The sequence below is a fragment of the Dermacentor variabilis genome, chromosome 3, assembly GCF_050947875.1.
Source record: "Dermacentor variabilis isolate Ectoservices chromosome 3, ASM5094787v1, whole genome shotgun sequence".
Classification (NCBI taxonomy): domain Eukaryota; kingdom Metazoa; phylum Arthropoda; class Arachnida; order Ixodida; family Ixodidae; genus Dermacentor; species Dermacentor variabilis.
The window spans coordinates 64,786,542-65,074,899 of NC_134570.1; the positions used below are offsets into that span (position 1 = coordinate 64,786,542).

The 288,358-nt window shown below is 46.9% G+C and overlaps 3 protein-coding genes and 1 long non-coding RNA gene across 13 annotated transcripts in view; all 4 read right to left on the reverse strand.

The window, feature by feature from the left end:
• Positions 1-14,851: 14,851 nt before the first annotated feature.
• Positions 14,852-217,378, reverse strand: LOC142575768 (death-associated protein kinase 1-like). Of its 7 annotated transcripts, XM_075685389.1 has the most exons (20): positions 217,312-217,376; positions 193,642-193,724; positions 55,459-55,572; positions 52,586-52,684; positions 50,481-50,678; positions 48,251-48,349; positions 46,760-46,858; positions 45,298-45,396; positions 43,039-43,137; positions 41,157-41,255; positions 40,203-40,280; positions 39,116-39,305; positions 35,695-35,939; positions 33,966-34,173; positions 32,274-32,557; positions 29,944-30,132; positions 27,643-27,825; positions 26,191-26,397; positions 24,442-24,614; positions 14,852-18,123 (listed from the first exon to the last, which is right to left on the reverse strand). In XM_075685389.1, the coding sequence occupies exons 1-20, from the start codon at positions 217,316-217,318 to the stop codon at positions 17,415-17,417; spliced, it is 3,462 nt and encodes a 1,153-aa protein (XP_075541504.1). In that variant the 5' UTR covers positions 217,319-217,376; the 3' UTR covers positions 14,852-17,414. The 7 variants fall into 7 exon arrangements, with proteins under 7 accessions (XP_075541504.1, XP_075541506.1, XP_075541505.1 ...); XM_075685391.1 differs by lacking the exon at positions 48,251-48,349 and having other exon boundaries at positions 217,312-217,378; XM_075685390.1 differs by lacking the exon at positions 217,312-217,376 and having other exon boundaries at positions 193,642-193,812.
• Positions 194,037-202,102, reverse strand: LOC142575766 (uncharacterized). 2 transcript variants are annotated; one of them, XR_012826712.1, is made up of 3 exons: positions 200,495-202,102; positions 198,525-198,686; positions 194,037-194,886 (listed from the first exon to the last, which is right to left on the reverse strand). It is a non-coding gene; the product is annotated as an uncharacterized LOC142575766 (long non-coding RNA). The 2 variants fall into 2 exon arrangements; XR_012826711.1 differs by having other exon boundaries at positions 194,037-194,889.
• Positions 217,379-222,828: 5,450 nt separating the features above from the next.
• On the reverse strand, positions 222,829-256,420 carry ND-B16.6 (NADH dehydrogenase (ubiquinone) B16.6 subunit). Its single transcript, XM_075685397.1, has 4 exons — positions 256,277-256,420; positions 247,978-248,056; positions 242,633-242,704; positions 222,829-223,480 (listed from the first exon to the last, which is right to left on the reverse strand). The coding sequence occupies exons 1-4, from the start codon at positions 256,368-256,370 to the stop codon at positions 223,270-223,272; spliced, it is 456 nt and encodes a 151-aa protein (XP_075541512.1). The 5' UTR covers positions 256,371-256,420; the 3' UTR covers positions 222,829-223,269.
• Positions 256,421-270,096: 13,676 nt separating this feature from the next.
• Positions 270,097-288,358, reverse strand: part of SK (small conductance calcium-activated potassium channel) — a 526,806-nt gene continuing 508,544 nt past the window's right edge. For all 3 annotated transcript variants that reach the window (XM_075685399.1, XM_075685398.1, XM_075685400.1), the window contains 4 exons: positions 283,295-283,405; positions 281,322-281,449; positions 279,986-280,055; positions 270,097-279,160 (listed from right to left, as the gene is read on the reverse strand). In XM_075685399.1, coding sequence (XP_075541514.1) covers positions 278,672-279,160; positions 279,986-280,055; positions 281,322-281,449; positions 283,295-283,405 — 798 coding nt within the window. In that variant the 3' untranslated portion in view covers positions 270,097-278,671. The remainder of the gene's footprint in view (positions 279,161-279,985; positions 280,056-281,321; positions 281,450-283,294; positions 283,406-288,358) is intronic.

Here is a 288,358-nt window from a genome sequence, read left to right on the forward strand (position 1 = left end):
TCTAACTACCCCGGTCATGTACTAATTGTGGCCATGTTGTCCCTGCAAACTTCTTAATCTCATCCGCCCACCTAACTTTCTGCCGCCCTCTGCTACGCTTCCCTTCCCTTGGAATCCATTCCGTAACTCTTAATGACCATCGGTTATCTTCCCTCCTCATTACATGTCCTGCCCAGGCCCATTTCTTTTTTTTTTATTTCAACTAAGATATCATTAACCCGCGTTTGTTCCCTCACCCAATCTGCTCTTTTCTTATCCCTTAACGTTACACCTATCATTCTTCTTTCCATAGCTCGTTGCGTCGTTCTCAATCTAAGTAGAACCCTTTTCGTAAGCCTCCAGGTTTCTGCCCCGTACGTGAGTACTGGTAAGACACAGCTGTTATAAACTCTTCTCTTGAGGGATAACGGCAACCTGCTGTTCATGATCTGAAAATGCCTGCCAAACGCACCCCAGCCCATTCTTATTCTTCTGATTATTTCAGTCTCATGATCCGGATCCGCAGTCACTACCTGTCCTAAATAGATGTATTCCCTTACCACTTCCAGTGCCTCACTACCTATCGTAAACTGCTGTTAAATTATTACATTTGGCTGGCACCTGCTCTTACGAACAGTCCTGCGTAAAAAAAAAAGCATTTTTTTAGATACTAGTCTAACTTATGGAGTTTTTAAATATTTTCGCTTACCGTCGTATCCAAATTCTGAGAACACAGGAAAAATTTTCAGCCTCCGTGGTTTATTCGGTAATCTGAGTTAGTTTTTTTTTTTTTATCGTAGTTCAAAAAGGATCACCAGTGTCGCTCAATATCGACGCAGCGGTTGTCTGATGCGTGCGTTTTACATGCATTTAAATAGGCGGGGAGCTAACTAAATGCAATAATACGAGATTTCATGTGCTGAACGGCAATGCCATTTAGCTTAAAGTTCAATAGTTCTTTTCTTTTCCGGAAAGAGCAATAGTTCCCGCATTTATGTGCCAAATTCTAGACGAGAGTTTCAAATTTCGATCTACTGTTGTTCATACACTAATGAAAAAACGGTCACTTAGTGTTACAAGTACAGTGAACGTATTACTTTCTTCAAGCGGAACTTTAAAATAAACTTCATTTGTATTATCATGATTTAAACTAAAAAGAATGCTGTTCACACTTCTCGTGACCTACAAGAAAAGAACTTCAGGATTTAAATGTTTTTCGACAATTAGATAATATCGTTAGCAACGCAATCTACTATAAGCAGCGAAAATTTCACTATAATCTGGCAAGTAGTTTTCTGGAAAATGTGTATCAAAGGTATCAAATATGCAAGAATGACATCTTGAGAAAAACTCATGCGTTTCTCCGTTTTCAACAACGGTTGAAACGGCTCCACCAGAATGCAAGCGATTTTTTTTCAATTGAATTTCATCGGTCCCCAAGCCCTTCATTTAAAATTTCTTTCGCCTCTTCGTCAGCCCTTTTCCCTCTGAAGATGAGCGTGACTCTGCTTTGTCAGCCCTTTCTTTATCACGGTAGATGAACAGAGACCTCGCAGAATACACGGGATCTGACGGAAGCGCACTCAGATCGGCACTTTAAAATGCGTTTTCTTCACTGCGCACTTAGAATGCGCTTTATTTTTTTGCACGTTGGGACAAAACGATGTAGAAAAATACCCAGGTAAGATCGGCCAAAAATTCCAAACGAAACAGTCACGTGGAGGCATGACTACTTAATCCCGCTCACTACGAAATATTTGTAGTGTCAAATAACAAACGCATCAGAAACTGAATGCATTTTGCGTATCAGGTCGCGTTATTCAATAAAAGAAAAGATGGCTGTGGCTTAGCTAAGGTTAAGCCCAGGATGCGAAGCATACTAGCCTTTATTTTAGTTGTTGAACCACTGTTTAGCCTGGTGAACTGCTGTTGCTTGGCTATATTTGGATCGGCTAGACGAAGAAACAACTCATGCAGGCGAGCGCACGAGCTGAGACCCGGCTATGTAGCTACGCGGCCGCAAGCGAGCGCACGAGTTGAGCCTCCGCTTTTGCAGCTGTTATGACGTCATATGGTAGCTACGCTGCCGCGCGCGGCGCAGCAAGGAAGAGCGTGGTTGTGCGGCTAGTATGCTTCGCATAAAAAAATACGTTGACCAAAACAACTAAAATGACATATAAACACAAGCGCGCGTATTTGTAAACACCGGTGTGCCCAATTCTGGCGCCCTTTCTAAATAGTTTTGATCGGCCGTCCTAATTCGTCGTTTCCCCGTCTTGTTCCTCAGGTTGTGCATGATCTTTTGGGGCTATAACCTAAAACCCGACTTATTTTCTTTATTTCTTATTATCGGTTTACCCTACCTTCTTTTAGCCTATTTCGGTTTATCCCTCCTTAACTCAACAAAGCTTCACCATGGACTGGCCTGTCTAACAGCAAAGCAAGCTTTACAGAGCAAATCATACCGACGAAAGCGTCTTTGTTTCGCGTGAAATATCGCTTCCTGTGTCCGCAAAACATACGCTCTGCAATGCAGTTTGGCCTACTGACATGCAAGCTAACATATGAAGTCCCGACGTTTCCCAGTAAGCTCGCTTTCTTCCTTAAAAAAAAAAAAACATGGCACAATTCATGTACTGACGTGATCATGACCCAGAACTACATTAAGAATACGTAGAAAAGGACAAAAAATATAAAAAGCAATAAAGAAACGATAAGGTTTCAAGCTGATATGAATAGACAAACGTATGCTGTTTAAAGTCTGAAGGAGATATTTATTGTGCAGCCTCAAATAAACATATCGTTGCTATATACAGGGTATACCAGCTAACATGATCTTGGAATGTAGCGCGAAGTGAACACGGACACAGAAAGGAGCAGACAGGACGAGCGCTAATTCTAACTCTCAACCTCAGCCCTGTAAGTCAGACAACCTAACTGGTGTGTCGCGTTTTTTCGTCAAGCATGAGCTTAGTTTGGTTACTGCGGACAAAGAAAGTTTCTTTGCTGTTGTTCCTGAAGAATTGTACACACAAAGAGCTAAAACAGCTATTGACAAAAATTTTGTTCAAAAAATTACCTATCTAAAGAAAGTGAAGAAAACTGCAATTGATTTGCTTGAGAGATTTGGTCTGGAGCGCCTCGCGTCGGGAGTTAAACATTCCAAGGGTCTGCACCTCGACATATTTTTAGTGCTAAGACACATACGCCGGAAGTTCCTTTTCGAGCCATTATTTCTGAAAAAGGAACGTGGCTGTACACTATCTCAACATTTTTGCATAATGTGTTGTCTTCAGTTCGTCTTAATGACCCTTTCCTGACAAGACATTCGGAAGAAATTGCGGCCTTCCTAACAGAAAATAATCCAGGTAAATGCTCGGCGATCAGTGTTGATGTAAAATATCTTTTTTTTTAAATGCTTCCGCAAACGGAACTAATGTGTAGTGTTAAAGAAGCAGTGACGCTCAACAATGATGAGTTCCGGTTTACTCAGGACTGTGGGATGCCCGTGGAATGTTTTTTAGAACTTTTGTTGTTCTACATAGAGAATACCGTTGTAAAATGGGGTAGTTCTATGTATGTACAAAAATCGGGAGTTTGCATTGGTTCAAAAGTTGCGCCAGTTTTTGGTGATATTTATCTCATTCGCGTCAATAGAAAACTACAAAACAATCTTAAGGAATTGGCGGTGCATGCGTTTAGATACGTAGATGACTACCTGGTGTTTTGTTCTCGCGATAACTACACCAAGAAAGCTACGGATATTTTAAAGGTTTTTAGGGAATGTGGTGGGGGTCTAGGTTTCGGATAAGCTTGAGCTTATCCAGAGCAACAAATTACAGTTTTTAGATCTGTGCTTAACGTTCCAGAATGAGCAAGTCTGTTGGCATTATTCGCCTAGGGCTAAGAAGCTTGAAGTTTCTTCTTGTCATTCTAAACTTGTTAAACAGGGCATAGCTCATTCAACTCTTAGGTCTGCCATTACTAAGTCATGTCCACACAATATGCAACAAAGTTTTTCACAACAGATAGAAAGGCTTGGAAAGGCTAATTATCCTGTGAATTTATTATCACTAACCTGCGAAAAGCTTTTAAAATTGGCAATAAGCCCCGGTAAGAAACAAGAAAAACAGAAAAAAGAAAAAAAGTTTGCTGTGGTACCCTATGTACATTATCCTATGGTTTACGGAACGTGGCCAATAGATATGACGTCAATACAGTTTTCTCGGCCCCCGCAAGTTGTCTAACATGTGCCCTATGATAAATAGGAAACTTGAACAAGGTGGCAAAAAAAGAAAAGATTATTGCGGCGTTAGACATGTGTCCCCTTTAGTGCCTTGTAACACCGGTATAGTTTATCAGATTCCACTCAAGTGCAGGAAAACTTACATTGGACAGAGCGGCAGGTGCATTAATATTAGACTAAAAGAACACAGACATTCACTAAACAACCCTAATGCATCACATTTAGCGTCACTTTGTTTCAATTGTGGTTATGAACCTTTCTTTGAAGACACAAAAATTCTTTCCAGACACAAATTCCAAACCACACGGGAAATAATCGAGGCATTCCACATCAAAAGATTAGGAGACACTTGCGTTAGCCATGCACCTTTGTCTCTTTTAGATTGCGAATTTCAGTACCTTCACAATATGTGTACTAATCTGAAGTAATCTTTTTTTGTGTGTGTTTTCTTCTTTGACTTCCATACCTCCTGATATGTTTAACTGATCTTTTTCTTACCTTGTCACGTTCGTATGCTGCGGTTTTTGCAATCACCTATATATATATTTTCTTCGTTTTAATAAAAATTTCGTTGAGAGTTAGCGCTCGTCCTGTCTGCTCCTTTCTGTGTCCGTGTTCACTTCGCGCTAAATTCCAAGAGCATGTTACCGTACCAACTCGTCCAACTTTCTATCCTTTTGTATCCCAGCTAACTTGGACTAAGATTTAAAAAAAAAAAACCTATGCGTTCTTCAGAACCGAAATCGCGTGGATGTTGCTAGCGTTTATCTAAACTTACAGTACCATCTTTTTGCTCGTCTTTTTTTTAGTAATTAGCCGAGATAAATTAATTAACCTTTTAAATATAGCTTGAAATGTTCAGGCGTGAATAGGAAAGTTGTGGAACTCCACATATATTGCCCAACCCAGGCACTTCCAACGAGATAGACTTAGCATGACCGTTCTTATTCAAAAAAAAAAAAAAAGCCCGCGGAGTTTAAAAAATACCACGTGACAGCGCGCTCTGTGCGCCCGAATGCGCTACGATTACAGTGCTCTCAACCGTGCTTGTAAAAAACATCCCTCACTTCGCGCCTTTCGTGTTGCCCACGACAGAGCTTCGCGTTGTGCTTGGTTCTGTTGCGTTTCGCCTGCGACACGTGGTTTTGCCGGCGCGACTGCGGCGGGGCGGCAGACATTTTGGCCCGATCGTCGTCGCCGCAACACTCATCGCCAGGTGTTTCCAGGCGCGACTGCGGCGATGCGACCGCCTAGGGATCATCCTCGCATTCCAGTCATTGTGCCCGAAACAGGCGATGCCAAAGCAGGGATCTCATTCCAGTTATTGGGCCCGAAACAGGCGATGCCAAAGCAGGGATCTCGTTCCAGTCATTGTGCCCGAAACAGGCGATGCCAAAGCAGGGATCTCATTCCAGTTATTGGGCCCGAAACAGGCGATGCCAAAGCAGGGATCTCGTTCCAGTCATTGTGCCCGAAACAGGCGATGCCAAAGCAGGGACCATCCTCTCATTACAGTCATTGTGTCCGACCGGCAGCGCCACGACAGGGTGCTACGAGATCGTGCTCGACATGGTGCTACGGCATCGCTACGACAGTGTGCGTCACCATTAGCCCATTGTACATTCACGTGCTCGTCTTTTGAGGGGTTCCTTCTTGCCCTCAACTGCGAGAGTATAAAAACAGCTGCCCCCGGACGCCAAAGGGAGGGCTCCGATTTCTTCTGTTGAGTGAAGTGCTCTCCCGTCTCTCTACTACGGTCAAAACTGACCGCCAACTCTTTGCGATGTTAAAATAAACAAGTTGTTTCGTTGTTACCAGTCGACTCATGCTTTGCCGGGACCTTCGGATGCTTCCAGTTGTACCCCAGGCCGCCAGGCCAACGCTACCCTTGGGGCTTGCGACCCAGGTACAACCACGGGCGTCAGCGCCGAGTTCCCAACAGATCGTATCAGCAGTCAGATCCCAACATCTGGTTGGCAGCGGTGAGATCGCCTCCGACTTCAAACAACTGTCTGCCAGCGGTGAGATCGCGACAACGGAGGCCAGCAGCGAAGAGATGCAGTTGACGGTATGCTGAGCAGCTCAACGACGATCCGGGAGCAGTGCAACGAGCCCTGTGTGATGACTGGTTGCCTGCAGCGGAACGACTGCGCGGAACTCTTGGCTGCGAGGTTTGGTGAGTGCGGGACTTTCTTCTTCTGAGCTTTGCCAGGCTTTTTGTTAGTGTCAGAAACAGAGCTGGTAATTGTGGTTGTCGTTGCTGCCGGGTTAGTTTGCGGCAAGACAATAGTAAGCAGTAGAGAAAGCAGCATTCAGAGCAGCCATGGATTTGAAGTCGTTGCGCAAACCGAAATTGTTGGAGCTTGCAAGAGAGTTGGGTCTGGATGTCTCAGACAAACTAAGAAAACCTGAACTGCTAAAGGCTATTCTTGAGTTAGAGGCTGAGGATGACGAGCTGTCGGAATGCCTTGAGACTATTGAGGAGAGGTCAAAAAGACAGGAGCGCGAACTTAAAGAGCAAAAAGAGAAACAGGAGCGCGAACTTAAAGAACAGAAAGAAAAAGAAGAGCGTGAACTTAAAGAACAGAAAGAAAAAGAAGAGCGTGAACGTAAAGAACAGAAAGAGCGAGAGCAACAAGAGAAAAAAGAAGAGCGCGAACACGCTTTGGAAATGAAGCGTCTTGAGGTAGAGATGGAACGCGCTCGTAATGGAAGTCAGGCACACGGTGCAGGAGAACGAGTATTGTTCAAAATGACTGACCTGATGCGGCCGTTTAAGCTTGGAGAGGACATTGGTTTGTTCCTGGTTAACTTTGAGCGAACGTGCGAGAAGCAGGGGTTCTCTCGGGAAACGTGGCCACAGCGCTTGCTCACTTTGTTACCCGGCGAGGCGGCCGACGTAGTCGCTCGCTTGGATAGAGAGGAAGCAGAGGATTTCGACAAAGTAAAATCGAGTCTGCTAAAAAAGTACCGGCTGTCTGCGGAGGCGTTCCGTCGGAAGTTTCGGGAAAATGAGAAAGGCAGAAGTGAGTCATATACAGAATTTGCGTATAGGCTTATGTCGAACATGCAGGAGTGGCTCAAAGAAGAGAAAGCGTTTGGTGACCACGATAAAGTTCTGCAGTGCTTCGGGCTAGAACAGTTTTATAGTCGGTTACCGGAGAACGTGCGATACTGGGTCTTGGATAGGCCAGACGTTTGTACGGTGGCTAAAGCCGCTGAGCTAGCCGAGGAGTTTGTGACGCGTCGAGCTCGCGGAGCTAAGGACGGTCAAAAGGGTGAATTTGGCTCCAAGTTTGAGAGGCCGAAGTTCACGCCCATGAGATTAAAGGGGGACACGCGTAGTGCGGATGCGAGCGAAAGCAGTCCGACCAAACGTAAAGAGACGGCGGCAGCCAAACGCAGAAAGCGGTTCGAGATGAGGCGAGCGGGCGTTTGTTATACGTGCCAGAAGCCGGGTCACTTTTCGGCGCAGTGTCCGGAAACAACACCAAAAGTTGTGTTTTTTTCAATAGGCAGCACTGACGAGAACATGAAGCTTCTCGAGCCTTACATGCGAGACCTCCTCGTGAACGGGAAAGAGTGCCGAGTGCTTCGCGATTCCGCAGCTACGATGGATGTAGTTCACCCGTCTTATGTAGAACCCCATATGTTCACGGGCGAGTGCGCACGGATCAAGCAAGCCGTGGAAGCTCATAGCGTGTGTCTGCCAGTAGCAAAGGTGCTTATTGAAGGACCTTTCGGAGCGCTTGAGACAGAGGCGGCAGTGTCATATATGCTGCCACCCCAGTACCCGTACCTATTTTCAAACAGGTCCGATCACCTCCTGCGCGAGAAGGGGCTTTTGTTTGGTGAAGCTAGTGTTCAGGCCTTAACCAGATCGAAGGTTCGGGAGCTCGCTGCAAAGGCGGTAGTTGCGGGGCCGACGTTATCAAACAACGAAAAAGGGTCAGAGGCGCAGCAAGCTGATATTCAGAGCACGCCCGAACAGAATAAAATTGAGTCTGTAGCGTTGAAGGCGCCAGATACTGGAGAGGAAAATCCCGATTCGGGAAAGTTAGAAGAGCTATCTACTGATTTGCTCATCGCGCCTACGTCAGACGGACTTGATAGGTTGCTAAAAGTCAGCCGGACGGCTTTGATAGCCGAGCAAAAAAAGGATGGCAGCCTGGAAAACGTGCGCTGCAATGTCAAAGAAGGGATCGCCAGGAAAACTGCGCGTTTTGTGGAAAGAGGTGGAGTCCTGTACCGGAAGTATCTAGACCGCAGAGGAGTGGAGTTCGATCAGCTGGTCGTGCCTCAATGCTATCGTCAGGATCTGTTGCGCTTGTCACACGGAGGTTCGTGGTCCGGACACCTAGGAGTTAAGAAAACTAAGGACCGTCTCTTGCAAGAGTACTATTGGCCAGGGTGTTTTCGGGACGCAGACCATTTCGTGAGGACATGTGACACTTGTCAGCGGGTGGGCAAACCAGGGGACAAATCGAGGGCGCCGTTGAAATTGGTACCTATCATTACGGAGCCTTTTAGACGGCTCGTTATTGATACAGTGGGACCTCTGCCGGTAACAGCCACGGGGTACAGACACATTTTGACTGTGATCTGCCCAGCGACAAAGTTCCCTGAAGCAGTGCCGCTTAAAGAACTCAGCTCAGTTGAGATAGTCAATGCACTACTGTCCATATTTGCGCGAGTTGGTTTTCCTGCGGAAATCCAATCAGATCAGGGCACAGTGTTTACTAGCGCTTTGACGACAACTTTTCTCGAAAGGTGTGGGGTAAAGCTGTTACACAGCTCAGTGTACCACCCACAGTCGAATTCCGTTGAGAAGCTCCACTCCGTCATGAAGCGCGTGTTGAGAGCGTTGTGTTTTGAACATCGAACTGACTGGGAGCTGTGTCTGCCTGGGGTGATGTTTGCTTTACGGACCGCACCGCATGCAGCTACGGGGTTTTCGCCAGCTGAACTGGTGTACGGTCGCTCGCTTCGATCTCCGCTTCGCATGCTTCGAGAATCATGGGAAGGTAGGGGCGACGACCCAGTCGTGGTGGAGTACGTACTTAAGCTCCTCGAACGCTTAAGAAGGGCACAGGAGTTGTCAGGTGAAGCAATGACAAAGGCCCAGCAGAGGGCCAAGGTTTATTATGATCGGACAGCCAGGGCCCGTCGTTTTGAGGTTGGCGATGAGGTCATGATATTGCGCACATCGCTAAACAACAAACTAGACGTGCAGTGGGAGGGCCCAGCACGAATTGTTCAGAAACTGTCGGACGTTAACTACGTGGTAAGTCTGCCAGGAAAGCGGAAAGCACAGCAAGTTTACCACTGTAATCTGCTCAAACCTTATAGACAACGGGAAGCAGTGGTGTGCATGATGATAAACGTTCCTGAAGAGCTTCCAGTCGAGCTTCCGGGACTAGGCTCAGTGACGAACAGGGAAGACACCGGTCAAGTCATTAGTGACCTTATCAGTAAAGCACCGCTGTCGCCCGAGCAGAAAACCGAACTACACCAGCTATTACAAGAGTTTCAAGGTCTGTTCTCTGAGAGGCCTGGTAGGACTTCTGTACTTACTCATGATATAGAACTTACCTCCACAGAGCCAGTACGATCCAAGGCGTATCGGGTGTCACCCCGCCAGAGCGATATTATGGAGGCTGAGGTAAAGAAAATGCTACAGCTCGGTGTTATTGAGGCAGGTGAGAGTGATTATACCTCCCCTTTGATTTTAGTTGAGGTACCGGGCAAGGAACCTCGTCCTTGCGTCGACTACCGCAGGCTTAATTCCATCACTAAGGATCAAATTTATCCGATCCCTAACATCGAGGAGCGCCTTGAGAAAGTTAGTAGCGCTCAGTTTATTTCCACCCTAGATCTTGTCAGGGGTTATTGGCAGGTTCCACTTACAGAAGAGGCTAGTAGGTATGCGGCGTTCATTTCACCAATGGGAACATTCCGTCCTAAAGTGTTGAGTTTTGGTTTGAAGAACGCGCCATACTGTTTTTCAAGCCTCATGGATAAAGTGTTGCGGGGACAGCAAGAATTCGCTTTACCGTATCTAGACGACGTAGCGATATTCTCCGCATCCTGGTCTGAGCATATGACACACTTGCGGGCAGTGCTAACCCGCCTGCGCGAAGCGGGCTTGACAGTCAAGGCTCCTAAGTGCCAGATAGCACAGGCCGAGGTTGTCTACCTCGGTCACGTGATTGGTCAGGGTCGTCGCCGCCCCTCTGAAATAAAAGTGGCCGCTGTGCGAGACTTTCCGCAACCGCGCACCAAGACCGATATTCGGTCGTTCTTGGGTGTCGCCGGCTACTATCAGAGGTACATCCCTAGGTACTCTGATATCGCGGCTCCCCTGACGGATGCTCTAAGAAAGACAGAGCCTCAAACAGTCGTCTGGGACGAGACCAAGGAAAGAGCTTTTAGCGCCCTAAAGAGTGCCCTAACAAGCCAGCCTGTGCTACGATCGCCAGACTATACAAAAGAGTTCATTGTTCAGTGCGATGCTAGTGAGCGAGGCATGGGCGTTGTACTGTGCCAACGGGAAAATGGAGAAGTAGAACACCCCGTCCTGTATGCTAGTCGTAAGCTGACCAGTCGTGAGCAGGCGTATAGCGCCACCGAGAAAGAGTGTGCATGTCTCGTGTGGGCCGTTCAGAAATTGTCATGCTATCTAGCCGGCTCGAGGTTTATCATTGAGACGGATCACTGCCCTCTCCAATGGCTGCAGACCATCTCTCCCAAAAATGGCCGCCTCCTGCGCTGGAGCCTCGCTTTACAACAATATTCCTTTGAGGTGCGTTACAAAAAGGGGAGTCTCAACGGTAACGCCGATGGCTTAAGTCGAAGCCCCTAACGTAGGAATCAGCCTCAAAATTGTTTGTTACTGATGTTTTTCTTCCTGAGGCAGGATTTTTTTTTTTAACATATTGCTTTTGTTTAGTGTTTCAAAGTGATGATATGCTTTCTAGTGCAATTTTTCAATTTGTGGACGCGTTCTGAGTGATGCTAGACTACTGTAAGGAACTAGGCAGTGGTATAAAAAGGGGAAAAAGCCTGGCAGGGCTTAGTGAGGGTTGTGCCGTGCTTGCTGACTGAGCGGTTGAGTTTCAGCGTAGTTCTAACGCTTGCCGGGAACGAGAACAAAAATGTGAACTCTCCCGAAGTCACTTTGCAGTGTCCCGTGCGAACCTGAACGAGAGAACGAGGCCTTCTCTGTGCGCTGCGCTCAAGAAACGTCAAGGGACGCCCGACTTCGGTTATGAGCATCATCGAGCGACATCCCTCCGGACAGCGGATGCAGTCCCCTGTCCATCGGGATCTCCTTCCCCCGGCGGGGCGGTCTGTTGCGTTTCGCCTGCGACACGTGGTTTTGCCGGCGCGACTGCGGCGGGGCGGCAGACATTTTGGCCCGATCGTCGTCGCCGCAACACTCATCGCCAGGTGTTTCCAGGCGCGACTGCGGCGATGCGACCGCCTAGGGATCATCCTCGCATTCCAGTCATTGTGCCCGAAACAGGCGATGCCAAAGCAGGGATCTCATTCCAGTTATTGGGCCCGAAACAGGCGATGCCAAAGCAGGGATCTCGTTCCAGTCATTGTGCCCGAAACAGGCGATGCCAAAGCAGGGATCTCATTCCAGTTATTGGGCCCGAAACAGGCGATGCCAAAGCAGGGATCTCGTTCCAGTCATTGTGCCCGAAACAGGCGATGCCAAAGCAGGGACCATCCTCTCATTACAGTCATTGTGTCCGACCGGCAGCGCCACGACAGGGTGCTACGAGATCGTGCTCGACATGGTGCTACGGCATCGCTACGACAGTGTGCGTCACCATTAGCCCATTGTACATTCACGTGCTCGTCTTTTGAGGGGTTCCTTCTTGCCCTCAACTGCGAGAGTATAAAAACAGCTGCCCCCGGACGCCAAAGGGAGGGCTCCGATTTCTTCTGTTGAGTGAAGTGCTCTCCCGTCTCTCTACTACGGTCAAAACTGACCGCCAACTCTTTGCGATGTTAAAATAAACAAGTTGTTTCGTTGTTACCAGTCGACTCATGCTTTGCCGGGACCTTCGGATGCTTCCAGTTGTACCCCAGGCCGCCAGGCCAACGCTACCCTTGGGGCTTGCGACCCAGGTACAACCACGGGCGTCAGCGCCGAGTTCCCAACAGATCGTATCAGCAGTCAGATCCCAACAGTTCCGAGATAGACGCCAGTGGGTTCCGGCGGCAGTTGAAATACAGCGCGGCTCCCGTTTGTGAGTCGATAATTGCACTCTCACGCTAGCAGAATGCATGCGGTGGAAAAATGACAAGCTCATGAGTTCGAATTTGGAAGTAAGACCCCAACGAGCAACCACGCATTATAACAAGCTTGATAACGTCGTGTGAATTACGCTGGTTGTCCCAAAAGGAAGAATTGTAAACTCACACAGAATGTTGCTTTTTAGCTTCCTGTCCATTTCTTGTCGGCAGTGAATTTGTAATTTCATATTACTTACGTGCCTTTCCCACGTCGTACAAAAGTTTCACACAGATGGCTGTTTTCATGGGCAACAGTTGTAGAGATTTATTCGCTGTGATGTCTGTCGAAAGAATGTGTTCAAACAAGTCGCCTTCTGCCATAGTGCAGCACGTCCGATGTAGCTTTTGTGATGACGCAAGACGGTATCTCGCTGCAGGCCTCAGCAATCTCTGCCTTTAGCGCTTCTGCTGTAGTTGTAGGTTTGCGGTACACTCGGTCTTTCACATGTCCCCACAAGCAGTAGTCAAGAGGTGTCAAGTCCGGTGACCTTGCAGGCCATGCCATTGGTCCATGCCGCCCGACCCACTGGCGTTTGAAGGCTTCGTCAAGCCAAGCTCGGGCAAGGCTGCTGCTGTGAACTGGTGCACCGTCGTGCTGATACCAAGTTCGCTTTAAAAACGTAAGAGGAAGATCACAGCGAAAATCTTCGACTGGGCCTTCCAAGATGTCGTTCACGTACCGCTGAGCAGTGAGCATGTGGTCAAGAAATATGGCACCAATTATACTTCCGTCAAAGATACCGCACCACACACCGAATGACCATTGGTACTGGTGTCTGGTCTGCGCCAACGAATGCGGGTTCGTATCGCTCCAGTAACGCGCATTATGGATGTTGACTTGAGAATTTCTGGCGAAGGTTGCCTAATCTGTCCACGTCACTTTGTCAACAAAACCCGGTATATCATCACTGTTCACGAGGACCCAATTTGAGAAATCAAGCCGCCATTGAAAATCTTTTTCTTGCAGCTTTTGATGCAGTTGGAGGTGATACGTATGCATTTCAGCTTTCCTAAGAACTCTTGACAATGAAGACTTCACCACTCACATCACGCACGCTGAAATGAGGATTTGCAGTCATGAAAGCCAAAATGTCTCCTTCAGCCTCTTCACTGATGGTCCCCTTTCTGTGCCGCGTCTTCTTGAAGCTACCTGTTTCTTTCAGCGTCAAGTAGCTCCTCATAATTGTGTTCGCGCTAGGTCTTCGCCCACATTGCCAATTTCGGTATACCTTGGCAGCTTTCCTCTTGTCGCATCGTTCAGCTCACAAGGCTAAGACCATGTTCGCCTTCTGCTCGCTTGAGTACGGCATGCTTTAGGCACTGCAAACAAATTCTTCGAAACGGTTGCGCGGCACGACAGTAATAGACAATCGAGCTCACATGCATCTTGCCGCTGCCATAACTTGGAAGAAAAGCGGCGTTGTAACAAATGATGCTCTCTCTCGCATAGGTTCCAGATGTATGATGCATGTTTTGTGCGTATTTTTTCTATTCCGCATCGACTTGAACGCTGGAAAAAAAAAAATGCTCTTCTCGTCATATCGGAATAAACGGCTGATGACGGCGCCTTCTTCGGCGACAGGCGTGAGCGGCTGCTGACGAAGCGCCTTTTCCGAGCACCGTCGCCAGCCGCTGCCGGTAATGTCATAGCCGAGCAAAGATTGAAGCCCTTTCTCGTAAGTGAAGGGAAGGCGCGGGCTGGCGATGTTTTTACAAATAACTCATGAGAGCGCTGTAATCGCGGCGCATTCGGGCGCACAGAGCGCGCTGTCCCGTGGTATTCTTTAAACTCCGCGGGCTTTCGTTTCGTTTTTTTTTTTTCCGAATAAAAACGGCCACGCTAAGTCTATTTCGTTGGAAGTACCTGGGTTGGGCAATATTTGTGAAGCTCCACAACTTTCCTATTGACGCCTGAACGTTTCAAGCTATATTTAATAATGTTAATTTATCTCGGCCAATTACTAAAAAAAAGACGAGCAAAAAATTGGTACTTGGTTAATTGGTAAGTTTAGATAAACGCTAAAAACATCCAAACGACTTCTGTTCTGAAGAACGCATAGGGTGTTTCAAAATCTTGGTCCGTGTGCATGTGTGTGTGTGTGTGTGTGTGTGTGTGTGTGTGTGTGTGTGTGTGTGTGTGTGTGTGTGTGTGTGTGTGTGTGTGTGTGTGTGTGTGTGTGTGTGTGTGTGTGTGTGTGTGTGTGTGTGTGTGTGTGTGTGTGTGTGTGTGCGTGCGTGCGTGCGTGCGTGCGTGCGTGCGTGCGTGCGTGCGTGCGCGCGCGCGCGCGTTCGCATTTTACCAACACCACACCTCACGAGTGAGTCCTTGAATGGCAAGTTTATTGTCACTATTAGAAAAAGCAGCAACAAAAATCAACGATGCATGAGTGGCGTCAAGCTAAACACACAGCAGTTCTACTCAAAAGTGATTGCACTGTTCCTTTTGGCAGAATAACAACCGACCCCCTCACGCCTGGATCAATCCTTACTTCATTAGCCACTTCAATCTGGATATAACGTTCATGGTGATCACTTGCTTTACACAACCAAAAACAGCGACCATTGCATGGCCAAAGCGACTGAACCATCGTTTCCCATCGAAAGCAGCACGTCATCCTTCACTACAAGCAAGCACATACTGCGGATGCGCGTAAAAAAAGTTACTATCAAAGACGTTAAAAATTCTAGATATATGAATGCATAAATGGTTGGGAACACCACTTGCTTCCAGTACGTCTTCATAATAAAAAAGAGGTTTACCTACTTGGCACTTGTCAGACACTGTACTGTAGTAGTAAGTGATAAATGCTAGACAGCATGCAAGCATTACGCTGTGTCATAGAGAATCTAGGTAGCCCGCAGCAAGAACACCCACACGCATTCCTATAAAGCCGACTCAGAATTGCAACGCACGGGCTTACTTAACTCAAAGTGTTAGATCAGCAGCTACCAAATCAATGTTAATTCCTTGCTTTGATAACAACTGTGGTCACAACTATTAGTCTTTAATGTTAAGACATGGTACTGGCCGTGCTATAACTGATCAGGTTATTTCCATGATGACCCCACCATGCTTTCACAATCATTATCACTAGTTTCTGTCTAAATTCTTCAAGAACTGAAATATGTAACAGCAAGAATAACACACAAATAACAAGCAAATATTGCTGACATGAGGATCAGTAGCACAAACACATCACAGTGCATTGCATGGGAAAGAGAAATGAACTGTCCTGACAGAAACTTACTTTCCTAACTCTCACAACACCCGTGTTTCCACCAAAGTGAAGGTCTCTAGAACACAGACAATGCTTAAATAATTCACATACCAACAAACTATATACTTCCATGCTGTGCACACCAACAAATTCAGCCATACATTCATGTGCGCGGCAGAACACACATTTGCACGATTTCGTTCGAACTGCTCTAGTAAAGGGGTGTGGGGGGAAGGAGAGTGGTGCAGAAATTTTTTAGTGTATAACATGCACACTGGTTAGGTCCGACCAAGGAACTAACAAAACTAATAGGTTATGTGCTACCCATGCTATAACATGGTAATCAGCCCACAATATCAGGCTGCACTTAGAATGAACTGTATATTTTCAGCAATACAAATTAAGTAGCGGTAATGTCTGAATTTGAGCAATCTGTTTTGATGCCCACCATGTGTGTTTCAGTCAACATTGGAAAGCAATGCCTTCTTGTGCTGACATATTCATATTAGCATGTTACAGTAAGCAAAAATCTTTCAACAGCACATCCTAACAACATAAACTGCCTGTGTGCAAGACCTTAGTAGACTTCAGCCAACACTAAAATCTACCCGGATGTGTGTTACATGCCAGGCGAGGAGAATCCTATTTGGCCTGAGCTTTAGCTACATAAGCAAGACACTTTGTTTTAGTTGGCTTGTGTTAGCCTCTCTAGCTGGCTCATTACTACTAAGGCCATTAGATTAGCTTTTTGCCTAACATAACAGCTTTATGTACATATGTGCACACATTATAACATCGGAGTAGCCACAACAACCTGTACTGTGTGTCAAACTGACAAAGGTAGCACTAAGAATGCATACACGTAATGATTTCAAAAGCATCAATTTCGGACTACAAAAAGCAAGTAATGCAAGAAGCCAAGACATTTCTAGTATTAACATTGCCCTGACTTAAACTATATATCATTTATTCAGTTTATAGAAGCAGTACTAAAAGCTAAACTGACAGGTCTACAAGATTATGTAACAATACAGAAAAAAAAGGTCTGAAGTACAGTCACAGGTTATCACAATCATAACTAGATATTATAATGTGCAATCAGTTACTTTCACAGATGTTGAGCAAGTATAGAAAGAAGTTATCTGAAGCAACGTCTAAAAGCTTTCGAGAATTACCTAGCCACCTTATTACAGCAGTCATACAAGTGCACTGTATAGTGCGTCGGTCACGTAAACAGCGGTAGTCTATTTTGGGTGTTTTGTTCTTTACGCTGCAATGTCCCTGGTAAAGGTATGACATCCTACTTCATACATTTACGCAGAATCACTCTTCACGAGTGTTTGCTTTTGATTTGTTCTTTCTGGAAATGTCACTGCAACATTTTGTACAGCTGCAGCATATGTAAAACAAAATGTAGTCATAACAAAGGCAGCTTTGCCACACAGATAAACTTGCATTTAGAAAACATGTCGCACCTTGGGTACGAAGGAAAAAAAATTAAGCACCAGCGAGAAACGTTCAAAAATGGACGTCGCGGAAACTGCCGCCGCCATATCTTCTCCAAGCGCACATGTACAGAGAAACACTTCACGTGTGTTTCACGAAAAAAAAAATGCAAAAAAGAAAAGAAGACACGCACAAAGCACTGAAAACAGAACAAGGCACTAGCGAGAAATGTTCGAGCTCGACGCCGCGGAGACCGCCGCCGCCACCCTCGCATCGTCGTGCCTGCCCGCCGGCGGCGACGCGGGCGACGTCGGTGCCGATGCGACCGCCACTTTGACGAGCGGCGACGTCCCCAGCACAATGTCCGCCGCGTCTCCCCGGCCCAGTTCGTCAAGCGCGCGCGCGAGGTGCCCGATCGTGCTGTCCATCACCAGCGTCCACTCGCCGAGCACTCTGGCGATGGGGCTCTTGCCCGAGGTCGCGAGCACGCCGGACTCCTTGGACTCCGGATCCAGCTCGGGCAGGCGCTCGGTCATGCCCAGCTGCACGGCCAGGAGGCACCAGTCCCGGCCCAGCTTCTCCGGCGGGTCGAGCGCGGCGCCCAGCCTCTGGCGCGTGAGTAGGGACAGCTGTGACGCGTGCGTGTCCGGCCCGCAGACGAGCGACGCGACCGAGGCCACGTCGCGGCAGCAGAGCAGGTCGCACGCCGATTCGGGCATGCCGGTCTGCGGATGCAGCACCTGGGCGTGCAGGCCGCCGTCGTTGAGCATGGCGCGCATGACGAGGCGCGCCGGGTAGCGCGCCGGGATCGGCGCGTGGTGCCGCAGGTCGGCGGCGCTCAGCAGGTGCCGCTCGAACTGCGCGCCCGGGCACACTTCGCCCAGCACGTCGTCGACGACCATCAGGAGGTCCTCCAGGAAGTAGAAGCTGCTCGGCAGTGAAACACGCGTGTGAAGGTGGTTTTTATCCTGCCTGTATTCCTATGCTTTCGCGAACAATGTTCATAAAAACTGCGCTGAATCGATGTAGAATGTATGTCACGAAAATCACGAAAATGGTTCTAATTCTGCGCTGACACACCAGCTCTGTGAACGTTGGTTACCGTGGTGATACTGCGGACTCCACTATAGCTGGATAGTTATGCCTTTGGTATAGGAAACTTCAGTGCTTAGAACAGTGTCCAAAGAGTCCACTCAAGGTACTTAAAACATGCCTGTCTTTTTGTTTTTCTGGGTAGTCAAAAGCTCCTTCAAATAATGGCGACCCTATTGATAACGACATCTACAAGTGAGAGGTGTTTTTCAACAATGAGGCACTTGAAAACCTACCTCCGTAGCATGACATGTGCATTACAATTAAATGGAACTAGCATTGTTAAACATGCACAGAGGAGTTTCCATTTCTGCGGTTGACGTCTTGGATGAACTACCAATGAAGCCACGGCGACTGAAGTTCAAGTTGCAATGCAAGCAGCTTGTGCTCATTTTTTCTGATGTTTTAAAGGGACACTAAAGGTTACTATTAAGTCAACGTGGACTGTTGAAATACCATCCCAGAAACCTCGAAACGCTTGTTTCGTGCCAAGGAGAGACTTATTTTAAGAGAAAATGCGTTCTGAAGCGTCCGCGTACCTCTAGCGCAGTTCAAATCGCCCGCCCTCCGATCGAGGAGAACTGACATCATGGTCTCATAGTGACGTTGCGCCATCGGTGACTAGAACGGCGTCCGCAGACGGCGCTACGGCTTTTCTGCGCAAAACGCGAACGCGCGGCCAGAAACAGAGCCAAGACAGAGCCGACAGCAGAGCGAAAGCGGGAGTATAGTGGCTAGCGGAAGGAGAAACGAATTACGTCCCACGTTACGTCCCACGGCACACGGAGAGTCCGTTTTCGTTAAACTATAGGCTGCAGCGAGCTCGCAGCGTGGTCGGCGTGGTCTATGAGAAGCGACGAGCCTTTTCGCACTCGCAACAGGGCATAAAAATGTGCGAATCGACGCAAAACTCGGCCTAGAAACGTGCTTCGCCACAGCCAGGGCTCAATACGACCCAAGCTGGCACGACCCAGATGTCGTTTCCCGCACCGCCACCAGGCGCCGCTACTATACCTCACACTCCAGCGCAAGACGCCCATAAGCTGGTACTTCATTCTATGACGCTAACTTCGACGCTCGTCGCAATGGACCCTGATACCGACAGATTGGCTCGGGATGGTGGGCTCAACTTCAGCGATTTGAGCACCGACGAGCGCGACCTGCTTCTGAGGGCTCGCACTGCCGGCGTCGTTGCGTACTACGACGGCGGCCTCGACACCGGCTCTCCGGAGCGGGAAAGCAACGAGGGCTTCCCACGACATCACATGGACGTGGCATTCTCGCTGCTTGTTCCAAATGAAAGTTTCGCGAGCAGAACCCTCACAGCACGACGCGATAACGAAACTACTGAAACTCCAAAGCGTGCGCGGCGCAGAGTCGAGCGAAAACGAAACCTTTCGAACACCCATATTACTGAAGGGTAACGTCAAAATGTTATTTTTTCCTAGAATCGAATAGACGTAGACAAGTAGAATTTTTTCCGGCTTATAATCGAATGAAATGATATTTTTAATACGAGTAGTTGAGTATTAGTAACACAAATTATGAGGAGACCTTTCGTCATCGGGCTAGTACCGGAATGTAGCTGGGGGTCTCAAATCGTGTCATGCATTTACCTCAATTTCTCGGTTACTAAAGCTCTGTTCGCGATTATATTGACGCCTTAGACGTTCTAGAACATTGCTCTACCACTTTAACTTGAGTTTCTGGTAACCTTTAGTGTCCCTTTAAGTAATCTTTAAATACGACCGCTTTTTAATCTGGCCTGAAGAAGTCAGCGAAGCTTTTGTGGCTACCTTTCAGTCGATTAACTTCACTGGTCAGTTCCTGGTGGATGGAGGCAGGAGGTCGGTTGACCTCTAGGGGAAAGTTCACAATCCCCAAATCCGCCCCTATCGGCTGCGCCACCCGGCATTATAGCGAAAAGCGTTGAAGTCAGTTCACTCTTATGGCACAGTGTGATCACATAGTTTAGGTTCAACCAGAGAAATTGGATCTAAATATCCTGCCCTTGTGTAAGGGCTGCAGCTCGTCAAAATTGTGAGAAAAAAAAAAGTGCAGCTTTTACATGAGTGTATATGGTACATCAGACCAGTACCACTGTACAGAAGAGATGGAAAAGAAAGAAGTGCCCAGGGCTCACCGGTGCTCTGGGCCTCTCGCTGTTATGCAGTTCCTTACGTTTTAGCCATTTTCGTGACGGTCATTTCATCAAGGATGAGCAACATGCTCCCACGACCACCTGAACAAAGTCAGTTGTCTGCTACATCGCTCATTTTGGAGGACGTGCCTTTGGAAGCTCGAACCAGCTCGATTCCTGGGAAAGCTCAATTCCGGAAGTCATGGACTCTGACAGCAAGTACACAGTAGCCATAAGCAACCATGTGAAGAAGATGCGCCTTATGTCTGCTGAGAAGACTTCATCCAATCAAAGTAAGCAGGAATCTTTCATAATTTTTTATGTGCCGCTCTTGGCGTCACACAGCATGAACTCCCTCGGCAGGCAATCTCTAACCGTATATTCTGAAAGTGCGGCCCTTAGGAAAATCAATGAGATCAGGATTGACGCTCACAAGAACATCCTGACGATAGATGAAAAAATTCAATAACACTGGACAACTTAAAGACTATTCCGCAGTTAAGCGCAATCCCTGTCCGGTCCTTTATTAAAGGGACACTAAAGGTTACTATGAAGCCAAGTTAAAGTGATAAAGCATATATATTGATTGAAGATTGAATTGAAGATTATATTGATGCCTAAGGCATCAATATAATCCGTGGTGATTATATTGATGCCTAAGGCATCAATATAATCACAAACAGAGCTTTAGTAACCGAGAAATTGAGGAAAATGCATCACACGATTTGAGACCCCCCAGCGACATTCCAGTACTAGCCTGACGACGAAGGCACTCCTCATCATAATTTATGTCACTAGTGCTCAACTACTCGTATTAAAAATATCATTTCATTAGATTATAAGACGGAAGAAAATGCTACTTGTCTAATTCTATTCAATTCTAAGAAAAAACATTTTGACGTTACCCTCGAGTAATATGTGTGGTCAAAAGGTTTCGTTTTCGCTCTACTCTGCGGGCTCGACTCTGCGCCACGCGAGCTTCGGAGTTTCAGTTGTTTCGTTATCACACTGTGCTGTGCTGATTCTGCTGGCTTGCGAAACTTGCATTTGGAACAAGCAGCGATAATGCCACGTCCATGTGATGTCGTGGGATGCGCAAACGGTCTGTGGAACTTGGCCAAGGGCAGTTGCAGCGGCGAATCCAACGTTACTTATCACTGTATGCCAATGAGCGAACCTCTCCGTTCGAAGTGGTTAAGTGCCGTACCTCTGCCACAGTGCGTTGGCAAAGAGCCGAAAAGTCGTATAGTGTGCTCGCTGTACTTTCATCCAGAGGATTGCGAGTGCAACGCCGACTTACTGAAGTCATGTGGAGTGCCTTTCAAAGCAATGCTTTCCTGTAGCGCTGTTCCGTCGGTCTTGCCTGCATTCTCTGAAGTGCAAGAACTGCAGGTCGAAGATGGGGCGGTGAGTGCAACATTTGGTTTTCACGAAGGAAAAGCTACAAATGTGCGAATACCATGACATAGAGTTGCCATCGTAGTAGTACGCAACGATGCCGGCAGCACGAGCACTCAGCAGCAGGTCACGTTCAATGCTGAAGTCGAGCTGAATCGCTGAAGTCGAGCGCAGCATCGCGAGCCATTGTGTCGTCGTCATCAGGGTCGTCCATTGCAACGAGCGTCGAAGTTGGCGTCATAAAATAAAGAACCAGCTTATCGTCGCGCGCTTTCCCTTCCGCTAGCCACCATAGTTCCGCTTTCGCATTGCTGTCGGCTCTGTCTTGGCTCTGTTTCTGGCTGCGCGCTTGCGTTTTGTGCAAAAAAGCCGTAGCGCCATCTGCAGGTGCTGTTTTACTCACCGACGGCGCAACGTCACTATGAGACCATGATGTCACCACTCCTCAATCGGAGGGTGGGCAACTTGAGCTGTGCTGGAGATACGTGGACGCTTCAGAACGCATTTTCTCTTAAAATAAGTCTCTTCTTCACATGAAACGAGCGTTTCGAGGTTTCTGGGATGGTATTTCAACAGTCCATGTTGACGCAATATTACCCTTTAATTACAGGAAGAAGACAACGCCTGGGGTGATTTCCGACGTGGAGCTTGAAAACAAGTATGCCGATCACAAGAGTCTTTTGAGGATATTGGTGCGCATTTTTGAGAATCGCCGCTTAGGGAACTCCCGATGCATCAAGTTAATATTTGCTTCTTAGACATTACCAAAGTCTGCCAAATGGGCTATGTGATACACCGTGAATGACCATTCGTTCCGAGGCCTCTTCAGTGCCACAAATGTCTAGAGATAGGACATGTGAGTGTTGTTTCTAGACGTGAAGTCACCTGGTCATGTTGTGGCGGAGAGCATAATACTATCGACTGTGATGGATCTTCATTTAAATGTCCCAACTGTATGTGCTCTCATGAAGCAACCTCGAAGGAATGCCTGAAGATGCACCAGGAAGCTCGTATTCTTCGAAAAATGGCAAGAGACCAATCTTCACATAAAGAGGCTACTAAATCTGTTCACCAACGTGGCCAACACTTGCACAAGAAGTGCCACAAAGCCATATCGGAAGAACTGCACAGTGCAGCACAGGCGGCCCAACTACTTCTGCATGTGTGTGCATTGAGGATGGTAACCATGCCTACTGCTAATTCAAGGTCGGTGAGAGCACACAGCGAATATTCATCTCCACCGGCTGATACAGGCATGGAATGGCCTTTTCTGCCCTCTAGACCCATGGCCATGACAGCAAGCCCTAGTGGTCATTTGCACCATGAAGCCAGGAATGATGGGGCCAATGAAACTGATGACATTACGGGCAAGCAAGGAGGTTGACATGATAAGGAAAGCGTTCAGAAAATGCTGAAGCACCTGGCAGAGTCTATGCATGTGATTCTCTATGGTCGCTAAAAGTGCCCTGCAGGTGCTCACCGTGCTGGAGCCACTTATCGCAGCTCTCTGCATGCTGTAAAGCTTTTGCTTGGCACCTGTCTAACACAGGGGAGGCACACACAGCAGCTTCATCTTGGTGCCTTTATATGAAGGTTCACTTGAACTAGTGACTACAGACAAGATATGGATTCCGGCAGTGGCTTCAAGGATAACATTTCTTAATGTTTATCATCAGAATGTTGAACTTGCTTTCACCATTGTGCATCCCTCTTCCTTTGTTATCATCATCCCTCATCACACCTTTATGTCCCCGTTTATCCTCCCCCTGTACAGAGTAGCAGGCTAGAGCGAGCTAGCTCAGGTCAACCTCTCTGCCTTCTTTCAAATAAATTCTCTCCCTCTCTATCTTTATAAAATTCAACTACTTGCACTGAATGTATATGAATGGTATCTAAATAAAAGTATACAGGCCTTCTTCACATAAGAATTGATGCAGTGGCTTATAAAACTTCATGTGGAGTTTCAGGGCTCAAGGTCAGTTAATAAAAAGACCATGCAGACTTCTGTATTACTTCCACTGTGACAAACATAGTTTGAATTGGCTTCTATGTTGTTTGTTTCTTTTTGGGAGAAAGGAGGAGATGCAGTTATGTAAAATACATAAGGAGCATCAAAAATGGCAACTCCACATAGCTCACACATTGTTGATGTGTACTGATCATGCAGTCAGGTTAATGTACGTAAAAATGGAGCAACAACCAGTGCACTGCAGCAATGTGGATGCTTAATTATCCAGTCAGACATATACAATGCACACACAAGAAACAAATGCTAATATTACAATCAACAAGCTTGGAATGAGCGTTCATAGTAAAAATATTTTCTATTAATTCATTTTTAATCTTATCACAATCAGCCAGAACTTAATATTGTGAAAATGCATTCACTATAGTGCATTATCTGTTAATAAGTGGTACATCTATCCACACATCAGGAATGTGCACATTGTACACGACCTACAATAGCATTTTTGACAGCACACAGCAACACGCACATTCCTTTTCTTCCTGTGGTATACTATACTGCTCTTTGAAGACAACCTCTCTTGGCTACTCTTGGTTAATGAAAAGCACTTAGTACTACATACATACAGCTGCATGATGGTGTTACTCACCAGCTTGAGGATGAACCACGTGGACCACGCACTTTCACTTCCAAAGCACTGTCATTGTCAACTAGTGTGAGCATTCCCTCCAGTGCCCCACTGCAAAACTTGCTGCCCCGCAGCCATTGGTATAGATCACTATCAGAATCTGCATGTTCCATAGATGCACGTCGCAGCTGAACCTGCACACAATTGGCCAACATTCCAATAAATGCCTCAATATAGTACACACAGACATCAACATACCTTGCATGTTTACACATACAACCTGCCTCCAAATTATGAGATTTAAGTTGTTATACAAACAAACCACAACAATTTTTCATCTTCAGTTATCACAGCATTCACAGCAGTTCTCTGATGAAGCATGGCATGGCTTCACAGCAATGCAAAGCTCTATTGTAGTAAAATTTTGCCTTTAGGTGTGGCTTCAAGGCAGTAATGCTTTTGTTGCCAAGAAGACACACTTACAGCTAAAGCTTTCATTATAGCTTTATAATAATTATAATGATAGTTACTATATTATAATATTATGTATAATATGTAATGTAATATAATATGATATTATAATATTATAATATATTATACTATTATAATAATATTATATAATTATATTAATAATTATAACATATAGCATTATAATATGTAGTTCCATCTTGTATCGTTTGTCTATCTCGAGAACAAACATGCGTGCTATTTGTGCTCATATTTATGTTCACTCAATATTGCATCGAACCATATCACTCTTCATGTGAGAGCCCATGCCACTTTTTCTAGGCAATGTAAAGAATTTTTACCTTGGCATTTGCTATGACTATGTAGTGACAAGCGGGATGTGCATTTTTCTGTGTAGCATGATAACTTCTAGGCACCTGTACCACAGTTTCACATTCAGCCTTGTTGCTAAGCCATCCTAAGACAAGCATTTGTCTTCTGTCCTTCATTTTATCCCTGTCTTTTCTGGAGCATAATACTTGTTAACTGTGCCGCCTTTGATTTGCGGCTTGCTACGCTTCATTCTTTTGCTGTTAGCATGCTTATGTTTGACCTATGTGTTCCCTTTAATTCATACATGCCTTTTTGCAGTTTGTCTTCCAGATGATGGTTTCTTTCGAATTAATTTGGTGGTGTGTGCAATATACACAGTTGGCGTATGCAATATACACAATGGAAGTTTTAAAAAAATAATTGTAACGGCATACATACATTCTGAACAGCATCCACAAATCTTAAACAGCTTACACGAACATCAGACTAGCAAAATTGAATTTCGCCATTCCATTCTGCCATGCCTTTGTTGGCACACAGAAAACACAGATTTTCTTTCTTTTTTTTTTTTACCAAGGCACACATTTATCCCTTCTGAGGTGAAACAACTCATTAGTATTACAGCAATAATAGCAGGTTAAATTAGAAATGAAGGCCTGCAGATTTATCTCTCATTGTTAGATATCTGCACTAAGCATCATACTGGCTAGCTTTTTCCAATATCTCGTAAGAAATGTGCAAGCTACATCAGACTGATTACTAATGAGATGCTTTCCTTACGAATGAAAAGCCTTATGCTTAAGATCATATTTCAATTCTTTCACATGGCAACAATGCGCGACTAAATTATACTCCTTTTGTATATGTAACAGCACAAACTACAGACACGTGATTCACAGCTCAAACACTCAATTGAATAAATAATTATCAGTTTTGAACTTCCCAAAAGCATATTAACCATAAGGACAATACAAGACGCCTGACAGTTACCTGTATCCGCGTAAAGATTATGGCCAGGATGTGTGGAAAGTCGTCAAATGGGAGGACGTGCACCCCACAATACACGCCTTGGGTGTAACGTGGATCTGAAGGATCCCACAGGCCTTCCAGTGTTTCAACCAAATTGTAACATGGAAATTCATACTCCACATCGCCATCATTGTCACACTTGGTGCACATCTTGAGGTTTTCCAACACCTGGGCGTGATAAACAAAAACAAGCCAATTTTCTAGTGAGCCCTCATAATTACAGGATAATTAAATCTTGATTCGATGTGCAGCCAGTCATCAGTCATGTTGAATTTTTTTCATAACAGGAATTGAATCAATGTTTGGAGCACATTCACTACTTAATTATTGGCTACAGGCAAAACCGTTGGAAGGAAAATTCATCCTTCATTATTGCTGATGAATTGCAGCACATTCAACTTTTCGTCAAACACGGCAGTGCCTGACGTAAATTGGTCTTATGCAGCAATACTCTGGACATGGAAACGAGATGGAGCCAAACTCTGTAAGCAGAGGATTCAATTTAACTGCAGCTTATTATTCACGGTTTCTTTCTTACCACGATTGAACAGAACAGGCAAAAGCAAGTTCTGCTGAAGCAATCAATAATGAATAAACACACACACACACACACAGACACTTTTTTCTTTTTGATGTATTTCTGCCTAATGCATCACGTCAGTCACTTTTTCATGACATGGCTCAAGAAATGTTGTAGTTGTGCATTTATTAGCCCCCTATAGGTGTCCCATTTAAGAATGAACCATACTGCATACCTATGCTTTATTCCTGAGCACTCCATACTAGTACCTCATTAAACTTGTGGCCTGTGGAGGACAGTTTCTGGTTATGAAAGAGCCTTGCAGACCTGCATCTGGCTTATTAGATTTTGCATATCATCCATTCTATGCATCATGTTGCACTTCATTCCTCATCTAAATCTCAACTTGTTCAATTACCTACACATGCCTAAGCGTAGCTAGCCAGAAAATAAATCCTTGCTGTCCAAGTTGCAAACAATGTTCACTACATTCTCACAAACTGGGGAATAGTAAAAAGCACTAGACGCCGAAGTTCACTTTAGACATTAGTTTACTTTCTGACTGGAACAAAATGTATTTTTAACAAAAGATAGTGATTCTCAACATCTAAATGTATAGTATTGAACAGGTCATAAGGTGACAAAGTTTTTTTCTCTTGTTCTCCCACTCAAAATCACCCATTGGATCCTATCAGTTTCAGTAAGAAAGAGTAACAAGAACCTGTCCACACCAACGGAACCTTAATATGAGCAATTCTACAGTAACCACAGATTTCATCTGATCAGGCTCGGTGCAATGTCTCGTACAATTCTTCACATGCTCTTCCAATTTTCAGACTGACCACACAGTGTACTCTCATTGTACAGTAATTACGAAAGAAAGAGCAACACACCTGCAGGAGGTCTATAGCATCTGTGTCCGGGAAGGCAAATTGGAAATCTTCCACAGTGTAGCAACCTGTCACACGTGCTTTCTCGAGGTGTTCCTGGGACAGCAGCTCTCCAATGACCGAACTGCAGAGCCATTTAGGATTGAGCACCACCATGTCCTCCGTTTCAGATTTTGTATACAGCACCTGCAATGAGAAGTGCACCACAGTGTAGAGAGAACATAGTTGATAGACGCGCTGCAGCACATTAATGGTATCTTCGACTGGTCACCTGTATGCCCCAAAGCAGAGTCGGGTAGATCGGTCGTTTCCCGAGCTCAAAGGTAGGGGACAAGCGCGCAAGCCGAACGTGCGACTCGCTCTCGGAGGAGAAAATTGCTGATGCGAAACCATCTGACTACTGCCAACGTCTGATGTTTCGCCTATCCAAAGCTCCCGGCGCTGCCGGAAAAACCGGCGGACGTGCCGGCTGGACGAACGTTCGTCGAGACGCCAGCATGCAGTGGCCTAGGTTGCCAAGGTTATGGTGGGCCGTCGCCAACAGCAGCGACGCAGCGCTGCGATGACGTTTCAATCTCGATGACTGCTCCGACGACAGGGCTCGGAGCACCTCGGAGCGCTCCAAGATAGAGGAGAGCAACCAAGAAGAACCAGCCGAACGCAGGACGCGCACCGTCTTTCAACCAGCCGAAGACAACGCCACTCGCGAGAGCGCTCCAGAGTGCTCAGAAAAGACCAGCCGAAGATAGCATTAGTAAACGGAAGAAGAAATTATGCTAAGTCACGTTACATCAGTACATTAGCCCTCTCAAACAGCAAAGGGCTCAGTTCTAACAAGAGCAGGGATTTCGTAAGTCAAAAGCATCGTCGGAACAGAAGGCAAGTTCTTTAAAGCTGCCTTATTTAAGTCGGAGGTTGTGGGAATGTCTGGCAGATGCTGGTAAGTAGTTAATAATAATTAAAAAAGAAATAAACTGCACTCGAAAAAGGACAAAGTGCAACCTATTAAATTTCGTAGCCTTTCATGTAAAACAGCACCTAAATTTTCTATATTTTTACTGAAATTTGTGATGACAGTTTGCAGGCAAGAAAAATTAAGAAAAAGAACTTTGACCTTCCATGCCTATTCATTGCAGCACACTTGAAAGATGCAAAGTTTTTTGCAATGCACACAAGGATGCACAGCAATAACTACACTCGATCTTACAAATCATTTGCAACACTGCTAAAGGTACGATGTGTACACAAGTAATATCCTTGCACAGAGGAATATAGTTCCGGACATGAATGTCTGATTAATGGTGGAATTAGAGGGTTTTACCTTTGCTTAATACATTATATGTTAACGCAATACATGACATGTTGGGACCTCTGTGCATGCACGTGATGTACCACGAATTACGGTGGTGGTGAGCAGGCAACGCAATATGGATGAACACATCTCGAGGAGTCTTCAGCCTTCCTATAGGTTAAGGAGTCCTGCAGCTTCCACAGTGCTGCAAATGACTTAGGAGATGGAGTATATGCAAGTGCTTTTTGTGAATTGCCCTTATGCACATGTCAAGATACCACTGCTTTTCACTTGGCAATTTCAGCTGGTATAAGGATTTTATGCAAAGCCACAATTAAAGCACCAGTGATTACTGGCATGGTGCTATCAGAAGCCTCAGCAGGAGTCTCTCATATCCATGGCAGTCAGACAGCTTGGTCCCGGCTACATACTCAGAATGATCAAGTGGTAAGCAGGGCTATATTAGAGGCAGCATCGCATGGCACAGGTAGTGAAGAGTGTCTTGTAACATGCGCACTAAAAGCTGCCACCAAGTCAAGAAAAATCTGTAAGTTGCAAATTCTGAAACAAGGCAAAGGCCCTGCTTCCAGGAATATGTAAATCGAGTTATTATGATTGTCCCTACTCACAAACATGCAAACCACACCGAAAAACGCAGACAAGGCAAGCACAAACTGGCGATCTTCTGAAATAGTTCAATGTCTCCAACTAATACAAGGACTTTCCTTTCTGTCTGTCCTTTATCCACATCTGTGCTTGATTAAGCTCAATGACTGGTTGACATACACCCTCCACAAGAATTCTGAACTGTAGAACTTGACGCTGGATGGATTGCCATTTGAAGTAGGCCAGTAGCCTGCGGTTCTCCAGCTTGTAGAATATTTGTTTCATAAAAAATATGTAGTAGCTTCAAACTAAGTCTGCTCACATAAGCCAAAAGCATCAACCTCTATTCTGGATTGACACTAATTGTGCCAAAGACAGCCGTTTTTTGCTTAAGAAGACAAACTCACCTCTCCCATCAGTTGGAGCTGGTGGATGAGCTCACGCATGTGTTCCTCCCCTGCCAGAGGATTCACTTGTATGTGCACCATATCCATAAACTGGCGCCAGGTGAGCACCGGAAACGAGGGTGATGATTTCCTCCAGTTGGGAAGATGCCCCACCATTGATTCCAGAAAGCCAGTGCTCTTAGGAAGGTTCTGCAGAAGAAAAAAAAAAGAAAACAATTTAAGTGCTCGGCAACACCTGAAGAAATTCCTAGCTAATACAGTCAACTCCCGTTAATTCAATGCTTGCAGCACCACAAGATTTGGTCGAATTATCCAAAAGGTCAGATTAAGAAATGGCAGCGGAATAAATGAATTTTAAATCTTTTTTTGTTGCTGGAAGAAGTGTGTAATGTCTTTTTGCTTCTGCTTCTTCATCTTGATACGTGAATCATTCTAGCATGCGGTGAAGAGTGCAGACATGTTTAGATGCTGCATCAGCATTGGACTGTTACATTGCTGACAGTGTCATCGTCAATGAATGGCCCGGAAATATCAACCCTGTCATCAGCACTGACAAAATTCTCAAAAGAGACGAAAGCAGTAATGCTATCTGCTGAATTCCTTGTGTTTTCAAGGCTTTAGTAGCAACTACGCACATGAGGGGGTGCTGTTGGGATTACTGGGAATTGAAAGAGCTGAAGCGGCATGCTTCCAAGTTCAAACTAAATGAGTTTTCCTTCTATAGCAATGTATGGTTTCTTGCCAGAACCTTTCAGAGCTGTTCCAATTAAGCAAGAAGGTAAATTACCCGAAGTCAAATTAATGGGAGTCGACTTATGCATTGAGTTACAGGAGACATCACAAAAACTTAGTGCTTCCAACCAAGGACAGTTTACAGACTAGTTTGTGCTGTACTAACGAGAAGAAAATAAAAAAAATGACCTCAGAAAAGAAGAAAGACATGCATAGCACAAGCAAGGTTTTCTTGTATGACAAACAAAAGTACATACACACAAGAGAAATAATAAAGGCTGATAAACACGCTCTTCTATGTGTATGAGCTCACTAGCAACAGACTTGTAAAAAATTGAAGCATGTACAGAACGGTCCACTGTTAAAGGGAAAACTTTTGTGCAGAGCATGTCCAGATTTTCCTCTCTCGCAAGAGTACAATCACCTAAATTTGCAGCAGATACCTTGTGGTTGGTAGCTTTGACTCCTTTCGGCACATCTGAGCAGTGCCTTGACATTGTGCAATGACAAGTGCAGTGACAAACAGAATGACAAGTGCAAAGACAAGTGACGCCCTAGCAACTTGCAGTGAGGGTGCCAGCTAAGCGAGAGCCGCACATCTGAGTGTTCCCTTTAACATTGGACTGCGCTGTACATGTTATTAACTATGTGCAATCAGTTACAATTTCTGTTAATTCTTCAACTGATTCCTTACTCTATCGGTAACGCTCACTGTAATTCAATTACTCTTTTCAGTAACCAATTATACATGCAGCCAGTCACATTATTAACGAGCATTTGTGCAATGTTAATAATGATTCAGAGGAAGAATAAATAAAAGTAATCATATAAGGTTTTATTAATTGCTCACTGCAGTAACTGGTTACTGTAATCAATTACATTTTTAATAAAGTACATCGTAACTGGTTACTTCTTTTCTGTAACATGTACAAGTCTGAACAGCACACACTAGCTGTTATAGCAATACCACACAGTTCCACCAATTCACTAATCTAAAGTGTAGTTTAAAAAAATATGACAAATATCCTGTGGGCTGAAACATGATTTGGAAAGGATGTTTTCCAAAAATATAAGTTATTATTCAGCAATACAAAGCACTGTCTTTGTATCACATGCAAAGGAGTAACTGATGTAGTAGTTCTGCGGAAAGCCGCAAGGTGGAGAGAAGTAATGAATAAAGGGAAAATCAGACATCCACCCGTTCGTAGCAATTGCTACAAAGGAAAAGCATACGGGTTCCTCGAAAGAAAAGCCTCATAGTTGAAAAATTCGTCCTGGTCCGGGACTCGAACCCGGGACCACCGCCTTTCCGGGGCAGCCGCGTTACCATCTGAGCTAACCAGGCGGCTAGCATTGGGTCCTTTGGTTTCCTTTGTAGCCATTGCTACGAACGGGTGGATGTCTGATTTGCCCTTTATTCAAAGGAGTAACTGTACGAATGAAATGCTTTGAAAATGTGATAAGCATATACATATTATGTCAAGCTACCTTCAACTTCTAAGTAAAAGTTCCCCATGTTGGTATGCACGAAAATGCCTATATATACGAAAGGGTCAGCAGCCATCATCGCTAGGTTAGTAAAAGCACAAGCAACTCACCTGCACAATTTTGGCTCTATTGTTGGAGAGGTACTGCTTGAGAGACTTCATACTCTGGGACCCAACAACATGGGCATCCACGACAAACACGGTTTCGTGCAGGTCAAAAACGTGCTGGAAGCGTTCCCGTGCAGCTGCCAGGATGATCTTGGCATCGGCTTCAGCATTGTTCTGTTGTTGCAGTGCATCACAGTTTTGGTTCCTGTTGATGTTGCTCGCGCATACGTCTGCATGGGTGGCCACCAGTGCTACTCTAAGGGGAGAGGCACTTTTCCCTCCCATTCCTGCAAGCAGCAAGATTGTGCAAAGTATTTATGCAATGCGCATGATGTCATGCAGTTCTTTAGTTTCACATTCTTGTGGCACAAAACACAAGTGCCACAGAAGAGAATTGACAGAACAAGCAATTCCTGTATCTGCAGCTATCACGCATGCTAGTTCAGCACGTGCTCCATTAAACTACACTAACCAATTACGTGCAACCACATAGGTAAGAGGCTCACTTTTCACACATTTCCCTCCTGTGCAACCATCTTATGATACGTGCCATGCACAAACATAAAAGTTCTGTGACTCAATAAAAGAACAATGTTAAATGTTGACTTTTCTTTCTTGCCACAGTGAAAGGAAAGGAAATCGAAAAAAAAGGTGATCAGTACGGAATGATTCACCCTTGAACTCCCAAGACCCAGCTGTATAGTTGTGCTAGAAGACTGTACCAATAGTAGTAAGCAAACCTATGCTCTACTCTTGTAGATAATGGCTAATTTTACACTCCTTGCTCAAAATGACTCACACCTACAACAGGCTCATGCAGTTAAACAGCTTGTTTTTCTTTCAGTAGCATACCATCTAGACAATTATATTGCTTTAACAGCAGCAAACTGCTGTGGTGCAATAATCACTGCCGTGGCCAAAGAAAGTTTGCTGTATTCATCTGTCTTTTCTGTTGTGTTGTCGTGTAGTCGTTTTAACACTGTCATCGTCAAGCTGACTGCTGTCCTCACCACCTTCTAATCCGCAACTTCACCCTCACCATACGTTGCAGAAAACAAAACTTTGACGACTACCACCACTGCAGACTGAACTCATGTCCCTGTGGTTATGTGCAGTGAGTAGCTGTGTGCCTTAAACACTAAGCTACGAGACAAATTTTACACTTAGCAATTCATCTAGGGTTTTGTGCACAATGCAGACTCTGAAGATGAAGGCCTCTAGGAATGTATTTGAATACCTGGTGCACAATGCAGTCATTCACAGCATATCTTTCAGCCAATAAGGTGTTGTCACCGCCCCATCATTTTCCTGCCTTTATTGTTCATGTCATGCCATCACCATTATGAAATTGCCGTCACTGTTGTCATTGTCATAATGCAGTGATCACTGTCATGCTGCCAACATCACTCTGGTTTCTGAAAGTAACAGCTAAACTCCACTAATTTAACGATGTTTGAAAGGTGTTGCAAGGCCCCCTTGATGTAAAACATTTGGTTGTAAAAAAGGAGGCCATGAGAGATGTGGCTCGACAAAATAAACAAAAGAATCAAAGAGACAGGAAGTCCCAAATACATTCTTAACCTAGTCATTCAACATTGACAAGCTTAGCCCATTCTCAAACTGGTTGAATGACAGGCTGCAGTATTGGACTGCCCTCTGGTGACATTTGTGTGAAAGTCAATGTGTGCTGCTTACCCAAGGGTTCTACAGGTGGCGCCCTTGCTTGCAGGTAAGCTAGCCAGAAGGAGACCTGCCTGATCTGGGTGTGCACAGGCTCAGCAAGGCTGAACACAACTAAATGAAGGCAGTGGGCATTGCCTACGAAGTGGTCGTAAAGCATCAGGTATGGCTCATGTCCCGAGAACTCCCATATGCTCAGGTCACCAACACCAGACATGGTCACCTGCACATTAGAAAAACGAAACGAAAGCTACCATCAATCCTTCATGACACTGCAGCTTCTGCATGTCAACAGAACTTACTGATAAAATTAAATTATCATAACATTAATAACAAATTGAACAAACAAATTTATTCAGTTTCTTCAAATATTCAGCTATGGATGTATATGCGGTTGCTACGATGACTGAAGCACGCTAGGCTGGACAAAGGGCCACATAGCAACTGCATATCATGCTCCATTTACTAATGGTGTTGCATATAGCCTAGTAGTACTTCTTTTCTTTTCCAAACAGAGAAACCAATCACCTTCAGTAGTACATGTCACGTTCATGGCGCAGGCTGAGCAAAGAGAAAGAATAATGCACAGAACAACTCGCCGAGTCAACGTCCGACTTTATTTCCTTTTAATTATATGAGATCAGTGCAATGCTCTGGGCGCAGTAGAACTAGCAGAACAGCAGAGTAGAGGTGGCGCCCTAGCACATTGAAAAACTAGTGCACGGTAATCAGCTTCATGGGTTACAGTACCACCTTCAAATATTGTCAGCGAAATTAACTTAAATCAGCAAGGAAAACAAACGACACTTGTACAGTGGCCAGAAAGCAGCCTGTCTTTGTTTATCTGCCTGGCAGCCACATGTAGGTAGCAGCAATTTTGATCTGCTGTGAACAGATAGCATTCAGAAAGCTTTTGCTGCAGGCAGCCATTGAAGAGCTGTAGTCTAGGTTCTTGGGAACAAAAATAGAGCTGATAGTGCGTTGTGAATGTAACTAATGGCCTTGTGGGTACTCAGCTCACAGAAGTTTTAGCCGAAGTACACAATATTCCAATGCCACTACACATAACCTTGAGACCAGTTTTTAGGCACGTCAAATGTACTTTAGGAGAGGGCCAGAAAGCCAATTAGACAGGTAATTCTAATGTGTTTGCAATAGAGACTGTTTTCATGTCTCTTTAAGAACCTCAGCACTTGTCATATTTACACAAATACAAAAGTCATAACAACCTAAATACAGGGTGATGCAACAGTAACAGAAAAAGTAAAAACTCAATAGTAATTTGAAATGTATAGGCAGAAACGGTCAGAAACACATGAAATTTTTTTGTACCAAAACATTTCTTGCCTGAATAGCTACATTGGTCATGGACATGTAGGTAGCGCTGCAGTGCTATGTGCCATGGTAAAATATGATGACACAACTAAAGTAACACACGTTGGTGCAAATGTAACTATCCTTGTAAAAAATGTATTGGCAAAAAAAAATTCCCATATATTTCTGTGCATTTCCCTCAACTACATAGTCCTACCGCCTATATTTTTCCAGTTATTGAGCTTCCGCTTCTGTCACCTTTCAATCACGTTGTATTATTATATAATATTACAAAGAAAAAGTTTATATCAATGCACGCATGCATGCAGCTACATAAGCATTCGTTAGGTTCATCTCTGGGAATGCATGCATGTCGACTTTTTACAAGCTTCCTGCCACCTATTCCGAAAAATCTTGGACCCCTACAAACCTGCTGCACATCAATGCCATGTGTGTAGTTGACATTTGTAGTCTCGAAAAACAATGGCTGCGAGCTGCTCATCATATCCGTGCAGCTGGAGATTAGCAGAGCGGGAGGTGTGATCGCCTTCTTGTAGTCATTCATTTCACTGGCATCGTTGAGGTCAGCAGTTCTAATGTTGTTCTCACTGTCTGTGTCGATGGTGTACTCATCCATTGCTGGCGTGCTGGATCGGCTGCTGTGGGGCCCTGACGCTGTGCAAGAAAGCAAAATGGTTAGCATGTACTGTGCACATAATTACCGTATTTTCGCGATTCTAAGCACCCCCCGATTCTAAGCACCCCCCTCTATTTTCGCGAAAAAATTGGGAAAAAAGTTTGCATGCGAATCTAAGCACCCCCCTATTTGTTAGGAAGTACGAGCCAAGGCTGCCAAGCGCGCTTGCTCACTCTCATCGAGCCGGAGCCGTCGAAGTCCCGAGGTGGCACGGTGTCCGCAGCACGAGTACGCCGTACAGCCGGACTGTACGGATGTATGGCGAAAGCTACAGAAAGCGTCCCCATCAACCATCGCCAAGTGGATTTCGGACGCTTGGAAGCGAGTCCATGTGGACGTTGTGGTCAAATCATTTAAGAACTGCTCGATCACAAACCACTTCGACGGAACGGAAGACGATCTGCTGTGGGATACCGAGAGCGGCAGTTCAAGCGGTGCGACAAACTCGAGTGGCAGTGATAGTAACTGAGCATCCGACACAAGCGGTGGGTTCACTGTGTGCACCGATTTTTCTTTTGAATGTTTGCAAAATAAAATGTTATTTCTCGCACCCGTCTCGTCGTGATGTCGCAGCGAAAAGAGGGAGGGGGGAATCATTCTAGATTTTTTTAATCTAAGCACCCCCCCTCACTTTGGGCATCGCGATTGTGAAAAAAAGGGGGCGCTTAGAATCGAGTAAATACGGTATAATGAGTTGCTGCTCATACCTTTAACAGCAAAATTCACCAGAAAACAGGTAAGCAGTGAAAGAGCGTAAGAGGTGAGAGAGTTCACAATCCGAACATCAAAATTACCAGCTGCAAAAGTGCTTGCCGAATGACTTACAAGCAGTGTGTGCTTAGCATACATTGTAGCAAACGCGTTTCTGCGAATCATGTATGCAGCTGTGTGATGTGATGCGCAAACACATACCGTAGGTGTAGGAACTGCTGTCAGGTGCTGATTGTCTTTAGCTCCTCTACCTTGAAAAGTGTCAAGAATAACTAGATAAATAAATTTCAGTTTCAAATGAAAAATGTTAATGTGGCCTACGGCCACTGCGAGGCATTAACTAACATGCCCACTAACCATTGGCACAGTAGTGTCATACAGAGATTTGTGGTGGTGGGCAATCTCTCAGTACATTTCGTGAAATTTATACTTTGCAAGGAAATGGGGCCTGCTGTGTCCTGAGAGTGGGCAGTGATCATATCAATATTATGACAGTCTTTGTCAAAATTTTCAAGGCCACTGTGCATTTAGCAGACTTGTCGCTGAGCTTTGTATTCCACCTCCAGTAAATGTTTATTGCTTGAAAACTCCAATGAGCGAGAGGGACGACTCTTCTTACTCTCTTGAAATTTAGAGTGCTAGAGCCCTGCAACAACACTTGGCAATGCATTTTATCATGACTGCAGATGGTGCCAGAGAACACGAGGGACAAGCAAGGAGACTGAGATAACAAAGTTTGTGCCAGCAATATCAGCATTCATACATTCGACTTCACTCCAACCGATTTAACTTGGTTTCATTCAAGTCTGCCTATTAGTGTCTGCATGTTTTTGTTCAAAAGAAGTATGTTGCTTTTATCTTATTATATTTTACAAATCATTGAAGAAAGTGAACAAGGAGCAATCAGCACTACTTTAGCATACTCAAAAACACACCAGCCATGTCTACGCCCAAAACCACTAGTTTCTTCCAAAAGACACAAAATGTGGCAATGTGCAGCAGTGGCGGACAAGACATTCACAAAGCTAAACAGTAAAATATACTTTGCTAACCATTAATCTAGTTATTGGGCATAAAGTATAAGAAAACAGTTATTAAAGCTGCAGAACTGGAAAGCAACTTGCAATCAGCTGCATTCATGTATAGATTCTGTTTATTCATTGGCATTTTGACAATTCTGTCTCATTATTTCACACAAATAAGTTATATTCCCACATTTATGAAACTTTCATACTACCTCTACAAATGCTACATGGGATTATTTTGCCACAAGTAATCTCTTGCGGATGAACCTCGAATGAAGAATTTTGGTACAAGCTGGCATTGATGTGCCCAGAACTTGCTAAACAAGGGCTATAAATAATGATCACAGTGACCGTCACAATGCACTCCCCTTACATAAACTTAATAACATGGATATAATTGGATTTAGTGTTATAAACAAGCAAGATGGGAACTGTTTCATTACATGTATATACTAACAAACATCCCTACACACTAGCCATTACGCATTATGTGCCGTCAACTGAAATCTATCTTTAGAGTATAAATCTGTCTCAGTTTACATGAATTATTTTAGGAAACATGCAATGGTTGTGGAACAGCTACATAAGCATTTGGTAGGTTCATTTTTTGGAGTGCAGTGCCATATGCAGTGCCTATTCAAATGCGCTGCAGTGCTTTGCGTGTGGCCCAACAACTGATGAAAACGCACTGTGACTTGGAACTAAGCACAGCACTGTGTAATATCCTGTTTTAAACTTCTCCATCACTGATTTTTAAGTTCTCATTGTTGGCCCAGTACCTTCAGTATGTTTGTATCTGTGTATGTAGTTTGTATTGAGTTCCACATACACGCACAGCAAAAGTACAAGGTTCGGCCTAGTCGGATTGCTGGCATGTTGAGGAGTATTTCATTTGCTGATACTGTTGTCTTCAATCATCCAACGTCTACGTTCAAAGACCTATTACAACCTCTTAGCTCTCTTGGTATATACATTACAGAACTTTTTCTCTTCATTACTTTCTCTTTTTCTTCTGTGACCTTTTTACATCTTGAGTGAAAAGAAATAGTCATCACAGCTCGAAATTATGATCTCTACTTTTCTATTTAATTTTCAAATTGAAGAATAGGCATAGAAAAACGTAGTTTACCCAAACTGGCTGTTTCAACAACTAGATAACTGTCATCATAACAATGTGGATTGACAGTTTTCACCATTATGTAAACTGCAAGGCTATGCCACAGTTAAGGCAAACAGGTCATTCATATTAGCATGATCTATTGTCAGGTGTTCACAATATATGTTACTCTAACCAGGAGCAACTATAGTTTCAATGGCACAACCCGGTGAAAGCTAAGTCTTGGAAAGTGGAGTCAAATTTGTTGACGCTACAGCAACACAACAGATTAGGCAAGCTTCAAAGCAACTGAAGCACTTACTTGATTTTGGCTTTGGTGATGTAGGAGACGTCTTGGAGCGCCGAAACCAGCTACTGAAGTATCCACACTTCAGCGACTCCAGCATTGTTGTTTTTCCCACGCCGCTGTGGCCGAGCACCTTGAGTTTTATTCGAGAGAGTGGCTGAGTCCCTGGTATCATTTGAGCAATGTACTCTTCCTTCAGTTGCTCCTAAAAGAAAATGAGAGCGGGAATGAATGTCACACAATACTACTAAAATAAATGCGCAGCAAATATACCTTTGCAGAGGTATGCCAGTCCAAGCAACTCACACATCAAAGACAGCGAAGCTGTATAAGAAAGTTTTCACACTTCCTGCAGGCCCTAGGAGACTGTTAAATTGAACGCAACACGTGCCAAAAGCACGATCTGACCATGAAGCAAAGTGGTATTAATTTTGACCACTCCGGACTCTTTAATGTGAACTTCGATATGATCCAAGTACGTGAGCATTGTTGCATTTCAGCCACACTGAAATGCTGCCACCGTGGGCAGTATCGAACCCGCAACCCTGATCTCAGCCGCATAATGCCAAAGCCCTTTACGGGCCCGTTTCATCACTGCACCAAATCTTCCCAGGACTTTGCAAGTTTTTCACTATATCCGAGCTTTGTACAAAGACTTCCCGTTTTTTTCTTTCAAATCATTCTTGAAAAAATGCATTCGTAAGAACAGATAGTATAACTGACCTTAGCCAAGAAGCCAAGAAGCAATATCCACAAAATGCTTGTCAGTTTTGACCCCTCCTAGCTGACCTCCAACGTGAAGCCATTAAAATGCAGCATGAGAAACAAAAATTACGGTTAACTGGCTAAAATAAACTGCACAAGGAAGTCATTGTGTGTCCAAGTGAGGTGTACACGAAGTAACCTTTATATTATTTGACAACTAATGATAATTACTTTACAAAGCTAATTCAGGGCTCTGACACAGGCTGCATTGCTGACTGATTGACATTTGACACCGATCACGTAGCTGCATGCTGAGCTTTCACTGTCGCCGCACAAAAAGTTTCGCATAACTCTTCCTAACAGCTTTGCTGTAAAAGTCACACTATTTATCACTTACATTCCTAAGTCGATTCAGCAGGTCACCTATAGAACTGTGGCCTTGAGCAAGGGCAGTGATTTCTGCTGGTATTCCATCCTGTGAACACAAGTTGAAACGCAGCACAGTGTTGTTACTGCCAACACTAAGAGTTTGAAATAACATCGCACATGCCCTTTTCCTGCAGTGTGCTATGTGCAGCTAAAGAATACAAAAACATTTCAATAGCCTTGGTTTTCTCAGAAGTGCAATATAACTCAACCATGTGTGTGTTCCGGCTAGTTGGTGGTGATCCATGGTTACCTTTCATACAGTAAGTGCAGGAATGCAATGGAAACAAAAGATACATTTATTATGGGATAGAGCAGTGTACTTCTATGATATACTTTGCCGTGTTTACCTAAGTTTAGCATATGGCTCAGCTGTAACATATATACAGTTGGGAACAAAAGTTCACAGGGCACAGGTTCCATGACAAATACTACTTTCTACACTGTAAAGGCATGACACTTCTAATTTAATGAATCAATCTGTAGGTCACAAATGCTGGCTTTGTGGGAATCAGCTTTTTCTCAAATTGCCGTGTCCTGTCAACTTTTGTGACCTACAGTATGCATTTAGGCGGTCAAGTATAGTTACACACACACAGTCTTAATTTTGTGTCGACTATACTAGTGCTTATGGTGCTCTTTTATGTTTACTTTCGGAAAAGTGTATATATTGGCATTAAATACCAGTAATACAAATTGCCACGTGACTATCACTGATGGAGTGCTGTAAGGGCACTGATTATTAACGTGACAGCAGTGATGTTTTAGCATTGAGTAAATTGCAACACAAGTTTGTGAATCTGTATTCTAAAATGAATCATGAAACAGCCACTCAGGACCTGCACAGAAGCAATAATTCAAGGCATTAGCAATGCATATGAGTCGAATGTGCAAGTCCATTTTCATCTTCACAAGGCGAACATACCCGGTTCTTTTGATCGACATTGCAGCCAGCAAGGCACAGACAGCGCACAATCTCTGTGTGGCCATTTTTTGCAGCCAAGTGTAGAGGATACAACCCAGCCTAGAAGAGGAATGTAGACTGAAATCAGTAAGTAACACTTCCACCAACACATTCCCACACCAACGTACTCTCCTTCTAAAACATTATAGGAGCTGTAATGCTATAAATATATTTGAATTCATGTGAATGATGATTTTATATCAATGTGCAACTTGTGCTTGGAAATATTATTTATTTTTTTGCACAATGTCAGAGGTGAAACGTGAGCCCAGCAACTTATATTCTGTAACCTTGAATTCTAGCTGTTGTTTTCCAATTTTGAATTTTTCAAAACAAATGCCAAAGCAAATCCTGCTCACCCTGCTTCGATTTCCTGTCCACCGTATTTTATAAATAAGTAAATAAAAATAAAATAATAAAATAAAACGACTAAGATGGGGCTTGTGGACGAAAATATTTGGTTGAAACCAAGTTTTTCTGATATTACACCTACAGGATTTCGTGAATGTTTCATAATGCTCATGTAAAAATAAATATGTTGCATGGTTTTTCAGACGTTATGGGAGCCTAAGTTAATGTCAAGCATTTGCCACACAATGCATGTGATGAAATATTTTAACATTTCCTTCTGTGTGTACTTCACTTCAGCTGTTTTAGGACTCAATACAAGGTCATTAGAAGCAGACTGAAGCGCATACTTTAAGCATCTCTTCTTATACAGCACAATCGTGGCATGACCTTATCAATGCCATTTCTAGTAAAATATGTAACAGCTTGTCAAACACAATTCACGACACATCAGCACAATGAGGATGAGAAATCACCCCGCACACACACATGGCGCTGAACTAGAACATCATCATTCTTTAAAACTTCTTTCTGAGCACTTAGTGAATTGATTGTCTGTTAGTAACTCTTGTGTTTTTCTAGTTTTTTGTTTTCTGTTTCTGTTGACTGCTGGCACGTTCATTCATTGATGCGCAATGCTATTTTTCTCGATCGTATCGCTCCCTTCCACTTCACCTCTGCCTTTCACCTTATATAAGGTGTTCGTCTTCCGTCAATAAAATTTAGGTGAGAGTACAGCGCTTGTGTCTCGTCCTTGTTCCCTTGTGGTTGCATGTGTTTGCGCTGTTATAATTTTCAAATCTAGAACATCATCTGCTTTGTAAGAGAGAAGATGACGGATGGAATGCTTGACACCACTCTTAAGCACCAACCTACAGTTGGTTTTACAGGCATGGCATGGAAGCATCTGATGGAGGGAAGGCCTAAAGCCAGCTGGAGTGTAGGAAGAACAAACGTTAGCATGCACAATGCACTGTTGGAGATGAGGAACTTCTGCTTAATTCAAGACTATTCCCTTGTTGAATCCTTCAGACACTTTGTTACTTTGCTTTTACTTTAACTCTCACGAAATATCTGATTATTCCTTTTTCAAGTACTCGACTAATTCTTTTTTCTACTGTTATACGATTCTTAGCCAACCCTTCACAGTAGGTATGATCCATATGTAGAGAAAAACCAGCCAACACACTAGATGCAACACCTACTGGGTGTTGCGTCTGGGCTGAACTGAGCCAATCCCAAAGAGGATCGATGTCACATGTTGTCTCAAAGCGCCAGCTGCGATGAGTGAAGAACCAGTAATGTTGTTATATTATTCAGCTGCGCATGCATCTGTGGCTTAATTGACATCGAGCTGCCACCCTGGTGAACCTATATCAGACATATAATTCTTTATCATTATTGAGGCTGCGATTGTGGCTGCCCGGCTGGATTTACAGAGCAACCCAGAGGTTGATCCTCATAATGCTCTTCATTAAAAGAAAAGCTATCGTACCTTGTTTGGCACGTCAACTTTACATCCAAAGGCACACAGTGTCTGGGCTACGGACAGCAGGCCATCACGAGCAGCCACATGGATTGCAGTCTCTCCGTGCTGCAAAAAGACGAGAGGTGGCAGCCATGTATATAGAGGTGGCAGCCAGCTGGGCACGCAAGTACCCAGCAAGTGAAAAGAAAGCAATGACAGCACTAAGATATATCCTGTAAGACACTGGGAAAAAGGCTGCATACTGCTATGTACGCCCTCTGCCAATATGAATTGGAACACTGAATTTGCATTCAAAGCCTATAATTTTACTTATGCACGCTTGTAACGAGGAAAAGTTCCATGAGTGGGATTCTTCAACAAGAGAACAACATAACAAATAGCAGTAAGTGAGCTTCTGACTCTCACATTTATGAGAATTTCTGTTTGAACATGGATGAAGTGTTTATTTTCATATTGACGGGGAGTGCACATGTGTTCCTTGCGCGTCTTTTCAAAGTGCACTGTCACCCGACGGAGCCGACAACAAATGGGCCCTTGCTCAAGCTGTCAGCTACATTGGTCACCACTGTAATTGCTCTGTTAAACATATCTTGTAAAAAGCCTTATTGAGTATAATTACTGCTTCATTCATGTAATATTTTGTCCCTATTGTCATCATTAAATGGTTTAACATCTGTAGTTCAAAACAGCATCAATTATAACACTACCAATAATAACAAGACTGATGAAAAGGAGTTTTGCAGTGACAGAGAGTGAGGCTTAATCTCCTTTGCTCTCAAAAGTAGGGTTGGAGTTTTTTGGTTCAGTTACAAGTAATCTTCATAAACTTTATTCCAGTCGTTTTTTCTTTGGAAATTTGGTCTTGCAGCTTGGCTCATCTGCCTTTATTTTTATTGCCAGAATGCAGACAAATGTATATAATTTATCTGATAACATATTTTTACATTTAGTTAATGTCTACCTCACTACAAAAATGTGGCATTCTCCTCTGCCTACATCTCTATGTGGCTGTTCTCTCAATTACATCAAAGAAAGGGGGCTGAACGATTGAGAATTACAAAAGTTGTAACTGTAATTAAGAAAAGCTGGAGCTCTCAGCCTCTTTCTTCAGCATGATGGACAATGCAACCACCTTAGGTCACATCTTAAAAAAAATTAATTAGAGAGTTTTACGTGCCGAAACCACGATCTTATTATGAGGCATGCCGTAGTGGGGGACTCCGGAAATTTGGACCATCTGGGGTTCTTTAATGTGCACCTTAATCTAAGCAATCGGGTGTTTTCGCTTTTCGCCCCCATCAAAATGCGGCCGCCGGGGCCAGGATTCGATCCCGTGACCTCGTGCTTAACAGCCCAACACCACTTCTTAAACATTTATGATTGCAATCTTAGCATGCTGTGACTGATCTGACATGGTACATGGAGTTGACAGTCAGTTTAAAGGAAAATTTGAAGCTTCTGCAAAAACTAAGTTTCTTGCTTCTTTCTTGCCATCACAAAACACCCTGCTTGCTTCTACGACACCTTTTTTTTTTTCTGCCAACAGCACATCAAGCAACAAGAACTAGAAATACAGTAAACCCTTACTACAATGAAATTATCAGAACAGGAAATTGACCTTATTGTCAGTGGTATTTTATCAAAATAGGAGGAGCTATAGAAGTCTCAAATATGGATGGGACATACACTCGAACAGCATGGGAGCTCGTTAATTGTACTTGTATATTGAAATAAAGCTGTACTCAAGAGTGGCAACATGACAGTGGTAAAAATCTGCTGATGTATCCTGGATATCACCACATGATGCAGTTCGTTCCATGCAGCTTCCACTAAATGGTGGCGTTACCTTCGAAGCTATCTTTGCCTGGGCAGCTTCAAGCTTCAAGCATTCCACTCCATCTAAACAAATGCAAATGGTCATCTGTATGCTGCACAGAGCATTCCGGTGTGGATTCCTCACTTTGCACTTCATACTAAGTGGGGCCCTGTATTATTGTACTACTGCACTTCAATTAATCCGATCCAAATGGATGCAGTCCTCTTGGAACCACAAAATACTTTGAATAAAAATTTCAAAAAAAAAATAGATTTCATTACAACAAGCGTATAGTGTACATTTAAAATACGATACTATAGGGACACTAGTGGAGGTCACGCAAGATTCAAAGCGAAATGAGCCAAAAGCCAAACATCTTGAAAATGTCATCACCTATAGTTCACCAATTGTTCAAGGGGTGTGAGAATGACCAAACTAGGCTTACTTACATTGTCAACAACATCAGTTTGGCAGCCATTGTGAAGGAGGAGCAGAGCTACAGAGACATGGTGCCTCCTCAAAGCCAAGTGAAGGGCTGTGCAACCATGCTGCAAAATGGAATAAAACGAAAGTGAGCACAGTGAGCAGACAGTTGTGTCAGCACGGCATTTGAGCTTGGAATGCTTACAGGCACAGTCAACGAGGTCTTAGACTGAGCCAGGTTAGTGTCTCATTCAAGTCTTCCTCACGAATAGTCAGCCTCCAAAAAAATGAAATTACGAATATCTGTACCATTGACTGGGATTCAGACTTGTGAGTCACGCACCAGATGACCCAAGACAAGCACTTGTTTATAGTGAGCTAGCATCTCAACAATGCCGCAGTGTCCAAACATCATGAATGCACAAAATATTTCATACAATTAAGGCAATTAAATAACGAAGAGTACAACAAAAATGTTGCACTAGAAAACTGTAAAGGAATTATAATATCATATTTAACAAATCCATGCATAGCATCCAGCCTCCTAAAGCTGCACAATATTCAAAAGGAATTTTAATTGCCTTAAGTCAAGATTGTGCAAAGGGCCAAAGTGTACATATATTGCCAGCACCGTATTCTTGTAGGACAACTAGATTTGGCTGAGAAGCACCTCGAAGGCGCTGTGCAACACTTATTCAAGACTGAGAACCCACTGGAATGAGTGCGATGCCTTTCTGTGTATATAAGAGCAGAAATTTTTTAAAAGTAGTAATAATAACACGGAATATATAAAGAGTATAATGATTACTTTTTCCATTCATCCTCAACGCAATGTTTCCTCACAGGTGCGGCAGTGCAGATAGCAACATGTGCTGCATATTGCTCCTTTCCTACTGCATGCTTATGGTACACTCATGGTACAATTATGGGGCAGTACACTTATGGTAATCCTTCAATATGTTGGCACGTGACTAAGGGGCTGCAGAGCTCCTGGTACCGGACAAAGGTATGGCTTCCCCATTTACTAGAACTTCGCAGTGCGTGCGCACATGCGTGCACAAGCTTCACTCGGGAGCAACTCACGTGTATCAAACATTGCCCAGTGGCTGGCATCTACGATGGCATAAACTGGACATAACAGGGGAGGCCTCGAAAAAAACAGTCCTGAGAGGTAGAGTGATCTTTTATGCAATATTGCGGGCTCCCTGCTGTGCGCAGTGGAGTAATATTAGCTTGCATGCCTATGGCAGCGTTGTTGAAGATAAGAAGTGATAGTAAAATAACACAGTGAGCTATGCGCACAGCTTTCAATGTGCAGTATACTACTACAGTAAGTATGCATCTGCACAACTCAAGCTCGCAGGGACACAATATACGCAGATGCATCGCCAGCTGCAAATGAAAAGGCTGCACCTGAGTACATGCATAGGGAAAAATAACAGACAATGCAAAACACCCACTTGCGGTCAGTAAGGTACATGTACAAACCTTATCTAAAAGGTCGGGGTCAGCGCCAGCTTCAAGGAGGCAACGAACACTTTCAAGATGACCTCTTGCTGATGCTGTGTGGATTGGAGTTTCGCCTTCCTGTTCCAAGATAATGCAAGTTTTCCTTCAACTAAGGTCCACATAACAATAAAAGCAAGTCACTGTAGAAAATGAGTGGCGTAATTTTTTTTTTCAGGCAGTAAACAACAGATCTTAAAAACCACCGATACATTGTTAATGATACACAGACACAACTGTAACGTATCACCTTAAGATGGCAACACCATTAAATTTCGACGTCCCACCTAATCAACTCGTCCTGCATTTGGCCATACTATATTACTTGAACGTTTACATTGCAGGTTTGACAATAAGTTAAGGTGAACTCTACGGCACACACAAAGATGAGAATGACGAAGGGTAAAATTGGTACCAGCACTGACAATAAGTAAAATGTTAACCTTACAGAGACACTAAAGAGAAATGTATTAATGTATGCTGGAGTGAAAAATTACAAATTCTTGTTTACCATAGCTGTCAGCTTTAATGTGAGTGGGAGCTTGGTAACCCAGAAAAGATGCAAAAGCAATGGCCAGGCAGCTTGAAACACCCCCGCGAAGCTCCTGTGCTGCAGCCTCCCATGATGCCATGGATTTTGACAGCAGTTGCGCAGGGCTAGTTAACCGTTTACAGTTGAACCTCGTTAAAATGATGTCGCATATAACGTGACAATACCTCCATAATATGCATCATTATAAGCGTGCCCCATGTGGATATCTGCAAAAAGTATATATACTATTTACTGTTACGTCGAGGTTTGACTGTATTCACGAACAAAGATTACGACTGCATTCTAAAGAAACCAGAAACTCAACCTAACAACTCCTGACAATTTTTTTCGACGCAAGAATGGCCAAAATATGTGGAAATACAGTTAAAAATTTGTGATGGAACAATGGTGTGTTGCTCTTGGTGTTTAAGTGTAGAAATTGGAGAATTTTCAACCATCATTACGTCTGCTAGTGCTCAATCACATTGCATCAAATGCAAGCAAACAAAGCCTTGAAAAAAATATATATCTGGCCAGTCTAAACATATTTGGTATTGCTCCTTGGTGTCCCTTTAAAAGTTTGCAATTTACATTCTAGACACGACAAAAGCATGCACTAACAATGGTTTTCGTACAGCACTCTAGAGCCAAATACAGCAGCAACATTTCAGTGTTGATAACACTACTCATACAAGGTACATTTCGAGAAATTTTTTTTGCAAAGGATCGATGAGAACATGACCCCGCCCCCTCCAAAATAAAGATCTGCCTGCTTCTTTTATAAAACATATTGCAAGCGCCTTTAAGGTCCGTGCATTCGCAGCATTTGTTCACTTCCCAGATAGGGCACACACCACAAAGCACAATGCCATGCACAAAACATAAAGCAGCAACAAAAATTGCTCAGATCAAAATTAAAGAAATCAACCATGATATCGAACCTTGTTCCGAAGGTGTGTGTGGGCCCCTGCTTCACACAGAACATGCATAATTGTTGGAAACCCATGCCATGCTGCAATATGCAATGCCGTGTCTCCATGCTGTGGCAAGACAAAATGTGTGAAAATAATCAACAATGTTCTGTGCAGCGGAAAACAGTGCAATGTGTCCTGCAAGGCGTAATGCACACAAGTGTAATCATTCAATTTTGAATTTATCAGCTCAGTCAACAAATCAAGAACAACTGCAATTTAGCATTTTACAAAAGCTGAACAGCCTGAAGTTAACTTAATTGTGTGGCGCCAGACACTGACAATACTAAATTGCATAAATCAGCCAATGAACACTGGGCAAAATTAATTTCTCCATACATTGCTGCAAAACAGGGCTGCATAGTTTTAGGAGAAAGCGACAATGGGGGAAGATAAAACATGAATGAAAAAATGCTTCAACTGGTTTATTTCATGAAGAAGCGTGCGGGAAGTAGGCGCACGGGCACAAAAAAAGATGCCTTTGCACAGAATACCATGCACACATCATGAAAAAAAAAAGGATAATGAAACAATGAAAGACAAATTCTTGTACACAAAACATGAAATTACAGACGCATAGACTAACACTTGCACACGACTTCCACTTGCGGAAGCAACTGCGCTCGAGTTGACCTGCTCCAGATTTTGCTGGCAACCCAGTGCAGAGACTTGCCTATTCGTAAGAGCTATCAGAGGGGAGTCTTATGCAGTGGCCATGCCTTCCTAATAACCTACTGTATGGATCTAGAATGTTTTGCCTTATCCTGTCGTTGCTGCACGCCACGCCTGTTGTGTTTGTTAAGTTTGGGGTACATTATCATGTTGAGCAACAAAGAGCGAGGTTTCCTGCAGCAGCTGCCACGTGCTTGAACGAATTATTGTGCTCCTCAAGCCTTTCGTTCAGGCACTTGCCTGTCTAGCCTATGTGTGCGGCTCTACAGGACAGCAGCATCTTATGAGGAACTCCTGCCTACCTCACATTCGTTATGCATATTTATTTATCGAACACCACAGTGTTCATGCAGGCTCGCAGACCACAAAAAGCACAGTAATGTAGTGCTTTCACAACCTTCTGGTCTGATGATAAGTCCCACTGATGATGTGGAATGATCTGTTCCGACGGAGTCAAACCCAAGTCAGACTTTGAGGAGGGTGGACGAGTTCAATTTCTTGCAAAAAAAAGAAAAGCTGCAGTGAGCTCTACTCAAAACAAGATCCTTTGCCAGAGCCCATCGAGACACACGCTGTGAGAAGGTTTTTATGGCAGGATACCTGTTGCCGGTGGTGTATCAGGGGGCTGATCAACAATGTCGAAACCAGCATTCACACCTTTAGAAAACAGTATGATAATGAGCATGTGAGCTCCTGTGCCTTACTCAATATCAGAGCTGAGGACGACATAGCTGCTGGTGACACTTCTGAACAAATAAGAAAATAAAAAGCCAGAAATTATGCCATGGTGTGGCCGCTTCAGTGAAGTTTAGTGCCAATCTTTGACCATTTAGAGCCTAGAATGTAACTTCAAGACACTTTTTGGGTGCCTCCTCTTGCAACTAAGCCACCATGATCAGCAATAAAAGTATCAAACCTGGCTAGCTTTTTACCTCACCTCATTAAAGCTTTCAATCGCTTTCAAGTTACAGATTTACTCAATTAAACATTTCATTTCAATCAGTCACTCTTTCATTTCATTCAGATCTCATTCACATCATTCACTGCGTACATAGCACTAACTTATTTATCAAAACTCTGGTTGTGATGATGCGTTCAATCATCACCTGACTAGCTCTGTCATATTTGGTGTACATTTGATTGATTGATTGATTGATTGATTGATTGATTGATTGATTGATTGATTGATTGATTGATTGACAATATTACTTTCCTGAAAGTTCAAGGGGAAGCAAGAACTAAAGGCACACATGCCTAATTAAAGTCCCCACTCCGCATACATTTCAGACAATGGTTTTCACATAATAGTAATTACAATTGTGTTTCACTCAAACAGAATATTGAAAGATGAAAATATAATAAAATAAACGACCACCTAACCTAACAGCTCTATGTATACAAAAAAATTTCAGCATGAACAATTAACATGCACTGGTAGCATAATTAAGGCATTTCATACAGAAAACATTATAGACACAGTTCAATAAAAATGAGGCATTGTTAAAACGAGGACGGGATTACCACTTACCTCATCAGCCACGTTAATATTGGCACCAAAGGAGCAAAGAAGTTTGACTGCTGGGTGGTGACCATAGCGGGCGGCGACATGCAGGGCAGTCTCACCGGACTTGTTCTGGCAGTCAACCGAGACTCCATTCTCCCAAAGGTACTGGATCACGTCCGTGTGACCTTGCCGAGCTGCCCAGTACATGGCACTGTCCCCATGCTGGCAAGAGTCAAAGGAAAGGTGTCAGATAAAACACTATGCTAGTAGCAATCTAAACAATGCAGAAGATCACAGGAAGGTGGAAGCTTTATGCGATTAACACTGGTCAAACAAGAGGCGTCGCTGGAGCCAACGTTTTTGCTGCCCTGACGAAGCCAAGTTCCCTTGCCGAAATGTTGGCTGCAGCAACATTTCTTGTTAAGACCACTGTTAATTACCATGTTAGTAACAGTGCTTTTAGGATTTGTCTATCAAGGTGGCAGTGATGCCAGGTGCTTGATGGGTCTAGCATTCAAAAGCATGCACGAGGGTAAAAGGGGGCACCACAAGGAATGACTCTGGATTAACTGTAATGACTGCAGAGTCATTCAAGTTGCTCTTCACGGACATAACATGTCCCTTTTTCTACAGCGAAGCTGTTTATGGCTAAATTCAGTTTAGTTTTCATATGTGCAAGATAAAAATATCATCATCAGCAATGGCTCGTGCCATTTCTCGCACGTTTGTCGTGGTGGTCTTCGTCCAAGTTGACTTTGTTGCCGCTCATCATCCCAGCGTTCCCATACGTCCCCTCGCAGTTGTGCCACTGCTCGTGCCTTCGTCATCATCGTCTTCTTCCACAGCTAGCTCCGATGGCGCTCATCATGCCAGCATTCACATACTGCCCCTTCCTCTGCAAAGGGGCTAACGGCACTGGCCCAACCGCCAGTCAGTGTGGTAATTCCGTTGTCAAATTCTTTGCCTCAACTTATCGCGAAATGAAAACACGAATGTATATAGCGAATGAGTATAACGAATTTATAACACAGATGAACATGAATGTATAACAATAAATGTGTGTGCACGTGCCCTTCAGCACGATTACCACCAACCAAGACAATAAATGCATTCGTACCCTTGTTCAAAATTCGCTGTCACCCCTTTGTCGTGTGCTACACAGCTTAGCTTGTCATCCACCTTCACAGAGTGGTTTGGCTCATGATTTTTTTCTTTTTTTTTCTACATACATTGTAGGCAATGGGGCTGCTCAAGCAGGTGAGGCATTGCCATAAATGTGTTAGTAACAAATTTTCGAAAGTATAGATGTGTATTGAACAATTCAGCTGCAAGTAAGTGCAAGAATTCTCCAAAAGTGAAGGGAACTCATACGTGCAAACTAATTTGCATTGTTTTATCGAACAAAAGATCACACAGAACAGACATTTTGCCACCTATGCAGGTGGCATTATGAGTGCACAAACGGGCTAAAAGAGCGAATAGACCCTACTTATCTACGAAACAGCTGTAAACATCTGGGACTTACTGCTGGACTAAAAAAAATATGTTTCAGTTTGATAATGCGACAACACTGGCACGGGAGAAACAATGGAGCCCAAGATAATTGGTTGAATCATGGTTTATCTGCCGTAATCGCTCGGTATGCAATTCTAACCGTGGGCCGGATGTTCATGGCTGCTTTGTAGATAAGTAGGGTGTATTCATTCTTTTAGTGTACTGATGATACCACCCATATAAGTGGCGGAACATTTATGTTTCGTTTGATCTTTTGTTGAGTAAAACCAGTGCAAAGACGTTTATGCGTGGAATGGTTTACTACAATCAGGAAATTAAGAGAGTGCAGAAAGGCACGAATAAAACGTAAGAAATGGAACTTGCACAGTGAGTGTTCTCTACCTTTTACTGTTTTTTTCTACATTAGTTTTGAGTCGTTAGTCAAACACGCACATTAAGCTCCTACACAGCCCAATAGCTCTCCAGTAGTGGTGCGACGATAAATGTGTTTATTTGGAAACACTCTAGCGATAACAGTGTGCAGACACGCATGCCTACCATACACTCTCTGATGAACCCCACAAGGAGCTGTGCAAGTCATTCTTGCGCATCACACCCGATCAGTAGCCACTTACACTGTCTGCAAGCTTCAGGTTGGCTCCCTTTGAATGCAGCAGCTTGAGTATCTGCAACTGCGCCAGGCCTGAAGCAATGTGGACGGCTGTTTCTCCATGCTACAAAACAAGAGGATTTTTGGCGTGTAGTCCCCACAAACAAGTGAGGAAGATAGCTAAAAGATGGGAGTTAAGCAACAAAACTATAACAGTTGAACTTCAATATAACATCAACAGAATAAAGTGCACCTAGAAGATTTCCAGCTGGTATCAGCATGTAACAAATATTTTTATAACTGAATAAATTGTAAATAAATAAATATGGAAATATAGAAATAAATATGGTTATGGCGAATATCATATGAAAAGTCAATTCTGAGTCATATGCAACTTCACTGTAATAAAGTTTCAGTGTATAACAAATTCTATGGACAGGGTTTGGGAATGTTCTTTTTCTTTCACAAACATTGCACATTCTCTTTGTTTGTTTTACCCAAAACAACCCCTGTTCTTTTTAATGGCTACTTTGTATGAAAATTCAGTGATGTGTTCTTATTCTTTTTTCTTTGCTTTGCTTCTACCTTTTCTTAAGGACTGGATTAGTGATGAAAAGAATTCCAGAGGCTGTTTACATGAAAACTCACCACTTTTTTTTGTCACTGTCTTAGCTGCCAGTTTCAACTTTCCCACTGTAGTATATATATATATATATATATATATATATATATATATATATTACAGTTATTTATTTATTCCTCAAATGTACCAGGAGAGGAGTTTTGCATGAGGATATATATATATATATATATATATATATATATATATATATATATAAACTATTTCCAAACCAACACTATTTACGTAGCCATAATTTCTAACTTCTTTTTCATATTGCAGGATTGCTATTATAACAATAAATTGTGTAGATAAATTCGTTTCAGACAGTGCTGTCATACTGAGGCATTCGCCATTCTCACACCTACCAACCACAGGTAACTAAGCGACTCTTACCTAACTGCAAATGTTGTGAAAACGGTTTTCAACCAGCAATGTGAAAATTACAACAAAGAGTATGTGCTTAATTGTCGTAACGACTTGAAAAACGACATACATTTCACAGCCAATATTGAAAGGCACTCTAATAGCCTTTATAGGAAGAAACCTCTAGCTTGATCTAATTTTTGTCCTGAAAGCAGGCAAGGATGGTATTAATGTACGGGATGAACAAAACTGTACTTGTATACTTTATGCATTGTTTTGCACTAATTATAAACTGAATCTGTTGTGGCACAATAAAACACTTGCATAATTCCCAAGCATAATTCACAGCATAAGGCTTTTACACTTTACAATATTTTGCCTTAAATATGAATTGGATTATCTTTCTCTGCTAAAATATAATATGGTGCAATGAAGAAATGAAGGAGTGTAACCTAAAGCTGAATATCATTACAGCTAATTATCAGCTGTCATCAGTATCTGGTGGAACATTAATTAAAGGACAAAAGCTAGGGTGGTAGATAACACTGTTGAAAAGCTAAATAAGTGTCTTTCACAGAAGAACAGAAGCACAGTACACTACAAAACAATAAAAATGAAACCTGGGTGCCAACGAGATTTAGAAAATCCTGCATGTGCTACCCGCAGGGTCAAAAGATCCAGCTTGAATAGGCTTGTTTATCGCTTAACAAATAAATGAATCATTGCACTAGATTAAACAATAAGAAAATTCAATTCGGATACAACCTTGGGTCTCAAGTCTGGGAAAATAATAATAAAGAGAAAGCTAACTCATGCCAGTTGCGGAAGTAGCGCGATATTCGAAACGTCACTTTCGAGAATCGCGGTTCTCGCCTGGTGCAGAAAGGTGCTTTTCATTAGCACGCATAGACAAAAAAAAAAAGATAAAGAAAGAGAGTCACATTTCCTATTTATGAAGGTGGCGCCGAAAGCGTGGCGCCGATGACGTCACTCAGATTTCTCATATCTGAACTTTAATTGCAGCAAAACCGTGGCGCGAAGTTCAGAAATGAGAAATCTGAGTGGCATCGCGGAAGCGTCAAATTTAAAAACGAGAAGTGTAAGACCTTTCGCACCTTTCCGGACTTTGTTGGCCGTGGCTAGCTGCTGCAGCTGTCTTACGGAATAGGCCATACAGATAAATATAAAAGAATTACGTGTCCGCGCGATGGAGATATCGAACCTCGGTCGCCTAGCAAAACCGTCCGATGCTCTAACCATTAGAACACAACTTTTTTTTTCCTTTTAATTAGGTCATAACTGCATGTGTACCTCTAGTGTCAACGCCAATAGCTCATTGGGACAAGTTGCGCGTGCGCCACGTCTCGCACCGCGTGCGCGCGAGAGCACGTGCACGCGCAGTTTTCACCAGACGCACGTGAAAGCTTTGTGGTGTACGAATGTTTATGCTACGTGGTCGCCTGTTGCGCCGCGTCGCGTTTTCACGCCGCCTGGGCTGACGGTTGCAAGACGCGTTCGTCGATGTATGTAGCCTGCTGTGCGTCTAGCTCACGTCGTGATGCGATCACCACCTTATGCCTGTTTACGAAAATCTTCGCATATACACCGATTTCCACACGGTACGTGGAATATGCATAATTTTGTTTGCCGCCAAAAAAAAAAAAAAGAAGGCCACTTTCTAGGGCGTAAAATGCAGACAGCACGGAAGGAGTAATTTTAGCTTAACGTTTATGTATATACAGCCTATACGTGCGTCATACGCGCGGACGCGTTTGACACCACACGGGTGCTCTAACTTGGCGCAACCGCCGCATGGAAACCGGGATATGTTCACACTGACCGCTCAGCCTTCTTTATGAAAACAGCGGCTATACAGACCGCTTTCCGTGCAGGTTCTTCCCAAGTAAACACACCTTATTGCTTTGATTGGGGTTGATGTGGGACATCGAGAAGAGCTCCTCCAGGCCTGCGTAGTTTCCTTCTTCGACGGCGCAGAAGAGGGCGGCAACCACGAAATTCTCGTCTTGCTGCGGACAGAAAGGAGACAGGGAGAGAAAAATATAGAATGCGTGAACGCAAAGTCAAAAGACACGCGTACATATACACGAAGGGCGCTGCTCAATATCGCGAACACACGCTGCAGACACGCCGCAGCTTTCTCGTAACCTCGATCGAAACAATCTATACGCGTTCGGCCTATATCCGAGTTGCGCTGACACACAGAAGACAAGGCCGCGAATTGGAAGAGGGCTACATGCCCGCTGTGTTTCCGACAGGAACAGTCGAAACCTTGGCAGATATATTACGGCGCCGGCAAGGACTATAGTTGCAAGAGGACGGAAGCCCTTTGCAGCTCTATCGTTAACGCCAAGAATAATAGCTAATGTTCTCTTCTTCCTTCCTTTACTTCTTTTTTTTTTTTTTTTGAGAGCGAGACAAACCGGACGTGTCTACAGTGCGGGTAGCATTAACAAAAAGAGTTATATAAAGGCCCAATGAACCGGGACGTCGGCGCCACCGTTAACCGCGGTACGCTTGTTCTTCCGCTTCGATTTCGCAGCGATTTGTTTTTTTTTTTCTTTAACTTCTTTATTGTCCATTGCTTTGACTTGCTGTTATGGTTGCCCCGTCTGTGATAACCTAACGCGTTGTTCGATCGAAGCTACGCGAAGACAACTTTCTCTGCAACCGGAATGGTCCTAAAATGGTGACACCTAATTCTGCTACGGTGACCTTTTTTTTTTTTTTTTGCTTACGATGTATGTCCAAGTATAGTCACAACAGTAATGGCGCCTTGTTTATATTGAGATGAACGCGTACGCCTTCTAAGTTCTATATATTGCCTTGGATTCGCTCAACCGTGCCGGCTTTCTTTTGCATGCGATTGTATATATGCGATTGTAATTACACGTTGCATATGGAATTACATGCGATTACACACTGCATAGCATGAAAATAAACATAATTGTATGCATCCCATTTACTTGTATGCCATTTAATTTACCGTTCCACTAAAGCTTCGCAACAAGCGCATTGGAGCTGCATAACTATTGCACCACTTAAAGGGACACTAAATGCAAATATTAAGTCAAGCTAAATTGGTAGATTGGTCCTCGAGAATCTCTACGGCGTCAATATTATCACGAACAGAGCCTTAATAATCCAGAAATTGAGGTAAATGCAGGACATGATTAGAGACTCTTCTGGGGAATTGGGGAATTAAGTACTTGCCCGATGACGAAAGCACTCCTCAGTTAAATTCTGTCGCTAGTACTCAAGCACTCGTTGCATTAGCCATCCTTGTATTGCATTATAAGACGAAATAAAATGCTACTTGTCCAGTTCTATTTGAGTTTTAGGGAACAGAAGTCATTGAAATCACCCTTGACAATGACGCGGGCAGTCGAAAGGTTTCGTTTTCGCTCGACTCTGCGGTGCCCACGCTTTCGCGTTTCAGCAGTTTTGTTATCGCGTAGTGCTGCGCTGGTTTTACTTGCTCGCGAAACTCGCACAAACTGCAAGTAGCAGAGAATTCATCTTCCATGTGATGTCGCGGGATGCCCGAACGGTCTACGCCATTTGACCAACAAGCAGCTGCAGCGGCGAATCCATCGCCCTGCCTCTAATCTGCCTTGGCTCGGTACTACCGTCTGTCGGACGTCGTTTTACTCACCGAGGCCGCAATGAGTGGTGGTGATGGCATATGGTGATAGCGTATGCAACGTCACCACTCCCTCAGTTGGATGGCGGGAGATTTGAATTCCGAAAAAGATATTCGGATCCTTCAGATGCAATTTTCTCGTAAACTAAGTATTTTCTTGGCACGAAACAGGTGTGGAGGGTTTTCTGGAATGAAATTTAAATAGTCCACGTCGACTTAGTATTTGCCTTTTGTGTCCCTTTTAGGGTTACAATATCGATGACAGAATCCAGAGCTTCGCGGAAACGTTGATGTTAGGTTAAAGGAAATACGCTTGCACTAAAATTATTGAACATCTTTTTTACCCCTTTAGGACTCGTGCGAGAATCGAAGAGAAATTTGGACAAGTTTCACGCGCACACCCGATACAACTAGGGCGGTTGCGTAAGGCTGCTGTGCAGCGCGTCCAAGAGCTGAATGGGCACAGGCGCAAAATTAGAGCTTCGATGTGTCTTGAAGTGATTGTGAGTCAGTGTTCGTATCGTCTCTTCTTGAAACAAACTTTTTCGAAACACACCAATCTCCAATAACGTGTAGTGGGGTTCAATACCGGCGTCATTTCTTCCCGGCTACCTACGCGACTTCATGTGGCGTCCAGGGTGCCAAGTGCTCCCAACGCGTGACAGACCTGAGCGGTGGGGCATAGTCTTATCTTCGCTGTGTCCCCATCGCCCCTTTCAAGAGTCCATGTGCTGCTGCAAAGTGTCGTTGCTAGCGTATTTCGGAGGGCCGTGCAAGCTGGTTTCCGTGGCTTTGGAGTTAAGCGCTTTATTACATTTGGTCGTTGCTCACGCGGCCGCTTTGCGCGACTTTTAGTTGCTGCGGGGGACTTTTGTCTGTGGCGCAACCGGTACAAGGCAGTTGCCGCGGGACATAGTCGCCGCGCTCTGTTTCCACTTCTGGAGAGGCTCTACTCTGAGCTACTGTCGTTTCTGTCAGAGGAGTTGCTTCTTTCTTGGGGAAGAGGGGGTTCCTTCAACAGGGGTCATGCCGATTCCTGTCAGTGGCTGATGGACGTGTATGGCTTAATTTTCGACCAGCCTGGTTCTTGTGGCCATGCCATCAAAAGTATTCACGGAATATACATGTGTGTAGGCGCCCGCGATTTCTGTGTGCTCTCGTATGCATGATCATCTTTGTATATATACACACCTCATAACATCGCTACAAAACTATGTAAAGTCGCATCGTCATTGTAAATAACCATTGTGCACACTGTATATACTGAACATCATTTTGTGTAATGTGACAATAAGTTTATATGAAAGTGTGCGTTTCCGTGGGTCTATGTGGTTATATGTTAGTGATTGTGGACTCGGACATTTCTTTCAAACCGTGCCATTTATACAATGATTCGTACTTTATATATGTCATCGTCCTGGTGGAATTGTGCCGTCATTGTGACTCAGTGTTCGTGTCCTCTTTTGTAGAAATAAAGCTTGTTGTTTTACAGTGTCTTGCAACAATCGTGACTCATTTCTGTGTTTGCCGCTAAAGCATGCAAGGCACAGAAGTAATTCCATCTGTCGCACATTCATTGTACACGTCTTCATATTTGTGTAGGTCAATGTAAGTCAAATTTGACTACTGTTTTCTGAATGTTGTGGAATTAGAGCACATCGGACTTGCATATTCCAGGACGTGTACCTGGTGTACAGTGCAATGTAGTGTTATTGGATTTCAGTCATCAATGCATGCCAAGAAACTTTTTCTAAACAGTGTGCTCAGACATGGTGTCACGCATCACATTATGTAAAGCTCTCTTTAGACAGGCCACGTCCGATATGTCATCCCCGTGTGCTCATACAATCGTATGGCACACTTGCCCATGTGCATACCTGCCAACCTGTAAACATTAAGATTTGTAAAAATTCTGCTCATACGACGACTAAGGGGGTGGGGGGGGGCTGCATCTACTTTAGAGAATGACAAGCAACGCATTGTTTTTAGATCACAGTGACATTTTCAACGATATTTCTGCTGCCGGTTTCACCTGCTTTCGAAGTCTGAATAAACTTGCTCCAAGCAAATGCTCCTCGTCTTGCGTTGTTACATCAGGGCGATACGGTACCATTACAATTTCTTTTTCGCGCACATTTTCTTGGTTGTTTGTTTCTGTAATCTTGCGCTGCTCCTTCTTTCGACCACTTTGAAGCATTTCCGTGAAAAAATTTTATTCTTCGTGAAACATGACGCAACACTCCTTAATCCGCAGAACGATCCCAAATTCGTAAAGTATGGAAAATTCGGGAGAGATGGCAGGTACGCATATGACATATTGGAACATACGGGTCTTTGTGTGTGACGCCCACATATGATATACGAGAACATACTAGTTTTTGTATGGGATCCTCATATGTTCATTTAATCATACGGGACTTCCCTCATATATGGGAACATGCGGGTATTTATACGAGTACCACGTGTTTCTTATGGGATTATCGCATATGGGGCCTGCGGGTTTTGTTTCGATAGGGTTGTGAAATAAAATTTCCCATTGTACAGTATTATTAGCTGAGTATTGGCACCATCACCGAACACTCACCTTCGCTAGGTGATTGCATTGAAGCACACGCTTGGCGAACGAAGGGGTGCGCATTTTATTTTAAAACAACAACCTGTTTTTATACCCCGCGTATACGGTAAGCTTCTAGTCGAAAAAGGCGTCCATAAAATGATCGAGAGCAATACACGCTAGCAACCGCAAGAATAATATATTGTGCTCATTTTCTCGTGACGCCTACTTGTGGCCCATATTTCAACAGCAGCGAAACACATTTTTACTTCAATGTGTCACGCAGGCACATCCAAGTGACTAAGCGTACACATTTCGCGCATCAGCTTGTGGCACTAGATTTCTCTTCCAAGCTATGTTCTACCTTCCGCAAAAAACCGAACGCATGTTCTTTGTCTTCGATCGTGTTCCTGTTTTGTACTCGCTACGCATTTTCTTTTCCTTTTTTTTTTACAAGCACTGTGCGCAGTGACGCAACACGCCAAGAAAGAGTTAACTTGCGCTTCACTTACTCGCTCACTTGCTCTGCAAAGTTGTAAATAGCATTTTTTTTATACACTGCGCATCCTCCTTCCATTTCTTTTACACCCATTTGATCACATTCCCACCTGCTGGCCGCCGTTCAGATGTCAGCTAATAAGTTAGACAGTTATCAGCGCGGCCAACAGGAATTTATTTTCTTCTTTTGCACTGTTATTGTCACATTGTAGTGTTCCTTAATAGTGGTCTATCATGTTATAATATAGCGTCTGCAACGTGCTAGATAAATACCTGTCGATCAGCTCAGCACATCCGTTTGAACGTTTCCAGCAGCCTCCGAAGAGTTTTCGTATTGAATGTTGTCAGTGAATTCTGGCAACCCGGCCCAAAGTCGTACGAACATTAACAAAACGGCAGTACATTCGAATAACTGCAGAGACAGCAACAATTGGCACAGTGACGGATACTGCTCGTGTTCAAACTGCTCGCACACGAACAAAGACTGAAGCTCAGAAAAACTAAAGACAAAAATAATCTCTGTTTAACAAAGAACTTTAAGAAACAGTCCGCCAAGGAACAGAAAGCGAGAAAATCTAACGTATTACCGCAGAGCCCGAGGGACTGGGTCACAGAAGGCGAAAAAATCAATGCGGCGTCGTGCAAGGAGACCTAATAATCCGGGATGCGGCAGATTATATATCCTTTCGGCATTCGCCTCAGAAGCCGACAATCGTCGATCCGTAGAATGATAAAGACATTACACTCATAATTCAGTCTGCAACGAACTGAAGCACGTGAAACGAAAACATTAATTTCCATTTTTAGCGACAGAATTTACGAGCTGCAGCCTCTTAGGGCAACAGCTCAAGCATCTCCAGACAAGTTAACCCAGCCAAAAATAACACGGTCAGTGCAGAGCACCAAGTTAAAAAATATGCTAGGTAAGACCGGCCAGCTTTCAAGGAAGCCCAGCGAGTGATACAAGCGCATCTACTTCGCAGCGTAAACGAGCGACGCGTCCGGCAGGTTGTAGAGCATGCAGGCCAGATAAAAGAAGGTGGGGGGGGGGGGGGGGGAGGCGTAGACTGGAGAACCAGCGAACAGAGTTGGACGCCCATACACAGCCTGCCCCCCTGCAGCCCGCTTACAGCTATTTCGCGCACGCACATAAAGGCGGCGCATTTACGGCCTCGCACACTTTTCAAGGAGCCCAGCCGCACGCGACCGGTAATATACGTACTACACACCTCGTAAAAAAAAAAAAGAAAAGAAAACCTCTGTAGGCATCTGCAACTCAAACCGGGGCCGCGCACATGCTCCGTCTATCTGCCGGTATCGTGCGTGCACGCAAGCTTCGGCGATGAAAAAAAAAAAAAAGTTAAGGAAGGCGCAAGCTGCGGGAAAGATGCATGTTCCGCGTGTGCGCGCCGCAAGCACACGCCCTTCCTTCTGTCTGCTCGTAGTACGGAGTAATGCGGTTAACGGTACCGTGAATGGACGGCTGGCTTCCCCAGGAGGCTGCACTGCAGGGCGGCGGAGACCGCGTCACGACGTTCGGGCGAACGCTGCCCTCTCCGCGAATGCCCAGTCCGGGAAAACCCGGAACCTTACCCCTAGTCTGTGCCGGTCTTTTATTTCCTTTTTACCCCCTCCTTTGTTTCCTTCCTTCCTCCCTTTATTCCCTCCAGGCCGGGATGTTCGATCAATTTCGGGAGCACGTGACGTCACTACCGGCGGCGGTCACGTGTCGCGTTCCCGGGAGAAACTCGATCGTCGCGCGCATGCGCACTTCAGAGAAACGAGAGGGCGCGTTTCGCGCTTACTTCAAATATTGCACAAAGCCCCGCGCCGCTATTTCGGTTAGCAAACTCTTGAAATGCCTTGAGTGTGAATGTCTCAATGCTTTCTTTGTGCACATCAGTGTGCTGACGCATGATGCACTCAGAAGCGTGTAATGTTGTTTTGCAGCATTGTCTGATATTCCGTTAATTGTCTTCTTGGCGCTAATGACGCGCGAGGTAGGTGCGCAACGCGCAGCGACAGACACGGCTCGCCATTGACCAAAAAAAGAAAAGAAAAAAAATCGAGAGTCACGTGGTAAACAAGTGTGACAAATGGCTGAACTGTACGTACGTCACCGCACGTGCAAGTTACGCGTGAGTTGTAGTCTCGCGATTACCGTGGAAATCGCTCCTCTGTTGACAGGGCACTGGAATATCCCTTTTCTCCGCACGAAAGGCTCCATCAAGTTCTCGGAGACTGACACGAAGCGCCTGGCCTGAGCGTATGCGGCCCCCACCTCCAGCAGAGGCTATTATTCTCCTTCCCTTTATATTAAATTTTTTGCCAAGCGAAAAAAATAATAGAGTTTAACACTAGAGTTATACGTTACGTCTCTCTCGAGTGATAGTCCCCTTTAATGTCTAAATGTAAGGAAAAACAGAAGCGTTCATTGGTAAAACTCAACAACTTCCCCATGTTAGACAGGGCCCCAAGTTCATGACTTCGGGCTGATTTTGAACGTTTATATACGTTCTTTAGAGTGTACCGAAATCTTAACGCCAGTTGGCACGTTTGTTAAATTCTGTTTCCAACCATCATGAGGAGAAAAAGGCGGTTGGAACGTTTGTTAAATTCTATTTCCAACCATCATGTGGAGAAAAAGGTGTGCAGAAAAAAAATTATTAAGCGCAAGGGAAGGAAAGAGAGAGAGAGAGGTCATGTCATACAAGAGATATGTGGGTGGCGTATATAAAGACAAGCAGGAAACTAGCTAAAGAATTACATCCATTTAAAACCTTGCCGTCGTTTTATACAACCGTTACTTCCAAGCTATGCTGGTCTTCAACTCGTACCGTGCTTGTCTCCCCTCTTCCACGACTTCCATTGAGGTTCAGGCGAACGCTGTGCGAGTCGCACCATCCCTTACATGCGTGCAACTACTATCTCGGCGAGCACGGTAATCGCCATCGTTCGACAATGAACCGACCATGCAGTGGTCGGACCCTTCGTTCACATGCGCGGGAGGAACAAGCGTCGCGTTGTCTTTCTCTCTCGTCGAGTTATATCTCTCAAATTACTCAGTGCGTCGTTCGTCATTCGCGGCCGGACGTACACCTGATCTCAACAATAGAGCGACTATTTAGAGCGGGATAATTAACCGCAGGCATTCGCAATTAAGGCGACGGGGCCTCCCAGCGGGAAATTATCAGTGGCGCCACGGCGAAGCACAGTACGCATCCCGATTAGCTGCGCGGCGGTCACAAGGAACCCGCATTCGTAGCTTCGAAGCGTCTTGACGAGTCGTGTCAGACTTTGCGTACACGTGGTGGTGGACACGTGGTTGCTATGTCCGTAGTGTGGCTGGGCAAGACGTTGTATAGGCAACGACAATCTCCAAGCAAAGGCTCCGGACTATCGCGGCTGCATTACATTTTATATTCCCTCTGTGAAGTATTCATTTCAACCCACGTCAATCCTTGCATTCATGCAACCATTTAACGTCGTGATGCACGGATACCTCTTTTCTGTTCTTTGTGCGGCCCCCACTTTGTTGCCGCTTCTGTGATATACAGTAAGATAGGAAACGTTAATTCTGGCCGGCTATTCGGCAACACCGTCGTTAGTAATAAAAGAAAACATTATAAGCATACGTTAAAATTATGGGGTTTTCCATGCCAAAACCACTTTCTGATATTGGGGCACGCCGTAGTAGAGGACTCCGGAAATTTCGACCACCTGGGGTTCTTTAACGTGCACCTAAATCTAAGTACACGGGTGTTTTCGCATTTCGCCCCCCATCGAAATGCGGCAGCCGTGGCAGGGATTCGATCCCGCGACCACGTGCTCAGCATCCCAACACCATAGCCACTGAGCAACCATGGTGGGTATTATAAGCATACGTGAAAAATAAAAGCAAGGCTAAAGAAAAGGAAACCAAGTAAATTTAGTGTTCCACAGAAAAGCGCTGCCTAAGTAATGCCTGTGCTTGCGATAAGGCTTCAAGGTATCGACACTACAAGTTGAAATGACAATCCATCGCGAGGCAAACCTGCGCGCACTCAAGCATAGCACGATGACCAAACGTAAAAAAGAGAAATCATATAATAAATAAATAAGTCGCGGGGTACGTGCCAAAACTACGATTTGATTAGGAGGTCCGCCTTACTGGGGGACTCTAAATTAATCTTGACAAGCTGGGGTTCATTACGTGCACGGCTGACTAAGATGCCGAAACACTATTTATAAGCCGGAGAGAGAGAGAGAGAGAGAGAGAGAGAGAGAGAGAGAGGAAAACCCTGGAAACTATAGCGAATGTATAATGAAAGAATGATTAGGCTAGCTGTTTCGTTCTGTTAGGAATTCCTTGCTGTGGCGAGGTTGAGCTCTTGCGTACGTCTGCCATTAAGCTTCCGCAACCTTCGCGGCGAATATGAAATTTAGGGGAAAAAAGAAAATTAAAGAGAGGGACACATTGTGATATTGAAACCGCTAATTTATCGTCCCACGTACGACAGTTTCCCTTCCCCCATTCTCCAAACTTTTAGTCACAACGGGACTGCATACAAGATACAAGCTCGTAACTGTTGAAGCGCGCGTTCGCGAAACTGGGCTACACATTGCGGTTCGCTCACAAATCCTGTCGTATTAGTGACGTCTGGAGAATGAGCGAATGCTTATGGAAACGTGTAATACATTTGGGATGCACTTATTCTGTCGGCCAGCGCCGTCGTTTCTGCGTTGGGCGGCCGGATGAACAACACGCGAACGCCTTGAGAACTGGCTGAAAAATTAAATTAAGGTCGTTGGGCTTAACGTCCTGTATGACTGCGAAGTGGGTTATTAGGGACGCCGCAGTGACGGGGTTCCGGAATAATTTTGACCATCCGAGGTTGTTCGATGGACACCAAAATCTAAACGCACGAGCCTTCATGCATCGAACCCACGACCCTGTGTGAGCTCACGTGCTCGAACCCACGTGCTCAGCTGCAGAAAGTCATAGTCACTGACCCACCGCGGCGGGTAACGTACTGCAGAGATGAACGGATGGTCGCCCTTACCATTTCAATCCCTTTCCCTCCAATAATTTTGACCGCCTGCAGATGCAGTTCTTAGACATGCACTGAACTCTCGTCACACGAACTTTCTTGCATGCCGTCCCTATCGGAATTGCGGCTATACAGTGCACGGTAGGGAGGGAATCGAACCCCGCGACCTTACGTTCAGAAATCGCGTAGCCTCGGTCAAGTCAGATGCGGCTAGTGGAGTGGTCGAGCGGCGCAAAACTTAAAGCCCACGCGCACGCACGCGCGCACGCACGCACGCACACACACACACACACACACACACACACACACACACACACACACACACACACACACACACACACACACACACACACACACACACAAACAAACACAGAGAGAGAGAGAGAGAGAGAGAGAGAGAGAGAGAGAGAGAGAGAGGGTGACGGAGGATCGGCATGTTTGTTCACTGCAACTCTCACTGCAGATGTCGACTGACAGGCTTGTCTGTCAACACACCAAAGAGTTTATATTTGAGGATGCACCCGCCTCTCGCTTCTGGTATTTATCTTCCCCTCCAGCTCCGTCAAGAGAGCACGGAACCCCCGATTGGAACGTACGAAGGAGTATCTGGCGGCGTAAGAATGCAAAGAGCGACCCAAGTGCGACCGCGCGCGTGAACACTGATAAGTGCGAGAGAGAGAGAGAGAGAGAGAGAGAGAGAGGGAAGCCTTCTTCCCTTCAGCACAGCGGGCCGGCCGAGGTCAGCGCACGCGGCGCGGCGGAGTCGCAGTGCGGAACGCGCTTTCATAACGCGCCGCTGCCGCCGCCGTCTTTCGCCATTCCAGGTCGCCGCTGGCGTCGCGAGGTCACGGGGCCGACGCCTCCCGTCGCGGAAGCCGCCCTCCGCGCGCGCGCCTCTCGGGAGGGGCGCCTCCGACAAAGCCGGGCGCTAATAAAGGCACTACTGGACGCGGTCGTGATTATAGTAACGATAGTTAGCCGAGTTTCCCTGTTCCGAACCCGTAATACTGGAGGGGACAAGAGCCGCAAGAGCGATGGCGTAGCCATCTCTTCTTTCCTTTTCTATTTTTCTTATTTCCTTTTCTTACTCCAATTTGAAATGTCTGCCCTACAGCCCAAGCTGCACGTAATCAATACACGTAATCGTCGAGTGAAGTTGCAGCGCAAACCCACAGACGTATTTTGCGTGCGCTGTTCATCCGTCACTATGCAACTTTGCCAACTAGCCGCACTCTTCAGTCGAAAACAATGACAGTATAAGGTTTGTCAAACACAAGATTTACTTACAGCAAATCCAGGGCAAAAGTGTGTCATTCTCTTCCATGATCAGTGTTTAATTACACCAATCCAAGTGCTGCATCATTCCGAAGATCAATGTAGCGCAGAAGCAAGCAGTAATATGACAACGTCGTCCTCCAATGTCGGGCTGTTAAGTACATTAAAATTCGAACTAAATTTACGAAGCTTAAAATTTTCGCTCGCGAGAACTGTTTGTCACTGGCTGGCCGCTTTCGCTAACAGCATGTTCAAAATCCCTATTGGCTGATACGTGTTCTACGAACGAGCCATAACGTTCGTAAAGAAATGTGCACATATATATGGAATGTGCATCATTCCACATTGTACAGTTTTGATCACGCATCCACTCCTGCATGGGCCCGACGAGGGCCTGAAGTGTTGCAAATAAATTGTTGAAAAAAGCCAGAGGGGTCGAAGGACTGCTTCCTAAATATGCGTCCTGTATATGTTTTGCACGCAATATCATGCTGAACGCCATCGATGTCATCTTTGTTACTGCAACGAAATGTTTAAAAGCGTGCCATCGCAGTCGCCGTACATTCCTTCGACTGTCTAGTCCTGCCTTATTGACCGAAATCGTAGGCTGAGAAATCAGCCGAGTGCATGACTGAAACATGGTAAACGTTTCAGAAAGAACAAAAAAAAAATTACCGACGATTACGTTACTTCCTAATGCGAAATTTGAGCGCAGCAAATAAGCTGTTTCACCTTTTCGATAGATTGAGGCAAAGAAATCGAGCAACACATGTATGCGCTATCACAGAATTTTTTTTTTTATATTTCCCGTACTCCTGGATCATCTCGACGGCGGCGACGGTAAGCTTCTGCTTCGGCGGCACGCACCTCTGGATTCTGACGGCGACGGCGCTGGGCCTCTGCTCTGGCAGCTCGTTTAGCAGCAGCAGCAGCAGCAGACGGAGAACTTCCATCGGTCGTCTCGCTCATGGCTCAGAAAGAACTGGCAGATAATTTCGCAGTGGCGAACGGCAGCGGCAACTTCGGCTCGGGCGGTGCACATATACAGATCCGCCGCCACCGATCTGGCTCTCTGATTGCCACCGCACAGGGCGAACGGCAGCGGCAATTTCGGCTCGGGTGGTGCACATATACAGATCCGCCGCCACCGATCTGGCTCTCTGATTGCCACCGCACAGGGGTTGCATTGGAGGAGGAGCGAAGAAAGGAATTAAGTTCGAGCCGGCGCTTTGACAACCGGAGACTCGCAGGAAGAGGGGGGAGGGGGGCGGCGTGTACACCCAGCGGCAAACGATGGGGGCAGAAGCGCGCGCAGCAAGCGGACAACATGATAAAGGGAGGAGGGAAGAGATAGCAGCGACTGACTGATGCCGCTGACGCCGATAGTGAGTCAACCCCAGCTGCGGAGTTGGTTTCAGGGACAACGCCGCCGATGCCGACACAAACAATATGATACCCTCGCTTCCGCAGCGCTAAGAACCAGGTCTAGCCGTGGGAAGGTGGTCACGTATTCGTCGACGTGCCGGGGCCTACGTGAAATAACCGGCGCGTCGGCAACTGAAGAGCACCCTATCCGCCACACAAGAACAGGGGGGGGGGGACCCTTTCCTCCTCTTTCTGCATGGCGGCGACGGTGTTCTATGCAGTCACGTTATCTTGACTCTCTAGCGGCGTCAGCGGCATCCAGCGGTATCAGTCGGTCGCTGCTAGCGCTGGTGGGATGAAAGGGGGGCGGAGCTGGTTACGAGGCCGACGACAACGCCGACAACGACGCGAAACCCAGGAACGGACGCCAAAGAGCTGCGCTCTAAAATGAGAAGAGGGACGAAAGGAATGAACGGGAGGGGGGTGCATTTTTTATGAGTAGTGATCGATATTTCATCGCAGTGAAATGCTACTCCATCAGACGTCACATGAACGAATAATTCAGTTCAACGAACAAACGCAAAATTTTCCGCGCAGAGAGCAGAGCGTTTGAGTTTCACTTCAACGAACTTTCACTTGAAGAAACGGTTTCTTGAAGTTCCTTGCAATTCGTTCAAGTTGAACATTTAGTGTAGACAGGTTTGAATTCGCATCCGCAACACACCACTCGCAAGCCGAATTAATAACGCCTACCTTCGTTCAGAACTACCCTGCATTCTAGCTCACTGAAATGAGAACGCCCCTACTGGGTCGCCTGCAGCGTTGCCTCGTGCCACACTCAAGAACTAGCCGCGAACTCTCCAAAAGTACCCAAAAGAAAGCCAAACACGGGCCTCGAAAGTAGCCGAACAGCGACTGAATTATCAACTCTCAAGCTTTGCAATTGCTTGCTAGTAATTGATAATACAATGTGCCTTCCACCGACGATTCGGAAACGAAGGAAATAACCAGAGCAGCGCCAGGCGTACTGTTGCTACAGAGAAAACCATGGCTGTTTATCAAAGACGCGTTACTGCTCGCTAATTTGCGGATTTACTAATGTACCTGTAGAGTACGGATTCTAAATGAGCGAAACAGTAGCGGAAGAGGTAGAGTAGCCAGAATTTTAGTATATACATGACCATATGTACCAGTGTTCTGAAAGTAGCGCCGTATCGGCGCACAGTAGCCAAATCTGGAAACCCTGCAGGCGGAGCGTATACGCGAAACGTTCGCAAAAGTTTTCACTGAGCGCCACTGCATGCAGAAGAGAGCACTCGAGTTGAACGCGTGCTCTACTTTCGTGGCCTACGGGGAAGTGCAGTGCCCGCGCAATACGCCACAAGGTGTTACCGGGGTCGAGGTCGAGGACGCGGAGGCTGCAATCCGCGGTCGCCGCGCGGCATCTTTGTTTTGACGACGGGAGTAAGAAGCGCACCATACCGTGAACGGTCTACGACCTCTGTGAGCAAGACGAAGAAAGTTCAGAATAAGGCCGCGTCACAATGCTGGATGCATCGAATGCGCCAATGGATGATGTTCAACATATATGCGAGCAATGCTCCCGCGAGACTTGCAAGTGGATACTTCCGCTGTTCGGTAGAGGCAGTGATACGGAACATCCGAGTTCGACAGAAACGGTCCCCACTGTGTCTGGCGGCAGATACGGAGACGCCATTCAACGAACGAACGCTGGACTAGTTCAACTTAACTATGCAGGACACGCGCACGCGCCCTGCTCCTTTCGGATATGGTTCCGCGCTGTCCTGACGCCACCTATTTCTTGTCAGCATTTACTTATTTTCCAAACTTCACCCTGCAGTGAATACACTGCATTGGTACGTTACAGTTCCTCGCTTGCTAAGGCGCGTAGAAGCTTTCAACCCTTATGCCAGGTGCTTTTTTTGTTTAGCCGCACCAATTAAAAAAAAAAAAAGTCTGTGGCAGATATTCCAATTCTAACCCTTGAGCGAAATTACTCGATGAGGCGGTAACTAATTCTACGAAAAATCAAAATGCTTAACTGAATAAATAACATAGTTACACTAATTAACTTTTTAATCAATTACTTTGCGCCACATATTTCAATTTATTAAGTGTAGCCGGTGAGTTTTTTGGGCATATCCATTTGGAATTAACATCCAAAATGACACCAGTTTGGAGATGCGGGTCACCAAAGTCGCCGTAAAAATGCCCTGTTGTTCCACTTACGTTTTAAAGAAAACACTGTTTTATGCATTGAAGCACGAAAGTAACAGGAATCCCAACACATTTCGTTAGACACCTTGAAAATTAATATCTCGAAACTGGTGTAGTCATGAGAATTTGTTCCAAGTGGGTGTGCTTGCGAACTCACCGGCTCCAATTCGTAAATTGAAGTATGTACCGTACAGTAACTAATTAAATAATATTTAGATTAATTAAGTTGATTAGTCAATTAGGCCTTTTAATTTCTTGTATAATTATTGGCCACCTCATCGAGTAAATTTTAGCTCAAGGGTTAGAACAGTGCTATTTGCCTGTTTAAAAATTTAGTGCAGCTGAAAAAAAGAACACTCTATAGGTGTGGATTTAATCACTTTACACAGTCTAAAGGTTGTGTATACTGTTCATGTATACCGCTTTACTTTGAAATGAATGAATGAATGAATGAATGAATGAATGAATGAATGAATGAATGAATGAATGAATTCTGGGGTTTTTCGTTCCAAAACCACGATTTGATTATGAGACACGCCGTAGCGGGTCTCCGGATTAATTCCGATCCCCAGGGGATCTTTAACGTGCCTCCTAACCTTGATATCAACTTTCCGTCTTGATAATTTATAAAGTCTATGCAATGTCTATGTACAAAAGTCGCTAGCAAGTATGTTTACTTTTGTCTACTGTGGTCCACAGACCTCCAAGCGGATTGTCCGCAGAACGTCTGCAGATATTAGTCGACAAATAGTATAGGGCTATAAGTCTAGAAGCTGTCTAATATAGACAATTCATAGACATCACAGAAAAACTGTCTACAGACGTTTTACAGATATCCTTGTGAGGGTGTACAAACCTTTGCGACGCGTCTGCTTTCCTCTTCCGAATTGCAGGGTAGCAAACCAGGCGCGACCAGGTTAACCTCCTGTTGCGTTTCGCCTGCGACACGTGGTTTTGCCGGCGCGACTGCGGCGGGGCGGCAGACATTTTGGCCCGATCGTCGTCGCCGCAACACTCATCGCCAGGTGTTTCCAGGCGCGACTGCGGCGATGCGACCGCCTAGGGATCATCCTCGCATTCCAGTCATTGTGCCCGAAACAGGCGATGCCAAAGCAGGGATCTCATTCCAGTCATTGTGCCCGAAACAGGCGATGCCAAAGCAGGGATCTCGTTCCAGTCATTGTGCCCGAAACAGGCGATGCCAAAGCAGGGACCATCCTCTCATTACAGTCATTGTGCCCGACCGGCAGCGCTACAACAGGGTGCTACGAGATCGTGCTCGACAGGGTGCTACGAGATCGTGCTCGTCATGGTGCTACGGCCTCGCTACGACAGTGTGCGTCACCATTAGCCCATTGTACATTCACGTGCTCGTCTTTTGAGGGGTTCCTTCTTGCCCTCAACTGCGAGAGTATAAAAACAGCTGCCCCCGGACGCCAAAAGGAGGGCTCCGATTTCTTCTGCTGAGTAAAGTGCTCTCCCGTCTCTCTACTTCGGTCAAACCTGACCGCCAACTCTTTGCGATGTTAAAATAAACAAGTTGTTTCGTTGTTACCAGTCGACTCATGCTTTGCCGGGACCTTCGGATGCTTCCAGTTGTACCCCAGGCCGCCAGGCCAACGCTACCCTTGGGGCTTGCGACCCAGGTACAACCACGGGCGTCAGCGCCGAGTTCCCAACAGATCGTACCAGTAGTCCGACCCAAACATCTGGTTGCCAGCGGTGAGATCGCCTCCGACTTCAAACAACTGTCTGCCAGCGGTGGGATCGCGACAACGGAGGCCAGCAGCGAAGAGATGCAGTTGACTGTATGCTGAGCAGCTCAACGACGATCCGGGAGCAGTGCAACGAGCCCTGTGTGATGACTGGTTGCCTGCAGCGGAACGACTGCGCTGGACTCTTGGCTGCGAGGTTTGGTGAGTGCGGGACTTTCTTCTTCTGAGCTTTGCCAGGCTTTTGTTAGAGTCAGTAACAGAGCTGGTAATTGTGGTTGTCGTTGTTGCCGGGTTAGTTTGCGGCAAGACAATAGTAAGCAGTAGAGAAAGCAGCATTCAGAGCAGCCATGGATTTGAAGTCGTTGCGCAAACCGAAATTGTTGGAGCTTGCAAGAGAGTTGGGTCTGGATGTCTCAGACAAACTAAGAAAACCAGAACTGCTAAAGGCTATTCTTGAGTTAGAGGCTGAGGATGACGAGCTGTCGGAATGCCTTGAGACTATTGAGGAGAGGTCAAAAAGACAGGAGCGCGAACTTAAAGAGCAAAAAGAGAAACAGGAGCGCGAACTTAAAGAACAGAAAGAGCGAGAGCAACAAGAGCGTGACCGTCAACACGCTTTGGAAATGAAGCGTCTTGAGGTAGAAATGGAACGCGCTCGTAATGGAAGTCAGGCACACGGTGCAGGAGAACGAGTATTGTTCAAAATGACTGACCTGATGCGGCCGTTTAAGCTTGGAGAGGACATTGGTTTGTTCCTGGTTAACTTTGAGCGAACGTGCGAGAAGCAGGGGTTCTCTCGGGAAACGTGGCCACAGCGCTTGCTCACTTTGTTACCCGGCGAGGCGGCCGACGTAGTCGCTCGCTTGGATAGAGAGGAGGCAGAGGATTTCGACACAGTGAAATCGAGTCTTCTAAAAAAGTACCGGCTGTCTGCGGAGGCGTTCCGTCGGAAGTTTCGGGAAAATGAGAAAGGCAGAAGTGAGTCATATACAGAGTTTGCGTATAGGCTTATGTCGAACATGCAGGAGTGGCTCAAAGAAGAGAAAGCGTTTGGTGACCACGATAAAGTTCTGCAGTGTTTCGGGCTAGAACAGTTTTATAGTCGGTTGCCGGAGAACGTGCGATACTGGGTCTTGGATAGGCCAGACGTTTGTACGGTGGCTAAAGCCGCTGAGCTAGCCGAGGAGTTTGTGACGCGTCGGGCTCGCGGAGCTAAGGACGGTCAAAAGGGTGAATTTGGCTCGAAGTTCGAGAGGCCGAAGTTCACACCCATGAGAGCAAAGGGGAACACGCGTAGTGCGGATGCGAGTGGAAGCAGTGCGACCGAACCTAAGGAGACGGCGGCAGCCGAAGCCGAACGCAGAAAGCGGTTCGAGATGAGGCGAGCGGGCGTTTGTTATACGTGCCAGAAGCCGGGTCACTTTTCGGCGCAGTGTCCGGAAACAACACCAAAAGTTGTGTTTTTTTCAATAGGCAGCACTGACGAGAACATGAAGCTTCTCGAGCCTTACATGCGAGACCTCCTCGTGAACGGGAAAGAGTGCCGAGTGCTTCGCGATTCCGCAGCTACGATGGATGTAGTTCACCCATCTTACGTAGAACCCCATATGTTCACGGGCGAGTGCGCGTGGATCAAGCAAGCCGTGGAAGCTCATAGCGTGTGTCTGCCGGTAGCAAAAGTGCTTATTGAAGGACCTTTCGGAGCGCTTGAGACGGAGGCGGCAGTGTCATCTATGCTGCCACCCCAGTACCCGTACCTATTTTCAAACAGGTCCGATCACCTCCTGCGCGAGAAGGGGCTTTTGTTTGGTGAAGCTAGTGTTCAGGCATTAACCAGATCGAAGGTTCGGGAGCTCGCTGCAAAGGCGGTGGTTGCGGGGCCGACGTTATCAAACAACGAAAGAGGGTCAGAGGCGCAGCAAGCTGATATTCAGAGCACGCCCGAACTGAATAAACTTGAGTCTGTAACGTTAAAGGCGCCAGATACTGGAGAGGAAAATCCCGATTCGGGAAAGTTAGAAGAGCTATCTACTGATTTGCTCATCGCGCCTACGTCAGACGGACTTGATAGGTTGCTAAAAGTCAGCCGGTCGGCTTTGATAGCCGAGCAAAAAAAGGATGGCAGCCTGGAAAACGTGCGCTGCAATGTCAAAGAAGGTATCGCCAGGAAAACTGCGCGTTTTGTGGAAAGAGGTGGAGTCCTGTACCGGAAGTATCTAGACCGAAGAGGAGTGGAGTTCGATCAGCTGATCGTGCCTCAATGCTATCGTCAGGATCTGTTGCGCTTGTCGCATGGGGGTTCGTGGTCCGGACACCTAGGAGTCAAGAAAACTAAGGACCGTCTCTTGCAAGAGTACTATTGGCCAGGGTGTTTTCGGGACGCAGACCATTTCGTGAGGACATGTGACACTTGTCAGCGGGTGGGCAAACCAGGGGACAAATCGAGGGCGCCGTTGAAATTGGTACCTATCATTACGGAGCCTTTTAGACGGCTCGTTATTGATACTGTGGGACCTCTGCCGGTAACAGCCACGGGGTACAGACACATTTTGACTGTGATCTGCCCAGCGACAAAGTTCCCTGAAGCAGTGCCGCTTAAAGAACTCAGCTCAGTTGAGATAGTTAATGCACTACTGTCCATATTTGCGCGAGTTGGTTTTCCTGCAGAAATTCAATCAGATCAGGGCACAGTGTTTACTAGCGCTTTGACGACAACTTTTCTCGAAAGGTGTGGGGTAAAGCTGTTACACAGCTCAGTGTACCACCCACAGTCGAATTCCGTTGAGAAGCTCCACTCCGTCATGAAGCGCGTGTTGAGAGCTTTGTGTTTTGAACATCAAACTGACTGGGAGCTGTGTCTGCCTGGGGTGATGTTTGCTTTAAGGACCGCGCCGCATGCAGCTACGGGGTTTTCGCCAGCTGAACTGGTGTACGGTCGCTCGCTTCGATCTCCGCTTCGCATGCTTCGAGAATCATGGGAAGGTAGGGGCGACGACCCAGTCGTGGTGGAGTACGTGCTTAAGCTCCTCGAACGCTTAAGAAGGGCACAGGAGTTGTCAGGTGAAGCAATGACAAAGGCCCAGCAGAGGGCCAAGGTTTATTATGATCGGACAGCCAGGGCCCGTCGTTTTGAGGTTGGCGATGAGGTCATGATATTGCGCACATCGCTAAACAACAAACTAGACGTGCAGTGGGAGGGCCCAGCACGAATTGTTCAGAAACTGTCGGACGTTAACTACGTGGTAAGTCTGCCAGGAAAGCGGAAAGCACAGCAAGTTTACCACTGTAATCTGCTCAAACCTTATAGACAAAGGGAAGCAGTGGTGTGCATGATGGTAAACGTTCCTGAAGAGCTTCCGGTCGAGCTTCCAGGACTAGGCTCAGTGACGAACAGGGAAGACACCGGTCAAGTCATTAGTGACCTTATCAGTAAAGCACCGCTGTCGCCTGAGCAGAAAACCGAACTACACCAGCTATTACAAGAGTTTCAAGGTCTGTTCTCTGAGAGGCCTGGTAGGACTTCGGTACTTACTCATGATATAGAACTTACCTCCCCAGAGCCAGTACGATCCAAGGCGTATCGGGTGTCACCCCGCCAGAGCGATATTATGGAGGCTGAGGTAAAGAAAATGCTACAGCTCGGTGTTATTGAGGCAGGTGAGAGTGATTATACCTCCCCTTTGATTTTAGTTGAGGTACCGGGCAAGGAACCTCGTCCTTGCGTCGACTACCGCAGGCTTAATTCCATCACTAAGGATCAAATTTATCCGATCCCTAACATCGAGGAGCGCCTTGAGAAAGTTAGTAGCGCTCAGTTTATTTCCACCCTAGATCTTGTCAGGGGTTATTGGCAGGTTCCACTTACAGAAGAGGCTAGTAGGTATGCGGCGTTCATTTCACCAATGGGAACATTCCGTCCTAAAGTGTTGAGTTTTGGTTTGAAGAACGCGCCATACTGTTTTTCAAGCCTCATGGATAAAGTGTTGCGGGGACAGCAAGAATTCGCTTTACCGTATCTAGACGACGTAGCGATATTCTCCGCATCCTGGTCTGAGCATATGGCACACTTGCGGGCAGTGCTAACCCGCCTGCGCGAAGCGGGCTTGACAGTCAAGGCTCCTAAGTGCCAGTTAGCACAGGCCGAGGTTGTCTACCTCGGTCACGTGATTGGTCAGGGTCGTCGCCGCCCCTCTGAAATAAAAGTGGCCGCTGTGCGAGACTTTCCGCAACCGCGCACCAAGACCGATATTCGGTCGTTCTTAGGTGTCGCCGGCTACTATCAGAGGCACATCCCTAGGTACTCTGATATCGCGGCTCCCCTGACGGATGCTCTAAGAAAGACAGAGCCTCAAACAGTCGTCTGGGACGAGACAAAGGAAAGAGCTTTTAGCGCCCTAAAGAGTGCCCTAACAAGCCAGCCTGTGCTACGATCGCCAGACTATACAAAAGGGTTCATTGTTCAGTGCGATGCTAGTGAGCGAGGCATGGGCGTTGTACTGTGCCAACGGGAAAATGGAGAAGTAGAACACCCCGTCCTGTATGCTAGTCGTAAGCTGACCAGTCGTGAGCAGGCGTATAGCGCCACCGAGAAAGAGTGTGCATGTCTCGTGTGGGCCGTTCAGAAATTGTCATGCTATCTAGCCGGCTCGAGGTTTATCATTGAGACGGATCACTGCCCTCTCCAATGGCTGCAGACCATCTCTCCCAAAAATGGCCGCCTCCTGCGCTGGAGCCTCGCTTTACAACAATATTCCTTTGAGGTGCGTTACAAAAAGGGGAGTCTCAACGGTAACGCCGATGGCTTAAGTCGAAGCCCCTAACGTAGGAAACAGCCTCAAAATTGTTGGTTACTGATGTTTTTCTTCCTGAGGCAGGATTTTTTTTAACATATTGCTTTTGTTTAGTGTTTCAAAGTGATGATATGCTTTCTAGTGCAATTTTTCAATTTGTGGACGCGTTCTGAGTGATGCTAGACTACTGTAAGGAACTAGGCAGTGGTATAAAAAGGGGAAAGAGCCTGGCAGGGCTTAGTGAGGGTTGTGCCGTGCTTGCTGACTGAGCGGTTGAGTTTCAGCGTAGTTCTAACGCTTGCCGGGAACGAGAACAAAAATGTGAACTCTCCCGAAGTCACTTTGCAGTGTCCCGTGCGAACCTGAACAAGAGAACGAGGCCTTCTCTGTGCGCTGCGCTCAAGAAACGTCGAGGGACGCCCGACTTCGGTTAGGAGCATCATCGAGCGACATCCCTCCGGACAGCGGATGCAGTCCCCTGTCCATCGGGATCTCCTTCCCCCGGCGGGGCGGTCTGTTGCGTTTCGCCTGCGACACGTGGTTTTGCCGGCGCGACTGCGGCGGGGCGGCAGACATTTTGGCCCGATCGTCGTCGCCGCAACACTCATCGCCAGGTGTTTCCAGGCGCGACTGCGGCGATGCGACCGCCTAGGGATCATCCTCGCATTCCAGTCATTGTGCCCGAAACAGGCGATGCCAAAGCAGGGATCTCATTCCAGTCATTGTGCCCGAAACAGGCGATGCCAAAGCAGGGATCTCGTTCCAGTCATTGTGCCCGAAACAGGCGATGCCAAAGCAGGGACCATCCTCTCATTACAGTCATTGTGCCCGACCGGCAGCGCTACAACAGGGTGCTACGAGATCGTGCTCGACAGGGTGCTACGAGATCGTGCTCGTCATGGTGCTACGGCCTCGCTACGACAGTGTGCGTCACCATTAGCCCATTGTACATTCACGTGCTCGTCTTTTGAGGGGTTCCTTCTTGCCCTCAACTGCGAGAGTATAAAAACAGCTGCCCCCGGACGCCAAAAGGAGGTATTTGGATCGGACTGCTGGTACGATCTGTTGGGAACTCGGCGCTGACGCCCGTGGTTGTACCTGGGTCGCAAGCCCCAAGGGTAGCGTTGGCCTGGCGGCCTGGGGTACAACTGCAAGCATCCGAAGGTCCCGGCAAAGCATGAGTCGACAGGTAACAACGAAACAACTTGTTTATTTTAACATCGCAAAGAGTTGGTGGTCAGGTTTGACCGAAGTAGAGAGACGGGAGAGCACTTCACTCAACGGAAGAAATCGGAGCCCTCCTCTGGCGTCCGGGGGCAGCTGTTTTTATACTCTCGCAGTTGAGGGCAAGAAGGAACCCCTCAAAAGACGAGCACGTGAATGTACAATGGGCTAATGGTGACGCACACTGTCGTAGCGACGCCGTAGCACCATGTCGTGGCGCTGCGCACGATCTCGTAGCACCTGGTCGTGGCGCTGCGCAGCACACTGTCGTGGCGCTGCGCAGCACACTGTCGTGGCGCTGCCGGTCGGACACAATGACTGTAACGAGAAGATGGTCCCTGCTTTGGCATCGCCTGTTTCGGGCACAATGACTGGAACGAGATCCCTGCTTTGGCATCGCCTGTTTCGGGCCCAATAACTGGAATGAGATCCCTGCTTTGGCATCGCCTGTTTCGGGCACAATGACTGGAACGAAATCCCTAGGCGGTCGCATCGCCGCAGACGCGCCTGGAAACACCTGGCGATGAGTGTTGCGGTGACGACGATCGGGCCAAAATGTCCGCCGCCCCGCCGCCGTCGCGCCGGCAAAACCACGTGTCGCAGGCGAAACGCAACAGACCGCCCCGCCGGGGAAAGGAGATCCCGATGGACAGGGGACTGCATCCGCTGTCCGGAGGGATGTCGCTCGATGATGCGCATAACCGAAGTCGGGCGTCCCTTGACGTTTCTTGAGCGCAGCGCACAGAGAAGGCCTCGTTCTCTCGTTCAGGTTCGCACGGGACACTGCAAAGTGACTTCGGGAGAGTTCACATTTTTGTTCTCGTTCCCGGCAAGCGTTAGAACTACGCTGAAAACTCAACCGCTCAGTCAGCAAGCACGGCACAACCCTCACTAAGCCCTGCCAGGCTCTTTCCCCTTTTTATACCACTGCCTAGTTCCTTACAGTAGTCTAGCATCACTCAGAACGCGTCCACAAATTGAAAAATTGCACTAGAAAGCATATCATCACTTTGAAACACTAAACAAAAGCAATATGTTAAAAAAAATCCTGCCTCAGGAAGAAAAACATCAGTAACAAACAATTTTGAGGCTGATTCCTACGTTAGGGGCTTCGACTTAAGCCATCGGCGTTACCGTTGAGACTCCCCTTTTTGTAACGCACCTCAAAGGAATATTGTTGTAAAGCGAGGCTCCAGCGCAGGAGGCGGCCATTTTTGGGAGAGATGGTCTGCAGCCATTGGAGAGGGCAGTGATCTGTCTCAATGATAAACCTCGAGCCGGCTAGATAGCATGACAATTTCTGAACGGCCCACACGAGACATGCACACTCTTTCTCGGTGGCGCTATACGCCTGCTCACGACTGGTCAGCTTACGACTAGCATACAGGACGGGGTGTTCTACTTCTCCATTTTCCCGTTGGCACAGTACAACGCCCATGCCTCGCTCACTAGCATCGCACTGAACAATGAACCCTTTTGTATAGTCTGGCGATCGTAGCACAGGCTGGCTTGTTAGGGCACTCTTTAGGGCGCTAAAAGCTCTTTCCTTTGTCTCGTCCCAGACGACTGTTTGAGGCTCTGTTTTTCTTAGAGCATCCGTCAGGGGAGCCGCGATATCAGAGTACCTAGGGATGTACCTCTGATAGTAGCCGGCGACACCTAAGAACGACCGAATATCGGTCTTTGTGCGCGGTTGCGGAAAGTCTCGCACAGCGGCCACTTTTATTTCAGAGGGGCGGCGACGACCCTGACCAATCACGTGACCGAGGTAGACAACCTCGGCCTGTGCTAACTGGCACTTAGGAGCCTTTACTGTCAAGCCTGCTTCGCGCAGGCGGGTTAGCACTGCCCGCAAGTGTGTCATATGCTCAGACCAGGATGCGGAGAATATCGCTACGTCGTCTAGATACGGTAAAGCGAATTCTTGCTGTCCCCGCAACACTTTATCCATGAGACTTGAAAAACAGTATGGCGCGTTCTTCAAACCAAAACTCAACACTTTAGGACGGAATGTTCCCATTGGTGAAATGAACGCCGCATACCTACTAGCCTCTTCTGTAAGTGGAACCTGCCAATAACCCCTGACAAGATCTAGGGTGGAAATAAACTGAGCGCTACTAACTTTCTCAAGGCGCTCCTCGATGTTAGGGATCGGATAAATTTGATCCTTAGTGATGGAATTAAGCCTGCGGTAGTCGACGCAAGGACGAGGTTCCTTGCCCGGTACCTCAACTAAAATCAAAGGGGAGGTATAGTCACTCTCACCTGCCTCAATAACACCGAGCTGTAGCATTTTCTTTACCTCAGCCTCCATAATATCGCTCTGGCGGGGTGACACCCGATACGCCTTGGATCGTACTGGCTCTGTGGAGGTAAGTTCTATATCATGAGTAAGTACAGAAGTCCTACCAGGCCTCTCAGAGAACAGACCTTGAAACTCTTGTAATAGCTGGTGTAGTTCGGTTTTCTGCTCAGGCGACAGCGGTGCTTTACTGATAAGGTCACTAATGACTTGACCGGTGTCTTCCCTGTTCGTCACTGAGCCTAGTCCCGGAAGCTCGACCGGAAGCTCTTCAGGAACGTTTACCATCATGCACACCACTGCTTCCCTTTGTCTATAAGGTTTGAGCAGATTACAGTGGTAAACTTGCTGTGCTTTCCGCTTTCCTGGCAGACTTACCACGTAGTTAACGTTCGACAGTTTCTGAACAATTCGCGCTGGGCCCTCCCACTGCACGTCTAGTTTGTTGTTTAGCGATGTGCGCAATATCATGACCTCATCGCCAACCTCAAAACGACGGGCCCTGGCTGTCCGATCATAATAAACCTTGGCCCTCTGCTGGGCCTTTGTCATTGCTTCACCTGACAACTCCTGTGCCCTTCTTAAGTGTTCGAGGAGCTTAAGCACGTACTCCACCACGACTGGGTCGTCGCCCCTACCTTCCCATGATTCTCGAAGCATGCGAAGCGGAGATCGAAGCGAGCGACCGTACACCAGTTCAGCTGGCGAAAACCCCGTAGCCGCATGCGGCGCGGTCCTTAAAGCAAACATCACCCCAGGCAGACACAGCTCCCAGTCAGTTTGATGTTCAAAACACAAGGCTCTCAACACGCGCTTCATGACGGAGTGGAGCTTCTCAACGGAATTCGACTGTGGGTGGTACACTGAGCTGTGTAACAGCTTTACCCCACACCTTTCGAGAAAAGTTGTCGTCAAAGCGCTAGTAAACACTGTGCCCTGATCTGATTGGATTTCTGCAGGAAAACCAACTCGCGCAAATATGGACAGTAGTGCATTAACTATCTCAACTGAGCTGAGTTCTTTAAGCGGCACTGCTTCAGGGAACTTTGTCGCTGGGCAGATCACAGTCAAAATGTGTCTGTACCCCGTGGCTGTTACCGGCAGAGGTCCCACTGTATCAATAACGAGCCGTCTAAAAGGCTCCGTAATGATAGGTACCAATTTCAACGGCGCCCTCGATTTGTCCCCTGGTTTGCCCACCCGCTGACAAGTGTCACATGTCCTCACGAAATGGTCTGCGTCCCGAAAACACCCTGGCCAATAGTACTCTTGCAAGAGACGGTCCTTAGTTTTCTTAACTCCTAGGTGTCCGGACCACGAACCCCCATGTGACAAGCGCAACAGATCCTGACGATAGCATTGAGGCACGACCAGCTGGTCGAACTCCACTCCTCGGCGGTCTAGATACTTCCGGTACAGGACTCCACCTCTTTCCACAAAACGCGCAGTTTTCCTGGCGATACCTTCTTTGACATTGCAGCGCACGTTTTCCAGGCTGCCATCCTTTTTTTGCTCGGCTATCAAAGCCGTCCGGCTGACTTTTAGCAACCTATCAAGTCCGTCTGACGTAGGCGCGATGAGCAAATCAGTAGATAGCTCTTCTAACTTTCCCGCGTCGGGATTTTCCTCTCCAGTATCTGGCGCCTTCAACGCTACAGACTCAATTTTATTCTGTTCGGGCGTGCTCTGAATATCAGCTTGCTGCGCCTCTGACCCTTTTTCGTTGTTTGATAACGTCGGCCCCGCAACTACCGCCTTTGCAGCGAGCTCCCGAACCTTCGATCTGGTTAAGGCCTGAACACTAGCTTCACCAAACAAAAGCCCCTTCTCGCGCAGGAGGTGATCGGACCTGTTTGAAAATAGGTACGGGTACTGGGGTGGCAGCATAGATGACACTGCCGCCTCCGTCTCAAGCGCTCCGAAAGGTCCTTCAATAAGCACTTTTGCTACCGGCAGACACACGCTATGAGCTTCCACGGCTTGCTTGATCCACGCGCACTCGCCCGTGAACATATGGGGTTCTACGTAAGACGGGTGAACTACATCCATCGTAGCTGCGGAATCGCGAAGCACTCGGCACTCTTTCCCGTTTACGAGGAGGTCTCGCATGTAAGGCTCGAGAAGCTTCATGTTCTCGTCCGTGCTGCCTATTGAAAAAAACACAACTTTTGGTGTTGTTTCCGGACACTGCGCCGAAAAGTGACCCGGCTTCTGGCACGTATAACAAACGCCCGCTCGCCTCATCTCGAACCGCTTTCTGCGTTCGGCTTCGGCTGCCGTCTCTTTACGTTTGGTCGGATTGCTTTCACTCGCATCCTCACTACGCGTGTCCCCCTTAAATCTCATGGGCGTGAACCTTGGCCTCTCAGACTTGGAGCCAAATTCACCCTTTTGACCGTCCTTAGCTCCGCGAGCTCGACGCGTCACAAACTCCTCGGCTAGCTCAGCGGCTCTAGCCACCGTACTCACGTCTGGCCTATCCAAGACCCAGTATCGCACGTTCTCCGGTAACCGACTATAAAACTGTTCTAGCCCGAAACACTGCAGAACTTTATCGTGGTCACCAAACGCTTTCTCTTCTTTGAGCCACTCCTGCATGTTCGACATAAGCCTATACGCAAACTCTGTATATGACTCACTTTTGCCTTTCTCATTTTCCCGAAACTTCCGACGGAACGCTTCCGCAGACAGCCGGTACTTTTTTAGCAGACTCGATTTTACTTTGTCGAAATCCTCTGCTTCCTCTCTATCCAAGCGAGCGACTACGTCGGCCGCCTCGCCGGGTAACAAAGTGAGCAAGCGCTGTGGCCACGTTTCCCGAGAGAACCCCTGCTTCTCGCACGTTCGCTCAAAGTTAACCAGGAACAAACCAATGTCCTCTCCAAGCTTAAACGGCCGCATCAGGTCAGTCATTTTGAACAATACGCGTTCTCCTGCACCGTGTGCCTGACTTCCATTACGAGCGCGTTCCATCTCTACCTCGAGACGCTTCATTTCCAAAGCGTGTTCGCGCTCTTCTTTTTCTTTCTGCTCTTTAAGTTCGCGCTCCTGTCTTTTTGACCTCTCCTCAATAGTCTCAAGGCATTCCGACAGCTCGTCATCCTCAGCCTCTAACTCAAGAATAGCCTTTAGCAGTTCAGGTTTTCTTAGTTTGTCTGAGACATCCAGACCCAACTCTCTTGCAAGCTCCAACAATTTCGGTTTGCGCAACGACTTCAAATCCATGGCTGCTCTGAATGCTGCTTTCTCTACTGCTTACTATTGTCTTGCCGCAAACTAACCCGGCAGCAACGACAACCACAATTACCAGCTCTGTTTCTAACACTAACCAAAGCCTGGCAAAGCTCAGAAGAAGAAAGTCCCGCACTCACCTAACCTCGCAGGCAGGAATTCCGCGCAGTCGTTCCGCTGCAGGCAACCAGTCGTCACACAGGGCTCGTTGCACTGCTCCCGGATCGTCGTTGAGCTGCTCAGCATACTGTCAACTGCATCTCTTTGCTGCTGGCCTCCGTTGTCGTGATCTCGCCGCTGGCAGACAGTTGTTTGAAGTCGTAGGCGATCTCACCGCTGGCAACCAGATGTTTGAAGTCGGAGGCGATCTCACCGCTGCCAACCAGATATTTGGATCGGACCTCTGGTACGATCTGTTGGGAACTCGGCGCTGACGCCCGTGGTTGTACCTGGGTCGCAAGCCCCAAGGGTAGCGTTGGCCTGGCGGCCTGGGGTACAACTGCAAGCATCCGAAGGTCCCGGCAAAGCATGAGTCGACAGGTAACAACGAAACAACTTGTTTATTTTAACATCGCAAAGAGTTGGTGGTCAGGTTTGACCGAAGTAGAGAGACGGGAGAGCACTTCACTCAACGGAAGAAATCGGAGCCCTCCTCTGGCGTCCGGGGGCAGCTGTTTTTATACTCTCGCAGTTGAGGGCAAGAAGGAACCCCTCAAAAGACGAGCACGTGAATGTACAATGGGCTAATGGTGACGCACACTGTCGTAGCGACGCCGTAGCACCATGTCGTGGCGCTGCGCACGATCTCGTAGCACCTGGTCGTGGCGCTGCGCAGCACACTGTCGTGGCGCTGCGCAGCACACTGTCGTGGCGCTGCCGGTCGGACACAATGACTGTAACGAGAAGATGGTCCCTGCTTTGGCATCGCCTGTTTCGGGCACAATGACTGGAACGAGATCCCTGCTTTGGCATCGCCTGTTTCGGGCCCAATAACTGGAATGAGATCCCTGCTTTGGCATCGCCTGTTTCGGGCACAATGACTGGAACGAAATCCCTAGGCGGTCGCATCGCCGCAGACGCGCCTGGAAACACCTGGCGATGAGTGTTGCGGTGACGACGATCGGGCCAAAATGTCCGCCGCCCCGCCGCCGTCGCGCCGGCAAAACCACGTGTCGCAGGCGAAACGCAACAGAGGGCTCCGATTTCTTCTGCTGAGTAAAGTGCTCTCCCGTCTCTCTACTTCGGTCAAACCTGACCGCCAACTCTTTGCGATGTTAAAATAAACAAGTTGTTTCGTTGTTACCAGTCGACTCATGCTTTGCCGGGACCTTCGGATGCTTCCAGTTGTACCCCAGGCCGCCAGGCCAACGCTACCCTTGGGGCTTGCGACCCAGGTACAACCACGGGCGTCAGCGCCGAGTTCCCAACAGATCGTACCAGCGGTACGATCCAAACACTCCCTGCTTTTTATTTTCTTTATCTTTCGCTCTTCGCTTCGGTCACACAGCTCTGCGTGTTTTTGACTTCGCGGCTGTGCTGCATACATGCCTTGACAGTGTTGCACTCTCACTCTCTCTTTACCATTTACCCTCGCCTTTCACCTTCCCCCATGCTGAGTAGCAAACCGTGTATTCCCATCTGATGAACATCCCTCCATTTCCCTTCAGTCCTCCCTTTGGCTCTGCTTCGGCTAAAAAAAAAGAAGAAAGAACAGAAAGAATGCGCACTCGGCAGAAACAAAGATAAGTGGGACAACGCCGTTACGAAGGACGCAGACGAAGAAATAATAACGGGCCAACTAAGCGCTCAGAGAGAGGCGCCTTTCGAAATGCTTCGTCTATTTGCACGGAGCCGTTTAACATGCCGACCTCACACACTCTTGGCTCGACCGCGTTTGATAGGCGGGGATGTCCCTGATCCAGGCCGCCAGATGGCACAATAAAACAAAGGAATATCGTGGGCAGCATACCGACGAGCCCTCGTAATTACTCAATTGACTTCAATGTGAGCGCTCTCTTCGTCTCTTATCTTTGCAGTCCCGCATTCGCTCACGACATTCAGTTCAATGCCTGCTGCTGAAAGAACACCTTGGCATCCTCAGCGTGACGTTTAGAAACACCTACAGGGCCAGTATAACGAGACGGTTCCTCTCGCTCGCTTCTACGCTTATCAGCCACTTCGCACTACCTGCCGGCTCCTGCGATGACGTAGCCGCGCAGCTCCGCTCGGACACCTCACGAAGCGCGAAAAGAAATAGTCCCTTTAAAAATGGATCGCAGGCAAGCAGAGGAGGAGGTCGTGCTGCTCTGGGGAAAAAAAAAAAAAGAAGAGCACGCAGCGTCGAGAATGCGCGTCGTGGGATGAATCACAAAGAATCGCCTGAGCAAGGCTAGGGCGGGGAGGTGGATGAAAATGATAATGAAGAAAGGTGGAGGCTATAGGAAAAGCCGATCCGCTTGTGCGCGTGTACGTGTACGTGTGCAGTGTACGTGTCATTAAATACTGCTCTAGAAGCGCTCCAGAGCTGCACTTGAGTCCTTTAGAAGCACGTGAAGCCCGTCTCAGGTACGCCACCCTCCCGATTTGGGACGCTGGGTTCATACGGGCCGTTCCATCATTCCTTCACGGGCTTCCACGTGAAACGAAGCTACAGATACGATGCGTGTACGTGACACGGCATACTTACTAAAGAACTAAGTGAACTTCGTTCCATTTGGGCGAAAACTTTTCGAGTGACAGTTACCCGCGCCTACGAAATGGCGCACCGGTAGCTGTATACCTGTCAGTTGCGCTGCAGCGAAGACAGGCTGATGCACGACAGAGGGCTCATTGGGCGGGTCGTATGGTAAGCGCGAGAAATACAGAATATAATAGAAGACTATAGGAGAACGGGACACGCAACTGGTGGCAACGCGAGCCACGGAAAAGTCCCGAAAGAAGCGTGACCTTTATTCGACGAGACACAACGCACGAGACTGGAACACGCAGATATATACGAGCACGAAGGCGTCCCCTGGAAGTATAGGCGAGATATCCTTTCCGCGGTCCTGTGTTTACTCTGTGTGCGCGCATGGAAATGAGGCGCACGGCTTGCGAGAAGTCGGAAAGACGGCTTTCGGCACGCGCTCGCATGGAAATGAAGCACGCGCACGTTTCGCCGCCTGTACGCACAACACGCGCGTCGTTGCAGGCTTCGCGACCACCCCGGGCGCTGGCGCTCGGCTTCGCTTTCAGTGAGGGCGCTGTGGAAACGCTCGCCGGCGACGACGACGACGTTATGCTGTCGCTCAGGGCCGCCGCCTGGAATGCGGAAACCTGCGCAGTCTTCTGAGGACGACTCGTAGAGAAATTCGTCGAGAAAAGGCAAAGAAGGGGCGACTCGGTATGCGCCCGAGTGTGCAAGCCCGCTCACAATGCCAGCCGGCTCCTAATAAAAGAAAAGAGGGGGTGGGGGGATAAGTTTACCAACGTTGTGGATTGTTCGCGTTTTTAACTTTTAATGCCCGTACCACGTGCGCGCACTCTCCAATGATAATTGAATGCAACTGCAGTTCGAAATTGTCGAGCTCGTCGTCAGTGAGGGCTATAAGAGCCAGCGCTGCTCAAATGAGTGAATCTATTGCCTGGGACACGCACACCTACAAAGATTCGTTTCCGCCGATCCTAATCATACCTTATCATCCGTGTCGCCGAGTGGCCGATCCAGGCGGCATAGTGGGTGCGAGGCTTCGCACAAGCCAATCACGAAGCGCAAGAAAAAAAAACGAAACGTTAAAATATACGGTCACTGGAAAAGAATTCATATCACTTAATTACATTTCATATCTTGACGCAGTTGCGATTATCGTACAATGTGAACCGGCAATCGACACGCAAGTTCAACGATGATAGCGCCCAGTTATCACTGAGGGTGCCCGTGCGAAAAGCGATTTAATGATCGTACCTTTCATAGGGTGAGTGCACACTTTTATCCGCCACTCCGAGCGCGAGAACTATGACTAACCGAATAAGCTCTGCGGAAATCTCCAAGGGTGTGAATTAATACAGGAAACGATGACTTACTGTCACCTATGTTAATGAATAATGAAGCTGCAATCGCACACACGTCTCTCTATAAGCTTAAGATAAGAAGTGCGTTAGTAAGTGTACTGCTGTTTGGACAACTCGGTGCGACGTACTTCAAACTTAAGACAGCGCGAAAAGACGACCACAAAGAACACTTACACACATGCTGGTGTTCTGCCAGCTTTAGTGTAACTACCTATACAAAAATAGTTTTCGACACGAAGACTGCACGAACGAAGCCATAACGGGACAGAGGCGCTGCGAGAAACAGAGGACAAACACATGGAAAGTCCTCCTCACTCTTTCCGCTGCCGAGAAAGAGAGAGAGAGAAACGACGAAATCGCGCCTATAACTACGACGACAGAATGACTTCATGAAGCGCTCCGAGCAGCGTAACCGCATATACCCACGCGCCGAATGGCAGTTGCAACACACTTTCGATCGCATGTAAGACCACGTCTCAGTTAGCTCTACTATCACTTTACCGGCTCTCCCTTTATTTAACCAAGCTTGTTGCTAACGGGCGGCGGAAGAAATGTCCTTCCGTGACAGGCGTTCCGCCCATCCTCATTAAGCAACGATCGCCGCCCCTATAGCTGTAGAGCGGTAGCGAGGTAATGGAGTCCCGCGCCGGCAGTTGGCCAACGGGAACACACGCGTCGAAACGACGAACGCAGCATATAGGGGTGGGCGCTTGCACGTACCATACATCCTCGTTGGGAGCGCCGCTATACCCGCGTCCATGGAAGCAGATACGGGCCGCTGTAGAGACCGAGTCGTGACGCGAATGCCGTATCGTACTTTACAAGACCCGCTATTTCAGACTTGTCACGCGTATACACGTATATATGGAGGAAGTCGTGGCAGAAATTCAAACTGCCCCGCAAGCTTGCGCGCACTTGCGGTGCTCGGACGGCGACGGAATTATACTCGTACATGTGCGACGGCGGCGACCGCCACAGAGGCTTCGCCTCCCCGCTGACGCAACCGCACGCAATATCGTGCTTTATATATGCGCCATATTAGCCATTAGCCCGCTCGATGAAGTATAGTTACGTGCAACGGCTGTCGAAGCCTCGACCGTGCAAATGAGTACACGATGTGACGGACGTCATATGGCTGTTGTTTCGCCGTGGCTTTTCAATTTGTTGCGAAACTCCCCACAGAGGGCACGCGCTTCGCAATGCGGTATAGCAGTGATTGACAGAAATCGTGGGGGTCCGGTGACTGTTCCGTCACCAGAACAGCACTACGATAAAATTACGCCATATACAAGGCACTTGATGAACTTACGTTAAGCGAAGGTTTCCTGAATCATTTCGATTAATTGCTACATGCAGATATACATGATGCGTGTATAGTTGTGTTTGGTTTACAACTTACATTGGAAATAGTACAACTGCGCCCACCACGTGCCTGTCAAGTACACATGAAATACAATCGTACTCCCCACGTGTCAAATAAAATACACGTACAATACAACCTTCGATTACAAAGTCTCTCCGGGATCGGCCCAGTTTACTACTACACCGTCTCCGGGATAGGCTCAATTTACTACTACCCTGCCTCTGGGGTCGGCTCAATTTATTATTACACTGTCCTTGGGATCGGCCCAGTTTACTATTACACTGCCACCCGGATATGCTAAATTTACTAATACACCGGCTTCGGGATAGGCGCAGTTTACTCGGCGAGAAACCGAACACCTCGCGACCAGTCACGCCAAACTCCGGAGAGGCAGGCAAAGTAAGCTTTGCTTTAAAGAAAAGAATCACAACGTTTATAGCATTTCTAATTAACACTTAGTTGTATTAGTATTTTTTTTTGTATCCAGAAGTACCATTACGAGCCCTTTTGCAGGCGGTCGGCGACGACGGATCGAAGCAAAGATTTTTATCGCGCACTCGTAACACGTGAGTCAGTTAACACTGGCGGACTGATATACCGGAGCGTGGACGCGGACTGCGAAGCAGATTTTCGGAACTGATATGATTGAAGGCCTCTGCTATTCACGGTTTCCGCACTGCTTATGGAACGACGGATCGAAGCAAAGATTTTTATCGCGCACTCGTAACACGTGAGTCAGTTAACACTGGCGGACTGATATACCGGAGCGTGAACGCGGACTGCGAAGCAGAGTTTCGGAACTGATATGATTGAAGGCCTCTGCTATTCACGGTTTCCGCAGTGCTTATGGAGTCGGTCGGTGATAAAAGCGGATTGCGACAGAGAGCTGCACTCCGCGGGCTGTGCCAGGTGTACACACAGCGTAACGGCCCGCGACGACGTCGGCACTGTACCTGACATTCGTACATGTATAACTGGGAGCCTCACCTGTGCCATTTCGAGCGGCGTATTGTTTATCGATATGAAAATCAACAAATCAAAAAGAGTTATTAGGAACGTTTTGTCAACGTATACGCGACTGGCAACTGTATACCTCCTACTTGGAATAAAAGCGCGAAAATCGCTTTTCTTCCTGCATGTTTTCTTTTTCTTCTCGCTTGTGGTTATGGAACGTTTACGATCGCCTTTAAATAGCAATCACGGCGAACGCATATAGCAATGTCATGAGTGTACGTACGTACTTGGTATATTACAGTTCGGTGGCTGGGCAGCCGTTACTGAGCTGAGTGTTTACTTGCTTGTTTGGAGCCCTCATTCTCGTCGTTTGGGAAGTCGTCAGTCGCACATTAAGTGTTCTTCCATCTACCAAATACGGCAGTTAGCGCTTGACCCCGTCCCGTGTGGCTACAGTCGTGCGCCACCCGTGCAAAGCATCCGCCGTTGTCCGTGCGGAGGCCGTCTGCGAAACAAGGGGAAGCACGTTCCGTCATTCTGCATGGCCGCATATAGAACTGCGTACAAGCGAACTCACGGACTAGCGGTGGCGAGCTCGCCCGAATAGATGCATGTATGGCCCCAAAGAAATGCTACTTATGGCAGCCACCTGCTTTCGCCCTCTCCAACTGTGCCGGATCCAAGCTGCGGATCCGGCCTCGGATTGAGCCGAACGGAACTGCGATGGATGCGGCAGGCGAGTCACGCGCGAGACGTCTCAGGGGAGATTCACGGCCTGTTTATGCTGCTGCCGGCTCCCCGAGTGTGCGCACGATATGAACCGCCCTCCCCCCCCCCCCCCGCCCCCCCCTCACCACCCTTCTTGTGCGGCCTAAAACTAAGCGGCCCGCCGAGCACCCACCGCATGTCGTTGCATATACTCGAATCAGCCGGTGTGTCCGTGTATAGCACAGTATCACCGTGTGTTCAGTGGGTTCTTATGTACTGCACGGTAGGTTATAGCTAAACAATTGGACCTTCCTAGCGATGTGATAACGAGCTCGACAATCAAATTTCCGCTCTTTGTATCAGATGTGCAATTAGTCTTGCTTGTTCGAAAAGAAGCGTCGACGTCTACGTGGCCGGCGTCGACTCTACGCGAGTACGCGCGACAGTGCAAAAATGAAACGAATACGTCGTCGTGGGAATGAATACGTGCTGCCCTTTGTGCTGTTCAGCACAAGGAAGCATAAGATAAAGAAATTAAACGATGCGGTTACTCTCATTGTCAAAAGAAATAGCACAACCACGCGATAAGTTGAGTTCTCCGGAGCACTGAACGATCGAGAGTTTACTCACGAAAGCATGCCGGTCAATCGGACACGTAAATGTAACGCGTGCTTTTCGACTATGATTGATGTCGTTAACGCTCAACGCATCGGCGTGCTTTCTCGTCAAGTGGAACTCGATGAACTGTAGATTTACAGCCATACATGTTGAGCATGGAGCCCCTTCACTCAATTTTGATTCGATCGCAAGGCGAGGAAGAGAAGAGGGTAGAGCGAACAGATGGACAGGGAATAGGCTGAACACTATAGTTGTCTCGTCGTTTAATTAACAATGATGCCGGAACTTTTTCATCTGAATTTCAACACACGTAACTAAGGTAATGTGTACTACGTAGTATCTTCACTACATCCAGCAGTCCCGTCTATGTTATATCGTTCACCAATCAAGTGTTTCTTTCACAAAGCTATGGAAAGCAAACCAACCTCTGTGACCAAACAACGTGCCAAACTGATTGACTGATTGAAGTCCAACGCCAGGACTATACGAGACACTCAGCATTCTAGCGCTTACCTACATCTCACAAATGTATACCGGGACGTTGCAACACTCCGCCTTCGTCGAAATGCGGCCAGGAATGGAACCCACGACCTGAGAACTGGTGGTGCTAGGAACTCGTGCTCTGTTCACAGAGGCATGCAGGTAAACGTCCGGATGGCGACCAGCGACGGACTTGTCGACGGTCAGATTTTTCACCGAAACCAAACGTACAACACGAGTCGAGTTGGACGCTTAACTTAATATACACTTCGCCGTAAGTGCACAGTATATATTTTTCACTTTTCAGACACATTAAGAATTCGCCGCGCATTTCGTTCGTAAGCGCTATTCATCAATGGTCGCGACCATTTTCGCTAATATTGCATCTAACATCATGACTGGTCTGCGCCTGTTCTTACGAAACACTCTATAGCGTTCGAAGTGCTTTGCGAACACAGGCCTGGGATGTACAAAACGTTCTTACGTTAGAACCGTTCGTAAAAAAAAAAAGAGATGTCAGTTAATCGCGGTGTTGGACGTAGCGAAGGCGGCTGCTCAATGACAAACAGCACTTGCGCACGAAAAGCTTTGTGAATTCCGTCTCAGGGCCCCTGTTCTCACAACAGTTGAGCACTAACTGTTCGTAAAAGCAGGGGACAGTCAATAGAAATTTCAGACGCATAAAAGCGGTCGAAGGCGGCCGGTCAATGGCAAAAGCTCGTACGGACGAAAAAAACGTTGCGAATCGAGCCTCCCAGGTTTCTAAGGACACGGCGTGTAGGTACATATACTTACGTACGAGAACGGGAAGCTCGGCAAGGGAATAGCGCACATGGCAGCGGTCATGTTGTCACGCCACGTCGGCGCGGTCCCGGAGTCCGCAGTCGCTGGCGCGTCGTCCAAGCCGACCCAATCCTGGTCTCGGATCCCGAACATCTTCGCGCACAGCCAGGTCACCACTTTGTGCTCCAACAACTAAGAAGCGATCGCCGTCGGAGCACAAGGTCCCGGTCGGGGATGTCGCGTCGGAACGTCATCGGAAGTGCGGCAGATCAGACAGCGAGCGATTCTGCAGCGGGTCGACTGTTGAGCGGCGGCGCGCATAAGCACCGGTGATCAGCGTTCATCATGTCACGCGCATGCGCGCTTGGCCACTTTTCGCTAGAGCAGCGGCGCTGGTGACGGTTCTGCGAACCGCAGTGCGGGATACATAATCGACGCGGTGGTGTTGCTATCCAAACTGAACTTCAGCTCAAGTTCAGTTTGGTTCAGTTCAGAGATATTTGATGTTTGAAACTGCGTTGACACAATGCAAAGTCAATGTGAGGGAGGGGTATTATGTCAAAATATGAGGAAACGTATCCCATTGCTCGTTATAGGAAAAAAAAAGTTGGAAAAAGTTCCGATAACGCAAAGCGAGAAGCGGCTATTATCTTTCTGTCCTCTATAAACGAAAATGGGGGAGCGGAAAAACATTCGTATCCGTCTCCTGGGCAATGGAAGTATATAGCGCTGTCTTTTACATAGTGACGAGGATATAACTCGCACTATCCGCGCTCGCCTCAGAGTTTCATGCGAAAGAAAAGAGCTGGACCTCGTTTACTTTAGAATGAGGAATGCTGCGTCCGAATTCTCAATTTGGCATGCTCACCCTTTCCGGACGACCATTAGAGTGGCTAATCACGGCCCCGACTACAAAAATAGAACGAAAGATAGCTGGAGGATCTTCAAGACCTAAATTCGTCGCGCAACTTCAACTCCAGCTATGAAGCTTCTTCTATATGGACTCTGGAGCCTGCAGAGCCAGCCGGCCCTCCTTCGTTCGTTCCTTCCTTCCGCTTCATTCTTTCCTTTCTTAGCAGTTCACGGCCTGCTCAGCGCTCTGGCCTAATAAGTCTGCCTGGTCGCGACCTCGTTGCTTTTTCGCAATCACCCGGGGCAAGCGAATGGCACAGACACAACAGCACACCTCCAGCGCAGGGCACACGCTCGCTCACGCAGACGACGTATATATCCAGCTTCGGCGAGTCGAAGTTCGTTTTCAGCAACGACGCGGGCCTGCACAAGGCCATGTCACTAGCCGCCGCAGACAAATACGCACGCACACACTTCGTGCACGGACACCGCACGAGATCTGCCGGTGGGAAACGTCTGGTCGGAAGACGCGCGTCGTCGTCAAGACGCGTCGATCGCGTGCGGACTCGCGCGCCCGACGACCGAAAGAGGAAACGCCACCAGCAACGAGCGCTGGCGCCGCATAGCTGCTCGCTCTATACTCGGCTGCCGTCATTTCGCTCGCAGCCCGGGGGCGCAATCCAGACGGCCTCCACTCCTCCCCGTCATCGTGCGCAGTAGCAGCGCAGCACGCCGTATCCAACGCTGCCGCCCCCACTCAGAACGGGAATCACATATGGGCGCGCACGGGCACAAGAGCAGAACTGCCGTAAACAACAAACACGAGCGCATTAAACGCTATACGAGAGAACTGGAGAACCGCGCGGAGGAGGCACCACCTCTGAGGAGCCGCGCCGCGGCTCGTCAGGCTACGAACGGCGCCGTTCTTTCAACGCAACGCAGCACACGCTGAGACGGCCGAGGCCTGCAGTCTGCGCTGTGGTTCCCAGCAGCGAGCGAAGTGCGGCATTTCGCTCGCGCCACACGCGCGCACACACACACATACAAGGAAATCGAGTGGGAAGCGCAGGGGGGCGTTCGAAATGGCCGCGGCCGCCTTCGCCCCCTGCACAACAGTCTCGTACGTTCCTTCTCCGACACCTCCTCACTTAACGTTCAGTAGCTGTCGCAGAGAAGAGAGAGAGAGATAGAGACAATAAACCATACAAATAGACGCGCGCATCCTATTCGAGCCGAAGGCGTGTAAAAAAAAAAAAAAAGTGTACGCGATAAGACAAGGCCGCTTCGCCGAGCGCACCATAGTATTGCGCCTGTGCGCAACTGCGTGTGTTGGACGAGGAAGAACGCAGCGGCGTGTTGCAAAGCGGACTGTATAAGCACCAATTCCAGCAGTTGCGGCAACAGCAGCAACGGGAGCAACAGTGCGCGGCGGTACCCTCCCTTCCTCGTTGTCTCGTGTACCCGGGCGTGAAGCCGTTATTTCGCCGCACAGGTAAAAACAAAAGGCAAAACTTAACCCAAGCGGGTGCGCTCGAGGCACACGGCCGAAAAGGCGGCCGCCAGCGCAGGGAAACGCTCGTTTCCCGAGAGCCTATACCACATACAGCATACCGCGAGCTAGTCGCCGAGATACGTATATACATCGTCGAGCCGCTGCAAATCGTGAGAAATGCCGCGCGAGAGGCGATATACGGTGAAGTGGGGAGAAAAACAAAAAGAAAGAAAAAACCGCGCGGTGGCCGTGCGAACCAACCAAGTGCGTGTAGCGCATGCATATCACCTAAAAAAGAAAGAACTCCCTCTCATCCACGTGTTTCACTCCTCAGTTCGCCTCTAATAATAATCTCGCCTTCCCCGCGACAGACTATAACAGCCTTCTCGTCAGTCTGAGCGACGTCAGTCTTGAGTGAGAGTGACGTGGGAGATAAAAAAAAAAAAAAAAAAAATCGGCGACGAGCTAAACGTGGTCTGCATGCAGACGTCCTTCTTTTCCAAGCCTTCGGGGCCATCAAGTCGTTTCAAATAATCGCCCCCTTCTTTCTACTACAGCAGATCTGGCCAAACTATAACGTGCTATAACTGTCTCTGTGGTGCTGGCGCCAGAAGGGGGCGTGGCACTGGGAAGTGTGCGACCAACCGAGCGTTAACCGAGCGTACTGGAAAATTCTAGCTCAGCGACGCCTGCAATGCCTGCAACGCCCTCTGCAGCCTCGCTAGGAAGCGTTGTGGCGGCACATTCGCTCTCGACGATCTCAACTGCTGCAGTCAAGTCCAGCGCAAACTTTCTTAAATACCAAGTCAAACAAGAAAAAACGCGTGGTAAAGTTAGGAAGGCCAGACCGGGCGGGCAGACTTGAGAGATTCCTCTTTCACCAGAGTGCACGAGAGCCGAGGTTGCGATGGCTAAATATATGTAACTGCATACACACACGCGCGCGCGCGCACGCGAGCACGCACGTTAGCACGGAAGAGCCTTTTCACTACACTCGACGTCTCGTCGGCTCGAGAGACCAGCGGTGATACGAGTGCGCGGGAAAAGTAGGACGCCGGCACATCTCGAGTCAAGCAGGACCGCCAACGACGGCGTACAATGGTTTGCGGTTACAGTGGCGCAGCCATGCAGGAGAAAGGAGGGGCGGAGGTGGGGGGGGGGGGGGGAATGCCTAGCATATGCACCATTCATAACCACATGTGTATCAGCGATTTGCCCGTCCTTCTGTTACTCTGCCGGGAGTCCTTCTTGCGTATGCGCGAGACTAATGACTCCCAGTAAACGCATGGTCGTCTGGTGCAAGCAGGTCGTTTGTTTAGCTGCAACATACGCCGATGTACATGCGGTGGACGAGTGCAGCTACGGCGTACAGCGTCGTTACTGGCGACCCCAAAGTGTATTGTGAAAGAAAGAAAATGAAAGAAACTAAAGGGAGCGAAGAATGGGGTGTTTCTATTCTGACAAAAGCCGCAAGACCATTAACTATAGGCAGGCAGACGGCAATTAGCTAGGTAGGCTAACGAGGACTTGAGTGACAGGCTTGTGTTGAAAAAAAAAAGTATTGTGTTTGTGAGCTCTGTTTACGTCACAGCCGACCGTCTGCCTCTCTTCTGTTCAGCGCTTCCCCATGCGATTAACCTGATGACATTACTGCTCGTGTCCCCTTTTTCTTTCATGCAGTGTAGCTTGCTGCGTTGACAAAAAGAAATGTTACTGTCCCGGAATAATGTCTTTCTGTAGTGTAAATCAAGCAAGACCTTATGCGATGAGAAACGTGGCATTCAAGGATGCGAGTGGAAGTGATGTATAAAGCGATGAAAAACGTCATAATACGGCAACAGAATGAATTGCACGCTCTAGGACTCGGACAAGAGAGAGAGAGAGAGAGAGAGAGAGAGGTGCTGATGTTATAATTATAAGTTGGATTTGTTAGCCTGCATGGATGACGGCGTGGCATGCTACCCCGGATGTTGGGCCACAATTACGGTACAGATAGCGATAACACAAACACACAAACGACGCATGCACCCGCAGACGCGTAAGAACACCGCGATCACACAAACGCACATATAGCACGCATGTATACGGCCACATGTAGACACGCGTAAACACGGCCGTCACATAAACGCACAAACAGCACGCACAAACACTCACACGCACATATACACAATAAAGCAAACTTTCGACGAGCACGTATAGGCAAAAGGCGAGGAAACACGCGGGAGTGGAGCTGTGTCTATTGTTTGTCCTTCCCGCCGTGGTGGCGTAGTGGCTTTGGCGCTGCGCTGCTAAGCCCACGGACGCGGGGTCGAATCCCGGACGCAGCGGCCGTATTTCCATGGGGGCGCAATGCAAGAACGCCCTTGTATACTGTGCATTGGGTGCGCGTTAATAACACTAGGCAGTCCAAATTAATTCGGAGTCCCCCCCCTACGACGTACTCCCCAATCAGATCGCGGTTTTGGCACGTCAAAACCCCAGAATTAAAATATATTAGTGTAATTCCGTCCTGTGTTTCTTCATCCCTCTCTTATTTTGTTCAACTGTGCGCTACTTTTTTTTCAGTCTCCATGATGAACCAATTAGCCGCGAAATGCGTATAATAAATTCATGAGAGTGGCCTGTTGGGCTAGTTGGTACATGGTTATGCTAGGAGAATGCCAGCAAACTTGAGAGTAGGAAGAAATCTAGAGGCAGACATAGACAAAGAGACAGGAAGGTGGCTGGACTAACAACCAGCCACCTTCCTGTTGTTAGTCCAGCCACCTTCCTGTCTCTTTGTCTATGTCTGCCTCTAGATTTTTTCCTACTCTCAAGTTTGCTGGCATTCTCCTAGCATAGCGTATAATAAAGCTATGTGCCGTTGTTCGCCTGTCAAGACATAAGCGCGCGAGACGATTCAGCCTTGAGCAGGCGCTGCAGCGCGAGTTCCGTCATATACGCGTATATAGCTATTGACAGTACGTTCGCGGCGCGCAGTCCTTAACAAGCGTTCACGAAGACTGCAGCCGAATGACCTTGAAGGTCGCTGAGACTTCGTAGCAGGAGACAAGAGTGAGGCGACTATACACAGGAGAAATAGCGAAGCCACATCCGCTAAAAGAGGGAGATACATAAACGGTAGAAGATTTTTCGCTGTTATTGAAAAAGGACAAAAACCACGTCAGGTTAACAAAGTGGGGCGAAACGACATAGACGGCGATTCGCAAGTCAGCAACCGGAGTGCAAGATATGCGAACGGGCGAAGTTGAATTATTTATTCGTTTAATTAATTCATTAACAGCTCAACACGAACAGAGACACGCAGTCCTTTCAGCCTAATAAGGAGAACGAAAAGCAACGCAGGAGATTCCTGGCCACACGAGGCTACGCACCGCCATTTCAATTTAGACTACAACAATTAGCTTATATATATATATATATATATATATATATATATATATATATATATATATATATATATATATCCTCCACCACCACCAGTTCAAGTGCACTATTAACCTACACAGAGGCATTTAATTAGCAGCACTCGAACCTGTTTTCTGCGCGTAAGACTGTAGTACGCGTTTCTCAAACCTGTCTCTCAAACGCAGTCACAGGCCTAATTTAACAGCTGTACAAGCCCGTTAGACCACCTGACGTCTCCACAAACGAAACGCCAGGGAGAAATCAACAACAACAGCAGCAGCAACAACAACCAAAGCGAGATCTCAAACCCAGAAAGCCGCAACCTGAAGCCAACGGTCGCACGCATGGCTGCACGCAATGCAAGGGCGGACACGCTATAGCGGCGCGCAGGCAAAAAATGTCGAAGCGTATGCATAACATGTACGCAGAACAACCGCGCGCGAAGTTCGCCGCGAAAGCAGGCATTAAGCTTCTTTCGGGCACTCTTCCAGGAGGAGAAAGAAAAAGAAAATTAAACGTTGCATTTGGGGCAGCTTTCCACCCACCCATGTGTGTGTGTGTGTTTCTTTTCTTTTTTTTTTTTTTTTCGCTATATAGCAGCGGCGCGGGGGACGACTGCATTCGGGGCCCTAATCTTGGCTCCCGGATCGAGTCTCTCGCTGTGACCGCGATGCTCGATTCCGTGACCACCGCAGCGGGAGCACGCAAGGCCATTGGCCGCAAGCGCAGCCCCGATGTAGTAATTGCAAAGAACTTCGGTCTGGCTCGCACACGACGGGAAGAAAACGAAGAAATAGGTGGACGCGTGCTGCTTAAAAAGAGCGAGCGCTTTGCGGTCGCTCTATTTATTCTTCTTTTTTTTGACGCAATCATCCCGTGACGGCGTCATGCGCGAAAGAAGGAATTAAGCCGTCGATTATTGCGAAAGATTGTCGATTAACCTTTTTTTTACTGATTACGGCTAATCGAAAAGCGGGAGCAAGAAAGTCACCCGTAACGAACTTTCTATTTCGAGAAAGTCCGTTATGTTCTTTTCCTTTATTCTATCTGCCAGCTCTTCACAGTTGTCGCTGTCTCAGTGCTGGCTCTCGATATGTCAACAAAATCTCTTCATCCTTCGGCTCGCTGTCGTGCTTCGTCGTCTGCGAATGACGTCTGACTGTCTTTACTAGAGCGAGCTGTTCCAACGCAAAACTCGGCGACGCGCTCTGTATAACGCACAAAACGGAATCGATGAAAGCCCAAACAGTGAGCCAAGCGACTGACCGAATGATTGATTAATAGACATGAACTCTCCGATGATCAGCGCTACAGTACAGGCCTCCTTGAGGTGGCCAACCCAGGCATCTAGGTCCACACTGACCCTCGTAACCAAATTCGTCACAGTGAAACTTAACACGTTCCACTCTTGCCGTCAGGGTGACTCTCGCTTCCTTTTAAACAAACACACAACCATCGACACTGCAGACATATGAACCGCCGCAGGCTACGCGATCAAAACGAATCACGACGGCAAGGCTAAATTGCTAAGTTCCACGCCGTCGTCCTGCAGACTCGCGCAATTCGAGCGCACACACGCACGCTCGTAACGTAAGCACGCGCAAACACGTGACACACGAGCGGGCGGGCGACTGCAGTGCGGGCGCTATGCATCGCGAAGGCTACGCTTTCCTTCCTGCACGGTTCATAAATGATAGACAATGGGCACTTAGTGCGTCATTTCCGAGACCCCATGCAGAGTACACGTAGGTAGGTGTATGTGTGTGAGTGCGCGCGCGAGCATGGAAGAAGAGGGGGGACGGGGGTTTATCTTTTGTGTTCGTCGGCGCACAGTGCAGAGGCGGGACCGCGCGGAAAGCGAGGAGCGAGCATTGGCGCGCGGACAGTTCATTACACGCGAGGCGAATGCCTGGTCACGCGTAACCTTGGCGTTCCGCGGCGGGGACGACGATCTCCCGCGACCAGCGGAGCCGATCGAGGACGTGCGCAAAATCAGCCCAAATGCGCGCTAACCAACCCGCTTGGCGGGACACCGCCCGGATGTGCATGGCGAGCACAGCCTTCGAGTTGTTTTCGGTATAACTCCCGCCGCGAGAGAAGCTGCCTCTTTCTTGCCACACGCGAGAAGTAATTTGCACGAAGGCAAGGGATCACTGAAGCCAAGCAAACCACAGGGAGTTGCCGTGCTCTTAATCTGTATAAGGGGGTAATCAGCCCTAGGGAACTTGAATGGCGTCCACGGTAGGCGGAACACATTGTAAATCCCAAGCGTTGTGACATACCGTGACAGCGTAGAACACCACACGTCCTGGCTGAGTACATGTTCCCCTTCGCGATACTAAAGCTTGGACCCAACGCAGACAGTGGCCCTAAACAGATAGTGGTTCTACTCTAATTCGCTTGTCTCCACTTTAAATTTACGTTTGACTTGTTTGGTTGCCCGGTCGCTCCACTTCACTTGAATGACTTGACCTACGCGAGATTTCACTATACATTCTGTGAGCGCGCTGCGTAAACTTATAACCAAAAGCAGTAGGGTTTATATGGCCGGGATCACACAAACACGCTCATAAGTGTGTCACACGTACACTCCACCGCGGTTGCAGTCATCGTATATTCAGGGCATAAACTCCTCGTTTTCGCTTCTCGTCACTCGCCTTCCTGACTCTCCCTCCTCCCCTTTTCTTTGTTTTCCATTCTCTTGGGGCAGAATGGCCACTCTAGACGAACCCTAATCAACAACCCAGCATTCGCCCATCGCTCTTTCCTGCCCCTTGCATCAAATCACTCGCAGCCGCCGCAGCAAAAATAGCCGCTTCTGAAGGCGCAGCGCGCCACGCGCCTCTATATTATTATACAGAAAAGTGGCGCGGTGAGAAGCGATACCGGCTTCCCGAACGCGGCACGACAGCACTTAAGAAAAAAAAAAACGAATCGTAAATTGAGGCCACTGTGGCAGGGAAAAAAAATAAAAATAAAGCTCACTCTTTTTTTTATTCAATGACAAACCGAGCCCCGCCCATCACGCGAGAGTCTCTTGGCGGCGGTGGTGTTCCACCGCCGCCTCATAGCGCAGCGGCGGCAAAGTGGGGTGAGTCACGGCTTCGCCACGCAACAACAACACCCGCCGTTCGGGTGCGGGTATTATAGCAACGCCCCGCGGCACCTGCACACAACGCCGCCACTTGCGGAGTCCGCCGCACGTAATTTTCTTCCGTCTCATTCTCCGACTCGCCGTCGCATGCCTCCGCCTGTGACTGCTGCACGTCAGGGACTCTTTCTTTCTTTCTTTCTTTCTTTCTTTCTTTCTTTCTTTTTCGTGCTATATAGTCGTAGGAGTGTTCCGCCCCAGACGCACAGCGCGCGTGGCCTGGCAAGCTTACAGAGCCGCGTTACGACGCCATCCCTTCCGGTTTGCCTAAGTAACGCGGAGGTCTGCGGCTATTGTTTTCTTCTCTCTCATTAAAGAAAAGTAGTGAGCATTTCGTTCGAGGTCGCTGCAAAGCAGACGCACCGCCCATCCTGGGCCAGTATTCTCAAAGTTCTTGTGCTGAAAGTGTTCGTACGAAAAAGTGTCAGCCAATCGTGATGCAGGACGTATCATTAGCGAAGGCGACCGGGCCAATGGTAACGGTTCCTACGAACGCAAAGCTTTCGAGCATTCCGCCTCCTGATCTTTCGCGCTAAACTATGCTAACTTCTCTATGCTTCCAACAGATCCACGCTACAGTGATGAAAACAAGGTATAGCTGGTATATTTGTGTTTGTGGCACGTTTCATCGTCACTGTTTAGTTGGCCTTATCCTTACACATCCTCGCCCCTGTCTTAATCCTCATCATTCATCCAGCCCTTGCTCTTTGTCACCTTCCTTCTCTCCTGTTTAGTGCAGCAGGTAGAAAACACAGTTTCAAGCTGACGTTTCCTTTTCCTTTTAATAAACTCTCTCTTTAGCTTCGATCGCACCCTTCCGAAGTATAGTGCAGCCGGCCGGGACCCTTATATAGTGTTGTATGCCGTCCTGTAAGCTAAGTTCTCTGCGTCTCTGCCGGACTCGTTCTGCAAATTTCGCGAAGCAGAGACGTAACGAAGCAGTGTACACAAATATTTACGGTATACCTGTCTCCCAACGACCACCAGCGACGACACCTCTCAAGGAAGTTCACGTATGTGGGCGTCATCTTTAAGCACACGTCGAAACTTGGTGACAGTGTTTCTCTCATCCACCCGAGCGGCTCGTCATTACGGCAGGCACATGCGAGAGCAGGCAAAAAAAAAAAAAAAAAAAAAAGCAGCGAGAGATAAAACGACGTGGAATGCTGTTGTGACGAAGAAACGTCCCCACCCTTCCTTTTTTTTCCCCCTTTTGTTTTGGCGAGACTGAAACAGAAAGAATGAACAGGTGCCAAATTACGCGCGCTCGACGAAGCGCCTAACGAAGCGTGTCGTAGAGACCGTCCCTCCTGAGTCACGTCCGGGCTATAGCATCTGTGCAGCGCGAGGATGACGACGACGAGACACCCGAGACCCACGACCAGTCGGTTGGAAGTGGAGGCAGGGCCGCGAAACGAGGCAGAAACGTAACACGCGGAGATGTGGGAGCGAAGCAAGGTGTGGGTGAGTCAGGCGAGGAAGACGGCCGTATAGCGCATACCTGTTCCACGTCAAGTGTGCCCGTAATTATGAGAGGTGAGGCAGCGTTACGTGTGGCAGAGGGTCTGGTACACGCGCTCTCTGAGCATCTCAGTTCAGTGCTCTCTCAGTTCAGCGACTTTCAGCGGTTTTGGGAAAGCGCACAACCCGATGAAATATAGGTGATTGTCACATCATCTTTGTTTAGTGTTCGCACTAAAAAAAAAAGTACTAGCATACAGGTTTGTTTCCACTGTTGCGAGTACGTAAGGATACAGTACGCAGCACCATGTTCCATGCATGACTGCGTCTCTCCAGTCTCTCAGCTGTTCAGCGTTATACTGACTCTTGCAATATAGGAATATTTTACTGAGCGAAATGGACACTTACATTACGTATGCGGTGCGCTGAACGTATGGCGGTTTATTGCGTCGTTTTACAATGCTGTGGTGCTCTCGGAATGACTACACTTAAGGCGGTAATGGCTGCCTCGCGTACAGTAGTAAACGCAGCAAATAATGACGCCAGTAAAGGCGTTATTACATTACATAGACACTATGAGCCCCATGTCTGGACAGCACGAAATGATTGCGACCTGCGATAGACATCATAAAACGCTAAAGCTGCTCGAGTGTAAAGGAATGAGTAGCATGTATGTCTTGCCAACAACATAGGAGTACTGCTCCACGTTGGAGAAGAGCCAAAGAAGAACCACGGGCTCTTGTAATTACAAACCCTTTCGCAGGACGTGATCTAATTAGTAACACTTCGTTTTCATACCGAATCGATTACAAATTGTTGGAGTTTATTGGCGCTCGATTAGAAGCGTCTTCACTCTCTGTACGATCGTGACACATTCAATAAATGAGAGCCTTAATTTCCCCTGGCGTATCTCCATCTTTTATCTTGCCTCAGCTGCGCTTAAGTGTGCCTGCACGAGGAAAAAGAATCGAAAAAAAAAAAGAAGGCAGAACGCGCACGCGATCACGCCGATTAATGGGTTGTCAACCGCATAAGAGACACAGGCAAACCAGCACCGCGTACACGCACAGTAACCTCACTATATAGGGCTGCGCTGCATGCTTCGCGTAGTCGCCGCTATGCAAGGCGAAGAAGAAATGAAAGAAGGAAACCGCGCGTTTACAGTCGAGGGCACGCGCGCACTCGTCGACATCGTCAAGGTAACGAATAATTACTGCAGACAAAAGAAAGACAAAAGCCAGAGCTGCGATCAAGTGCCGGGATAAGCTCCTTCTTCCAGGAACATGCACCGCATGCAGCACACGAGACGCGTGCGCCACTACGGATGCCTCGTTAGCGCGGTGCACTATAACCGCAGCGAGACGTGTATAGACAAGTGTCCGCCAGAACCTCCAACGACGCGCACTGCGTGATGCGATTCGTGTACGCGAAGCAACTCATGTTTTTCCGAGGCCACTGCACGCACTCGCGGTACACGACTGTTACGAGTCAGATTTGGTTCTCCTCTGTCTGCGCCCATTTCTTGTCTTTCGGTCTGCAGCGCATGAAGGGAGAGAGAGAGAAGAAGAAGAAAGCCGTAATAGACAATAAAATGAACAAGGCAGAGACCAAACAAGGGAATAGCGCTACAGGCAGGCGGAGCTCTAGTGTGGGTGGGGGTGGGAGCACCCAGCATCGTTTGAGAAACCTGAAGAGGAAACCGCGGGCAATAAGGAAGGTCTCGAGGAAGGCCGGTGAAGATCACGCGAAGACAGGGAGAATAGAGAAGAAAGAAAAAAAAAACAAGAGGAAAGGCAAGCGAAGAGCTAAAGGAGCGCGTCTGAGCCACATCGTGAAGTCAGAGGTCAACGTCCATATATGCGTGGGCCGTGCCGCAGAAGAACGTGAACTGCGGTCCCCGAAGCGAAGACGAGTCGGACACTAGATTAAATAAAAGAAAGAAATGAAAGCGAAGAAAAAGAAAGCAGCGGGACGCACTTATACGCCAGCGAGGGGACCAACAGACGGACGAGCGGACAGGTGAACCCACGGAGAGCACCGCATGCGTCGATGCAATCATAACGTAGTTAATGGTTCCCCGCGCAGGACCGGGCGGGAGCCCATCACCGAACGCGAATGAGCTTCCACCCCTCTTCTCCCACCAGCAGCTTCGGAGGCTGTGTCACATCGGGAGTCGAATCAGGAACTCTGCTAGTGCTACAGCACAGACGCTCGCATGACGACGCAGAGAGAGCGGTTGCCGTTTTACTTCATGGCTAGGTTGAGCAAGTGAATGGAAAATTGTACAGGCGTCGCCGAGAGAAGATTAAGGGTGGCGGGAAGGGGAGAGGGGGGTGCGGAAGGCGTGTGGCACGGCACTTCACGCGAGAGTGCTGGCGCATCTGCCTCCGTCCAACCTTTGTTTACGGACAAAAGAAAGTCCGGATAGGCAGCACGCACGCGTGCCACTTGCGCTGCGAAAGCGGGCACACAAGCAGGAGTGCGAAACAAAAGACAGCCGCAATAGGTTGGCCACCACAGACCCCGCTTTTATCTATTTCTTTTTTCCTTTGTGCATCTGCGAAGACCTATACCTATCTGTCTCGCTGATGCATACGTCGGGAACGGCCGAATAAAAGGAGGGCAAGCTCGCTTTTCTTCACGCACGTCTCGAGTCGCGGTGTCACAAAGAAAAAGCCAAGGGGAGCTTCTTATGCGTCGTCAGAGCAATAAAAAGAAAGAGGACAGTGGTGAATAGAAGTGAAGGGTTGCGATGGGCAAGCCGGACAAGGCGCATGATTACACTTTCGCAAAATTAGCCACGAAAAATAAATCAAGCAGACGTCTTGCGGTCTGCGCTGACGCGAGGTCAGAAACAGTGCTCCGTTTGTCTTTTGTGAGATACAAATGATGATGATGATGATGATGATGATGATGATGATGATGAATAGGAGGAGGAGGGGAATGAACGGGAGAAGGCAGGGATGTTAACCAGAAATGTGTCTTGTTGGCTGCCCTACACTGGGGGACGGGAAAGGGGGGATAGAAAGATGAGAAAAAGAAAGAGAGAGGAAATTGCAAGCCGAGCTAAGGCGAAGTACGTGGCGTGTATGCCGACTAATCTGTCTTCCAGCTACGCACGCGCTGTTTCTGTTCGCAGCTATCTTAATAATTTTCGGCCTCCTTTAGTCACTATGGCAAAAGTGCCCTGATTTCCGAATTAAATAAATTCAGCTTCCAGCTCATTTTCTTCCGACTCTCTAGCATAGCGAGCTCCGATAAGCCCAGAACAACATCGTCGCTATGGGCAGGATGATATAAGAGGGCTTCAAAACAAGCGCAACAGAAAACATACACATTGCATTCTCTCAGGATATGCCATCTTTGCAAGCTTAAGGGGGTCTTCGTTTACTTGCTCAAACTAAGACTGACACTTTGCGGAACAGCCCGGCTTTCTCCAACTTGCGTCTCCGCCGGCTGGATCCTACATTGAAGCTGCACATTCCGTCGAGCTTCCCCCAAAGTGATGCAACATTACTGTGCCGCCTCTGGTTAGGGGTGGCTTTTTCGGAAGCCTATTCATTTCTTATTGGAATGTCCGACACAGCCATCTATAGCTCGTGCACCAGGAAGAGACGATCGAGCCCGCGTTGAGCTTTTTTAATCCCTATAGCATCGAGCGCGACGTTCTTCGTAGTGCGTTAAATCGATTAGACAACGGACAATTTTTAGAGACTAAGATTTTCGGACCATCGTCCCATGCATCGCAGGCTTACAAAGCAACGCGGGTACGGCAACGATTCGTGAAATCGACTGGCCTCAGTGACCGATTATAGGCGTGAAGTGATAGACAACCGCACGTATTCACACTGACATAATAGCCCTACCTTTCTTTTCATCCCTTACACACCTTCTCCCTGTGTAGGGTAGCAAACCGGACGTGCGTCTGGTTGACCTCTCTACCATTTCTTCCTTCTTTTTCTCCTCTCTTCTCCTCTATTTTCAGCATCCATTACGGTCGAAGTACTCTATACTGCAAACATATATATATATATATCACACATCGTACGCACACACATAAACACACATCGTACGGGTGAAGCGTAATTTACTATTGTTGCTGTTGTTGTAGGGGTTAGGCGGCGGACTTCGTAGGCCGTCTCGCATATGGATACCTGTGGCTGAATTCGCAAAGCTTCTCACTGAAGGAGTTGCAGCTTGCGATTGGCTAGCCGTCTTCGCTAACATGTCCGAAATCATGATTGGCTGGCGTCTACTTTTACGAATAGTTCTAGCTCAAGCGTGTGTGTGTGTGTGTGTGTGTGTGTGTGTGTGTGTGTGTGTGTGTGTGTGTGTGTGTGTGTGTGTGTGTGTGTGTGTGTGTGTGTGTGTGTGTGTGTGTGTGTGTGTGTGTGTGTGTGTGTGTGTGTGTGTGTGTTAGGGCGACTCCGGCGTTGTTGTTTTTTTGCCACATAAGGATATTGTCATTTTCAAATGGCAATTACAGTCCTGTCACGGGTAGGGCGATTCAATTTGCTTGGACATTCATTAATAATTTTAAATAACCAATAAACGAGATACCGAAACCTAAACAGGTAGCTGATTCGTGTGACGGTACGATGAGTCGATGACGTCAGATCCTACACTACAATAATGTAAACACGGATAACGAGCACTAAACACACAGTACACTTGGCGAAAATGCTGAAGAAGCGAAGCTGACGATGTCTCTTGAAGGAAGCTTTTACAGTTTCCAAACTAGACAGCAGCGATGTAAGCGAATATTTCAGCGGCAGTGGCGATTTAGTCTGACGTCACAGACACAGGCTGGCCAGAAGAAAGGAGTCGGGAGCGCAACCAATCTTTAAAATTCATTTTCAGGAAAACCATATGAGTTGGAGCCATATAGTTTGGCACAGATAATCAGAGCGCAAAGAGAGCATACATTCAAAATTTTATTAAGATCAGCGGACATCGAAAAAATCGGCGCAGTTGCCCTTTAACTACTCCACGGTCAAAGAAAGGGGGGAAATGAGTGAAGGACGGAGAGAATGGCGACTCTGGAGGGCGAGGGAAACGAAAAAAGAAACATATAGAAAAGCAGCTCAGTCGAGCACATCGTACAGAATGCGAGAAAAAGAACGCAACGAAAGGTTGAAAAAAAAATACGGTATTAAGGAAACAAAGTGCTCGGGCGAAGGTAAAAAAAAAAAAGAAGAAGCAAAAGCACACTGGAACGCCACGTCGTAGTGGACAAAATGCAGCAGTCCCGCATTGCGAAGAAACGCCGCTCTCTGGCTTTCGACGCGTGCGATGAAGCCCCCCCCCCCACCCCCCTCTCCGCGTCGTCGACGTGTGACAACGCGGCCTCGGGCGACAAGACCCTCGAAGAGCCGGCCGCCGCGTCCCACTTTCTTCGGATGCCGATTCCTCGGCCCTCCTCCTCCTCCACACCCCTAAACACACACGCGCACGCACTCCTTGCTTATCCGCTGCCGCGAAAGAAATAAGCCCCGGACGAGAAACAGGCAGGTAGGTTATCCTCGCCGCACGCGGCAACCGTAATCACGGCGACGCCGCCAGTGTGTGGCCGGTAAAGTTGGGAGGCGTCGGGCGCGGTGTCGGCTGCTGCACCTCCGCGCAACGCCACGCTTCGCCCGACCTCCCGTTTCTGCTTAAATGAGCATCACGGTCACGAGCCGTGCATCTTGGGTTTTAGAACCCCACCCTCCGTTTCTTTTATTTTTTTAACTTACCCATAGTTAAAAAAAAGGAGGTCAAGAAAAGAAAAGAAGCTCGATAGTTGTTACGGACCTGTCCATTCTCGTGTTGTTCTTGTAGTCTTACAACCTTATTTTTTGTTACTTTATCTTATCCGTGATCCGTGGACTAGCGTTTTGTCTTTATGTTATAGACTTGTATTATTTTACATTAGAATTGCCATTATTTTTTTTTTCTTCGTACCTAGGATATTAGAGCAGACGGCCCTTTCTGTGGCAAAACTTCCAATATTTCGCATTTACTAAATGAGAAGAAAGGTGAATTGTGCCGTTGTTCACTACTCGTGCAATTTTTTTTTTTAAGTGCAGAAAAATATGGAAGTCAGTCCCTATTTAGGATCACTATTGCAAAGTCACAAGCGCTACTCAGGAAAGAAAAATAAATTAATTAATAAAGAGAAAATACGAGAACATCGACGAACATCACACATACACGTGCACCTGGGTCACATAATTAAGTCAGAAAAACACAAGTAGTGTCGTCACGCCCATCAGCACTGGAGGCACGGTCCAGTTACTCGGTGCAGTCATCACATCTCATATATGAGTGATCTGGCATGGGCTTCCCCGTATGGGAAGAATCCCGCACAAGTATTATCAAACTTGAGGTTCATCCCCAACTTGCGCATAAACTTCTTAAATAGAAGGAAACACTAAACATAAACATTGAGCTGGGATTCGTTTAGCTGCACGGTATTTGTAAATGTAAAAATGAAGCAGCGACATTTACGCACCTCTCTGGACTCAATAGTGGTTTCACTCACTGAAGTCACATATGCGCAAATGCGCTTGTTTTCAGACACGTCGCTCGAACGTGCCTGTTTCAAGCCTGTGTGCAGCCTTGACTTCAAGTCTTAGAGCGACGAAAGCAATTAAGCCATAGTTTCTACTCTTCAGGACAATAGTCAGTGATCATACGGTTTCGCATAATAAAGAATGAGCGCTGGAGCCAGGCCTTCTAGCGATCATTTTCTTTTACTGTTCTCTTCGCCATTAGTATACCTGTCTTGCATGTTGGCGCACCGTCGCTAAAATAAGCCAGTCTTGCCTACACTGCGCGACTGCGGATAAGACAATAGGAAGAAACAAATCGTTACAAAATACGGTCACTCGCACCAAATTCACAAAGCTTTAAATTCTAACGTGCGCTGTCCGTAACTGGCCAACCACCTTCGCTAATACCGGTGTTCGTTCGTACGAATAGCTGTAATGTAAGAATTCTTCTGTTGAATGCAGGCCCTGCTCTTTTCCAAGACGGTGCGTCTCCGTTTTCTTTCCGCGATTCAAGAAGGGCACACTGATTTATTCGGGTGTGTTATATTTAATTCGCGAACTGCCCTTTGAGTGCTGGGCAACTATTCTTTACGTAGAGACTCTACCGCCCATGCACGATTAGAAGGAACGGATCTGTAGTTATGATATGGCTAACTATATATATATATATATATATATATATATATAGCGATGAACCAGGAGGCTGTTCTGAATGGAAGCAAGTACCGTATAGACTTGTGTAAGGGCCGCACTCCCAACTTGGCAGCCCAAAATTTCGACACAAAAGTTTTCAACGGAGAGGCAATCGCGTTCGGTGCTGCGATGCCGCGAGCGCGCGCATCGGCAAATTATCGCGCGCTGCGTACTTCTGCGTGCCGCTACTAGACGGCGAGAACCGCGCATTGGCCGCCTCTGATGCAATGGTACATCCGGGGTGAGCACAAGCCGCCAGCAGCGCCGGCACCATTTCGACCAAGAGGTTCGGTCCCGTGTAAGGGCCCCACCTCGTCAAAACTGTGAAAAAGAAAGTGCGGCCTTTACACGAGTCTATACGGTAAGTGAGGGCAGAGACAAGACGACGAGGCACTGTGGCGGCCAGCACGTACACGTACTTACTTGGGGACATTTCGGACGTTGCGGCAGTTGCGGTAAGCGCGTAGAACGAGCAAACAAAAGCGGCCCCGCCGGCGGCGGAGCAAAATACAAAGAGGTCCATCGTTAGCGAGATAAGAGTGAGCGGGTCGCTAATTTGTGACCGCAAGGAACACCCGCCGTCACACGCGCACGGCCTATTTCGAGGAGGACTGAGGGCGCCCTCATGTAAAGCTCTCCTGAACCGTGGCCTCAGAGATCACCAACGCAGGCGGGACAGCGCGAAGATCTCAAAAGCCATGCGTAAGCAGGAGAGTCTCGCACTGATACCAGCAGAGGGAAAGCTGGAGCTCCAACCGCTCAGACGCCGCGATAACCGTCAGTGTACAGATGGGATTTTTCTGCTCTTTGGCACGAGCTCGTGCAAGCAACGTGACAAAATTTGAGGATTATTAGGAAACCGATCTTGGCTATGAGAGAGAGACAAAAAGGAAGGAACGAAAGGGAGGTTAGCCAGCGTAAGTGCAGGTTGGGTAACCCTGTACTGGGGAAACGAGCGAAGGGAATAAAAGGTGAAATCAGAAAGCAATTGAAAAGAAGTGAGAAAAATTCACACAATATCACGATGCTACGCGCTACAACTTTAAAAGACGGTCGCACAGTTCACAGGCCCTTACGAACTTGATCATAGCCGTTAAGGCATTGAGTGCCGAAGACCGTCTGGACCATTGTCCTAGAACGTTTTCCTCTGTGAAGAGGCGATCATCCAGTTTTTCCAGCGCGGTCGCGAGCACTTTTCTTGACACATTGTAACCGGAACAGTCACAGAGGAGGTGGCCCACCAGCTCCTCGAAGCCACAGTTGTCGCAAGGAAGACTGTCGGCCATTCCAATGTGCAAGGATTAAGCGTTCGGGAATTCCACGCCGAGCCACAGGCGGCACAGAAGTGCTGCTTATGTTCATGGTAACCCTGGTGCAAGACGCAGTTGCAGACGTGGGTCCAATTCATGGAGACATGCGTTGGTGAATTCATTGATGTTCCAGGGAGTCTGCGTAAGCTCTTGTGCGAGGGCGCAAAGCTTTGTGGCTGCATCTGTTCTCGACAGCGGTGTTGGCATAATATGGGCACCATCGTGAGCCGATCGGGCAGCGCCATCCGCACTGTGATTTCCCGAAATTCCGCAGTGAACCGGTATCCACTGGCAGATGATGCTGTGCCCCTTGTCGATTGTGTGATATCGAAGTAGTCGGGCGTTTGCGACTAATTACACGTTAGGTCTGTGGTTGAAAGGAGACAGCAGACACTGGAGAGCTGCCTTCGAGTCACAAAAGATGGACCATGACTATGATGATTTGTGACCAGTAAACTCCAAAACAGCGCGGATAGCTACCAGGTCTGCAGCCATCGATGATGTAATGTTAGACGATGATCTAATGTGCGGCGTGAAGACATTGCGCTACGCACGTTCATTTCTTGTTCTTTTATTTTCGTCCTTCAAGTTCTTCCGTCAGTAATACAATCGCGAATGTCCACCAACTAGCCCCGTTCATTGCTTTACTATAGACGTCTTGAATTGGATAGTGACACATTTTACGGGAATTACCACTGTTTCAGATGAACTTTTGGAAGATACAGAACCATCCGTGTAGACGTGGATGCGTTTTCTGAGCTTCTCACGCAGGAATGAAAGCACGGTTTTGTTGAGGGCGAAAGATGACATCTACGTTATCTTTTTGATGCCGGGAATGACAAGAAGAGCTTTCAGTGGATGTAAGCACTACAGCGGTAGAGATGGTCGTGCTGCAGGCGTGAAGTTCTACGGTAAAATTCCATGGTCGAGCGGCAGGAAGGGAGGCGAGATGATGCGATGGTAGTCGGGCGAAGTGCCTGATGTGCATCCATAAAGCGTCCACTTCAATGTACACATTGATGGGGTGGTCATGCGCGATGACTATTCTTTCTGCCGTGGATGTACACCTGGGAAGGCCAAGACATATTCGCAGAGCTTGAGCTTGCACAGACTGGAGGGCACGGAGGTTGATATTACCGGCCCCATCCAGTACAGGTAAGCTACAGCGCAGGAGACGCAGGAACAGTGCAAGTCGAGCCTAAGTCGAGCAGCCTTCGCCGTCCGGCATCCTGTGTCACGCGGGGGGGGGGGGGGGCAAGTTAGTGGCACAAACCCACTATAGGAGGGGGGAGGAGAGGGGTATAGAAGCAGGTGTTTCGCCGGCACACGCACTTTCTCCCTATGGATTCCGTTCGGCGCGAGCGGCAGCGGGAGCTCGAAAATCTCGAGCTTCGAGAGCGAGAAGCGCAAGCAAAGCGCCAGTGGAGTGAAGCAGCTACCGCCTAGGATCGAGAACGGGGAGCGCGAGCCAAGCTCCGGTGGAGGCAAGCCAACCCCCCACTTTCAGAAGAAGGCAACCCAAGCCAAGCGCCAGCAGATGCAAGCTAACCCCCAGCTTCGAGAGTAGAAGGCCGAGCAGAGACGTCGACGCAGAGAGATTCCTCCCACGGAAGGTGCCGCTGGATGGCTCAAGAGAGAATTCCTCGACCGTGAGTGCGGTCACAGGTGCAAGGTGTGTGATAGACTGTGGTTTGATCACAACCTCGCACGATTGAAGAGTGTGCGCAGTCCTAAACCGAAACTCGAATCTAGCAAAACGACGACAACGAGACAAAAGAGCTACATGAAAATCGCGCTAAACACGAGTTCAAACTTGAGAAAACGACCACCATGCAGCTTCGCTGTTTTGACAGCTTTCACTGCGTGGAACTGGCTTTACTGGGAGGCATGCCGACTCCAGGAGAGGTCTCGATCTATTATCGCTCCTAGAAAGCGGCGCGTCATCTCGTAGGTGATGATAGGCTGTCCATTAATTGTGACAACTTAGGGTCTCATTGCTTTGCGCGTGAAAGCGACCACAGAGCACTTCTAGGAGGGCACCTCCAGACCTCGTCCTCGGAGATAACCCGATGTTAGTGTGGCCGCGTTTTGGAGTCTGGCACGTACCTGGGTACGCATCACTCATGATGACCAAATGCATATAGTGTCTGCACAGATCGACACATGGACGGTTTCCGGATGTAAAAATACGCCCATGTTTGTAGCCACACTTAATTTAGGGAAGTGCCGGTGAGTGCGGCGGGCAGCTTGCTGTCGAAAACGGCAACGTACCGATGTCGATACTGCTCCGTGTCGTCGCTTCTCGCTTTTTGTGCTGTGCAATGTACGAAATAAGGAATAGTTTATTTCAAATCCGTATGGTCAAAACTGAACTACAGAAGAAGTTTGCTTCATTTTGACAGCTTAATTAGCATCAGGTCAGCCGCTCAGGTCCACCAGCAGCAGACGCATGACTGTGACATATAGGCTTAACCTCGGTTGAACGCGATCGCGGTATCGGCTCAAACTGTGTGTGCGGATGGCGAGGTCTGCAGTTCGTGCAGCCAAAAACGCAACACCACTTGCCTCCAATCTCTTGCACGTCTACTGGGAACGCAACTTCTCGCGACAGCAACTTCTCACGCCATGCATGCACCAACCAGCTCACGATCGTCGACTCCTCGACGGTCTCGTCGCTGTCGTCTGCATGATTCTGGCATGCTCTGCATGGAACACTCCTGACGTCATACACAGTGTGGCCTGTAACTGAAGAGGAGGCAAGGTAGGGAGTTCGAGGCAATAAATTAAATTCATTTGTAAAAAAACTGTGAAACTCTCAAACCTGCTTTTTTGACACAACGGAAGTGTTCAGAGGAACGTACCCAGCGAATTTCGTCGACATCCGTTGACATCGAAAAATCGCCGGAGTTGCCCTTTAAGCAGTTCATTTCACCCTTTCACTCAGCGAGGGAAGTCACTTTCCTTCCACTTGACCAATTGAAACAGTCGCACAGTCTGCAAAATCCCACCCTTGGTGTCACAAAACCCCGCCGGACTCCACCTCTGGTGTCCAACCTTCAACCCACCCTCCGTGCAACGAAGATGCAATTCCACGTGAAACCGGGGTCGAAGCTGTTCTCACGAATTCGTTAGCGTAGGCTCTTTGCAGGTAGAGAATGAGCGATGAGAGTTTGGGGTCCCAGAACTCGTCTCGTTCGTCAGCTCTGTGTCGACGAACGCATAATGGCCGTCAATTAGCTTCAAGTGACGCTGGTGTTGTTGACAGCTTTTTGGTGTCAAGAGGATGTTAAAGCGTGAATAGCATTCCATAGGTGCACGCTAGCCGGTGTTCATCCTTTGTCCAAAAGGACCGTCAGGCACAACAAGGCAGAAAGATAAGTAAGGTTGTTGCGAAAATATAATATTGCTGTCTAAGAGGTGCTACTGCAGTCTAAAAAAAAAACAGGGAAAGATTCACCGACGATTACTGTGCTCCCTAATGCGTAATTTGATCCCAGCCCTACACTTTTTTTTTTTCATTTCGTGGTGCATTGACTGGCGCATACAATCTGTCTCGTGCGGCACGTTGCAAATTGAACGAAGTGTGGCACGACTGCCTCGCTAATGGGGAGATTGAAAGGCAGCGCGCGGCGAAAGCAGTCGCCGCAGACAGACCTGAGCTCATGCAGCGCTTTGTTTGCACATATGGTACCGGTGTACGCGATCGTCGCATTGCTTATCGTTGGTGTCATCGATGAACAGATGACGCGCGCTACTCTGGCGCCATCTCGTAGCGATCGTCGCCGCGGAACACGTCTTCCACGGCACTACGATTTTCTTCTCACGCTTTCGCCATACCCTCCTCCTCCAATTTCCTCCTCACGTCCTCTCGTCGCTATCGCCGTCTTTCATCCTCCGCTGCGCTCCGCGTTCGCTCTTTCGTCCTTCGCTGTGCTCGTTTGCTCGGTTACGCCGAGGGGCGCCGAGGTAAGCTCCAGCCACAATAACGAAAAAACACGCGCCGCAAAAACTGCCTCGCGGCAGCTTTGTCGTGCGGCGGGAGAGATCGGTTCTGGGGCGGCTTGCACGAACATGCATGCAGGACTAGGCGTGCGGACTAGGCGTTGTCTATAGAACATTTAAGAACGCGTTCTTAAATTTGTTATTATTTTCGGTATTAAATGTTAGTGGAAGCCGCCCCTGGACCGATTTTTCGCGGCTTTTCGCGGCGGGATCCGAGCCGCGAATCGCCGGAGACCAACGAGAGCGGCTGTTTAAGTGACGTGTACGAGGGAAACTAGTGTCACGCGGACACGCCCGACCACTCGATTCGTACTCGTATTTGGCATCAGCCGGACCGCTCGTTTCGTACTATCGTCTGCTCGCGCCAGCTATCGCTTGTTTTGGTTTGATTGGTTTTGTCTCGTGCGTGCCTGTGTTCATTTCCACGGTTCGCGATTGTTTTTTACAATGATGAGTCTAAACCGAAACGTCCTGATGGAAAGGTTTTTGTAGACAGTGCGCCATATTCGATTTTGTACAAGACAGAGCCTGAATACAAGGACGCGGAGTGTGGCTGGTGCTGTGCACGGAGGGCCGACTTTAGCTCGGGCCCAACTCCGACGGGCCCAACTCCGACGCGTCATATACATGTAAAACGCAAGAACACTTTTCTGAGACAACTCCTGGACCGATTTTGATGAAATTCGTTGCATTTGAGAGAGAAAGTCAAATTCTAGTGGTTGTTGGAAGCGGAATTTCGATTTAGGGCCTGAATATTGTTACAAAATTTTTCAAAAATGCGAAAGGTAAAAAAAAAATATAGAAGCACGAAGTTTATGCCTTAATAGCTCTGCATCAAGAACAGATATCGCGGTTCTGTAAACGGCAGCCATTAGATCATTGAAAGCGGACAAATACGATAGGTCATTTTTTGTCTTACGTGAATTTGTTACGTTGTGCACAAGGGTTCTGCAATTGTGATATTTCCATATCATGAATTTTTTTTAGATTCATGTGTAACACATCAATATTTGTCCTCTTTAGATGCACTACTAGCCACAATTCACAGAATCGCGATATCATTTTTGATTTTTGAGTTACAGAGTTGTAAACTTGATAGCTTCGTTTTCTGAAAATTTTTGATTTTTGCCAATATTTAATAAAAAATTGACAACCTAATTCCCAATTTCGAGACCCACAGTCACTAGATTTTAAGTTTTCTTTTAAATACAACAAAGCTCGCCAAATTTGGTGCAGTGACTGCCGAGAAAAACGAATTCTCCTTCTACGTGTATTTAGATAGGCGCACCCGAGCTAAAGCTTCCTCTTAACGCAGGAACGGCCGGGCGCCTAGAACTGCGCTCAAAAACTTTTCACCAAAGGAACTATAATGCTTTCGCATTCCCACGCGGAGACAGTATCTGCCAAAGTTACGCACGCAGGAATGACCTGAACGGCGCAGCGCAATACCGTTCGTCTTTCGAGCCAATTGGTACGGCAGGGCCACGAGGCACCACTTCGTATAACCTGCATAGTTTCTCAAGGGACCTACGTAGATTATTTCACAATATTTCTTAAATCTCAATATTTCGCAAAAAAAAAAAGCTTATGTGGCGCATGCAGTCGTACACGTAGCGTAAGCCTGTTATCTAATTTACACTTTAAAAAAAATTCACCGACAATTAAGATACTCTATAATGCGAAATTTTAGCGCAGCTTACATGTTTTCATTTCGCGATATATTGAGGCATCGCACCGATCGCCGCACCGACTGGCAGACCCGCGACGACCGGCCGCACAGGTTCCGCTTCTCGGCGACTGCAGCTTACGCAAGCGTAATCCCTACTGGGAAACGCTCGCGGCGAACGCTGCGCGCGAAGGCGAGCTTTCTGGTTCTCTTTTTTCTTTACCCCGCACGGCTGGTGCCGCAGTTGCCGCGAGTGCTCGGACGTGAGCGCCATTTGGTGATGCTTCAAGGCGAGTTCCTCAGCTTTCCTCCTCGCGCTCTCTTGGCTATCGCCGTCTTTCATCCCCCGCTGAGCTCCGCGTTCGCTCTTTCATCCTTCGCTGTGATCGTTCGCTCGGTTACGCCGAGGCACTCCGACGCTCCACGCAGGAACGAGCGCCTAAGAGCAGCGCTCTAAAAAGGAAAAAGAAATCGGAAGGGAGAAATTTTATAACTCTCCGAAGGAAGGACGGGGCTCTACCCATTAGGGCACTAATATCTAGCCTCACACACCAACAAAGGAAGATTTACGCGTGGAACGCCACAATCAGAACGCATCTCTTATGATGTATACGCGCCGTGTTCGTACAGTATATACAACGTCAACAGACACCTTGGTTGTTCAGTACTTGAAAGCAAATTATAAGCTTCTTCTCCGCCTCCAGAACTGCTCGTGGATAGCGACGAAGCGCGGTTGCTCGCCCGTACATAAGCACCACGTTTATGCCGCGGACGACATCAAATATCCAGCTGCCATGAAGATCTCGGTGCGCGAAGGGGGGGGGGGGGAATCGGAGTTTCTTCGGAATGCCGACCGTCGAACTCTTTCTGTGTAATTCGGTGTTTCAGGCAGTTATTGTCGAGAAAATAACACCCTGCCTCCGTCTTTCTCTCCCTCTCGTTGCACGCGCGTGTATATGTTTGTTTGTAGTGTTTACATTGCCGAACCGCGTGCCTTGCTGACACGGCATGCAGCTCGTCATGCGATAAGCACACGATTCAGGAACCTAAACGCTCGCCGTTGTCTCCATCTTTTTTCTAGGGAGCCAGGAACGCGACAAGCAGTGTGTATGCCCCATCATCGAAGTAATCCTATAGCACCCCCACCCCCTTACACACATACACTCACACACGCTTATTTCGTTCCAGTCTTCTGGCACCGGACTTCGTGCGCTATACGCCTACGTCCTGGCACGCGTTGCGCATACAGGAAGAAAGCGCGCGTCGAAGCAGGAACTGCACACAAAATATACGCCGGGCGGTTTAACACGCTTACACGCTTCCGAAGGCGTCAGCCCCACTATCTCGACAAAGAGGTCCTGTCGTGAGACCCGAAGAAGGCACGTCATGTTCTCTTCTATAGCAGCCTAATCAAACCGGATGCCCTCCACGGATGCGTCTGAAAGCGCCCGCGCAAGTACACACGGACGTTCAAAAAGCTCCGAAGCGTTCGTACGGCAAATAAATGCCATATACCCGGTTCTCGTGTACTCAATGTCATATGATGCCAAGGGAATATATAGCCGATAACATATGGTTGTGATTATCAAAATAAGAAAACGCGCCGCTCGGTTGCCCCTTCTCCTCGTTCATTAGTTTTCACGTAGTTCTAGAGTCGGTAAATCATGGGTGTTGTGTGTACCGAAGCCACTATAGGGCTGTAGGAGGCACCGTAGAGGAGCAGCACCGGATTAATTAGTCCATCTGGCTTTCTCTAATGCCCGATCGCCCCTAGGTCTCGACGCAACATTCGGAAAAAGCCTTTCCAGCCAAGTAGGTGATTATACAAAATCGTGAAAGAACGCTTCATTCCTATATGCTGGCTTATGCAGGGTGTTTCAAGTAACTTGAGCCAAATTTTAAAGATATGCAAATGCCAAGTAGCTGGACAGAACCATGCTAGGTAATGTTGTTTGCCATCGCTCGGAGATACTCAGATTATTTTTTGCATTCCGCCTAATTACATAACTAATCTTAATTAATTATTCAAGTTACCAATTATTATAATTGTATGGAAAGTGTAAATGAGAAAATTGCAGAACGAGAAAAATTCCCGACACAGCTTTTTGTTGCTCAATACGTAATACGCAAAAGTGTTTTTCCGAGCGTGAAAGAAGCCCGCGAATACACGCAACATTGCCGCGCGACGGCAATTTTGCGTGTAATGACAAATCGGACTCAAATATTCATCACTGAAGATGCCAAGAGTGAAATCAAGATATCAAGTTGTGTTATTTTGCTATTCTTTCTTATTTTTACTTCTTTTTGCTTGTTTTCTACAACGGTCCTTTTCTACCTCTACCTCCTCCTCCTCCTCCTCCTCCTCCTCCTCCTCCTCCTCCTCCTCCTCCTCCTCCTCCTCCTCGTCCTCGTCCTCCTTCATCGAAGAGTAGCATATAAGAAAATACTTCTAGGCGAGCAAATATCTATGATTTAAGATGAAGATCTCTCCATTTCTCCATCTTTACCTGTTTAAACTAAGCCCATTTAAATTGCCACGTCATACTATCAGAGCCGCGTAAATGCAATTCTGCAAGGTGTGAGCTGAGCTACTGATCGGAGAACGCAGACAACAAGCAGGTGCAAGGAAGCGCAGCACAAGTGACCACGCGAGAGCTCAGAATGCACCGGCATGAGGTTGCGAAGGAAAGAAACCAGTTTTGCGGTCGATGCAGAGGTCGCGAGGAGATCTTCGAGTGTTCGTCACAAACAGGCTGCAGCGGATGTGAATTACCCATCTCGACGGTGTTGCGTCTCGATTGCTCACCGCGGTGTTTTCCTCCTACGTCGTGTTTATTTTTCAAAAGAAAGCAGCCCCGAGACGATATCCTTTCGTCGAAAGTGCTACAGTTACTTTTATCCGAGGATTTTCATCTCTCCTTGGTCGCTTGCCTGGGCCCGTGCAAGTACAGCGTTCGCCAAAACTTGAGAAACCACTGGACGTTCCTGTGCGGAGATGTCGCTTGGAGGCGACTTTAGAGGCGCCCCTGTGAAACATTAGGAGTTCTGAAACACTACAGACTTAGGTAAACAGATCTGCTTATTTTCCTGAGCTGCCACAGAACGTATGAGTGGTGCAGAAGCGCCACCCGGGTTAGGATGGATCGAGATTACAATTTGGCGCAGCCATGTCAATGCAGTGAAATCTTCTAAAGCTGTCTTCGAATGTTCGTATATAGCTGAACGACGTCTGCCGCTATAACACGGTAGCGCCAGCGCAGCCGTTTCTGAGCGGAATAGAGGGCTTGGTGGATTACGTCACAGAAGCCGTGCAAATTAGCACTTTTCATCAACTGCTGCTGAAGATGTACGCGAGTCAGATCGAAGGGCAGAAGTTTCCACCCGGCTATATACGCTGCAACATGGCAGCAGCGATGACGTCAGCGCAATCCGTGCGTGCTATACGGCCACACCCAAACTGTCACTGAAACGAGCGCAAGTTGGTTGCGTTCGCTAACACTACGCGTTCCCACTGCACGAAAGCAATCCCGATTTCAAAAAAACAAGAGAGAGAGAGAGAGAGAGAGAGAGAGAGAGAGAGAGAGAGAGAGAGAGAGAGAGAGGGGAATATGAATAATGTTCCTACAAACGAACGCATATAATTGAAATTCGGAAAAGCACGGCGTCACTATAAGATATTCCTCCCTCACCCCTGCTTGGCTGCCCTCGCAGGCAGCCGAATAACGCAGCCCCAAATAGCGCAACTCTCTTTTTCTTTCTTTTCTGCTTTTCCCCCCCCTCGCGTACCGTACTCTGGGGGTAAGTAGTGCGTTGCAGCTTATGCGTGCACCGAGATAGCCGCTGGGGAGGCCGCATCTATATACGCACGCACGCAATAAGAGAAACAGGAACTGCCGCGCGTAAGACCCGCTATACGATGCAAGGCCGGACTTGGTCCGCGCAGCCGTCTCGTGCGTACGCGTATAAGTGCGCGCCGTCAGGAGCACGAATGCACGCAAGCCACGCTGCGAGCGCGCATATACGACGCGACAGCCCGGCGCTGAAGCGCGTATACACTTGGCTGCACACCTATGAAGCATATACGCGCGGTGAGCCGTAGTTGCGTGCAGCGCGCTCTGTGCTGTCTCGAGTTGCAGGCGGACGACTCCCGCGGTATAGCGCATGCACAGGGTGGCGTGCCGCATCCTCAGACGACTCGTAATGTTGTCTATTGAATGCACGCTATATTTAACACCGCGGAGTGCGAATATAATGAAAGCGATCACCCAGGTCCCCCCACCCACTTCCATGCATCTCTCTTGTTGAGCTACAACAACGAAGCCTCTAGAAGGAATTGGAGCGAGAAAGAGAGTCGTGTCGCGCACGATTACAGTTGATGAAGTTAACAAAGTACGTTCGGAAGTTGAGATCTTGAGCGGTTGCTGCCAGGCATGCACGCGACGTACCCGTCGGAGAGCGGTAGTTGCATTCCCTCAGATTAACTAGTGACCTCGTCAACTGTCGGTAAGCTATATATTACGAACAATACCTGCGTGCCTAATTCATGCGGACTGGGTTCAACAAACTGACATTACAAACGCAGAAGCAATTCAAGACTCCGGCGCCTTTAACTAGAGGGTGATTTGGGAGAAAATAAAAGAAATAATTAGGACGAGTGAGCAATGCTCACTGCGTGTGATATGGAACTACATTCTTGACTTCGTTCTAATGCTTTCATCGATCCCGCAGGTTACCGTCACTAGTGACCGGTAAAGTCAGACGACTGTTAGAAGTGCTTCAACGCTATCCACTCCGTGAGGGGGACACAGTTTGGTTGCTAATAGGCTACGGCTTCGATAACATTTCACTATCGGTTGGAGTAATCACCGCTCTAATTTGACGCTGTTGAAGTATGCGCAGGTATAGGGAAAGAATGAGAGGCGAAAGGTCACAGACACTCCACATGACCATTTTCCTAAGCACTGCAGGCCAAAAATAAAGCACATTATTCCAAGCGGTACAGCAGGGACCCGAATAAGCAAGGAGCCACAGTATAAAGTATCATGCAAACAAACTACCCGATATGTTCTCGCGTTTGACTTCAGGCACACAATTTTACAAGGTTTAACTTTTCTCTAAATAGCAGTTCACCAGTAAACGAGTTCCCACTCTCAGTGTGCCATTTACCATTTCTTCTACCGCTGCGCGAGTACTATACACTCCTGTCCTAACGTCGCAGTTGAAGCAAGAACGTGGGCGCTTAGCCGCAGCCGGTGCATTCTTGCAAACTACGAATGTACAGTCACCAAAATAAGCAGCGCGAAAAATCGGGCAACCTGCAGGCGCTCGTGGTGTTTCCAGTGTTCTGCCAGTGCTTGTATCGCCGACTACGCCTTCGAACAGCAGTATGTCCCTATACTGTACTACTTACTCACTGCTATACTTCGAATTCTTCCTCAACACGTTAAGAAAAAAAAAAAAGAAAAGAAGAACCAGCGTAAACTAAAACCGCGAATCGCCCGGTATTTCACGTAACAAGAGAAAGTTCACTTCTGCGAACTATGCATTGCTATTCAAATCTCTTTCGTGCAGACCTAGACCACCCGCACGGCACCCCGTTTGCAAAGTCTCTCGTGCTTTCTCGACAACGGCTTCAGGATCCAACGCGCTGCACGCAATTCGCCTCACAGCCCTCGGGCGGTGCCGGTCGGGTCTCGCTGGGCGCTGGCGCGTGTAAGTAGCACAGGTATACTACATTTGCTCGGCGAGATTATCGCGTGTGCACGTATACACAGCCGCGTGTATACGCGGCTGTATGTAGTCCGCGTACGCTACCGTCGCTCGCGGCTACGACCATGTGTAAACGACGGCCGAAAGTGGAGCACAGTCGTGACTGAGTGCGCGTTGTTTATCTGCCTCGAGCGTGAACCGAAAGGGCAAACCGGGAGCTCGCGGTCATGTGATTACGCAACATTGTTCCTTCCTATGTTTGGTCGTTCGCTTCCCCCTTTTTTTTTCAAGAGCTGAGCTATTCGTGCGGACTAATAACCGAACGGCCGTGATACACCGTCGCTTTATTTCGCGCGAGGTCACACACAGCCCGTACCACCGTCTAACGTTTTTGAGCGGAGATATTCCTGCGTCGGGTCCTGAAATATCACGCTCGCCACCCACGCGCACCCATAGAAGTTTTTGCTCACCCAATGAATTCCAATGCGTCTGGCACTTGTTTGTAGTAGTAGTAGTAGTAGTAGTAGTAGTAGTAGTAGTAGTAGTAGTAGTAGTAGTAGTAGTAGTAGCGATGGTGCTGGATGGTGATATTGAGTCGCTAATCGATATAGAGAGGACACATGCATACCCTTCTTGCATATCAGTCCAAATAGTTATCGAGTGTTAATGTCGTTGAACTTCACTGAGGGTTATTCTGGGTGAACAAAATTATCACTGTTTGACCCTAAGCCCGAAGGAGTGAAGCGATGACTATCGCAATGATGAATGCAGTATAAGGCTTGGATATCGTCCGCCCAATACCGGGGAAGGCAACGGCCCGACCAGTGACGACTGAGCGTTGTGTAAGTTCTTCGATTTACATCGGCGCGCATTCTTCCCGAATCGCTTCTGTCTTTGTAGTCTCGTCGGCGCTTTTACACGCCGACAATTATATCACGGCGCTCCTGAGAATGCTCCTGACCAAATGCAACGCGCACACAGTAAGGGGCGATTCTTTTTGCACAATCTGTACTGACCGCCTACATGACATGGGCATTTCACCTTTCTCAAAACTTCGTTTTCAAGCGCTTTCGCGAGCGTTCACGCGACCTGATGCCCACGCCTTTTATTCGTTGAGTGACAGCAGGCTCTGCTGGCGCACACACTTAGCTGTGCTATACGTTTTCTGGGAGCGAGTAATGCATGACGACCCTCAGTGAACGCAATTATAAAGGAAGAATTTTCGAAATTCGCCAAGCAGCGTGGTGCCGAGGTCAACATCTACGTTCCTTTCACCGGGGACTTTCACAACGACCGTTTCTTCACGAAACGAGCGATCCTTGTCCCGTAAAAGCCTCAGGCGGGTTCGCAGTGCAGTTTATATGCACTTTCCGCATCCAAAATCTCTCTCTGGCGCGAAGAGAGGCCAGCGGCCTACATACGTCGTAAGGCGCGACGCTGGCAATCGGCGACGCAAGCTCGCGGGTCCCAAGAAGGTTTGGCAATCAACGGCCGCTCCGCTGAAGCGAGCCCCCGTCATAAACGACAACAGACATCAGGCACACGATGATTTCCGGCTCTTGCTCCCAGGCGGAGGTTGTCCCATTTACGGCGCTGCGAGCGGGCGAGCGAGGCAGTTTTTGCTGGCGCCTGCTGATTAGCCCAGCAGGGATGGGAAAAAATAGTGTCAACACCGACACAGGGCAAATGGACGAACCTTCTAAGTGTCCAGAAAAGTTATGCAGATATAACGCCCATCTTGGAATATATGTTAAGCGAAGCTGAGTTGAAGCGGTTAATCAGACGTTATAAATTGGCCATTTCATTCGTGCACCTTCGGCCTAGTAAACTGGCACGCGCGCATGCGCACTTGCGCACCCGTGCTACGCAATGTGACCCACCCGGCAATCATATCAAACAGAATCTGGCGCTGGTACGATACAATTATACCTAAGATTGTGGTCTAATGGTCGGAGCATAGCTGTACTGGGGGACCGAGTTTCAATCTCGCCATCGGGCACATAATTATTATTATTTTAATTTTTTTTCTGTGAGTTTTTCGGCAAGATATGAGCAGCACCTACCCGTCACTGCCAGAAAAGTCCGGGAGAGGGGGAGGGGGGCAGGGTCACAAAGAAACATTCGCTTAAAAAAAAAAAAAGAGTAGAAACCATGTTAGGATGACGGTCAAATGCAAGCGGTAGCTGCCTTGTAGATATGCTGAAGGGAAATTCTGCTGTTTCGCATCGGTTTCACACCGTGTTATTCGGAATCGCGCCTAGTTTAAAGCATTGGCTCTTTGCAACGTCACCCAAGCGAAATGGCACATGCAGGGTTTTAACATACTCCGGTACTTTTGCTGTCGACAGTACTTCCGTACGAACTAAACGAAAAAACAAAACAAGAACAAGTTAGCTGCTCAACTTCATGGAATATCTTACCTTTCATTTACTGCATCTCCACAAATGCAATTATATAGAGAGCGGATGAATAAAAGCAGCAAGGAGGAGTAATAAGTCGAGCATTCCATCTCAATATTATTTTCTACTTCGATACGCACAAAAGAAAGCGTCAGATTTCAACGGAACATTGCATAATTCTATCCTGTTTCTATTGCTATTTCCCGCATTATTTATACAGGTCATTAAAGTGTCATTATATGTCTCCTACGACGGCTGGAGAAGGCAGAGGTACAGCACATAAGACGTATGGTACATTGAACCCTTTCACACCGCGCGCTCTGACTCGGTTTTCGGCGTTGCGGAGCAGCTCACGAGATTGGAGACAAGGAACACAAGATCGAGCCGAACGTTCAGCTGCTCCCAGAGTAACCGCAGGGGCCACGCCACCGGAATTCTGTTGGATCTCGATCGCGCTCCCAGATCGAAGTTGAGAGCGCCTTCGACCGCTCTGAGCTGGAGTTAGGCGCCCCGCGGAGCGAACCAGGCGAATGTTTTTCGAACGCTAGACTTCGACCAGGAGAATGCAAAGCACCCCCAACCCCCTGCAGAGCGCTTTAGAGGGCTCGAAAGCGACCTGCCGAATGTATCAAACGTTAAGTTTTCCTTCTAGAATATGTATATTTGTGTTAGAAGCCACATGGCATCAAGTAGTAAGCCTGGCAATTAACCATACTAGAATGGCACCTTCTCGCGATCTGAAAACACTTGATGCGGCTCACGGGCATTACCGTGAGAAACCAGCCGGACGACTATAGTTAAGACCAGTTTAAACGGGCACAGCAAGGTTAGCTGCAACATAGGCTCAGTTCCAGTCTCTGTGCGACAAAGGTGTAAAAAGATATCGCGGTGTTTTGTGATTACCCAGCGGTTAAATCGCAACATCGCGCACTGGAGCGACGCAGGGGTCCGGGAGTATGCATAACATCAGGCGGGAAGGGGGGGGGGGGGCAGCCATTGAGAAGGAGGACGTTGGGCGAGGGGCACTCAACCCAGCGACAACAGCAGTGACGCGCCCGCTAGAAGGGCGACACACACCACACACACCACACACACACACAAAGAGTGCATAAAGCTGATTTCGCAAAGGACCTACGGCGCGCCGTCCCCGTCTCTTGGAAACGGGGACCCCGTCGGCTTGGCCGGACGGAATGCAAGGCTAGCTACTTCTCCGCGTGTCGGTTTTCCCCTTCCTTTTGGTCCCGTACTTTGTGTCGGTAGTTGGCCGCAGTGCCAAGAACGCTCTCGGCTGACGCCTGCTCGCGTGAGTACGTGTTGGTCCTGTGGTCAGAGGCGTCTACAAGCGTTATCCAAAAGAAAAGCTCACAGGGAAAGAAATACAACTCGGCGGACAGAAGCGTATCTTTGCTTCGAGAGACATGGGCAGAAACATTTTTTTTTTTACACAGTGGTAGGACAATTTCGAAGCCACTAAATCCTGACGAAAGCCCACCGAGAGAAAAGTTTTGCCGTGCAGTTATTCGTGGGGCGAAGACACTTTAACAGAAGGCGAACTTAACCGAACTTGACCATGCCCAATGCGACATAACCTTTACTAGAGCTTACACGCCTCCTATGAATAAAGATAACAACGATCCTCCGGTGAGCTTTCATCCTGGTTAAAGGGCAACTCCGACGTATTTTTTAGCTATATTAGGATATTGTCATTTTCAAATGGCATTGACAGTCGTGCCACCTGTAGGGCGCTTCAGTCTGCTTATAAACTAATCAATACTTTGAAATAACCAATAAACGAGGTGCGTGAACGGAAACGGGTAACTGCTTCGTGTGACGTCTAGGATGAGTCGATGGCGCTAACGCCAGAAAAGCGAAGCTGACGATGTCTTCTGACGACACGGACACCTTTTCCAGGTCTTTCGAACTATACACAGCGGCGATTTCAGCGACACATTTAGCGACGATATGAGCGCCGAAGGATCGCCATTAGCATTTGACCAGTCGCCGCCGCGAGAGGCAGCTGACGAGCCCCAAGCTGTTCAAGGAATTGTGCTGTGGCAAGACAAAGAGAAGCAATGGTCATCACGTCTGTCAAAAAACGACGATCGTCGGCCGTCGTCTCGAAGAAAAAGGAGCCAGCTTCGTCGTTCCTGGGCGAAGTGACGGTGCAGACTCTGGCGTCGCAAACACATGGCGTACCAGTAAAATGTCATGCACTCGTGGGGATGAGACGAGAACACGCAGCCAATGTTTAAAATTAATGTTCAGGAAAATTAAATGACTTGCAGTCATATCGTTTGGCACAGGTAATCAGAGTGCAAAAGGGAACGTATATTCAAAAATTTATGAAAGTCAGTGGACATCGGAAAATCGCCGGAGTTGCCCCTTAAATACGGCGAAACCTTTTAACCACAATGTTCTTTTTTTCTTTCTTAATTGCCTTTTCGTTTTCCTTACCTGAAGTCCTCGTATCTTGTGTGCCCTATACTGTATGGGCGTGAAGGTGCTTACAGTATTCGTAAATGAATAATTTAAGTGTTTTTTTTAATCCTTCTTACGTAGCCTTATGACAACAAAAACATATCCTGCTACACAGAGCCCATAAAGTAACCGAGAAGCTTTCGAGCACTCCGAATGCAGTAACATTAAATATAGCGCTTTTATTTACCTCCTTATTTACCTCCTCTGCATCTGAATGAGTAAAGAACGTGTAAAATAAGCGAAATAGCAGGGACGGAGGGTGCTTAATTGCAGAAATGGCTAAATCAAATATTCAGCCATACAGTTCCTCGGCGATTATTTTTCTCACACGGGTTTCGCGAGTCGCCGAAAACAACTCATCAGAGCGAGGCCCTCGATTAACGTCTTTCCTGTGCAGTTAAAAGGTCCGAGCTGAGTGTAAAAGCAGAAGAGAAATCAATGGAAACAATTTCAGACAAAACTGAAGTTCTTTGTCAGTACGTGTACTTTCCGCTTTTTCCCTTCCCAACAACTGCACTCCTATGTCCCGGAGAATTATAACTTTGTAGGTTTTCTGCGTGCTTCCTATTTTCTAACATGACGTACCCGACAGAAGGCCTCCCCTCACGCACTCTGCGGTATGCCAAGAATAATTCTCGTTGGCGACTGATCTCCGAGAAAGCTAACGAAGTTTCCTGGGCCTTACGCTAACCGAAGTTATCTCGTGCACGCACGCACACACACACACACACACACACACACACACACACACACACACACACACACACACACACACACACACACACACACACACACACACACACACACGCACGCACGCACGCACGCACGCACACACACACACACACACTGAATGCAGACACATTTAGCAAGCAGCACGCCTCACGGTAACACGCCTGGCGCTCTGCATTTATATTTGTGTACTTGTCACGCCTTTCTGCTTTCTAAGTGCCCGTCCAACATCGTGGTCCGAGACAAGTTGTCTCACTAAGCCCCATAAGTTTTCAGCAGCAGACTGAAAACTTTTGATGCTGACAGGCCAGACCTCGAGGCATCACAGTTTAAGAGAAAACGTTGAGAGACAGGTGTCACAGCGAGTTTCAGCGCGTAAAAAAGTGTGGCTGGGGCTCATGACAGTTTAGACTCTATAGAAGCGAATGCTAGCTATACATATATGTGTGTGGTTGCAACGTACCTCTACCATTTTTACGAACCCGTCGGTAATGTTGTTTTCTTCTTATTACTTTTGTTTGGTTTCCTCGCCTTTCTTGCGTCAACCAATATCCGCTCGCGGGGTACAGCATGTAGGAAACAATTCGCAGGCTCATTACCTCTACTTCCTGCGCAAAAAAAAAAAAAACTGGTCCTCTTTCTTCTCGTTCTCTTGTTGGAAACGACGAACCGCTTCATCAAGAGACGCATATATCTTTCGTCTATTGATTAATAGCGGTAAAACAAGGAACGTCGATGGAGCCAGCGTCAGCGACGCTCGTTGTTTTGCGACGGTTAAACACTTCAAGCCTCCATCTTCCTGCGAACCTCTCGTGTTCAGATCTCCCGTCCAGTTGCGCGTTTGACAACGAGAACGACACGGCGCCCTTTTACAAGCTGCAAAGCAGCACACGCGCACGAATCATACCGTTACGAACACATCGATCCTGCCAGGAATTTAATTGCAGCCGGTACTCAACGCGAAGATGTATCGGCCTACACGAAACATCACAAGCATCGAGGCGCCGTATATGTAATAACCGCTCGCATGTACTGGCGAAGCTGGCTTCTTGGCAACAACTTGATCGTCTTCGATATGCACGCTATAGCATAACCTCGAGCGACCTTTCTTGGCATCGCGCGCTCATCTTTATTTGTAACTCGGGGGGGGGGGGGGGGGGGGCTCTCGCCAGCGATTTTTGTTTCTCGAATTCCACGCGTTCTTATAACCGCGGCGACGACGAGCGCACGCGATATAGACGTGACCTTTAAAGAACTGCACGACTACTCTGTACGCACACCGTTGTGCCTAACCGTACTCACCGTGACCGCACTGCAGGCGCGCTAATACGCACCCCTGACACGCTCCCAGAGCCTTCCAAATGCTGCACCAAACCGGTGTGATGAAACGCGACAAAGCGTTCCACGGCGAAGGTTCTCGCGCTGCCGCAAGTAGCCGGTCAACCTTGGCTCCGATCGTCTCTCTCAGCGAGATGAAAGCGACCTCTTAGCACGCGCGCGCGCTAGCGGCAAAGCAAACGAAGAAAACGGCATCCGCGCTGTTATTGCTGGACCGCCGAAAGCCCGAGCGGCCACGGCAGCATTAGCGGCTGCCGCCGCTTCTGTTGTTGTTGCTGCTGCTGCTGCTGCTGCTGCTGTACGGGCGGGAAAACGAATGTGGCGCGCGCCGTGTGTGACTGCGATTCTTTCTACGCCGCACCTTTTGCTCGGTGTGGCTGAGAAAGAGGCAGAGACAATTTGCTTTCGACTTTGGCTATTAGCCACGAAGCAATTGGAACTGCGAAGGCCGCGCAGCGTTAGATTTGAAGAACGAATGGTCGGCGCGAGAAATGTGTTGCATGCGCGTGAAGGACGGTGTGTACACCGTGTGTCCAAGCTTACGCTACCCAAGCTGTTTAAAGAAGAAAGAAATTATAATAAAAGCTCAGTGCGAGATATGAGCATAAGACCGAAGTTCCTAAGTAGTCATAAGTCTGAATACCGAAGCCCGTCGATTTTGTAACCGTATCTTGCACCGTATATCTTAAACACCTCTTTCTTCTTCAAACAGCGTGGCTAAAGTTAGCAGGGACATCATGTATACACACGGTATATAATGCGAAAGCCCTTAAAGGCATAAAAGTAAGTCGCTCCATTTTGCGTATTGCGAACGATGCATCAAGTTTAAAAAGGCCGCTTTCATCTACAAGTGTATCGAAGACGCTATATATATATATATATATATATATATATATATATATATATGAGATCTCGCGTTGTTTCAAATGGCAATGAATCATTTCGAATCCTACACACTCTGATGCCCTTATTGGCAACATGTTTCACCTGAGTGACTTTTAATAGTCCCGTGCATCCTCGAACGCTCGCTCTCTCCCTCTATTCCCCCTTTCCATTACCACATGTGCAAGGTAGAAAACCAGAATCTCGTCTGGTTGATCCCGGTGACTATACTCTGCTCACTTTCTTTCCTTGTCAGGATCGCGCACTGCCTTTTCTAGAAGGTTCGGCAATGCTTCGAGTCCAGCTAACACCAAACGCTACATGCCTCAGTGAACGCGCAGATGGTAAGTCCCAAGCTAGCTATACGGCGAGGGGCTTCCAAAGTGCTTGCTTGGAAGGGCTGCAGACAACAGGCCAAATGTAAACAATGGATACGTCATTTTCCTTCGAACGACAACAACGCTCTTGGTTTCGCCAGACAAGACGCTTCGGACATTGAAACGTGCACACACACTGCCCCTATAGCAGCCTACACGCATACCCACGCGTCAACGATCCTCAATCTCAAGGGAGCGGCCGTCAGCTGAAGTCCCGGCACGCTTATTGACCGGCATCCGCGGAGAGCTTAAATAACGAGCCCGCGCTATGCAAGCTATCCAACGCATCCAACGCTTTCGACGCGGTGCTGTCTGTGGGAGTCGTTCTCGGTGGTGCGCCAACAAGGTCTAGGTCGAGGACCCCTTCGTCTCGCGTCTCAGAACGACGCTACGTAGACGAGGACTCGTAGAAAGGAAAAAAAGAAAGGAAAAAGTGCAAAGCCATCGCCAACGCTGCGAGCAAAATTAAAAGAGCCTCGCTCGTCCGTGGGAAGCATAGATGGCGATACGAGACAAAGATGCCGCCGACGCCAAGAGCGGGTTTTGGCGGAGGCGGCGCGAAGGCAAGAATCGTCGGAGTCATTACCGGACGCCATGCGTCCGCCGATTCGACGCGGTGATTCGTCTTAACTGCCCGGCGAGCGAAAGTGTAATGCCGGACATTCGCTCAGTGAGTCGAACGTGAGCGGAATGGATTCGCAGTTGTGTACGCGAAGAAGGAACATTCCGTTTGGCACAAAATACCCTGAACCATCTCCCACGGCGACGCTGCTTCACGACGCGAGTTGCTAATCCCAGCAGAAATCTATAATCTCAACGTGCCTGACGAACAGAGAGGAGAGAGGAAATGACAGTGAGAGTGTTAATTCGGGTGACTTTCGGCCACCTGAGACTCACTGAGGTGCTCCTACATCTAAATACAGAGTAGCCCAGGTCTTCTATGCCCGTATTCACAAAGATGTTCGTTTGTAAGTGATATATGCCACTGGCCGGCTATATTCGCTAACAATATGTCCAGCAGCGAGGAGCACAGAACCACAGTGCGCTGGCTGCCCGCTGCTGGCTGACGTAAACAGAACGTCGCATCGAGGGGGGCGCGGATTGGGCTCGCACGCCACCACGCACGCACGCACGCAGGCGCGTGCGTGCGTGCGTGTGTGTGTGCGCGCGCGCGCGCGCGCCGCGTGTGTGTGTGTGTGTGTGTGTGTGTGTGTGTGTGTGTGTGTGTGTGTGTGTGTGTGTGTGTGTGTGTGTGTGTGTGTGTGTGTGTGTGTGTGTGTGTGTGTGTGTGTGTGCGTGTGACTAACAAACGGGCTTATAGGTATAAGCACTGTATACTGACCGACACGCCAGTAAACGCACTTCTGTCCTGCGGAACAAAGAAATAAAGGGCAAATTCTTGCATAAGACCTAAATACATGCAGTGTCTATTTAGTTGATTTTCTTTGATTTAGCCATTTGGTATGGGCTCGGTATGTGCCATTGTGACACAAGAGGCACAGAATCGTTCTTCTCCGTGCATGCAACTGTCATCACCGTTCCTCCCTCGACAAACCTAATACGTTGCCTCCGTCCTCGGGACGTCGCTGTGTAGACGTCTGACATTGTGCGCCCGCCTGATATGGCGCTTGCAGTTCGGCACAGCGTGTGAGCGGTGTAGTGCATAAACATGAAACGCGTCCATGTTACAGAAGAAAGTTGGGCTATATAACATATAGCCCAACTTTCCGGAGTACGCACCAACTATATTATAGTTGGTGCGTACTCCGGAATTCGGACATTTTTAACGAGCGTTTGAAAGACGCAAGACAAGAACGCCAAGCGCACAGGACAGGACGCGACAGTTGATGTCCGCCATGTCCTGCGTGCTTCTCATTTTCGTCACAGGCATTTTTGGCACTCCACAGGTCTCAATTCTGGAATACAAATTGCATCAGATTAAAGTTCTCACTTTTTTTTTTTCTGGTGGATGAACGCAAACACTGCGCAAATATTGCAATTGACTCTCTTCTACAAAATACGTCTCCACGATGTGTATCTAGGAGTTTACGAGTGAATAAGTGACACGTACCACTCCTTTTCCGAGCGATGAAAAGAAATCGAAAGATGGGATAGCCCCCACTCCGCGGCATTAATAAACACTTCCGTATATCAGTTCATTAGGCTTGGTCGTAGGCTAGCGAACAGCACCATTCCCTACTGCCAGTTTAAACAAAAGATCTTAATCAAGTAAAGTAGCTTTCGTTGTCACCGCCCGCTCTCTGCCGGACCCGGAATCCTTATTTCTTTCTTAACGCGCTGCGCCTTTTAACAAAGCCGTTCGGTGAGATAAGTACATTACGTGAAACCAACCTGCTTCTCATCACGACTAAAAACGTGTTATTACTAAAAGTGTTCTAAACAGAGCCTTTGAAACGTACATTATAGGGGGAGAAGGAGAAAAAAGAAAACGAAAGATCGTGAGATATTAAAGACGACGTCTTAAACGCCAGAACGACAGACACACGTGTACATCTGAACAAACGCGCGCATCTGAACGTTTCGCAACACAGTCAGACCCATCGACAGCTACTTTCACAATTACTCGCGCGCGGTATCTCGCGTGGAATTTCCGATAGCAAAACTTGCCTCTTTCAGGCGGATAACTTACTTCCCCTGCGTAAAGTTATCCTTGCACAAAGTTATCCTTACGTAAAGTACGGATTCCCGCACAACTCGCTGAATTGAGCCGTACTCACCATGAACAACATATATTCAGTGTCCGCTCAATTATATCTTCGGGTCGAACAGCGAAAATTGTAGAGTATTCACTATGGAAAGAGGGCTTGCACAGAAACTGATAGACGCTCACTGCACGTTTTCCGCGGCTTATGGATCTTCAAGACACACCACAAGCAGTCGAAGTCAGTGTTTCTGCCGTGACTGTATAACCGACCGCTCCATGCGACTGTCGCTTATATATGCGTGCTTACAAGACGCAAACGCCACGAGGTTCCTTGACAGAGTTTGCTGCTCTACGACGAAAGAACATTTGTGCAGTTATATACAGGTCTCGATCAACGGAACTCGAGCCCGAGTGAAACAATAACGGCTCATCCTTTCTGGATGGCTCCTCTAGAAATTCCTACACGTCAGGTCTCGCGACAACCCGACTTCGACATCGAGAACATGAGCGCACTTGACACGGTCATCGCACGTTCTTCACAGTATGCCGACGTCACAAGCGCGCTCCCAGTCTCCTTAACATAATTTGTTCTTTTCGCGAGCCCTTTCAATCGCGAGACGCGGCAGCGACGATTTTTTGCCGACGACTTGCCGAGGGTTGATGCAAGAAACAATGTTTCGCCGCAGAGTGTAGTAACAACATCACATGTGACATTTCACTTGTCCATTCGCGTTGAAGCGGCGACGTTTCCTTCGTTAACAGAAAGAAACGCTTTTATTTATTTATTTATCTATTTATTTATTTATTTATTTAGTGATCCGCGCCGCTTCAGATTGATTGATTGAGTTTAGTGAGTTTTATTCAATCTAATGAATATATTGTTGCGCTAACAGGAAAATAAAGAGTTAGGAAGAAAAGCGGGAAATGATAGGTCGACCACTGAACTTCAACTCTTTTTATTCTTACAGCAGACCAGAGAGAATCAACAAACGCGCATGCGTACATCAGCGCCGTCTAGAGCGATTACAGTGACGTTTTTAACATCTGGATCTCGTTGTCAAACAGAAAAGCAGACCTATCACTAATGCGACTCGCGCCTCTCTCTTTTATGCGATATGCCTCCAAATGTTACCTCGCTAACGTGTCACCACTCCTCCCAATTATCTTAATATCACGCAGTATAGTGGCTGGCATCTGCCTGCCAAGCAAACCATGCAATGCGCAGGTAAATGCGCATTGCCTTTGTTCGTGATAGACAATCCGTGGTTCCCGTGCCTGGTCATTGACACACAACCCCGTTCGGCCCACGTAGCACTTCCCAAATTGCAGCGGTACCTCGTACATAACGCCCGTCACACATTTCACGCATACGGTCTGGTGTGGTTTCTTTTCTGGGATCCTGGCATTTATTTTCCTGTTAGCGCAACGGTGCATTCATCATACCTCATGTCAACGCGCCCAGCAACAAGTTCTACTTATTCAAGCTCTCGTGAGTCGGAGCCAATATTCTGCGAAGTTTAGCGGAGGATGCCTTGCTCAGGCGTGCGTCATTTGCGGCCCCCCAATGTTTGTCCTCCTCCTCCTACAAACTACTTTTTTTAATGCTTCGTCCCCTCGCACTTCTTTCGAGACCACAGACTTTCGTGTATCGCCTCCTCCGCAACCGCGCCTATAGGCTATACCCACATGCAGGGCGAAGGCGAATAAACTATGCTCCTAGCATGCATGCATCGGAAGCCCTATAAATGACAGACACGGGCGCGCAGCAACAGGCAGGCCTGCGCTTCCGTTCCAGAGAATCGTGCCTTGGTGCAGCTGCGCGGTCGGTGGGTCGCGTTCTTTTGTGACGGTACGAAGACTACGTACGCACGTACAGCGCGCATATTATTCACAACGGAAGAGCGCGTGTTCTAGTGTCAGGCCAGCGCGCCTTAAGCGCGTCGACACGGTGAATGCCACGCTGGGAGCTCCAGCCGGCGCCGACGCATGGCGGCGAATGCCGCCGTGGCGTCGGTCAGTGCGTGACCTTCGAGATCAACACCGGCACCTCGGAGGCCACGGTTAAAAAAAAAAAAAAGAGCACACAGTTTGCCACAAGAGTTACTTAAAGCTAGGGAACTAAAAAACTAAGCCAAAACTGTGGCGTTTTACGTGCCGAAGCCACGATCTGATTTATGAGGCACGCCGTAGTGGGGAACTTCGAATTAAATTTGACCACCTTGTAGGGGTTCTTTAACGTGCACCTAAATCTAAGTACGCGAACGTTTCTTTGCGTTTCTCCCTCGTTGAAAGCGCGGCCGCCACGGTCGGGAATCGCACCCTCGACCTCGCGAGCTCAGCAAGCGCGACGCCATAGCCACTGGGCTAGAGCGGCAGGGAACTCTATGTAGAGAGTCCATGGAAGCTGCAAATATGCCAGTTCGGCCAGTATATATGGGACTGACGGACAGTACGTTGACTTGCCTAAACTTCGTTCTTCTTCTGGCTTTGAAACGGCCTTTGCAGATCGATCCTTTTCACCAAAATATTACGTTACAAATGTAGCAATTCGCAAACATTGTGCGCGTGGGAAGTGAAGATACGTACTGCCGTCACAAGTTTAGAAGAACTTTCAATCTAAACCAAGATAAAAGCGTCATAAGTAACCCCACGAGCACCAAGATTAGGCAAATGCACCGTTTTCGTGGCATATACGAACCATCGTCGCGGTATAGAGTTCCCTCGAGAGTTCCCTCTATAATATAGTTTCTTGCTTATTTTAGAAAATTTATGGCCAACCCCACAATCACGTCTGAAACTATACAAGCACCAAGATTAGGCAAATGCATCGTTTTCATGGCATAGAGGAACCATCGTCGCGGTGTAGAGTTCCCTCGAGAGTTACCTCTATAAAATATTTTCTTGCTTATTTTAGAAAATTTATGGACAACCCCACAATCACGTCTGAAGCTATACTAGCACCAAGATTAGGCAAATGCATCGTTTTCATGGCATAGAGGAACCGTCGTCGCGGTATAGAGTTCCCTCGAGAGTTCCCTCTATAAGATATTTTAATTTTTCACGAAAATGTACGGCCCTGCAGGCATTCAGGCAGGCGCCATGGCGTCGGTCAACTCGCAGCGCCACGAGCTCTTCTGGGCCACCGGCAAGCTCGTACGTCAAGGGTCGCGCCGACCGCGCCGAGCTGCATGGATGCGTGGTCGTGCACTTTGCGCGCCGCTCTCACGTTTTACTCGCTTTGCTTATCTTTTATACGCGGAAACGAGCGAACCAGGCGGCCACGGTTGGCTTGTGCGCGCGCTTGGGCCGCGCAGCATGTCGGACATCACGTGGTCACGCGAACTTTGCGTCGCGTATACAGCGCACCCACGGTGTGTGTGTGTGTGTGTGAGAGAGAGAGAGAGAGAGAGAGAGAGAGAGAGAGAGAGAGAGAGAGAGAAGGAAATAGAGATGCCTTAGGCAAAAAGTGGACAACTCTGCGGAAGAGCGCGCCGCTGTCTTTCCACCACACCGTGAGAACGTCGAAGACGTGCAAGGTCGCTGACATTGAGAGAGAGAACGAGATAGGAGAGAGGAGGGTGACAGGGAATTATTATTGCCGAGCTCGACATTTCGCATGTTGTGACTATATATACACCCAACCTTGTGCTTGTCCTAAATCTGCGAATCGAAGTTCGCCAAACCAATTATTCGCGGTGTGTTCGCACGATCACAACAGTTAAGCCGTTGATTTTATCTTTGAACTTGCGATAGATATAGTATACCTTCTGACAAGCGGACGCCGAACATGGCGGTGCACCTTTAGGTCTGTGCCCTTTTTGACCTTAAAACATTGGCACATGAGATGGTATAGCGAACGTCGCTCTTCCATATATCTGGCATTTGGTATTCATTCTCGTTGTCTTGTTCGGATTTTCCCTCAAAGGGCACCGACCAAATCATATCGTGCGTCCAACGCGTTAGCTAGGCTGTTTCAAAGAAAAAAAAAAGTTGAAAAGACAAGGTGCAAGATACAATAATAAGACCTACGGTTATCGGCTAATTAGTCGGTTGTTTCGACTAATTACGCTCACCAAGTGGGTAATTGCAACAGGTCATTGCAATACTTGCAGCACAATGCATGCGTCATCCTCGACACGGTGTTCAGCCGCCGTGGTTGCTCAGTGGCTATGGTGTTGGACTGCTGAGCACGAGGTCGCGGGATCGAATCCCGGCCATGGCGGCCGCATTTCGATGGAGGCGAAATGCGAAAACACCCGTGTACTTAGATTTAGGTGCACGTTAAAGAACCCCAGGTGGTCAAAATTTCCGGAGTCCTCCACTACGGTGTGCCTCATAATCAGAAAGTGGTTTCGGCACGTAAAACCCCATAATTTTTTTTTCGACACAGTGAGTCGCGGATGTGCGTAACTAGGCCACTCAATCAATAATTTGTTCGTTGTATGAGTGCACATCATCTGACAAGTCCCACTGTAAGGAGTTTCTGCAGTAATGTCCTCCTTCTTTCTTTCTTTTTCTTTCTTTCTCTTTTTTTATCTCTCTCTCTCTCTCTCTCTCTCTCTCTCTCTCTCTCTCTCTCCTGGCAGCCAGTATGAACAAGGAACTTTTACGCGTGCCGAAAAATCTCTATCAAACTTTATTGTCATTTGCTTTGTTGAGTACACGCATAATATTGAGAATACTTATTACGCGTTTCCCTTAAAAAAAAAAAAAAAAAGATCGACCCTCATCGCAACGTCGGGATCGACACTTTTGAATAGTCAGCCACTAAAAACACGACTGGCCTCTATTTTTTTTTTTTCTAACGATGATCCAAAGTGAGGTTTAATATCTAGCTTTCACATGGCAGTTTCAAATGTGAGAGGCTAGCTATATGCTTCGAATATTACGCGGCAGTCACCCCTTGGTGACATCCGTGTACAACGGACCAGTTCTCTGCTAACGTAGATCAGCTTAGAACGCAAGAATGATATATACATCTACTTATTTCACCAATTCTGCATTCATCGTTACCTAATTGAAACAGACGCAAAAGCGCGCTCGCGCTACCAGTTTCGAGCAAGAGAGCATATAAACGTTACAGCAAAAAACGAGGCCGCCGTGGGCGGGGAATCGAACCCAAGACTGCGAAAGCGTGCCATGAACGAAACGTACCTCGTATTCTCTTTATTTTTTTCCCCTACGCGTCGAATTGGGACAGAATTGTATATAGCATTTTCGGCCACTGTAACGATGAGCTAAAGTGCAAGCAAAGCGAAATGCGGACGGCCGGCCAATCCGTTGTGGGGAGGAAGAAGTCGAAGCCGTCACCGATGGGGAAAAAAAAAAATTACCGACGATTACGTTACTTCCTAATGCGAAATTTGAGCGCAGCAAATAAGCTGTTTCACCTTTTCGATAGATTGAGGCAAAGAAATCGAGCAACACATGTATGCGCTATCACAGAATTTTTTTTTATTTTTCACACGTATTCCTTTAACAAAGACTCCACTAGGTAAGCTTCTGCTTCGGCGGCACGCACCTCTGGATTCTGACGGCGACGGCGCTGGGCCTCTGCTCTGGCAGCTCGTTTAGCAGCAGCAGCAGCAGCAGCAGACGGAGGACTTCCATCGGTCGTCTCGCTCATGGCTCAGAAAGAACTGGCAGATAATTTCGCAGTGGCGAACGGCAGCGGCAATTTCGGCTCGGGCGGTGCACATATACAGATCCGCCGCCACCGATCTGGCTCTCTGATTGCCACCGCACAGGGCGAACGGCAGCGGCAATTTCGGCTCGGGCGGTGCACATATACAGATCCGCCGCCACCGATCTGGCTCTCTGATTGTCACCGCACAGGGGTTGCATTGGAGGAGGAGCGAAGAAAGGAATTAAGTTCGAGCCGGCGCTTTGACAACCGGAGACTCGCAGGAAGAGGGGGGAGGGGGGCGGCGTGTACACCCAGCGGCAAACGATGGGGGCAGAAGCGCGCGCAGCAAGCGGACAACACGATAAAGGGAGGAGGGAAGAGATAGCAGCGACTGACTGATGCCGCTGACGCCGATAGTGAGTCAACCCCAGCTGCGGAGTTGGTTTCAGGGACAACGCCGCCGATGCCGACACAAACAATATGATACCCTCGCTTCCGCCGCGCTAAGAACCAGGTCTAGCCGTGGGAAGGTGGTCACGTATTCGTCGACGTGCCGGGGCCTACGTGAAATAACCGGCGCGTCGGCAACTGAAGAGCACCCTATCCGCCACACAAGAACAGGGGGGGGGGACCCTTTCCTCCTCTTTCTGCATGGCGGCGACGGTGTTCTATGCAGTCACGTTATCTTGACTCTCTAGCGGCGTCAGCGGCATCCAGCGGTATCAGTCGGTCGCTGCTAGCGCTGGGGGGATGAAAGGGGGGCGGAGCTGGTTACGAGGCCGACGACAACGCCGACGACGACGCGAAACCCAGGAACGGACGCCAAAGAGCTGCGCTCTAAAACGGTACGACGTGTGCGCCAAATCCCGATCCACGGACTGCTTAATGCGCTAAGTGTTAACCTATCTGAAAACGAATGAACAATCCATACTTACGTTAGAGCTTGCAGCGTGTAGGTACCAACTCGCGCGGTGTAAGGCAGTCTGCAAGTTATCTGTATGAACGCGCCGTGTCTTTCTCCCGTCACATACACGGAGCCGTGTTGTGAAACTCAGCGGGAATCCGAAACGCGATGCCGGCTCTTGACCTTTGTTTCTGGCTCCGCGATGTTTATGCGTCTGCCCCCGAGCGGCAAGACGCAGCTGGAACGCAGCTTAGTGCAGCTATCGGTCGAGCCACCGGTTGTGAGCTTGTACGGGCATACGAAGGAAGGCATCTCTATGCAGAGAGCACAAGGACAATTAAGGATAAGAGGGAGGAGAACGTGACGATGACGACGAGGAGGAGGAGGAGGAGGAGGAGGAGGAGGAGGAGGAGGAGGAGGAACGTCAGGTGATGAAGATGGAGACGACACGCCAGAATAAGACGGTGATGATGACGATGATGTTGACTGTTGTGATGGATTATATAGACGATGAATAACGACGAAGGAAACGCAAATGCGGAGAATTCCGCAGGCACTGATGTGCGCTTAGTACATCAGCATTTCTGCGAATACGTCCCACGATTTCTGAAATTTTATAAAACAAACAGACAGGTAGACACAGAAGCAAACACAAAAGTTTGGTGTATTGGGCATGGCGCCAGTGTAGTTCTCGCATACAATGTTAATAAAGCTACAACAGATACCGTGCAAAAAAAGGAAGGCAACGAGGAAGTGTATATAGTATAGCTAAGAACATTTCCCTCTACGAACCTCTGGACTCAGGTTTGAATTCAGTGTGTGCGCTACGATAGACAATTTCTTTCTTACTTTGCTTGCGATTCTTTTTTCTTCTAACTGAAAGCAAGTCACTTCAGTTATACACCTACAGCAGCGCAGAAAACCCAGTACAGTCTATCTCAAGGAGATGTTGCTGTCACGAAGAAAAAAAGTGGCAGTTTCGCCCGAAAGGCGAAGCACCGATTGCGATAGCAAATTAGTAGAAAGCTATACGAAGTAAGGACAGTAGCTTTATCGGCCGTTGTTGCGTACTCCAGGGTAGCGTACCGTACTGCTGCCGAGAAGTAGCGGCGCCTGCCTAACGAAGCTCGACCGACATTACTTATTAGGTAGCGTGGCGTCGTCGGCGGGCTGCAGGCATCCGGTAGATCATGGTGACCAAGCAGGGGCGAGACGATTTGCTAGTGCGAAACTTGCACGGTTTATTCAAAGGTAGTTGAAAGAAAATAAGGAAAGCATGAAGTATGAAGTCTCAAGTAAGAAGTATATCAAAAGTACATTTCGGAGCCCCTTAAATAGGCTCTCTACAAGCGTGGGCGGGATCTTGCTTCCGTCGAAGGACACGTGACAGGCACGGAGAGAAGGCCCCTCCTCCTGCAATACCAAGCACGGGTAGGAGAGGTCGATCCTCTCATCGACGAATCCGGGGAGAAGGTCGGGTGAATGACCTCTCCGGCGTCGTGGGGTCCGGCCAAGAGAAGGTGGGGCGGATGATGTAAGCACACACGATGCCACGACCATGAGAGGAGTGGAAAAGGTCCCCGTGGGCTCCGGCTCAGAGGGTAGGGCGAATGACCTCTCCGGCGCTCGTGGGCTCCGGCTCCGGGCAAGAATGCGGCTAGAGTGTCCACATAATAGTTATTGCAATGAAAAAAAAAACAGAAAAGGAGAAGAGGTGACTGAAGGGTGAACAATGACAGAAGAATGACATATCACCGCTTGGAGCAAGGACCTCGCAACGGGAAAACGCATCCCACCGTCGCCGCGCGCTTCTCTTGGGCGCGCCGGGTTTCGGGCGAGCTTCCGAAGCCGCGCATTGTCGCAGCCGCCCGCCTCTATACACCTGTGGACTGAGCCCGTATGCCCGTGCGTGCGTCCGCAGTGTCTGTATAGGCAACGGGAACGCCGTCGACTCCGCGCGCGCGCGTGTGTGTGTGTGTGTGTGTGTGTTTGTGTGTCTGTGTGTGTGTGTGTGTGTCTGTGTGTGTGTGTGCGTGTGTGTGTGTGTGTGTGTGTGTGTGTGTGTGTGTGTGTGTGTGTGTGTGTGTGTGTGTGTGTGTGTGTGTGTGTGTGTGTGTGTGTGTGTCGCGCAATTGTCAGCGGCCGCCAGGCGCTTCCTGAGGCCCGTACGTATGCACCATGGTTGCGCGCAGTACGTGTACGCAACGAATAGCCACGCAGAAGCCAACGGGGCCACGAAAACAAAGTGGCGCGGTGGAACATCCTCTGACAGCGTGCGGGGTGTGCGCGGACGGACGGTCGGGTTCGCTCGCTCGCGTGCGACTGCGCAGTGGACGACGAGTAGTATAGTAGTGCATAGCGCTACTCCTTTCTGCGTAGGTTTGCTACTGCACCGCCGGGCGCTCTTTGACGCGCGAAAGCCATGCGGCCCACATTTGGCTTTTCTCAAGCCATACCGTAATATCGCGCGCAAAATGCGCTTTGTTGTTGTCGTCGTTGCTGTAGAGCAGCGGTATGGTATCCGTTTTTATTAGGTTGTGAAAAAAAAAATGGCAAGGTAGAGCTCCTTAAGGCCGGCAAACTCAAAATCCGAAACACTCAGGAAAGAAAAATAAAAGCGACTTGTCATCATCGTAACTGTTATTATTATCAGTGTTTTTGTTGTTGTATGTGTTAAGCGACGCCTGTTGAGGTGGATAAGGAACTAAGGTGAGGCCTAAAAGGGAAAAAAAATGCTCCAGCAGACGTAGCGACAAGCACTGAGGGTAAGTCAACCAATTTTCCTGGCGCCGGTCGCAGTTGTTATCGTGTTTATTATCATCTTTCCTTGACTAAACAAATCCGAAAACTGTTTGATTCCCCGCCAACCATTCAATCCACGCTCCGTGGCTTTCGAGTAGCCTCGCGCCGTCTTCGTAGTCAACCGTCGCACTCATGTCGTTATTATCGTGCGCTACCGGAACCGCCGGCTACCGCTGTTTTGGGCAAGACTCGAGGCTTTTCTACACGACTGCGGCCCCCTACAATTCTCATTCGCCCGGATTATGGCACGCCAAATTTGCGTCTCCATGTTCCAGCACAATATATGTTTGGGGTTCAAGCAGTCTTGGTCTCAGACCAAGTATTCGGGCTCGTATCATACGCGACACATTGCGGTACCTCTGCTCCCTGCCAGAACGTGTTTCCTTTTGTGCTTGTCCTCGGCGCCTCCCTGTGGTCTTCTGAAACACAGAAACCGTGCGGCACACGCCCGTCTCTCTCTCTCTCTCTCTCTCTATGCTCCTCCTCCTCCCAGCTTGACCATCGTGGCAACTGGCGCCCGGCGCTGGAAGCCGGATGTCCGCGTTTTAGGGCTGGAGGCCATCGAGGGTGTGTGCTGGGGCCATTTTCTGTGCGCTACTGCCGGTTGTCGCACTCCCCCCCCCCCCCCCCCTTATGTTACGCCACTTCTGACCCGCGTTTTTTTTTTCCTTTTTTTCCCTTGCTGATGCTTGGGGCACGAATGATAAAATAACGACAGAGAAAGAAGACAGAAGGTAAGCACCCGTTTAAGTTAAGGCATTCGCTTCACACTGTGGGGCCAGTTCGCCTCGTGGGTATATGAGCCACGTTTTGAGGCAACATGTGAACTGATATTGACTATGCTTCAACTTTAGTTTTATTTACTTCATTTCTGTTTTGACGAATGGCCATTAGTTGTCATGCAGACTTGAGACATCACTAACTTCTCTAGTAGCTGCTGTGCTATATGTGATCGATCTTTATTAAAATTTTATTTTACCAGTCATTGTTAGCAAAACTCTCATTGATAACACACACACACACACACACACGAAACAAACATTATCAACAACAAACAAACAAGCGAGCAGACATTTTGAATCAGGGGTTGAAAAGAGGTTAGGCTTGCTGTTAACCCACAGGGCAGGGAGCAACTCGCCTTGTTATCTCACTGGTGAAGTATTTTATGGGTCTGCTGTTCAACGCAACCTATATTACGAACTTGTATTGAATGGAAGTACTTACAGCAGCGAACTTGAGGATCCGCAATGTACAAACATGTACCTTTTAAAAGGGCGCGCTTTAGTGATAAAGAAATGAACCACTATTACACAAGTCTTCTACAACTAAATCCTTCTTTCGCTGTATGACTTCTGAGGCAACGTCCAAGAATACAGTAGAAAGCAATGCCAGAACGTTGTCGCCGCTGTTACATTTACTTCACTTTTACAACATCTAGTGCCGCGTGAAGTTAACAGCCTTTCACTACACATTAGCAACCGACAGAGGCTTTAAAATAAAAACAAGAAAGACGTATTCTCAGAGAAAATGTCACCTCTGCTGCGTTCGTATACAAGTTTACTTTGCCTAAATCGCACTCGCGTCAGCACCAGCTTGTGTATAAATTGACACATAGAAGACATAAAGACGTTAATAACCACTTGTGGCGCTTTACGAGTTTAACGACTGCATGTGCATACTATGGAGACGCTGTATACATGGATTCCGTGTGACGCTTGAACACCTGAGGTTCTTTAGCGATCACATAAATCTTATAAAAAAAAAAAACACTATATTCTTTGCATCTCACCGCCATGCATGACACAATGCATCTTGTGCTGAACAGCCTGCGGAACGCCGCGGCCACTGTACCGCCACAGAGGGTACGATACTTTACAATTGAGAGCTGTGCTCGTTAACCCACTCAGTAGTAACTGGCTATCATCGGGCGTCGGGCATCAACACTTAAATCTGACTTGTCGGTCTCCTTAACATAAACGAGCAAGAGCCAGGAGGTCGTATGCATTTAGAACGCATTCAGCAAATGACAAAAGAAAGGCTTCTTTTGTTTACTTGTTGTCGCTGTATTATTTAACAGCACGCTTTCTTTTTGTTTACTTGCCTTCTTTTAACAGCATACCACTTGATCGCAGGAGGTGTACAGGACGTTCCGTCCCCATACAAGTAGGTAAAGGAAACGAGCTGGCAAATTAAGCGACAAGACAAAGCGTTCTAAAATAGGCGCGCAATCTGTATGTCAATCACATCCATCAGGCGGTCAATCAAAGACGTGCCAACTTCAAGCGGCAGCCCAACGAGTATCCCCCGTGCCATTAGGTGTTCTCCGGGTTCATTCAAAAGCGGCTCCGAATCGCCGTTTCAAAGGGGCGGTCACTCGAACAAAAAAGAAACGTTCTTTTGAAGTCACTGATCGGCGTTTCAAACAGCCGAGCAACGCCATTGTGCGGAGCGCATCGTCTGCGAAACCGTTCGCTGTACACTCGTCGCCGGGTTAATTCCGTGCACTACACCGTGGACGAAATCAGCACGGTTTAGATATGATCACCGTGCGAAAGAATGTATGTACAGAATCAATCACTTTTCCTTTTTTTGTTCGATAATTTCCAAACTGCTTATTTTGTTGTAAGGCTCGCAACGATTCCTCCTACTGAACTGGGCTCCTTTATTGCCATATTAAGTTCCCTCCTCCACGACACTCACCGAAGGCGTGTCCATGCATGCTGTGCCGCGTCTTGTCATTTGTCTGAACCCGTGGCTTGCTCTCTCTCTCTCTCTCTCTCTCTCTCTCTCTCTCTCCGCTTACGAGTGTACATTTCGAAGATGTGCTTCGAAGGAGCAAACGCCTTTTAAGATCGAGCTCGTCCAATTTGGTGGCCAACTGTACGCGAAGCCATCGTCATGCGCAAGTGTGTCATAACGCGGGACTGGCTACGTTCAACGGCACGTATATAAGACTGCATGGGAACGGCTCGCGAGCAGTCGGCCGAGCTGCACGGAATTTCCGAGACGCCCGCATCGCTTGGCGCGTCGGGGACAAACGCCATCGCACAATAGACCATCCTCGCGAAGCGACCGGGTCAATTGGTCTCGCAGACGGCGGCGACCACTAGACCGTGTCATCCGCACCGGTGGTCACTCGGTCAGAAGACACACACCGGCCGGGGTGTTGCGTTGGCACGAAGGAAGAAGCCATTACAGCGGCAGCTGCGCCCGGGCTCTCGCGCTTCGATAAATCTCTGCATCCCACCGAGCACAGGCGCACCACGTGTTCGGAGGACCGGTTCCGATCCGGCCGATCATCCAATCGAAGATTGCGCGTTTGGGAGCAGCGCGTGCGCTGCGCTGGCGTCGCCTCTGTGTACGAGAACAACACGTCGGGAATGCGTTCATGCATCGGTGAACGCGAAGGAGCCGAATCGCCCCGTGCGAGTGCATGAGTTATACGTATGCGTGCTCGCTATTTTTACGTAATGACATCCGATTACACTATAAGGGCGTGAGAGCTTGTGACAAGGAACGCACTGAAAGTTGCGCGGGAAGAAAGGCTAGATGCCCGTTGCAATCGCTACCGTGAGAAACTTCTCGCTTGCTTGCTCCTCATATAGACGGAGAGCAGCGTCTCTTTCCTCATTTAGCCCTCTCGTTTGTTTCCTCCTCCCTCCCTTCCTCTTTCCCATTTCTTGTTCATTTACCTCAGTATAAAGGAAATGCGTCATTGCTGAAGCACGCACAGACAGCCGCCGCCATACCTAACACGACTTCCATACTTTTCCCTGCGGGTGGTGCGGAATACTTATGGTCGGAGTGCTCCGAAATTGTTAGCCTAATGCGTCTTCCTTCCAGAGCCTTCAATATTTTCTCTTTTAAAGCCTCTGCTTGCTAAAATTAAGCAGCTAGAGATGTGCTCTCATCGTTCGGGCTAAGTCTGACGGCGCGCCTGTTCATCCGGGAGACTCGTGCGCCAGCCCTGGGCACGTATATACAGAACGCGGCCGAATGCCGGTCAGCGTTCGCAACGGGTCGAAGCAGCTTCTCGAGTGGCTATAGACCACGTCAAATTGTTAGGCACTTACAGAGACGAGAAAGGCCTCCGTCTCGGGACAGCTGTCGCGCGAGAGATAAGCCTGACATTTGGGCCAAGCGAATGCACAGCGCCATTACACGTGGGAGTGTACTGCATATATGAAACGCCACTCCGAAGGGTAGTACAATCACGGAGGCAACGCGAAGGTACCTGTGTACGTTTACATCTAGCTACACCACAGCATTGCACTCGGCGATTTGAAATAAACGAGTACACGAGCTAAGAGCTAATGTTCAAGACGGACGCCGTCGCGCCCAGTACGCCCCTCTTCTCCGTGTAAGTGCTGCGGTTGTAAGCCATACAGCGTTGCTCTATCATAAGAACGCACAATCGATTGTATTAAGGCACGTGAGTTTGAAAACGGTGCACGTAAAGAAAAAAATATCTCTCTAGACTTGCGTATGCGGACAGAATGCCTTCTATACTCTTCTTGCGCAACAAGATTCACCAACCAATTTTCAGACTCTTAGCAAATAAAAAGGAATAGTGCAACCTCCTCACTATCCAGCTGACGGAACAAGTCAGTAACTTGTTCAACAACTGGCTTTGCATCATGTATACTATTCATATGTTGCTGATCCGGGCCCGTACTCAAATAATTTTATTACGTAACAACGTTCCGTTACTGACGGGTATTTGGGCACCCAACATTCCTGACAGCGTTTGGCATTATAAACAGGTGATTGCAGCGGCAACAGACGATATCGGAGAGCATTTACATATAAGTGGTTTCGTAACCGCGCGCCCCAGTGCCCCCTCTATGCCATAATCGTTTTTGTCAAGCAAAATGTGCAGGGAAGCGAACTGGCTTATTCTGATTAGGCTCCCTGCCTTTACTTAGCCTCTCTCTCTCTCTCTCTCTCTCTCTCTCTCTCTCTGTCAAGCAAACTTATAGATGAGATACGAGCAACGATGCGAAAAGTAACGTGTTGCCACATCGACTCCAAAAATAAGAAACAGTTTGGCGACAGTCGACAATTCCTGTCCCGCACCGGTGTCGTCTGTTTCGTAAGCGATGAAGCGCTACGTGTTCTGTCGAATAGTTTAGCTCTGCTTGACTGAAGACCAGCTGAGTCGTAGAAGCGCGACAGGCTCTGAAGATGCACGCAGCCGCGCTGCTCGGACCGGTTCCCGAGAAGCCGAACGCGAAGGTCCTTTGCCAGACTGACGCCGTGTAGGTGTACTGCCGAGCCTCCACACCTCATGCATGCCTCGCAGTTCAGTCTCAGACGACGAGCGAAGAAGGCTCCGCAATGCCAGCAACTCACTGTCACAGTACAGTAGTGTCGAGAGAAAGACACCCTTGGCGAACTTACAGGGAACATGACTCGCGCTTGCGCGCGCCGTCCGCTAAGGCTGTGTTCCAATTCTGGCCAGCATTAGAGACAGTCTGCGTTGACAGCTATAAGAAGACACTGAAGCCGATGGTTGAACAAGTTGCTAGGAGCTCATACTGAATACTGAGGGGGGAATCGCACAAAGACATAACACATAGAAGTACACGTATAGTGTCGCCTCCGCCTGCTTCTTTGTGTTCTCTCTTTGTGCGCTTCCCCCCTCAGTATACGAGTGTGAAAGCTAAGGAGACAGCTTCGAGACCAAGTAAGTCCGATTGCACCTACTTCACCGGTAGGCATCCGGCGGGAGCTGTAGTCTGCCTCCCACAGAGTCGGTGGATGCTCTACATCAAGACCATCGGTGGTTGTACAAGAGGCTACCAGAGTCTAGAGCGCCGAGATTGATTGATTGATTGATTGATTGATTGATTGATTGATTGATTGAAAACTTTATTATTCCACCGAGCTGGAGTGCCCGCCTCTTACCCTACATGCAGGGAGGGAGGGAGGGAGGACGAAGCAGTCCTCGCGCGTTGAGGACGATGAGTCTTCACGGCCTCAACGGCCAGGCGGATTGCTCGACGCTGGTCGTCTTCAGCCTCGCTCTTGAGCAAGGCCTCCCAAGCTTCTCTACTGTCAATGTTTTCCTTGGCCCCTGGGGAGCCAGCACATTCCCATATTACATGATCTAGCGTACATTTCTCCTTACAAATTTTGCAGAGGGCATCCTTATAGTCCCTCGTCTGAGTAAAGTAGATCCAATATGATTATGTTTAATTGTTTCCTTGGAGGCGCCGCCAAATGCGAGCGTCCTCCAGGGAGAGAGACCGATGCGGAGGCTGAAAGGGCCGAGAAAACTCTATAGGGCCTCCTGTCTCGTTGCGACTCCCTCTATCGTCCGTTTCAATGTTGTCTTTACTGCTACAGTTTCCCAATTTCATCTGAATATTTATTGTATGCGGCTCTTCTTTGCGAGCTCTGCGAGTGTCTCATAAGCTATAGAGCAACATTAATCGTTTCCGTATCGTATTGCGCAAGATATATGTATGAGTGCCGCCTGAATGGTTCGTACAGAAGATTTCACTCAATATTCAAGGACAATTCAAGGATTTCAAGGATTCCAAGGGCCAAAATTCAAGGAGGGGAGTAGCAAACCTTATTCATACACGTACACTGAAAAAAAAAGTGAAATCTCCTTCACCTTAGCTTGAATGTCTCGAAGCTAAGCAGTTGCTTAGCTGAACACACGCTCCAAGCTCTTCAGGTAGCTTTTGAAAGTTGTCTTTTCCATTGTAATGATATCGATCGCCTTCTAGCATGATGGCTAATAGCGTACGGTTTCAGCAAAATATAGTCGTCGCGTTAAGTGGCTGATGCTTACTTTACGCCAGGATTTACAGAACTCAAGGCTTAAAAATGGCGTCGTGATTACTGCGCGGTGTCAGCCAACTAGACAAATAACAAAAACATGCTTGGTCACTTCATCTGGCGAGCTCGTCTAGCTCCACAATGACAACGACGGTTTAAACAAGCCTGCCGTCGGTGGCTGTGGATACGCTACGTCGCATCAATTAGCGGCACTCTCAAAAGAAAATATCTGCTATCGTTTCCCTATCGACAATGTCAATAGAATCACCCCCAAGCGTGGTGTGTTACTCTGAATGTTCAAAAAGTCACTCCCAATCCCAGAGAGAGAGAGAGAGAGAGAGAGAGAGAGAGAGAGAGAGAGAGAGAGAGAGAGAGAGAGAGAGAGAGAGCAAGAACAGGAAAGGCAGAGAGGTCAACCAGACGAGCACCCGGTTTGCTACCCTGCACTGGGGGTGGAGGAAAGGGGAATAGAAAGAGGGAAAAGGGAGAGAGTAAGCCCTGAGTGCGTGTGGGAGGATGCACAGGGACATTATAAACGGTCTCTTAAGCCGGCGCACTTCAAGTATTGTACTAGTGCACGAATCGCGTTTGGTGCCGGTGGCGGGTGTGGCCACGGCCCGAGTATCTTTGACTCGGAGAACGGTCTTGAGTCCATTCCGTTTAATGGTGCCTGCAGAGAGAAGCCAGTTATCAAGAAATTCAAGTTGCACACTTATTTTCAATTAGTTTTAGGGACCACTGAATATCTTTATTGAAATTCAGAGGTCTTCAAGAATTTCAAAACGGTGTGATATGCCTGCGCCTGCGAGTGGCTGAAAACGACCCATTTGCAACTCTTGTATACAGAAGTATTGAACCAAACGGCACACAGCCCTTCGAATGGTTCACTGCATAGTCGGCGACGTGACCGACCTGATATATGTAAATGTCACTATAGTCTGGTCCGATGAAGGGCAAGTTCAGTCATTCAGTTGACCGCGGGGTCACGCATGAAAGTCACAACGGCAACTGTCGATGAAAGCCATGCATGTCAGATCTGCGGCAAAATTAAAGCTCCCTGTTTTTTTTCACTAACACCATCATGTCATCACTCCATAATATTCCCGAAGCCTTAATTTAGGTCCCGCGCCATCTACTGAGAGTGTAACTCTAGGTTGTTTGACCCTTCCTAACAGGCCAGGTCGTACAGTCGGCTTGACAGAGGCGCTACAAGTCAGACAAGTTACCGGCGCAAACTAAACCTACGCGTAGCACCACCGCCAACACCGCATTCTCAAGGCGCATGTACTATACGGCTGGGCTGCGCCGACGTTAATCGCAAGCGGGTTTTGCAAAAAAAAAAAAAAAAAAAAAAGAAAGGAAAAATCACGTTTCAGCGGAATAAAACGCCCGGAGAAGTAAAAACAAAGCACTTTCACTGTGAAACGCGGGAAAGCTGATGCCGATGCGGACCACGGTGCTTCGAATTCAGGCCGCAACGAATGGGCTCACAGGAAAAACAAAAGCGGAAAAAAAAAAAAAGGAAACGCGAGGCAACTAACTGCAGAACCCGGCCGAGCGAAGTCGAGACGGAAGTATAGAGCGACGCGGAAAACAAAACGTCGTCAAGTCCGGCCGAGAGTGCGAAATGAAACGTTGGAGCGCGGGCAGCACGAAGCTTCAGTATCGACACTTCCTGCACACTCCCTCCGCCCCCCTCCCCCCCCCTCCCCCATGACATCGTCGAAGTGCATGCCTTCACGGCTGTCTTTACTGTAGGCAGGAAACGCGCTTACACGTTAAACGTGCGTTCTATAGTGAACGGATAATTTAAGCCCGCGGTGAGGGCCGGTGTTTCGCGAGAAGGCAGTTAACGTGGTTAACTGCGCGGAATGCAAAATGGCGACACCGGCCGGAGTTGTGAGCACACTGCGCCTGTTGTAATAACGCGGCCCGGCGGACGATACGTTGCGCACGCGTTTTAGAGAAACGACAGCGACTGCCTTGTTTTGCGCGTGATGGCGCTGGTCATCGCTTCTGCGCGTTTACGGCCGTGAACGACCGTGATATTGTCCCGGATTCGTAAAAAAAAAAAAAAAAAACGAAGCTCCGGATAGATAATTGCTGTCCCATAATACCCCGCCGTTTGACTGTTCGCAGCGAGATTAGTCAGCACGCGGGGCAAACGACCTGCTTACGGAGATTGAGATTTGCGCAGCGGCGAGCGGCACCGGAGGCGGAAGCGTTCTGTATATTCTCGGGAAGCGGACAATCGCATTCGTCGTTCATATTATTCGCGTAGCTTGAGGCTTTATTTGTCAGACTGTGAATGAGTCGTTGACGCGCGGGCCTATACGCTGCAAAAATAAATTTATCCGGGGGAGGGGGGGGGGAGGAAGGGGGGTTAACGTGCGTCTGCATAGACAAGATTCGTGATTCGTGCAGCTGCAATTTTTTTAGGCGTGATATAAAGGGACCCGTAATTTCGCAATTGTTCACCTCCTTCGCACAGTCGTCAGCAAGATAAGAATAATAAATTATAATAATAAAGAAAGATAATAATAAATCTCTCTAACACGTTTAAATGCCGCTTGAGAAGTCGGAACATACTATATACCAACCCGCAGAAAAGCGTCTACAGGTTTCGGTAAAGCGCGATGTACGGTGCCCATTATTAGGGGTAAAGGTATATATACATATATATATATATATATATATATCCACGAAACTAAGCAAAAATGACCGAACGAAGCATTCACTCTTACTTTACACTAATGTGCAAGCTGTTAATAACCGAACTGTCGGCTTACCAGTCAGGAAAGAGAAATATCGAATAAATAACGGAAAAAGAAAATCGCTGTCAAAACATGCTGCATCAGTCGTAAAAGGTGCAGCAGACTTCCACGCAAGAAACCAGGAACTTTGAACGTCAACAAGCTGGCGAACCCAAAACATGCTCAACTTCCTCAATTCCTGCGCGTGGAATAACACAGCGCCGCGTGGAGATAGGGCAAGGTAGCTGTGTATCACGAGAAGCCGCCCCCCTGCGACGAGGACGCTGTAGAGACGAACGTGCGCGACTTTTACGACAGGCAAGTAGCCGATAACAGCGCCCTATACGAAGATAGCAGAACAAGCTAGAGCAGTAGTAAAGCCTCCCGCGTATCGCGGTGCGGTGTCAAGTGACAGTCCATCATGCAAGGTGTTGTCGTTCGTAAAGTTGCTCGCCACAGCGGAGAGCGTATATAGAACGCGTAGAATGTGCATACCCCTGCATGCATTCTATGGCCACTACCGAGCGTGGCGCGTTACGGAAGCGCTGTTCGCGTTTGTAAGGTCTGCAGGCCTTCACGATACTTTGTGAATAGCTTTATTATGTATATATAGGTATGATGTGTCCGTGGTTGTACGCGCTGTTTCTATAATCGCTGAGTATAATTGTCACCTCCCGCCTGGAGTAGCACGCCGGGCTACGCGCACCCGAAAATGGACGGCACAACTTGGCCAGGATTCAGAGCAGCGGGCGCGCTGACGTCCCTGTAATACGAAACGCAGCGCTCCGTAACATAGTGTAGCAAGTCTGCGTATAGCTATGGGGCCCAGGCAAATCGTGGTATAGCCAGCGAGGTATACAGAAGGCTCCCGCGCGGCCAGTGACGGAACATTTCTTACGACTGGTGTATGTATAGGAGGCTTCGTATGTGCAGTCAGCAGCAAATGAAACGCGGACGGCAGGATTCACACGTTGGCGCAAGAAATATAAAGGAAGGGCCTGAGCTGATCGTTCAGGGTGATGCGCATGTGAAGTCCCTTCATACCGTTCGCACTAGCGACTTTACGTATATTTGTGTTCGTTGAAATATGAAAAGCAGGCAGAAAGCTATCGGTAAGCGCCCACAGTGGGCGCAACTCCGCCGAAATAACCAAGTTATAAGAGAGAGAGAGAGAGACTATAAAGCATACGCTTTGCGTGCCTGGCGTTTCCTGCAGCCTAGTATGGCACCGGAAGCTCCGACAGGCGTCGCAAAGGCCATATATATAGTTTAGCTACTGACAAAGAAAGCCACTGCTGTCGCGCTCACAATCGGCGCTGAACATCGGTCTTGAAGCGAAGCCTTCTTAGCGTCACTCCCGTACTTTGATGCCCGTATCTTCTGACCTCTCTCCACTGCGCTCTATAGTGCACACTGATGTCATATAGTCTTGGATTGGCGTATGTAGTGCCTATAATTTGGACCCCACACCTCCTTTTCGCACTCTCGACTCTGATGAACATCTAGTCAGCCCCGGTGGACCGCGGCGTTAGACTAAATATAGCGTGCGACACGCCTTCTTATTTCGCTCACCTGATCTATGACGCATGCGCATAGTAGCAAGTGATTCAAACGTGCAGAAATAGTCAGCACGTCGTCTTTCCGCAGTAGCAAGATCAGTTGCGTTTGGCAAATAACCGGAAAAGGGTACTCTGAACTACTAAGTACTACCCATGTCAGAAAGAGACAAATGGCGTCATCAGAGATATGAAAGAGACTGTAGGGGACCCTTTCTCTGAAGTGTGAACGGCGCCTCCTGGGAAGGTCCACATAGCTGCGGAACAAAAAGAAAAGAAACGGTAGGTCCGAAGCCATTGACATGTCTTAATCTGTAAATAAAGAGACCTGCACATTGCATACATACCACGTGATGTGTTTCAATGCACAGTTATCCAAACCCCGGAACGCTTCGCTTACATGGACAGACATTAGGGATATGTTCTGGCAAATTTTTTATTTCTCACAAATCCTGCAGTCGATTAGCAGCATCAATATAGGTACCAGGATGTAGATGCGTCTAAATACGGGAAGCGAGGCAAGAGAAAGATAAAAAAAAGAAAGAAAGACGAGCAGACCAGCTGGCACGAAAGAACGTGCCGATAGGAGCAACAATTAACTTGCTTCACGTAAAACCGAACGAAGTTGCGATCTGGGACGGACCGCCATCTTACGAGAATGGAGGAAGCGACAGGAATAAGAAGGCAGAAGACGCGCGCTGAAGAAAAATAAAAAGATTCGAGGAATTCATAGAAGCGGGCAGCGAAACGCAGAGCAACGCGATTAAAGAAAGAAAAGAGAGAAAGACAAAAAAGAAACTTAGCGAGCTTTCGTCGTTTATTTTTGTTTATTTTTCCACCGTCGATCTTGCGACCTGATTCACTTGACGTACCGCGCAAGAGCAGAGAAAGAGAAAGAAACAGGGGCTAGAAAGGAGCCAGAGAAGTACAATGAAAAAGAAGAAGCGGTTATAAACAGAGCCCCTCCACGAAACGAGTCTTGCAATGCGCGGACACTCTGGACCGCACCGTTGCAGACGACGCGGTGTACAGCTGTACACGCAGACGTCCTCTATCCGTGGCTTCTTCCCCAAATGGTCCGATCCAGATAAAGCGGACAACCGCGCAGACCTTTTCTCTCTCTTCCTCTTACTTGCCCATTTCAACGTTTTTCTTTTTGACTAAACTACTAATGGGCAGGCCGGGAACTGCACTCAGGAATAGTACACCTCCCACCGCTGTGCTTCCCCCCCACCCCCCTTTTCTTTTTATCTTGCTACAGAGACCGCAAACGACGCGTATACACCCAGATTTTTTTGGGCACCATCCTTCCTTTCCTCTAGATTCTGCGCCTGTAGTCGTTTTTTTTTTTTTTGTCTCTCTCTAGACAGTAAAACTTGTTTTAACGCCAAGGAAGCGCTGCAGAAGCACGGGTAAATTTATTAATTTTTTTTCCTTCTTTATTCGTGAACTGCAATAAGACGGAGCGAACCGCCCGAGAGAGGGTAAGGAAAGGAAACTGCCAAGTATGTTGATAAGAGCGAGCAACCTTAACAGGATATGCAACACCATATCGCCCTATATGTCTTGCAAGCCGCATTGGTTCGACTCGATGACTTTTTAAACCTTCACGAAAGATAGGCCTGACGTAAACCGACGCAGGATATACGAACGAAACGGAAGGCAGGAAGAAAGAAGAAGAAAGACGGTGGTCGACGCAAACTGATGCGCGATTTGCAAACGCAACGGAATAAGGAAAAGAAATGAATAAAGGAGGGCAGAGAAGACCGTTCCTTGGGACGCTGAAAGGGGGTGAATTCATAAATCTTTAGCAGCTTCAGATCTGGGGTACAAGATGTATTTCGATGAATGGAGTGGTCTATGCTCTTGCCGGAAGTGCGCTTGAGTGGCGACTGCACGCATCGACAATTTCGTGCTCCGAGAGCAGACACTTCTTTAGCTGCTGGCTGAAGAAAAGTACCCCGGGCGCTGTGTCACGAATATTATACCCACAAGAACCTGTCTTCGCACTCGTCTTTCTCGATTTCCTTACTGATTTAACCGGCATGTTGTCGGCGAATCACCGAAGTAGACCTCGCGTGGCGACGGAGGCAAGCGCACTTAAACGAACCAAGATATATTTTATAGCAGACGAGGAGCTAGGTTTCGAGACGCTGCTCTGTCGAGGTGCCGTGATTGTGAGTCGAGATGTTGATTCTCCGTACGGCAAGTTCTTTATGTAACAAAAACAATACATTCTTTTTTAATGTGTCAGAGCATTCTATTATTAGTGCTAACAGTTTGGTTAGTTGGTATAAATTCATAGTGGAAAAACAGCGCAACGTTTCACAGACGAAGAACGATATCGGTATAAACTGCGTCAGCGTGTGTCTGTTTCCTTTATTCGTCCATGTAAAACTGCGCTGTTCTTTCACAATGTGCAGAATTCTTATGCATAACGCAAAAACCGCTGTTTCGAATTAACACGTTCCCGCGATTGTCCGTAGAAATTCCAGCGATGCGAAAAAGCTTACGCCATGTGGCAATATATATATATGTGTGTGTGTGTGTGTGTGTGTGTGTGTGTGTGTGTGTTTGTGTGCGCGTGCGTGTGTGTGTGTGTGTGTGTGTGTGTGTGTGTGTGTGTGTGTGTGTGTGTGTGTGTGTGTGTGTGTGTGTGTGTGTGTGTGTGTGTGTGTGTGTGTGTGTGTGTGTGTGTGTGTGTGTGTGTGTGTGCGTGTGTGTGTGTGTGTGTACGGTTAATGTTGCAACCAACAATAAGAGGTTGCGAGGGTATGCGTTGGCATCAAGTGCTGTGCTAAAGAATTCTCCCCACGGATATCGCCAAGTAAGAAATTCCAAGTGAAAATAGTCCGTAGGAAAGAAGCTATTTAAACGTTTAATACGTACGAGTGTGAAACGGTTTCAGGTTGAACTCATGGTAACTGCGTGTCGCGAAGATGAAGGGTTAGAGACCATCGCTTTCACCAACGTCTCTAACGCGCGCTGCGCTTTGTGGATTTCAAAACGCGAGGACATGTGAGCCAGTAGCATTTTCTGTCTTAGTGCAGGCTGCATGCGTCGCTTAGTTCACAAGATACTGTGACATCAGTCCGCAGCCGTGCACGTCTTCACGATCATTTCTTTTTCTTCTCTTTAATGAAGACTCAAACGTGCTTGTGTGCCTTATTAAACTGGACATTACAACGTTAAGCTATTTCAAAGTTTTCTATTCCAAATCTGCGATCAACTCTTCACGATTGGTTAAAAAGATTTCGCGCCACCCCATTTCTCCAGTACGACACGCGACGTCACGAAAACCGCGAGAACGCCCCGTCTGATATGATGCGTGCACGCTGATTATGCATGATTAGCCCAAACGAAAAACGAAACCATTATTGCTGATTCAGCGCCTTTCTCGCCAATAGCCCTCTGCTATCGGTGAAACGTTTTTGGGATGAGCCCACTTCGCCTGTCTGTCACGCGATGTCACGAAACCGCGAAAACTCACCCCGCCAAAGAGAGATGTGTACGCGTTAAAGACGCATTAATATGCCAAATAAAACTTAAAGTTTCTGAATAGCCGGGGAATGCACCGTTGCGAAAGGAATAGAAAATGGCTGCCCGCCGATCGCTCTGGCACTGGCTACTCGGGGAGTTGCCGTGGGGCATGGATTTATACGACGGGGAGCATGGACGCATACGACATCGCTCTGCCAACTCTTCTTTGCTGAGGATCCGTTGTGGCGGCATTTTCAACCTTCCGTTGCACGCCGCCGCGATTTTCGGCTAGCCACCGCAAGCTAAGAAGTGGTAACGGACCAATCGCAGGCGCCGGCACCAGCCTCTTCATCCGGTTATCTACTTTCACTCTGCTGGCTCGGCCCCATCGAAACCTCTACTTCAGTGTGCTCCTCTCCCCTCCTTGCCTCCTCGCCACGAGAATCTGCTCAATGCAGGCAATGCTATTCCTTTTGAAAGAAAGAAAAAGAAAAGAACGGAAGAGGTGACCTCCTATAAACGAGGAGCGCGTTCACAGGAGGTCACCCGCGAACACTGCGGGTTACCGCGCGATGCTGGCGTAGGTCGTTACGTAAATTTGACGACAAGAGATTGGAATAAAAATATATCGGAAGAGTTTTCGTTACTGAGCCCCTAGCCGGCTCCCAAACATTGCTTGTTTTGAGAACTTTGCAAGATCGATAAGGTAACGAAATGCTACTCTGCTCTCATCGGCATAGCTGACAGTGCTGCGTGCGCTCAGTACTAATTCGTTGCGATCGTCGATCACTTATTGTGCGACCTCATTTTGACGCAAACAGACAATCACTCGCCAGTACATTAGCATAATTGGAAGACGGGCCTGTCTAAGAGAAGATTCTAGAATACAGACCTCGTCATTTAATCTTTGCACAAGGCTCTGGAGGCAGTGTTCCGTTTGTTTAAGACCAACGGACCTGTCCGATTACCTTTGACAACGTCACAGATTCCTGGTGCGCGCTTATATTCAATGAACCCGCTCTCTCTAGGCATTTCATTCCATCCTTCTCTTTACCTTGTGTAGGGTTGCCAACTGGGTGCCTTTCCGGCTGGCCTCCTTAATTACGTTCATCTCTTCATATTATTTTTTATCTCTCTCTCCTACACAATAGTTTGCCTGCACAACGAAATTATGTGTAGTGTGCTGCCTGGTCCCATCCTGTACCCGGGATGGCATTTGCTCTCAAGAATAGCTCTAGCGTAATAACTTTTTTTTGTGAATACGAGTCCTGGGCTTGCATTCATAGAAAATGTTCTTACACTAGAACTATTCGCAAGAGCAAACAGAGCAGTCTTCTTATTCAGTAGCGCAGGGCAAGCTCCGACACAAAATGGACAGACTACAACACAGCGTGTCGTTGTATGCCCTGCGCTACGCAATACGAATATCATGTACCCAACAATGCCGAAAGCATACTGGTACCAATAAATAACAAACATATGTACCTTACAAGCCCAAGTTTCCACCTATTCAAATGACAGTCAATTCTGATGCTGTACGTATAATTACCGAAGGCTTCCTGCAGGTCAATGCCAGAAAGCACTAAGAAACGAAAAGATCCGTGAATTCGGTCCCTGGGATTGGATTCACGTTTCTGCACTTGCTCTTACGAACAATGGCAGCGTAAGAGGCTTGTGCGAATACAGGCCCTGATTCTTTGCCATGCCCTTCAACGCTACAATTCTCTCGTACCCCCGTCCGGAAAACGGGCAGGCGCCGCCGGGTCCGCTGACCTCGACGCCAAGTGTTAACGGGTGCATTATACATGAGGAAGACCACACCACGCTCCTCCGCTAACAGTGACGCCTTGGCTTATACAAAAGGCAGGCGCACGCAGCGTATCTTCCTCGAGTGAGCGTACAGCCCTTTACACTGCAGCCCGCAATATTGAGTTTTCGCATCGGAACGGCCTATAGGGTAACCCGAGACCAGCCGCATGATCACAATGCAGGCGCCCGAGAACCAGACACCTCAAGGCAGACTGCCGCTACACAGGATTGGCACAATGCTCCGAGAATTTCTGCAGGTGAAGGCGATGACGGTCGTACGCGTTCTAGCACGCGTATACGTGTACAGCATATATGCAGACGCCGTGGCAAGTAGCGGACAGGCCGTGTGCATTTACGCCGACGCACTTGCAGATGTACAGTCGGAGGAAAATGAAACACGGCAAATGCGACGTGCAGTGAATGGCAGACCGGACGTTTCATGATTGCCCTATATGGGACAACAGCGAGAAACCAGTTGAGCATAATACGGACATGGCAGTTAACAAGTGAGCTTCATCCCCGCGAACCACACCACTGACGTCGCAACAATGGCACGGGCGACGGCATAGACCGGATGCGTGTTGCTGCTTTGATCAAGTTTAATTTCGCCCGGACCTTTTCAGGTCCTCTGGTGCACAATGCAGCATGCATAAACATACGATGAACGAACGCGCGATCTACACCGAGCAGCAGCTCATAAATAACGGGATGCATATGCGAGCTCTGACGTCATCTATAGGGAGAACGATACGACCATCAAAAATAAAAAATAAAGAAATCTTCGGGAAAAAAAAAGGGCTGTGGCTTAGCTAAGGTTAAGCCCAGGATGCGAAGCATACTAGCCTTTATTTTAGTTGTTGAACCATTGTTTAGCCTGGTGAACTGCTGTTGCTTGGCTATATTTGGTTCGGCTAGACGAAGAAACAACTCATGCAGGCGAGCGCACGAGCTGAGACCCGGCTATGTAGCTACGCGGCCGCAAGCGAGCGCACGAGTTGAGCCTCCGCTTTTGCAGCTGTTATGACGTCATATGGTAGCTACGCGGCCGCGCGCGGCGCAGCAAGGAAGAGCGTGGTTGTGCGGCTAGTATGCTTCGCGTAAAAACTGAAAGCTATAAGCGTCGACAAAACACCGCCGCATGCAGGGACATGGGAAAATCTTGGTAACCGTCGCGTAAGGTTACATCTGCGATTCGCAATCCAAAGTTTACGGTAACGGAGCCACGTACGCGCAGACTCTCATGGCACGCCAGCGCGCCAAATGACCGTCGCTGTTCTTGTGGGTGTGGCGCCTTGAGTGAGTGAGTGCAATAACTTTAATAGGTCCAGAGAAGACGCAGGGGCGACCCTGTGCCACCCGGCTAGTCCCACGTAGGGACCGCCAAGCCGAGCTTGACGGCCCGATCGCGGGCACTCTGGACGGCCAGGGTTTGGTCGTTGAGTTCGGGGCTGCCCAAGAGCGCAGCCCACCTATCTTCGCTGAAGGAGGAGCCGATGGCTTCGCACTCCCACAACACATAGTCCAATGTTGCCATTAGTCCACAGGCAGGGCAGTCCGCACTGGGATACCTTTCAGGGTATATTGCATGTGCCGCTTTCACTGCCATCAGCGCGAAATTTCGGTTATTAGTTAACGTGCTCGTGTCAGCCCATGCGCACACTATACTCCGCATTAATACGAGCAGGGTAAGCTGCAAAGGTAGCGTCAGCTTTCACCGGGCCCACCGCGTTCCGCATTCACAAAGCAAGCGGTCCGCAAGAACAGGCGACGGCGTATACCGTGAAAGCGGGCGTTATATTAGCGAGTCTGTAAGGACAGCGTCCGGCCGACGACAAGCAGCTCACGAAAGAAAGGGCGTTTGGCTTTCGGTCCCAAATTTACGAAGCTGTTTGCATGCAAAGAGAGCTTTGTGAATGGCCGCGCAATCTTGAATGTTCAGAAGCTGGCCATGGGTCGTATACTGAATGTTGAACGGACGCCAGCCAATCATAAATCACTCCTACACGAATAAAACCGACCGCAAAGTTTCGGCAGCACAGAATCCGCGAAAAAGAAATGTATTCGCGACTTCTGCCGCTCAGCCTAAAATTAAATAATATACAATGCGGTAGCTGTTCTGGAATGTATCCTCTGTTCGTTTCCATTATGGGGAGAATGCTTACTGCGGGGAGAGAGAGAGGGAGCGTAAACTTTATTTTCAAATCAGTAAGATTTGAGTGCGGCGTCTTTTTAGTCGGTGTGGGCATCCGCCGCGGACGCGGTTCCGAGAACTTGTCTCGAAGCGGCTTCCTCGGCTCGCTGGACGGCCCAGAGTTGTGCTGTCAGGTTCGAGCTGAGCAGTGCAGTCTTCCAGCGCGAGCGGAGGCTGGCGGTGGAAGAGACAGAGGGGTAGGCACTGCCCGACTTGTTTGTTAGGTCCCGACACTCCCATAACATGTGATTAAGTGTGGCAACCTCGCCACACGATGTGCATCTGTTTGTAGTGTATATGTCTGGATACATGGCGTGCATGAGCCTGGGGTTTCTGTAAGAATCCGTTCGTAATTGTCTGAAGTGTACTGCTTGCGTCCTGTCTGACCTAGCGTGAGGGAACCTATACGCGTCTTTGTAACAGATAGTGTGTCGTGATGTCGTGGAACCTGGCCATACGATCCTCCCACGCCCAGACGTTTCCAGTACCCCGCGGGGGCTCTTCCTCCGATGACGCTCGGTGAGCGAGGCCTCGAGCAACGCGGTGAGCCGCTTCGTTGGGGGTGCTCTTTATTTTTTTTCTAGGTTCAGTGCTCCGATAATTTTTTTGTGGGTGAAAGTGCCGTGCCAAGAGCTCAGTGAATTATACGACGGGCCAGCGGACTCCATGTATAGCACGGTTGTGTAGAAACAGCCCCTGCGTTGGTCATCAACGACAAACCAGAACATGGTGGCCAAGGCACCGCACAATCACAAATCCTTTGAACGTGGCTACGGATTCGCGAATTCATCTCCCGACTAAATGACGCCGACTTTTGTTTCTGCGGTGCCACGGGTACTCAACCACTGAGCGTACAACTAATTGAAGGTACGAGTTGCTCTTCGCTGCGAGTACGCTCACTTGTCTTTATAGATCTGAGCGTAGTGAACTGTTCACTCTTCTACGCATCCTACGCAGCCAAGTTGAATCGCTGTTAACCCTTACGTCAGTTACGACCTACCGTGGTTGTGAAACGTTGTGCGAAAAATCTCAAATCCACGGTTTTTACCACGGTGACTGAGTTAGGTATATTCTGTTACATTTTTTTCTTGAAACTGATCATAGACACGGTAAGCCGTAACGGACATGCGCAGCTTAACCGTATGCAGCTTAGCGCTAGTGCTCATGTAACTACAGGGTATTATAGCGTACTTGTCGCGTTCCACACTCACTGAATCGAATTTCGTTATAACGAATTCACACCCAACAATAATATAACTTCGCCATATCCGATATTCGTTATAAGCATATATTCCTTACACGCTTTTAGCGGCGACAGCCTCTTTATACCTAACGATTTGTTATAGCCGCGTTCGTTCTATAATTTACCACTGTATAACTCGCAGAAACCTAAACTGAGTGCTCGCTAGCTATCGACGTGGTGACCTCGCGCCGGGCCACACGACCCCCACATCCCCCCCCCCAATAGGAGAAATGGGAACGCTCCTTTTTCTTTCTTTCTTTTGTTTGCAGCGTTTTCCCCCATTCTGAGACACTGCATAGCAGTGCTTTCTGGTAACGTCACAAGACAGAAAGAACCACTTGCCCCGTGGACAGAACGCAACTGGAGCACGCCGAAATATGGAACGCCCTGCAGGTCAAAGTACGCGACCGCCGTCGCGGCGGGCTCATGAGTGGGGAATTGGATGAAGTGGAAGAACAGAAACGCAAGGAAAGCGAGGAGAGAGAGAGGGAGAACGATAAAAAGAAAGAGAGAAAGAAAGGAATACACCGCGCCACCAAGAGAGGCGAATAACCTCGGCCGCTCGCCTGCCCGAGACAACGACTTCGTTTGAGGAATGTGCACCGTCGTCACAGCACGCACGCAGTAGCTGGAGAAAGAGACAACAAAGAAAAAAAAGAAGCAGCGGGCGAAGATAAGCGAATGACACGACCGGCAGTTGCGACACGAGGGCCGGCGAGGAAAAACGTTGGCGGTCTCGAAAAAAAGTCGGCTGAGTAAGGAAACAACACGCGCGAGACGACCGCGGCAACAGCAGAACCTGACTGAGCTTGAAAAAAAAAATACAAAAATATAAATACGAAGGCGACACGCAACCGTGTTACGTATATCAGCGGAGACTGCGCGTAACGTGACGACACCTTTACAACGCGAAACGCGCGCAAGAATGGTGTCGAGCTTTCGTTCACGCGCGTGGTGCTCCAAAACCGTGGATTTCGGGGCGAAAATAACGGAGAAAGTAAAACGGAGAGCTGCGAAAATACCTGCGTTAAAAAGAAAGAAAGTCAACAGATTTCGGACCCGCCGCTTTGAGCTCGTTCACGGCGAAAAACGGCCAGTTCTCACAGCGGAAATCTTCTCAAGAACCACTCACTTGCAGTGAACGAAACGCCTACTTCGTCCTGTACAGTACTGCCTGATGTGACCTCCGACATATATATATATATATATATATATATATATATATATATATATATATATATATATATATAGAGAGAGAGAGAGAGAGAGAGAGAGAGAGAGACAATGCTGTTCTCTCAGAGGTTGCATGGCGATCGAGATAATGCACAAATTATCAAGCGTGTACAGCGTGCGACTACCAACTGCCCATCGTAACTGGGCAAGCTCTATAATCGATGGCCGCGCGGTTGTGGGCAAAGTTTTGTATTTCTTCGCTGCATGGTTGAGGATGAAGTTGAGGATGAGATGGCCTAAAGAGGGCGGCGTAAAGAAAAGGACGGACGAACACAGCAAACACAGTTTAAACTTTTTAACTAATGTGGCAGTAGAAAAAAAGACAGAGAGAGCGAGAGCAATAAACAGGAGCTCCACATATTCTAGTTGACTGAAACGTTCGTGTTTCGGCATCCAGAAACGCGAGAACTGGTCGTGGCGCGCGAATGCGAATATTTCGATACGAAGGAACGCTTGGATACGATTAGATTGTGTTGATAGTTACGTTGATACGCTATTCTACACTGTTACAACATATCCGTGTGGTTGTTTCTATTTTTAAATCTTGTCAAGCCTGTATGAACTTGAGACAACTATGTACTTGCGAATTATCGTGAGCGATGAGATCCCACGCAGCAACTATACTGCTTGCAATCTCCCCGCCAAGACCTTTAACGTCAGCAACACGACGCCAACTACGCTGCCCGATTCTTGTGCACTTGATGTCAACGGAACACGCAGCTAAAGAATCTCCTATGCGTACTGTGCTTCATGCGGGAAACGCCCCGTCAAATTCAAACGCCCATAGCTGCTTAACGTTAGCATGAAGGATTATAGTGTGTACTTATATCTGGCGTAAAGTGTGACTTGCCGCTCCACGCACCCCCATCTCCCACCCCCCGCCCACGCACACATAATATATAGGCGAGGACTACTCGATTTGTATAGGTCGAAATACCAGGGAGCTGTTTTATTGAGCGGTCAGCCCTGCATCATGCAACGAAAGACAAAACAAGCCACGATACTGGCGAACTCGGATGCAATAGCACCACGATCGACCGTTGCGTGACACTGCAGGCAGAAGCGGAGTTCTATAGCAAGCAGGCACACAGGTCTTGCAGCAAGCGCATTTGGCTAATCAATGCATTTCTGCAGGCAGCAGATATGGGTGAAGGGTTTCAAGATGCACCCAGCTACAAACGCCACAAGCGCGTGTTGTGCAACCGTGGCCTTCACGTGGCGTTCGTGCAAGTTCTTCTAATATTAAAAAAAGATGCAGCGCCGTCCCAAAAAAGCGACGAAAGCGCCAGCCACAGTGGTTATACACACAGACACACACACACCCCGTTTCCGCGCCCCACTCCATCCCTATCTCCGGCTTTGCGCTGTTCACTGGCTCGGAACACGCACGACGTCTTCCGTCATGCTCACGCGGAAGTGTCGCCGGGTGTGGGGTGTAGGAACCGCCACGCATTGACACCCTTCTCTGCGACGCCGCGCCTGTCACCGCTGCGAGAGCGCCAGCGCCGCAAATCAACCGTGCAGCCAGCTGGCTGGAGCGCGCGCGCGTTCCCGCAGCAACGGCAATCGAAAGGGCGTTTCTCCGTATCGGGGTATTTTTACAGCGACGCCGCGATTTCACCCCCTTATATATCTCCGCCGCGACTGCCTTGCGAGAATAGTGATTAATAAATAAAAAATGCAAAAGAAAAAGCGCGGCCTCCCACGAATTCGCACGACGTGAAGGAAATGCCCACCACAGGGGTTCCGCTGCCTGCAACTGTCAACTCTCCGTACAGATATAGAAAGGCATAATCTACGGGCGCATCTGTTCCTCCCACCCCAAGCACACACACACACACACACACACACACACACACACACACACACACACACACACACACACACACACACACACACACACACACACACACACACACACACACAACACACACAACACACACACACACACACACACACACACACACACACACACACACACACACACACACACACACACACACACCTTTCCCCCTTCCTTAAATTACCGTTATACGCCGGAAAGTTACTGAGCGCGCATATCTCGTTCAGCTTAGCGGTGCGGGCTCGTATATATGGCGTTGATTGGGAACGTTAAGGCAGCACAAGGTAGACGCAAAGGCACGAGAGCAGCGCATGAACACGTGTGATGCCGTGTCTGTGTGTTCACGTGTTCGTGTGCTCTTATCGGTGTCCTCTTGAGCTAGCTAGACTGGTACTCGAAGATTCGCTAAGAATACACGCGTTAAATACGGGCGCAGGTGAAAATGTGGCGTCGAAGTGACATTAGATATGAATACTTAAGCTGCGTCAGTAAAACTGCGCTTCTATCAGCAGTAGCAAAACCGGTCACTCTATACGGAGGCGAGCAGGCTTTGCAAGCCGGAAATCATGCAAAAACGAAAGGCGGGTGGCGAGCGACGACGCCATCTTGAAGTTCCCGGCCCTGCTCGGCGCGACATAATAGTTATCGAGAGCGTCTACAATCGGGTTTAATTCACTGTTTACAGGAGAAAAACGAGAACGTAAAGAGGAAAGGGGCAATACGTTGTTTTCTAGGAAGAAACCAAAGAATCAACAAAGCAAGTTTCAGGGCCCGTCTTCACAAAAACCGTTTACACTAGAATTGTTCGTAAGAGAAAACGTCAGCCAATTTGTTATGCTGGACATATTAGAGTTTTAGATAAGGGGAACGCAGGCGTTTGGGATCACCTAGCGCTTGGGGCCCCAGCGCCTTGCGTCCCCCTAATCTAAAGCTCTCTATTATTAGCAAAGGCTACCGGCCGATGGCAAAGAGCAAGTTACGAAGAAAAACCTATTCACGAATTCGCCTCGAAAACTTATCCCGAGTGCAAAACGCCCTAAATAAGTACGATAAAGTAAGACACCTTTTTTTTCTGAATAATTAGTGACAATGTACTTTCAAAATGATAATCTACCGCTATAGCGCGGATGCGTGATCGCACCCGCACAATGAAAGAACGTCACCAGCGCGGACCGGTTCAACGACGCGACCCAGACTATAGATAATGCGATAGCTGATGTACTGTCACGGGACACCGTCAATCCCACAATTGAACTCTGGGGTTTAACGGCCCGAATCTACACGGTGGGCTAATGAGGGCCGTTCGACGTCGTAGTGTAAGGGCACCGCTTTAATTTTGACCACCTGGAAATCTTTACCGTTCACCCAAAGCAGAGTACATGAGCGGCGCGTTTTCCCTTTTCTTTTCCGCGCCCATCGTAATGCAGCTGCAGCAGTCGGGATTGAACCCGCCACCTCGTGCACAACGCAAAAGGCACTGAGCCATCGCGGCGGTTTCAAGCTCACAATTCTCGTCGTGGCACTGGCAGCTAGTTCTTATCATTCGTTGACCTTCATTCCCACTCCACGCCCCACCCCCCATGGCGACGGTGTTTCTTACACGTCTTTCAATATAGTTACGATTATAGCCCCCCCCCCCCCCCCCCCGAGCTTAACATTTTACTCTCAACTTGTGCTGATTTGTGGACCATTTGCCACACGTTAAGTGCCGCCCGACGATAGTGCGACAACACGTGCATGTTTTACTCTCGTGTTGCTCTCTCTCTCTCCCTCCCCCCCTCTCTCTCTCTCTCTCTCTCTCTCTCTCTCTCTCTCTCTCTCTCATTCTTGTTCACTCCTTCTATGCCCAATCCTCTTAATCTAGCTCCTGTTCGTCACTCATACGTTTTCTATCCACCTTTCTCTTCTAGAGCAGGCATGTGTTGTGCCCCTCCTGGTGTCCTGTTGCCAGCTAGCTGTCTCTCTCTCTTCCATGTGATTGTTTATGCATGCGAACATATTACTAATTATTATTATTATAGTTATTTCGCTGTCGATTTACTCAGCCAATAAAGCAACGGCGCGGCACGGTGAACAAGAAACCGACGAGTTTAGCCTCTAGCATCACGTGACAAACGAAGCAGCGCTACCGTACACTGACGTGACTCTAATTTCTTGTCCGCGACCAGCCGTGGTCACTCAGTGGCTATGGTGTTGGGCTGCTGAGCACGAGGTCGCGGCATCGAATCCCGGCCACGGCGGCCGCATTTCGATGGGGGCGAAATGCGAAAACACCCGTGTACTTATAGATTTAAGCGCGCGTTAAAGAACCTCAGGTAGCCGAAATTTCCGGAGTCCCCCACTACGGCGTGCCTCATAATCAGAAAGTGGTTCTGGCACGTAATACCCCATAATTAAAACCAAAATTTCTTGTCTCCGTCCGCACGTTCGTCAACGTGCCACAGCATGGGAAGAAGTTCGCTCTCTCGGCTACGGCGAATCGCTGTATCCTGCACGGAGTCTAGCGTGCACGCGGAGTGAACGTGATAGCCTCGTGCGCCTATACCGCCGGAGTGCGCTTTATTTCTCTTCCGGCAACCGAAAATCGCTGGCGGCGAGATAAGGAAGCCGGGAAGGAGCGCGCTGCCTGCGTGCAGAAGGTCGAGGAACTGTGGCGCGAATGCAGGACGGCGGAGATAAGGGAGCGCGAACCCGGAAACGAACGGGAAAGCCACGGGAACTCGACCGGACAAGGACGCGTATACCGTGGCTGCATATATGAGGCGAGCGGAAGACACCACTCTAAGAGGACCGGCTTAGCTTCGACAAACAAAAATAACACGTTTGTCTTTATCGTCTGCGCAGACAAAATGGTCCCGTAAGGACACAGCGGGAGATAGAACTCTACCCGAACCGGCTTCGCTCCTACGAAAAAAATAAAGCAGGCTATAGTGAACGGGGACACATACACAAATGGTAATTATATGATGATACGAAGTCGTGTTATAAGCATCTTCGTTCTGAAGCGAACCAGATCGTCGTGAGATGACTAGTAATGGCGTTCTCTTCAACTGCTCGTTGTTTACTTTAATGCGCGTATCGGAACTAAAACGAAAATTCGAGCTAGTTTGTTTTGCATAAATATATGTAAATCTCGGCACATTACGAACAAGGGACGACCGCACAAACGAGACGCAGCGCCCTGTAGGTCTCGTTTCTGCGGTCGTACCTTCTTTATAAGGAGCTGATATATATGTGTATGTGCATATATATGTGCAATGAACACATATGTGCATTTCTGCGTCCATTGCATAGCAAGTGTCTCAACTCTGCCGTTGCATTTGCGATTCATTCAAGTGTGCTGGCGCTAAAATGGCGAATCTTTTCTTTTCTTTAATTGTTAGATATACCTTCTGCACATCAGTCCATCTGAATGTCCTCGCGTGACAATGAAATGTTATGAAAGGAAGAAAGAACAAAAAGAAGGTCTGTGAGAAAATATTGCCACCATATCGACTTTCAGTAAAATCAACAAACCATGCAAGCAAGAAATAAAACTACGCAGAAAAACCACAGAAAGCGGACAGTTGAGTAGTTGGAAGGTGGCGCCCAGCGTGACGTTAGACTAGTAATGAACTTGCCTCCATCATGCTACGGTTTACTGTATGAACCACTACAATAGTTTTCAATTACAATTAAATTCTGGAATTTTACCTGCGAAAACTACAATCTCATTATGAGGCACGCCACACTGGGGGAATCCGGATTAATTTCGACCACCTTGGGGTTCTTTAACATGTACCCAATACACGACACACGAGCGCGTTTTCGCATTACGCCTTCATCGTAATGCGGCCGCCGTGGCCGGTATCGAACAATTCAGCGCCTTCGTGTTCAGCAAAGCAACGCCATAGCCACTGAGCTACTTGCGAAAGGCTGCGAAGAAGCATTTTTTATTGCTTAGGATCTATAGCACGCTCATGAACTAAAGAGACACTGAAACGAGAGAAAAGTTAATTTGTACGAAGGCGCTCCGCTAAGCCACGCCTGGCAAGGCCGCGCAGTAGAGTTTGCAACTGACGACGGAATCTGTAACAAGATTGCTTTTTGTGACACTAAGTCTCAGCATAGCGAAACGTTTCTCTAGAGCCGCATTGACGCCACAATGTTTATTACACTAGAGTGAGAGAAAAGAAAGAAGGAAAATTGCCTTCCGGGATTTTTCGCTCACGGCCAACGCCGCCGACACCGGCTTTTCTGCGACACGAGCTCCTTACCGCTGTCGCGTTAGAAAAGTCGCTCAAGCGCTTATTATACGTGCGGTCAAGTGAACCAAATCAACTTGCGCGGTAGAAAATCCCTACCGCTAGCATACGTGAGCACTTTAACATGACACGAGTCATGGAGAGCAGAGAAGCGGAACAGAAGCGACATGCCCCGACCGATCGATCAGAACAAAGACGGCAGGCACATATAATCTGGAAGCCCCGGAAGCAACAACACTCAGGGCAAGAAACACCACCAAGACTTTCCATGGCGTTCTTGTCAAACCTATACCAACGACATGAAATAGTCTGCCAGGCCGGCATTAAAGAAATAGTTTTTTTTGTTTAAAATTAAGCAACGTCTAATGCGAATATGTAAGAGCCGCTGATTCATTAGCAGTTTAGATAGCAGATGTTCGATGGCGAAGAGAAAGAGCAGGAAGTACTACTAAGAAGACGCCTTACGCGCACCGCACGACAATGTCAAGAAGGGGCTGCACCTCGCGATCCTCCTCACGCCTACCGTCACGTCTTCGTTGCTTTCATGTCAAATGCGAGCCCGCACGTTCACGCACGCACTCGAAGGGCTAGCGAGGGGAATGACTCCGTATGACCGGCCGTTATATGTGCGTGTGTGCTTCACACACGCACACACACGCGCCAACGCCAACGCCAACCCTCGTGCGTGCGAGGCACGAGACGTCGCCCATCTCGGCGTGACAAGTTGAAGAAGGAAGCCGCGGGAGGAAAGAAGATGCATGGCGCGCGACCGCGTCAGGCGGCGTGACCTACTCGCGAGGCTTACGTCACCTGGCCCTCTGTCACTAACCGCCATCAGCAGACATCGTTCCCGATTCACCGGCCGCGGAGCGCACTGTGGAACGCGACAGTGTCTCGTCCCACGGCTGCGGCGTGTCGTCGTGAAAAAACGAGGCACGGCGTACCGTACTCGTGATACGAAGTGTCATCGTTTGCGTGGTCTCGCGCTTCGAACGGCGTAGCGAAATGTGTCGATGACCCCGTAGCGGTGAGCAGCCAAACAGAGATTGACCCGACGACACTTCAACGCGGCTATGCCGAAATTTTTCTTACAACTCATAAAGAGTATATACCCCAGTAAACCAAATCTAGTTATTACTATAAGTGCGCTAGAACCAACTTAAGTGACACCTGTACCGTGTGGTATAGGAATGGAACGCGAAGAAATTTACGAGTAACACTGAAGTCCATAAGGATCGAGTCTCAAACGATCGGTCGAAGCCGCCTTCGTTTGAAAGTTCGTCTACGCATCGACGTCACGAGTATACGACGATGATGTACATGATGCTTGTCGAGGGTAACAGTGGTGACGACAAAAAAGTACGACGCGTCTCAAGCAAGCTTTAAGGATTCCGTACGTCTTGCGTCACAGTGGCACACACATTCTGGGGAATGACCAAGAACAGGAGCACAGCCAGTGGCACATAACGGATGGCTAAACCAAAGAAAATGAAGAAGTGCATCAAGAGAGTCCGCGAAGGACGCGCGCAACATCGCCGCTGGGTTCCTTGCACCACCACCAGATGGCGCTCACCTCTGCGCATGCGCGGCAGCGACATTGCGTTAGCCTCCCTACAATGCCTGAATAAAGCCTTCCGCGTCACTTTGTGCGCACTTTCAGTGAACACAAACTCGCGTTTCGACTCTTTATGCAATCACACACCAGCTTCGCTCTATATAGATTCCAACTCGTTGCACCTGCTGCATTCTTTCTTTCGTTCAGGCTTTATGCAGGAATTTATTTTTGTTAGGCGTTACAGAGGTCGTATCTAGTCCGATAAGGTTGATAACGACTACTAAGTGTTGATAAGCTTTGCACTGGTCGGATCAAGTTTCATAACATTGATAACATGCACTTCCTTGTCGGTCAGCCGTACAAGGGTTACATAAGCTCGTTAGCTGGTACTTGCATTCAGCGCCCGTATAACCTTCGTGTTAGGTTAATTTGGGTTCAATGGCACAAAGACAACTAAGGTCACGCTGCGCCCGTAACCTTCGTGTATTTGCATACGCAAATACATCCGCCGAGATACTGACCGACCCGGGAGATTAGTCAAATAAATCTTCGCTTTAAAATGGCAAGCGCCGCGTACGGTAAATAGACTATGCCCGAACTTCCATCACGCAGCGGGCAGCCTGAAACCACAAGGACAAAGGCAGAGGGAGTGGCCGCCACGCAGCGACCTACATTCGCGGCGTTGCTCGATCCCCATTGTTCTGAAATAAATGCCCTCCGCTTACGCCACTCAAAAGCCAGATCATCGGATACAGCAGCTGCTATTACGGATATCCAGACTAGCCTAAAACCTGATTAAGTTTGCTTAAGAAGCTTAGTCTGTCCAGAGAGCTCGGAAAGGGCCGATAGTGTTGTCGAATCATATACCTTTACGCTGTGTGTGCTGGATGTGGCGTTGGCTGAACGCGTGATGCGCTTCAGTTGTACGTGTGTGTGTGAAAATTTTGCGAATGCTCGCGGTGCAACACAAAAGTACGGCTTAGGCTTCTGGGCCTAAGCTTTAAATGCGTAAGCACGTCTACGCCTACCCAACGAGGAAGCCTGTCCGTCGCGCAAGGTGAATCGCTGTAAAGAAGAAAAAAATGCATAAAAGAACAGTTTCAATGAAGGCTTTGTTGAAAGATATGGTGATGGTGGAATAAAAGTCATCTCTAGAACCAGATGTAGAGCCGACTTGGTGCATAGTAAACATCAGGAAAATTCAGATTTTCCGAAAATTTGATGCCAAACACGCCAGATCCCCGTTGCGTTCCGGTGGTCGCGGGATGCGCCTTCCGTTGGGGCGTTCCTTCCCCGACCTAAATGCCACCGATCTATAAGGGTTCATGCACTTCACGTCGCGCAACAGAGACAGATAAGCAGTCAATAACTTGATAAGGATGATAGAGTGATGTTGGATTATATGTTATGGGTCTCAGCACGGTTGATAATGGCTCGACGTGGACGGTTAAAGTGCTAAAGCGCGATAAGGGCTTATAATGGTATGATAGGGGTCGGATCCGGTCCGATAAGGTTGAGAAAGACCGATAAGAGTTGATAAGGGTCAGATCGGGTTGATAAAGATCGGATCGAGTCCGATAAGATTGATAACGACAGCTAAGGGTAGATAAGCTTTACACTGGTCGAATCAAGTTTTATAACATTGATAACGACAGCAGGCGACATGAATATGAGCAAGTGTCACAATGGTTATGCATACTTAGACAACTCCCAGAGTAGTTTCTGTATGTATTTTTTTATCTTTCAACTGATTCATTTATGTATAATTAACCTGACCTCCTTCTCCTAGGAATCGAAGCAACTGTCAAGCCATCAACCGAAGCCAGCACTGGCTGCAAACGTATTTCTAGCGTCCCCACAACCACAAGCGCAACAAGAGACACGCTGCGAAGCCCGCGGGAGTCCGTGAATCTTGGAAACATGGGGCCCTCTTTCAATACTGTCGATTTCTCTTGACTCAGGGGGCGTTCCCATCTTTCGCCTCCATCGAAAAACGAGGCCGCCGTGGGCGGGGAATCGAACCCAAGACTGCGAAAGCATGCCATGAACGAAACGCACCTCGTATTCTCTTTATATATATTTTTTCCCTACGCGTCGAATTGGGACAGAATTGTATATAGCTTCTTCGGCCACTGTAACGATGAGCTAAACTGCAAGCAAGGCGAAATGCGGACGGGCGGCCAATCCGTTCTGGGGAGGAAGAAGTCGAAGCCGTCACCGATGGGGAAAAAAGAAACGAACTTCGAAGTAAGCGATCGAGCGACGCTGTTGCTGTTGGCCGAGAAAAGCACATGAACGCCAGATGAGCCAAACCGCACCGAAGCCGCCGCCGCGCAGACGGGAAGATTGCTGCGACGCGCCCGCCGAAGCGACCTGACCTCCCTGACTCGAGACGGGCTATGACTCATCGCTTTCGCGCGCGTTCCTTGGCCGCCCCGTGCGTGCGTGAGTGTGTGCGCGCGCGTGTGCGTACGAGCGCTTCTCCGCACGCCCGACGACATCCACGTGTCGCGGGGTAGGCCGAGGCAGCCAGTCGAGCGAGCTACGAAGCTGGCAGGAAAAGGGGGCGGAGAGAGATGAGGGAGGGAACGGTTGATCGGTCTCCCGAAGCGGGCCAGCCCCGAAACGTACATAATTCCGGGCAAACACTGCATGCGCGACCAAGCCGGAGTAGACAAACACGGAGTCCTGATGTATCGAGCCCCGCCGACGCCCCGCCAGGTGTGTGTGTGTGTATAGAGGTGTACATAGTCAGGTGCGTGCATGGAAACACCACTCTTTTAAAAGCCACAGGCGAGCTCAGAAGCCGGGAATGATTTGGAGCAAGGAATACGTGCTCAAGTATATTCTGGCAGTCGCGTTTTCTAGCTGTCGATATCTTTTAGCTCCCTTTACCGTTAATCTTGGACTAGAAAAGTACTGTATATGTTTTCCGAATGCACCCCTCGCGAAAATACCTCATATCGTGGTGTCTTGAGCGCCTGGCCGCCTATTCACAGCTGGAACTGAAGGAGGCACTGCGTAGGTAACGACTGCGCTGTGCCTACGTCGATTCTATGCTGGCGATCACCAGTGGGAGAAAAAATAAATTGAGCTCTTCAGTAGCGACCGCGTTCTGGAAGCTTTTGACGTCAGGCAAAAAAAAGCACGAATACGGTATCAAGTCGAGCGACGAGTGCTATCTCCAAGAGCAGTTCTCCAACGCCAAGTGTGTCAGATACGCGTACAACTGAGGATCACCACGCTATATTATTCCTGTTGCAAGGAGATGGACGAGAGATCCAGATTTAGCCTGTTGACGCGAAGAGTTCTTTTCGTTTCTCGCAGCTGCTAGTATCTCCACTTCAGCTCGGAGAGAATCACGTGCACGCTTCTAGAATACATTTATTTACACTACTCCGTTAAGTGGGCCACAGAGACTTGTTCACCGTTTGGCACAATGTGTCACCGAACCCCTCGAAGGGAGTCAGTCGCATGGGGCAACGGCTGAAGCTGAAGCTGCTATAACCTAACTCGCTCTGATGCCCTCCCGGTACCATGTATATCTGGCATGTATAGCTTGAGATAACCAACTGGAGTAAATTTAACGCAGGGTTGGTGGATAAGGCTCCGCATTTAGAAATGTTCTGCGCCAAGAAAAACGCGTGCAGCTCTTTGACAGGGTAAAGCAACTGGTTCACGAAACTTCAAGCCGCCGCAAACACATTCGCAGGACATTCCGGCGTGATCACGCCGGAACGGAGTGCGAACAGAACACGCAAGTCAAACGTGAGAGCATATATACCTTAGCACGTTTGCCTCTGCCTGCGTGACGCTTCTTTGATTCAATCACAGACGCTTTGTCTTAAAGTTGGAGCGCTTTTAGCGCCCCAGATACGCAACGACCACACATCGCAGCTTGAAACATAAATTAAGCGTAAGGCGCAATCTACTTCGTTTCTTCCAGTTGGCGCTTCATTCCGGCGAGATTGTAGCAAACATTGCGGTCTCTAAATAGCGATATCCGCCGTCGATAAACGAACGAATTCCATCGGAAGGCGACGAGTGTACGTGACCGGAGAGGAGCCCCAAAGAAGGGGAAGGAAACGAATGAAAGCACCAGCTGCGAAGGAATACTCCGTACTTAGACGCCACTGAGCCAAGGAACCTGTTCAAGGCACACAACGATGAATCTATGGGGGTTTCCTGGAAATACGGGGCTCTCTCCCTCGCCGCCGCAAGAAACAAGTTTCACACGGCGGCCAAGCCGAACACCGCGCTCGATTAGTTTGTCACGTCCTTCGGTCCACCGTAACGACGACGACGGGGGGGGGGGGGGGGGGGGGGGGAGAGGAGAAGAAGAAGAAGAAGCAAGAAACGAGGCCCTTATTTCGTGCCTCCGCGAACAAGCCTCTACTCTGCGGGCTTCCTCTCTTGTACAGTCCACGTTCTGTTGGCCCAGTCGTTTTTTCACCTTCTGTTTTTGTTTCTTTCTTTTATTTTTTTTTTCCGTCGCCCACTGATCGGCTCGTTTCTAAAGAAAGAAACGAAAGCTACGGGAGCATGCACAGCGGCAACCATTGTCCCAGTCCCGACGACCTTATTTGCACGGTGCGTGGCAGCCTTTCACTGAGATTGGCGCCGCAACCCTCACTGCTAACGACACGTAAGCACGAACCGCGCGTCAAGGAAGCAGAGGCCACACGACACCCGCGACGATCTCTCGCGTCTTTTTCTTTTTCTTTTTTTGAAATCTATCCTTTTTGCATGATGGATTGCGCATCTGATCCGCAAGACAGCTTAATGAGCCCGCCGTGCCGTACACTGCAAGACAACTATAACGGTGGCCGCTGCCTGGCCTGTCCCCTTATTCGCTTTCTCCTTCTATTCATCGCTTCCTTATTTTATATATATATATATATATATATATATATATATATATATATATATATATATATATATATATATATATATATATATATAAAGTGAACCTTTCTTTGCCTACCCTCAACACGCGGAAATTTGGTGTACGTGTATGTTCCTCGCCAAATGGTCAACAACTCGGGCTCCCGGGTGTGTGGCCATTCTTGGCCAAGCCCCGAGAACGGGTATGTGCCACTGTGACCCAAAGGGTGTATACAAGACATTAAATGTGCCTAAGATGTGTGTAGTACTTCCTTCTGTGTGAATACAGCTACCGTTGAAGTTCTCTCGACGAGCGAAATCCACTTCGTCTTTGTGACGCAGACAGTCAAACAGCTAGAGGCGACGAGGCAGTGACCGTATCATCAACTATATATACCGATTTCCACCTCGCAAAACTCAGACTCAAACTCAGACTCAGACTCAAATGCAAACCGTAGTCTTTAGACTTCAACGTCCCGCTGGATATGCGTTTCTTTTTCTTTTTTCCAATTCAATCAATTCATTAGAGTCGCAGGTTTGCGGTCTCGACAGCAACACGGTGGGGAATGTTTGGGAGACAGCCAGGTCAAAAATCCGCCCTCGAGAGAACACACGAACGCACACGCGCCGCAGCATGGCGCATGATCTCCCAGGAATAACAAAATGGAATTAATCGCGGTCAACAGAGCGATGTATAAGTGCCGCTTCATGTTAAGATAAACGCACATCACTGCATCAGTAGCTGATGAAGCTATTTCCTGTCTTATCTTTCATGATTGTAATCGGAGCACATAGAAATAAATGAGAGTAAAAAAAAAGCGATATTAATTTTGATGCGCTCCGTTTGTCGTGCAGGTTAATTTGTTACGCCCCTATATAAGTTTGCCCAGTAACAATGCTTAACACACCAAGTAGGTGACCTAATTATTTGCTTTGATTCACGCTTATTACGTAGTAGTTCCTTAAATACCGTTTTCATAATGTTGCGATATCTGCTGTTCGGTTACATAGAAGATTGCTAACTCATTTCAACGCATACCCCTCGACTTCGTTTCTCCATTTTTTTTTTTACTTTTTTCGTTTCGCTTGCCTGTCACCCTGATAACACCGGTTCGTAGCATACGAGTCGAAAGCGTCAACGTTCTGCCATCGCTATCGGGCGATAAAAGACGACCCTTCCAGGACGCAGTCATTCAAGCACGATTATGAGCGTCGCAGACAATGCATCAACATCCCTCCCCCAACTCGTGAGCGTCCATTGCGTCAGCTTCAGACCGTCGTCCAGGCAGCACCTGTACGTCACCTGTATCGGGCGTGCAGGTCGAAAATCGTAGTCACTGCTTCTCCGAAACTGCTGCTTCATAAGTTGATGGAACACTCATACGAAGCTGCACCAGTGTTTAAAAATAGAGATAAAAAAAAAAGGAGAGAGCCGGGCTGAAGGCAGGAGCCCCCTAACGAAGTAGTTTAAAATTGCCACAGTTCCTCATTTACGGCCACTGAAGAGTTCGTAATACCTTTGTTGTGTGTGTGCGTGTCTGTTGGTGTACTTAAAGTATGTGTGTGTGTGTATGCTCACTGTGTATACGTCATATATCGCGCACCGAAACGCATGTAGCATGCAGGCCATCAGCAGTGGCGTCGCTAGAAATTTCGTCCGGGGGGGGGGGGGCTCACGTTGCAGCTTGGCCTCCTCCTTAAGAGGAATCTTTATCTCGGATGCTCCTATCTAAATACATGTAGAAGGTGAATTAGCTTTTCTCGGCAACCATTCCACAAGATTTGATGAGGTTTGTTGCATTTAAAAGAAAAACTTAAATTCTACTGTCTTCTCGTTTCGAATTTTTTATTTAGGTCGTCAATTTTTTTATTAAAAATTGGCACAAATCCCAAATTTTCAGAAAACGAAACTATTACGTTTAAAACTCTGTAACTCAACAATGAAAAATAATATCAGAATTCTGTGCATCGCATCTAATAGTAAATCTACAGCGGACAAAATTGATAAGTTGCAAATGAATCTCAAACAATTTAGCATTATCGAAATACGGCTTTTGCAGAGCCCTTGTGCACCAGGTAACTAATTCACGTAAGATACAAACTGACATACCGAATTTGTCCGCTTTGACTTTTATAGTCGATGCCATTTGAAGAACAACGATATCTGTTTTTGATAAAAAGCTTTTAGTTTGTAAACGTCGTGCTTCTATTTTTTTCGTACTTTCAAATTTTTCAAAATATTTTAAACAAAGTTCAGGCCCTAAATCGAACTTCCGCTTCCAACGGATACTAGAAGTTAACTTTCTCAAATTCAACAAATTTCATTAAAAGTTATCCAGGGGTTATCTCAGAAAAGCGTTCCTGCGTTTTACATTTATTTGAATATGCCGCGTCGGAGTTGGGCCCGAGCTAAAGCTTCCTGTTAAACAATTTGTCGAGAGATCAAATACATGAATAATAACTGCATTGCCATTGCCAAACATGCTGCAAACGAATTCTGGAACGCTACGCACTGTCAAAACTAATAATATATGTATTGTTTAATAAAAAGATATACTCGTATGGTGCCAGAAATTGTGCTCAAAATAACACATATCAATGCTTCCATGTTTTTTGCTATTTAATAAGTAGAGGAAATATCACACGATCCTTAGAAATATATCAGTCCGAAACCAGCAAAGCAATGCATGCCACTGATATGAAAAATGTAAAGGCCATGAAATGAACAAGTTGAGGACAAATATGTTAATGAAACTTTGTCATTCAACAACCTTGTTTACATTTTTGTACATATGCAACGACCATTGAAAAATCTCAATGACGCTGTCATTTATTCCAATGTATTACGCAGGAGCAGCTGTCACCGGTCGTGTATCGTGAGTAATTGCACCGAAATTATTGTTACAACAGAGATCACCTATATAAAGCCGTTCTGCAAAATATACGAGGGCGAGTCAAATGAAAGTGAGCCAATGCAAATACATGACAAACGGGGTACTTAATTTAAAAGTAGTCTCCATGAGCATTTAGACATTTATCACATTGACTAACCAGTCGGGTGATTCCCGTCTCATAAAACTCCTTAGGTTGCTGCTTCAACAAATCTGCAACTCACTCTTTCACGTCATCGTCCGACACGAATATGTTTCCCTTAAACTGTTTTTTTTTTCATTTGCCCCAAAACGTGGAAGTCGCAAGGCGACAGGTCTTAGCTGTATGGCGGATGTTGCAGCGTTTACCACTTGAACTTTGCCAGTTTTGTATTAACCACATCAGCGACGTGGGGACGGGCATTGTGGAAAAATTAAAAATTAAATTATGGGGTTTTATGTGTCAAAACCACTTTCTGATTATGAGGCACGCCGTAGTGGAGGACTCCGGAAATTTCGATCACCTGGGGTTCTTTAACATGCACCTAAGTCTAAGTACACGGGTGCTTTCGCATTTCGCCCCCATCGAAATGCGGTCGCCGTGGCCGGGATTCGATTCCGCGACCTCGTGCTCAGCAGCCCAACACCGTAGCCAGGTCGTGGAGCAAGATGACCCCATTCGTCAATTTTCCACGTCGTTTGTTCTTGATTGCGACACGCAGCCGATCCGGCGTTTCACAATATCGGAAACGATTGATAGTCTCTCCGGCTTTAGAAAATTCTATCAGTAATGGCCCCTGACGATCGAAAAAAAAAGTAGTAAACAACACCTTTCCAGCGGAAATGACGGCCTTTGCTTTCTTTGGGGGCGGTGAATTTGAATGTTTCCACTGTAAGCTTTGCCTTCGTGTTTCAGTCTAGTAGTAGTGGCAACATGGTTCATCACCAATCACAATTGCAGACAAGAAGTCGTCGCCTTCATTGTGTTACCGGATCAGATGAGTCAAGGCAGCGCAAAACCTTCTTCTGGCGGTGGTTCAAAATCTTGGGCATCCACTGCGCACACAAGAGCCGATGACCGAGATGATCGTGAATTATGGTGTGAACCGAACCGCGACTGATGTGCACGCGCTCTGCCAGTTCATCGATGTTTATCCTCCGTTATTTTCTCATCAGCTCATCAACTTTTGCACTCGTGTTGGGGGTGATTGCACGATGGCTTTGGCCCGGTCTTGGATCGTCTTTGCAACTTTCACGTCCTTTTTCAACCGTTTGCTCCAATGCTTCACAGTGGCCAATGAAATGCAACGTTCAGCGTACACGGCAGCCATACGGCGAATAATTTCCTTTTGGTAACACCTTCAGGTGCCAAAACATTCACGGCACCCCGCTGCTCAACTCGTAAGTGTCCATTACGTCGCGCAACCATGTTCAATTCAGTGTATGAGGGCATTAAAGAACATTTACCCTCACATCTGCGTGTCACTTTTGTAAATGAAAGATGCCTGTGTGCTACCCGCATGCCTCCCAGATAATGAACCGAACCATTATTGCGCGGGGTGGGTAGGCTCACTTTCATTTAACTCGCCCTCGTTCATTAGAAATGCGAAGATACAATGGAATATACAAATGCTTGATAAAGGACAAAAAATGTCACTGGAAAGAAAGTTCACTGCACGTATACACAAAACCTCGCAACAAGATATTTAAATATACGTATAAGTCTCCAATAAATCTACGTATCTAAGAAAAAATCACTGTATATAATGCGTCAAACAAGGCAGATAAACATGTAGCGCAATCACAGATTCACAGAATCCTAGATCCCGCCCCTATTCCATCCACTCAATCCGATGTATCGCGTGCGACGGAAGGCGGCGCGCTTGCTCCCCGCTTTTCTCCTTTGCGCACGCAAGACTGAGCCACCATCGTAGGCTCACCCATTCCTTCCACCCCCCTACTCTTTCACTCGCACATACAGCATGCGGCGCGCGGTCAAGACGTTATTGCCCAAAGACTTCATACGAAACATGAGGGCGACGGCGACAACAGAAATGAGCCTGGAGTCTTCATATAATTGCTATCAGAATAATACAGTAATAGTATCCGGCAACCGAAGGGTGCCGTGGCCGATTACTTTCCGCAAGAGAAGTAAAAAAACTGTCACCATGCGACAATTCGCTGCGCCGGAACAATGTATCTTTTTTTTTTTTCCTTTTGTGGGGCGGGGCACAAAAAAAAAAAACGCAAAGGAGAGTATGTTGGCCACAATCCAATGCCTACTTTGGGCACCTAATGTGACTACCGAATGAATATCGAAGAAAACGTGAGACGCTTGGTCCACCGAGAACCATACGCATAGTGCTCGGTATTTTACACCGGCGAGACAAGACTTTCCGGAGAGGTTGCGCTCAAGCGAGCACGGTGTAATCCGTCAAGTCTTCACAGTGATGGCGGTGAGCGACCATTGTTTATTTTTCTCGCCTGCTAGCCAGAAGGCGTCCAAAACTCCGCCAGGCGAAAATTCACTCGGACAGAGAAAACCACACGCGCACCGAAGTACGCCGCGCGGTGGTTTCGGGGCAACACAAGAAAAACGCATGCGCTTTCGCTGGCTCTGGCAGCCCGCGGGTAGGGTAGCGAGAATTAAGAAAAAATAAGAGGCTCAATGTGTCCTCACGAATAATGTGTCCTCAAAGTAGAAAAAATATATAAGAACGTAGTTACCCTGGCTGGCTTTAGTGTCTTGATATGGATGCTTTGGCGTAGGTGAAAAAAATATGTTGATATTTTTTATGCGACATGAGGGCACAAATGAACCACCACAACGCTTCGTCTCATCGTATCTCGCTGCGTGTTTTGTCAACTTGTCTGAGAGTGTGTTTATTTGGCTTGTCTCGTTGTATGTTCCGATCTAAGACTTTAGAAAAGTCAATGCACCTTTGGCGTCAAATGTTTATAACAACATTAAGCCCACAAAGTTCCGGAATCGAAAACCTAAAGTACTACTTTGGAAATATCAATGCACCTTTCGCATCAAAAGTTTATTAGAACTTTATACCAATGAAGTTTCAGAATTGACATCCAAGCGCTCCCGATTCCGAGGCCTCAGCCAGATGCCGCGACGAGCCCGCCTACCACGCCTTTGAAACTTTGTGCTCGGATGGAGCTCCTCGTGTTACGATATGTGACTCCCGGTGCATGGGCGTTGCCGCGAAATCCAGCCCGACTTCACAGTGTTCGCGCTAAAATGTTTTTTTCGAGCGTGAAAAGGACATTCTAGACAAAATCGAGCATTATTTCTGTCGCCGGGGGTTGTTTTGGCCGGTGGCGCATGGACAGCACGAAAAAATTTCGGGGGGGGGGGGGGGCTGAAGCCCCATAAGCCCCCCCCCCCCGCTTGGCTACGCCCCTGGCCATCAGCGATGAGAATATCTCCAGCTTTTCACTAAAGTTAACATCTCTCTCTCTCTATCTCGGCTCTAACATAACCTAACCTAGCCAGACCACTGAACGAATTAAAAACGCATCCGGACGTTTACTTAAAGCGCCCGTACAACCCGCACTCGTCATGACACTGATTTGTTATCGCCCGGAAGTTTTCGAGGAGGAGATAAATGAGCTGGTTCAAGCTGTTCGCTGCGATTAGTGTGCATAATAGAGAACGTCTGCCCTTCATTTAGGAGATTTACACGGCAAATCGCGTGCCAGGCTCACATGGGACACACAATACAACGACCGCTTTTCTTTTTTCTTTTTAATTCCGTCGTTGCCAGACTCGATAACATTATATGTACGCAAGCTTCCAGCATGCTAGCAACAACATATGTTTATTGCGATATGATTACGATTAAGATCCATTCGTTAGGGATGGAACATTGGCCTAAAGAACAGAAGAATATAGCGGGGTTGGGTACAGTGATGAAGTGGGCCTGATCCGCACCGCACAGTCGGTAGCTGGTACGCACTGCACCATGCAGAGGATGTCCGATTCCACGGCGAAAGCGTAGAGCGTTCACAAGACGCTGCCAGCCTACGCCGATGGATAATATCAACTCTTCATAACTGGCCACTCGCAGCCGCGTGAGACATAACCCAAATGAGCTCCAGAACAGCTCGTATAGTTCAAATCAATCCCTATACTTGTTGCGTTACTTTTCATTCGGAATCGCAGCCTCGATTCTACCATCACAGACACCATTTCATTCTGAAGGCATAATGCGCAATTTCGCAAGTGACACGAACTTTGTTGCGAGCAGCGTCGGAACTTTCTTGGTTCCTCGAATCTCAAGACCAAAATTTGGAGAGAAGGGGCCCCCTGAAGAGCTCCGCCACTGTCGCAAGAACGCCCCGCGAATGCGGAGGCCGTTGAAACGCTCAGAAAGACGGGCAATTAGGCAGTGTCGATATATCGTGGCCATTACCGCGACTTGAGCTTCCCTGTTTGCAGCCATTGTTCGCTTGTTAAAAGATGCTATCTCAATTCTTCCAAACATCCGGATTCCGCGAGAGCTCGCAAAGCCCATGCCCGCAACTGCGGGTGACAACTGATATCGGCTGTTAAATTTACAGTTTGAGTCAGAGGTTTCTTTTTTCTTTTTATTTGGGGGGGGGGGGGGGAGAGGGGCGTTACGCCTATGGCACACGCCATAGTAGAGATGGCTGCGCGTTCTACTCTCGAGTTTCAATGCGCGCCGCAGCAGGGGTGTGGCCAAGGGGGAAGGGTGTTTTGCTGGCGAAACACCGCTGACGTTCTGCTGGTGCCTATGAAAAAGTCTTTCTAAGAAGGACGAAGGGATTACAATAAGGCTGAAACCAACTAAACCTGATTCAACCTAAAACGTACCAACTGGCTAATCTCTCGATTCTTCTCCGAAATAAAGTTCCGGCTGCGCTAGTAGTGACGCATTTTTTTTTCATTCCTCTCCCATCAGAATACGGCCGCCGTTGCCGGAAACGGAACCCGCCGACGTCGTGCAGAGCAGCAGAAGTTCGTAGCAGCTATTAACGTTCATGATGACAAGTCCCGTTAAAGGGGATTTGCAGGAATACGGCTTTAGCTGTATTCATGCAAATCCCCTTTAGCGCAGTGACGACAGTACCACTAACCCCGCCACTTGTATTGGAATTTAACCCACCGCTGCATGCTTTAGTGGCTATCACGTTGTGTTGCCGAACACGAGGTCGCGGGTTCGATCCCGGTGACCTAGCGCGAAAAGCGCTCGTGTACATAGATTTAGGTGCACATTAAAGAACACCACGTGGTCAAAATTAACCGGAGTCCCTCGATACGGTGCGCTTCGTAAAAAAAAAAAAATCGTAGTTATATGGCACGTATAACACCTGAATTCGTTTAATTAACTGATCAATTAATTACATTTTGGGATTCGCCAAGTGAAGCCGCAATAAAAAAAATTGAGCACGTTGGTTTTGGTGCGCAAGAGAGCTTTCCTGCGACAAGTGAACATGTTTAGTTACAATCTAATACTGTAGTTGATCATGGGCAGCAATCGGAAACCGATGAGGATTGCATGTTTCCTGCGTGTGTACTTTATGCATCTCGCAGTAGGTCAGTGTGTCATTCTGCAAATGTAGGCAGAGCGGAAACTTGATTCAGTTATGAGTGGAGCCGAATGCTCCTTTGGTTTCCAGAACGCACGTTCCAAGCTCCACAAAGGGGTGGAGTTCTTCACGTAAAAAGTAAGGTTGGAGCGTCAAAGCGGTTGACATAGAGAGAAAACGACGGTGAAAACGCGATAACCTACGAGACAGACAGTCAACGTCTAACGCACTTGTAGTCCATTAATCGCCCTGGAGTCCAGAATTCTATGGTACTAGTGCAGTAATCATGAAACTGGGCACTAGAAAACGGTTTGAGGAATCGAAGTGGCGCATTGTATTGAACGCAGACACGGGAGGGGACGTGTTGTGCTCTTTGGTTTTCCAGCAAAGAGCATCAGAAAAAATACCCATCTAGTGCGTAGTCATCGATCGATCATAGCGGTTTCTTAAGAGATGTAAAGCAAGGTCTCCGACGAGAACAGCCGCGTATATGAACGAGGTTGTGCGTGAACGGTTAAAGGAAATGGAAGCGGGTTACTTCCGGAGAGCATTAGTGATGAGGATTGGTGTGAGTGGACATGTGATCTGGGGTTCCTTAGAAGTCAACCACATCTTAAATAGCTACCGTCCATAGATATGTGCACTAGAAACTCATATGCAACGACCTTTATACAGTGACCCACAGCAGGCGGCCAGTACACTCACCATGGTAGACACGACGACAAAGTTTGGTTGTTCATCGTAGTCATCCGGCTCGTGGCCGAAGTACACGGGCGGCGCGTCGCACTCCGACGACGAATCGTCATCCACTTCGTAACTCATCGTGGAGCCAGCGAACGGGCGTGCTACAAGACGACGTCGAAACCACCTCACGTGAAATCAGCGGCCCAGACACACAGGGTAGCGCGAGCGCATGTCAGAAGTATATTCCTCTCAGCACAAGAAAGAAACGACGATCACACTCTGGAGCACAACCGTCAAATGCCCCAGGCACAATTTGTGGCAACTTCCACTCACATCACCAGCAGCAAATCGGTAATTCACTCGGTTCAAACAAGCGCGTTCACACGCCGGGAGCCACGGGTTTCCGGAACTGGCACTGTCAGACGATTAGCGAATATTTGTCGAGCTCAAACACGGCGACGCGATGGGAAAAGAGGGAAAGGGGGGTTGCGAACAGAGGAAACAATCGCCGAGAATGTGTCGCTGGTTGGTCACAGCGGCCGTCCAGGAACTCGCGCAATATGACCAGCTCACGACGTTCACGTTTACCCACCGCGCACGGTTCCCACAACACAAGAGGCGCATTCCACGGAGCGGCAGCGGCGCATACAATGCGCGCGCGTTCGGGCTGGACGACGGGCGTCCGCTGGAGAAGCAACGCACGTGAAGCGCAGGTACTACCCGTCCATATCTCGCGCCGCCGATGCCGTTTCGTGCGACCGCGCTGCAGCGGAGCAGCTAACCAAGCGGCCAGGCCGCACGCAGCACAGCACAAGCCGACTGGCGCTCGCTCGCGCGCTCTCGGCCACACAGACGGGAGACCGGCAGGAGCAAGAGGCGCGCTCACTAAACTTCTTGCGGAAGGGAAGCACGCGCTCCTCTAGAGCGCGGGGGAGAGAGGCGAGCTGCGGAGCGCTGCCGCTGGGTCGGACGCCGCGTCGCTCGTGCCAGCGGCGAGCTAGCCGCTGGAACAGGTTTCGGTTTCCGGCCGCTTGGCGAAGGGCCCTCCCCTTCCCCATTCCCCCTCCGCCGCTCGCCGCCAAGTCTCATCTCTAGAGAGAGGTAACTATCTCGAGAGCGTATGTGTATCACACGCCACGGCGGTCTTGAAGCAGCATTTCTCTCGCTACGGGCGGTCCCGCTTCTCCAAGCGCCGTGTCGCTCACCGCAAGAAAAAAGAGAAGGGGAATGCTCGAACAATGCACGAGCTTTGCGTGCCCGTGTCGACGGCAGAGGACGACGCACGTCTTGTAGAAAACTCGCGCGGAGCAATCGGAGCAGCAAGCGTCCACGACGTCGCCTTCTTTTAGAGGCTGACTGCGCAGTCCGTGTTTTCTTAGATTGACTGGAACGTCTATACGTGAGCGAGTCGAGCCGGAAGTCGAGCTGTGACCAGCCCAAGCTGACAGCAGTCACGCGAACTTGTTTCTCGCGGCTGAGATACCAGCGGTAGCTCGCGTGGGAGGCGAGAGTACTGCGGACGAACAGTACATCGCTGCTGTCTGCAATGTGCCCGACCGACCCAACAGCGTTTGCACGAACAGGCCGGTTTAAGTTAGTCTACAATGTGCAGTCGAGTTGGTCCAGCTTCACGATCTAGCAAGGTTAGCCTCGCAGGACGCTTGCTCAGGCCTACCAGCGAGCGTTTACATGAACCCAACAGGCAACTATCAGCCTGCAAAGCTGCGCGATCCTCCGTACTTTCTCCGGCGCGTGATTCTCTTCACCTCCAGGCGCCTTCCTCGCCCGGCGCTCACTTCCCTCGCGGCGACACACACAGCGTCACCGATTGCTTGCGCGTAAAATGCCAGAAAATCGTTCTCACTAATGCTTCGCTGTATGCAGCTGACAAGGAAATTTATTCACCCGTAAGCACGCTTACAACTGTGGTATGAACGTAAAGTACAATATAAGGTATATCACATGTAATACATCATGCTTGATGTAAGCAAAACAGTTTAGCAAATGAAATGATAAATGGTGTGTGCTTGACATTGACTTTGCCACAGACGACAACAACAACAAAACATCATTACAGTGCCCACGCAAAAGCATTATTGTCAGCCCCGAATATATTAAAGACACCCGGGGCACATACAAATACAAGGCCTCAACTAAGGCAAACAGAATTGAGCATTATTCTGGCTGTAGAAAGACTTTGCCTCGGGAGATGGTTAAGTACCGCGTAGAGCAGCGGCGAAGAAACTCGGCTTCACCGTGTTTGAACAACTGTTCTTCAAGATGACCCCATACTATCACCCGTAGTTTTCGCATTCTGGGGTGCATTGCTCGATTTGACTGCCGAGATCGCTCCGCAATGTTGCGGAAGCACCACAAAACGTAGCTAGCGCTGTAGTAGAGATTCGCAGACCGATCTCGGCGCTGTGGTGGCCGCACGATGGATGTTGCAAACATTCTTGCAACTATATATATAGCTTCCAGAAAGTGCGTGTTGCAACGCACTCCCTTACTAGTACATGCGCGCTGGTCTCTGTTCGTGAGCAATGCATGCATTTATCATTCGCTACCATACGCCAGCGTTCAAGCCTGTCTCTTGTAGGTAGAACGCCCCACTGATATTGCCAATGAAAATCCTTCATCGGGGAAGTTGAGAAGGAAATTTATTCACCCGTAGGCACGCTTACAACTGTGGTATGAACGAAAAGTACAATATAACGTAAAGCACAGGAACCTAGGCCGCGATCGCCATTGGAGGCAAATTATAAACGCACAACTTTACATGTTATCATCGATGACCTACGCTGTTTCCCTGGTAATCTTTAGGAGTTTGTGACATATACTTCTTCAAATATATTATAAAAGAGAACAGCAAAGCAGCATTTGTAACCCCTTCTATTTCAAAAGAAATCCTTTTAGCCTAATATTCTTTAGAGCGCTCCTCCGCGTACTTTCCCCGGACCACGATTCTCTTCTCCACCTCCAGGCACCTTCCTCCTCCAACCGCAGCACCAACCGGCTATCGAGCGCAGGCGACAACGGCCGGAGTGAACGACGGTCGCATTCCTGTACATAATTTCAACCCCATTTTCCGTCCTTCGTCAGCGGCTTAAGTCGTTATCACCGGCATCGACCTTTCGGCACGGAGTGCGATAAGGGTGGAATGGAACCAAATGAAAACAATTGCTGTAATATGTACTGGCCTTGGACGCTAAAACTCGACCGACGACACGTGAGAATCGAGTTAAAATGCGAACTAGGAAACAGATACGTCGGTCGCCGAGCGAGAGAGGTAGAGAAAGAAAAGTTATGCAGATCAAACGCACATATCTAAGCTGAAGCGGTTAATTAAGTGCCATATAAGTAACGGCGATGCGCGCAACTGTACACTTATTTTCATCCCGAGTCACGTGTAACCTGATACAACGTTACACCGGTCACAAGCCATAGCGAAACGCAAACACCAAATCAGGTGGATGCACACTGCAAAATATATCGGCACAGCACTGTCACGAAGACCGAGGCGACGCTCGTCGAGGCAAATGTGGCGGCGAGAAGCGTGCGCACTTTTGCGACAAGTTACGACGCATTTCTATGAGCATTTAAGTATTCTATGCCATTTGTGCCACGGTGACACTACCCACTCTGGAGGCTTGGCCAAGAATGGGCGGGACAGCCAGTGGCACCAGAATAGGGCACACCACAAACATAAGAAACGCAAGAAAATCAAGGAAAGCCGCTAAATATCGTGCGGCATTCCGCTAAAAGGTCCGGGTGCTTTATGTATACCTATAGATGAACTGATATTATATAGTATAGGTTTAATGTCGTCATTAATTGTTTTGCTACGCAGAACAGGGGTGCGCTTATTGGTGCTATACTCTACACTGTTAGAGTTGGCGTCTGACACCACGTGGCGGAGAGGTCATTCACCCTACCCCCCCTGAACCGGAGCCCACGTGCACCGGAGGGGTCATTCACCCGACCTTCTCCCCGGATTCGTCGATGAGAGGATCGACCTCTCCCTCCCGTGCTTGGTATTGCAGGAGGAGGGGCCCTCTCTCCGTGCCTGTCACGTGTCATCGATGGAAGCAAGATCCCGCCCACACTTGTAGAGAGCTATTTAAGGGGCTCCGAAATGTACTTTGATATACTTCTTACTTGAGACTTCATATTTCATGCTTTCCTTATTTTCTTTCAACTACCTTTGAATAAACCGTGCAAGTTTCGCACTAGCAAATCGTCTCGCCCCTGCTTGGTCGCCACGATCTACCGGATGCCTGCAGCCCGCCGACAACGCCACGCTATCCAATAAGTAATGTCGGTCGAGCTTCGTTAGGCAGGCGCCGCTACTTCTCGGCAGCAGTACGGTACGCTACCCTGGAGTACGCAACAACACATATTTTTTCTCACAAGCAACCATGCCGCGTGCGTACATGAATTTGCGAAGCTGCATGTGTTTTGATATACACATCGTAGAAACGAAATACAACTGTTAGAAATCACGCTGATGTCACCGTGTTTAAGATATATATATATATATATATACATACTGACGCTTTATTTTGTGCTTTGAAACTTGCCGGCACATCTCCGAGCCCTACGTCCATAGTTCCGTTGCCAGCCATCTTTGGACCTTCAGAGAGAGGAATACGGATGTTCGCTGCGTTCCATCCATGACGCCGTGGACTGTGGCTCGTCGAAGGGCCATTTCGACGTTGTAAAGAAAAAGCAATTCGCGTCCGTTCCTCTAAGCACTGTAATTCAGAAATACTTGGCTAATAAGCTTGGACAAATGGACGCAAGTTACTTTCTTTCATTAGGAAGGTTTAGAAATAGGCGACCCAGAGTTAGGGGACGTTATCGACCAGGCGCAAAAAAAAAAAAAAACTGAAGGAGAATAAAAGGAACGCGAAAGACGTACAAAGGAGTTTAGATATTTTGGTAAACAAACCCGCTTGGTTACGCTATTTTTACAATTGCTTTTCTTCCTCTTCGTCCTCTTCTTCTTCTTTCTCTTCTTTCTTTTTCGCTTAAGGGAGGTAGTGGTGGCCATCTTCTCTAAAGCCGCATATTTCTGAAGTTGAGCATGTCCGTGTGAGTGCACACGCAAGTGCTACATTACAAAGCTTGAAAAGTTTGTTCTATACATATATACCATTCGAAACACGTGTGGCACAGTCGGGAGTAGCCACGGTCTTTGCGCGAGCTCCCTGGGCCTCATCAGAATGCCCTATCACGGGCGTAGCCAGAGTAGGAGGGGAGGGGGGAACACCGAGCAGTAATCAAACAAAACGGGAGGGGAAGTTACGAGTGGGAAAAAAAAACCGAGCTTGGAAAGTTTCTTTTGCTTTTCGTCCTGATTCGGGAGTCCGGCACCAGGACGACACACACACACACACACACACACACACACACACACACACACACACACACACACACACACACACACACACACACACACACACACACACACATATATATATATATATATATATATATATATAAAGTGGCGTAGCCAGAAATTTCGGTCGGAGGGGGGGGGGGGCTCACTTTACAGCTCGGCCTCCTCCTTATAGAAAGACTCAATGGATCAAATACATTAAACATTAGTAATAACTGTGTTGCCATTACCAAAGACGCTGCAAACGAATTCTTGAACGCCACGCACTGTCAAGACGAGTAAAATATGTATTTTTTCATTAAGAAATATACTCGTACGTCGCAAAATTATGCGCGAAATATCTTATATCATGTTTTTGGCATATTTACTAAGTAAAGCAAATGTCAGACGAACTTTAGAACTATATCAGTTTGAAACCAGCAAAGCAGTGCATGCCGCTGATATTAAAAATATGAAATGAAATGTACAAGTTGAGGGCAAATATTTTAATGAAAATTTGTTGCCTCCCGGCATTTCTCTCATTTGCATCTCTCTCTCTCTCTCTCTCTCTCTCTCTCTCTCTCTCTCTCTCTCTCTCTCTCTCTCTCTCTATGTCATTCAAGAACCTTGTTTACATTTTTGTACATATGCAACAGCCATGGAAAAATCTCAATGACGCTGTCCTTTGTTCCAATGTATCGCGCAGCAGCAGCTGTCACCGGTCATGTCTTGTGCGCAATTGCACTGAAACTCTAGTCAAAACAGAAAGCACATATAAAAAGCAGGAGTTCTGTTAAATGAAAGAAGGCGAGTCAAATGAAAGTGAGCCAATGCGAATATGTCACAAACGGGGTACTTTATTTAAAAGTAGTCTCCATCAGCATTTAGACATTTGTCCCACTGACTAACGAGTCGCGTAATTCCCGTCTCATAAAACTCCTTGGGTTGTTGTTTCAAAAATCTGTAACTGACTCTACGTCATCGCCCGACACGAATCTGGTTCCCTTGAGCAGTTTTTTCAAATGCTCCCAACTGTGGAAGTCGCTAGGCGACAGGTCTGGGCTGTTATGGCGGATGTTGCGTGGTTTCCCCCCTTTAACTTTGCCAATTTTGTATTAACCACATAAGCGACGTGGCGACGGTCAATGTTGTGGAGCAAGGAAGGAAGGAAGGAAAAAGTGGAGAAGGAAAGGCAGGGAGGCTAACCAGTTTAGCTTAACCGGTTTGCTACCCTGCACATGGGAGAGGGATGGGGGCGATGAAAGATGGGGAAGGGGAAGAGAGAGAGAGAGCACATAGCACAGCACACACGCATCGTCCCCGTCGTTCGAGTGCTTGCACAGGAGATCACGCTCTCTCTATGGTGCACACCAAACAGCCAGACCAACCAGACCAACCGTATACATATATATATATATATATATATATATATATATATATATATATATATATATATATATATATATATATATATATATATATATATATATACGGTTGGTCTGGTTGGGTTAGTACGTTAATATATATATATATATATATATATATATATATATATATATATATATATCAACTATACGAAGTTTTGTTTCTAAGAACCCCGTGTGGGTTTCCTTTGCAGCTTCTTGCTGAAATTGGGGTGGATGTCAGTTTTTCCTTTCATGAAGCTCCCTCCACCTTGCGGAATCACGCAGAACTGATCTGCCATATTAATTGTCCTTGTGCTTCGAGTTGCCGATTATTTCGCCCTTGCGCTGCGATCTGCTAGCCTCCCGGTTAGCTCAGATTACAGAGCGGGAAGGCGTTGGTCCCGGGTTCGTATCCCTAAACAGGGCGAATTTTCCCGGACCATCCCGGGAATAGCATGTACATCTTGGACCAGGATGGACATACTGTGTGTATACGCCATTGCATTATCATTTTGCGCATGCTCGCCGACTATACTTAAAGGGACACCAAAGAGCAATATCATGTTAAGCTGTATTAGTAAAATCACGCTTCTGAAATAGCAAAGAGGACGCTCTCATCGCGTGAGGTAGGCTTGGCAGGCCAGGAATGACGCAAATATTGAAAGGCTGCTGGCGCCGCCACCTCAAAATTCCCGCACTACATCGCCGTGGCGTCATGGCTTTGTATGCTGTCTACACGGGTGTAGTTATTATTTCATCGCTAAAACAAGACTGCATTGCACTTGAAAAAAATAATAAACATAAGCAAAGGCTCAACCTAGAAAATTTCGAGTACTTTTCGTGTGACAAAATGGACCCAATAGGGAAAGTACGTTAATATCCGTGGCGTCACAGTGATGCACCGGCGCCGCACGGAAAAGAAGCCGGTAGATACTATGATTAACTAGCTATAAGCCACATACGCTGTACTTCGACGTCACACCGCATGACACTCTAGGTCAAGATGAATAAAATTCTGGAGTTTTACGTGTCAAAACCACGATTTGATTATGAGGCACGTGATAGCCGGGGACCCCGGATTAACTTTGGTCTTCTTGGTTAATTTTGATCTAATTTTGTCTCGTGCCCCAATGCACGGTACACGGGCGCTTCTTTTATTTTCTTTTTTTTTTTGCATTTCTCCCCCATCGAAATGCGGCCGCCGCGGCCCGTATTTGAACCCGCGACCTCATGCTTAGCAGCGCCACACCATAGCCGCTAAGCCACCGCGGCGGGTCTAAAAATATATAGCCCCTTACTTCATCGTAGATCGTGTCCAGCAAGAGGTTGAAAAATCCGTCGACGTGTAGACGCGCAGGCCTCTTGACATCACCGCGATGCACTGAAAAAAAAAAACACAACTTTGAAGAATCAAAAATAAAAGGATTTACAGAACCGTTACTGCTAGCAGGCATCATTAACTGGTAGCAGCTAGACAATTCTAGTTTTTCTTTTAGTTACGGTAGGCATCACAAAGAACGCAAATGAGTTTTGGGCGGAACGCTTATGTTCATTCCTTCGGTCGGTGTGTCCTCACAGAACACCGCCGAGCGGGGAAAAAAAGAAAAGAAAGAAGGAAACCACGAGAGACTGGGCTTTTGAGAGCGAACAAGATGCAGTATAGAGATAGCCAAGGTGCGCCCCCGCACTGTAAAAAAAATTTGCCTTACTTTACAGAAAATTTGCTGGTAATTTGTGACCGAACACTCTTCCGTAAATTAAGAACGGTCATTTCCGTAGAACGGACAACTGTAAAAAAGAGACCGTAATACAAGATACGAGTGCTTCTGTATCTAGAAAACGGAAGACTCTGTATTCTGAATCTGTACTATAACCGTTAAAGTACGGTGCTTCTCGTATTCAGAAAACGGAACACACTGTAAGCTGAATCTGTACTATAACCGTTAAAAAACAGGTGCTTGCCGTATTCAGAAAACGAAAGACTCCGTATGCTAAATCTGTACTATATCCGTTAAAGTACAGGTGCTTCCCGTATTTCATCTTGCAGAGCATATCCATTATTCGAAGAATGTGCCATCGGGGACAAAATTGCCCAGGACGTGCGAGAGTTGACCGAATTTTATTGTTGTGCTATTTGCTGGGATCAGCCGTGCCACCATCTGCGTTCGGAATGTGCATACGTGACCCACTGTTTTCAGCAGTCTTGAGCAGAAATGCAATTTGGTCAACGCTCGCACTTCCAGGGCACTTTTGTCCACGATAGTACATCTTTAATGCAAATGTCATGAAGGCAGCTCATAGTCAAAGCAGCAGGTCACCATTGAGAAAATTGTCTTGCCAACACACTGACATGGCTGCAGAGATAAAACACTTTGCACTTTGTGATATGAATGCACTGCATAGCATATATACACAAAGGTGCAACATTTCAGTCCTCAAGTTCTTAGATCACAGAAGCAACTTTATTTTCTTCAATCACTCGTCTTGCACTTCTTCCTGGTGAAAGTTGTTCTTGACTCCAAATGCTTGCAAGGATAAACTTGCTACTGTTAGGAGAAACAAATAGTATTCGTGAATATCCATCCTAAAGAAAGCGGCAAAAAAGTATAATCACAGAACACGACAAAGCAGTAACTTCTGTGTTAGAGAAACATGTAAGTAGATCAACATTGTTGGAACAAGGGATGTTGCTGTAGCCAACATTTCGACATAGGTGCTTGTCATTAGGGTAGCAAATGTTTTCCTTGGCTGTGTTGTTTTGGATTGTGCATATCTCACTGGCCCCTAGCCTCATTGGGGGAGAAGTAACTGGTGCATATAATAGGTCAAGAAAAGCCAAAATGTTAAAATAAAGGAAGGAAGGGTGTGCTTAGCAGTGGTGATTGTGATGGAGCGGGTATGAGCAATGCTGTCAGTACTTGCCAAGAGTAGGGGTGACCAAAACAGAAAACGATGTACACATGTAAGCAGTCATTAATCCAGTAGACCCAATCTTCCCAGAAGACAAAATAAGTATCAAGATAAACAGTTTGCACTTTTAGAAAAGGAAAACGAAGAATTAAGGAAAATAAATTTTGTATCAAGATGCATCTGGTTAAGATCACTGCAAATGGTAAATGAAGGCACATTATGAATATATATTTTGTTGAAAGCCAATGAAGAAAAGATATATTAACCAAATATTAAAAAATAGGGACATTAAAATTAAACTGGGTATGACCATAAAACAGTAAAGAACAGCCTGTGGAAAAAAATGGGATGGATAATATAAACAGGTGCAAGATTGCAAAACGTCGAACGCTGTTCACATTCATGCTGCTGTTAACGGCTTCAAGTTTCTGTCTTCCTGTGGAACCTTTGTCTTACTTGAACAAGGAAATGGGTCATTTTTTAAACAAGCCAGTTCAAATGCGGTTCAAAGCTTCAGCAGTGTTATAATGAAAGAAAATATTATGGTCAGCTCTCCTGGGTGTGCTTTCATTCACCAGTTATTTCCACCAGTGTAAGTTCAAAATTTAATGGTCTAAATGGACCTTAGCTCCTGGCAAACCATTAGCTGGTCTTTTTTTCAACATAGATGCCTGCACATTATATGTGTTGACAGGAGTGCTTGCGAACTACATTATACTTGTTGCCACAACCAAAGTGAAACTTGGTAACAGTGATTGAACAAAAAAAACAGCATTCCACAATGCTGATTCAAGTCATCTGGAAAAGTTGCTTAAGTTAACGTACACCCCCTACTCCACCAGACACAATTATTCACCACACTGACTCTTATGGTGTCAACCATGCTATTACAACACTAGGCATCAAATGAGGAGAATTAGGGGATAAGAGGGCACAATGCTTTTTGTTAGAACATCAAATGTGCTTTACATAAATGCTACATTCCAACTAACAAAGGAGCAACCGGTTTGTGAGATAGTGACCAATGCATACGAAAGCTAATGACATTCTGTGCAGCAGAATGTTGACGATGAGGTGTTATGCGCACAAGTGTACTCTTTCACACAAAATGACATCCTGCACTCAAACCTTGTGCCAAGATTAGAGTTTTAAAAACACCATAGTGGAAAGCAAAGAGTGCTAAATTTGTTGAAAATTACTAAAAATTATTCGATTATTCATTATCCTTACTGTTCGTTAAAGATTCACAGATTGTTGCCTACGGGTGCTGTAAACAGGCACCCTGCTTTTACAGTGGTAGCAATAATGATCTGTGGCACAGACAAGAATAAATGCTCATGAAGTTTATGCAAGAGTATATCCTACAAATTACACCCCATTTCACATTCCAATATTGTAGAAGAGGAAGACGAAAAAAAACTACTTTCTGGTGGAGGATGCATACCGCAGAATAGAAGAAACAAGTGTACCCTAACCATTGCTGCTGCCGATGCCTGTGCACTAACAGTTACATATAATATGGCAGTTACAATTGTTTTTCCACAAGCACTGCAAGCTGTGGCCAGTTTACCAGTACACAGCTGTAATAAATTTAGGGCAAGCTAAAGCTCTCTAATGGATTTATCTCATATGACACAATTGGAATGCAATATTCTGCAAATAAGTGAAGCGCGATGTGCCATCCCATACAATGAAACACCTTTGAAGAATCTGAATCACCACCTGCACTCTTAGGCAAAGTTACACCCTTTGGAGTGCCCCTTCTGCCACACAACAATAAACGTTATCTGCCTTGATGCGTTTCCTTTCTTGAAAACGCCACGCCCGCTACTTTGCTGTCGGGAATGCTATCATGCTGATAACGCGCATGCCGTTCGTTACTGGAAAGCACAGGGCTCGCAGCGTTAAAGAAAGGAAATGCATAAAGGCAGATGACAATTATCGTTGTGTGGAAGAAGGGGCACTTCAAAGGGTGTAACTCTGCCTAAGAGTGTGAGCCGTGACGAGAGAAAAGAGTGTGTTCTGTGTAAAGTAGTGCACCTGTATAACCTAAAGCTTTGGAGAATGCATTTAGGATGAGCTGGGAAGGTTCCTAATTTTAATTGCACACAGTGAAAACCTCCATGCAGTTTTGCAAAACGCAAACCCCCTACCTTTTTGTTGTTCAAACGTAATGACACGCAGGGCCATAACATGTACATTATGGGTTTCGTTCCCAAACAATCAAAGTGAATAGCACCACCCTAAGTGTCATGTGCCTTCTTGTTAGTGTCGAATGCTGCGATCGGCAGAGAAACGGATTTCTGGAGCAATATAAAGTATTAGGTACTGTGATCCCAGTCCTTTCACTGCTGTTTAAGCATTATCGGGTCCTAAAGTAAAAAAACGAGGAATAAATACATGCATATTTTACGTCACAACCCTCATAAGTATTTAGTAGTCTGGATTATAAAGGATTCCAGATTTACAATGCAGGACAGATTTTATTCCACTGAAAGAATGGCATCATGCCAATGATTCTGCATTTGGTGCTATATTTATTTGTATTTAGTTCAGTTGGAATGTGTGTGTATCGTCAGCGATATTGCTTGACATGTTTTATATTGACTGTTTCCTAAATTTAGGCAAATTCGTATTCGCAAATAACCTTGTATGACACCAAGAACTTGCTTAGCAGGAGTATTACTAACATTTGCAAGATATGAGGCTCTTGAATGCATATCTAAGCCTGGGGTACACGCCGCCCCCTAATCTCAGCAGCAAGTTTCTGGAACTCATCTACGAGGTTTCTTATGATGAATGTAAAGTTGCTTGAACGGGAGAAATAGGGAATTTATAACAGGTGAATTATGCAGCATAAGAATGATGTCAGCAAGAAGCAAGCATCAAGAACTATAAAATGAAGACTATAAAATGCAAGAATTATTTGGGATGATTTAAAATTCTGGCATTGGAATGAAATGTCTTTCAATCTATATATAAACTCTGATTATTCACTCTACTACCACTACCTTCATTAGAAACATTCATAATCATTATCCTATCTATGCCACATCATCTTCGCTAATATTCAAGCCTTCATAAGCTGCTTTTTTTTACAGCTAATTCTCTGTGGGAAAGAGGTGTCCGTGTGAAGACCATATCATATACTTATTACCCGTTTTTTGATAAATGATAAGGGAAACACTTCACACCAAAAATGCATTGAGCTTGAGCAAGTTCTGCGTTTGATGCTATTGTTTCTTTTTTCCCTTTGCCATCATTGACCCACCTGGTTAGCTAAGTAGACAGAAAAGCTGCAGGAGAAATGTGGGGGTGCCAAACCAGACTTGTGCCCCAGGGGACCTTTTCACGGTCACTGGAGGAACTGCCTGTGGCCTCGGCATCTTCCTTGAGGGCCATGGCCATGTCTAAGAAACCTTGTCTCCACAGGCTGCACATAGAAAGATAATTTGCTGAGCTAAGTCTTTTTCTTAAAAGAACCCATTTAAGTTGTATTCATGACTTTGCACCACAAAACTGACACATGACTGGCCACTCAAGACACTTTATGTGTATTCGCAGGCTTATTCCTTGGAAAAACACTTTTATGTAGCACACAATGAGTAAGAGTAACAAAAAAGTGTATCAGGAGGCTTTCATATTGCTCTACAACTTTTCGTTGACACATTTCATTTAATTATTTGAGATATTTAATAACTAATTAAGAATTATGTAATTAGGCAGAATGCACAATATAATCAGAGTATCTCCAAGCGATGGCAAACATCACCTTCATTTTGTCTAGTTACATCGCATTTACATATTTCTAAATCTTGGTGCATGATAGTTAAGACACCCTCAAAAACAATATTAAAATTTTCATAATCATCTCTTGCGTGTTATTGGTGGCTATGGCTGCTTCAAAGTTATTCTTTCAGTATGGTACAAGCAGTTTTGAAGTGAAATTGTTTTGCATCGAGGGCATGTAATCTAGACAATCAAGCAAAAGGTCAAGTTGTGTTCACTATTCAGATGTTTAACTAAGAAGCTGCAGGAAAAGGAAACAGGACACAACACCTAATCAACAATGCAAAATTTGAAAATTTAAACTGAACAAGAAACCAGTTTTTGAAAACACAGAAAAAAAGCCAGAAGCTTACATCGAATACACCCTTGCTATGTACTCCAAGTGAAGTTGTTACCGCAATGCTTGGGCACAATATGAACGTAACAATCAACAACTTCGAGCAGAATATTAACACCACTAAATGAACTGGCGTTTGAAGATTCTTGATCTGAAATCCTCAACGACTTGTTCTGGCATTTAATCTGTCAAGCTCAATCTGTATTCTCAAAAGCTGGCTCTCGGCCATAATTTCTCTAAACGCAACATCAGCTTAAATCTCAAGATAGGGTTGACCTCTAAATAAAGTGGATAATGCATGGCAAACATCATGAACTCTCTTACATGTTAACCAGAGGGTTCACTCATGCAGCCATGAAATTGTGATGCAGACACGATATATTGAAGCTGGTTTTGTGAAGTGTTTCATGCTTCCAAGGCTTCTTCAGTTGTGAAAGCTGTCTCCATTAGCTAAATAAGCGATGAGAATAAAAAAAGTACTTCAACATGCTCACAATATGTTGGCCATTTGCAAGTAAACAGCAGCCTTTTTGGGCGCCCAGGTTGCCTGGTGCAAATCTACTATGCCACAGTACTTGCGTTACCCAGTACCAGCCACTTTAAAATGCAATGTGTTCAGAGCCCTTTCCCTCTGTTTGTCTGCTTTGGAAACAGTTTAACATGTGTTCAGTAGGCGTCGAGAAAGGGGACAGAAAACACTGTGCACCACTGATTTCTAACATGTTTCGCTGGATGCAGCACACCGCACCGGATGCAGGTGAAGCCAGTGGAAATGCGATGTCATGCAGTCGCTTGTCCTGGAAGCAGGGCATATGGTGGACTAACTAGTGCGTGTGATCAGATAATATTGCTGCCGAAAAACTTTTCTTTGTGGTTTTTCACATTTTAGGAGGTCTCTACATGTCTGGTAAGCACTTTTATGACAATCTGAACCCGTATACGATAGTGTTCTCTTACATCAAGTTTTTTCTGATTTACCAGTGTTTCCATTGCAAGCCACTTATGTTAGCGACACTGTAGACACTACAACGGGAAAATTCTGGACACCTCGAAACACTGCTTGGGTAGGTTATGGCACATCAGGCAGGCATGTTAGGGGAAGAAATGCCGCACACCCGTGGAACAAAGTGCTGCCGCAAAGTTGTGAAGCACCAACTTCCGGGACAAGGCCAGCTTCAGTCGAGGGCGCTCGATGTGCTGTTCATCCCCTGTAGTAGAGATCAGTGGCGTGTACCCTTTTATACTGGCTGTCTTTTCTGGTCGGAACCTTGGCAACAGCTTCCACCATACTTTTTTTGAACCTGCAACATGTGCAGAGAAAGTCACATCACTGTGCGTTGATTGTCTGGCTTTATTGTGCTACACATTCTATCAAATCATTAAAAAATACAGTTCACACATTTTTACTACTGTATATAGACAGTCTAGTTGCTATACACACGAAACATTACCATTCCTCTGACAGAATGCAACAATAGAAGCGTACACTGTAAAGCTACACTAAAATTTAAATTGATGTGACACCGTATGAGCATACAGTATGCTTACTGTATGCTCTAGCCCTGTGTCAAGTAAAAGTTAATTGTCAATCATTTATGGTGTATTTCTACTTATTCTGGGTCATCAAACTGTACAATCAATGTTCCATGTTTACACATTGTTGGCTTTTGATTGCCTATGTGATCCGTTTCCTACTTACGCATGCAGTAATCCCACTGTAATAAGGAAAAAGAGAATAGGAAATGCCGTGATAATCTTCCACATTTGATGAGGGCAGGAGCAATGGCCAATAGCATGTGGTTGAAGCTACGTAAATACTCAGTTTTCACACAGCTTAATTATTCAGCAAGTAATAAAGCGCTATCCTGTGCACCTCTGCATGACCAATAAAATCTGACTACTTGACACTGCACTAAGGCTGCCGCTTGGTACTGTTCGGCAGTTCAGCTTTGGTTTTCTGATATACAGAACTGTTTAGGTACCAGTAGTTTACTTTGCGATAAAATGGAGCTTGGAGCACTGGTCAGTCATTTGCACATAAATAATGCGACAGCAAATATAACACAAAGATAGGAATATGGGTCTCTTGGAAAAAGTACATACACATTATGATTATAATGTGATGTGATGCCACAATGAAACAGAAAGCAACGCATAGAAGTGGACGGTGCTTCCATGCCACCAAGGTTATTGGACAGACAGTACTTCAGAAGTGCCCGCAACACGATGTGTTGGCTAGTTGGTGTGAATCCATAAATACTTTGTTAAGCGCAAAACAATGGACACAAGAAAGACGACCAGCACAAGGCGGTACACTCAACTGACATCACTTTATTGCGTCGCTCCTTTATAAATAGTAGAATCTAGAAGAACATGCGCAGTGAGCACCATGTGCAGAGACCACCAACAACCAATCACAAGAGTGTACTCATGCGACGGGATCCACAAAACCATATTGAGCACTGCACAAGGTTAAAGAAGGCACACTAATGCACTGTGACCCCAATGACTGTATGAAGAAAGCTTCCGATAACTCTCGGGCGGTGGTATCACAGCACTTTTTCAAAATCGAAGTATCACGAAACATGGCTTTGCACTTCCATATTTTACAATGTTGAGCCAAATGGGAACCTGTGCCTGTTGGTATGGATCGCTTAGGTTCGCAATGTTTCGTGATGCTATGATTTTGAAAAAGAGCCGTGATACCTCCGCCAGAGAGTTATCGGAAGTTTTCTTCATACAGTCATTGGGGTCACAGTGCATTAGTGTGCTTTATTTAACCTCGTACAGTGCTCAATATGTTTTTTTTTTGGATTCTGTCGCATGAGTGTGCTTTTTTGATCAGATGTTGGTGGTTGCTGCACATGGGTGTTCACAGCGCATGTTCTTCTAGATTCTGCTGTCTACAAAGGAGGGACGCAATAAAGTGATGTCAGTTGAGAGTAGCACCTTGTTCTGTCGTCTTTCTTGTGTCCGTTGTTTTGAGCTAAAAAAGCAATGATGTATTCCTTGTGTGTGTTTGAAGACAGCTCCACACGCAGTAGCGTATCCAGTATTGCTGCCCAGTGGTTTGGCTCGCCGCAGTTTGAAGTGCCACAAAACATAAGGAGAGAAACCTGCATTATAGTCTTGTTGCAAACAAGAATATAACGTGAAGTGCATTCTGAGGCCAGAAACTATAAAAAAAAAATTTCATGATGCACTGCTGTGCAGGGTTTTATAGCAAAGTCAAATACATTTAGTGTAAATATCACACTTTGATGGTGCACAATGGTGGTAATCTGTAATAATATAAAAGGTGCCTTAATGTTACAACAAAAGCTGACATTACTTAATAATAGCCCTGTAAAATTTAGCATGCAGGGGCACCGCTTGGTTAAACAATAGTGATGTATTGTCTATGTACACAAGTATTACCCACGCATTTATGCCATTGTCTAAATGGCATAAATGAATGGGTAATACTTGTATACATAGATATTACATCTCTATTGTTTAACCAAGTGGGTAAACTATGTCTGCCTGACACAAGATTAGAATTAAACCATAAATTATATATATTCACCCTAACAGTAACACCTCATTTGAACTTCACAGTAAGTAGACGCCTGTTGATGCCAGCCTCCCCAAATGCTAAACTGTGCTGCATGCTCTACAGAGAAATTATAGTGGTATCACTCAACTCTGAAGCAATTCAGGACTGCAGCATTGTAGAAGACATCTACAAATGTCCCATTTCATGTATAACAGCCTGAATTGCTTGCACATCTTACCAAGTGCAAATTAAAATTTCTTCTTGTTTAGCATTTTTGCCTGCTAGACCACAATCCAATGTCATCAATATATTAACATATTACCTCAAAGAACCTAATTTGGCTTATAGATTAACACCTTTGCATACTGCCACAGCTGCACTCTGTCATATGCGTTGCAATCATAAAGGAGTGCTGGTCCACCAGCACTCCAATGTCACTAACAGTGATCACCTACACAGCTAAGTAAACGGTCATGATTCAGGTGGCAAATAGCTAAGAGAAAAAAAATCCACTCCCCTTGAGAGCTACAATACTGCAATAACTTGAGAGAGATGGACCCATTGCAGGCAGCAGACCTCTTCTCAGCTCCAGCACAACAGCAACTTGCCTTTCAGTAAAAGAAAAGGATTGATTAGTAATGATAAGTTACCTTGTTTTTGCTGAGTATCAATACAATCTGACTTTCATGCATATCCACTCTCCGCTTTAGTAACACAACTGAATTATTCGTCAAATAAGAGAGTCTATGATGATACCATTCGCTTCTCTTGTAGGTCCAAATTTTTTCGCACTGATACCCCGTTTACTGCTTGCTTACTGACACGAATGCCTTGACTGCCCAGACATCATTCGAAGGAACACGTCTTGCTGCACCGCAAAAAGTTGCACCAAGGAAAAACAGCAGAGCAAAGAACTTTTTTTTCTGGTCACAATTAAAACGTGCACCCAGGCAAGAAAGTAACGATCACAGGTAGTGAGCGACTGCTATTGCCTCGAACATTTATTTCCGTATTTTAACAGAAGTTCTTGTATCGGATACAGTATGCTCTCAAGCCAATACAAGCTTCAATACAAGAGCTCAACTGAACGCAGTTTTATTCTACGCTTTTAACGCGAGTGAACAAAAGGTTAGAAGTACCTCACGGAAATTGCGATCGAGCCAATCGCGCTACGACTGGAATCGATCTGAAAAAATAGGGTGATCCCTTTCCCCATTCATGCGTCATTTTTGCCCTAAGACGTTGCATAGTGGTCTTTTGAAACAATATTTCTGTTCGCGACACCGGCTTACCACACATCATTTTAACACCTACGTTATGCAAACCAAATAAGATTAAAATGGGCTTACCTCATGAGCAAGTTACGAGCGCGCGTAGACTGTTGAACACCCGTTGAGAGCAAGCAGGCTATCCGTGTCCAAGCGCATACGTGCACCCAAACACAGGACAACTTCTTCGATGCCGCAGCGTGCAGAGTTTTGTACACGAAGTGAAAGACATCCAGCGCAAATATCTCCGCGCGATGACGGCAAATGACGAGCGCACAAGCGTACACGACACAGCGACAAATTCGGAACTTTGCCAATTCGAACGTGCCGAGACCCAAGCAGCGTAACCATCCATCGTTTCTGTTCTTCGCTCCCGATGCGTCAATCTCTCTTCCTTGGGGTCTTGCTCCACTCTTGAGTACAAATCAAGAGATATTTACGGCGAATTAACAACACTTACAACACGACTCGAAAAATGCCGGCTGACTACCCATGTGCAGCTCCGTCCTCCACTCCAACGGACGCGCAGCGCGTGCTGCCCCCTGGTGCCGCACTCTGAGCGCGGAGAACCGAACAGAATCGGTTTCGTTTTCGCATTTGTGCTCTAGTTACTCGAACTGCAATATAATTGCTTGACAATTAATTGAATTCTAAAAGAGGAGAACGCTTTCTCTCCCACAAGTTAGTGCGTTTTATACAAAGGGAGAGAGAATTCAAAAAGCTGAAAGGCAGGGAGGTCAACCAAAGCATTCGCTACTGGCGATAGCAAACCCCTGTGCTACAATAAAGTGCAAAGCAGTGCACTGCGATGCGTCCATAAGCTCTAGTACAGTGATAATTTGGGCTGGTTGGTGCATGTAATGAACGGGTAAATAATGAGTGTGTCATAACATTACCCATGCATAAAGCACATGGAACTAATGGTGTTGCATTCTAGGTCAAAAAGAAATAAAGCTTGAATCGTTACATCTCGACACTGGGCATTCTGTCTTTCCGTATTATTTTTTTCTTCTTTTTGACAGTATACACAGTACTAGCACGGTAATAGGTCCTTCATCTTCAGTCACCTTCCAGTAGTTCACACATGTCGGTGCATGTTCGCGTTCTTTATTCTACCGTACAAGAACGAGCGCGCTTACCGGTCTTGTTTCAAGATGAAGCGCCAAATGTTTGCGATTACATCTTATCGCAAGAATTAACACATGAACAGTGAAGATTATGCGTAATCGATTTGTCTCAATGAATGGGCAGTTATTGTCAGAGACGAGATATTTGGTAAATATCATGGGAATGACTTCAACCAACTACATTGCAGTTCAGCAGTGCCCTTTGACATTTGGTTTAATTGCTTGCCGCATTCGAAAATTTCCTCCGACCGTTGTAGTTGGATCTATAGGCCGCCAGTCCCCTTCGAGACCATTTATTGCCAAATGTAAACGCAGTTACGGTCATTATACCACTCCCTGCGTTTCGGTACTGATTTAGAGTGCGCACAATTTTTGGCGTATATGACGTAAATGCTGGCGTAAATGCACCAGCACCTGAGTGCCGCAAGCTTGTTTACGTATGCACGTATGTCCCCGGCTCTTCATTCACTTAAACATATATGCTGTGTTATTAACTATAAAAGCGCTTAATTTGAGAACATTGCGAGAACACGCATATATTTGCGCATATGATCAGCGTTACAAAGCCCATATGCGCGGCAAACTGCGACGGGAATAGAAGATGCGTATATATATTTATACGATCTGTTATTGCAGCTTTTGGTAGAAGGCTAGCTCTCACATTTTGTACGCAACTTCATAATGCGTACAGTTTGCGTGTTCAATAAAGTATTGTTAGCTGAAACTTTATGAGTACGAGCGCTCATTCAGACAGCTTAAATTTTCTCACAATATACGGATGTTCAGATAACAAAAATACGGAATTCTCTCTGTTTCGTCCAAAACAGTGTATAGCCGTTATATGATTACAGTGAAAATGTCCGTAAAGCTGAATACGGAGAGCACTTTCCGTATATTAACGGCAGATTTTGCCGTATTTTTGAAATATGACATACTTTCCGTATTTTTATCTGCAGTTCTCCGTATAATGACAGAAATCCCCCGTAAAATTACGGAAATTTTTTACAGTGCGTTTCCTCGCATAGATGCCTTTTGCGTACGCACTTCACAACGCGTTACGTCATGTACTGTGTGTCGACACCGTATAACAATGTGCAGAGAGAGAGAGAGAGAGAGTTCTCATTCACATGGTCCTTTCCAACAAGTGTTTCAAGTTACAAGAGTCGTTACAAGAGCGGCTGCTCGGAACTGATCCGCCGTTCTCATGTCGCGTTAGAGCGTTCCTGTGCTTGCAAATCCAGTGACTGACTATACGTGTGTCCCAGCTAATGCTAGCCAAGCAGCTTAACGAAAAAAATTATAACAAAAACACATTGCCAGACATGATTACAACACGTACGGTGCTAGGTCGTCATATGTGTGACTACCGAACACCCATGTCGATCTTAAAACACCGTCAGTCTTATAAACATATCTCGCCCCGTACTTTTTAAATAGACTTTTTTTTTATAACAGCTTGGCTAAAGTTAGCTGGTACTCTCTATATAAGTCGCGAACCTGCGATAGAATTCCGCATATAAGTTGGACAAATCACGAGTTTTCTTTTGCCAGAAGAGGCGTCAAGAAGACGTGAGAGTTGTTCATGCGATAATCAAACGTGCGACAGATTATCCCACTAGACATATCAACATCCTTGCAGGTGTACAAAACGGGTTTGATTTGTCTCGTCGGCCAGAGCGCGCTTCACCTTTAGAGGGTGATTGAACTGTTGATGGGGAGATATTAAGTTTTCTTATTTGGCCAATTTATGTGGCGCGATGAGACCTGCGACGGACGTCACGAAAACTGCACGAAATAAACTTTAATGGATATCGCTGTGAAACTCTCGTGCCAGCATATTTCGGTGCGCACCACTACGTGGTCAGAATTTAATATGTAGTTTTAAGCTACAGCTTACCTCATCGCAGGGGTTTTTTCGTGTTCGCTGTAGCGCACAATGAAAATTTCATATCCTTAAATGCAAGGGACTTTAGCCACGAGACAAGACAGCACCTTTCAAGGTGTAATTTTTATTGAGAGTCTGCGGAAACTGGAACAAAGAGATGCCCTTCACTGGAGTGCCTATATTACCACTACAACATGAGCTGCCGGTACTGGCATTTTCGCATTTCGTGCGCATAGTGGCAACTTATACATTGCGCACATTGCGTAAACGAGACACTTTATCAGAGTTATGGTAGCCTGTTTTTTTTTTCTGGTATTTTTGCGTTTGTTGTTGGTTGGTTTTCAGTGCACACGTCGCACACATTTGCTGCGCTTAATTACAGCCGACTTGCAACAGTAATCTACAGTTACGTGGTCAGCATGTCATCTTCGTAATGCCAAGGTGGTTTCACAGCAAAATGGCACGACATACCATTTCGCGCGGCTTTGTGCGCCGCTTTAAAATTCTAATTACTGCATAAACCGCGAACAGCATATCATGCTCGGTAATGTGGCAATCACGGTCTCATAATTTCCATCAAAATCTCATGACACTTTCTGGGCCGTTTGTCGATCCTTAAAGAAAAGAAGAAGGAAATAAGAGAGAGAGAGAGAGAGAGAGAGAGAGAGAGAGAGAGAGAGAGAGAGAGAGAGAGAACATATTAGTTATCCAGCACATCTTTATGTTCCCAGTTGCTGTGTTGGCGAGGACCTGAATCGTGCGCTTCACCTCTGCAGACGCTTTACAACTTCGAGGGCTGTTTTGAGGTATACACATTCCGATAGTCGCTTTCGATCGAGTGCTCTAATATTAGAGCCCCCTGGCGGCACACTTTGCATGCAGCCGGGTCGACATCGAACACGCTCGGAACACATTCGCCTGGTCCATTCAGTGTGCACGCTCCGGATCCCTCAGAGGCGTCCTCACCTTCGAGCTGTGAGAGCGACCCGAGATCCGACCGAATTCCGCAGTAACATGTGGCTCCTACGATTGCATTGGGAGCAGCTGAACGTTCTGCTCGAGCAGGCTTCGTGCGGCGCTTCTAACGTAGCTGCTCGAATCACTAAAACTCGGTAAATAAATTGCGTATAAGTGCATTTTGCGGACGCCCGCGCTCGTACGCGTTTTCTCTATCTCTCTCTTTCATACCTCTTAACTGTCGACCCTTTTCGCGAAGCAGTTTGCTCTAGAGAAACGAGGTGGCACTTTCGGCGGCACTCCGCACGTTGCCTTCTCGGCGGCTCTAGGGTGGGAATGTACCGGTAACCTCGTCCTAGCCATCGCACAGCTGACACAACAGCTCCAGGTTATGACGAGCGCCTTCGCATCGGTCAGCGGTTGCGTCCTGCCTGGGAACGCCGTCCACGCTTCCCTTGTCGAGGATATCCTCCCAGGCACTACTTCCATCTCCAAGCCGCCAAGGTATGTCATCGATGCTCCTTTGGTGGTAGAACCGGCTACCGTGACTACGACAACGACAGTAGTGTCCGTGGGCACCGCCCCTGGTTACTCGGGCAGCTGGACAGGCAGCTTGGCGCAGATGAGGTGCTTCGACTTCCAGCAGCCAACTTTGGTGAAGATACCAGCGCTTCGCGTCTTTCAAGATGACGTCATCCTTTGGGCTCGCGATATCGATGCCTCGGGTGATCGTCGTGCTTGGCCTAACCGCAAAAGATGGCTGGTTGCAGCAAAACGACTTTGCGGTGCCGCCAAGGCATAGGACAACTACGAAGGTGTCAAGCCGCGGTCCTGGCCTGAATGGAGTGCAGCTCTGATAGCTGCTTTCAGCCGGCTTCCTTATGCCTGCGGTGAGTCCGAGCAGCGCGATTCGGCGCACAGCCCTCCTGGGAGCTACATCTCCAATGCTGCGGCAAGTGTGCCCTGCAACCCTCCGACGGAGAGGTCCGCCATAGGCATCCTGCGAAGCCTGTCTTTGCCGCTGCGGGTCTCTAACTCTGCGTCGGTAACAGAGATCACACATTCGTTGCCAGAGGCCAGGACCACTTATTGCCATCCACAACAGTCGGTGACACAGCCTCAAAGCTCGCCATCGGATCGACACAGGGTGATGCCGTCGGCTCCATCCGAATTAGTGGAAAACACCGAGCGAACCATCGCTTCCGCTAGAACTACCCATTATCCCGGCCTACAAATTGGACAGCTCAACTGCACACAACGAGTCATCGAGCACAGATGATGGAGAGCTAGCACTTCAGGGCCATACCGATATCTCCACGGATCCTAAGAACGACATACGTCTCGACCAGTCGGACCCACATATCCGTACTTCACAATAGTCATTGGCCGAATTCGGAGACGTTCGTGCCTCGCCTAGCGACGTCTCGATGAAGGGAGCCAGGCAGACCAACACGGCTGCGATCACCATTATTGAAGACCGGAGCGGGTCCGAGGTCATCATCATTGAAGTCCTTTTCATTTGGCCCAGACCTTCCTATAATACGCATTCCGCAATCCAGATCGAGGGCCAGTCATCTCCTGCGGATGGAATGAACACTGACCAGGAAGGCGGGGTAACACTCGGCGTTTTAACAGGATCTCCCGGTTCGAGCACCTTGAGGAGCCTTGTTCCGTCAGCGGCAACTCTGCAGAAGTGCAAGTTGCGTCCCATACAAGCACTTATGCTTCCCTCCTCATTGAATAAGGCACGTCGTAGACCACCACGATGCATTGCGACCGAACGCGATCAATGCGACCCACCCTCTTCACTGCTACAAACGGCGGTTGAAAGTCAGGGACTTCCTGCCGCATTTTTTCAACAGCCACGGGCTGATCATCTCCGAGACCAGCGACCAGAGGGCAGCACTCAGTGCCGCCCGCCAGAGAAGCTGGTAGCGCATGCACTGGATGGCTCAACGACGACGAGTTCCCAGTCTTGTCAACCATCCTTCTCGCCAGCCACACAACCTCACAACTGCCAGAACAATCTTCGACAGTGTGTCAAGTCACAGCGCGGTAAGCCGCAGCGTGGCCGAGTGTAGTGTATCGCATGAAGACAGGGAAGCGCACTTGGATTCGGGCGCTCGGGCTGCGAGCGCGGCGGGAGAAGAGAAAGAAAAAGAAGGCGTGCGGTCGGCCTCTTGTCTGCTTCTGTCCTTTACAATAAATACTTCAAATAAGGACTAACACACTTTCATGTTGGCATCGCTGTTGGTTTGGTTTATTGCCAGCCACACTTTTCAGGGTCTTCCTTTTCTTTCAATTTGTCTTGCTTGAGATGCAGTGTATGAAGGACGACGTTTACGTGTGGGATGAAGAATGAGCGGCGAAAACTGACCAGCCTTCAGGACAAAGTTTCAGGTTCACGCAGCGCCGATGCACAGGTACCAAAAGCTATAAAACAGAGGCCGTGATGAAAAAAAAAAAACGCTGACGGTTCATCAAAGTAACAGCCTAGCGAAACCAAGTCTATGAGTTTGGCGTCTTTAAATGCGCGAAGTGTCGTTAACAAAAACACCGACATTGAAGCTTTGCTTTTAGATCTTGATCTTCGTGTAAGGCCGTTGACTGAAACGTAGCTACATGATGTCTGGCTGCATGATGACGTACCGGACAGTGACGTTGTGACCCCCTCGTACAAAATATTGCGATGTGACCGGCAGTCTCGAGGGAGTGGAGTGGCTATTATTGTAAAGAACTGCATCAATTTGACAAAACTTGATGACATTCCTGGACATGAAAGAGTGTTTTCCGAGATAGAAGTTTTTGGTAATACTATTGTTATCGGTGTTGTATACCGCCCACCAAATGCGGATAGCCTTTTTCTTGAGCAGCTGTTTGATTATGTACAGCGTTTCAGGGGTGTTCATGCTAAGTTGATAATAGGAGGTGACTTTAACTTACCCCACATTGACTAGCCAAACTTGACAGCATCGGGTAGCAAATCATAACATTCTGACCTACTTTTAAATATTGCTTTTTCATGCGATCTTGTCCAGGTTGTTCACATATACTGCCTATATATGGAACATTCGAATGAATTTGTCAAGAGCTCCGACAAACGTGAAGCTTACTGCGTATAAAGCACTGGTTAGACGCACTTTGGAGTATGCGTCCTGCTTATGGGACCCTTACACTAAAACAAACATAGACAAATTGGAAAAAAGTCCAGAGAATGGCCGTTCGCTTCATTTGCAACCGCTACAGAAAGACAGACAGCGTGACGGATATGATTAATATGCTAGACCTTGAGATTCTCCGATCCAGAGGCACAGAACACAGGCTTAAGTTCTTGCATCTGTCATACAATAATAAGACGCAGGTTGACAAGGCTCGCTACCTCAGCCCCGTATCACGAGCAAACAGTCGCTTTAACCACGGAAAACTTTTACAAGAATACCGGGTTTGTATCGATTCATTTAAATATTCTTTTTTTCCTAATACTGTTTCCCATTGAAATAGGCTACCACAGGGTGTTGTTGACTCGAAGGATGTAGTGGATTTTATTGCCTGTTTAAAAAGTGTAAATGCATGATTTTTTGTTCTTTGCCTTAGTTTTTGTACTTTTGTTTTGATTATGTTCCTGTGCCCACTCCTGCTTGGACTCCAATCGGAGTCTGCAGTATTGTCACATAAATAAAATAAAAATAATAAACTAAATCTAACTTGTGTCTGGTAAAGCAAAAAGAACTTCCAGCAGGAGTAATCAACACCTTTGCAGTAAATTGTATAGTTCAATAATGACTAATTTATGTAGCAGGTTCGTTTTCATTGAAAAGCGCAGCTGTAAAACGTACAGAAGAAATGCTAAAAATGCACATATGACGACATGTCAGTGCGGTACTGTGCAATGAAATAATAGAAAGCGGTATTTTTTTTTTTTTACAGCCAATTGCTGCAGATATGACGGCCAGTTATCGCGGTGCCATGGAATTACTGAATGAAAACGCGGGTGCGACACATCACGATATAGGCAACTGACATGGCTGTGGCCGCCAGTTCGGAAAACAGGATTACGCCGCAAGTTTCTCGCCACCTCCATGCCCCACTTTGTACTTGCTTGAACTGACTGCTTGAAATTTTTGGAGAGATGAAGCAGTTGTTTCCAACACGCGAAAGCGCTTAGCGTCAAGTAAATAAGAAAACCTAATAAATGGCTTCCTTCTTTTTGTTCTACGGTCGTAACACGTCTGTGGGGAAGCTGTGCCGCCCAACTATGAAAAGGCACTAATGTATTGTTGGCATATATTTCCTTTGATTACGTGAAAAAAAAAATAAGGAGTCGCAATTCTTGTGATATTGCGTACATTTAAGTTATTTGTAATGTCCAAATAAACTTCCATATGTGGTTGGCGCATCTATATGCAAATTGTGTTTGAGTTGGACAGCGTACATGAAACTTTTTTTTCATTCCTAACGCTCGCGGTTTCCTTTCGGTCTCACCTCGTGCACCATCGAGGTGCAATCAATCGCCGCCACTGGCGGCGCTCGTCACGCCAGCGCTGCCAGAAAATCTGGTTGTGGGAGCTCGTAGTGTCTTTTTTTTTCTCTTTTTTAACCTAGGTAGGACATCAAGCAGTATAATAGCAAGAGCTTGGTGGCACCACCCACCGCCATGTTCCAAAGGGCACGCTCATAACATCCATCCATCCATCCTGCCTATATACTGCTCGTGAGCAGGCATGCCTGCAGAAGGAGCTGCCTTGAGTGCCGCGTTGCGCCCGCGTATAGCTGGAACACGGCGCGGAGAGTTCAAGCGCAGCGCTAAACCTTTCTATCGCTGGCAATGCATGGGCAGTGCTTCGCTCAACGGGCAAACTGCGAAACATAAAGCGAATAGCCTTCTTCGCCTCTTTCGGCCGTTTTCGCGGTTGGTCGGACTATACTCAACAAGGAAAGCGTTCGTTCGCCCTCGCTCGCTCGCGCTATTCGCTTACATTGACAATCATTGTCGATGGTTTCCACATAATATTTCTTATCTTTTTTTCTTGCATTGCCTGTTTCTGTACTGAATATTTTGGAACTGCAAGCATTTTTACATGCCCTTGTTCTTAGTGCTAAACTGTTCGGAACTACAGCGAGCTCTATAGCCGCGCGTGCGCAGCCTATAGTTCCTCTCTTGCGATTCCCTCTGAACATGCTGCGCCATCTAGCGGTGCCACCGTGAAGTGTGCGCATGACACGTGTGTGCATATATATTCAGACAACATTTGTCTGAGAACATATGACGCGCCGCGGGTTCGATTCCGTCCAGCATCGGATCATTTCTTTAAAGATTTCTTTCCTCATGGAAGAGTGGCACATACCCAGCAGCACATAAACAGTAATTCAAGTTTACGTGAGAGATGTTCATTGAAGACGGGTGCATAGTGACGCATGCCCAGTGACCCAAGTTGATCCGACGATTGGTTTCGAAACCTGCTCCCTCAGCTCAGCAGCCTGATGGTGTACCCGTCAGACGGTGGATTACCCAGTGAGCCAAGTTGGTGGGAAAACGGCTAGACAGACAAATAGGCACATGTTGGCGCGACACGTCACTCTATGGGCAGTCCCCTGAAAATGTGTGAAGCTCCCAAAGAACGCTAATCGCATTAAAAGCTACGTTTATTTGATTCGCATAAACAAATGTACTGTTTCATGTACCCTTGGCTGCCGGCGTTAACAAAAGCTGACATTTCATCTAGCTTGATCTAAATGCTTCAGCGTCCTGATGTTATTTAAAAAAAAATTTTAAACGAACCCAGGGCATTATCAACTACATCGCGTGTTAACGCGAAGGGTTCTTGTGGCGCCTGCATGGGAAGACTGCAAGCGGCTGCGAGAGCTCGATCAGGAAGAAGACTCCAGTAGGCTCTGTCAAGTAGGTCTGCCAGTGTGGTCAATACCCCTCGCGCGTACGAGCCACGTTTTGAAAAAACAACAACAACAACGACGACGACGAATAAGTGTGTTTCCTAATTGTCGAAAATTTCTTCCGTACGCTGATTTACGTTCTCTTTTAGGTTTTCCCTCCCTCCATTCTGTTTAACCGCCGGCTTCTTGGCTAATCACCCGTAGTGGGTAAGCGCCATGAAATAAGGAGCAAGCAAGCAAGCAAGGTAGGCATATCGCGATGCCGTTGACCACACGCTAGTGCACAGCAGCGTCGGAGACATATGCATGTAGGTTACCTAACGTACTATAGCCGAAACGTTACCCTCTCCGCCATATGCGTCAGTCCTCGGGCCACCAAAAAGTAGGTGCAGCGATTCATCTCAATACACCTAATATCTTGCAGCAAGATTGCGTTCGTAGCTTGCTACAACGCTGCGGAACGAGGCATCCGCTCGCCATCTGTGTGGACTTCAACATCGACCTCTCGAAGCCCCAAAACACGTGGTTTGAATTCCGGAGTACATGAGAGGCGTTTGGTGCTGAGCGAGCCTAGATCCCTCGTCATGGTACCCATGGCAAGGACTACGACGGTGTGCTCGATGGCCATCTTTGTCCGTGGAGTCAAGACACTTCAGACCTCACACGTACGCATCGTACTTCTCTATCCATCGCCCTCTGCTCGTCGCTATCAGCGACAGACGAGAAGACGATGCGTTGCTGTCTACTAGCTCTGACGAACCGATGGACCTTTCGTCTCTATATATTCGAATGTACATCATTGTACTTAAACATGTATATAGAAAGCAATTAGATCACGTATGAATAAACAAACATTATGCAGTCCAATATGTTGTTACGATAAAACAGGTGCTTGAGAGACATGGCGCAAAGGAGACGAAGACGCGCATTTGGGTTTGGCACGAGCTGGTTTCCATTTCGGTCTCTAGTTGCGCTCTTTGCAAGTTATGCCAGGCAACTAGAGCGACACTCTCGCACATATGCCCTGTTATAGCAGCTAAAATGGAAGTAGCTCCGGAGGCTCTTGCGTCGAAGTGGGCCGCCGCTCTGCGCAGCTCCAACCTCAAGCCACAAGAGTGGGCAGTCCAGCGGGCACGAGAGGCGGCGACGAGGCACGAGGCAAGGTCTCCAAGTCCCCTCATGGGAGACCGAAGTCCGGCTCGTTAAACTTTGCCAGACTTTCAATAAAGTTGTTTCCATCCATTGTAAATACATTGCAATCAGCTCCTTTGCGTCTCCGAGCGCATAACAATATCATACAACCCTGTGTTTGTCTCGTTAATTCTACCGTCACAAGACTCCACCACGTACAATCACTAATTACACACCTGTCGCGAGAAATAATGCTAATCGCATCACCGTCGCCAGTCATCTCCATAGAATAACTGCGCCACCATTTCTTCTTCTTCTTTTTGTAGTATAGATACGCAAGCGTATCTGTTTATTTTCCCAGAAAGCCGTGCACGCCCGGGCGGAATCGCCTCGTCCAAGCGCTTCGATTGGGGTCTCTCACTGAGCCAAGCAGCTCACATCAATGTCGACTGCGGAAGTTCGGCTGTAGTGAAGTAGCCGCTCCCCCTATTGAGCTTATCAGAATTCATATAACCGTTCGCCCGCTGTTCCTCTATCCGAAAAGTCCGCTCAACCGGAATAGTCCTAAGGGGAGTCTGCTGTACTGCATATACTGTGTTTGGTAAAGCTTTTGTGGGGCCTTGGGTGGAGCGTGCAAAGCGGTGTCAGGCTAAAGCTAAAACCATATTTATTGCATCTACGTGAGCACGTGCCAGTAGCTCCAGCGAACACCAACGCGAGCGCATGCAGCTCGAGCCGTGCGTCTTTGCCGTTGCCGGTGCAGCCGCTACACCGTCTAGTACCTACTACTTGTCTGGCACGTTCTTTGTTTTACATGTGATTTAAAGCGACAAGGCTTTAGGTCTTCAAGTGCTGGTGGCAACAATTTTGCATCAACTGAGAACCAATTCAATAGATATATATTGTGCGTTTTCTGCACTCTAGCTAATAGATTATGCGGTTTGTAGAACTATCAGATTTGTTTTTGGCGCTTATAGTTAAGGAGTTTCAAAATTAGCGACTCTTCTTCCACATTCTGGAAATCAGAGCAAAAGCCTTGAGAGCATAAACAAAAGCTCTCTTTCCAACAGCCGGCAGAATTAACTTTAAAAAATTAGCGCAGAGGTCGACTGCGCTAAGTGGGGTGATGAAATTATAGGAAATTCGCTGGGCGCAAGTTAGAATCGGTTGGCGTAGGAGACGGGTATTGGCGATCGCAGGGAGTGGCTCTCGTCCAGCAGTGGACATATATAATAGGTTGATGATATATATATATATATATATATATATAAACGCAACACGTTTAACTCGAATTGTTTCAGCAGATTCCGCAGGAGAGACTTGAATATCTGAAATTCTGAAAATCACGTGTATTTGAATAGCAGTCAGACGGCTTCAGCTAATGCCAACGAGGTAAAGCTGCACTTCGCGAGTGATCGCAGTAGTCACAGGCCTCCTGTCCCGGCACGAAAGGCCTTCGGGATTGGCATCATGTTTTACGACCAGCTCGAACTTCTTATAAGACGTCAAAGTAGTGGAGTAGAATTGTGTTAGCTTCACGGTATGTGAAAGCGAAGCTACGACACCACCAGCCACGGCTCCACGGCGCTTCCTACAAAAGCGAACGAGCTTAGAACGTGTTGGACGGTGGCGCCATCTCTCAACAGCATCATAAAGTGATTGACCACGTGGCCAGTCATTTAATTATTTTTCAGGACCGAAAACAACACTGTCTACTCCGCATTTCTCCACGTTGGCTGCAACAGCACGCTTCGAATACCAATTTCTCAGTGCATTCAAGGGTCAAACAGTGACGGCCACAGATAAATTTGTAGGGACGTGAACAGAGGAATAACAACACTGCGGCAGGCAGGGAGATTTTGGCGCCAAATACGATAGAATTCAAGCCGAGGAATTTGAGAACACATACTGCGAGGCAAATAATCCGCTCCAACTGGCCACCCAAGAGCGCTTTTTCCGGGTGAAACTTGGAACGCAGCTCTGCGCAGCTGGCGATTGCGCCGATGAAGCCCGAACGAAACGACACGCGGCACAGAGCTACCATTGTTCTTTTCATTTCGCTAAACAAAAGAATTGACCGTTGACATTTTGCCACTCATTAATACATTTCGTTCAACATGATGTAAATGCAACTTACCATCCATATCCAGGCAAGCTTGTGGGCTTTTGTGCTGGAGCACGCAGACATACAACAAGCTATCAGGTATTGTGCGGCAACGACATATGCTGTCGTCATAGCGACCAACGAAGAAAACCCCCTCTCCGAACTTGTGACCCGCTGTCCACCTGTTTCCTACACTCGCCATAGGAAATCGATACGACGTGCTGTCACGAAGTTGTGCGACCGGCTTGTCAACTGAAGCGACGTATTAGAATACACACACACAAAAAAAAAAGACGACACAAACACGGAAGTATCTTAAGTATCCAAGGGTGCTTTAAATATATAGAAAAGCAACTTTATCGGGATCGCTTTAATCACAGAGGGATACATCCGCAAACGAATCGAACTAGTAATTGGTCAAGTAATTATGAAAAATTATAGAAAAAGCCTTAACCGAAAGTGTCAGATGACTTCGGAACGTTGAAATGCGCGGCTCGAGCCCGTTATCCGATCGCACTCATAACCGATTCTAGACGTGCAAAAGGCTGACGCTGATTAACAAATTCCGGCCGATTTCACTCGGAAAACACGAAAGTGCCCAAGAGCGCAGTGGTCTCCGCCAGTCGTGTATGACAGACGCCCATGAGTCGCGCGATTGTTCAGTCCTCGCCCTCGAGCAAGGACGAATTGAGCATCCCTATCAATTCGCGATCTCGCTTGCTTCATGGTCGCCCGAAAGTGAAGCGTTAAGTCACATTGTTCATGTATGTCAGGGAAGTGTCGCCGTAATTTTTTAAAGCATGTCGCAGAGTTGAGACAATAAAGTAGCTAAATTTTCGCTAATACTTGTTGCAAAGTCGCTAAAATTTCCGCTAAAAGTTGAGCAAACACTAGTAATGTAGGCGTTTTCTGAGCATTATAACATACGCTAGCATACCGTAAATTGTTTACCTAAACGTCTCACGCTTGTTTAAGATCCATATGACTGAGCAATAGATATTGAATTTACCAGCAACAGCTAGCGGAGTTTTACATAACTAATTACTATTATACTTGCATAACAGACGATGACAGCTGAAATTTGGTGCTCACCACTAGATTGTGAGGTTCCAAATGCAGCACAGCTCAAAAGAACATAAAGCAACCTTATTTTCCTAAATCACACACACACTTCATAAACATTATCTTTGAAATTTTTCTAGTTCTCAGTGCTCCTGAATGGTCAGCAAAGATTTGCAAGACATAGAAGGTCGCACGTTAACCCGGTGATGACAACTGCGTGGCCTTGATGCAGGTAAAATACCATGCTTTCAGCCCCTTGGCCTACATGAAAGTTCTTCGTGGATGAACACGATAAGGAAGCAGTGTGTTCATGCTCACGTGAACGAGCCCAGCCACTCCTATACACCTTTCTAAATGGACCTATCTTATTTTTCACCTGCTGCATTTTAAATCTACCAATAAAAACTGTAAATATCAACCAATTGAATGTAATAGTGAAAGTGGTGCAGAATCTAGTTTTGGGTGAAGCAGTGTACTTCGAAAAGAACATGCTCACATAAACATAAATGATGACACATTTTGTACGCATACTGAACCCTGTGAAGGCAATCATCACTTCATCATGATCACAGGCCCTACATGTAATGCAGCCAATTTCGGCCGCTCACATGCAGCTTTTGAATAATAAAGTGCATTCTAAAAGACTCACGAAACAACTTTCATAACTTTGAAGTCACTGAAATGCCGCCAATTATTCTGTCTCCTCGCTAAAAGAAACAGTCGCCGATCATTAAATTGAAAAACATTGTTGTTAAACAGACAAGAAACGTCCAGCTACCAAATCACTAAAATGGCAACACTGATCATGAGAGTTATTTTAACATATATGCCTCTCTGATAAAAGCACTACTATGGAAATCACTTAGTTATTGAACACATTTTCTGAAACACCCAATATGTGACATTGCAAAATTACAAAAAGAAAGTGAATGAGTAGCCAGATAACAAAACATGCTAGGTGATGGGTACCCTAGAATCAATATAAGATGTGCAGGGTTGGGACAGCTCTGCAGGAGCAATTTCTGGAGCAAAATATTTTTCAGTGGAGCAGGTTAACGGGGGAAATGAGATTTCTGGAGCTGCAAATCTGAAATTTGGAGCAAGTTATTTGTTCCAGAGCACTTCAAATCTGGAGCACATCAATGAAGTAAGTGATCGTAATTTTTACACTAGCCCTTCCTTTTAGTATTAACTCCTCCAGTGTACTTTTTAAAGCATCTCACATTTGCCATAGATCTGTCTTCAGAGAGAGAGAGAGAGAGAAAAAAAAAAAAACTGCTGTCTTCTGGAGTTCATGTATAGGGGTATATACAGGTACTCCACTAACTTCCTCTTTCTTGTTTTCACCAGATTGTACACAGTAGTCTCGACAATTCCAACACTCATAATTCGATCTAATGGAATACTTGAACTGGATTTTAGGCCCTGTTGTGGCGGCAGATATATAAATGGAGAAAGACTCTCAGTATTCAAACATTTAAAGCCATGAGATGGTTATTTGCATGGAGGCTTTAATCAACACCTCCATGCCATAGCTCACCCCTACACACAACCACTGGGACTCTACAATGCGACTCGGTACAAACTTGCTTTGGCTAAGGATGGTTCCAATGAAATGTGTGTGAATAGTTGGTGATCCAGCGCCTTGACCGCACTGTCGTGTTCCGCGCTAGGTATGTGTGTTACGGCTATGCCGAGATTTGCCTGTGCTGCTTTGCTTCGTATAGCCATATCCATTTGTTTCGCCTGTTACAAATAAATATATAATTCATAAGGCGCACAAATTAACAGCATAGCTGTGCTCCATTAGTGAGCATAGGACATCCAAACCTTGTCATTTACTTGGCGAGAAGCGCTCACTGCATTACAGTACAACCACCAAGTCGTACTTCACATTCTAATGGAAAGGTAATTTGTGCTGATTGGAATAAAAACACGCCATCACGTCAGAAGTTGCACTTATCAGTCATCGCGGCGTTGCAGTAGTGGTTTCTCGTGTCCAAGTTTTTCCTTCCTGCACGTCATAGCACAAGTTTTCACCAAGATTTGGAAATGTTTTTTTTTCAAACAAGGCCTAAAATCCCTGCATCTAGAATAATTTCCCTAGGGTTGGCAGCACTGCCTAGAAATACAAGGCGCGCAACATTATAAAAAAAAAAGGCATGCAAGATAGATGACCAATGTTGTTCTGGGATGAAGATATACCCCTAAGTGTGTAAACTGTTTTAGAGCGCAGCTCTTTGGCGTCCGTTCCTGGGTTTCGCGTCGTCGTCGGCGTTGTCGTCGGCCTCGTAACCAGCTCCGCCCCCCTTTCATCTCCCCTGCTCTAGCAGCGACCGACTGATACCGCTGGATGCCGCTGACGCCGCTAGAGAGTCAAGATAACGTGACTGCATAGAACACCGTCGCCGCCATGCAGAAAGAGGAGGAAAGGGTCCCCCCCCCCCCCCTGTTCTTGTGTGGCGGATAGGGTGCTCTTCAGTTGCCGACGCGCCAGTTATTTCACGTAGGCCCCGGCACGTCGACGAATACGTGACCACCTTCCCACGGCTAGACCTGGTTCTTAGCGCTGCGGAAGCGAGGGTATCATATTGTTTGTGTCGGCATCGGCGGCGTTGTCCCTGAAACCAACTCCGCAGCTGGGGTTGACTCACTATCGGCGTCAGCGGCATCAGTCAGTCGCTGCTATCTCTTCCCTTCTCCCTTTATCGTGTTGTCCGCTTGCTGCGCGCGCTTCTGCCCCCATCGTTTGCCGCTGGGTGTACACGCCGCCCCCCTCCCCCCTCTTCCTGCGAGTCTCCGGTTGTCAAAGCGCCGGCTCGAACTTAATTCCTTTCTTCGCTCCTCCTCCAATGCAACCCCTGTGCGGTGGCAATCAGAGAGCCAGATCGGTGGCGGCGGATCTGTATATGTGCACCGCCCGAGCCGAAATTGCCGCTGCCGTTCGCCCTGTGCGGTGGCAATCAGAGAGCCAGATCGGTGGCGGCTTGACATAAAGACAAACAGCAATTTCCTAACACTTATGCGGGAGAACATCCCGTTCCTCTCGCTCGTAACGCGTCCCACGGCTGTGACAACCTCGCGAGGCACTTGTATAGATCTCGTCTTTGAGAATCAAGCATTGGTGTACCAAGTCGAACATATATCAGTCTATTTCTCCGACCACAAAGCTTCCTTCATGACTGTCAAGAACTGTTAGTGGAGTCTTTGTTAAAGGAATACGTGTGAAAAATAAAAAAAAAATTCTGTGATAGCGCATACATGTGTTGCTCGATTTCTTTGCCTCAATCTATCCAAAAGGTGAAACAGCTTATTTGCTGCGCTCAAATTTCGCATTAGGAAGTAACGTAATCGTCGGTAATTTCTTTAGAGTTTAGATCACAAAATGTTGCCCATCTTTATCGAGGGCAAATTAACTAGGCCTAGCAACCGCCATCAACAATGTCAAAACCCATGACGTCATGGCGACTTTATGCAGGATCTTCATGGCAGCATTGCCATCAGTTTCAAGTTGCATATCTTCTGGCTTACTAATTCCCCTCTCTAAAGGCAAGATCATTTTTTTTTTTTGCGGCAATGCAATTTGTTCATGCAGCTCAACTTATTCTCTTCAGTGTCTCTTTAATTTCTTGCCACACGAGCTCTCGGTGACGTCATTGATTCTAACAGCATTACTCATTCGTAATTAATCGTTACTAGTAAAGAATGATTACACTGCATGTCGAAGGAACTGGACTTAACCTAGGAAATTTTGAGAACATTTCCCATTTCGTTTGGTAAATGACTCAAGTAAAAGAAATAAGTTATGATTTTAAAAGGATGTACCAGTAGTAACATGCTGGCATGAAATTCAAAAAAGGAACATTCGGCTTCTAGTTTCTCCACTAGCAATGAACATTTATGGCCAAGACGCATACTATTATCAAATGATTCAGTTTTGCTTTTTAGCTGCTGTCGTAGTTTAGGGAGAAAAACAAAAGCAAAACCTGAAGTGCGACCCTAAATAGCAATAGCCATCCGAATGACTACAGTGATGAAACAGTGATGATGACAAGACGGCTAATGCGCAGTAAACCCAGGATTCCCTTTTGGGTAGGGCCCTGGTACTGCTCTCTCTATTGTCACCTTCCGCCATGACCACACAATGACAACATTGGTTCAACACATTGCGGGTGGGCACATTCACGGCTGAACAGACCTGTAACACTAACCACTAGAAATCCTAAAGGCTGAGAAAGAATGAAACAGTAAGGCACACATTTTTTGAACTTTGAATGTAAGATGTGCAACATGTTGCAGCATGTTTCCACTGTAAGCAGATCCAGTGAGATCAAGTTTATGAAATGAAGCTTTGGACAGAAGCTATCCTTGTGCAATCCTTTGGTTAATGAAATTCGTAAACAAAATTGACCTATGCATACCAGATCCTGATTCAATTCAATAATGTAGATGATGTGAATGAAAAGCAGGTGCCAGACACACAAGAGCTCAAAATAACTGGAAGCCACTTCATTGCATTTATTAGATGCTTCTATTTTCTCTGCTTCTAGCTCTTGTTACTATTGTTTTTTTTGTCTTCGCTAAGTAACAGACATTATTGACAGTTGGATTAATCAGTGTTGTGGTGTAATTATTGGAATTTACTCAGGCATTAGGAAAGCACTTCTGGCATAAGACACCTTCCATCGACGTGTTGATAAATGATATGCAAAAAAGATTGCATCTACAATGAATGGCTGTCACTAGTTGTTTAACCAAGACATAGAAACTTGTGATACACTTTAGGATGGCCACTTGCATACAGGATATAAAAAAAAAAAAAAAATGGGCTCCTGCATTCTTTAATGAAAGTACTAGTGGGATACCTATTACAAAACAACTAACGAAATAGGCAGTGCCTCTAGCAAACAGTGGAAAAGCCACTGCAGATCAGTAGTTGGTGTCCCAGTAGTGCCAGATGTCGTAAGAGACCTTCGGGTCGGCGTGCGCAAAGAACTCGTCAGCGACGGGGTCGATGTGAGTGTCAGGACTGATTGTCTTATATATGGGCTCTCCAAAGTAGGTGCCCACTACCCAGCCAGGGACATTCTTCATCAGCTCCCGCTCCTCATCGCGGTTCTTCTTCAGCTGCTTCAGGAACCTGCCAAAGAAATAACTAAATTACACTCTCTTTTCATCACAGCAAATTGCGAATTCAAGTTTCTCAAAAGCTAAATTCAAAAGCAACACCAAAGACAACCGAGTACTTCGTTTGTTAGCCTCGGAAAATATTATGACAGATTGTTCACTACAGGCTTTATGCTCATTTCGGGGACACTAAGAGAAATATTAAATCAGTTTAGACTTTCAAAACACCATTTTGGTTAATTTTGTGGTAAGGTGTAATTATTAGATAAGAAAATTAAGGTCAAAGTACCAGTTTCTAAATTTTGCACCAAAACCTGTAACTGAAATCTGCAACAGATTTCAATATATGTTTGTGTTTGGGCTGTTGTTGGTGAGCAAAAGTTCTTGACACTAACTGACACAAGAGCTACTATAAATAAAAGCTTAACTAGACCTGAGCAGAGATTGTCAGCATCCCATGATGTTATCGTGAGCTTGTGCAAGAAGCTTAGGATAGCGGCACTACCAGTCTTTCGTTTTTAGATATTTTTCTCGCTTACCAAGCCTCTTCTCACTGCCGAAGCAACTTTTTTGGTATTATAGAAGGGTAATACATAAGATAAGGGTAATAATACAGCTTGACTTATATTTTTCTGTAAGGTCCCTTTAAGTGCACACTCCCTTAAGGCTGAGAAAAGCTTTTTTGTACTTCCTATACCCTTGATACCCGGACAGGCCGCCATTGGAATCTGAACCTGGCAACGTTTAACGTTAGAACGCTATCTAGCGAGGCGAGTCTAGCAGTGTTATTGGAGGAATTAGAGGGTAGTAAATGGGATATAATAGGGCTCAGTGAGGTTAGGAGGACAAAAGAAGCATATACAGTGCTAAAAAGCGGGCATGTACTGTGTTACCGGGGCTTAGCAGAGAGACGAGAACTAGGAGTCGGATTCCTGATTAATAAGGAAATAGCTGGTAACATACAGGAATTCTATAGCATTAACGAGAGGGTGGCAGGTCTTGTTGTGAAGCTTAATAAGAGGTACAAATTGAAGGTGGTACAAGTCTATGCCCCTACATGCAGTCATGATGACCAGGAAGTCGAAAGCTTTTATGAAGACGTGGAATCGGCGATGGGTAAAGTCAAAACAAAATACACTATACTGATGGGCGACTTCAATGCCAGGGTAGGCAAGAAGCAGGCTGGAGACAAGTCAGTGGGGGAATATGGCATAGGCTCTAGGAATAGCAGAGGAGAATTATTAGTAGAGTTTGCAGAACAGAATAATATGCGGATAATGAACACCTTTTTCCGCAAGCGGGTTAGTCGAAAGTGGACGTGGAGGAGCCCGAATGGTGAGACTAGAAATGAAATCGACTTCATACTCTGCGCGAACCCTGGCATCATACAAGATGTAGACGTACTCGGCAAGGTACGCTGCAGTGACCATAGAATGGTAAGAACTCGAATTAGCCTAGACTTGAGGAGGGAACGGAAGAAACTGGTACACAAGAAGCCAATCAATGAGTTAGCGGTAAGAGGGAAACTAGAGGAATTCCGGATCAAGCTACAGAACAAGTACTCGGCTTTAACTCAGGAAGAGGACCTTAGTGTTGCAGCAATGCACGACAATCTCATGGGCATCATTAAGGAGTGCGCAATAGAAGTTGGTGGTAACGCCGTTATACAGGAAACCAGTAAGCTATCGCAGGAGACGAAAGATCAGATCAAGAAACGCCAATGTATGAAAGCCTCTAACCCTACAGCTAGAATAGAACTGGCAGAACTTTCTAAGTTAATCAACAAGCGTAAGACAGCGGACATCAGAAACTATAATATGGATAGAATTGAACAGGCTCTCAGGAACGGAGGAAGCCTAAAAACAGTGAAGAAGAAACTAGGAATAGGCAAGAATCAGACGTGTGCGTTAAGAGACAAAGCCGGCAATATCGTTACCAATATGGATGAGATAGTTCAAGTGGCTGAGGAGTTCTATAGAGATTTATACAGTACCAGTGGTACCCACGACGATAGTGGAAGAGAGAATAGCCTAGAGGAATTCGAAATCCCACAGGTAACGCCAGAAGAAGTAAAGAAAGCCTTAGGAGCTATGCAAAGGGGGAAGGCAGCTGGGGAGGATCAGGTAACAGCAGATTTGTTGAAGGATGGTGGTCAGATTGTTCTAGAGAAACTGGCCACCCTGTATACGCAATGCCTCATAACCTCGAGCGTACCGTAATCTTGGAAGAACGCTAACATAATCCTAATCCATAAGAAAGGGGACGCCAAAGACTTGAAAAATTATAGACCGATCAGCTTACTGTCCGTTGCCTACAAAGTATTTACTAAGGTAATCGCAAATAGAATCAGGAACACCTTAGACTTCTGTCAACCAAAGGACCAGGCAGGATTCCGTAAAGGCTACTCAACAATAGACCATCTTCACACTGTCAATCAAGTGATAGAGAAATGTGCAGAATATAACCAACCCTTATATATAGCTTTCATTGATTACGAGAAAGCGGTTGATTCAGTCGAAACCTCAGCAGTCATGGAGGCATTACGGAATCAGGGTGTAGATGAGCCATATGTAAAAATACTGGAAGATATCTATAGCGGCTCCACAGCCACCGTAGTCCTCCACAAAGAAAGTAACAAAATCCCTATAAAGAAAGGCGTCAGACAGGGAGATACGATCTCTCCAATGCTATTCACAGCCTGTTTACAGGAGGTATTCAGAGGCCTGGAGTGGGAAGAATTGGGGATAAAAGTTGATGGAGAATACCTTAGCAACTTGCGATTCGCTGATGATATTGCCTTGCTTAGTAACTCAGGAGACCAATTGCAATGCATGCTCACTGACCTGGAGAGGCAAAGCAGAAGGGTGGGTCTGAAAATTAATTTGCAGAAAACTAAAGTATTGTTTAACAGTCTCGGAAGAGAACAGCAGTTTACGATAGGTAGCGAAGCACTGGAAGTGGTAAGGGAATACATCTACTTAGGGCAGGTAGTGACCACGGATCCGGATCATGAGACTGAAATAACCAGAAGAATAAGAATGGGCTGGGGTGCGTTTGGCAGGCATTCTCAAATCATGAACAGCAGGTTGCCACTATCCCTCAAAAGGAAAGTGTATAACAGCTGTGTGTTACCAGTACTCACATATGGGGCAGAAACCTGGAGGCTTATGAAAAGGGTTCTGCTGAAATTGAGGACGACGCAACGAGCTATGGAAAGAAGAATGATGGGTGTAACGTTAAGGGATAAGAAAAGAGCAGATTGGGTGAGGCAACAAACGCGGGTAAACGACATCTTCGTTGAAATCAAGAAAAAGAAATGGGCATGGGCAGGACATGTAATGAGGAGGGAAGATAACCGATGGTCATTAAGGGTTACGGACTGGATTCCAAGGGAAGGGAAGCGTAGCAGGGGGCGGCAGAAAGTTAGGTGGGCGGATGAAATTAAGATGTTTGCAGGGACAACATGGCCACAATTAGTCCATGACCGGGGTAGTTGGAGAAGTATGGGAGAGGCCTTTGCCCTGCAGTGGGCGTAACTAGGCTGACGATGATGATGATACCCTTGATGACATATCAAGTACCAATCATAACAGGATATGCCAGCAGTTATTACACTGAATATAATTAGAGTTGCAGCATGGCTAGGTAATATCAACTTAGAAAGCTAGCATGCCCAAGAATAGCATACCCAAGCATACCCAAGTATTTTTCTTGAAAGTCTACTGAATGCACATGGGTGGCTGACGTTAGGGATCTATTCTCATATATACAGGCTACGGAAGGACTCCAGCTCACTAATTATGTCTTCATAGGTGGATACGAGTGTGTGCTCGAACACCCTACCCTTGTGCAATTTTGCTGCTACAGTCGCCGACCGAAAATTTGGACATGCTTTGTAGTTCGTACTTTTCTGTGGCACCGCCGTTCTCCCCATAATAGACACCATGCATAACAACGACTTAAATTTCAGACCATCTAGGGCTCACCAATCAACATTTTGGACTCCGTCCGCGCCAAACCTTTTGTTATTGTGGCTGTTGCCAACTAACGCCAGCGCAGCCACCAAACTGTTGTGAGAAGCTTTAACCTCAGAGATCCTCAAACAGGCTTAAATCTCTGAGGCTAGCACGTCATTCGCATCGCCATAACCATTATTTTCTGGTTCCGTTGCCGCTTTTTATGCTTTTTTATGCAACTTCGACAGTAGGTAATATTGCGCGTCTACAAAAAGTGGAGCATGGCACCAACTCGACCTTCGCAGATAGCCCTGGTGATGAAGTGCTGGAAGTACAAGACGATGACAATGGTGCAGAAAGCTGCTGTCTTATAGCTCGTACAGAACGGCTGGTCCCATGTTGAGGTAGCTCGGGAACAGACTATCTCAGGCTATGTCAAGAACAAAGCTATGATTCTTGGAGCAACTGAGAAATGTGCTACGGCCCAGAAGAAAAACCTCCCTCAAGCCACATACCCCCAACTTGAAGAGGCTGTGAATATCTGGCTAGGCACCATGGTTGCGCAGCGCATTCCCATATCTGGTGACCTGCTGAAGCAAAAGGCAGAGGCCCTCGCGCTACAGATGGGAACCATATGCTTCAAGTTCCGTGACGGCTGGCTCTGCAACATTAAAAAGCAATATGACCTCGTCTCCGAGGAAATGTGCGGCGAAAGCGGTGCTGTGGAGAACAGGTTGATAGGGAATCACGGCACTGACAAGCTGCAGGCCTTGTTAAGCCACTACACGCCAGACATCTTTAACTGTGATGAGACCGGACTGCTTTACAAGTTTCTGCCAGAGAAGATGCTTGCCGTTTCTGGAGATCCTTGCCATGGTGGGAAGCATAGCAAGGAAAGGGTAACCATTCTTTTAGGCGCAAACATGTCTGGAACTGAAGAGCTACCGCTTTTGGTTATTGACAATGTTTGAGGCACAAAAGCGCAAGGTGCTGCTCTTCATTGAAAACTGTGGTGCGCATGGCCTAATCAATAATTTGAAGGCAATTGAAATTGAATTTCTGCCATCAAATGCCACGAGCAACTTCCAGCCCATGGATCAGGGCATCATCGAGAAGCTGAAAGTGTTGTACCAATCACGCCTGCTATATGGCATGGTGCTGTACATCGAGAGTGGAAAAAGTTAGTGTGGATTTGTTGTCCGCTGTTCACATTCTTGCCGATGCCCGGAAGGCCCTGACGGCAGGCACAGTCCACCATTGTTTCCGCCATTCAGGATTTGTTGCCAGTGTTGAGTTGGATGCTGGAACTCAGGATCCTGCACCTTGCTGCCGGCCACTATACCGGACATGAACGGAGATAAGCTGATTGAAGATCTGTGAAGCAGTGACATGCCAATTCCGGCCACAGTGATCTTTGGAAACTTCGCTGATGTGGACAGTGCCACAGTGTCCTGTGCCGAAATTAATGACAAGCAAATTGTTAATCAAGTAGTTGCGCCCTTGGAAGACAGCTCTGACTCTATGAGGAAAGCGTACCGTGTACTGCGGGGCCATCGAATGGGGACTTTGTGCAAGCCCTCACAGTGCTTTCATTGTGCTTGAGTGAGGACATGAGGCTTGCGCAAATTGAAGCAGATTTGGTTCTAGACAAGCGGAATACCGTTCAACAACGCATAGAACAGTTCTTTTTTTTTTGGTCTCAAGTGCTGTAACAACTAAATAAAAAAGTATTTGCTTGCCGAATTTGTTTTTTCGGACATTTGATAGTTCGAACTGTTTCGCGATCCCCGCAAAGACCGAATTATCAGTTGGCGACTGTATTTGTATAGTTTCATTCACCTTCCATGTGTAGATTTATGGTGCTATCTACAGTCCAGACTGCAGTACATACAGTAACCCATGCAGTAATGAGCTCAGCTCATGTTTCGCATGAAGACGTTGGTCACAATGCTTCTTGAGAAAACTGCTACAGCAGCTTGTTTATTAAGGCATGAGCCTCAAGCGGCTCATGGCTCCGAAAATCCAATGTCCAGCATTATCGAAAAAATTAACAGTCCAGCGTTATGGCACCAAAATTGATAGAAGTCGAGCCCATGACCTTTGGTATAAATAAAGGCTAAGTTAATCAAGGCACAGTTAATTAAGATATAGTTAATTAGGGCAAACAAACCCACAATGTTTGGTGGCAACTGAACCAACGAACTTTGGTGTTAATTAAGGCACTTGAACCCATGACGTTTGGTCGGTGTTGAACCCTCGACCTTTGGTGGGACAAAAATTCAATGGCACCAAAATTGATGATGCCATCACTGACGGTCGAAACCTTCACCTTTGGTGTTAAGGTACTTGAACCCACAGCCTTTAGAGGGATAAAACAAGGAATAGAAAGTAACAATACATTCGAATGAGAATGACAAGTAAATTAATAAATGCCTTGTGAGTGCACAGGCTTTTGCCTTCATTCTCTTTAGCATATTCTGAAGTGAATGTCAACTCTTCTTGCATGTTTTGATCCACTACATACATAAATATGGCATAAGTATGCATGCTCTCTTTCACAAAAGAAGCAATAAAACACAACTGCACTCATATGTGGCGTGGTCAACAATTATGGTGTATGCATCAACAAACAATGTGCTTGTTATAGACATTTTACTGGCAGCAGTTCACACAAGTGCCAACTGAGTTTGCCAGCTGTCTCCTTTCTGCATTTCATGAATAAATTAAGCCTTTTGACTCCGGCAGAACAGTGCATAGCTAACCTGCAAAGAATGCCGACCACAACATGCACCCAGAGCTGTAATTCACTTGAGTGTTCTCTCAAATGAGAAGTTTAAGAAATAGTGAATGCACGCTAAGTCCACAGAACCCTACTGCCCCAGGGTACAAGAGAGTCTCCAGCCAAGTCTCTACTATATCACCTGCATCATCTTCTTTCTAAAGCTCTCAGATTTCCCCAAACATAACATAAACAAGAGAAGTGGAGGCAGACAGTTTCAGGTTAGTATCCCTCTGAGGTCAGACGAACATAGAGAGGCTGCAGAAGAAACACCAGCACATGTGAACCGTTCACGACTACTGCTCCTCCATGTGCGCAATCAGTTTTATGTGATGAAAACAGGGGTTTGCAACATGTTCCTTTGCATTCAAAAATAGCAGACAAATTATTATGTAACTGTGCATTTTTGTTCAATTGCGAGCCACTGTCACCTGACTGTCATGAGTCACTGGCAAAACACGTGCGAATAGGTGAAGACGATGCCGATGCCGGCTGGTGAAATGGGGATGGACATATGATGCGAGAAGCGTGGAAGAAAAATGAAGAAAAAGGGGATGAAGGTGGAGGAGCTGGCATTGCTGACGTTGATGAAGAGCAAGGCAGACGCATCTCCAGCTGTGCTCTGGAGATGGGAAACGGCAGCTTTGAAGACTAGGGAGTAGCGAGGGGATGTCTGAGAGCTAGCCGGCGACAGCTCCAGCTCCTGAGCCCCACGACGTCGCTGAACAACGCTCCACAGCCCCAGTCCAGCCCCATGCTGCCAGGACCAGCCGCTGCCCAGTGCCACGAAGGCAATCCCTTGGACATGTCAGCGGCACAGACTGGACCAGACCGAATCCTGTACCACACGGGTCTCTGAAGAGGACAACTCCCTCATTCGCAACGAATGTTTCCGCCTACGCCATGTTAGAACTACGCAGGTCGACATCTTACGCCATGCCGGGCCGACATTCACCACTACTCCGACAGTGAGAACATTTAGTTCGTATGGACAACGTCTCATTTGGCGAGTCAAAGCAGGAACAATATACAGCTCATATCTAGTTTTTTTTTCTTATGTATATAGCTAGTACTGTGGATGCCTCATGCATGTATACGGTTTATGCCATGTGAGTTTCATTTGCTGTTCAGTTGTTTTGGGTTACAATTGTTTCATGGGATAAATTTAACATATTTGCATTGTGTTCCCGTCCATTTCTGGAGCACAAAAATTTGTGACAATTGGTGAGCCTCCCAGGATTTACTTCCAGCCATGTCCCAATCTTTAGTGGTCTATAGACGAACTGGGATAAGATTATAGCCACGATTCGCGAAATCAAGCTGATTAAGGAGCAAGGCCTCCGACTAATAGATGAGGAAAGGAAACACATTCATGATGCCAAAGTAGCTGAATGCGAGGCACTTCGCAAAGCTGATTAAAGGCGAAAACAGTACGTAAAAGAACAGATACAGACAAAGCGAGAATTATTGCCTGCTTCGCATCAAAGGAAGGAAGTGATGTTAAGCTAGGTGGCAGATGTGTCGGTGCGGGTGCGCAACAGGGTAGGGCTAAGGTGCCAGAAGCAGTCATGATTCGCAGCACTCATAGCGCAACTGAAGGGAAGCCTGGCACATGTGAGCTATTGATACAGAAGAATCCCTGTGAATACAAGCTAGTGACCAGCAAGGAAGACATTTCTGGCACAGACGAACACAAGTGTAGAAGTTTTACGAGTGGCGAGAAAGAAGTGTGCACGAAGTAAGCAATGACAGCAGACAGAGAGATTGAGTGAGTAGAGAACACAGCGAAAGAGAAAAGAAACATGCAAAAGAGAAAGAATCGATAGAAGAAATACTTCGAGGAAAGGTAAAAGAGGAAGAAGATCCACAGAAGGTCGAAAGTAAGATTACGTAATGAAACACGTGTGCATGAGAAGGTGTGGTGGTCAATGAGAAAGAAAATGAAGCCGGAGTTAGTATATCAGAGCCATTCAGAGCTGTATAGGAAATGCGGTAGCATAGGAGAGAGAGCAAAGTAGATAGAAAGTAGAAAACTGTGGAAATATCAAAAGCTGCGGAAGAAAGAGTGCAGACTTTTTGAGTAGAGCGACTTGGGTCCTAATGGTAGTTGATTCTGAAGATAACAAGCAGTGTATATTGTGTTTTTCTGTGGAGAGAGCTGTGTTAAAGTACACTTAGGAGATTAGACGTCGGGTGCCATGAGGTGATATATGGACAGAGGACGTGGTGTTGTCATCGTTCCTTGTGAACTTGATGCAACAAGTCTGAGGTGTGCAATGAGCAGTTTTTTGTGCAAAAAACTCTTCAAATGGGGGCCCATATCACGAGTCCCTGACAAAGGATGTGCGAATATGTGACGAAGACGATGCCTGTCAGTGAAATGGAGATGGACATGTGATGAGAGAAGCACGTGAGAAAGAAATGAAGGAAAAGGGAACGAAGCGGGAGGAGCTGACACAGCTGACATGTACGAGGAGCAGGGCAGATGCATCTCTAGCTGGGCTCTGAAGATGGGAAGCGGCAGCTTCGAAGACCATGGACCAGCGATGGGATGTCTGAGAGTTGGTCAGCGATAGCTCCAGCTCCCGAGTTCCGATGACATCACCGTGGCAGTGCTTCATGGCCTTGGTGCAGCCCCATGCTGCCATAACCGGCCGCTGCCAAGTGCCATGGAGGCAATTGTATGGTCACATCAGTGGCTTGTACACCCGACTCGTCCAGACCACGTCCTGTGCCATGCGGGTCTCGGAAAAGAACAACCCCATTGCTTGCAACGGATATCGAGGGTTACGCTGCATCGGCACTACGTAGGCCGATGTCTTACCCCACGCCAGACTGACATTCACCACTACTCTGACGGTCAGAACATTCTATTCTTATGGACGTGTCACTTGGCCAGTCAAAGTAGCAACAATATACAGCTAATATCTAGTTTATTTTTCTTATGTACGAGGGTGAATCAGAAGGTCTTTGCCCCTATTTTTTAATAGCCAAAATGAAGTACATACAGGTAATTACAAATATATGTACTAGTCTACGTACCTTACACTATTTTTCCACATAGTCCCCACACCGGTTCAGAACTTTCTCCCATCGCAGCACTAAATTCGAGATGCCTCTGCGGTAGAATTCAGTCTTCCCAAACGCTCATTGTCCAGCAAGTCTTCACAGGCTTTTGCAAACTCGCAACACCACCACCTCACACTTCTGAAAGTGAGACACCTTTCTCCATACATTGGTTGCATTTCCCTGTAGATTTTGATGTGCGTTAATCCCTTTCTCCATAGCAAACGAATCAAACTTCATTGCTTGTACACTCTGAACGTGCACGACCGCCATGGTCATCAAATGACAGAAGCGCCGTGCTGCGGAGCTAACAGCAGATAAGGCCGGGCCGGTCAAAGAAAGGTCTTCTGAGAATGGATATGTTGACTTTGCATTTACAGCCGCAATTTGGCTATAAAAAAATATGGGCAATGACTTTCTGATTCGCCCTTGTATATGGCTAGCTTTGTGGATGTCTTATACGTGTCTAGGGTTTACACCGTACGAGTTTCATTTGTTGTTCATTTGTTTTGGGTTACAATTGTTTCAGGGGATAAATGTTCTTTTACCTATTTGCATTGTGCTTCTGTCCATTTCTGGAGTACTGAAATTCGTGAATGTGACTGTGCCCATGTCTGGTATAGGTGGATAACAGCACATGTTAATGGGATAATGTTGGGATATATAGCAGTTGAATGTTGATATAATTTGACACATACACTGAAGTAAGTCTGAAATGTTTCTCACTGATATCAGTAGTATTGAATATACATTCAAACCCCACGATAATGAAAGCCCTCAACAACGAAATTCTTGCAACAATGAAATATTTCGGAGTTCCCAGTGGAGGTACATAGGAGTACATGTATTTCATATCCCTCAACAACAACACATCTTCTACCAGCAGCCCCCGACAACGAAAATTTCTGCCGTAGCGGGTCGCGAGTTTTCTTCGCATGGTCTCAACATAACATCAAAAAGTGAAATCCTAATCCAAAATGTGCTAAAACGTGTTTTTTAATCACTTTAGAAACTTGTTTGCTGCCACCTGTTGCTTGCCTAGATGCTAGTTGTAGCGCATAACTCGTTCTTGCTGGCAACCATACGATGTCGCTTTCGGCACCTGGCTGCAACTCTGACAGAAGTGGCCAGGTGACTTGTTTCGTACCTCTCGTTGTCCTCATCGTGCTTGGCCATTGTGTGCGGCAGTAAGTCTTGCAAAATGCCTCCTCCAGTTAAGAAAGGCAAGTTTCTCATGCTCTTAGAGAAATCTAAATTCATCGCGGAAGCAACCGGAAAAAAGAAGATGGATATCGCTGTGAAGTTCGTGATACCATGCAGCTCCCTGTCGACCATTTTAATACCCAAAGACAGCATCTTGGTGGCGCTGGAGAATGGAGCACGTGGGGAGCACAAGACTGTGGCCACTCCGGTTTTCGAAGACGTGGTCCAGGCTGTGTACAAGTGGTTCCTGGAAAAATGTGCAAGCAGCATACCACTGCCTGGCAGATTGTTGCAGCAGAAAGCATTCGTCAACTTTGCATGCCTTCTGGAGCACGATGACTTTAAAGCGAGCGCTGGCTGCCTGAGCCATTTTAAAGCATGACACAACATTGCCGCCAAAGTGATTTCTGGAGATGCACAAGCGTTAACAAGGAAGACGCAGTAAAGTGGCTGCGAGAGACTCGAGAAGCCATCATGGATGAGTGTGAACCCCGTGATGCACACAACGCAGATGAGACGGGATTGTTTTAGAAGATGCTTCCGTCGCGGACGCTGGATTTGAAGGGCCAAAAATCAGGGTGGCAAGCAGAGTAAGAAGTGCATAACAATTCTCTGCGCAAACATGGACGGCTCCGATAGGCGTCCGCTCCTAATCATTGGCAGGAGAAAAAAGCCACAGGGTTTGAAGGCGCATGGCAGGCTGCCTGTTCAATACACGGCCAACCAAAAATTGTGGATAATACGCGCTATCTTCGCCACCTGGCTGGAAGCCTTCAAAGTGAGCATGCGAAGAGCAGGCAGAACCGTGTGCCTTTTCGTAGACCACTGCGCTGCCCATTATCTTAATGCCACTTTTACAGACATCCATCTAGTATTTTTCCCAGCGAACTGCACCTCGGTCCTTCAGCCTTTTGACCAAGGGGCCATCAGAAGCTTGAAGTGTGCCTACCATCAAAGGTTTATGCAGAGGATGCTGCTGATCATCGAGTACAAATGCATGACGGAGGTGGACTTTTTCATTGCCCTAGAGATGGTTGCTGCAGCATGGATGACAACAAAAGTGAGCGTGATCAAAAACTGCTTCGAACACGCGGGCTTTAATAACCAGCAGGCGTCGGCTGCATCGTCAGAGTCTGAGCGACCAGCAGAAGATGGTAGAAGTGTGTCTGCTGATGTGGGCGAACTTTCCACACTGAGCAAGGCATGGGTCTAAACGACTTCCTGTCTGTCGATGATGACTTGGTCGTTCATGAGGAACTAACGGATGACGCCATAGTCAGCAGCATGCGGGGCACTGACGACAGCAATGATGGCGACGAAACCGTGACCAAGCAAGCAAGCACACGAGATGTGCTCGATACACTCGACACCGTGCGGTCATTCCTCGCGATGCATGATGACATGGTCGTGCAACATATTCTGAGTTGTGAGGGTCGAGTGTCAAAACTCCTCTGAGGCCTTAGAGAGCAGACTAAGATTAATTATTTTTAAAATAAAACGTGAGTCCTCTGTTATGTAGCCCCTCAGTTATGTAGCCACTGCAGAGATGACAGTTGCGGTGGGTGCTGTTCGCAGCACATTTGCTGTACAATATGTGCCTTCATGCTTCGAGAAAGCTGTCCCACCTTGGTGGGGGGAAAAAAAAAGTTTGCACGGTGTTTGTTTTCCTACAGATTGGTTTTTGTGCAATTCAAGGAACTGTCATAATACAGTCGACTTCCATCATTTCAATTTTTAGACTGCCATGCATTTCAATGGGCCCAAGCGTTTGTTATTTCAATACTAAAATTGGCTTTCGCTGGATAATTAGAACTTGATCAGTAAACACGCACTTGTCTGGCTCCTATGGTGACCTCAATCACGACCCCTCTAGTGGCAGTGTCAGTTTTGGCAGAGCTTAGGGGACAATGAATGCGTTGAACACATGCCATTTCTCTTCCAAATACCTATTAACTGCTTGCCCTAGGAATATTTTCACGCAATACCCCTAGCTCAAAATGCCTGACTGTGGTATTTACCCGATTATAACACACAACTTTCTTTATTAACCCTTTCAGGGTCAATGACGTAAATATACGGCGCCGTGAACAAGTCCAAAATAGTCAATGCCGTATATTAACGGCGCTGCCTGTGCGTTTAAAAAGCGCACCAATTTCCTAACTCTTTCTTTCTTGGCATGTGCTGCCACTATGTGGGAATACAGGGAATTGTCCTTTCACGCTTCCCTCTGGGTTTTCGTTGCATGGTTTGTTTTAGAGCTAGTTTGCTCCGGCACGTCTATATACTACTGCTCGCGCATTGGTGCGTGTGCGGGCGGGCGGCGGTTTGGGTTTTGTTCTGCGGGCGGTTTCGGTTTCTTGCGCTCGCAAAACTGATGGCTATCTCATTACTAATCGCTCAAAGGGCAACTGCCTGTTTCTCGCTCGTTTAGGGCTCACAGTGGTGAGCATAGGAAGGATGCCGCTGTGTATGCGTTTCCTTTTCTTTTCTTTTTTTGGGAGACTCGCAATATCTTATTGCCTCTGGTTGACGATAAGATGAAGATCAGCGGAAGTTTGTCACACGTTTCGCTGACGGGCACACAACCACAGTTTTTTAGGGTGCGCTCACCTACGCAGTTCGATTAGGCTATGGACGTAAATATTAGTGTAAGAGCAGGAGCATTTGAGACTTGGGAAATATTCTCGTGTGCGCATATTCTAAGCCTTGAACTAAAACAATACATCAAATTTTTAATTCTCATAAGTTTATTTCCTTTCTTTATTGTTGTTATTCATGAATAAAGAGTACATATATACCAATGCAAAATATTTTTTTCTCACTTTGCGGTCACCCTAGAAAAATTATGGTAAATTTTTTTCAAAATAGGTCCCTCAGAAGAATTTGGAATATGAAAAAAAAAAAAAAAAATCAACCCTGGGCGGTCGCATATGGCGAAAAAAATCGACCCTGAAAGAGTTAGAGAGAATAGGGCTGAGAATTGCCACCGTGGTGCAATTGGACATGAAACCAAAACTGCCCTCAGAGTATTTGCATGCTTTACAGCATAGCAGGTTTGTGTTGTAGAAAATCTGACTTTAATAACGGGCACCCATTCTGCAACAAATATCAGACCCTTGCCCATTTTTCTTGCTAAAAAAACCAGGTGCACATTATATTTTTACTTTGTTTAGGAGCTTCAATGTCATTTCTATGCTAGTTTTCTGCTCAGCACACATGGAAAGTACTGTTGAACCCGACTATATCGAACCCATTTACATCGAATTATTCTTTATATTGAACAATTTCTGAACACGGTATAGTTACAATAAGTACATATAGCAAAAGTTACGCTTACATCGAACAAAAATAGCAGCGACTCCCGATATATCGAATGTCACGTGGCGGAAAAGTGCCCCCACAAGTTGGCTTTCCCTCGCAGTGAAGGGAAACCCGGCGGCATGGTTCCATCATACCGCTCTTCCTACCGTGACCGCGCTGTGTCAAACGAGCTGTCGCCACCCCCCTGCAAAAAATGATCCTGACCTGCCCACAGTGCTTGCTCAGACAGCCAATCAGAGGCTCTTGTGCCCTCATCATGCAAGATGGCGCAAGTGCGAGTTGTCTCGCTAATTTTCGGGTTCATAGTGTTTGCTCCTTGTGGGTCTTCTCCTGCAGTGTTGCCATGGTGAAGTGGCAGAATCCGCTTTTCGCAGTAATGCTCAACATCATAAATCAGGTTGAACGCGGTGAGACGTCGGATGCCCCGCAGCGTGCAAGATTCCGAGGAGCACTATCAGCACAATCTTGAAGAATAAGGGGGAGATCGGGGCTAAAGCGGACAAACTCGCAAACCAGTGCCCGTGGCGCCTGACACATACGCACGGCCATGTACAAGTGGTTTATCTGAAATTGCTTCAGACATGCCGGCTTCCATGTGCCGGCTTCTGATGAGTGTGACGAAGCCGCTGCTGGTGTTGCCTAAATTTGGACCAAGCTGTTAGAATTTCCGGAAGCTGTTGACGAATTGACGGTCAAAGAGTTTGTGAGTGCAGATGATGGTGTTGCGACTACGGGAGAGCCCTAAAACTAAGACTACATTGCCGACATCGTACCGAGCACAAGTGAAACTGGGTATAATGAGGAAAGCAATGACGGTCCTTTGCCCACGTCCGCCGAGGTGATTGATGCACTCGCACTAGTCCAGCGCTTCTGCGCCAATGTGAAAGGTTGCAGCCTCAGCTGCTCGGACTCCTTAGACAATGTGGAGAAGTGCATGCGTAGCGGGCAACAAAACTGCCCAAGCAGAAGCAAATACAGGACTATTTCATGCGAAACTAAGCTGTTTTATCAATGAAGTGATTTTACAAATGGCACATACTTTTATGACATACCATTCTTTAGCTGGCTTATATTGAATTATGCTCTATATTGAACTGATAGGCATTTTTTTGCGAGTTCAATACAGCCGAGTTGGACTGTAGGTGTACGTTAGAATCGGGCAAGTACTTTTATATGAATCAGCAGCGTGTTCTAGTGATCTTTCTGCATATTGTTTAATTCGACTTGCTGCACAATTTGATCGATTTCATCAATCCCGTCGGGGTTGAATTAATGGAAGTCGACTATACAGGAGAGTTCCAAAATGACAGAAGTGTGACAGGACAAGCCAGACAAGTCTCAAAGTTCCCGGTTGTAATAGTCGCTACTACTTGTGCGAATTAAAGCCCCTCAATGACATTTTACGTCGAAGGGTGAATGAAGGGGTTGGGTGTGAAGAAGCTTAAATGTGTTGAAATTCTTAGCGTACTTCACGCATATTCCAGGGGCCATCTATCAATGTATATATCTGTGTATGTTTGCACATTTCTATGAAGCGAGTCAAAGGCACATACTGAATAATGACAACCTCATCGACGTTCGAGAGCAATAAAAAATGCAATAATGACATTTCTGCACTCCGTACATACAATAATACCATGCTAGCTCGAAAAATGTTTAACTCGAAATTTCTGCAGCAGGGAACCATTTCCCATTACACTTAAATCTCGTTATAGCAAAACAGCTTATAACGAAATAATGGATATAACGAAAGAATTGTAATTCCCCTTGAAAGTCCCCACAGAAACCCATGTGTTTAAAATTTCGTTTTAACGAAAAAAGATTCGTTGGTCAACGGATATAACGAATAACCTTCATTCCAAAATCGCGCCTAACAAGCCGCTTTGTACACAACATATAGATTTCTTAAATTGCGCGACGCATAGTGGCCCTACGATGCGGCAGTTCAAATCTCCCGTAGCAGCCTCTCATCATCCGGCAACGCTCCAAGCCAAGCCAAGCTGGCCAAGCAGCCAAGCCACTCCGTCCATTGCGTGCAGTGCGCACTGCCAGCCGAGTGCCGCGCGCCTTTGTTTGTGTTGTTTCGTATGCTGTCCGTCAGTGCTTTTTCCACCGTGTCACCAGTTTCAAGACAGAGAAATGAATGGCAGCAGCAGCAGCAGCTTGAAGCTAAAACGGAAAGTTATCGCCTTGGTTCAGAAGGCAGCCATAATTAGGGCTGTTGCGCCAGGCACAAAGAAAACTCAACTGCAACGGCATGCGTGATAGCTAATGTTGGTCCTCTGCTTTAAAAGTATGAAGGGAAGGATGTGTTCAACACTGTCGAAACGACTTTCTTCTACCAAATGTTACCACAGAAGACCCTATCATTAAAGGGTGAGCTCTGTCACGGCGGAAAACACAGTAAGGTCCGCGTCACTGTACTCCTTTGTACGAATATGAACGAATCGGAGAAGATGCCACCTTTGGTGACAGGAAAAAGCGCATCGCCACGATGCTTTAAAGGAAAGAGGCGACTTCAACCGCAGTACTTATCAAACTGGAAAGCCTGGATGACAAGGGAATTTTTTGCGGGATGGCTGCGTGACTGGGACGAGAAGTTGAAGAAGCAGAACCGCAAGATATGCCCTTTCTTGGACAATTGTGCTGCCCACCACACCACTGCTGCGCTGACCAACATCGAACTTTGGTTCTTGCCCTCGAACTGCACGGCAATGATAGAGCCCATTGATCAAGGCGTGAGAATGCCGTTTAAGCCTGGATACCGGAAGCAGGTGATAGACTGACTTGTGTTAAACATGCAGTTGAACAATGACACGAAGGTCGATTTGTATATGGCGATAGAGATGCTTAATAAGGCGTGGATGGATGCGACAGCCAGCACCATTGCAAACTGCTTTCGATGTGCATAATTTGCTGCCAATGAAAGCAATCCTGACACCGACGACTCAATGGAACGAATAGCCTTACCCAGTGGTGCCGCTGTATCAGACGAAGCCTTAGCGTCACGGAAGGTGCTCCACGATGCCGGTGTCGTGTGTGAAGGTGAAACCTTCTGCGACTATGTGAGCGTGGATGCCGACGTTCTGGCAACGGAGGAGCTGACAGACAATGACTTTGTGCTTGCTGCCTGGCAGCACGAAGGAAGTGACGATGAAGGTGCCGCAGGGTTCAACGACACTCTGCCCTGAGCTTACGATGTGCCGACATCGTCCCAGGTGCTGGACGCGGTGGACCTGCTTCGCCGCTACTTCGGCGGCCACGAAGATGGTGTAGATGGGCTTGTGATAGCTGCTGCTGCCGAGAAGGCCGTCCTTCGGTTAAGGAAGACACAGCAGCGAAGCATAACCGATTATTTTGGGCAGTCAACATGAAAGGTTTGTGCCATCGACATCGAAAGCAATAAAATCAGTTATTATGTGTTTGATTCCAGTTTCTCCCTGTGTGCAATATCGGTAAGGACGATTAGCACTTGCCGCGGACGCAGCCACTCAGCCGCGACGGGAGCTGATACCTCAGCGATGGCTTACCTGTAGTAAGTGCACACTCATGTGCAATAAATTAGTCTCAAATTATTACTCAGTGGCTATAACAAACTAACGCTTATAATGAACAAAATTTAGCACCCTTTCGACTTTGTTATAATGAGATTTAAGTGTAGTGCCATGTATTTATTACCTTTCATCTCGAAGTATTTTTAGACCCAATTGCGGTTACCTGGAAATATTGACTGAGAATGGAACAAGAACTCCATCACCAGAACATTTAACAAGCTTCACCAGAACGTTTAACAAGCTTCGCACAAGGCACCTGTAGCCTACCACAAAGCGGATGCTTTCCCCAAATTTGAAGCCGGGAACCTAGCTGCATAACTGTATCAAGCAACAATGTGGCATGTCATGTAACGGGAGAGACATGCACAGCAGCAGGCCTTGCAAAATAGCATGCGCTTTCTTCGCTTTATGCAATGCATGTGATTTACCATAACAGGTGTAATTTCCATTTTAATTGTATTCTACGTAATGTACGCGGCACAGATTTTTCTATTCTACATAACGTAGAACAACAAAGCACATGCTGTGTGCGTTGTGTAGCATTTTATCTTATGCAATGCACGTAACACAGACTTACTGAGAACAGTGCCACAGAAAGTGACAAGTGCTTTCATGAGTATGCACTATGTGAACACACCAGTGACAGATGAATTTACCAACACTGAAATCGCTGGGAAGGCTATAAACGGAGGGGTCGGTGAAGATGATGGCGACAATGATGAAGGACCTTGAGAGGTGCCGACATCAGTCGAAACAAGAAACATGCTTCGATTGCTGAGAAATGAAGTTGAGTGCAGCGGCGGGAACAATTGGCTAATGCGATATGTGAAGCCGCTAGAGCACGCCCTTCTAGGTCCAACTGTTCAGAAAAGCGCCCCGGATTGCTACAGTGTTCATCGCTAGTGTTCTAGAGGTCTAGTACCGCTATTGCCTGTGATTACCGCCAGCTTCCTGGCCTGCGTTTCTGGCTCGTGACCGTGTGTGGCTGCTTCCCACAGGCGTCCATGCTTTTACATAACAGCGCGCTTGTGGAAGCCGGCTCCTCGTGCTCATAGCTTCCACTGCATAGGCACAGAAAGTCATCCCCAAGTAAAGAAAAACTGAAGCCTGAGAGGTGGGCCATGGTGGGCGGTTGGCCGGAGTGGTAGCCGGCAGAACCACTGCCGCACACCATGGGGAGAACCCTGCATACGCACTGGTGCATGCATTTGAAAAGTAATTGTTGATGCTCTTTAGTGCAAGGAGCAGCAATGCTCAAAGTATGGCTGTGAACAATTAACACTCACATTCTGTCTCTTTCAGCAAGCAGAAGAGGCTGTAGTGCATTATGCCCATCAGCAGCTTCAATCTCGATCAACCTGGAATAAAAATACATAATTAAAAAAAAATCAAGTGTAGAGTGCACTTATCAATCATTGAACACAGATGTTTAGCTCACAGAAATGTGCCAATGACAAGCACCAAACATTTTCTACTGATTAGGTACATGCTGCTGTCATGTTGAAAGCTGACAATGGCGCATTTGAAAGGTTCAAAATAGGGAAATGTATTTACAAACCATTCACAAACAAAGTACTGTTCAGATTACATCATATAACATATATAGTTATAACTACATTATATAATTACATCAAGTGTTTATCAAATAAAAAGAAGCGTCTCTACCGCATTGCAAAGCTTTCACCCACAATTGAACGCTGGGCATCGTATACTGCGGCGTCAAACGCATATGTGCAAGCGCTCAAAGATGCCAAAAAGCACTTCGAATCACAGGTTCTCCCTTCAATGCTTTCCACTAATGTTAAAAAATTTTGGCGTGCAATTATTCCTTCGACTGACAACAGCCTTGCCTTAACAGACTCTTGCGGTGTTCCAATTCCTTCTGACCTTTCTGCCACCATACTAAACCATACATTTTCAGAAAATTTCACAGCCACATCCAGCACACATATGCCAAGTACACAGCACCGTAACTATGTTACCATGCCCTCCATAATTGTTGCTCCCGGATAAGACTGTATTAACTCGAAATTCTTAAAAAACACTTCATATTATTCTTCCATTATACTATCCAAACTTTTCCAGCAATCCCTTGACCATTGTACGCTACCTAATGAGTGGAAAATAGGCAAAGTGATTCCAGTGTATAAATCCGGCAGCAAAACATCCCCTAATAATTATCGTCCCATCTCTCTCACCAGTACATGCTGTAAAATGCTCGAACATATTATTTTTACTAACCTGGTTAATTTCCTTGAATTGAACTCATTTTTTACGTCAGCACAGCACGGTTTTCGGAAATCTTACTCTTGTGAAACCCAATTAATATCATATACACATGCACTACACCATATTCCTAACAAATCATCACTAGCTGATTGTATATACTTAGATTTTTCAAAAGCATTCGACAAGGTGTGTCACAAACTATTACTTCATAAACTAAAACAACTTAACATAGACGGTAACCTTTTGAAATGGATTGAATGTTTTCTTCTCAACCGCTCGCAATTTGTTTGTGCTAACGGCATTAACTCTGGTTTTACAGAGGTCCGTTCAGGTGTTCTACAGGGTTCCGTCCTTGGACCCCTACTGTTCCTAATTTACATTAATGATCTTCCCTCGCTTATCAACTCCCATATCCATCTATTCGCTGATGATTGCGTCATCTTCAGAGAAGTTACCAATGCTAACGATATTGAATTACTTCAGTCAGACCTCACCACGATGGGGAACTGGTGCAATGAATGGTTAATGGAGCTCAATATTAACAAATGCAAAGTCTTGCGTGTTTCTAGGAAAACATCTACAATACCGTCGTACTACATTAACAACATGTCGTTGGAATCAGTTTCTTCATATAAATATCTTGGTGTTTACATCACTTCTAACCTAAACTGGTCTCTTCATACTGAAAACATAATCAAAAACGCTAATCGCATGCTTGGCTACCTACGTCGCAACTTTTTCAACGTACCTACTAATTTTAAACTTTTGTTATATAACACATTAATACGACCCAAACTCGTATACGCGACTCCGGTATGGGACCCTGCTCATGAAAACCTAATCACTGACCTCGAGATGGTTCAATATAACTCTGTACGTTTTATTCTTGCTAACTACAACCGCACAGCGAGTATAACTAACATGAAATCTAATCTTTGCCTCCCATCGCTGGCATCTCGCAGAAAAGTGTCTCGTATTGCCCTTTTCCGCAAGTTGTACCATCACCATACATTACGAGATCACCTCATCCCCCATCCAATTTATGTATCCCGTCGCATTGATCATCAGTACAAAGTTGGTATTTTGTCATGCAACACTAAAAGTTTTTCACAATCATTCCTGCCGCGAACCTCGCGTGACTGGAACCATCTTCCCGCTGAAATTGTAAGCCTTATTAATTATGAACAGTTCCGTGAAGCCTTAGCTAATATTGTACATACAGGTGCCATTTAAACACTCATGTAACCAACTGTCTTTGTCTTCTTTTTGTATTTACCACTCCCCCTCTGTAATGCCCTTGGCCCTGAGGGGTATAATAAATGAAAAAATGAAAAATATGAACCAGAAGTTTAAGATGAGTAATCCTTAATGTTTTAAAGAAACAGCTTTTTGATGCCATTGCTATGTGTTTCAATGTAAGTGCACAAAGAAAGAAAAGAATGAAAGAAAGAGAAAAGAAAGGAACATGGCATTTAGATAATTTCAGCAATGGCTTCGCCATCCAGAAAGGGTTCCTGGCCAAACCAGTTAGCTGCAAGCGATGTCTGATGTACAGTGAATCCTGGATTTGGGCCACATTTAGAATACCGTATTCACTCGAATCTAACGCGCACTTCTTTCCCGATAAAAAACAGTTAAAAAATTGCATGTGCATTAGAATCGAGTACGACCCTAAACCTGCGTTACCGCATCGCTATCGGCATTTCAAAATGGCCACCTTGTATGCGCTTCGAGCCTAGCTGCCATAGCTTCCTCCATGTGCTGCAGAGCGTGTGCTTAGGTTTGTCCACCGTCTGTCCACGTTTTCTGCATTTGCTCTATCAGCATGGAAGTGCCCACTGTGAAGACAACGGAGTTCATCATGATGCCACAATTAAAAGGAAGGTGGTCATGTGTGCGGAGACGGATGGAAATTGGGCCACCATTATGGGTGTTTCGAGTTCCCAAAAATTGCATGCTGGACTGGCTCAAACAAGAGAGGTGTTCTACTCCGGCAATTGCTGCGTGTAGTGCAGCCACATGGCACCTATCTCGAAAGTGATCTGTGATGGGGACCAAGTCTACGCGTCTAGGTGTGCCACGCTGGGTTCTCAGCACTTAGTTCCCGTTGAAGCGAGAGGCAGCATGAAGGTCAGTTTGCTCGCTCCTGCTACCGCACTTCCTCACTCCAGCGTTTCGATAGCGAGTTTGCACGGTCATCGAGTGAGACGTGCTCATGTTTGCTTGTACGTGTGTGACACCATCCTTCTTAATTTAGTTAGTAAGTGAATGTTTACAAGTTTATGCGGCCGATGAAGCTACTATCCTTACTTCGTACAGCTGTCTACAACAATGAAACCTCATTCCTACAAACACCACATTAATCAATTTTTTAGATTAACTAACTTTTCAGAAATCTACTGCTGACTTCTTATAGCTTCAATGTAAAAATATTTCAGTACTACGAATTTTAGAATACAGAACTTTTCAGAATAACGATCATTATTCAGTTTCCTTGTGACATTAATTACGCTAGAAGAAAAAACCGACTGAAGGCGGCATGACAAGCAGCGAAAGACGCCAGGGAGACAGAGCACACTGCCCAGCTAGAAGAAGAAAATCACTTGAAGGAGGTGCCATGCAGCCTGGTGCCATCTCTTGAGGGGATGCAAAACCCGTGCTGTGGAACTCATGGACTGCTAGCATTCAAAGAGCACAGGCAACCCTGTCTCAGCGCCAAAAGATAACAATGAAGTGTATGGTGTCCTGTATCTGCCTTTTGAACGTCGCTACTGGAAATCACAAATAAAATTTCAGCGTACTAGAAGTTACAGCTTGAGTGATATTGTGAACAAATATTAGGAAGAACTTGGAAGTAATATTTTTTGTAACTTGTTTGGGCAGTAAGTAGCATATGTAATGTGGCCCTGTACAAAGGGTTGGGGGCCAGAGACAGCATTTTCTTAAGTTTTGACTGGTTGCCCAGATGATCTTTTGTTCTTGCAACTTGCCCGGATGTTCTCCTTTCAGTGTCCGGATAACAGCTCTGGCTTCTGGCTCAAGTTAACTTAAAGGTTACCAACAACGGGAGCTAAAAGCATTTTATGCTTAAAAAGTCGCTGTTTCACCTGAAAGGTGAAGCATCGATTGCGATAGCAAATTATTAGACAGCTATACGAAGATAGTAGTTTATCAGCCATATAAAATTGTAAACATTTGCTTACTAACTAAATTAACAAGCATGGTGTCATATGCACACAGGCAAACATGAACGAATCTCACTCAATGGCCGCAGACACTTGCTGTCAAAATGCTGGTGTGAGGAAGCGCGGCAGCAGCGAGCGAATTGACTTTCATGCTGCCTCTCGCTTCAGTGTGAATGAAGAAGCGAGAACACAATGGACACGCTATCAGCCTTCGGCGCATCTACATTCTGTCCCCATCGCAGATCCCTTTTAAGATAGGACCGGAGCAGCCACATAATACGCAGCCGCTGCCAGAGTAGAACCCGTCCCCCTCCCCGCTAAAATTTAATTATGGGGTTTTACGTGCGAAAACCACAATTGGATTATGAGGCAGGTAGCAGTGGGGGACTCCAGAATAATGTGGACCACCTGGGCTTCTTTACTGTGCACCTAAATCTAAGTACATGGGTGTTTTCGCATTTTGCCTCCATTGAAATGCGGCTGCCGTGGTCTGGATTCGACCTTGCGACCTCGTGCTTAGCAGCCCAATGCTATAGCCACTAAGCAACCTCAGCGGGTCCTCTCCTCTCCTTCCTGCCCGGTGCCTTGCACACAATGGAAGACGGCACGCTTCCTCCCCGCCTTACTTCCTCGTGTGCGTGAGATTGAGACACCATCCTCAGCTCACCCTCGCAGCTTTCACTCGCACACACAACATACGGCACATCGCCACGACATTGTCGCACTTGGACTTTATACGGAACATGATGCTGACGACGGTGGAAGTGCACCTGGAGTGTTAGCTGAGTGGTCGTTTCAAGAGTGGACCATGCTATAAACAGTTTTCTGCTTTTACTTTAAGCATTAGCATGTTAAATGGCGTGTTTTCCAATATTGCATGCGACTATAGGGCAGCTTACGTCAGGACAAAGCCGAATTGTAGTTATTTCACAGTAGAAGCTTGTGATAACACTTGCTAGACAAGTATATAAAGTGTAAATTAGGACTGTTTCGACTAACATGTGATGTGTTGATCAACACAAAGCAATTCCAGATTCTGCACTTGCAACAACCCTGCAAATTATCGATACTGCAATCTTCTGTCGAACTGAGATAATAAATGTAATAAATGTGAGAAAAAACGAATTATAGATACACACATTTCGTCAATCTATAGTGTGGCGTAGTTAAACATGTGTAAGGTTTTGAGCATTATAGGATTAAATAAGGACACTTACTTCTTCCTAACATACTGGTTCTTCAGCATGTACCACGAGAAGCCGGTAAAAACTGCAAAGAGCCCGAACAGCCTGTACCCTGAAAAAAATGGGGGAAATGTGGTACTTCTTTGACAGGAGCATAATATAACGAAGAGAAACTAACACCTATGAGAGCTTGACAAAGACATTGTTTTAGCATTTAGTTCTACAACAGCCTTTATCTTATTGGACAAAATGGAAGCAATGGACCCTTTGATGAATATGTGTTCTAAAAAAAAAAAGAAATGCCTGCCCTGCATTACCCCAATTTGGATTTAAAGTTCAGCTGCAACAAAATTTTACTTTGGGTAAATTGGCTACAGATCTGTAGTATATACTACTGATGCAATCTTGCCAAAGCTGTAGCACTGGTAATTGCATAATTTTCTGTTTAGCAGTCCTTAAAAGCACCTAAGCAGATGATGCATGCACCCGGTGGTTAGCTGATACGACACAAATCCCAGTAACTCGCTTCTCGAGATTTTTCAGCGTCTCGTGGGCAGTTATGGACAGCACCTAATCTTGGAGGTCATGACACAGAGCTGCAGGTTCTGGTGCATCACTTCTGGCAAGCAGCAAGTGGCAAGCAGTGGGACAAGGGGGCTGAGGAGGTGGGCGAGGGGGTAGTGGCAAAGGCACAAACGAAATTTAATGTTTACTTAGAGTTTTGTTTATATGATGGGGAACCATTTTCAGAGCTCTTGAGTAAATCTGCACTTGCATTTCAGCATTATTCTATGTGCTTCCAGTACCACATGCACGAGAAAGCAAGTAAAAATAAACATGGCGTGGTCCGTATGGTGTTTGCCGTAAGGACTGGTTAGCCAATGCATTGAGAAGTTCACTGTAGCTGGATCAAGGAAACAGTATGAGCATTGGGTTGAGCATTCTAGAAAGGGTGCTATATTATAGTGGTCCAGAAAGCGAAATTGTTTGCTTGCCTTCACGTGATTAACCAGAATTGCTCTTTTGTCATGCAAACGCACCATTCTACCGTGGCAGTCTTTGGCTTTGCCGTCTGCCTCTCAAGTCTTTTTGAAGGTGATGCGACCACGCCAGAAAAAGTTAACAGCCGATTCGGCACCAAAGAGTAGGCATTTGGCAACAAAACACTGTCCAACAAATAGGATGTGGGACAGCAAGATGATGATGTTAAAAGCAGGATGTGCGCTATCCTATTGCGGTGCTCTCAACCATGTGTAGAGCCCATCACTTATCAGGGACGACGTCGCTTCCTTTCAGTGTGCCACCGCCAAAGACACTGACGCACCGAGAAGCCGATGCCTAGAACTGTGGTGGCTCACTTCACCACGGTCCACATGTACGGTTCCTTCGTACGAGGCATGGTCGAGAGTGCTGCAATACGATAGCGCACGAGCGCAGTCACGTGATTTTATTTCATGCTTCGTGGGTTCTTTAAACAGCGAAAAAAATCCCCATGCAGCATGCATGCTGCCATAAAAAATTTGATCAGTCATTTCTGAATCCCCTCTTCAACGCAACGAAACACACTTGGCCCGAAAGTGAACATCAAAAATTTTGCATAATTCATTTTAGTCAACTAATTAAGCGGAATATAAAAAATACTCTAAGGAGCGCCACGTGTCTGCAAACCATATGCCGCTGGTTTCATTCAGCTGCAGCTAACCACTTTTTTAAATCTTTGGTTCAAGTTACGTAAAACACCTTTATCTGTCAGTATATATTTGCCTGCTTCTTTAATACACTTTAGCGATATGCATGCCTGCCAACCTGTGAACTTTACAATTTGTCATAAATTACCCTGAGAAAAGAGGGGGGTTATGATAACACTCAATTTTTTTATAGCTTGCCTTGAGCACACACCTTTTCAGGGATACATATGCACTTCAGTGATGAGGATTTTACTTTAGACGTAGCACAACAAGTAGCAGCAACCTTGGAACAGCAAACAGTAACAAGCACCAAGCTGTTTCTGGATCACAGTGACTTTTTCAGCGACTTATCTGTTGCCTATTTCATCTGCTTCAAGAACTTGTTTGTATTAGCATGCTCAAAACAAGGATCCCTCTTGCAATCTTTCGCTATCAAAAGGCTCGCAACAGAAGATATGGGGACTGACACGCGAAACGTTTTTTGCAAACAGAACAAATTTTTCATAAAACTTGATGCAACATCCACAAAATTGTAAGATGGGCCCAAACTCATAAAGTTTACGAAAAATTCAGGAGAGTCGGCAGTGTGAATATAAAGCCCAGTTGGCACCACTTTAGCTAACTAACTAGAAGCAACACAGAATCGCTGCACACATTTCAATATCATTTAACTACAATGGTATGCCTAGTGTATTGTACATTAAGTCAGAGCTTAATCTACCCTTACTCCCAACAAGCTCGCAGTTATCTCACCTGTTTGTTCCACAAAGCATTTTACCACAGTCATTACGGTCAGCCTTTTTAAATAAAAACACCATCATATGTCTCCTCATGTGTCAACCATGCAGAGAAGGTTGATGTGCCATGATGGAAAGCCAAAACATATTCAGAATCTTTTCTGCCGAAAACATGCACTGAATGGCACTGTCTCCCTCAGAACATAACTGACCCTTCGTATTTTCTAAATACACCAGTTTATTTTTTAAGTTGCAAGTAAGTTTTTCATCATACACTGTACTACTCATGTTCCAACGCTGAACTATTTCTGTAATTTACATATTTTCTCAGTTGTTTGCAATTTTATTCCTTTAACTTGCTTTTGCATTTTGCTAGTGCCTGCTCCACATGTAATGCTGTCAAGCCCTGAGGGTAACAATAAATGAAATAAACGGTGCGCCAGTGATGTAACATAACTGTCTTGTGCAAAGTGAAATTCACTATCTGGTAAGAACACTGACCAGCTCTGGTTTAACAGGCACTTTTTTCTAGGCTATGTGAACTTTTGCTGATCATACTTTACACAGTGCACTGAAGTGAGAATATCTGTGCACATAATTCAAACACACTTGAAGAGAGTCCTTAGAGGAGTACTGACATCTTTTTGTAACAGCAGAAACTACACCACACACTTCTTGCACATAAAGCAATCACACTTACAAGTACAAAGGTTAGGAAACACTTATATTTCCCTGTCAATGTTCTGTATCTTTGCAAATACATGCTGTAAATAGTTTTATACATATAACAACAGTTTATTTAATACTAAAGTCGTCTCTAAATTATGGATCTGGCGTCATTGACACTATCGAGACATCATGAAATCAAAGTTTTCCGATGTCATATAGAAATAAGTAAACTGACAATTAAAAAATATATATACAGGGTGTCCCAGCTAATTTTAGCCAGAGTTTAAAAATATGCGAATGCCACGTAGCTGGACCGAACCAAGATATAGTTGTTTGCCATCCCTTGGAGATACTCAAATTATTTTTGTCATCCTGCCTAATTAGACAATCAGTATTAATTAGTAAATCACCTTCTCAAATATAATTAGATTAAAAGTGTCACTGAGAAAATTGTAGAGCGACATGAAAACTCTCAATACAGCTACCTGTTGCTCAATATGTGATACATAAAAAAACACGAGCGTGAAAGAAGCCTGTGAATACACACAAAGTGCCTCAAGCGGCCAGTCACGTGGCTGTTCAACATGCACCCTATGCATGGTACATAGGCATTCTTGCATTGCCACTGAGCTCAGCCGCGCAATGCCACTGAGCTTCCAGAGTGGGTTGTTAACGTGTGCAGTTAGCAGCTCATGCGCTAACCATTATGCTTTGTGCAGCATTGACACTTGGTAACTTGCGTGCGACTCCATGCCCCACACAGGCTCTGAAAGGAGTGGCATCAGTGCATGCATTTCAAAGGCCATTGTGGATAAAAATGCCAGTGTGCGCATATCAAAGATGTTACACTTAAAAGAGGTGCATTGTTCACTGTGAGAGGCTGTTACTGTCATCGCAAATGAGTTGAGGGCTTGGCGGAGTCGCTGAAGTCGCCAATATTAGCCCCCCGCCCCCCCATTCTGTGGTTTTTTCTTGGTGTGCGGCGTGTCACTACTGGCTATGCCTTGCGTAGCAGGTGGATAGCATGACATTGGTAGGTGACAACTACAACACTGTCGCTGCTGGCAAGGAGAGTAAGTGATCTGAGAAATTAAATTATGGGGTTTAAGGTCACAAAACTGCACGGTGGGTTACGAGAGACGCTTGTTGGAGGGCTTTCGATTAATTTTTATCCTGACCTTAAATAGCTCCCATTTAGTGTTCTGCTTAACGCAGTCAGGAATTAAACCCGTGGCCTCATGCTCAACAGCGTTATCTTAGAGACATTGAGGCACTGCGGATTGGCATGCGAACTTTCGTTCATTTGCGGATATTCTCATGCCGTATGTAGGTGCAATAGCGAACGTGATTGTCACTGTATGTTCTACTCACTGCATTTGTTTGCAATGCCTAAACCGTGAGGCCTTATAATGCAGTTCCTAAGTACCACAGCACCTGACCAGCAGCTCAGGAATGTCCAACCATGGCATGTTTGGAGGTGGCACCTCTAGGAGGAGGCAAGCTTTGCATATGAGAAGCTGCCAAGGCTAGTTGACATGAATGAGGGAGGGAGATAGCTGGAGGCCACCATCATGTTCACCAGCATGTGCTTCAACTGCAGCCTGTTAAAGAAAGTGGCAGTTTTGCCGGAAGGCGAAGTACTGAAACTGATATCAAGGTTTAGCATTGTGCTCGAGCTCCTTGTGCAGTGTTCTAACAATACGTGGAGGCGACAAGGCGTGGTTCAGCATGGGAGACAACTACATATCATACTGATCGCAAATAAAGATGGGGACAGCGGAAAAGAACACAAATACAAACACCAACTAGGCCAAACTGAAGTTCTTCTGGAAACAACTGCTGTTGCATAGCAGGAATAGTGCCCTGATCGGTAATAAGAATACCACAACTCTGGCGCAACGAGGAATGCCGGCAGTCGTGTTACAGGTGTGGAATCTTGATTGTGCATGAGATGAGACCAATGGAAAACTGTCACTGATTGTCAGTGCTGCTTGACATTTCCTATCTATTCCACTCAGACCAGTGCATGCACCAAAAGTGTTAATATGCACACTGTTCTTCAGAAATCCTACTGTGTGTGCACGCAATGTTCCAGGAAGCAGTGGAAGCCAGAATGCTGCCTGGGCTCCTGCAGCGCAGATCAGGCTCTGGCAGAGCCAAATGCATTGTATGCCTTTGAAGGCGTGTTCATATAATTGGTATTGAAATAAAACAATGTGAATGCCAAGTGAGAGCCTCTGCCTGGGCATTTTGGTGGATTGCTTGCAGTCATGTGGTTTGAAAAAGTGCACAATGTGGTGGAAAAAATAATGAGAAATGTGTGCATGCCAGTGCTGGTAACATATTCAGAAATGTGCTAAATTTAGTGAGTTTTTAGTCACCTTAACGTTCGTTACCATTTTGCAGTCTGAGGGACTTTTTTAGTGGCATAAATTGGAAGTAAACTGGCCTGCCGAAACTCCTCAACAGACTTTGGGTAAGTTGAATGCGTTGCACCATTTTATCCCAAAGGAGATTATCCACCTTTATTTGTCACTATTTATAAACACATGCTAAAAATCTAATTAGTGAGCCATCTGGCAGCATGCAGGCTGCTTGTATAGGCAAATCACAACCTTGAGATCCAACACCCCTTAGGTAACTGGGGATTTACAATTACTACATTGTTAGTAATGAAATGAAGGGGAGACATGAAACGACAAGATCCCTCTCCCCCATGCATGGACTATCAATTGACATCTTTTTTTATTGGAAACAAGCCTTTTATAGAAACGCCAAGCTTCTTGTGCAAGCTTGTGCATAATTACACGCCATCACCTCACTACCCAATAAAACGCACCGGCATCAAAATAACATAATAGTCACATCTAACAGAGCACGTTTATTGTCCAGGAGGGCCAGCAATGGCTGGCTCAAGCACACACATAAGCTTTTTTATTTACTAACTAGGGATTGCTTTTCTTTTCACACTCTGATCATTGACTTGCCAGCGAACCAGGCAAATTAAAGATATAGTTTAAAAATAACGAGAATGTCCAGGAAGAACTAAATTATAAAAGACATAATTCTGAACAAATCATCACTATCACAGAGTTTGTACAAGCATTTGATTCGGAATTCAAGGACAATTCAAGGATGCCAAAGGTCAAAGTTTTAAGCAGGGGGAAACAAACCTTATTCGCAAGTATACACTGAAGAATAGTGATATCTCCTTTACAGCTGTAATTTCTTACAGCTAAGCAGCTTCTGAGTGCATGCTTCAAGCTCTTCAGATGGCTTTTCTAAATTCAGTTTCCCATTTTAATGATGTTCGCCCCCTTCTGGCGTGACAAAGACACTACAGCCAAAGATACTTGTCATATTAAAACCAAACGGCTGAAGCTTACTTTCCTCGAAGTATTTCTAGAGCCTCTGAGTCAAACGTAGAGCCATGATGCCTGCGGTATGGACAAATTAGCTAAAGAACCAAAAAGTTGCATGCCTTGATCTCTTGATCTGGCTTGTGCAGCTCCACGATGGTAACGGCAATTGAAACAAGCTTTTTGTCGGTGGCTGTGTACACACTACATTGAAATCGTTCAGCGACACTCTCAAAAGAAAATATCTAGGATAGTTTCCAGTGAAACAGCACCCATGGCATTGGCCCTATGCAGTTTGTTACTTCGAATGATCAAAAGTTGCCCTCAACCCATTTTCAAAGAATTCAAAGAGCACATATATTTTCAGTTAGTTTTAAGGGCCCATGAATTTCTTTTTCCAAATTCAAGGGTTTTCAACTATTTCGAGGAGGTGTACAAACACTGTCACCGTTACCTCTTCGCAACATTTTGCTAAAGATGGAGTGTTCTGGGTTGCAACCTAGTGGCTATTCCAAAAAAGAAAAAGAAAAAGAAAGAAAGAAAGGAAGAAAGAAAGAAAGAAAGAAAGAAAGAAAGAGAAAGCAATTGTGTATGCTCGACACCAAGAAATGTGGACCTTGCTTCTAAGGTAGATGGCAACTAACTGCATGGCTGAGGCTGCTTGACAGAAAGCGATGCGTCTGTAAGTTCGTTACATTTATTGGCTATTTATGTGTGCCAAGCATCACTATTGCACCAAGCAACCCACCCAGGAAGCTAGCCGGGCTGGGAGCCTGCAGGTAGGTAGGAAATCTTGGAGCGGCTTACACACAGTGTGTGCTGTTCCTGCTTTGTGCCTAAATGAGCACACTAAGAACGTGGATAAAGCTCTTAAGGTGCAGCATACTGGTGGGAGTGTATTGCAAGCCTGCAACAGCATATTCCCAAAGGCAGGCACAGCGAGTGTGGAACATTAGTAAACAGCGCCGCTTCAGCAATGCTGCTACAAGCAAGAAAAGGCAACGTTGCAGTGATGGACTAGACCAGCTGGCTTCCCATAAGTTGAAGGAAGAACAGAAGAGCTGCACACTTGTCTATCACGTTCCTCTTCATTTCATTCATTCATTAAGACAAATTTTGTTCCATTACACCTATACCAGTACTATCTCCTTATATGCTGCAATTTTTAGCACCACAACGGTAGTCCCTTATGAATCTCCGTGTATCGTCACAGATCTAAGTTCAGAGCGTTACGCTAGGGAGGTCGGAAATTGGCGACTTTCGCAGAATCAAGTTTTTCCGGTCACACTAGTCCAAAAAAAGACAGCAAGTAGCTGGGTTGAAGGCATGAGGTAAAAATTAATAGTGTTAGCAATATTTTATTTTTTTTACTGTTAAAGATGACGACAAATATCGGAAACTAAAAATCAGAACACATGCTACACACGCGGCGTTAGTATTATCTGCAGTGATTTGAATGAATGGTAATGAGGTGCAGTCTATGCTGAGCGCATAAAATACGCAGTTGTATTCATGCGCCCTCCTAGAACGAAAATTTTATGTGACTTGTTTGCAGCAGCACAAAAGCGAACAACCCGTTTGCAGGTAGCACAAAACTGAACACACGGCTTGCTTCCAGGACGAGCCAGTGCAACAATCAATATACAAGCATGATGGATTCCACCATGAATAATAGTTGAAAATTTTCTTCTACGACTAGAAATTGGAGCCGTATACAATGCGACAACGAAACGCACGTCGGCGTTTTAATGGTATTTGCACCTCTGGGGCTTTGAAGCATTAGTCTCCTTCAAACGCCCTGTGCAGCACTGGCGTCCCGACGCCAAAGGCGGCAGATACTGTTAGCTATGATGAATATTTTAGGTGTAACGAAACTTACCAGAAAGCAAAACTTTGGCAGGAATACGCTTAAAATTGAAGGGGGAATAGCCCCCTTCAGGAGGTAAATCCTGCTTGTAATGCGGCGTCGCCATTCCACGCAAGCCTTGCGGCGGCACAATTTTCGGCTTGGATTGACTTGAAATAATACTTTGGATAAATGTTTCCCAGCAAAACGTGAATAACATGGCCTTCGAGATCAGATTATGTCACTTTGAAGGAGCCGTCGCTGAGTATGGGACACGGTTCCATCACTGTTTAAGATATACAACTCTGAAAAAAAAAAAATCAGTTTTAAAAATCGAGCCAAGGCGATTCTAAATGCTCGCTGCTATATTATGTTATTTCGCATGCGTCCGTCAGCGTTCAAAACATGGTGGCCATGGCGTGTTATGAATCAAAAGCGTGTCTTTTGTGACCAACAGTTGTTCACAACTTAAAAAAAAGAATAAAAAAATGGTTTTCTTTTTTTTTTATGTTCGAGAAGGGTCCTAACGCCCTACCCATACCCCCTAACGGCGGCTCATTTGCAAAAAGAAAAGTTGATATTGGAGACAATGCTTCTTTTGCTTGTTGGAGTCCAAATCCACTTAATAACTGATCTCAAAGGCTGTGCTTTTTATGGCAAAATGCTGGCCCCGAAAGCAAATGTAGGAACCAGAACACGTCATTACCGCCATATCTTTTTTCCGAAGGGAACGCACTTGATATTTTTTGCGGATGTCCGGAGTGAGGCAAAAGCAGGTGTGCGTATTTTCTGCGAGTCACTATCCTGCTAATATGCGTTATGCCTTCCGGATTTCACATCCATATTTCTGGCTGAACTATCAGCCGTTATCTTAGCTCTTCGAAAACTTCTTTCAAATTATTCTGCAGTGGTTATAGTGACTGTTTCACTGTCAGTATGCACATCACTCACTTCATCTTCAGACACTACTGTAGCCGATACATTTAAATCATTAATCCCCTCAAACATAAGCCTGGTGCGGTTGGCATGGGTTCAAGGCCATTGTGGTATATTCTGAAATGAAATGGCAGACACACTTGCGCGGATGTCTCTCGATCGACCAGCTGTGTCCGTTATGCCTATTTCAGCTTATGTCACTGCGGCTAGGTTTATAAAAACTGTTTTTTTTTCCCCAAGATTCTACAAAATTGAAGATCCAGATGTCAGAATTCAGCTATTTGTCCTTTTCATCTGGCAACAAATGGTGTCCCACACATAAATTAGAAATCTCCATAACAAAATTACGATGCCACATCCCACCATTAAATATTTACCTATAGGGGTCTGGTCTGGCACCGTCCTCTTTGTGTCCAACCTACCAAGAACCCGAAATCATTGTTCACATTCTAGTAGCGTGCCGTCGATTTAGAAATCAGAGGAAGAAATTAGAATTTTCATTCCGAAAATTGGGTATCAAAATATCCTCTACGTCGGGTCTTCTTCTTTGGTCTTTAGCCACAGGAATATCCGTGTTGCCATTTGAGACTATATTTGCGGCACAAGAAGGCTACCATGTCAATTCTAGAAATCAATAATTGGATAGATCATTAAATCTCTAATTGTGTCTTCGAAAATATTCTAATACCAGCCAACAAAGAATACAAAATTTGATGTTTATATATAATAAAGAATATTTCTATATCTGCCACGTAAATCTACTTTTTAATTAACATGAACGTTATACTTAATCCCGATTTAATTTTACGTTCAGATTTTTCCTCTCTCCTCTTCCCTAAAACTTTTAATCTTTGACCGCCGCCTACTTGGCCAGTCCCCCGAAGTGGGCAGGCGCCACAATTGAGGAACAAGCAAGCAAGCAACCATATTTTGAAATAACTACAACGACTGGGTGCTGTTGTACGCGATACCGTCCTGCTCGACCGGGCAACCAAGTGATCCCTTTGTCTCGTATCCGAGAGGGGACTAGCCACACTTTAACTGCTCGTAGTGCTTTGTTCCTACTATAGGTATGTTTTGTTTTTTTATTTCCAGGGACCGTGAATGGACGGTCTCCGGTCCCGGCCAGGGCTCGCCCTGGTCGGCTAACCGTCCCACTGAGTCAGTGCCACTGGAGTGTTTTCTTCGGAACGGAGTGAATACCTTGCCCGTGGTGCTCGTTCCCACGGGTGGTAGATCCATTCGGTGGAGTGAATGAAGAGGAGCTGCGTGGTACAACCCAACATTTTATTGACATTTTGGTGCTGAGGCGTTTTGGCATGACTGGCATTCCGTGTAAGTTGTGTGATGTTCAGTACCGCGATGGTTTGCCTAACTGCACGAGGTTCGCTAGCATCGCGGCTCGTGCTTACGTGCCTCCTCATATTGCACGCGTGAAGGGCATTGTTCGTGGGGTACTCACCAATATCACTCCTGAGGTCCTCTCAAAGATGCTCTCTTCGGCTGGCGGTATTTCTGTCTACGAAAGCAATAGGTCAGTGGGTGATAACCCTGCTATAACTGAGAGCGTTATTGGCTCGTTAGTCGGTTTAACGCGCGCCTCTGAAGTGAAGGCATGGCCGTATTTGTTCCGCGCGGAGACTTTGACACCTAGACCACTGCAGTGCCGAAACTGCTTGAAATATGGTCACGATGCTAACGCCTGCAGGTCTTCGGTGACACGCTGTAATTGTGGCTGCTTTCGCTCCCCATGAGACTGAGACGTAGATGCGCCAAGGTGCTGCTTGTGCGATGCAACACATAGTGCAGCGGATAGTAACTTCCTCGCGCGAGGCCATGAAAAAAATTCTGGTGCTTGAGAAACGCCATTGTTACCGTGCGGAAGCAATAGCAGCGATTAAAGAAGGTGGTGTCGGCTACGCCGCCTCTGCGTCACGTCTGTCCACATCTCTAGAGACCATAGTTTAGGCCGAAGTAGCCGCAGCTATTTACAAGACAATCCCAACAGTTATGGAGCGGCATTTTAGCACGTTTGCCGAAGGTAGCACAGAGATGTTAACTGCCAAATGCAACAGACTCCTCCAATCGCACTCTGCTGCTGCTGCCCCCGCTTCAACTAGTATTTCTGCGCAACTTTCGAACGAATCAAACTTACCCAGACAGGAGGAGGTTGAGTCTGGTAGCTGCGCGTGTTCTCCGCTGTGAGCAACTGTGGGACCCAGCCCCTCACTTGGACACATGATGCTTGGGACCATCAGCAATAGACGTAATAGTTCCCCACTTTCTCCTTCTGATTCTCCTTAATCCAGGCCGATAAAAAGGAAACAAAAACAGTGAACATCACGAGCAGGATTCTGCGCTCGAGACAAATATGGTTTAGGCCTGAATTGATCAGCTCACGTTGATTTGGAAAGCTGTATTCGACTCGCAGGACTATCAGAAGACTTCTCAGCAGTAGTAACTTTAAAACATTCACCGACGATTGCGATACTACCTAATGAGAAATTTGAGCATAGCTCTATTTGTGTTTTCAATTCGCGATATATTCAATTGCTCGTGCGGTGTACCCACCACCTCACCCAATAGACAATGGCTCGTGCGGCACGTTGCAAACGAAGCGTAATGTGGCGCATCTGCCTCGCTAATCGGGAGATCGCGAGAGGCGGCGCGTGGATGTGGCGTGGGCGCAATTCACGGCAACCGCCGCAGAGAGATTTCCGCTTACGCAGCGCTTTGTATCCATACAGACAACACGCCCTACTCTTGCGCCATCTCGTAGCTATCGTCACCGCAAAGCTTTTGCCATACTTTCCTACTCCGCTTTCCGCCTCATGGTGCCGCCGCACCCTCGCACTCTGCTTTCCTGCTCGCGCTCTCTCCGCTATCATCGCCTTTCATCTTCCTCTGAGCTCCGCGTTCGCTTCCATCCTTCGCTGTGTTCGTTCGCTCGGCTTCGAGGGAGAACGCTGAGGCTCGCCGAGAGAACGGTAAGAGCTGCGCTGTAATATTGCAAAAGCTTATGACATTTTCTAACATGGAATTTCGGTTTCTAGATTAGTAAGCTCTGCTGTTTCAGACTATACAGTGGCCTGGATAGAAGAGTTCCTTTCTGGTAGATAGAAATGGTAGGGAATGTAAGAGTTGGGGTCGGGCATGTCAAAAAAGATAGCTGGCCCATGCCGTTGTCCAAGTCATTCACGCTAAGCACGTTGTTGAAGGGAGGAAACATGTTTTCGTCGAGAACTAGGGGTACTGGGTTTATTTACAATCTCTACATGAGGAGTGGAGAACGTTACGACTCATCAGTCTAGCACGACTGAATTCAAGCACATTGAGGAGCCAGGAAAGTCTGCTTAAACCACCTCTGTCCTAACCAGATACCCATGCCAGGAAAAACCTCCGCCCCCCTTCGTCCAAATGGAGCGTCCAAAGTCGTCGAAGGACCCACGTTGAAGGCGAGGGTTCACAGAATCACTCCCGCACCTTTGTTCACCGAACACAGAGAAAGAAAAGGAGCTTCGTAGACGGGGATTGTCACGCTTGACTCAAGCTGGCGCCTCTTGGTACCTGCAGCTCTTGGACCCAGCAGTTAGCTGGAGCGTATGTAAAACGACCGTGGCGGTTACCGGATTCCGTGAGGAAACGCCGTTGAAACACCCTTTACCAGGAGTTTTTTTGCTCCCATTGGTCCGTGACGGCGACAGCGAACCAATTAACAGCACTCGATCCGCCAAACGTGTCTCGCCTTGCTGGGGCCGCTGGTCTGTCCGAGTGGGACGCATTGTTAGCTCCACGAAGCTATTCGTGGCACTAAATCGGGAGAGGCTAGAAGGTCACTACTCTTGCTGGCTGATCGTAACAGCGACCCTAATCATTGACTTAGGTGTATCTCGTACCTCGGCGTTGATGTTCTTTAGGTTAAGCGAGCGAACGCCTTTCCCCTGGCACGTTATGCGGGCGAGGAGCGAGGGAGGCCGAGTAGGAAGCGCAGCGCGCGCCAACTGGCGGGGCGTAGCCCCCTAGCAAGCTGCGCACGAAGCGCACTTCACGTGCCCTCTCCGGTGCTCACGTCAGAGCATGTAACGAGTGCGAGCGCGCAGCTGCTACGAGCAGGTGTATCAATATCATGCCACATTCCTGTGTGTGACGTCATAAGTGACGTCGTTACTTTTGATTTCTGCTTCCGAGTTTCCAACAATTTCGCAAAAATCGTGCTCACGTGACGGGTCTCGAAAGTCTACGATTATGTGCTTTGGTGTGCGATAATCAGTGATTTCTAATTCTAATTATTCCACACTTAAGTAACTCAACTTGAAACTAAACTTATGCTCTGGTATCAGATCTATAATGAAACCCTTGAATTTTGTACTGTACTATTCTTTTCCGTTTTTTTATTCCTAATTTATTTTGAATTTCGTCCCTGGTCGTCTCAGGAGGTGAACCGGAAGTGCTGCGCAAGAAAGAAGAGTGTCACTTTTCTGAAGGTTTACGATGCTTCGTAGACGGGGATTGTCACGCTTGACTCAAGCTGGCGCCTCTCGGTTCCCGGGATAACCCAGCAGTTAGTTGGAGCGCATGTAAAATGGCCTTGGCGGTTACCATTTCCGGAAACTTCCATTTGCAATCCGTTTTCATCAATTCTTTCGATTCATTTTTCAGAACATATCCGCGGCGTTGTCGACAGCCACAAGTTGTTTTTATTCAGGCGCTGTTAGCAAATCTTCAAGTTCGTCTACCGTGCCTGATTTACCAATACCAATATTTTTTTGCAGAGTTTCTGGCAATTATTCTGGCCATCAGAAAATTAGTCCGCGGAAATGTAAAGTAATAATTGTTACAGATACGTTTTCGGTCTGTACACATTTAACTTCTGATAATCGGTCATACCTCCCGAGTATATTTTCGACTCTTGCCCGGACAATTGGTCTGAAGACCGCGTTGTCATGGTTCCCCGGACGTAGCGGAATCTTTGCCAGTGAATCGGCTGACTCGCTCGCATGGTCGTCACTAAATGGTTCGGTCTTAAATATTCTTCCTGATTTCTCTTTTATAACAGAAGCTAGATTTAAACTAACCTTTATTTCTAAATTGTAATGAATCATCCCTACTTTCCGCAGATGATTTTCGACATCGAAAATTTCCGTGGAACACGAGCAAATGCCTTTCAGGACAATGCTAGGTGACGTTATCAAGCTTCCGTTGTAGAGTTCGCCGCCTAAATTTATTCCTTCAGAGATCTGGTCTATACATAACAAACTTATAATTTTTTTTGTAATGAACCAGACATTAATGATCATTTCTTTCTTTCTTACCGCCGTTTTTCTTCCCTGAGCAGAATGTTCCTCATATTTCCGACTGGTAATCTGGGTTTAGCACTCGACACCGAACATTTTGTCCTTTGGTGCCTTTCAATTAGGCACAAGCCATCATTACTGCTCTGCACAAGTTAATTGAAGCAACCAGATGGTTACGCTGCTAGGGTACTGACCATGAGGCACTTTATATTTACAGCGAGGCTGTATATGCCTAGGCGAAACACTCGTGGTCCGACCACAGAAACCCTATTCCAGGGGTATGAGCCATTGCTTAGGGGGGTGTGAGCCATTGCACTTATTTTACGTGACTGACGGACAAATTCCTCGCTGGGTAGGCATAGAAATAGTTTAGTGGCTGTAAGATGCTTATTTGAAAGTTCGTCTTTGTTTGTGATACTTTGCTTAGGTTAATGCAGTCTTCCTCCAACTTCGCAATAGTTCCGAATATGTGTCCCTGTCTTTTATTAAATGAAATGTGCGGCCCCGGTGTGTCACTTGGTAACTACAGTGCATAAACGAGTCATAAACGCTATAATTGACGCATTACGAAACAGAAATGTGTAACATAATTAAGAAACACTTTGATGAACCCGCTGGATTAACACAACGAACCGTGCATTGCACCCCTCCATGATGGCGTTTATGCGACGCGGAATGTGTGGCATTTCAAATAAGCAATGTGATAAACCCGAGCCAAACGTGTGCGTTACCTCATTAAGAAACACAAACACGTAAGTAATAATAGAGATTGAGCTTAATTAACCGCCGGAATTAACCGAGCGATAAACAGCAGGGTTGCACATTTCAGCTTCGCTCCATTGTTTACCATCTTTACGGGGTGCATGGGCGGTAATTTTTATTATTTTTGAAAATTTTTTTCCCAAGTTTACGTGTAGGCCCACTCAAAATTTGTGTTATCATTTAGTTGCCTAATGCTTCGTCGACAATGTTTGCCTTTACCCTTTTTGGTATTTTCTTAGGTACACTTTGCAATCAATCCAGTGTGGTCGATACCCCTCGTGGGTACGAGCCACGTTTTGAGACAAGAACAACACTGTAACTCTGCACCAGCAAGCACTTTCTTTTTTTTGCTTAAAGTGAGCGCAATGGCCATCTCTTCTTACTCCAAAAGCCTGCGTTGACAGCAGCTCCGCATCAACGTGACGTCACACCTCGCATCACCATGGCAGCAATTAATCTTGTACGAGCCTCCAAATTTTGAATCACTTCGTCGATGTGACTTAATTTTTTCTTCTTTTACAGCGACAGCTTTCTTTGGCTTCCCCCCTTCCGGCCCCCTCCACACACACTTTGCAGTACGTATGTTTCTTGCCGTTTATGGGAGGATAGTCAACTTGACCCACTATGTATGTGCAAGCTGCTGTCTTTGCGAGCGGACAACATCGGCACTGTGTTCGTATGTGATATTGGTACGCGCCCATTCTTAGCCAATACCCCGCAACGGATGAGCCAAGGTGACACAAGGGATATGCATAACCTATTAAGTTTAATGTAATCTATTATATTAAATTGGTAGCACCCCATCTACAAACGGGTGCGGCCAGGAAACTAGGCGTTGTGGGGTATATGGAGTTTCATTCGGGGCGCATTACAATAAGATGTCACAGGCTTTTTCGAAAACCATTTTGTATACTATAAACAATAATAATAATAATAATAATAAAAATATCGTGTCGTGGTATCATCCAGCATTATAGTTGGCGGCGATATTTGAAGTTCGTGTGTCTGCCGATATGCCCGCACGGTATCGTGAATCACGGATTGCTCGGGGATATGCAGCAGATCGCCCGAGAAAGCTATCGCCGGCTTTCACAATCGTCTTCGATGGTTTCTGCCGCGATTTTCTTCCGCTAAAATTAAAGGTTGTCGAATATAAATCTTTATATAAATTAGTCTAAAAGTACCATGTATAGATGAGTTTCACTGCAGGAAACAATATATTCACAGCACGCCCAGTGCTGTTCTGTGGAAGAGCAACCAAGCACGCAGTGGCCGGAATAAAAACACCGTACACCGGGTCTTTCACAGTTTTTTTTTCTTAAATTGTTCTTTAATAACAGAGCCTTCTGTCTTCCATTGGTGACAGCAGCACAGTGTTGAAAAAACGCGGCCACCAAGAATGTAACGAACCTTTTTGGTGACCTGTGAAAACTCTCAAACGGCGCCCGAAAACAACATCCCGCTAAGAACACCCGAACGAGAACAAGAAGAAAAATAGAGAGAGAAAAAAAGGGCCTAAACTCGCAAAGAACACGGGCGCACGAAAATGCTCGTGCTTATCACGAAATGCTCGCGACCGCAAGAGGAATTAAAAGAACGTAATACAGGATGTGCGTATTCTTGCGACAAGCCTCGCGCTCCAATAATAAAAAAAAAAACGATAATAAAAAACGCACGCCGAAGATGAAGCTGCGGCTGGAGCTCCACAGGCGCAATAACGAAAAAAAAAAAAACGCACACACACACACACGCTCTTACTGTTCCAGCAATGTGTCAAGAGAAGAAGAACGAGGATAGAGTAATACGGAGTGTTGTGTTCGAGGGCGTAGACTTGAGGCGATATATTGGTTTTCCCCCTTTCTTAGGCATTTTCTTGTGTGCCGCGAAACGATGCGCGCTTTAATAAACTGCTTAAATAATCGAGGGTCACTCCTGAGACTTGCGGCTACAGCACGAATACACGGTTCACGCCTCCTTTGATGCATACGTCCAACGCATAAACATCTGGTCAACGGTTACTACATCTGTGCCTGCGATCGAAGCTCGTGAAAAGCGAGTTTAAGTTGGATGCACAAGTTCCGTGTCGACATGCGATCGGTTAGCGTAAAAAAGAAAGGAATAGAAAAGAACCTGCATTGCAGCTGCAGTTTTTTTTTCTTGTTTTGCTTCATCGTGTCAATCTTCTGAGATTATGCCTTAATGAATTTTTTTAGACATCGGTCATTTTCACGTTCCGCGGACTTTCTTTCTCGTAGCCTCTTAGGAGATGTGGTAAACACCCTGCGCCTTCTCAATATAGTAGACTACCCTACCGCCTCTCAACTTTTGGAACTCATTTGCATGCATCCATTGCCGCACCTTCAAAGGTAGGCCATTACCCCTAGCCCTGCTACCCATCCCCTCTTTCTTTTTCTTTTTCCTTTTCTGCTCCTAAGTTGACGTCGGTTTTTCTATAGCGTATGGTAGGCCAATTCGAATTTCTGCAGCTCAAGAACACTGGTAACTTAGCTTATGCTCACGGCAACTTCATAAGGGACAACGGTGACGTTGAATCACTCGACATGAAGACGACAGAAAGGCAAGCGTATGTAGACAGTTCTCAAACGAGCACAACATTTTTCTTTCGCCCTTCCTGCAGGCGAAAACAACAGCAACAACTCTTTCGCACATCGACGAAGTCAGTGTGTCACGTAGGTGTCCCAGAACTGTGACGTCACATATAGAACCGGGCGTATAGTGTCCCTAATCTTCCAGATAATACCCTCGAGTAGTTGAAACTTTTTGTTTATATGGCGTTGTTTCTAAGCCCACTTCTAGACATCCAACCCGAACAAGCTGTGTCAGCCTAACAGTGCAACGGGCCATACCAGCAACAACAGCGGCGCCGCGTATAGGAAGCGTCAAGCGGGCGCCCAAAATAATAATAATAAAAAGCGTGCTTCTTTCTTCTTTTTCATTTATTTATTGAGGAACGCATATCGGGGCTGGGCGAAGTTTCAACCTTTTCTTTCTTTCGCTACTCTACAGTGGTTATTTTTTCTCCTGTACACTGTTATATGAAAAAATATGCTCAAGAAAAACAGCAAAAAGGCACACAATACAGACTCGAAGAGGGCGTACAAAGCTTCCCCGACCTCCGTCTTCGCAGCAGTTCTTTTTTTTCTTCTTCTCCGGGAAAGGTTCTTTTTGTTTCTCAGTTTCGTGTTTTATTTGTTTCTGCCACATGTACAAGACGTCCTGCGTGCGTCTTTTGGAGTAACGTAGGCTCATGTATAGTACGCGCGTGTAAATATATTGTATGTATATGTATATATATGTATACAAAGCCTTCTTGCAAAGGGAGAGTGCGGCTCGTGTATTCGAAGACGCAGCGACGATGTCCTATAGAGAAACGAAGCGCACTACAGCTTGAGTATATTACACGCCTGTCTGTGAGGCCCTCGCGTTTCGCTAATGAAGAACGCGCGTGTTCCGAGGGTCAATATTCTCCTTGCGGGCGGGTTTTCAACAGCACGGAGTGGTCGGCCGCTTCTAAGCACATAGCACGTATTGAGAACTGTAAAGCTCGAAAAATTAATCTAGGGCCACGAATTTTCTTAGGGTACCAACAGCAAAGACGAGATATCAAATAAGCAAAACTCAACTGTTCACTAACTGTTATCAGTAGCGTGAAAAGAAGCGTTAGAGAAAACGGCTTTTAAACATGAGAAAGACATTGACACGCAACGCTGAGTTACAGTAAACTTCCCGAAAAAAAGAAGTGATAGAAAATGAGAACAGAAACAAGGTTGTGGCAGTACAGCCGTCTCGCTTTAAATGAGGTCGGTTTGGAGTGACTGAAGTAATAATCAATTTTCGCGTGGCTTCTCTGCTAATGGAAATAACAGTGAAATAGAGAGGGAGAGATAAAGAACGGTCTGTGTGAAAACGGCTTGTGATACACTAGGAACCTGCCAGTCTTTTCTTACAGCCTCTTTAACCCTGATACACTATCAGATATAGTAATATACGGAGCGTCCACCAAATCACCGAAGCGGTGACGTAGAGTTGCAGGTATGTCAACAACGCTTAATTGCTTGCTACAAGCAGTGTTCAGCCCCTAGCGTTCTTGTTTACTAGCGCTGAAAAAATAGCTCTGTCAAGAGAAACGTTTCAGCCACTTCTGTTTACTATAACTACAGTTGGTCATAGGAAATTAATGTATCATAGGAATGCCTAGACTCTTTTTCAAGTTTAGCTTCGCGAACTATAAACTCGAATGAGAATTTATGACAATGCAAGCTGAAACTTTCTTCGTACTCCGAGTGAACAAAATGTATTATTGAATGGAGATCCTGGGTGAAGGTCTATGACGAATGTCCGTGTAAGATTTGTTGTTTGTTTGTTTGTTTGTTTGTTAAAGACGCTGTTTAGCAAAACGGAAAATACGAAGGTAAAAATTCGAGAGGTGCAGGGCGAGAGATAGCGATGCCGCAAGCTAATTACACACTGCTCCATGTAAAAAGCTGTTACTGTATAACGCGCGCATAGCTGTGCGAGATCAAGATCAAGGAACGAGTACGCTATAGTGAGGCTGTCCTCAGATGCGATGTAGTCTAGATGTCGCACTGGAAACCTGATGTTCCTCAGGTTTATAGTCGAGTCCGAAAGAGTAAGCGAAGTACACTATAGAAGGTCGAAAGTTCTAATAATTAAGCCAAACCTAATGACAATGCGAAGCTACTTTGGGTGATTGCGAGTGAGCGACGAACTGAGTCGATTAATCCGCGAAGCGAGCGCTAAGCTGCCTGAATTGGCACGTACTAGTGTCGTTAAGCTCGCGTATTGCAGAAGGTTTTGCTAACGGTTCTCGGGAGAAGCACACACACACAAAAAAAAAACGAAATGAGGAACAGCAATGAAAAAGAACGGAAGAAGAATTGAATAAGCGTCGACTTACTTCGGGTGGATAGAGAATTCACTGATGGAACGAAGTTTCTGATACTCTTTCTTTACTTAGGTTAGGGCACGCGTGCAGTTTGGATAGAGCTTAAGGTAGAACAATGCGAGAATTGAGCGCGTGACACGAAAACATATTGCCGAATAACAATGCGAACAGGACTGGTGTAAAAAGAACTCAAATTACTTATATGGTACAGTCGAGATAAAACTAATAATGAAAGGATAAAGCAAACCCAGAACGAAACACAGGCCGTAATTCGGAGAGAAACAATTTGTGTCACTACGGTCACTACATTCTTTTTGCGGAATAAGTCAAGCAGTTCATTTCAGGATGCACTCGTTTTGCCACGAGCAGTACCTAAAATTAAATAAATGTGAAAGAAAGCTTGCGCACAACGTGATAAAATATTTCAGTGAGTTGCCAGTGGCTTCACCTATCCATTTTAATGGAAACGCAACCAAATTGAAAGTGCATTATACATTGGCATGCAGAAATGCGCTTCGCTGCTTTCAGTTGACGGGGCTGACGCTCAAATGGCAAATCTTTTAGTATGTAAATCTTGGTTCCCATCGGTTTTCCCACTGCCTTCACTAACAACTGGTCCAACATCACCCTAGGATTGTGCCTGCTCTTACGAACACTCTATTGCGCAAGAGCAGTTTTGGGAACGCTCACCCTGTTTCCTGTTTTCTTGTCTTATGTTCCTTCCTTCATTTGTGTGTGTGCGTTGTGTTCCAACCAACGTTACTCGGAAGTTTTACCTTGGCTTTGCGCATAGGAAAAGCTTGCAAGCTGCCTATTCGTAACTGAGTGGCGGATTGTCTCAGTCATCAACGCCAGCCACCGTTATGCTGATGAACAAACTCGAACTATGCGACTGACGCACATTGGGCTCGTCTTTCAATTTTCAATTTTTGGTGTCAGATGCCGCTATGTCACTTGTGTACATCATTTATAATTTTACTCCCCCCCCCCTCCCCATTTTGTTCAATGTAACGTCTTTTGGACCTCTATGGATTTAATAAGTGATGCCGACGAATGCCTCCGAAAGGAATCATACGAATCATACATTCGCATATCTTTAATTTCGCCGACCTTGGCGATAGCGTCGTTCATTTCTACCCCATAATTGCAACATAGCTCTTCGCGCGTGGCTTCCGAATGGTGGGCGCGATCGGCGATCGTTGTTCGAAACGCGCGTTCAATTTGCGTTCAGTTTCGCCTCACGCGACAGGTCGAGGCCGTACGTCGGTGCGGCCTAGACCAATCGAATGAGGCGAAACTGAACGCAAACTGAACGCGCGTTTCGAGCAACGGTCGCCGATTTCCAAGCGCGACGATGACTACCGTCCCCCCCGGCAAGGTTTGCCGACGTCCTCGTGTTGGTTTCGCTGCATCTCGAGCAGCGGAACAGAACGCTTATATCGTGTCGCCTATAGTGTCCGAGCTTCAACCACTGTGTCAAACATTGCTTCGGGACTGCGGCGTTCGCAGTCAAGCCGCGGGCCGCTGAACACATCGAAAGCGGGACGCATTGCCGAACGAGAATCCTTAGTTTAGATACCGGCAGACCTGATCGCACGCTAAAGCAGGAAAATGACACGTGTTGCGAATGGGCCAAACTAACCATCGAATCAAAGAATAAAAGAAACGGTACTACGGGGACTAGAAGTACTGATCTCTAAAGCTGGGAGATAGAAGAGATAAATGTTTTTTTTTTTTCTCGTGAAAGGCAGACAGGCGTTGCAATACCAACTGTCCTAGCGTGCCCTGTCGCGAATCACGATGCGATGCGCTCTGCGGATACGCCGCACCGCGACAAGCACAGTTCAAGTGGCGGCAATGGCGATAGAGACAGAGAGAGAGAGAGAGAGATAGAGAGTGTGGAAGCGATGACGTCACCACTGCAGCTATAAATATGTACACGAGTTTCTTTTTTTTTTTTTTCGATGCTAAGTCGGTTAGCTTGCTATAGGAAGTACGCTCGAGCTTTTCATAGGTAATAAGTAGATTCCTCCTCATTGCTAAAGGGTGTGCGGACAAGCTTCACGTGTCCGCACGCGCGATCTCGTCTTTCTTTCGCGTGTAAGTAAGTTGGGGTATGTGTGTGTGTGTGTGTGTATGTGTGTGGGTGGGTGTCGCATTGTCACCTGTTAACGGTATGGACGGCCGCCGCGCGTTCCACTATTACCTATTTGCTCGCGAGGTGTAGAGCAACACGTGTCTTCTTGCACCCCGAGTGTACGTTTCTCTCCTTCCTTCGCCCTCCCTGCTTTGTATTCTCACGCTTTGCGAAAGCGCAGCACGTACACACATATACATACGCACACACGCACACACGCACACACGCACACACGTTAGGCAGCAACGTCAACAACAACGCTCTTCACAACGCAGCTGTTTTCTCCAACACACGCTCTCTCGCTTCCCAGATGAATCGAACGAAGAAAGAAAGAAAGAAAGAAAGAAAGAAAGAAAGAAAGAAAGAAAGAAAGAAAGAAAGGAAGAAAGAGAGAACACGAGGGAACACCACTCAGTAGTTCGGCGTCCGGACGTGAAAACAAGCTTGTCCGTCGATGCGGAAAATGCGCGCCGTGGTTCGATTAAAGACGAAGAAAAAATATATATGTATACGCTTCAGTCCGTCATCAGTTCTCTCTACGCACTTCACTGTGTCACGCCGCGTTCAGGAATGCTTTATGAGATGAACAAGCTCGAAGGTGAATGTCTCTTCAAGCTTTGCCGACGTTGTTTCTTTTCTTTCCCGTGCTACTTTTCTTTTAATTTCTCACTCCTTTAGGTCGCCGCTTCTTTAGGTGGCCGCCATATTGGTTCGTTTCTCACTATTCGCTTGTCCTGCTGGAACGCCTCGGAAGGACCAAAGACGCACGTTCACTTTATACAGCGGCTCGGAGGGACTAGATAGTAAACGACATCTAGTGAACACACCTCATCTCTACAATAAAAAAAAGAAGAATCGTCAATGACTAGACAGAAAACGTCCGCTGCTGTACGAAATGTGACAAGACCATATGATCGCGCTGGAACACAACGGCAAACACTGGCAAATTCCCGTAAGGTCACGCCACCCACCGCACCGGCAAAAGCAAGAACATTGAACATTCTACAACAACAAGCTCGTCTTAGGCAATGCGTTGTACTTAACTACGTAGTGCGTTAATGAAATAAAAACAAACACCGCGCGATGTTTGTTGACAGCAGACAGAGGAAAACAGCAACACCAGGAAACTGAAGCTGCCTCGGCTTGCTTGAACATAAATTGACAGTGGACATTTGGGCGAGGGAGGAGGGGCTATGGAGAACGTGCTTTCAAATTTTGTTTCTTTTGCTTTCAAGATAGCGCGATGAAGTTAGCATACACATCATGACTAGCATAGCCGCGTTCTCAGGTGTACGCGTTTAGCAGATGTTTGAAAACGTTGGTGTTTTGCATCGAGAAGCTTTAGAACCGACAACAAGGTTGTGTGCGATCGCCCAGATACAAAACTTCAGAGTTCGGACTGTCAGCTTCTATCGAGCAAGCGAGCAGGCAGTCCTGAATTTTCCGGAGCGAGAACTACGTTTGTTGCGCACATCTGTACTTTGAAATTGGAGCACAAAACGTTGTCGTGCAAATGGGCAGGTTGCGCGACGTTACGATCGTTTTATCCCCTTACTTGATTTCACAAGCGAGAGCAAACTAGAGAATTTGAGTGTATAAGATTCGCGGTCATGCGAGCGCTGAAACAGACGCGTTTATGTCGACAAGGTTTCCTTCTGAGTCAGTTGGTTAACGACAGTTGCAACGCACGACTCAAGAGGGACATAACACTCGTGAAATACGACAGCACGGCACAGTGCCGTTGTAAACCTTTTTTACAGGAACGCTTCTTTCGTAAGCCGGGTTACATGCTAAAATAAGGAGCAAATATCTATAAGAGCGATGTCCACGGAAAAAAGATATATTTGCGAAAGAGATGTCTTGACCCCCATATGTTTAAACTCTTTGAGTCTGATTTATTGCGACTAAAACAAAGTTGGTAAAATAAACCACACATAAACGCAAGGAATAAGGAAGAACACAGGACTAGAGAGACCACGACAGCTGGTGACGTGCGCAGCTGAAGGAATTCACAACATATAAGGACACCAATATCTGGTATGTAAATCTAAAATATGAAAGAGAGGAGATGGCTTAGGAAAAAAAAAACATTGCATTTCACTGGTCCAAGTGCACCAGTGAAACTCCAACAAGTAAGCACGCCGAGTACGTCGCCTAGCCAATTTAGCTCGATCCGTCGGTACGGCATGGAGAAAAGTTGTCAATATTTATAACATTCTGCTTGAGCCAAACAGTGATGGCGCAGCTATTTTGACGTTGCTAAAGGTCGCCGACCGAAGAACATGTGTTTTACTGAAAACGCTTTTGGCAGGGCTTTTCGAGGACAGGGCAGATAGACCTAAGTACAGCGCATGAGAACGGTTCGTTGCCGGCGGATTGACAACGCAACTTTCCGAATTCTGGCTTCGTTCGAAGAGAATTGGGTGGGCTGGTTTGTTCTTTCATTGCAGCGCGTAGATGGTTCGCATTATTAATTCAGAAGGGTACGTAACCAGTTTAAGAGATCGTAGCCAAGATCCTGCGAGGAAATTGCGAAGCGAAGCAAAGGAGCGGTATCGCGATCGTTACAAAGAAGTTAGTCTTGATTCGCAATAAGCACCATACAGATCAGCCTAACTGGACACTTAAAGAAGAATGTTAAGCTAATCTAGATGCGTAGATAACTCCTTCAAGGCTCTCTTAAAGAAAAGTAATATTGCAAAAAATTAAGGTAAGAGTTCCCTGATTTGAACCCGGCGCCCAAACGAAGGCGCCACTGACATTGTTGCGACGTCATAGACTTCACGGCTATACTTATCTCTATCTGAGTCACTATCCTGCTTAAAAGTTCGCATATCTTACCCGATCAAGTCCTCACATTTGTGCACTTTCGAATAGGGATAGATTTTACGGCTATAGTCACCCATATCTGAGTCATTATCCGGCTTTATATTATATAACGTTATATGTTACCCGATAGAGTCATCGTATTCGTGCAGTTTCGAATGGGAATGAATATAACTTGTATTCCCTAGACTGTTAGCATTCACCAGAAGTGCAAGAATCTGTGACGTCACCAGATGTTGGTGCCGAGATATCAAAGTGGCGTCGCCACCTTTCGTTCTCCCATCATTTCTGTCACGCCGAGTCATTTTAGAGGATAAGATTGAGCTAACTGCTCTTCTAGAAACGAAATGTATAGCAAAAAACATAATTTCCTAGAAAACCTTAAAATTTTGTTTTAGTGGTTTGGACAGCTTACTTGGTCATTTCTTACTTCGCGTTACTCCGTTATTTCTTATCCAATATTTCTATTCGCTGCGACATGCTTTGTACAAAAAATGTAGATCGCCGCGTTTGCCTTTCTTGATCTGCGCTGTAATCCTCAAGGTAGTAGCAGCTAAAGGAAGCCTGAAGAAAGTATCCGAGGTTGGGTGGCTTTAATGGCAGGTCAAGCTAAGCCAACATAAAACGCTAATCCGGAGGCTTCTGAAGCTTATCAGGCCGTCAGCGGTAACGTCTAAAATGATCCCGGTAGTACCGAACCACCGGAAGTAAACACCACTCGGGGTCTAGCTCCTACGCCGACCCGGCTTAACAACAGGAAGCAGTTGCGTTCCCTGCTGGTCACCCAGAATACTTAAGAAAAAGGCCGGTATAAAAAGCGAGCGGAACTGAGATCGCGTGAGAGCCATAAAACTCTTCGCGCTTCAAGAGCGCTTAAGTTATGTCCCACGAGGCACGTAAGTTAAGGCCTTTTCTGATAACCCCTTCGATCCTTTTGATGGACTCTGAAGTACAGCTCCCGTCAAACTTGCAGAGAGCGCGGAAGCTGCGCGCTTAGTTCAGAATATGAAGGAAAGAAAGAACTCCTTTCTTTATTGCTTCAGAGAAACTTTTCTCGCCCTTCTGCTTTCAGATTCGGAGCGCCTGCATAGCCTACTAAAATTCACTCGTGTACTATTTTACCTTCATACATACCAGTGCAAGCGCAGAAATCTTAGCTTTAACTGCTTGGTCAAACATGCTGAGTAAATAAATATGGCGCAAAAACCACGGTAGTAGAAGCACACCCACGGGACAAGCGCTGGTCGATGTAGGTTTGTCCTGTCGACGTGGGTTTCTTGGGGTTTTCTCGCGGACACATTCTTGTTTCCACGAAACGTAGAGATTATCTGCAGGTAAATAATTGTTAATGGGCCTATTTATTTCGGTCGATCTCTGGCGCATGGAATTCCAAGCAAGTTGTTTATAAATAATAATTTATGGACCATCGTAAGCAACATGTGTAAGGTAAATGAGCCAGAAGACTGTGTACAGGTACGTTCTAGCGGTTCTTAGATATCGCAACGTTTAGGAAGATGTATTTAAGAAGTCAATAGACGTTCAGTGGTTCGCGATCCCAGATTTCTTTTGCCAGTACATAACTTACTGACATCGCGCAGAAAGTATTGAAAGTATCACCGCAACTCCGCAGATAGTCAGAGCGTCCGTGGATATACTCTACGGACTTACAGTTCCATAGAAAGCTTTTATGCTTTTTTGTAGGCTGGCGATCTTTTAATGCGATGGAAGTGCGCTCCAAGGTGCATTCCTCCTGCGATCTGAGCAAGTTGGCGGATGCTGCAAACTTACACGAGATTTTCCATCCCAACAACAAAGCGGTCATCCCCGCTCTGGGTGCCTTTTCAACAAGTATAGTTGTTGCCTCCTGTAAGCAAGTAGCAGCTCCGTCATGAAAAGCTTCGACGCCGGTGGGGGCTGCCTTTATAAAAGTGTATTTTTAGTCTAAGGAATGTTTATATAGACCTTTCATAAACTATTTTGCATTCGTTTAGAGTTGCATCGTTGTCTACAAAATATCTATACCATCTACCGACAGCGACGAGTCTATTTCTTTGGCTGTCTTTATTAACCAAACTCATCCAAATTATTTTTAATGTGTCCATAGAAAATAGTCCGCTGAAAATCCGGGCGATATCTATAGACTATCAATAGTGCTCATAATACGAGATCTACGGAAAATATCTACAGACGCCACAGAAGATTTATAGACTATCTTTAGACTTAATAGACGAATGACTTTAGATTATTTATAGGCTTAATAAGAGGTCTGTAGGATTTCTACAAACCGTTTATAACAGATGTTTTAAGGGCTCACTGGGCCCGTCGTTGCGTCGCGTGCTGCAGCGATAATTTTCGTTGCTAAAGCCTCAGAGATCGGCAGGAACAGCGCCGTTCCATCTCCTAAGCTTCGGATAGCTAAAGGACAATTGATTGTTGGGGTAGCTGGTCTTGCGTTGGTGGTGAAGTAAAAAGTCAGCGCAATAAAAAGACGCACACCAGAACGAAAGACAAAGACAGGGGCTTGTCATTGTCTTCCCTTACTGTGTGCGTTGTCTTTTTATTATGCAAATTTTTCTCCATCAACAATTCGGATAGCTCGGCGTGCTGCGAAAGCTCTGCACTACGTCCCGGCGCTAGATCTTGCCCCTACTGAAGACGCGTCGAAATTTTTCGCAGAAAAGCGCACACGTACCTTGTGCCTTGTAAACTCTAAGGACTGAGAAGCACAGCTGCACGTATCAGTATAGTACACAAGTGTAAAGTGAACAACGCGGAATGAGACGCAAGACATTTCTAAAATGCGTACGACTCGTTTCGTGCCACCCTGAAGCGCTTTTGTCGAGGACATTTCTGGAATGCCAGGTTTAAGCGAATGAGCGTTTTTTAGATCGTTATGCTTAAAGAACATCGAATTTCCGTAGCCATTTCCGGGAATATGGTTTTAGGGGCAGGGCAGAGGAACGGAACTCAGAAAAAAAAAAAAGAAACGGGGTAACAAACAAGCGAGCAACATTACCGCTTCTACACACCTCAACAGACGATGTCACTCGAGTTAGCTTTTGCCGCGTAACTATTATAACGATCGACTTGGAAAAGTTACGTTAAGGTAAGTAGTAAAAACAAAAAGAAAACATCAGAAACGAAAGGGGGAACACAGGAGCAAAGATACAACAACGAACGTTGTAAAACGGAACGTATACACACCCCTCGTTTAAGCATATATCTGCTTAACAATGTATGCTAACAACGGAAACGCTGTGTCCATGCTTTCTTCGTAAGTGCGGCCACAATCACTCTGCGACGACCTGTTTCCTTTCACTCGCACGCCGATCAACATGTGCCAAACAAAAGAAAGCGCCAGACACTCTTGTAACAGGCAACAAACGCACGTACCGAGAACAACGCGGATATACAGTCGGTCGCACATTCACGATTTTCTTCTTCTTTGATTCCGCGCTTGTGTTTCACCTCCCCTACATAGACGGCGAAGGAAGAGCTATACATGTATAGTCTAGCCCCGGTTGCGTCACGAACGAAACACTCGAAGACTCCTGTGCATGCGAGATATAGTTCGATGTCGCGGTAGGTCGAGCAGAGTCTCTCTCTCTCTCAGCACCGCAACACGTCTCGCACGGGCTGTCGGGCCACGTCGAAGGTTTTGTCCCCGGTGACGGCGGTACAACAGCACGACACACAGAGTTTCTCCGCGCGCAGCGCGGCAGCAGGCAGTCAAGGCAGGAGCGCACTTGCCGCACACACGCACACACACCGTCGAAGATCGGAGCCAGCGCGAGCGAGCGTGGAGACTACAAGTATCTACAAAGAACGGCGCTTGGCATCATGGGGCTGCGCGGGCTTCTAAACTCTGAGCCCCGCATTCGCAAACGCAGATCGAATCGACTCGAGTCTTCTTGACTGAAACGGTCGGTGCTCTTCGAGAACGCTGCTCTACGATTCCCGCGACGAAAGAGTTGCTTGATAAGCGACCCTCCGTTCGAGCTCCGTTCAGCAGAATGTGAAAGTTCCGATTACGAAACTATAGCTCTCAAGTTTTCCAAGACATCTAGTGAAGCACCGAGGTCGCTTCAGTCGAAGAGCGGCTCGATCCTCCCACTCGATAGAGTCGACGAGGACAGTCGAGTCGAGGCACGTTTGCGAATTCGGGAGTTCGGCTTCCTTCTCGAAAGGTCAACATGTGTTGCGGCAGATGCACATTTCCTCCAATCTTTTTCGCCCTAAGTAAAACATGCGCATTTAACATCTGGAAACGTGGTATACGTTATGCAGCACCTCGCTACGCGTTCTGTGACCTTGCCTGTCTATGTAAGCTGCCTCTCAAATGTCGCCGTTTTTAATTGTGTGAAAGAAAACTGATGCTATGGATACTTCGTTTCTATGCCTGGAAGGCCCTCGTCTCATCGAAACGTGCAGATTTAGGCTTTCAGAAGAACTACTATGGGGCAGAACAAATGAAGCTGAGGAATGCGATATAACGACCCCGTTTTCCGGTACGTCTCGTTGACAACGACCGACGTACAAGTTCTCGTTGTTCAATTCTTTTGACAAGCTTCATCAAAAGGAAGGCGCATTTCCCCATTATACGCACTCAGTAAAGTTAGATTAGCTCCGTTCTTGATGCAGTGACGGGAAGCGCTTCTCTAGTCGTCTCAAAGTGTGCGGAAGCTCTTGAAGTATTTTTCTTTAGCGACCAACAAATTCTGGAAGACATCGTTATGGCAAACTTTGGGCACAGATATGCTAACTTGGGACATCGTGTCGAAAATGCACCTATTAAGGGATGTTGTCGCGGGCTCTAACAGTGGTACACTAGTTGCAGCAGGCCATAAATAGAGACCATTTTAATCCGGTCGCTCATATCGCGCTTCGCTTCTATCATCCTCCCCCTTGTTAAAATTCCCATTCGCTATTACATAGCACTTGACTGCAATTTCACTTTCTACGTATTTCAGGAAACTAAACTTAAGCGACACGGTTTTGTTCAACACAACTAATGCCGGACATAACTGGAAACACACTCGGTGAGACAAACAATCTTGACGTTAAGCTCCGGGCCCCGCCAGTTGACATGCACATTACGTGACCAAATCAACGCCCGCTGCGGCCGCACAGCCCTCAGAGCAGCTGTCCCGCACAGCCCAGCATTAGCAGGTGAAGCGATAGCTACTGAAGCAGTGATTCGCGCAAAAGGAGACATACTTAAAAGCAAAAGTAACCGCTCGGAATCACGCATGGGGCAGAATAAGCCGAGCCGCAGGCCCGCCTCAGAGCGGCCAGCGCCGAGCGCCGCCCCAGTCGTGGCAACGGCGCGCGGAATAGCGTAGCGTGGCTGACGACGGGTCTCCGGCGGAGCCGACAACTGTCGGCTGAAGCGATGGTGGTGGCGGCGGCTGCTGCTGCTGCTGCGGATGCGACGTAGGCGGCGACGGCGACGACAACAGAGGCGCCTCGTCCTCGTCGTCCTCCGTGGGCTCCTGTCGCCGCCAGGCAGACGGCGGGCTCCACTGCCGACGCTCGTCGTCGTCGTGTCAGTTCTCGGTGGAGCCCGAGCGCGCCACCATGGGCGGCTGCAGGACTCCCAGCCTGCCGCCGCCTCCTCCCCCTCCTCCTCCTCCTCCCGCTCCACCGGACAGGTTGACGGTGGACCAGCTCGGCCGGCTGCTCAGCGACGCCGCGTCGTCCGGGTGCAGGTGCGTGTGGCGGGGCTGGTTCAGCAGCGGCTGCTGCAGCGGCGCTGGTAGCGGCGGCTGCAGCGGCTGTTGCAGCGGCCCCAGCACTGCGGCGCCGCACTCCGGCAGCGGCATCGAGCCCGGCGGGTAGGACTGGCTCGACGCCGGCGGCTGTGGCTGCGGCGCGGCAGCGTAGTACGCGCCGCACGAGCGCGCCACGGCCTCCGGCAGCGCCTCGAGCTGCTCGTGGATGGCGGCGAGCCGCTCTTCGAGCGTCGCCAGCCGCTCGTCGAACAACTCCTGGCGCGCGTTCATGTCCGACACAATCTCGTACACCGAATTCTGGGTCTGTGGCAAGCGCGCGCACGATCACCGCGTCACCGCAGCGCGCACACAGCAGCCGCGACACACGCGAACACCAAGCACGGGTACGGCGGAGAACGTGTCGAAGACCCGTTGCGTAGCCGCAGTTTCGGAGGAGTTATGCCAGGGAGCGCCGTCCGCCGTGACGAGAGTTGGCCACGATTAATCACGACGAAACAGGGCAAGGAAGGCGTTGCCGTCGCAGCCCACGGGATTCCGGCCGTCGGCCCCAGCACGTTTCCGGATTTTTTTTTTTTTTCGGTGGCAGGCCAGGTGGTGTTGTTTCCGGGAGTCCACGGCAACGTGTGCAGGTTGGCGCGTTGTTTTCGTTCAAGGAGGGGAAGTGGATCGATAACGAGATCAGTTGGGTTTGTTGTGGGATAAAAAAAGGGAGGTGGGTTGTAAAAGGTTTGAATTACGGAACGTCGGGAAGGGTGAGAGAGAAAGAGAAAACGATATTTAGAAAACGAATTTCAGGTTTTGTTTCTAAATCTGAGAGCGCTGTTATTTAGCACGAGCACCGTAACTTATTGCACACTGCGAAACTTAAGTATCAAATGGCGGTAATGCGATGATTTAAATATAGGGCTCAGCTTTTTCGTGAAGTCTCTTTCTGTTTGACATCAGGTTGTTGAAGGGACAATTAAAATTTGAGAGTTGAGATTTAGCCTGTATCCTGTCCTTATCTTCTTGGCTAAACTACGAAGAAATAATGAAGAAATAACTCGGTAAAATATAGACAGAGGGCAGTATAAAATAAATGTGCGCTATCACTTGAGCTGAAGAAAAGATATTGGAACCAAGTCTCACCTTCGCCATATCTGTAATTGTGTTTGCGTTGTCCATAAGCTTCCTTTGGTCCATTTTAACCTTTCTGAGACTGGCAAGGAGAACAAGAAGAAAACAGTTAGTAAGCAACGGGCAACGTTTATCGCAGTTGCAATGATCAGCATGGTGTAGCAGCGCTCGTCTTTCTATACTGCGCTTCTTAAAAGAGGGAAGTGCAAGCTTTTCGCACAAGTTTGATAATTTGGAGCGGTAAAAAAGAAAACCTAGAAACGTGTAGGCGAATGAATAATGAGCGACCGAATCGGTCACACGCATTCTTCGTTAAACAAAAAAATTAAATTATGGGGTTTCACGTGCCAAAACCACTTTCTGATTATGAGGCACGCCGTATAGTGGAGGACTCCGGAAATTTCGACCACCTGGGGTTCTTTAACGTGCACCTAAATCTAAGTACACGGGTGTTCTCGCATTTTGCCCCCCATCGAAATGCGGCCGCCGTGGCCGGGATTCGATCCCGCGACCTCGTGCTCAGCAGCCCAACACCATAGCCACTGAGCAACCACGGCGGGTTCTTCGTTAAATAGCAGTTCTCACAATCCTGACGCCAACTCAACGTCGCAGTACATTCAAGCGCGACGACATAAGCGCCGTCAGTTGCACAGCAGTACAGCACAAATTCCTAATCCTCACCCCTTTAATGAGGCAGCGTAAGCGTCATTATTCTAACTAATCCTGTTAAAATTATCCTAGCTCCACGCTACGCGTTTGCCTCATGTGGCCATTATATGCATAATGGTCCTGAGCTCGAGAGCCGGAACATCTAAATAAGTGCAAATAAAGTCAAATGGCTTTATTTATTCCAGAGCGGGCAGATCAAGAAAGTTAGTCTAAGCAGCTTGACTAGGCCTTGGCAACCGTGATGACGCAGTATTTATAACGTGCCGGCATTAACATGGATATAAAACGCAACGTGTAAACAAAAGCACATTATAAAGTTATAAACGATAACAAATGTTCCAGCATGCCACGAAGTATTGCGGTGGTAGCACAATAGCGAACATGCGCCGCTATTCCTTTTTTAGTGCGCACAAAGACTTAAACGTTACATGTCATAAATATAAAATGCTGCGGGAACCCTTATTTGATCTACGCTATACTCCGAAAGGAAGACGCTTGCGTGAATAAGACTCATGCGGAAAACTCAACGATGTCGTTGGGGCAGTGGCTAAGGTGACGAAAAATATAATGTCGTAGTAGTACGAGCGCTCAAGCGACAGCTCACGGTGGTATACATATAAAACCGAGAGAAAAAACAACAACAAACCAACAAGAAAAAGAAGGACACAGCTGCACTCACCTGTAAATTGCGAGGAGGAATTTGCGCTGGTGCGCCCTCACTTTGGAAGGGTTCACACGTTTCACAAGCCTAGTGTTTTTGTAGATGAGCCACGTCTCTCGTAGGACGTTGGCCGCAGCGTTTTTCAACTGAAGAGAGAAATGGGAGAGAAGATTCGCGGTTGAGAAGGCCGAGTGAGCCAAAGGTCAATTAACTGCGCGCGATTAATTTTTGCGCGAGGTATGGGAATGTGAAGCGTAATAACTTTATGTAAGCATACAAATATAGCGTACCGCTATATGACTCCTTAATGCAGGATTATGTACACTTGTGCCCGCGTAATTTATTCATATTTCTTGAGAGCTTTTGTACCTCCCGATGGAGTACGTGTCCACTTTGAGGGGCAAGCGATGTGCGCAGTGTATAGTGACAGAGTGGACAGTTGTCCATGTATCAGAACAGAAAGCTTTATAGCCAGGGCTCTCAAAGTGACCCCACGCATATCATCGCTGTTCAAGTTCCCGAGGTCTGCTGGACTATAAGGTTTTATGCTGTGAGGACGCTGCCTGCTACCGCTGGATTGCGTACGTGGTTCACCTCGTTTGTGATACTCCCTTTCTATATGGTTACTCCTTTCCCCCGTGAAGGGTAGCCAACCAGAACTACCTCTGGTCAACCTTCCTGCCTTTATACACATCTTTTTTGACGCTCTCTCTCTTTCCACGTCCCTCTGAGTAGACGCAAGAAGAGTAAGTGTTTGACCCCCATCGAAGGCTAGTATGAGAACACATATCTAAATATGGGAGAAGGATATATTTTTTTTATAATGTTTAGTATAAAAGTAGTTTTCAGCCCTCCATTGTTTTCTGAGTGTATGTTGCCTAACAATAACTAGTTTTGATGCAAGAAATAGAGGCCGACCGTAGTACTTCAGTTGATTACGCCATAATCTAATATGCGCTAACATTGTCAACAATTTTGACAGCACACGCCTTCGAAATGAGTAGAGAGACAAAGAGAGCAATAAGTCAAGGCTGTCTACCGTGTGTCCCAGCTAACGTTAGCCAAGATGTCATGAAAAAAAAAAAGAACAGAAAAAGAAACAGGGTGCAAGACACAATTCAAAAACTTACGGTGTTCGTTCGTCGCAGATCAGACGACCGAACACCGTATAAGTCCTACGACGGTATCAAGCACCCTGCGTTTTTCTTCCTTTTTTTTTCTTATAACAGCTAGACTAACGTTAGCTGAGACACCCAATATCGTGCATTATGAATAGCGAAAAAGAAAAGATATGAGAATAAGGCAGCCGTCGTGTATAAGAAAATGATGCGCGAAATGGACTGACACGAATTAGCCTGAGGCACCGGCACGATGAACCTCACGCACAGGCACAAGGTGCCGATGCCACAACAAAGTAGCTATGCATACTTGGCATAGCTGCTCGCTCACAAAACGCTTGACGCTTTGAAGATTTCTTCAAACCACGAGCAAGTGGTTTGAACAAAGTAGTTTTTTGTCAAGGGTCTTGAAGTAATGTTTGGCAGATTATATAGAAACCTCTCGGAACGAGTACACTTCGTTTATTTGTCCATTTCTTACAATGCTATCTGCGTAATAACGACACAAAAAGAAAGAAAAAAAAAAGCAAATCTATTTTGCAAGAAAAGTGCAAGAAAAACAAAAGATAAGGATACGCTACATCGTAGACGTTGCCCGACAATTAATTGTGCAGCATGGAGTACAAACCGGCTCGAGTGCTTTTTTTTTTTTTCGATAATTATCGGACAACTCGTGGTTCCGAAATGTCGAAAAATCCTGCCGGACATTCGGCGGAAACATCTAGAAATCTTCCGCAAAGCTACAAAAATCGCGCATCTTCTGCAAATATAATAAACTCGATAAACGCTGTCGCGTTCCAAATGCAGACGTGCGCTCAACAAGGCAAGAGCGCGCACTATTTAGCAGCAGTCGAGGCTGAAGTGACGACTCACCCTTTTCGTCAGTTGAGTGTCCATCATAAAATTGTGGACGTGCTTTTCGGCTCGAGTAAGCTCCAGCTTTCGCGCTATCACAGCAACAACCAGGGCTGTACAACCGGCCCCCTGCGAACGTTTCAACAGAAAGGGACGGAACAAATGAACAAACACTGAAAAAACAAAGAAGGTGAAGCGTTTGATTCACTGACTGAATAAACTTTATTGCAAGTTCGTGGGGACCAGTTGTGCCTGGAAGGTGAAACCCGTAGTCCGTGGCCCCATGTGTAGCATGGGACCGCCTCGGCACGATTCCACGTGCTTTCCTGCATATGTATTACTTAGCGCTCACTCACACTAGGCCGAGCCGACACCGATTTCGGTCTGCCGACTGTCGGTGACAGCGTTTTCCGTTTCCCCTTCGTGTCGGCGCCTCTGTCACACTGTACCGATGCCGAGCTCTCCGCCGCCCGTCGGCAGATTGTCGGCGTCGGTACACAGTGTAACAGAGGCGCCGACGAGAAGGCAAAAAACTCTTTCGCCGACAGTCGGCAGACCGAAATCGGTGTCGGGTGGACCTAGTGTGAGTGAGCCTCTACGAAGCCACACTGACCATAATCAGAAAGTGGTTTTGGCACGTAAAACCCCACACTGACCACGCGAGACATAGGGCCTTATAACGTAAAACTATTCCAATATGTTTCTATTCCAATCTCCTGACGTCAAGTTTGCGTAACCACCAACGCAAGCACCGGGCGGTCACCCGCAGGGTTGTGTGAACAGACCAATCAAGCGCTCTCCTCGTTCATAGGAGCTCACTTTTGTTTGCTTGAAAAACGAATAACGTTGCCTACACTGAGCGGCTTGTCGTATCTAATTGGCTGACAAGAGGCGAGGAGAACGCTCAAGTGGAGAGGGATTCGATGGGGCCGAGCCACTACACTGAAAGTCGATAACCGGATGAAGAGGGTGGTGCCGGCGTCTGCGATTCGTCGGCTTTCCCTTACTTGGCTTGCGGTGGCTGGTCGAAAATCGCGACGGCATGCAACGGAAGCTCAAGAATGCCGCTAAAACGAACCCTCAGCAAAGAAGAGTTGGCAGAATGAGGGGGTAAACGTGCCGAAAATGCCCGAAAACGTTACAAGGCCACGCAAAAATTTTATTATACGCAAATACGCCCATGCTCACCGGCAGGTGCGAATAGCCCGCGTCTGAGTGATCGGCGGTAGCCATCTTCTGTTCCTTTCGGAATGGGGCAGCCTGGGGCTATTCCGAAGAAAATTCAGTTTTGTTCGGCATATTAATGCATCTTTATCGCGTACACGTCACTTTGACGCGGTGAGTTCTTGAGGTTTTGTGACGTCGCGTGACAGGCAGGTGAAGTGGGTTTAGCCCGAAAGCTTTTTACCAATAGCCGAGGGCTAATGGCGAAAAGGGGTCGAATCAGAAATAACTGTTTTCTTTTTTCTGTCAAATGATGCATAATCAGTGTGTACACATCATATCAGATGGGGAGGTATCGCGGTTTTTGTGACGTCGCGTGACAGACAGGTGAAGTGGGGGTGGTCGAAAAAAGTTTTTGACCAATCGTGGAGGGCTGATAGCAGAATTGGAATAGAAAAGTTTGGAATAGTTTTACGTTATAGCGCCCTCAGACCAGGAATAAGCCCATGCAATATGTGCGGCTATACGATGTCGGGCTATGTGTTCATGTGCAACGTACTGAGTTGCTCGGTGGCGTCAGTCTGTGGTGAGCTGCGTTGCGCGTGCCGCCTATACTTTTCGGAGGCAGGACATTTTGTTTTGTCAGTGAGCAAGTCACCACGGTGACTGCCGTATCGCTCTGCGACGGCGCACGAGGTCTCAGGTTCTATTCCTGGTTGAAAAACACGATGGTGGGCTTAGAGGCATGCACAAGTTCAAGAATCTGGTGATGGTACACTGCAATAGTAAACTTCACAGCGGCTTACGAGGAACGTCAAAATTAACAGGATGCCATCCATCACGACCTGTTTTGCATAACACGCTCATAACTCGGCGTGCAGCTTTGCCACGTTAGAAGAAGAATTACAGGGTCTCTTAAGACCTCTCTTAAGAGGTGAACGGCGGAAGCCTACTCTTCCTCCTCTTATCATTCGCCTATTTTTCATTGCCTCTTCCCTTTCTCTTCTTCCTTTTAGTCATTACTGCTCACTACTAAGCATTTTTAGCCATCTGTAATCAATTGTGGTCATAACAAGCCGCCGTTAGACATTTTGGTCATATCATACTCATTACTAGTAACTACAAGTCATTTCAGCCAATATTAGTCATTACTGGTCATTACTAAGTATTTTTAGTCATTTATGATGAATTGTAGTCGTTACACTTTGTCGTTAGACATATCGGTCGCATCGTAGTCATTACTAGTCATTACAAGTCATTTCTGTCATTATTAGTCATTACTGCTCTCTGCTAAGCATTTTTAGTCATCTGTAAGCAACTGTGATCATTACAATGCGCCGTTAGACCTGTTCGTCATATCATAGTCGTTAGTAGTGATTACAAGTGATTTCAGTCACTATTAGTCATTACTGGTCATTACTAAGCATTTTAGTCATTTATAATCAATTGTAGCTGTTACAATTTGTCGTTAGACATATAGGTAATTTAGTAGTCATTAGTAGTCATTACAAGACATTTCAGTAATTATTAGCCATTACTGCTCACTAGTAAGCATTTTTAGTCATTTGTAATCAATTGTGGTCATTACAAGCCGTTAGACATATTGGTCATTTCGTAGTCATTAGCAGTCATTATTAGTCATTACTAGTTATTATTTACCTCTACCAATATTTATTATAACGTTATCGTTCTCTAACTGTCACTATCAATCATCTTTCATTCTTTAATCTGTCTTCATTGGCGTGATGAGGCTTCAGTGGACCCTCCGGCGGTCAGGTCTGCTGACACAAACTTCACCATGAGCCTAGAAAGGCTTTCGCCTTAAAAAAATAAATCAATGCGAAAAAATACAGAGATATGTTAAAATTCAGTCTGAGATGCTCGAAGGAAAAGAGACTAGGGTCGCTGGCAGAAAGTGCCTTTGCAGTTTTTCTAGTTCTTGAAAGGACACTAAAGAACGGCACTAAACCACATTACACTTGTGAAATATTCTTTGAAAAAACTCGTTCATTCCCGCTTATTCAGCGGGAAATTGTTACATTAAATGAAATGGGAAGGTTCTTAGTGCCAAAACCACCATCTGATATGAGCCACGCCATATTGTGTGGCAATCCGAATCGATTTCGACCACTGGGAATTATTTGAAAAACTATGGGGTTTTACGTGCAAGAACCACTTTCTCATTATGAGGGACGCCGTAGTGGGGGTCTCCGGAAATCTAGACCACCTAGGGTTCTTTAACGTGCACCTAAATCTAAGTACCACGAGTGTTTTCGCATTTCGCCGCCATCGAAATGCGGCCGCCGTGGCCTGGATTCGATCCCGTGACCTTGTGTTTAGCAGCCCAACACCATAGCCACTAAGCAACCACGGCGGGTATTGGAGTTCTTTAACGCGAACCTAAATCTAACGCGAACCCCGTCGAAATGCAGCCGCCGTGGCCGGGATCGACCTCGCGACCTCGAGCTCTGAATAATAGAGAAAAAACAAAATAGAGGCCAGGCTTCCTTTTCTTGAATTTCGCGTCGAAACCTCAGCGGCGGAATACAGCAGTGTGATGTCACATGTAATTCAGAACCTCAACAATTGTTGGGCCTGTTGGTACGTGAAGATTTTATAGCAGTTTCTCGTATTTGGGCCGTTTTGGCGCAAGAAAAGCTATGGACACTTGCTAGTTGGAGCCTCTGGTTTTTCTAGCCCTCAATGTAGTCCTTCTTTATTCTTACCGACAAACGATGAACTAATCCCGAGCACACGCTATCATAATCACGGCGCCGCCGCCACGCTTCTGTCGTTTTCGCGTCTTCTGTGCCTTACCACGCATTCTTTCACGGTACGAGCGGTCGCCATGTCGTCGCAAAAGCGTAATGTAGCCTGCCTTTAGCAGCAAGAGTGAATGACTACATGCGCCGCCGTCATGATGCAACTTGATGACAGGTTTCTTTGCGCTAAGGTCACTGCTACTGCAGGAACGTCGCGTCGTTCACTGAAACGAAATGCGTATGCCTCGCTAGCTTGGCAAAGCGAAAAGGGGATGTTACTCAAAGATATATATATATATAGAGTAGTTAGAACGGCAGTGTCTTAAATGACATGCCACTTGCACAGTAAATGTTCAACGAACAAAAAGAAAGGGAAGAAGGGGGAAACAAGCAGTATGACTTGTACAAGGACACACTCGCCATCTACGACGAGAGGGCTATAACAAGTATATACATATATTTTGACGAACAAGCTCTCGAGGACATTGACCGCATCATCCCGGCCACCCAAGAGGCATTCAAACCCGTTGAACGGCCACTGCATCTCAAAGCAACGAAACAGCTCACGATATGACGCTGGCGCTCAATTTTTCTTGTCCGTTTTCTTTTTCTGCAGGGAAGGGACTCGTCTACAACTCCACTCCTCACGAACACGCACTTCAAGACAGTAGACGACCAACGTCACTGCAGAGCGACGAAGCACTCACGTTTGGTACGGTCGCTGCAGAGACGCCTTGCAACACGCCGTAAATAACGGCCGCGCGGGGTGGGCGTTTACAGTCGATAAAAAAAGTTTTCGACCTCGTCGAGAGAAAGAGAGGGTGGTTCACTGCCGGCGGACGCAACAGCTTGCACTATGTCAAACGGAGCGCAAACGAAAAGTTCCTACGCGTCCAGCATATGACCCGCATGTTTTACGGTGCGCAGCCGGGAACAAGTCGAGAGTGTATACTCTCGAAATCTCTGCCAGCAGTCGTATAAGCGCGCTCACTTCGAGGCAGCAACGCGAATAAAAGAAAACGACGGACAGTCCCAGCTGAGAAACGTGGATGAATGCAGACAGCGTTTTTAAGAGTTGGCAACCCGGGCAACATGCGGTGACGTATAGTCAATGCTCCGCCTGAAGCGAATTCCTGACGACGAGGTGGACGTGTGT

Coding starts and splice junctions, on each gene's coding strand:
- LOC142575768 (XM_075685390.1), bottom strand. CDS start 193,800: ATGATGCCTGCTAGCAGTAACGGTTCTGTAAATCCTTTTATTTTTGAT. Junction 50,679..52,585: donor ACCTGAAGCTTGCAGACAGT/GTAAGTGGCTAC, acceptor GACTCTTGCCAG/CATGGGGACAGTGCCATGTA. Junction 46,859..48,250: donor ACACACACCTTCGGAACAAG/GTTCGATATCAT, acceptor ATCTTGGAACAG/GAAGGCGAAACTCCAATCCA.
- ND-B16.6 (XM_075685397.1), bottom strand. CDS start 256,370: ATGGCGACGCCGCATTACAAGCAGGATTTACCTCCTGAAGGGGGCTAT. Junction 242,705..247,977: donor AACCAGTATGTTAGGAAGAA/GTAAGTGTCCTT, acceptor TTTTTATTCCAG/GTTGATCGAGATTGAAGCTG. Junction 223,481..242,632: donor CTTGCTGAAAGAGACAGAAT/GTGAGTGTTAAT, acceptor TTTCTTTGGCAG/GTTCCTGAAGCAGCTGAAGA.